At 46.1% G+C, this 245,812-nt stretch overlaps 7 protein-coding genes across 9 annotated transcripts; 3 read left to right on the top strand and 4 right to left on the bottom strand.

The window, feature by feature from the left end:
* Nucleotides 1-2,742: 2,742 nt before the first annotated feature.
* Nucleotides 2,743-23,162, bottom strand: PIF1 (PIF1 5'-to-3' DNA helicase). Its single transcript, XM_077824065.1, has 12 exons — nucleotides 22,575-23,162; nucleotides 20,824-20,953; nucleotides 18,597-18,722; nucleotides 18,309-18,462; nucleotides 16,352-16,466; nucleotides 16,169-16,275; nucleotides 15,012-15,151; nucleotides 13,095-13,201; nucleotides 12,028-12,115; nucleotides 11,130-11,275; nucleotides 3,716-3,907; nucleotides 2,743-3,400 (listed from the first exon to the last, which is right to left on the bottom strand). Exons 1-12 carry the CDS (start codon nucleotides 23,160-23,162, stop codon nucleotides 3,344-3,346), a joined length of 1,950 nt encoding a protein of 649 aa, XP_077680191.1. The 3' UTR covers nucleotides 2,743-3,343.
* A 476-nt stretch (nucleotides 23,163-23,638) lies between these two features.
* On the top strand, nucleotides 23,639-40,107 carry CFAP144 (cilia and flagella associated protein 144). The gene is made up of 4 exons (XM_077824278.1): nucleotides 23,639-23,839; nucleotides 25,206-25,265; nucleotides 37,534-37,637; nucleotides 39,971-40,107. Exons 1-4 carry the CDS (start codon nucleotides 23,707-23,709, stop codon nucleotides 40,079-40,081), a joined length of 408 nt encoding a protein of 135 aa, XP_077680404.1. The 5' UTR covers nucleotides 23,639-23,706; the 3' UTR covers nucleotides 40,082-40,107.
* Nucleotides 40,108-40,527: 420 nt separating this feature from the next.
* On the bottom strand, nucleotides 40,528-56,056 carry EBNA1BP2 (EBNA1 binding protein 2). 3 transcript variants are annotated; one of them, XM_077824276.1, is made up of 11 exons: nucleotides 55,952-56,038; nucleotides 54,775-54,856; nucleotides 50,889-50,963; nucleotides 50,149-50,232; nucleotides 47,731-47,897; nucleotides 46,219-46,342; nucleotides 44,902-44,991; nucleotides 44,530-44,605; nucleotides 44,140-44,233; nucleotides 41,269-41,431; nucleotides 40,528-40,856 (listed from the first exon to the last, which is right to left on the bottom strand). In XM_077824276.1, the coding sequence occupies exons 3-11, from the start codon at nucleotides 50,955-50,957 to the stop codon at nucleotides 40,809-40,811; spliced, it is 915 nt and encodes a 304-aa protein (XP_077680402.1). In that variant the 5' UTR covers nucleotides 50,958-50,963; nucleotides 54,775-54,856; nucleotides 55,952-56,038; the 3' UTR covers nucleotides 40,528-40,808. The 3 variants fall into 3 exon arrangements, with proteins under 3 accessions (XP_077680402.1, XP_077680401.1, XP_077680403.1); XM_077824275.1 differs by lacking the exon at nucleotides 54,775-54,856 and having other exon boundaries at nucleotides 55,952-56,056; XM_077824277.1 differs by lacking the exons at nucleotides 54,775-54,856; nucleotides 55,952-56,038 and adding an exon at nucleotides 54,941-54,977.
* A 66-nt stretch (nucleotides 56,057-56,122) lies between these two features.
* On the top strand, nucleotides 56,123-192,887 carry CFAP57 (cilia and flagella associated protein 57). Its single transcript, XM_077823980.1, has 23 exons — nucleotides 56,123-56,150; nucleotides 56,325-56,503; nucleotides 71,207-71,523; nucleotides 76,889-77,175; nucleotides 77,361-77,568; nucleotides 95,633-95,785; nucleotides 96,802-96,941; nucleotides 108,894-109,059; nucleotides 109,508-109,621; nucleotides 122,509-122,721; nucleotides 133,014-133,187; nucleotides 135,411-135,572; nucleotides 136,097-136,252; nucleotides 143,412-143,505; nucleotides 145,663-145,853; nucleotides 150,659-150,832; nucleotides 153,010-153,168; nucleotides 153,969-154,112; nucleotides 167,460-167,576; nucleotides 171,042-171,176; nucleotides 171,262-171,405; nucleotides 191,048-191,180; nucleotides 192,676-192,887. Exons 2-23 carry the CDS (start codon nucleotides 56,347-56,349, stop codon nucleotides 192,885-192,887), a joined length of 3,750 nt encoding a protein of 1,249 aa, XP_077680106.1. The 5' UTR covers nucleotides 56,123-56,150; nucleotides 56,325-56,346.
* Nucleotides 192,888-212,280: 19,393 nt separating this feature from the next.
* On the top strand, nucleotides 212,281-212,943 carry TMEM125 (transmembrane protein 125). The gene has a single exon (XM_077823622.1). It carries the CDS (start codon nucleotides 212,281-212,283, stop codon nucleotides 212,941-212,943), a length of 663 nt encoding a protein of 220 aa, XP_077679748.1.
* A 6,201-nt stretch (nucleotides 212,944-219,144) lies between these two features.
* TRIM56 (tripartite motif containing 56) lies at nucleotides 219,145-228,666 on the bottom strand. Its single transcript, XM_077823981.1, has 2 exons — nucleotides 228,572-228,666; nucleotides 219,145-227,028 (listed from the first exon to the last, which is right to left on the bottom strand). Exon 2 carries the CDS (start codon nucleotides 227,007-227,009, stop codon nucleotides 224,952-224,954), a length of 2,058 nt encoding a protein of 685 aa, XP_077680107.1. The 5' UTR covers nucleotides 227,010-227,028; nucleotides 228,572-228,666; the 3' UTR covers nucleotides 219,145-224,951.
* Nucleotides 228,667-236,192: 7,526 nt separating this feature from the next.
* C8H1orf210 (chromosome 8 C1orf210 homolog) lies at nucleotides 236,193-243,906 on the bottom strand. Its single transcript, XM_077825392.1, has 2 exons — nucleotides 243,495-243,906; nucleotides 236,193-236,527 (listed from the first exon to the last, which is right to left on the bottom strand). Exons 1-2 carry the CDS (start codon nucleotides 243,904-243,906, stop codon nucleotides 236,193-236,195), a joined length of 747 nt encoding a protein of 248 aa, XP_077681518.1.
* Nucleotides 243,907-245,812: the final 1,906 nt, after the last annotated feature.

Genomic DNA, 245,812 nt, shown 5'->3' with positions numbered 1-245,812 from the left:
CTAACCCCTAAACCCTAGCCCTAAGCCCCAACCCCAGCCCCTAAAACCCTAACCCTTCGCTTAACCCTAACCCTAAACCCCCTAACCCTAACCCCCACCCCTACCCCTAAACCCAAACCCCTAAACCCCCCACCCCTAACCCTAACCCCCCCCACGCTTAACCCTACCCCCTAACCCTTAAACCCTAAACCCCCTAACCCCCCACCCCTAACCCTAAACCCTACCCCAACCCTAAACCCCTAAACCTAAACCCTCACCCCTACCCCCTCACCTTGACCCTAACCCCTAACTAACCCCTCTAACCATACCCCTACTAACCCTAAACCCTCTAACCCTCACTCTACCCTTAAACCCCAACCCCCCCAACCCCTAAACCCCTAACCCAACCCTACCCCTCACCCCCACCCTAACTCCTAAACCCCAACCCCTACCCCTCACCCTAAGCTAACCCTAATCCCTACCCTCAACCCCTCACTCTTAACCCTCACCCTGGCCCTAACCCCTACCGCAAACCTTAACCCCCAACCTTAATCCTAACCCCCACCCCACTGCCAAAACCCTCACCCTAAACTCTCACCCCCCTAATCCGAACCCTAACCTAACCCCAACCCTCACCCCTAAACCCCACCCCTAAACCCTTTAACCCTCCCCCTTGACCCCTAAAACCATAACAAACCCTAACCCTAAACGAGGGCATCACCACAGGGGAACCTAGGTCCTTCAGGATAGCTACAGTGGGAGGGAACTTGCAACAGGGAAAAGTAGAGTTCCATATGAGAACACAAGTGACAGAAGCAGTACATAGATATTGATTCTTGCTAGAGCGTGTCAAGGGAGACTATGCCAGGCTGGGGAAGATGCTTAAGGAAATCAAGGCTCAGGTGATTTTCAGTGGGATTGTGCCTGTTCCTAGAGAAGGGCAACAAAGATGTGACAAGATTATGATGCTCAACAGATGGCTCAGGCACTGGTGCTATAAGGAGGGCTTTGGGATGTATGGCCACGGGGAAGCATTCAGGGACAGAGGACTGTTCTTGTGGGATGGACTTCACCTGAGTAAGGAGGGAAATAGACTCCTAGGATGGCACAACTGATCAAGAGAGCTTTAAACTAGGAATCTGGGGGAGACGTCCAGGTAATCTCCAAGCTGGATTTTAACATTGAGAGGGAAGAAAACAAAGTAAGAAAGGATACAGCTGTGGGTAGTGGAATGGACATAATGAGGAAGGGTAGTGTACATACCAGTCTTATAGGGGATACTGGCGGTAGAATATCTGTGCCTAATCAGGTAAAGAATGTGAGCGAAGCCAAACAGCAAAAATTAAGATGTTTGTACACTAATATGAGGAGCCTAGGTAACAAAATGGAGGAACTAGAGCTACTGGTGCAGGAAGTGAAACCAGATATTATAGGGATAACAGAAACATGGTGGAGGAGTAGTCATGACTAGACTATAGGTATTGAAGGGTATGTGCTGTTTAGGGAAGACAGAAATAAAGGCAAAGGTGGTAGAATAGCATCGTATACATCAACGATAACGTAGACTGTAAAGAAATAAGTGATGGAATGGATAAGAGTCTGTCTGGGCAAAAATCACATTGGGGAAGAAAGCTACTAGAGCCTCCCCTGGGATAGTGCTTGGGATGTGCTATAGACTGCTGGGAGCTGATCTGGATATGGATAGAGACCTCTAATGTTTTTAATGAAGTAAATACTAATTGGAATTGTGTGATCATAGTAGACTAACTTCCCAGATATAAACTGGAGGGGTTTAACCCTAACCCCAAACCCCTTAACCCTCCCCCCACCCCTGACCTTAAACCCTAAACCTCCCCAACCCTCACCTGAGCCTACCCCCAACACTAAACCCCTAACCTGAGCCCTTTAACACCCTAACCTGCCCCTGAACCCTATCCCTCAACCCTGAACCACCCTAACCCTCACCTGTGCCCCCTAACCCCTCCCCTAACCCCTCCCCTAACAACCCTGACCCCAACCTAACTCTACCCCCTCCCCTAACCCACAAAGGGACTAACAACCTATACTAAGAGCTACTAAAACTACACCTTCTATAACAAAATTTTTATAAATAAAAAGCTACAGAACACCACATTGGAACAGTTTGCTAGAGCACGAGGATGTTCCAGCATCAACACTGGCAGTAAGAAGGAACTTATACTGGCGCATATGTGTGCAACTCAAGAGGGCACCAGAGCTGGCCCTATGGCTACCACCATATTCTGGCACTGGTGCATGTGGCAAGCACACACACCTGACATAGAATGGACATGACCAAGCACTTGAAGAACAGGCCTTAAGTCATTCTCTCCAACTTATCAACATGATAAAGGTGGTGCATTCCAGGTGACTAAAATGTTACCTTGCCTTGAAAAGGCTGTCCAGTATCACTGCAAGTACTTATTGGAGTGCATTGCTCCCTACGGTGAAGTCTGTCTCTGAGTTGGACTTCAGCTTGACATGCTGCAGAGAGCCCAGGATAGAAATAAGGATTTCTGGAGCCCATAGGCTCAGCCTTGGAGTTCCTGAGGCCCTAGGCCTACCTTTACAGAAAATAGTGGATCCTTTGGGTCCAGTAAACTAAAGAAATACTCCTAGGAAACTGTTTGAAGCATTTTAAGCCACCATATCAGATCAGAGACCCAGAGCCTGTGAATTGATGACATCCCATAATCCCCTCTACCCCTACTTCTAGAACTTGGTATGACAGATTGCAGTGGATACATCCTTTTATTGCCATAAAGTACCACCAAAATTAAGAGGACAGTTATGACTTCACCCAGCAGTAAAACTAGTGAACCCTCTCTATATCAACAGGTGACACACGGATAGCATAAAATGGTTCTAAAGGCAGGGTGCACCTGCAGAGTGACATCCTGATGGTTAGCACTTCACCAGCTGGAAATAGCATACTTGCAGCACCAGCATTCCAATTGCTCTTCAGTATCCTTTCTGTGTGATGAAAGCCACAGCTAGCAGGCTCCAGTTCAGCAGAGGAAGGGGGAGAGCTACATCTCATTTGTCCTTGGCAAGCTGGAGGAGAAGTCAAACATTACACAAGTATGCATAGGTCAGGAAGAGAGGATGGGGTCTGATGCTATCCTCCACCCTAAACCAGCAGGACGTAAACAGAGGAAGAATTTTCCCCAAAAAGTTAAGTGCCTGAACAGCTAGTGTTGTCACAGTGGGCAGGTGTGGCCTTTGAGCCAATGAAGCAGAAACACAAAGCAAAATTTCACCAGTGGTATAAGATGTACCCAACAGCTGTGCTGCTGAAACCAGATCAGCCTGTGCTTGTGCCTTGCAGATGTAGCCCAGTGGATCCTCAGCTAGATTTCCAATTCTCCTTCTCATCTGCTTCAATGTATCTGTGTAGAGAAGCCTAGGGGAAAAAAACCAAGAGATTTCCAGTGAATCATTTCTCATTTAGCCTTTCTATGGAAGGGGAAGGATTGGGCCTAGGGAACTCACTTCCATTCTGTGCAGCGGATCAGTTAGTGGGCTGTAATCTGAATAGGACTCTTAGACTAAACATCCTTCTTCTATCACATGCTTCCCCGTCTACTCTTCCCTGACTTTCCCCAATCCTGTCCCTCTCATCACTACCTGCTGCTCCTTTGCTTTTGTGGGGGGATTCCGAGTTTCGCTGCCTGTCTCAGCTTGCAACAGGCTAATGGAGATCAATTGCTGAATTTACCTGAGATAGAAGTTGTTCTTTCTGTAAGTGATTGTAGAACTGTAGCACGTATGGATTGGCTCTCACAACGTTGGGATCAAAATCCAGAACCCGGAGGCCCTCAAGGCTACGGGCTCGGGAAAGGGCTACATAAGCCTGACCACTTTCAAAGACTCGAGACAGGGAGATCTCCACACAGTCTAATGACATACCCTAGTGCATGGAAGACAGAGGTAAAAGCCAGTGAGCTTGCAACACAAAAGTCATCCCACACATCCTCATATGGGACCCAATTGTCCCATCCACAATATAGTGATGAAGGTATGAATGTCAGGAAAACACTGCTCCTATTAACATCTACCCCTTCTCAATGCAAAGGGAACTTCTCTATGAACTTGGCAGGAAGTAGATCAATGGGATTGAAAAAGGACTTCCTGGGGACATTTAGATGAAATGGAGTAGGATTGTTCTTAGTCCCTCTAACTTCCTTTTAGACACTTCTGAGAATTCTGATCTCCCATGGTTAAGAAAGATTAATTCAAAACTGGAACAGGTGCAGAGAAGGGCTACTAGGATGATTAGAGGAATAGAGAACCTACTTTTGAGAAGAGACTTGGCATGTTTAGCCTAACAAAATGAAGGCTGAGGGGAGAGATCATTGGTCTCTCTCTAAGTACATCAGAGGGATAAACAGTAGAGAGCGGGAGAAGTTAAGGGTTAATGCTGGCACAAGAATGGTGTGACCCTACACACTGACTATTGTAATAATCTTTGAACAAAATAGGCTTTGTGAGGTATCATTTGAAAACTAATAATTTGCTAATCAATAATATCATGGTGAAATGTATGCAGCAATATTGTCTGAAGTTATGAATTGTCCCGCTATGATGTTGCACATGTTCAAAACAAGACAACGGTGCCTAGGCAAAAGTTGTTAAACAAGTCTATCCTAAATAAAGGAAAATGAGGTTACTCACCGTCAACTCTATGTGTGGTCCCTATCTGTATTCCACTGTGGGAATTATACATGCGCCTGGAGCTGGAGCTTTTGAAAGTAGTACTGTTTGGTGGTCTGCACATGCACCCTGCACTGCCTTGTGGTTTTGTCCAAGGCACTAAAGGGTGTGGCAGGCTGCCAGCATCTCCAGTTCCTTCTCCAATGCAGACCTATGGGATCCACAGCAGAGGGGATGTAGGGCAGGCAGTGTAATACAGATAGGGACCATGCATCTCAAAGCACCTCCAGTTACAGGTAAGTAACCTTGTTTTCTTCTTTGAGTGATGGCAAGAGTTCCTTGAATTTTAGCCTAGTGGACCAGGAACAACAGGCATTGTGGCTTAGCAGTGCCTGGTGGTTGCAGATTCTCAACTGGAGGCCCCCCCATTGAGTATACTTTCCTCCCCAGCAGGTCCAGTTTCCTGTCTTCCTTTGCCTTAGGTGGAGGGTCCTTGCTGCCCTTATCTTTCCTGCTCATTAGCAGCGGCCACAACCAGGGATCTTGGTGGGGGATGGGTGTACAAATACTCATACCCCTTCGGGGGCAAAAAATACTTTCTCTACACCTGCTTTGCAATGGGCTAGAGGGATGTGGGGGGTTTGCCACAGAGCCCTCATGGGATGCAAGATGGCCTTGTTCAATAAGGCCAACCCTTGCCAGTCCTGAGGGTGCCAATATGTCCACCAAGGCTGGGGCTGACTCCATGATCTCCACTTTAATGCCCAGGTTCTGTGCCACCTGACAAGAGCTCCTGGTGAGCCTTGTAGTTGTCTTGTATAGATGCTACAGCCATACCCACCACCGCCTTATCAGGGAAAAAGGACAAGGAGGCTTGGACTGGCACCAGGTTTGTATGTCTGCCCATTGCTGGCCAGTGTCCCGCTGGGGTATCCTGGGCATCGCTGACTTCTGCCCTTGGAATGGAGCCCCTCTCCAAGGGGGTGGGGGGGAGGTGGAGGCGCTCTTGCCTCTGATGGCGCTGAGCAAGATTGCCCTGAGTGGGAGCCCTGGAACAGTTGAGCTACCTAAGGGGTCCAGACTGGCCACTGGAGTGACATCTGCCACTGGCTAAGAGGCCAGGCTGATGGGACGAGCCCTTTAGTCATGGCTACCAGGCACCTAGGGCCTGCCTGATGTCAGCTTCTTTGTGAGGTGTACAAGTCTACCTGTGATTCGGTGCCCAATGACCCACTCCTGGGAGACCACGGTGGTGCTGGGTAGTGGTGCTGTGATGGTGTGGGGTGCCAGGATGGTGAGTGCTGATGTGTGAGTGCTGCTGTGACGAGTGACACTGTGGGGGACGAGCCCCGCAAACATGAACGTTATGGTGGATGGTGTCTCGCCATCATTGCTAGCCTGCCCTAGGCCGGTACCTGCCTTTGTGGAATGGAGTCCTGTGATGCCGGACCTGTCCCTTATTGGCCACGATTTGGGGAACATGGCAGTGCTGGAAGGGCCAGGAGGCTCCTCGCTGCCTCATATGCCCCAGGGTGTCAGTGGTGCAGCCAGGGCTGTATCCCTTCTATTGCTCACTCTAGATGGGGAATCCATGGGCACCAGACACAATGGACTTCCTCCTGGTACCGAAGCCAATGGTGTCAACAGTTCAATGTCTGTTTGAGACCTGTGCTGGGCCACTCTCACTCTCTCAGGCGTCTTCCTCAGTGGGGAGGACCCCATGTCTGACTTTTTCCATCTTCTGTGGCACCGGCGATGGAGAGCAGTGCTGTGTGGATAGTGCTGACTTCTTAACTGGAGAAGTATGTTGGTACCAGGTGGTAGTTGGTGCTAGGGATCTTGGGCCATGCTGAGCCCCTCTAAAGGAGGCCAGAACACTCATAACCAAGGAGGTACTTGGTGCCGGATTGGGTTGATGCTCCGACGAGGGGCAAAGTGCTGCCCCCATGAGAAGGGATTTGAATCTATTATCTCTCTTCTTCCTGGTTCTGGGTTTAAAGTTTTTACAAATCCAACACTGTTCCTGAACACGACCTTTCCCCAGGAACTTCCAGCAGCTATTGTGCCGGTCACTAACTGGCATGGGCTTGTAGCACACTGCTTAAATCCCCAGAATCCAGGCATACTCTGGCACCCCAGGCAGGCTCTCTTGGCAGGGTAGGAACTTACAAACATTTAAAGCTATCATAGAATAGAATCATAGAATATCAGGGTTGGAAGGGACCTCAGGAGGTCATCTAGTCCAACCCCCTGCTCAAAGCAGGACCAATCCCCAATTAAATCATCCCAGCCAGGGCTTTGTCAAGCCGACCTTAAAAACTTCTAAGGAAGGAGATTCTACCACCTCCCTAGGTAACGCATTCCAGTGTTTCACCACCCTCCTAGTGAAAAAGTTTTTCCTAATATCCAACCTAAACCTCCCCTACTGCAACTTGAGACCATTACTCCTTGTCCTGTCCTCTTCTACCACTGAGAATAGTCTAGAACCATCCTCTTTAGAACCACCTCAGGTAGCTGAAAGCAGCTATCAAATCCCCCCTCATTTTTTCCTCTTCTGCAGACTAAACAATCCTAGTTCCCTCAGCCTCTCCTCATAAGTCATGTGTTCCAGACCCCTAATCATTTTTGTTGCCCTTTGCTGGACTCTCTCCAATTTTTCCACATCCTTCTTTTAGTGTGGGGCCCAAAACTGGACACAGTACTCCAGATGAGGCCTCACCAATGTCGAACAGAGGGGAACGATCACGTCCCTCGATCTGCTCGCTATGCCCCTACTTATACATCCCAAAATGCCATTGGCCTTCTTGGCAACAAGGGCACATTGCTGACTCATATCCAGCTTCTCGTCCACTGTCACCCCTAGGTCCTTTTCCACAGAACTGCTGCCTAGCCATTCGGTCCCTAGTCTGTAGCAGTGCATTGGATTCTTCCGTCATAAATGCAGGACCCTGCACTTATCCTTGTTGAACTCAGATTTCTTTTGGCCCAATCCTCCAATTTGTCTAGGGCCCTCTGTATCCTATCCCTACCTGCCACCATATCTACCACTCCTCCTAGTTTAGTATCATCCGCAAATTTGCTGAAAGTGCAATCCACACCATCCTCCAGATCATTTATGAAGATATTGAACAAAACCGGCCCCAGGACCGATCCTTGGGGCACTCCACTTGATACTGGCTGCCATCTAGACATGGAGCCATTGATCACTACCCATTGAGCCTGACAATCTAGCCAACCTTCTACCCACCTTATAGTCCATTCATCCAGCCCATACGTCTTTAACTTGCTGACAAGAATACTGTGGGAGACCGTGTCAAAAGCTTTGCTAAAGTCAAGAAACAATACATCCACTGCTTTCCCTTCATCTACAAACCAGTAATCTCATCATAGAAGGCGATTAGATTAGTCAGGCATGACCTTCCCTTGGTGAATCCATGCTGACTGTTCCTGATCACTTTCCTCTTGTGTAAGTGCTTCAGGATTGATTCCTTGAGGACCTGCTCCATGATTTTTCCAGGGACTGAGGTGAGGCTGACTGGCCTATAGTTCCCAGGATCCTCCTCCTTCCCTTTTTTAAAGATGGGCACTACATTAGCCTTTTTCCAGTCGTCTGGGACTTCCCCCGATTGCCATGAGTTTTCAAAGATAGTGGCCAATGGCTCTGCAATCACGGCTGCCAACTCCTTTAGCACTCGGATGCAAGGCATCCAGCCCCATGGACTTGTGCATGTCCAGCTTTTCTAAATAGTCCCTAACCACCTCTTTCTCCACAGAGGGGTGGCCACCTACTCCCCATGCTGTGATGACCAGCGCAGCAGTCTGGGAGCTGACCTTGTTCGTGAAGACAGAGGCAAAAAAAGCATTGAGTACATTAGCTTTTTCCACATCCTCTGTCACTAGGTTGCCTCCCTCATTCAGTAAGGGGCCCACGCTTTCCTTGGCTTTCTTCTTGTTGCCAACATACCTGAAGAAACCCTTCTTGTTACTCTTAACATCTCTTGCTAGCTGCAGCTCCAGGTGCTATTTGGCCCTCCTGATTTCATTCCTACATGCCCGAGCAACATTTTTATACTCTTCCCTGGTCATCTGTTTATTCTTTACAGGATGAAACCACAAAGGTGTATCACTTGCTAAGTCAGAGATGAACTTAGCAAGACACAGACTTAGACATAGGGCTTCCTTTCAGCCCCTTTTGTAGTGGGTGTGCATGTGGCCAAGATGTGCCACACAGTGTACACTGACCGGAGAATGGCATCGTTGATTGGTACCACCAAGGGTGGCCTTACCAAGGTGTGAAAGAAGTCAACTTGTGTTGACTAGTCTGTACTTCTTCTAATGGAATCTCAAGTGCATTGGCTATTCTCTGCAGCAGTTCCTGGAACTGGCAGAAAGAAAGGAGTTGATATGAGAGCCACATCTGGAGAAGATGAGGAATACCTCTCTGGATCAGTTGACTGGTGCATCATCCAGTGCTATTTTGGAGCATTTACCTTACAAGGGTTGTGGTGGCGATGCAATAGAATCTTCCCAAACTGAGTGTGACCATTCAGAGGGTGAATACTAGGGCCATGAGTTCCAGTATGCACAACCCACTTAACCCTGCTGTTGTCTAGCCTATGACCGTAGAGCTGCTTAGCAGCTCCACAGGTAAGGAACTGCCACAGTGCTGTCAGAACCTTGCAATAGTCATGCTCCTGGAATGGGAATGGTGGATTGTGTTGGATATCCATATCATCTGAATCAGAGACCTCTACAAATGGTGGTGCTGCTGGAACAGGAGGTGGCAGGAACATAGCAAGGTAAGAGACCCAGTGAACAGATGACTGGATTGGGGTTTGTGGCAATCACAGCCCTTCTAATGCAAAGAGTTCATGGGGATGCAGAGTGCTTCCAAGTCTCCCACGGGTCAATGGTATCCATTCCTCTGAAAGGAGGCTCTGCATTAGGGTTGAGCACTCTTTGCCTGCTGAGGCTGATGTGGGAGTGGGGATGTTTCCCTGGCCAGGATCTAACACAGGTCCCATGGCAGCCTCTATGGAGGTGCTTTTGAGGCAGAGAGCCCAGTTATCTCAAGTATGGGCAGGGAAAGTGAGGCAGATACTGCACCTGGATGCAATGCGGGATTCCCCCAGGCAGTACAAAAAGCACTGTACTGGTGCTCGTCACAGATTGAAAACAAGTGGGGACAGGAAGCACTGATTTTGAACCCTGGCATCTTCAGCATAATCCAATACACAGATCTGGGTACCGTGTGCGTGTGTGTTGGGAAAGGGGGGGAACATTGGGGGGGGACAACTGAAGCAGCTTCCCAAGAAAAAAAAGGGAACAAATTTAAATTAGAAAAATGTAAAAAAAAAAAACCTACAGCTTTTTCCTAAAGGTTTGCAAAGTGCATCACAAGGACAAGAGGATAGGAGAAGCTCTGACTTGGATCAGTGAGAAAGGACTGGAGAGGCTTGTGGCCTGCTGCACCCTTTAATCACCTCATCTGAAACCACAAGGTGGTGCAGGTGCATACACGGACTGCCATCCAATACTACTTTCAAAAGCTCCATCTCTGGGCATAATCCCAGTGGAATACAGTAGGGACCATCACTCAAAGAATGTGTTTACCACAATTTACATATATGTAGTAAACAGCGTCCTCAAGACAGCAGGGGGAAGAGATGACAGGGAACAGAACAATTTGGATTTTATCTCCTTCACCACTGGACTCCATGTCACCATCTACTGCTTGAATAAACTATACTTGGAAGGATAACATGAGAAGAATCCACTTCAGAGGTTCATTGGACTATAAAAGAAAGGGACAGAAAACTCCAAGGTATCTTTCACATAAGACAAAGGCACCAGCACCTTTGGATCTCTGGGAGAGATAATGACCAAGGAAAGGTCAATCACTACCTTGCTGGAAGACTGTTGGTGAGCAAACAGAGCCTTAAACCAAAATTTGCTAGATTAAGTTTTAGCCTTTTAGATGTATTTCTAACTTTCTCATATTTGAATTCACTTAATCTTTTCTTTTGTTAATAAACAGGTTTTAATTTTTTAACTTAAACCAATCCAGTGCTCTGCTTAAACTGAACCATTTGGTAACTCCAGTTAAAGTAACAAACTGTTGAACATTGACTCTGCTGTGCCTAAATACATGCCTACAGAGTAAAAAAGGAAGAGGATTTAACTCCAAGAGACTGGGTAATGTTTTCAGGCCTGTTGCTCCAGAACCATGAATGGTAGTACCCTTTGAGCCAACATACCTTAACCAAAGCAAAGGAAGGAAGATAAGGCAGTTTCCTTCTTCCCTGTCATCAGCAGTGCAAGCATCTTTAGGCAACCCTGCCCCCAAAACCTCCACTTCCCCCAACCCACACAGGTGCCCTAGTGCTCCCCTCTCCCACTACTGCCAGTGGCATAAGCATGCTAAGAACATGAAGGTAAAGGAGAATACTTTTTGTGGCAGTCTCTATAAAAGTACTAACCTGGCTCTTGTGGATGGATATGGCCCATGCCAATTTTAGAGGCAACTGTTGACGACTCAGATAAATTCCAGATGGACCTTTGAAGACCCAGCGCTCCAGCCTGATTAACTCTGTGACCCCACAAAGAAACCTCACTTGGGGCAGTCCTGGGAGAGAAGAGCAGGTCAGAATAAGGAATGTCCCTCTGGTACCAGTGTTCCCAGGAAGCAGGAGCCTAAGTTTACTCTTTTCCCTTCCCTATCCCTTCCCATTTCAGACTAACTCTTCCATGGACCTTGGGGCTCTATTTATAAAAGCACAACTCAGTTCTGCTGCTCCTCTAGCACAGTGGTTCTTGCTGGAGTGAGATGACACTGTAAAGCATTCAGAGAAGGCACCCTTAAGCAGGAGAATGAACAGAACTATTTACCAGGCCAGAAACAGAGCAGAGAAAACATGAAATAGTGCGGTGGAGGGTTGGAACACTGCATTGCCAAAAAGCTACATTTGTTCTTGCTATTGAAAAGATGTACTGCTGCAAGGAGAGAGCATGAGTGGACATGGTCAGAAACCAGATAAGAGCAAGCAAGCATGCAGAGCCAGAGAATGATGAAAAGCACACACAGAAAACCCTTAAGCAGCTATACCTGGGGGCTTGGCCTGATTCTTGGTTCTCACAGGCAGGGAGAACTTGATGTTGCAGAAATGATTACTCCCCCCCGCCAAGGAATTGCAGTAAAACTAACAGCTGCCACTGGCACACAGTCATAAGCACATCATATAGGGTTGCCAACCCTCCAGAATTGTCCTGGCATCTCCAGAAATTAAAGATTAATCTTTAATTACAGATTATGTCATGTGATGAAGTCTCCTGGAATACAGCCAACCAAAACTGGCAACCTTAACATTATATACTCACCCTTCCCGTCAGCTTCGAATTCAACCACAACCCCTCTTGCCCCATTCACCAGACCCCGGGACACATCCAGGTTCTTAGTAAGAATCACCTATAGTGGAGGGGAAAAATGCCTAGATTTGTTTGGTGCCCCTGCCTTACAGCCCTATTCATTCACCTGCCTTGCCCCAGTTCTGCTCCTAACTCAGAGGAGTCAGAATAATTGGCTGATACTGTTAATGTTACTGTGGGACCTAGCAACAGTAGGTGGAATCACCTCACAGTGAAGCCATCCCAGAGCTCCTTCCTCCCCAGGGCTCTCAGCTGTTGAGCCTCAGAGGGCACAGATCCCATCACCCCTTTACTCTGTGAAATTGCTTTGGGAAGACTGTGAATTGGTTCTGTCTACAATCAAAGTCACATAATAGTGACACTTGGATCTCTGGGAAGATTCCTCCCCACACTCCAGCAGTTTACAGGGACTTTAAAGAAACTGAAAGTGGCCAGGGAACAATTCTCCAATGCAGACAGTGTAGGGCCATTGTAAGCAGCCCTATTGTGCCCCTCACCCCCAAGCCCTGGTGTACAGGGTGTACTGGTGATGGGAGGCCAGAGCCTTAACACATGGTACTGCAGGGATTCTGAGCTGTGCCATAGTCCATAAGAAGCCTAGCTCTAATTTATGCTAAGAGCTGAGCAGCCTAGAATCCAGGCAGCACAAAAGTGGCTTTAAAGTGCCTTTTCCTCCAGTCCCCACCCCATCTGTACTTAGTGTGATTCTGTGCTGTGCATCCAATGTCTCTTCTCCATTGGACACAGAGCAAGCAGCCACCTTGGTCAATCAGTCTCCAAGCAGAGATTGAGACTTTGAATTTAAACCAAGTGGCTTTCATCACTTTCATCAAGTGGGAAAGGACATCTTATAAATTAATGTAATAGCCTGTTTCTTTAGAACAGCCTGGGGTCTGAGGGGTGCTTCCATTTCAAACCCACTCCACATCCCTGTGCTGTTATCTTTAAAATCTTTCCCCAAATACTGACTCTAATCCTTCCGTTGGCCGTTACTCCCCATAGAATATGCACACGCTCACCTGGGCTCCTGGTTTCAACTGAATACAGCGACTTACTGGACACTGAGCATCAATTGCTTTGACTAGCATGGGATCACTATCCACAGCCTCATAGGAGTGCATTTCTCCTGGTGAGGAAGAAGCAATACAAACATGGACTTACCATCAGAGTTATCACACAACAAAGTCCCTAAATATGGGGAAGGCTTGGCACTCACTCCACACAGCAGGTTTCTCCAGACTGAGCCAGAAGGGTTCTTACTTTCTATTCTGAACTCAGGCCCAGAAATCCAGCTCTCCACACACAACTCTTGTACACCCCAGAAAGGATCTCTTCCAGTAGCTTCCAACAGGAGAAAGCCCCTGCTGGCCCTCCCCTACCTCCTGCTCCAATTTATGCCTTCCAGAGTTTGTGAATCTGAAGGTATGTCTACACTGGAATGTAAGCCCAGGATTAGTGGGACTCAAGTCTGTTTACCCATGTTAGGGAACCCTGGGCTGGAGCATCTACATTGTAGTTTAACCCTTTGTTAAGGCTTTTCTAACCCATGCTTGAATCTAGGGCACTGGCATGCACACTGCAGACCTGAGTCAAAGTAACCACATCCCAGAGTCCCTAGTGTGCTCTCTTCTCCCACCCACAAAATAGTGTGGCCACTCTAGCCCCAGGACCGTGGTGTACTGTGGGAAAACTTTACTGCCTGCCCTGCATGTTACAGTAAGGTTGAACAGTCCACCAACCCAGACTGCTGAGCAGTCATTTTTGGTCTGCTACTGGAGCAACATGGAGAAGGTGCCTTTTGATGAACTTCTCTTGCTTGCACTTTCACTCCTGTGTCAGGAAACTAACAGACCATCCATGAGGCACTCGTGGATGTTTTGGCCCTGTTTTCCGTCCCACAAAAAGGTCTGTTTTTAATAGTGTGGATTGCAGATTACTGGGATAGAGACAACTAAGGAAGTTATCCTATAGTTCCATGGGATACTTCTGGCCAATTCCTGGGACCCAAGTCAGGTGTGGCTTAACTGGAGCTTGGACCCTCCAGCCCAGCAGCATCCTGGGATGCTGGGTCTGAGTCCTGGGTTAATGCAATTAAGGTGTAGAGTCAAGTGGGGGTGGGAGGGCTTGAGCCTGGGGTCAAGCAGGAGTTTACATCGCAGCACAGATATGCCCCGAGAGGCCAGGCACTGAGCAGTCAGGCTTCAATTGCAGCTTTAAGAGTGTGGCCACCTTCTTGCTCCATTTCCCTCTCACAATCAAAGCTATCATGAAAGGAAGTTTAGCACAGAGGCACTTTGGAGTCTGCAGTTTGTGCTCCAAGATGAAACAGTTTTTATAATGGACCTATGTGTCCCAGGAGTCTCCAGCTGGTAGACCCCCATTCCAGCACCTACCTCCCTGATAAGTCTCTGGCTTCAGGTCAGTTGTTAGAACAATGGCAGTCTCCTCCCTTTTATGCCTTTGCCAATGGATGAATGCAAGACCTCCCCACCCCCCTCTAGTTTTTCCAGCAAGACCACCCAGAGACAGCTGGGGAAGACTCTCTGGGCATGAAACACTTAACTTGCAGTGAAGCAGCAGACCTCCAGAGAAGGGCCAGGCTTGCATGAGGTATTGGATGGGAGGGGAGACTAGGAATGGGGGAAATAAACAAATTAAGGGGCAGGTCTGGTCTACAGCTGGTTGGAGTGAGTGCATGTGTAATGGGACATTTGTTAGGCATAGTTTATGCCAATTTTACATTATATAGATTACATATATAATGTATGTATTTTTTTAAAACCCTAGGCAGGTCTGACCCTACAATAATGCCTCATATCCACAATGCCTGCTGGTAGAGTAGCTTGAGCTCCACAATGCCAGTTCTTCATTCCTCATTATCTACAGTGTCCTCTCCTCCTGCTGAAATTAACAGCTTTCTCGCCCCATGTGTTTACCTGGTAACTGTTGCAATCGTCTCTCATTTGTTAGTTCCACATCATCCCTGTGGGTGCAGAGACGAGTTGCAAGGATCCCATCTCTCTCGACCCTGTTGGTAGCTGTTTGCATCAGCTGCTTGGTAACCTCATCTGTGCACCTGGTGGAGATTGGGGTGGCAAATAAGTACCATAATAATATAACAAGGAATAAAGATTTAAAGTCTCCAACAGGAGATCTCAGGTGAGAAATGCCAAGAATAGTGATATCTATTGTACATCCTGGGCAACCACCACGAAGTCACTACCCCTATTGGAAGGGTGAGTTATTTCAACTTGTGCATACAAGCCCTGCTCTCCCCACAGCCTTATCTCATTAAGGTTCTTAATGTCTCCCACTACTGCTCTAATGGAGCATCTCTGGGACTAGCCATAGTGGGAGCACAAATGTAGACAGGCCATTACATTGAATTCATTGTGTTGTTCCAAACTTGTGCTGACTGCTAGATCTACTCTACTGGTCCTATCAAAGGAGCTGCACTAAATGTAACAATAAGAGATTGATAACATTGAATGCTTTCAGTGACACTGAAAGCAAACATATGGGGATTTCATGAGATATCACCAAAACTTTTTACCCCTCAGATGATTTATTCACAAGGTGGATACATGTGACAAGCACATTCTTGCCCCCTCCACCCCATCTCCTCCCCATTCCCTAATGCCCACCTGCTAGAGCAGCTCAATCACCCACACAACCTTATACAGAGACAGGGAAGGACACTTCCAGGTGTAGGGTTAGGTTCCAAGGAATTGAACATCAGGTTTAATTTGTTAATTTTATACCAGCATTGTCATATTGTTCATGTGTCTCAAGACCATGAGATCCATCAGCAGTCAGCACAGCAGGTGAACTGGACACCATGGAGCAGAGACTATGAGCGATCACAATGCAGGCAGCCTGCTTAACTGGGCAAGGAGCAACTAGTGTTACTGCTTCCATTAGTTGGAGGAGTTGAGAAGCAGTGGTGCTTGGGAGTGGGTGAGGCAAAGATGTGTCCAGGTGCCTTAACAGCCTCTACCCAGCTATACCACCTTTAGAGGATGTTGGGGAGGTAGCCAAGTGACACCCCCTACACTCGGCATCTGTGGGAAGGAGGAAAGAGGTTCCTCTTCACCTGCCCAGGCGGACTGTACGCAGGAGTGAGATGAAGCTCTTTTCAGTCTGTCTCCGGACTTCTGTCAGCTCCATGTTCACGTGGATGCATTTCCTCCAGCTCTTTGCCTGTGAATAAGTTGTTCATTCATTATGAGACAGCCACAAACAAAGTCTGAAGTAGTGGGTAGGGATGGCTTCACACCTGGAAGCAGAACTTGGTTTCCTCATTGCCTTTGCTGACTGGTGGCAGTTGTAAGAAGTCCCCACAGATTATCAGCTGTATTCCTCCAAATGGGTCATCCCGTTTCCTGACAGCTCTGTAAGGGGAGTGATAATTTAATATTTTCATTAATTACCTTGGCACAAAAAATAGGAGTGGTCTCATGAAATTTGCTGGGAGTCCTCATCGATACAGAGGATTGGTCAAGAACAAGCCATACCAAACCAGCCTAATTTCCTTCTTTGACAGGTGTACTGGCCTAGAGTATGTAGGGAAGTAGCAGACATGACATCTTGATTTTAGAAAGGCTTTTGGCACATCCCCACATGGCATTCCCACAAGCTAACTGGGGAAATGTGGTCTAGATAACATTACTATAAAGGTGGGTGCAAAACTGATTGAAAAGTCCTTACTGGAAGAGTAGTTATCAATGGTTCAGTGTCAAACTGAGTGGATCTATCTGGGGGAGTCCCACAGGAATCTGTCCAGGGCCCAATACTATTCAATATTTTCATTAAGGACTTAAGTGCTGGAGTGGAGAGTATTCTTACATACAGGGGTGAAAGTAATATTAAACACTTACCAGTACAGGGAGCAGGCTGCGGGACCTGGGGCAGGGCCTTGGGCAGAAGGGGCAGGGCTGGAGGGTCAGCCTCCCCCAGCTAGCCCATCTGCGCTGCCTGGGGCTCTGGCAGCAATTTAAAAGGGCCTGGGGTCCAGCTGCTGCAGCCAGGAGCCCTGGGCCCTTTTAAATCGCTGGCCTTGGGGCAGCTGCCCCTTCCCTCCCCCCCACAAAACAGGAGGGGGCAAAAGGGGCAGCAACATTATAGCACTGCTGCGGCAACACTAATGTCAGCTGTGCATGGGACAGTACCGGCTTCTTACCAGTACACTGGACTGGTCCATTTTCACCCCTGCTTACATAGAATATACAATTTATGAATGACATCAAGCTGAAAGGAGTTGCTAATGCTTTGGAGGACAGGATTAGAATTCAAAAGGACATTAATAAATTGGAGAATTGGTCTGAAATCAACAAATAAGACAATAAAGAAGTGCAAAATACTATACTAAGAAAAAAACCAAAAAACACAAATGCACATCTACAAAATGTAAAACAATTGGCTAGATGGTTGTACTGCTGAGAAGGATGTGGAGGTTATAGTGGATCACAAATTGAATAGGAGTCAATGTGATGCAGTTGTGAAAAAGGCTAATTTAATTCTGGGGTGTATTAAGAGGTGTGTTGTACGCAAGACATGAAAGGTAATTGTCCCGCTCTACTTGGCGTTGTTAAGGCCTCAGTCGGAGGCCTCAGTCCAGTTTTGGTTGTCGCATGTTAAGAAAGATGGAGACAAATTGGAGAGAGCCTAGAGGAGAGGAACAAAAATAATAAAAGGTTTAGAAAACCTCACCTATGAGGAAAGTTTAAAAAATCTGGGCAAATTTAGTTTTGAGAAATAAAAACTGAGGGTGGACCTGATTACAGACTTCAAATGTGATAAAGAGCTGTCATAAAAAAGATTGCATTCAATTGTTCTCCATGTCTATTGAAGGTAGGACAAGTAGTAATCAGTTTAATCTGCAGCAAAGAGCATTAGATTAGAGATTGGAAAAATCTAACTATAATGATAGTTAAGTACTGAATTAGGCTGTCAAGGAATGTTGTGGAACCTCCTTCATTTTAAGGACAGGTTGTACAAACACCTGTCAGGGATGGTCTCTGCCTATGTGGTCTTATGTCAAGGCAAGGGGTTGGACTAGATTACCTCTTGAGGTCCCTTTCTAGGATTCCATAATCCAGAGCCTCCCAACTACTCTAGCCATTAGCAAACCTTACCTCCCAATACAGCCACAGGAGGTAGGGGGAAGGCATTCCTAGCAAAGTGATCCAGGGAACTTGATCAGTTATAAAGACTCTTTGCTGCATGACCCTCACCTGGCTACTGCCTCCAGCTTATCAAAAAACTTGCCCTCCACCATTGAAATCTCATCAATAATTAAGTGTTGGCAGCTCAACCAATGTTGACGCACTCCAGTTCTTTGAGCCAACTCAATACACTGATCTAGTGGAGCTTTCCCAGAACCAATACCTAATGAAAGGAGAGAATCCAGAGTTAGTATCATCTTTACCAAAATGCCAAGAGTTCCCAGGTCCCTTCCACTCATCTTCCCCAGAGCACAGCAAGCCAGGGAAGGTTCTCAAGCAGAAAGTTATCCTCCTTACCTGCAAAAGCATGGAGCGTGGTGCCACCAATATGACAAGCTGCTACTCCTGTACTGGCTGTAGCATAGGTGCTCTTTGGGGGGAGTGAACCCACAATCTTTTTCAGCAGATATGACTTCCCAGTCCCTTTTAGAAGAGTATAAAATTTATTTCAGAAAGAAGCTTTCCCCTGACACCATTAGAGATATATCCCCAAAAATACCATGTGGTTTGAATTCCAGTCCCAAATTCCTCCTAATACCACCCTCCACTCTGCTCATTCAAAACCTCATAGGTCAGAAAATGCTAGGAACAAAAGACAAGAACAGCCTGACCACATAGAGCTCAGGTAGTTGTAAAAGCCAACCATGTCAGGAAAAGATTAGCTCTGTTTGACCATTTAGAGAAGATGCAGTTTAGGGGTTATTTGACCCCTCCCATTTAGGGTTCCATAAACTCCCCACACTGGAACCCAGTCATGGAGGAGAAACCATGGTAGCTATAAGAGCATCTTAGTTAGTGTCATCATTTATATTGGCTAAACCTCTCCCCAACATGGATGATTTAAAAGATTTCACTTTTTGCTAAAGTTGAATTGTTCTTTCCCTCATTCAACTTTTTAATGTGCATCTTTGATTAGAGTTTATCCCTTATACCAAAATGGAACTCTTAAACATCGCTAGATACAGCTACACTTAAAAGGTTTGACACACTGTGCATCTGCACTAAGCGTTGCAGAATGTGTAGGTTGCAACAGTGCAGGTTGCAACAGTGCCAATTCCAAGTGTTAAAAAATTATTAATCAAGCCCCCAAAATCATGACAAAAAACCAGACAAAACAAAACCTACTGGATTTAAAAAGAAAAAAAACAAGTGAGTTCTCTTAATTGCCTTCTGGTTTAAGAATCTTTAGGCTTCTCATTTGATGATTTGCTCAGCAACTATGAGAACCAGAAACTTCACTTAAAATTAAGTTAGATTCTCACATGACTCCAGGGGCTGGATATTTTAAAACAAAAAAACATAAGACTTGTGATAAAAATCACAAGAATTGGCAACACTGGTGTAAGAAAGATTGTGATGCCCTACTTTGACAAGCCATAAGACAACAACCCAAAAACCTCTGCTCCCTTACAAGACCATATGGCTTAAAAAGGGGGGAGGGGGGGCAGGCATGAAAAAGGGCATATTTAAAGATACAGGGCCATGAACCTCATCATGTTAAAGAGGTGCTTAGCTACGCCCTCCCCCTAGGCCTCCCTACTGCTGTAGGCAGGGGCACATCAGCACGGATTAATGAAGACTCAGGTTTTTGTATTACTTTTTGTAGTACTTCTCCCCTCTGATACTCATCCCTTCTTGTCAACTGTTGGGAATGGGCCACATCCACCCTGATTGAATTGGCCTTGTTAGCACTGACTCCCCACTTGGTAAGGCAACTTCCATCTTTTCATGTGCTGTATATTTATGCCTGCCTACTGTATTTTTCACTCCATGCATCTGATGAAGTGGGTTATAGCCCATGAAAGCTTATGCCCAAATAAATGTTACTCTAAGGTGCCACAAGGACACCTTGTTGTTTTAATCTTACCATGGAGTCACAAACAGTCCCCATGGACATCCCATTGTCTCTTACCACACAGAGAAGATAGACTTAGGATATTCAGGTTACCCCCAGTCGTAAAGGACCAGTCACTTATGCCAGGTCAATTCATACCTTAGATCTCACACCAAAGACAATGCTTGTATCCAATCCTATAGTACACTATCTAAGCCTTAAAGATTTAGTAATTAAGAAAAGAAATGAGAGAATTATTGAAAGGTTAAAGCAGGAAAACACACAAATGAGTTGCAGTCTACGGTTTCAAAAGGTGACAGTTGTAATAATCTGTCAGCTCTGAGTGAATTTTAGGGGTAACACAGGTTAAAACTGGGTATCTCTGCTTCGGTTTAATAGTTTTGGCCCTGAGAGAGTCCAAACAACAAAAGAGATTAAACATTTTCTTAACTTTCATTTCATTCTTCCACAATTCAAACTGATGGGACAAGCCCTTTTGCACACAGCCTCTTCATGATAAGCCAGTGGGAGCACAGGTGTGAAACTTTTGCTAAAAGTGTTCCATGCGGGATAGGCCCAAAGTTTTCCTGGAGCTCACAATACCACAGACTAAAGCTTTTCAGCCCTAATTTGAGTGCAGTTAGGACATGTGGGGTAACCTTGCTTCACTTCAGCTATAAAGTTTCTCACCAGCACTGCCTGTAAAGAAGACGTTCTTCCCAGTCAGCACTGCACTCAGCACAATGGACTGTTCCTGCGAGAGTCTCATCCGTGAGTGCATTAGCAAAGATAGCTTCTTTGAGCATTTCACGTCAGCCGCCTAAAAGGAAGAAGTCACACTTGTGCACTAACCAAAATTGTTAACAGCAGCACATACTCATGGATCTTAAAACTTTTGGAGGAAAATTTCTCCTGTATACCTTTTCCCCATGGGGATTAGAATGGAAAATAGGTGTCACGCTAATGTCAACTGCTAAAATGAGCTCCAGTGAAATAACTGCATTGGAATTTATTTGTGATGTTGGTTCCAGCATATTAGAGAGACAAGGTGGGTAAGGTAATACCTTTTATTGGACCAACTTCTGTTGGTGAGAGAGACCAGAAGAGCTCTGTGTAGCTCAAAAGCTTGTCTCTTTCACCAGCTGAAAGTTGGTCCAATAAAAAAAGAGATATTAATCTTTTGCAACATTTGGTCATTGTTAGTGTTCAGAGTCCATGTGTTATTTACATGAAATGGAACAACTGACTTCTCTCAGACCCTGACTAGATTAGGAAAATATTTAGGAATTCATTTTTAACCACGACTTTGGGTGAACCTTTCCACTGAACACACCCAGCAAACATTTTTTGAACACCACTGTCTTTCTACTCTAGGTAGTACCTTGTGCTTAAAAGCATGTTAATTAACACATTTGTCAATGTAGTTGACAGACACACCCTATTTTTCTAGTCTAGGTAATGAGGAGGCCTCCAAACGACTGATGCAGGCGGTCTGCAGATTGAGCAGTGCCCAGCACTCCAGGCTTTCTTTGCCACCATAAAGGACAGATTTTATTCAGAAACAGATGGAGCCACCTACAAAATATTTAGTCTATTGTTAACTACCTGCTTAATGTATCAGCAGAGTAGCCACCTTAGTCTGGATCTGTAAGAGCAGCAAAGAGTCCTGAAGGTGCCACAAGACTCTTTGCTGCTTAATGTAGTGTCCCAGTCTTGCAGTCATAAGAGCATAAGTATAGCCCTACTGGGTCAGGCCAAAGGTCCATCTAGCCCAGTATCCTGTCAGTTGCCAGGTGCCCCAGAGGGAATGAACAGAACAGGTAATGATCAAGTGATCCATCCCCTGTCGCTCATTCCCAGCTCCTGGCAAACAGAGGCTGGGGGCACCATTCATGCCCATCCTGACTAATAGCCATTGACAGACCTATCCTCCATGAATTTATCTAGTTCTTTTTTGAACCCTGTTATGGTCTTGGCCTTCACAACATCCTCTGGCAAGGAGTTCCACAGGTTGACTGTATGAAGAAATACTTACATTTGTTTTAAACCTGCTGCCTATTAATTTCATCTGGTGACCCCTACTTCCTTATCTGCTTATTCTACACCAGTCATGATTTTATAGACCTCAGTCATATCTCCCCTTAGCCATCTTTCTTCCAAGCTAAAAAGCCCTACTCTTATTCATCTCTCCTCATAAGGAAGCCGTTCCATACCCCTAATAATTTTTGTTGCCCTTTTCTGAACCTTTCTCAATTCCAATATACCGTTTTTGAGATGGGGCGACCACATCTGCTGCACACAATTCAAGATGTGGGGTACCATGGATCCACAAGAGATCCCCCCCTTCCCAAACCATGAGCGCACTCAGCAACTCCCCCTCCCGCAAGTCTCCTACTTAAGCCATATCCCAAAGCGGGCTTCCACCCCTACCCCATGCCTACTTCGAGAGCTCTTACAGCGCTTGCTTCAGCCGATTCTGTCCTGGCTCTTTTCCGCGGCTTGCTGCGCAGACCGTTGTTCCCTCGGTCCCTCGGGGCCTGCCCTTTCACAGGCGTTGCCTCGCAGCTCGCGCGGGCCCGCTGAGCGCAGGCCTGCTGCACGTCCCGGGCCTGGACTGGGCTGATGGTGTCGAAGGTGCGCGGAAGGCTGGACAGCAGCCGCGCCCGCTCCGTGACGGTCTTCGGCCCCTTCCCCGCCGCCTGGCGCTTGATGCGCAGCAGCCGGAGGAAGCGCCTGAGGCGGTCGGGGGCGCAGTTGGCGATCAGCAGCTGCACTTGCGCGGCGCCCAGCTGCAGGCCGCTTTTCCCGTCGCGCACGAAGCGCGTGAAGAGCCGCACCTCCCCGCGCAGCGCGAAGCTCTGCGCTACGCTGCCGTCGCTCACTTGCAGCACCAGCTCCCGGAACTCGTCCCGGCCCAGGGCGAGGGCGGCGTCGCGGATCAGCCGGCGCCTCCAGGCCGGGCCGCCCGGGCTCAGGCGCTCGATGGTGACACTGCAGCGGATCCGAGCGTCCAGCTCCGCGCCCTGCATCGCCTCCCCGAAGCAAACAGCGCAGCGCTCAGCCCGGCCGGAGACCGGCGTCCGCCCTGCCAGGGGCCCCGCCGCCACGAGCAGCCCGCGTCCAGCCGCGTCAGCTCCACCCGCTTGGCCGGGGCGCAGGCCCCGGGTCCGGGCTCCCTGCGAGGGGCAGGATGCTGGCGCGGCGGGGCTGCCAAGCGCTGGCGGAGGAGCGGGAGGCCGAGCGCGCCACGCCCGGGACCCGGCGCCGCAGCTGCGGTTCCCCCAACTCCCTAGTCGCGGCTGCGGGCTCTACATCAGCCAGACGGAGATTAAAAAATGCCGGCGGCGAACATAGCCAATCAGCAACGGGACTTTTAACTCGAGAGCCAATTGGGACTGGGGGCGGGGCTTTGCTGATCGAGGGGCGTGGTCTGAACCGTACCAATCAGCGAGTCCTCTGCGTCTGACCAAGGATTGGGGTGAAGCGCCGTTGCTAGGAAACAAGAATGAAACAAACGTAGTCGCTGAGAATTCGCCGTGCCGCGTTCCCAGCTTCCCGGGAGCGGGGCCGGCCATGGCGGCGCGGGGCCGCGAGAAGGAGCCGCCCGACCTGGTGCATCAGAACCAGATTTTCTGCGAGACCGTCCGGAAGGAGCTACGGTGCCAGAAACTGCACACGGAGTACGGGGTCAACCCCCTCAAACGGGGTGAGGCGGGAGAAAGCGGCCTACCCGCTGAAACAGAGTGAGACCGGATGGGGGAGTACAAATCCCCTTTGAGAAGGGGGGGAGGCAAGGGGGCCACCCCTTCAAACGAGGCGAGACGGGAGGGGGAGGCAAGGGGGCCACCCCCTTCAAATGGGGTGAGAAGGGAGGGGGGAGGCAACGGGGCAACATGTAGGAGGGCCATGACAGAGTAAGGGATTGACTCCACCAAGTGGATCGGGGGGGCCAGTCTGCTCTTTTGGGGTAGACAGTGCTTGGTGAACATGGCCGACTCACTCAGACACGAGAGACAGGGCCCAGGGTATGGCTAACTTGAAGTTGTGAGGCAGCCCACGTGGCCAGTTTAAGATTGGGGTATATGGGAGCAGGTCTGGAACTGGTAGTGGTGGCCTGGGGTCACAAAACTGGGGCAAGATGGGATGGAGGCCCTAGACAGAAGGTCCTCCCTATCCACTAGCCAGGCTCCAGTTTCCTCCTATTCACAGTCATGTAATATCCTTGTGGCAACTACAGCAATTGTTGACATGCATAAGTAGTGCGTGACTCTTGTGTTTGGGGAGGCTGGGTGCAAGTGCCAGAAGCTCCCTAGAAGTGTGAGGGTGCCTGGACCGTGGCCCTGCCTCCTGCCCCGCCCGCACGTCTCCACCTCCTCCCATGGAGAGGTGCAAGCAGCAGGTGCGGGGGGCGGCAGAGGGGGGCGAGCGCAGGGCCTCAGGGCGAAGAGGCCCCATGGGAGTGGGGCTTCGGGGCAGCATGTGGGCGGGGTCATAGTCAGAGCACCAATGGCTCCCCCACTTCTCTGGAGCTTCCAGAGGCAGTGCTCCAAAGGCAGTGGGTCACTGCTCCTCCAAGGGGAGGTGCACTGTGTCTGGCATTTCTTGCCCCGTTTGGAGAGGCTTAGTATCCCCAAGCCTCTTATACCCACTGCCCATACTGACATGGGAAAGTAATGTTTGGATTTGTATATGTGTTGGGGTTTAAATGCTATTTAGCAGCTAGAAACAAGGAGGAACTAGCCCCATGTAGTCAGCTAGAACTCTGTGCTCTTCCAGCAAGCGGCCTGCAGGTCACAGTTTAGGAACCTGACAAATCGGTGGGTGAACTCTGCTCTCTGCTCACAAACACCTAGTGCCAGGGTCCCATGGTGCCAAAGCTGATTCCCTTCAGTTCCCAGGAATTGTGACGACATTAACCAGTGCTCCTTTTCCAATCTGTAGTCTCTCTTCTCCTTAACAGCCTAAGTGAGCTGGCAGAAGACAGGATAGGAGGAGCTAGTGCTTTACCTGAAACTGCCTGTAATATTGATTCCATAATACCAACTCACCTGTATCATCACATTTCTCCCCAGTTCACACTATCACCAGGAAGCCAATGTCTTGGCATGATAACATAGAAGAGCCTGCGGATGGTAAGTAGCTTCTGAACAGCTGTTGAGATAATTAGATAAGGAAGTAATTATCAGATAAATGAGACAGATTAGAAATCATTTCCATTTTGTAAAATAAAATAAAGCATGTATGTAAAAAAAATTGAACTTTATTGGGCAGTTAAAAAAGACTCCTGAAAAAGATTAGAAACACTGGAAATGCAAGGTGGTAGCTGCACAGCAACTATGAACAAGACAGAAAAGGATTCTTGTGGCACCTTAGAGACTAACCAATTTATTTCAGAGAATCATAGAATATCAGGGATAGAAGGGATCTCAGGAGGTCATCTAGTCCAACCCCCTGCTCAAAGCAGGACCAATCCACAACTAAATCATCCCAGCCAGGGCTTTGTCAAGCCTGACCTTAAAAATATCTAAGGATGGAGATTCCACCACCTCCCTAGGTAACGCATTCCAGTGTTTCACCACCCTCCAAGTGAAAAAGTTTTTCCTAATATCCAACCTAAATCTCCCCCACTGCAACTTGAGACCATTACTCCTTGTTCTGTCATCAGCTACCACTGAGAACAGTCTAGAGCCATCCTCTTTGGAACCCCCTTTCAGGTAGTTGAAAGCAGCTATCAAATCCCCCCTCATTCTTCTCTTCCGCAGATTAAACAATCCCAGTTCTTTGAGCCTCTCCTCATAAGTCATGTGTTCCAGTCCCCTAATCATTTTTGTTGCCCTCCGCTGGACTCTTTCCAATTTTTTCACATCCTTCTTGTAGTGTGGGGCCCAAAACTGGACACAGTACTCCAGATGAGGCCTCACCAATGTCGAATAGAGGGGAACGATCACGTCCCTCGATCTGCTGGCAATGCCCCTACCTATACATCCCAAAATGCACTGGCCTTCTTGGCAACAAGGGCTCACTGTTGACTCATATCCAGCTTCTCCTCCACTGTAACCCCTAGGTCCTTTTCTGCAGAACTGCTGCTGAGCCATTCGGTCCCTAGTCTGTAGCGGTGCATGGGATTCTTCCGTCCTAATTGCAGGACTCTGCACTTGTGCTTGTTGAACCTCATCAGATTTCTTTTGGCCCAATCCTCCAATTTGTCTAGGGCCCTCTGTATCCGATCCCTACCCTCCAGCACGTCTACCTCTCCTTTCAGTTTAGTGTCATCTGCAAACTTGCTGAGGGTGCAATCCACACCATCCTCCAGGTCATTTATGAAGACATTGAACAAAACCAGCCCGAGGACCGACCCTTGGGGCACTCCACTTGATACCAGCTGCCAACTAGACATGGAGCCATTGATCACTACCTGTTGAGCCCGACAATCTAGCCAACTTTCTATCCACCTTATAGTCCATTCATCCAGCCCATGCTTCTTTAACTTGCTCGCAAGAATATTGTGGGAGACTGTGTCAAAAGCTACACGTATCCGATGAAGTGAGCTGTAGCTCACGAAAGCTTATGCTCAAATAAATTGGTTAGTCTCTAAGGTGCCACAAGTCCTCCTTTTCTTTTTGCAGCTACAGACTAACATGGCTGCTACTCTGAAACCTATGAACAAGACAGTGTACCTACAACAGTTCTTATTTTCCAGCTGGATTAACTGGAAAGGATAATGTTGCATAACATTTTAGTGCCTTGAAGTGGTGCGGAGGAGAAGATTGTATGATCCTGGGCCCAGGACAAAGGAATTATCCAAGCAGTATAATAGCTGCTAATGTGTGTGCCTTTGGATATTTTACCCCCAAATAGTTTAGAACAGGAGTGGGAAAACTGTGGCCCGCGGGCTGCTTCTGGCCCGTGAGACACTTTTATCCGGCCCTTAAGCTCCCACTGGGGAGCGGGGTCAGGGGCTTGTTCCACCCACTGGGGAGCAGGGTTGAAGGCTTGCCCCTCTTCACTTGCACGGCACTCCCCAGCCCCTGACTCACAATTCCCTTGATGAGCATCATCTTCTGGCACGCAGAGCCACACTGCGACGGTGCGACTTCATTGTGCTGTTTCTGGGATCAGAACACCCCCCACACACACGGCAGCGCACCCAGTCCCCTCCTGGTCTCCTACGGCCCCACCGAGCCTCGAAACCACCCAGGGGCTACACCCGTCCCAGCTAGAATGCCTCCACCCGTGGCGGTATCTGGTACTCCTGCCTTGGTGTCACTGCCAGCAGGGCCCCTAGGAGCCCCGGTACCACCCCTTAGAGCCCCCCTCTCCCCACCTCGGTAACATCCCTTATAGAGCCCTCCCATGCTACACCCCATACAGTCCTCCTCCCCTACCAGGCATTCATGATGTCTTGGTGAACTTTCTGATGCACCTCTCTGTCTTTAAGAGCCCAGCAGACATGAGACAAGTGTCACAACTCCCTTTACTTTTTTTCCATATAGTGCTGCCTTTGAGAAGTTTGAACTTCAGAGACTAAGGAGGGCACCACAGGGCCTCGAGTCAGCAGAGGGAAAGCACCAGCTGGGAAGGCCTGTGGAGAAGGCCAGTCTTTAGGCAAGCGGTGCTGGGAAAGCAGGAAGACAGACCCTCAGAGAGGAGAGGCTGTGCCTAGGTTGGGACTGGGGTGAAAGAAATTAATTATTAAAGAGAGGAAGAGGAACTGGGCCCAGTTGAAACAGGGATGATGACTTTGAAGGTTTGAGTTTTCTTTGGAAAGACTTTCTTTTGAAAGGTTTCAGAGTAACAGCCGTGTTAGTCTGTATTCGCAAAAAGAAAAGGAGTACTTGTGGCACCTTAGAGACTAACCAATTTATTTGAGCATGAGCTTTCGTGAGCTACAGCTCACAACATCATCATCTTTTTTCTTTTGAAAGATATAATAAATTGTACCTAAGAAGCGGGAATGTTTTGAATAGCTGGCCTGTGTTGACATTTTTAAAGGGAGACCAAATTAAGGTGAAACTGAGGCAGGCCTCAGCAGAGCCACATTTGGCCAGGAAAGGTGTATCTTTTGGCAGACTTGCTAACCTCAGACTTTCCACATGTACATATAACACAGCTAACGATTGCACATAGATGGGAATGTTGCTGAGGTCAGTATCAAGGTATAGCTTTAAAATGCCAGTCAGAGAAATTTGGTGGGTATGTTGTTACTGTATAACTTAATCAATGCTGATAGTCAAAATTCTTATTTGGGTGAACTAGATTGACAAAAAGAAAAGGAGTACTTGTGGTACCTTAGAGACTAACAAATTTATTTGAGCATAAGCTTTCATGAGCTACAGCTCACTTCATCGGATGCATTCAGTGGAAAACACAATGGGGAGATTTATATACACATAAATAGCATGTGATTAGTTTGTCAAAGCCTATGCACAAGGGTACAGAATTAAGATGTTTATATGCAACTAACTGCTATATCCTGACTTGATTGCTTAACTATGTATGTGGTAATGTTTAACATTTTTTATGGACTAATTATTATTCATAGATTCTAAGGCCAGAAGGGACCATGTGATAATTTATTCTGAACTCCTGTATAAGGCAGGAATAATTTCTAGAGCAGGTCTTTTTGAAAAACAGCCAATCTTGATTTGAAAATTGTCAGTGATGGAAAATCCTTCGACCCTTGGTAAATTGTTCCAATGGTTAATTTCTCTCTCTGTCAAAAATCATTCTTTCCATCTGAATTTGTCTAGTTTCAACTGGAAGCCTGGCAGAATGGTCTCACTTGCTTGTGAGTTACCCTGTAGAGAATGCATTCCTCCCCTAAGCCTTTGGGGGAGCAAAATTCAGAAAATTAGACAGTAGTAAGGCTCTCAATTTAAGTTCAGGCTTAACATTCCTAAAGCTAATACACTGAATTGATTACACTGCATATGGGCAGAGAGCACAAGAGGCTTCACAGCCAGCCACAACTCACAGGACCCATGTGACTTAAGGGCAAATGTTGTGGCCATTGAACTTGAGCAACACACAGCCACAGTAAATCCAAATCCACCCTTGGGCAGACATCAGAAATAAAAACATGCTTTTGGGGAGGGGTGGGAGGGAGGGGAGCTGTGTGGGAAAGAATGTAATGAAATTCAGAAGGTGATCAAACTATTTTTGAAAAGACAACAAATTACACATGCATATGCTTAGAGCAGAGGGGTGCGAAAGAACAGGGGCTTGGAGCCCAACTGAGGAAAATGTGGATTAAAGGGAGGGGAATAAAGGGCAGGAGGGGAAGGAGTTGAAGGCTCAGGTAAGGTGTGTGTGTAAGGCAGCGATGAAGGATGACATGGTGGTAGGGCATGTGAGAGAGATTGAAGCACGGAGCACCTGTCAGCCCTACATTCTCCCCTCCTGGGTGTGTACTGGGGGCTGGAGGGGCAGTTCACATATCTTAGAGCTATTTGTTTCAGGCTGCATTCATTTCCATGGTGTACTTTAGAAATTACATCCTCTATGGCATGAAAACGCGCACAATAGACAAGCTCCAAGATGATGGGCAACTTCACACCTCTCCAAACCTCTCATGCTGCAGATGGATGTGTAGAGCCCCTTCCATCCGTCTTTCCTTTTTAAAAAAAAACAAAAGAAAAAGTGCCCCACATCAGCATTATCCTGTGCTAGGGATCTGGATAAAGCAGTAGTTGCTGATGATTAATTTTATACAATACTATAGCAGTGCACCACCTCTTCTATAGTTAAGGTTAGAGAATGCTTTGTTTTTAAAGGATAACTTTTCCAAGTGCTCTAAAATCCACCTTTAAATGGACTGTCTTGAAATTTGCTATGCCGCATAGGAGTATAATGTAGGGTTAGTGGTCCAAACTGGGGATTGAGCAAGGTATTCCCAAGATAAAGCCCCCTGAAAAAAGCATTTCATAGTGCACAGATTCTTGGAACTTTGAAGTTTGAAACCTACTTTGGACAGAAATCTGAGAATGAACTGTAAACATTCTGGTAAAGTCCTCTCTGTCAAGTGGTTTTTTTGTTTGTTTGTTTGTTTGTTTGAATGTTGGAGACATGTAATCTTAGTATAGCATATAATTCAGAACGTGCTTTAACTATTCCTGAAAAGAAAATAAATTACACATGTGAATGCTTGCTGGGAAGGGAAGGTGATTAGGTGTGGGAAGAGTAGTCTGGAATAGGGGGAGAGGACTTTGGGTCTGTGTTGAGGGATGGGGATATTATGGAGATAGGTGATAGGGGAGAGAAAAGAGGTTGGGGAACTCAGGGAAGAAGGAGTGGGAAAAAGGAGAGGATAGAAAGGATTCGGCAATGTGAGGAGTAGCAGAGGAAATTGGGGCGGGGGTTAGGGAGTGGCTTGTTAGCTCTGAATTCTCCCCTTCCACGGGTGCTGAGATCTAGGGGAGCCTTATCCCTCTGCAAAGATCTGAGCTCCTCTCCCTGGCCTCTGTGTCCTGGGATCTGGGGAGCCCTGTCCCTCTTGCTTTGTCCAAGTTCCCCACCCTGCCCCTCCACGGGAGCTGGGATATGAGGGGCCCTTCCCTCAGCAGGTGTCCAAGCCCCATCTTACTTAACGTGTGAGCTGGGATCTGGGGACGGAGCCTGAAGGTAATGCAGATTTAAACATCTGAAATGCAGGAAGTGAATAGTTAAGGTACACATCACCCCTGTATGGGGTTGGCCATAGTGCATATGGTGGGGGGGAAGAGTCCCTTGTATGGAGGAGGGCAGACTGGGTGGGCCTAGGGCATGGTTGGGGAAGCTGGACTGAAGCAGGGGCAGGAGATTCAGGTGTGGGTGGATGGGTTAGGGCAGGGGTGGGGAACGTATGGGCCAGATCTAGCCCGTTGCTTAATTTCATCCGTCCTGCGGCAAATCTCGGCGCTGCAGGTCAGAAGCCCTGAGCTTCGTTTCCCCCCAGTAGGGCTGGAACCCTGAGTGCCAATTCACCATGCTGTGGGTGGGAGTCCCATATTGATATGAGCTGTGTTTATATTGAGTTCTTTGAAAGGCCAAATTATTGATACATGCCTTGGCCCAAGCTGACAACTTAGTCCATACTTTGTGAAACACTTTAGTGATTTCAGGGTTGAGCCTATCTGTTAACTTAACAAAGACCTCAATGTTTTTCAGAGAGCACTTACTTTATTTAGCCATGAAGGCTGTGAGGCGTTGTACCGCAGTTCCTTTCTTGCACAGCAGTCCAAACTTGTAATAGGTTTCAGAGTAACAGCCGTGTTAGTCTGTATTCGCAAAAAGAAAAGGAGTACTTGTGGCACCTTAGAGACTAACCAATTTATTTGAGCATGAGCTTTCGTGAGCTACAGCTCACCTCGATGAGCTCATGAAAGCTGTAGCTCACGAAAGCTCATGCTCAAATAAATTGGTTAGTCTCTAAGGTGCCACAAGTACTCCTTTTCTTTTTGCAAACTTGTAATAGTTTTTCTGCTGTGGAACGTTTTAGGATTGTGTATAGGCATTACCTGTGAAACCTCAACATTAGTAGGCTAATACAAAGTGTGTTCTTATTGACCAAAACATTATAATCATAATGTACATTTCCAGTATGTTTTGAGGATTTTTCCCATCAGTCATACACAGACATTTTTACAGTTTTTGGCATCAGCCATGAACTAGTTACAAGAGTTAACATTAGCATTAATATTAACAACAAATCTATCTCAAATTGTACAATCACAATTATTTTTGTCATGCCGAGCCTTTTGTTTAGATAGACCGTTTCTTAGGACAGTTTGTTCAATACCCCTTTCGAACCTTTGTAGCTCTTTCTTTACCTCAGGGTTTTTCTTAACGTAGACTTGTAGTTTAACCACATCCTCAGGACTTTAGTATTTTAGAGATGAGTTAGGCAAGTCTGTAAGGGCATTTTACTTTTCAAGGGTTAACTTGCTTTCCTCCTTTCCTCTATTTAGAGGGTTGAAATTTGAAATTTCTGTTATACCAAAATCTGTGGTCTGGCTGGCTATGTTCTTACTGGCAGCAGCTATGGGCAACTTTCTTCCTCCCTTGTCAGCTAGGTAGTTTGCATGAACACCACACCTTAAAGAAACATAATTGTTTTCTATCATCATTGCAGTTTTGCTTTTCAACTACCAATTTCTGCATTCATGAGGCATTAGATGCATCAGAGCTTACTTAGGCTATGTCTACACTACCGCGGTAAATTGACCTACGCTACACAGCTACAGCTACGTGAATAACGTAGGGGGTTGACTGGAAAAAAAATCTCCTGTCGACTTACGTTACTCCTTCCTTAGATATTTTTAAGGTCAGGCTTGACAAAGCCCTGGCTGGGATGATTTAGTTGGGGATTGGTCCCGCTTTGAGCAGGGGGTTGGACCAGATGACCTCCTGAGGTCCCTTCCAACCTTAATATTCTATGATTCTTACTCTTCTCGTCAAGGGTGAAGTACAGAGGTCGACTGGAGAGTGATCTGCTGTCAATTTGGCAGGTCTTTACTAGACCCACTAAATCAGGGGCAGGCAAACTTTTTGGCCTGAGGGCCATATCGAGTTTCCGAAATTGTATGGAGCTGGTTAGGGGAGGCTGAACCCCTGCCCCTGACTGCCCCATCCAACCCCCCATCTCTTTCCTGACTGCCCCCCTGGGGCCCTACCCCCATTCAACCCCCCTGTTCCTTGGCCTCTGACTGCCCCGCCCCCTATCCACACCCCTGCCCCCTGACCACCATTCCAAACTCCCCTGCCCTCTATCCAACCCCCCCTGCTCCCTGCCTCCTTACTGCGCTGCCTGGAGCACCGGTGGCTGGTGGCGCTACAGAGCACCAGGACAGGCGGCTGTGCTGCCTGGCTGGAGCCAGCCACACCACCGCGCAGCCCAGAGCGCTGGGTTGGGCTGCAGCTCTTCAGCTGCATTGCCCAGCAAGAGCTTGCATCCCTGTCGCCCAGTGCATTGTGCTTGTGGCACAGAGAGCTGAGGCTGTGGGGGAGTAGAACAGCAGGGGAGGGGCCAGGGGTTAGCCTTCCAGGCCAGGAGCTCAGGGGCCAGGCAGGAAGGTCCTGTGGGCTGGATGTGTCCCACAGGCCATAGTTTGCCCACCTCTGTGCTAAATCTAGTGCTGGTGGATCAGTCTCAGATTGTCGATCCCTGCTGTAGTGTAGACCTGCTCTAAGAGATGACAAGATATATCCAAAGTGTCTGGGTTTATTTACAAGGTTGCTCTGCTGTGTAAAGCCAGGATTCCAGCCTCTCTTTTGAACTTGAGACACAAACTGTTCACTTCCAATATCAGTTAACAAAGAAGCCTCCTTTAAGCTATCCACACTGGATTTTTCCAAAGCAAATTCAGTAGATTCATTTTCATTTGAAAGACTTTGGCCGTTAAGCACTAACACACTTTTCTTAGTAAAAACAATGAGGAGTCTTGTGGCACCTTAAAGACTAACAAATTTATTAGAGCATAACTTTCATGGGCTATGACCCACTTCTTCAGATATATGGAGTGAAAATTACAGTAGGCAGGCATAAATATACAGCACAAGAAAAGATGGGACTTGCCCTTACCAAGTGGGGGGGTCAATGATTCAATCAGGGTGGATGTGTCCCATTCCCAACAGTTGACAAGAAGGTGTGAATGTCAGAATAAAAATTACTTTTTGTAGTGCTAACGATGCCAATTCCATCAGGGTTGCGAGGTATTTACATGCCAGATATGTACATGCTAAACATTCATGCTTCGACCTCCATTTCAGGGGACATGCTTTCACGCTGATGACAGATTCTGGTCAATAACGGTCCAAAGCAGTCCAGACTGACTCATATTCATTTTCATCATCTGAGTCAGATGCCACCAAGCAGAAGGCTGATTTTCTTTTTTTGGTGGTTCTGTAGTTTCTGCATCAGAGTGTTGCTTTTTTAAGTCTTCTGACAGCATGTTCCATACCTCATCCCTCTCAGATTTTGGAAGGCACTTCAGATTCTTAAACCTTGGGTCGAGTGCTGTAGCTATCTTTAGAAATCTCATATTGGTACCTTCTTTGCATTTTGTCAGATCTGCAGTGATTGTTCTTAAATTGAACAACATATGCTTGGTTGTCATCCGAGACCATATGGCAGAATGCGGGTAAAACAATGGAGCAGGAGACATAATTCTCCCTCAAGGAGTTCAGTCACAAATTTAATTAAAAACACACTTTTTTTAATGACAGTCATGCATGGAAGCATGTTCTCTGGAAGGGTGGTTAAAGCATGAAAGGGCATACAAATGTTTAGCATATCTGGCATGTAAATACCTTGCAACACCAGCTACAACAGTGCTATGCAAACGCTTGTTCACACTTTCAGGTGACATTGTAAATAAGAGGTGGGCAGCATTATTCCCTGTAAATGTGAACAAACTTATTGGTCTTAGGAAGTGAACAGGACTTAGGACTGAATGGACTTGTAGGCGCTAAAGTTTTACATTGCTTTATTTTTTAGTGCAGTTTTGTAGATTTTTTTTTTTTAAACATTTGTAAGTTTCACCTTCACGATAAAGAGATTGCACTACAGTACTTGCAGGAGGTGAATTGAAAAATACGATTTTATCTTTGCAGTACAACTATTTGTAATAAAATATAGTGAGCCGTGTATACTTTATTCTATGTTGTAATTGAAATCAATATATTTGAAAATGTAGAAAATATCCAAAGTATTAATAGAATATCATTTATTTAAACAATGCCATAAAAACTGATCAATTTTTTAATCTTGCGATTAATCATGATTAATTTTTTAATTGTTTGACAGCCCTAATTTGAGTCCATTGCTTCTTGTCCTGCCCTCTGTGGCAAAACAGAATAACTTTTCTCTCTCTTTTATGGCACTGTTTCAAGTATTTGAAGACTGCTATCATGTTGTGTCATAAATATAAAGGGAAGGGTAACAACCCTTATGTATGCAGTAATACAAAAGCCCTTCAATTAACTTAGTTGGCACCTGACCAGAAGGATCAATGGGGAAAAAAGATACTTTCAAATCTGGGGGGGAGGCTTTGTTTTTGTGCTCTGTGTGTGTTCTCTCCGAGACAGACCAAGCAAGTAATGTAGCTCCTACTGAACTGATACTTACTATTGCTGTAATATTAGATGTAATAGCAAGGAATGCATTAGATTATCTTTTGTTTTAGCTTGTGAATTTTCCCTGCACTAAGAGGGAGGTTTATCCCTGTTTTTTGTAACTTTGAAGTTTTGCCTAGGGAGGAGTCCTCTGTGTTAAGTCTTATTACCTTGTAAAATTACCTTCCATCTTGATTTACAGAGGTGCTTCTTTTACTTTTTTTTCCTTTATAATAAAGTTCTGTTTTTTAAGAATCTGATTGGTTTTTAGTGTCCTAAAAATGCAAGGGTCTGGTCTGTGCTCACCTTGTTTACCTATCTGGTTGGTAGATTATTCTCAAGCCTCCCCAGGAAAGGGGGTGAAGGAGTTTGGGGGGAATATTTTGGGGAAACAGAAACTCCAAGTGGTCCTTTTCTTGAATCTTTGTCTAACTCACTTGGTGGTGGTAGCAGTACACATCCAAAGACAAGGAAGGATTTGTACCTTGGAGAAGTTTTTAACCTAAGCTGGTAGAAATAAGCTTAGGGGGTCTTTCATGCAGGTCCCCTCATCCGTACCCTAGAATTCAGAGTGGGGAGGGAACCCTAACATGTTGCCCCTTAATCTCCTCTTTTCCAAACTAAACACTCCCAGGTCCTTCAGCCTTTGCTCATATGGTTTGCATTCCATCCTTTTGATCATCTTTGTCAATCGCCTCTGAATCCTTTCCAGTTTCTCTACCTTCTTTCTATACATTGGTGACCAAAATTGGACATAGTACTCCAGCTGAGGCCAAACCAGTGCCAAGTAAAGCATTACTACCACCTCCTGTGACTTGCATGCTTTGCCTCTGTTAATGCAAAAAAGCAAATGCAATCTAAAACTACAACAGCATTGCATTGACGACTCATGTTGAGGCTGTGATCCACCACAACTCCCAGATCCCTCTCAGCAGTGCTCTCTATTCCTACCTCCAGTTCATTAATAAAGATGTTAAATAACACTGGACCCAGAACAGATGCCTGTGACCTCCTTCCAATCTAAAAATTTCATTGATACTCTGTTTGTGGTTGCTTTGCCAATTATGTATCCACTTTATGGTAGTTCCGCCAAGCCCCCATTTCTCCAGCTTACTTATCAGAATGTCATGTGGGACTGTGTTAAAAGCCTTGCTAAAGTCTAGGTATATTATGTCCACCGCATTCCCCCATCCACCAAATCAGTTAACCTGTCAAAAAAGCAAATCAAGCTGGTTTGCCATGATTTGTTCTTAGTAAATCCATGCTGGATGCTACCCCTTCATCCTCCAGGTATTCACAAATTGAATGTTTTATACATTGCTCTAGTAGGTTTCCAGGGATCAAGGTCAGGCTGACTGGTCTGTAGTTCCCTGGATCCTCCTTTTTCCCCTTTTAAAGATTAAAACTATGTTAGCCTTTCTCAAATCTTCCAGGACTTCCATCATCAATGAGTTTGCAAATATTATTGCAAGCAGCTCTGAGATTTCTTCAGCTAATTCCTTCAGCAGCCTGGGGTGAACAGCATCAGGCCTTGCTGACTTTAATTCATTCATATTAGTCAGAAGATCTCTGACATGTTCTTTACTTATCCCGATCTGCATCCTTTCTCCTTTGTCGTCTATGGTAACTTCTCTCAAAAAATAACATGACCGGATGACTAGTGAAGAATCAAGCCCCACTTTAGTTAAAGGTGAGTTTTGCACTTTTCAGTCACTATTGCCATCTCCAGGAGGCCAGCCTTGATGACCTCTTGAGGTCCCTTCCAGCCCCACATTTCTATGATTCTAGAACACTCTATGCACATGCCTTTACACAGAGTGAGAGCAGCCTGGGGAAAAAAAGACACTGGCAAGTTTACAAACAGACAAAAGTTAATAGAAGTAGGAACTGGTTTCCTGAAGTCACAGATCAGGAAATAAGAACTGGAATAGTAAGGGACCAGGTTACAAGTAAGTAACTTAAGCAATGTCAATTGGCAGGATAGGGAGGGGTAGCTGGCAGCAGACTGAGTGAGGATAGGGGGCTGTTGTACAGGAGACAAGGATGACAGAATTAGCAAGATGTATGGGTATGTTTGACAAAAACAGTAGATATACCATGACACCTCACAGGGTCGTTCACAGAAGCGCAGAAACAGAGAGCTGACTTCACTGTTGGCCTCATCTATTTCTTTTAGAGTATGAGTTCCTCAGGATAAGGTTCAAATCTTCCCTTGTGTCATAACACTTAATTATTTGATCTAGTTCCTTTATTCTGGTTTAAAATACTGCCCTCTCCCCATACCTGTTTTTCCCCCCCACAATCCAACAGCCAAGTTTCTGAATCTTATTCACCATGCTGCACTGGAGCCAACCAAGAAATATACAGAGCCACAGACAGAGAGCCAGGAAATTGGCTGGAACAATACTCCCTTGGTGAGTAGGATCCCTAAACGCTTTATCCAGAGCAGTGGTTCTTAATCTTTACTGCAGCCTGTACCCCTTATCAAAAATCGTATGTTCTTGCACCCCTTATAAAAAATCGTTGAAGTAGGTCAGTTCTTTAAACCTAGATATATTTTTTGTTTGGATATTACAGTAATTGTTAAAAAATGTATGTTAATAAATACATAGGTTTGATGAAACAAAGTAGTTGTACTTATGTGCCTGTGCTTAATTTGTGTTTTCGATGATTTACCCTCTAAAAAAATCTGGTATGTCTTGCACCCCAGGTTAAGAACCACTGATCTAGAGTATAAAAAGGAGCAGCTCAATGTAAGCCTTTGAACTCATTTCTCTGGTTGAGGAATAAACCCGGAACAAACTTGAAACAAATATAACCAATGGAACAGAACATCCTGGGAAACTGGAATGGTGGGAAAGAACTGAGGTGCTAGTGGGTAGCAAATTGAACATTAATGTTTAGTAGAATATGATGGAGTATACAGTCCAACTCAGAGGCGCCAACTTTCCAAGTTCGGGGGGCGCTCAACCCCTGCTCCACCTCAGGCTCCGCCCCCCACTCCACCCCTTCCTGCACTTGCTCTTCCTCCCCACCCCCCTAAGCACCTCCTGCATGCTGCTGAACAGCTGATCGCCATGGGGGCAGGAATCACTGGGAGGACGGGGAAGGAGCTGGTCCACAGAGCTTCTGGTGGATGCTGAGCACCCAGTATTTTTCCCCCCCGTGAGTGCTCCACCCCAAAACACACACGGCGCCCACGCGTATGGTCCAACTGGCATAGGCACTGCAGAGTACAGAGGTGAAGTGATAGTCCCCCCCTCTCAATCTGCTGCAACCATATCCAGAATATTTGCATTCAGTTCTGCTAACGTAAGTATCAGATGCTAATAAAGTTGGCGGGAGTTCACTGAAGAGCAACTACTAATGAAGTGACATTTAATGGGAGATAAGGCTACAAATGTTTGTAGGTAAATGTGGTATGACTGTATCCTTTAGGTAAGTGGGAAGAAAGAATCATGAAACTACTAATAAATTGGAGGTGTATCCCAGTCAGAAAATATAGTCTGATTTATGATAAGGAATCAACATGGAAATACTTGAAGAAGAGATGTAAATTTTGTGACACAAGGGTTAATTAAAAACGTCTGACAAATGATAGTAGTAATCATGACTGATCCAGCAGAGATTTCTGAGGTTCCACTAAAGCAAGAGTGCCTGAAGAATTCTGATAAATTTCTTGGAAACCACTTAGTTGAGGGAACATAGAACTGATATAATTGTATTTGTTTCAAAATAGAGACAGGATTGCCATAGGTCAATTTCTTAGCGCTCCTTTTACTCAGAAGGGAAAAGAGCAGATAGGCAGTCAATGGGGTAGGGTAGAGTGCTTTAGTCTTTCAAAAATTAGCTAGTTCCTAGATGGATAACACCTGCAAACAGGCTATCACTAAACAGTGCACCAAGGGGAAACAATTTCTGCCTGCAGAGATTTATATAGAGCAAGTCATGACTTGCACTGCCTCCCTGCCAACAGAAACGCTGACCTCTAATTTGCATCCCTGTGCAACTCATCGCTTCTTGCTACTGACTCCTGGCTTGACTGGTAATGTACTTCCAACCAGCCACAAAAAAAAAAAAAAGTTTAGTCTTTACTCCAAAGACCTCCACACATTCCTGATGGCTTTAGTGACATGTTTTTATCCTTTATACCATTAGCTCGGCAACAAACGCAGCTAAGGGGTGAGGGATCTCATTCCTGCATCAAACAATTGTTAACTAGTACCAGCTCCAGAAACATTAATGCTATGGTGTGTCTCGGGTGAGTCAGAGTCACTGGTGACAATGCCTGAGCTAGAAAGAGCTCAGCGTGACTTTCAGGTGGTTGATTGAGGTTGGAGGACTAGCAGCAATGGGCAAGGGGAAAGAAATTACATCTAGAATTGAGCACATCTAAATTGGAGTTAGAGACAAACCTAGGAACTCTCAGGACCATTTTTACAAAACTACTTTAGAAGTACAGTTACCAAAAGACAAATGAAGGTTCCTTTATATGAGCACCTGGGTACAGTAGTAATCCAACAGCGAAGATATGATGGACCAATGGCCAGTATGGTAAATCCTATTACTTTTACCTTAGTGGCGATCAGCCAATAATGTGAAATATGAGATTCAGTTACCTTATCAATCATATAGTCATCCAGTCATGCAGCAGTGAATTGCAGCAACTGACTCCTTGCATCTTTGATCTCAAAGAGAACATCTCCTGGAGACACTCCTCACACTTTGACCATTTTCTCTTCCACAGACTAGTGTGGACCGCACTGACCGCAGACTGTACTTCCCATGTCGGAACAGTGAGATCACCAAGTACATGGCTGCCATGTGGCGCCTGAAGGAGCAGAGCGAGAACATGTAGTAGGGTGGTAGTAGCAACATTGCTGTGCGAGGCAGAGTTGTGTGGTTTGGAGTTTCTAAACAATGTTGCCATCTCTTCATTGCCATGGGTAGCCCTGTCGATTTCTAAGCAAGGGAGGAGGACGCCCTAGCTGGGCCATACCTCCTGGAAGCTGACAGCTGTTACAGAAATAAACCCATGTGAAAGTTCTGCTTTTGTGTCTTACTGTTCTCATCCAAGTGGATGTACTAAAAACCTGCAAAAGGCTTTACCTTTTTGACAGGCTCCAGGCTTGTGACTGTAGCAAAGCCAGTATTTAACAAGTCTGACCTGCAGGCTAAATTCCCCACTTTTACCAAAGGCAGCTGTGGAAAGAGCCATGGGGATCCTCCAATCCCAGTCACAATGAGGGACAGATTTCAGGTCCCTCCTTCAACACAACACTGAAGATAGGAGAACCAAATGAGCTCTGTCCAAACTATTTAATAAGTTCACATATGCCAGGCCCAAGGCTTGAGAAGCAGAAAAAAATCTTGGAGGAAAATTAACAGTAAAAAGGAATTAATTAGTGACTGTATATGCACTTCCACTGCAACCATTTGCATCAAATGGCACCATCCAGCTTGGTCTACAGGAATTAGAACTGCCTGAAGACTCCAGTGTCAGGAGGACCACCACCTGCAATTCATACAGACATAGAAACTAAACCAAAACCACTGGGGAGCAGGGTCCATCCATTCAATCCTTATCAGGTTCGACTCTTCATTTTCTGCCTCATCTTTTTGCCCGGTCTCTTCTGTAAAAAGAGAATGACAAATTTAGATCTCTGGTTTTGAGCCCCACCCCCTGCTTCTGGCCTTATACAATGGGAAAGAAGTGGCCTTGTCAGAGCAATGATGCTCACCTTTCAGTTTTTCTGATGCAGGGGTTCAGGACGCTGGTAGGGATAAACATGGTATTTTCTGACTCACCTGCAAAGCATTCCTTTTGGCATGGAACTTGCTTTCCCCCATTCATATCAAACCAACCTGCTCAGCCTTGCCCACCACCTAATTAGTCTTGGTCTTCAAATACGAAGCCCATAGCCCCCCTATACACAGAGGTCATGTGCCACTCCTAACACACATATAGCTCTTCCCTCTGTGGCCAGGGCCCATCTCCCACTAATGCACAGGGTTGGTAATGTGTAGGACACACTTCTCACTCACATTGGAACCTTTTTTCCCTGCTTTCCCAGGGCCCTTGTTGTGGGCCACGCTAGCCCGGAAGCTGGATACGTCATTGTGACTCTCCCGTGTGTTCCATTTTGAGCCTTTCTTCTTCCCACCAAAGCCAAACTTCTGATTCTTGTAACGTCGCTTTGCGTTTGGTCTGAAACAAACAACCAGTCATCTCTGCTAGGTTCCCACTACCCTCCCTCAGTGAACTCGCTTGAAAGCACATGTGCGATGTGGGAAGCTCCCATCCAGCTCCTCCTAGGTGATGCTCATGTCACGCTAGATTACGTCAGATTTATTTCCGGCTGTCAAAAAGACCCATTTGTCTCCCTCTCACTGGAGATGGCCGCCAATGTGCACGGGCTGAAACTGTGGAAAAGCAGCATCAGTTGCCCCATAACCTCAGCCGTGCAAAACACAATGCCATCCACAGCCTCAGAAACAACTCTGACATCATAATCAAAAAGGCTGACAAAGGAGGTGCTTCGTCATCATGAATAGGTCGGAATATGAACAAGAGGCTGCTAGGCAGCTCTCCAACACCACTTGCTACAAGCCATTACCCTCTGATCCCACTGAGAGTTACCAAAAGAAACTACAGCATTTGCTCAAGAAACTCCCTGAAAAAGCACAAGAACAAATCCACACAGACACACCCCTGCAAACCCCGACCTGGGGTATTCTATCTGCTACCCAAGATCCATAAACCTGGAAATCCTGGACGCCCCATCATCTCAGGCATTGGCACCCTGCCAGCAGGATTGTCTGGCTATGTAGACTCCCTCCTCAGACCTTACGCTACCAGCACTCCCAGCTATCTTTGAGACACCACTGACTTCCTGAGGAAACTACAATTCATCGGTGATCTTCCTGAAAACACCACTATGGATGCAAAAGCCCTCTACACCAACATTCCACACAAAGATGGACTACAAACCATCAGGAACAGTATCCCCGATAATGTCAGGGCAAACCTGGTGGCTGAACTTTGTGACTTTGTCCTCACCCATAACTATTTCACATTTGGGGACAATGTATACCTTCAAACCAGCGGCACTGCTATGGGTACCCGCATGGCCCCACAGTATGCCAACATTTTTATGGCTGACTTAGAACAACGCTTCCTCAGCTCTCATCCCCTAATGCCCCTACTCTACTTGTGCTATATTGATGACAACTTCATCATCTGGACCCATGGAAAAGAAGCCCTTGAGGAATTCCACCATGATTTCAACAATTTCCATCCCATCATCAACCTCAGCCTGGACCAGTCCACACAAGAGATCCACTTCCTGGACACTACGGTGCTAATAAGCGATGGTCACAAACACCACCCTATCCCGGAAACCTACTGACCCCTATTCCTACCTACATGCCTCCAGCTTTCACCCAGATCACACCACGCGATCCATTGTCTACAGCCAAGCTCTACGATACAACCGCATTTGCTCCAACCCCTCAGACAGAGACAAACACCTACAAGATCTCTATCAAGCATTCTTACAACTATAATACCCACCTGCAGAAGTGAAGAAACAGACTGACAGAGCCAGAAGAGTACCCAGAAGTCACCTACTACAGGACAGGCCCAACAAAGAAAATAACAGAATGCCACTAGCCATCACCTTCAGCCCCCAACTAAAACCTCTCCAACGCATCATCAAGGATCTACAGCCTATCCTGAAGGACAACCCATCACTCTCACAGATCTTGGGAGACAGGCAAGTCCTTACTTACAGACAGCCCCCCAACCTGAAGCAAATACTCACCAGCAACCACGTACCACACAACAGAACGACTAACCCAGGAACCTATCCTTGCAACAAAGCCCGTTGCCAGCTGTGTCCACATATCTATTCAGGGGACACCATCATAGGGCCTAATCACATCAGCCACACTATCAGAGGCTTGTTCACCTGCTCATCTACCAATGTGATATATGCCATCATGTGCCAGCAATGCCCCTCTGCCATGTACATTGGTCAAACTGGACAGTCTCTACGTAAAAGAATAAATGGACACAAATCAGATGTCAAGAATTATAACATTCATAAACCAGTCGGAGAACACTTCAATCTCTCTGGTCACTCGATTACATACCTAAAAATGGCAATTTTTCAACAACAAAACTTCAAAAACAGACTCCAGCGAGAGACTGCTGAATTGGAATTAATTTGCAAACTGGATACAATTAACTTAGGCTTGAATAGAGACTGGGAGTGGATGGGTCATTACACAAAGTAAAACTATTTCCCCATGTTTATTCCCCCCCACCCCACTGTTCCTCAGACGTTCTTGTCAACTGCTGGAAATGGCCCAACTTGATTATCACTACAAAAGGTTTTCCTCCCCTCCACCCCGCTCTCCTGCTGGTATTATATCATCTTAAGTGATCGCTCTCCTTACAGTGTGTATGATAACACCCATTGTTTCATGTTCTCTGTGTACATAAATCTCCCCACTGTATTTTCCACTGAATGCATCTGATGAAGTGAGCTGTAGCTCACGAAAGCTTAAGCTCAAATAAATTTGTTAGTCTCTAAGGTGCCACAAGTACTCCTTTTCTTTTTGCGAATACAGATTAACACGGCTGCTACTCTGAAACCTGTCAAAAATATTTAAGACACTCCACTCTCTGCCCCACCTTGTTTATAACCAACCTTTCCTTTCTGCAAGTGTATGCTATGAGCTGCAACTCCTCTCTGAGGTGCATAAGATTGAACATTAGCATTAAGAGCTGGGAATTATCTGCTGCCATCTCGGGGATAGCTTGGGTCTGGTACTATCCTGAAAAATAGCTTTGTAGACTCAGATGGGGATATACTGGCTCCAGCTGCAATGCCTCAAACTTCCCCATCTCACCCTTTCTTTATTCGCTGACCACCATCTCCTTCCTTCTTCCCTTGATGTGGTGGTGGCTGCTCCCCATCCAGGAAATCCAGCTTGTCAGAGAGACCTGCAAGAGCAGAACATTTGTGGAGCTGCTACCACTGAATCAGACAGAAGAATTTCCAATGTAAGAGCTACAGCATTAGTCAATGGCAGTTTTATCGCCCACTAGGCTCTGCCTATTTAAGAGTCTTTGTGTTACCACTACTGCTGCTCTGTGTATCTCTACATTCAGCAGTGCCCTTTTCCAACTCACTCCTCTCCAGTTTTGGCTAATGACACCCCACATGCTGCAGTGCTCTTATCTCACTGTCCTCTTCCTGCTCCCTCAGCACTCTCTTGTGGCGAGACTGATGACTTCACCTTTCTGGTATTTCTTGATTGCATTCAGCACAGTTGCTTTTTCCTTTTGCCTCTTCTGCAGAACCTCTGTTTGTACCTGTAACAAGAGATAATATGGGTTTTTCTCCCTACTGTACTACAAACGCTCCCAAGGGGCGCCACTGTCTTTATATTTTCCCCCTCCACACCCCCAAACAGGCATAGTAAACTGGCCAAACAGGGTCATGTTCAAGGCCCTCCTTCGCAGTGTCCCCAAACAACAGCTGGAAATGCTGTCCAAGAGGTTTCACTCTCTGGGTTCCCAAACAATATCTGGGATCACCACCCACAGGCTTCAGGGTCTTGCCACCGATGGGTTTCCTTCTTGCCCGATAAGTTTCTCCACCTCCTCACCTTTTTGCCATATTTTCTCAATGCACGAAGCTGTTTTGCTTTCTCAGACTTCTCCATTGCTGCCTGTTTACTCTTGAGCTTGTGTCGAATCTTATTAGGAAACAAAATAAATGTTCTTGTTATGCAAAGGAAGATGTGGCTATGCAAACCATGAGATGGATAAGCCATATGGGTAGGGCCATTACTCAGGTATAAAAATAAAACATGCTGTAAATCTTTACACTATGCACTAAATGTAGTCTATATTTATTAAATCCCTAAGGTCCTCCTAAAGCTGCTGCCTAGACCCAGTGCCACATTCTCTATTGCATGTAGTGATTTTTAGATACAGCTTCCTCTCTCTAATAGGGTCAGATAACTCAAGTTTGGGAATGCTCACTGCAGAAACTCCCGGTCTTCTGGTTTTCTTCAACCCAGATTTGGCCAGAAGATTAATGGCATGTACAGAGATCAAGTGCAGCCTCAACAGAACAAGCTCTTACTGAACAGATTGAGACAAAGCTATCACTTTTGCCCAGTCCTTTTGGATTTATAGACGAGATTGAGTAGTTCCCCTAGAAGGGACCTGAATCTTGGATAATGTTAGTGAAATCACTGGCCTCTCCCTGCGACAGAATTCAATCTTTCCCCTTCCTCCTTGCCCCCAAACAATTAAAAGCTTTTACTGGACTTTAAGAAAGAATGCAATTATACAATCAATCCAAAGATTAGAGAGATTCTTACTGGAAAGTTCTGCAATATGTGGAGGTAACAACTGAAGCATAAGAATAAACCTCTGCTCTTCAAAGACAACCAACAGTAACAGTAAGAAAAACTTGTTTCATAGTGAAGTGCTTCACAACAAGCCATAATTCCCTGGGGATAATGGTCAGGGCTTCAGCAAGATTCTGTCAGGTCATGAGAACATTAGGAAAAAGTCCTGTGTTTTTAATATTATAAAAAACAAATTCTGTAATATGAACCTAACAGACTCTGGATTAAAATATGTGATGGATCCAATTCACTCCTAACTCCCAATTCCCTACTATAATCATTTCTATTTCACTTTACAATTCCCCTGAGAGCAGACTATTTCAAAATTGTCCATTATATGTGTTTTTTTGCACCCTCCTCTGAAGCATCTATTACAGGGCACTCCTGAAGACAGAGTAGATCACTAGTCTGGATTCCATATGTGCTGACAGACTTCTCAAGTCTGACCATGTTTCACTCATGTATCATTGTTCAATCCTAAAGTCTGTGCTTTACGTAGTCTAAGACCTACACTCGGGAATCTGAGGGAAGAAAAGACATCCAATGCCAAATCAAGTTTAATACCTTCTGCATCTGTTGGTCAGATTTGGCCATCTCTGCAAAGTAATCATCTGGCCTCCTTGTGGGGACTTTTTGGTGATGTAGCCAAGGAAGGGCCTTCAGCACCGCTGCCTGGGCCTGACGGTAACTGGGAAAACAATGGGACAGCAAGTTAAAGTTAACAGTAAGGTCTAAAGCACACTGGGCATGGACATCAGGAACTCAGTTCATATTAGCTATTTGATGCAAGATAAATAAAATTTACATAAAATCCCAAAACTATATCAGAGCAACATTAAAAATGCAAAGAGCCCAGAAATTAAGGTGCCAACAACATTAACCGAGACACATAGCTCACGTTGTATTTCTATTCCTGTTTTTCTGGTTAACATGCAGTTTACAATTTTACAAATTGTACTGTAAAATGCAAACCATAAAATAGGCAGAATTGCAATGACACCAAGATGCTACAGGAACTTCCATTTTCACTTTGGAACCTTAGTGGTGTGCTACAGGTATTTTTAAAAGAAATGATCTGTTTAATTAGGCATGGAAATTAGTTACCACCTTTGCAGCTCCTGCTATTTCATTGGAGACAGTTTTCTATAAGACTGGTTTAACAGGGCAGCAATTTTTTTACATTGTGCAACTATCTTGGCAAGTTTAATATAGGTTTAGAATGTACAGAATACCACCATGTACAAAAAAAATTGCAGTGCCCGTGATTTTCTCATGTCCTGGAAATTAAGACAGTCTGAAAGATTTCATTGTATTTGTTTCAACGAGATAATATCCCACGTGAAAATAGAGACCACCTCAAGACCTCTGGGTAGGAGGTCACAGATACAAAAAAAACCCCCCATCAATTTTAGGATTTTCTACTGCCAACCATTACTAAAGTACCTGAGTGCCTTCCACACAAAATACAGCCTGATATGCGTTAATATATATTTTTTTCCCCTTGAAGTTTAGATTTTGTAAGGAAGCAGTTCTCTAAAGAGAACTTAATATATTTGAATTTAATTAAAAAAAAGAATTTTCTTGACAAGAAAATTCAACACTTATTTCATACTTAAATTCAAAGTTTTTTTAATCTACCCAAGATTTAAATTATCTGAATATAAAGCACAATTTTTTAAGAGAGTCTATTTTAAGTAAAAACCAAGATTTATATTACTAAAATATTTTCTCATGATTGATCGTTTTATAATCCAGGCCTGCCAAAAGAGGGTAAAGCACAAAATCTCAGAATCCAAAACAGGGAAGGATTTCAAGCTTCAAGATGTCTTGTTCTATTCTGGAATGTATTTTTAGGGTTTATAGCAGCATGACACATGGGTGTCGAGTTGTTACACATGTATATGCATTAAGGATCGAAAGTGATGTGACATCGGCATGTGGATGGAAGGCACGACACTGATGGCGTGCAGAGCATGGCAAGATGTGATAGTGATGCAACACTAGGTTGTATATGTGGATAGGCCGTGTGTGTGGTATGACTCTGGGGCCCCATAGGAGAACGTCGCCCCCTCTCACAAGCTCATCTCTCGCTGGAAGTCATCCTCAGGGTCGACGGTGGCTTTGTCAGGTGTGTGATATGAGGTTGGACTCATGACGTTTGGTGCCTGACCCAAGGTCACATCCAGCCTTTCCACCCAGGCGAGCTGCTGCTTGAATTCACACAAACATTGCTTCAAGCCATCCTAGAAAAAGAAGGACAGTTCTATTAACAGCAAGACACAAAACAAGTTTGTCTTTTGAAGGCTAGCAATTCTATATCTCCATATTAGGATGGGCTGCCCCTTTAAGGGAGTTGGGCTCAACCCCACCCTTGACTTGTTAGCTGCCTCCCCAGGTGATGGCCTTTGAGGCAGATAAGACTGTCTGCTGAACTCAATTTAAGAGAGCAGCAAGATTCCTGTGGAGAGGTAGGGTCAAAGAGGACCAGAGAAGGAGCGCTCCATACCAGCTAAATGCAAAGGCTACCTGCAATGAGGAGCAGGAGATGAAAAGCCTTAAGAAGCAGCTTGAGGAAATGCCAGGCAGTATGAATGGAGTTTTGGAGGAAAAAATTGCTGAGTGGGGACAGACTTGTTTTGACTTAACCTGACATTTAACTGTGATGATGTTTTAATAAACCAGACCTCAAGAAGGGGTGTTTGACTCAAGAATCTGGGTGTAGTCTGAGAACCCCGAGAAAGGGAAATGAGGCAGGATCAAACACCAGATCAGGTCCATGATTTAAACGACTGATTGTGTGATCTTATAATTTTGTTCCTTCCTTGCTTCCCACTCTTTCATGCAACAGCAACCTTGATTTTAGATTGTGGAAAGTACGCAGTACACTCTTGGGCACGCAAAAATAACACTGCTGTTAAAGAATCTAAAGCTAATATGACAGCAAATGAGTGTGCTTCTACGGGTATATCTACACTGCAACTGGGAGGTGTGACTGAAGCAAGTCTAGACATACCCGAGCTAGCTCTGATCCAGCTAGATTAAAGCTAGCTCAAGTAACAATAGGAGTGAAGAGCAGCCTCTGCCCGCGCTGCTGCAGCAAGTATGTACCTAGGGTCTGGGTGGGAAGAGTAAGTCCGTGAAGCTGCCCATACTGCAGCAGCTTCACTGCTATTATTACTCAAGCTAGCTTTGATTTAGCTAGATCAAACCTTCCAACAGCAGTGCAGACATACCCTACGATAGCGTTGAGCTGTGCAGAGTGAGTGTTGGGAGCAGTGGTCTAATACTGCCAGGCAGGCATACACACCAGCCAGCCAGTAATTCTACTGACCTTTTGCAAGTGCATTTTGGAACAAACTGGGCCCAGCCCAATTATTAAGCTCTCCACAAGCTAAAAATCTTCCTCCAGCAAGGTATTTTATTCCCTAAACACGTGCCTGCCACACACCAGTTCTGTGTCCCAAGACCACTCCAGAAAGTGTTTTGGTACAGCGAGTATGCACTAGGGAACTGCATTATGTAGTAATGGCAGTCAAACCATAGTTATGATGAACTCCTAATGGAACCTCAGTTTCTGATTTTGGATTGGTTCTGGGACAGCGAGTATGCACTAGGGAACTGCATTATGTAGTAATGGCAGTCAAACCATAGTTATGATGAACTCCTAATGGAACCTCAGTTTCTGATTTTGGATCCACCCACCTAAAGGTTCACAAAAAAGACATATAATGGCTTCAAACTTGGTAGGTTAGCCTTGTGGCAAAGGTAAAACATTTTCTATAAAATCTGAAGTGAACCAAACACTAAATTAAAACCCAAAAAGGCAAAGAAAAGTTACTTTACTGGACTCCTTCAGCTGGGATCTACTTCCCAGGATCCTGGGGAGGAGGTAACAATTGGTAGAGCCCAGCAAATCTGCCAATATCCACTTTATATGCGCATCCCCGGACAATATTTGCAGATGGATGCAGATTCAAATTTTGTATCAGTGCAGGGCTCTAACCATTGGTCCCTGATATGGATTGACTATCCAACCTTCTACTGTTTAATCATAACCCAAATGCCTAAACCTCAGTATGGCCAGCTGAGTCTTCAACAACTTGAGATAACCTGATAGTTGCCACAGGCCATAAAATCGTAAACGAACAAATCCTGTAATCTACATGGAAGCTAAAGTCAATGAGTAATATTGACCGTGGTGTCTCAGCATTACAGCAGCGAAGAACATGATCAACTCACTTAAGGACTTCATAGTGTAAAAAGGAAATTGGTATGACAGTACTAGTTCCATAACAAACCCAGCCTTTACCACTGTTCCCCACCAAAGATGTATGCGATAACTGAATAAATGCTCTAAGAGTTTTTAATTCACTAACCTCTGTGATTCCTATAGGTAGCCACATGAACAAGCCCAACCTTCAAAAGCAAACTCTTCCCATATAAGCACTTGCATGCACACACCAGAGTCACAGCCTACACAGACACAGTACTCACCACATTGTTAAGAGTCTTCTTGTGCCCCTCAAGCACAACATTCAGCCCTGGCTTCAGGGCACCCCTGGAAAATGCTGCCTGGAGCTGCACAGAAGGAGATTGGTCACAGATTGGTCCAGAGAAGATAGATTATGTCCCTTGCCAGGGGCTGAACACTTGGGCCAAAGCAGGAACTTATCACTCATAAGCACATCCATAATCAGGAAAGCCAGCCGACTAAGGGGAGGGGATAAAGGCAGAACATGTCGGGGGCTCACACACCACATTGATGGATAGAGGATAAGAACTCAGATAAAAAATGTGAACTGCTATCCACAACAGGCCACAAGAGAGAAGAGCTCTCGGGGGGAAGAAAGGCGGGACGCATAGCTCAGTGGTTTAAGCATTGGCCTGCTAAACCCAGGGTTGTGAGTTCAATCCTTGAGGGGGCCATTTAGGGATCTGGGGCAAAAACTGGGGATTGGCCCTGCTTTGAGCAGGGGGTTGGACTAGATGACCTCCTGAGGTCCCTTCCAACCCTGATATTCTATGATCTTTCTCTGCTGACACCCCTCCCACACACAATAGGCAGTGGTGAAACATTTTAGTCTAATTGGGGAAGCTTGATGTTCTAACTGATGCCTCCTCCGCAACCCCCTTCATTGTGTAGGGTTAGGTGTTCTCATCCAGGGGAATCTGCACTCCTTCTCCCCACACAGCATTGAGGAAATCTTGCTCAAGCTCCTTGGGATTAAGTTTACCTCTTTGTCAGTGATGACCGATTCTTCTGACTCGGACTCTGACAACGACTGATTTTCATAGTCTGCCATCTTTAACTTGGAGAAAGAAACAGATGAAGGTCATGTGTACTCTGTTCTATTTGGTTTCTCATACTATGTTCATCTCTGTATCTACAGAACTGCATAAGGATGGATGAGAGTCTGACTTGTACCCAGCCTGGCTCAAAAGAAATGGTTGGTTGCAGAGCGGATGAGTCATGTTCCCTGTGCAGGAATATGATGCTAGATGCATAGAGGGAGTGTGCACATGTGCTTTGTTCCCCTAACAGGGGATTGCTGTCTGATGTTGCTAGTTCTGAAGTGCTGAGATTGAAAATTCCTCCTCCAATGGATTTTTACTGCAGTGTTCATAGATAGTGTTCACAGCCCTGTTTTCAGACACACAGCTGTCCAGAAATTCTCATTTTTTAAATGCTGGGTCTCAACCCAAATATATTTTTTCCTTTTGAAAGTTTGAGTAATATTAATTCAACCAATTTTTCATCTGTATGAGGATGAAAATACTATTCTGCTGTGTATATGTTCCATATAAAACCCTATGTAATAAAGGCTATTATAATGCTGCACTTATTAAAGACTGAGGTAAAATTGTGTGCAACACTAATTTTTTTTTCTTTTTGCTTGTTACTACAAATAATCCTTCAAGTTGCTATAAATGAAATCTAGAGGAAATAATTCTCCATTTTCTCTACAGTAGAACCTCAGAGTTACAAACTGACCAGTTAACCACACACCTCATTTGGAACTGGACGTATGCAATCAGGCAGCAGCAGAGATACAACTCCCCCCACCCATACAAATACAGTACTGTGTTAAATGCAAACTACTAAAAAAATTAAGGGAAGCAGTATTTTTTTCTGCATAGTAAAGTTTCAAAGCTGTATTAAGTCAATGGTCAGTTGTAAACTTTTGAAAGAACAACCAAAACATTTTATTCAGAGTTACAAACATTTCAGAGTTAAGAACAACCTTCATTCCTGAAGTGTTTGTAACTCTCAGGTTCTATTGTATTTACTTACTACACTTGACAGCACTTTAAGCTTAAGTCAGTTTCATTCTGTTCCCTGCAGGTTCTACTCCTGGGGGAATTCTGCATATCTGCAGACACGCAGAATTAATCTGTCTCGCATAAAGAACACATTTTGCCTAGTTTCAGAGTAGCAGCCGTGTTAGTCTGCATCCGCAAAAAGAAAAGGAGGACTTGTGGCACCTTAGAGACTAACCAATTTATTTCAGCATAAGCTTTCGTGAGCTACAGCTCACTTCATCAGATGCATTCAGTGGAAAATACAGTGGGGAGATCTATATACACAGAGAACATGAAACAATGGGTGTTACCATATACGCTGTATGGAGAATGACCAGGTAAGGTTAGCTATTACCAGCAGGAGAGCGGGGGAACCCTTTTGTAGTGATAATCAAGGTTGGCCATTTCCAGCAATTGACAAGAACGTCTGAGGAAGGGGGGGGGGGGGAGGGGGCGGATAAACATGGGGAAATAGTTTTACTTTGTGTAATGACCCATCCACTCCCAGTCTCTATTCAAGCCTAAGTTCACAGAATCATAGAATATCAGAGTTGGAAGGGACCTCAGGAGGTCATCTAGTCCAACCCCCTGCTCAAAAGCAGGACCAATCCCCAATTAAATCATCCCAGCCAGGGCTTTGTCAAACCTGACCTTAAAAACTTCTAAGGAAGGAGATTCCACCACCTCCCTAGGCAACGCATCCCAGTGTTTCACCACCCTCCTAGTGAAAAAGTTTTTCCTAATATCCAACCTAAACCTCCCCCACTGCAACTTGAGACCATTACTCCTTGTCCTGTCCTCTTCCACCACTGAGAATAGTCTAGAACCATCCACTCTGGAACCACCTCTCAGGTAGTTGAAAGCAGCTATCAAATCCCCCCTCATTCTTCTCTTCTGCAGACTAAACAATCCCAGTTCCCTCAGCCTCTCCTCATAAGTCATGTGTTCCAGACCCCTAATCATTTTTGTTGCCCTTCGCTGGACTTTCTCCAATTTATCCACATCCTTCTTGTAGTGTGGGGCCCAAACCTGGACACAGTACTCCGGATGAGGCCTCACCAATGTTGAATAGAGGGGGACGATCACGTTCCTCGATCTGCTCGCTATGCCCCTACTTATACATCCCAAAATGCCATTGGCCTTCTTGGCAACAAGGGCACACTGCTGACTCATATCCAGCTTCTCGTCCACTGTCACCCCTAAGTCCTTTTCCACAGAACTGCTGCCTAGCCATTCGGTCCCTAGTCTGTAGCTGTGCATTGGGTTCTTCCGTCCTAAATGCAGGACCCTGCACTTAGCCTTATTGAACCTCATCAGATTTCTTTTGGCCCAATCCTCCAATTTGTCTAGGTCCCTCTGTATCCTATCCCTGCCCTCCAGCGTATCTACCACTCCTCCCAGTTTCGTATCATCCGCAAATTTGCTGAGAGTGCAATCCACACCATCCTCCAGATCATTTATGAAGATATTGAACAAAACCGGCCCCAGGACCGACCCCTGGGGCACTCCACTTGACACCAGCTGCCAACTAGACATGGAGCCATTGATCACTACCCGTTGAGCCCGACAATCTAGCCAACTTTCTACCCACCTTATAGTGCATTCATCCAGTTAATTTAAGTTAAATTAATTGTATCCAGTTTGCAAATTAATTCCAATTCAGCAGTCTCTCGTTGGAGTCTGTTTTTGAAGTCTTTTTGTTGGAGAATTGCCACTTTTAGGTCTGTAATCGAGTGACCAAAGAGATTGAAGTGTTCTCCGACTGGTTTTTGAATGTTATAATTCTTAACGTCTGATTTGTGTCCATTTATTCTTTTACGTAGAGATTGTCCAGTTTGACCAATGTACATGGCAGAGGGGCATTGCTGGCACATGATGGCATATATCACATTGGTAGATGAGCAGGTGAACAAGCCTCTGATAGTGTGGCTGATGTGATTAGGCCCTATGATGGTGTCCCCTGAATAGATGTGGACACAGTTGGCAACGGGCTTTGTTTTAAAGATAGGTTCCTGGGTTAGTGGTTCTGTTGTGTGGTTGCTAGTGAGTAATTGCTTCAGGTAGGGGGGCTGTCTGTAAGCAGACAGGGGGCCTGTCTCCCAAGATCTGTGAGAGTGATAGGTCCTAATAAGAAAAGGAGTACTTGTGGCACCTTGGAGACTAACCAATTTATTTGAGCATAAGCTTTCGTGAGCAACAGCTCACAGCTGTAGCTCACGAAAGCTTATGCTCAAATAAATTGGTTAGTCTCTAAGGTGCCACAAGTACTCCTTTTCTTTTCGGTCATAATAAGTGCATCAGTTCCACCTTTTGCCCACCAGAGGCCGCTGTGGCGCCAGAACAGCCTGACACGTTCATGTGTCTGTTCTAGCGCCACAGTGGCCTCTGGTGTGCAAAAGGCAGAACTGCAGCACTTATTTTGCAAAATGCGTTTCATGTGGGAAAATATAAAATTCTACACTCAGTGTGGCAGAATTCCTGTAGGAGCAGAGTTCATCACAGCACTCTACCTGCAGAGCCAGGTTAGGACAGAGTGGGGCACACAGGACTGCTGGGCGGGGGGTGTGCGTCACAGACTGAGGTTCAGAATGGCTAGTGAGGGGGACAGACTGGAGCATGAGCTCAGGAGCTAGTGGGGTGACAGCATTGAGCCTGTGGATAGGGGAGGGTGGCTGCAGAGATTCATGGGGATGGGGGGTGTGGGGACAGGAGCAGATGTGCCTGACTGAATGGGAGAGGCTTGGGGTCAGTCAGGGTCTACATGGGGGAGACTTCCCAACACCATAACAATTTCCCCCCCCCCCAAGAAAAACCTCTCACCTACACCCAGGTTCACTCCCAGGGGCCTTTGCTATCTCTCAGCTCCTCCTTTACATGCTTCTGACAGGTGCAGGAAATAGTTCTGTATCGTAATTTAAAAGAATTACACAAAGTTCTGTATTAATATGCCTAGTAAAGGAATCAATTTGCAAAAAAAAAAAATTACCAGCAATTTTCTTTTCTGCTCTGTATTGCTGCAGACATCCCTGCTGACAGATATTTTGAAATAAATTACCAAAATAGTTGTAATTATAGTGTTATTTTGACAAATAAAATATGCAGAATTTTGAAATATTGTGTGCAGAATTTTTAATGTTTTAGCACAGAATTCCCTCAGGAGTAACACTGAATTCATGTTCCCTGTTTGTACGAGTTGTTCATTCCCTCTGAAGCTAGATGGACTTTTGGTCTGACCCTGTATGGCTGTTCTCATGTTTTCCACACAGCATAAAGGAAGGAAAACATTATTGTACAACCACAAAAGCTGCCAGGTGGACTCAAAGACAGGGAGAGGTAACCTTTTTACACGCCTTATTAAAGTTACCTACAGCTCAGGTTCACAACACCTCCTTTCTAATCTCTTTCAATTATAGAAATTTTAGCCCGCAACACTGCAAGCACTCATGCAGACATAATTTAACACACGAGTAGTCAACTGAAATCAGTGGGGCTACTGAAGCGCATACAGGTATTCACGTAAGTGCTTATAGGATGGAGCCTTAGGCATCTCCTGTAACAGCAAAGGTTTCCAAATAGAAGTGTGATTTTTAAGTAGTCAGCGTCCCGTTAAAGCACCGTACAAACGCCGCTACACCAAGTGCCTGGTTTTCAGGACCAGGCCGTGCGGTCACCGCGCCGGCGGGAAGCCGAGGGGGTAGCTGCGAAGGGGCGCCCAAGGGCCGGTCGGTTTGTTAGCAGCAGAGTGAACCCAGTGGGGGTGAGGAGTCTCCCCCGACGCCAGGACTAACTCGGCACCGAAATACGCTCCACCCGGGCCCAGGGAGACGAGCCGCAGCCCCGTACCAGCAGCGGGCAGGGCAGGGCGAGAACCCAGAAGCCCGGGTCTGGCCGAGAACGGGGCAGCACGGGGGCAGTCCCGCAGTCCACGTGGCATCAGCCCAGCGCGAGGAGAGAGGCGCTGGGTCCCGCCGAGAAGGAGGACCAGTCCCGCTCTTACCTCAGCAGCCAGTTCCTTTCCCTGCCATGTGGACCCTCAACACCAAAGACAGGCGGCTCGTGAGAAACTCACTTCCGGCCTCCGCCGCCGAGGCCTACTCAGTTCCGCTTCCGGGTCAAACTCTCGCTCGTGGGACTCGGTCTCCATGGCAACAAGCCGAGAGGCTCTTGAGGCGCGGAGGATCGCGGGGAGCGCTGCGGTGTGTGGGGAGCGGGCGCGGCGCGAGGAGGGGCGGCTGACGGGAGGAGGGGGCTGAGGCGCGGAGCCGGCGGCGAAGAAGGGAGCCTGGCGTGGTGGGGCGAAGCGGGAGAACGGGGAGCCGTTGGCACGGGTGGTGAGGTCTGTGTTATGCCCTGTATCTTTCTCCCAGCAGAACCCGCAGCATCGGGGACACCATGTCCGTGATTGTGGCTCAGTCTCTCCACATCTTTGGGCTCCGCTCTCGAGTCGCAAACAACGTTTGTTACTTTGATGAACAGATAATAATATACCCCTCGGGGAACAGCTGTGTGAAATACCACCTAGAGCAGAAATGGCAGAAATTCATCCCAGGTAACACCCCTTCCCTCTCACAGACATAGTGCTGCTGTATCTACTCGCACAGATGGAGTGTATCTCACACACTGGGTAGCCGTTGGAGCTTTTTACACTCATGTAAGTTATTTACATGAGTAATCCTGTTGATTTGGTTTCCCTTTGATCTGTGCTGAAATGTTTGCAGAGTTGGAGGGGTGCAATCAATATATATGTATATGACATACCAATACAACAATGTTAAAAAAATAAGATTGCAAAGTGAAGCATTCATAAGTTAGGACATGCCAGAATTAACGTTGCTTGTGCAAACTTAATTCAGTCCCCATTGTGCATACAGAGCATGATACACTCTTTAATTACATGTTCACATTCTATTTGTTCTACAGCATCCTTACCTCATTCAGTGTACAAAATCTGGGAGCTGCAGAATCCCCCCACTGCTCAGTGCGGCTGGGCAGCTGTGGGGGGTTCTCCTGCTGCCCCCTCCGGTTGGGCAACTGCAGGGTCCCCCCACCAGGGTGGGGGCTGGAAGCTGCCGGGGGTGGGAGGGGAGCTTGGAGCTCCAGCCCGGGGCCAGAAAATGTCACAGAGGTCAATGGAAGTCACAGATTCCATGACCTCTGTGACATAATCGTAGCCTTAATCATATCTCCTTTCCATCTTCATTTTAAAAAAAGAAAAGGAGTACTTGTGGCACCTTAGAGACTAACCAATCTCTAAGGTGCCACAAGTACTCCTTTTCTTTTTGCGAATACAGACTAACACGGCTGTTACTCTGAAACCCATCTTCATTTTGATAGACTAAACAAAACAAAACAAGCTTTTTTAGCTTCCGCTCCTTAAGAAAGACTCCCCATTCCTCTGATCATCTTAGTAGCCCTTCTCTGCTCCTGTTCCAGTTTGAATTAATCTCTTTGGAACATGAGTGACGAGAATTGCACACAGAATTCCAGATGAGGTCTTACAAGTGCCTAGTACAATGGTGTTACTTCCTTATCTTTATTAGAGATACCTCATCTGGTGCATCTGAAGATCTCATTTGCCTTTTCCACTGCCCTATTATATCGGTGGCTCATAGTCATCCTGTGATCAACTAATACGCTCAGGTCTTTCTCCTCCTCTGTTGTTTCCAACTGAGGTTCCCCCAATTTATAACTGATTTTTTTTGTATTACTCTATTAGTCCCAAAGGCATGACCTTGCACTTTGTATTATTAAATGTCATGCCATTTCTATTACTCCAGTCCTCTAGGTCATCCAATTCTTGTTTGATATTCTGATCCTTGTCTAAAAAATCTATTATTAAAGAAATGTATCAAGTTAGTTTGGCATGATCTACCTTTGGTAAAAATATTGCATTTTATCCCATTTTCCATTTATCTCCATGGTTCTTTATTATTCTTTCCTTCAAAATCAGTTCTAACAGGTAGTGCAGGTCTTGAACCACCAGTGTTGTGCTGCCACTGGGAAGTACCAATTAATAGGCAGACCATTGCATAGCAATACAGACATATTAGAATTTTTAAAATATTATGCATAAGAAGTCAGCTGTCCCCAATCTACTCATCATTAATTGCCTCATTTCTTGTAGTCATGACAGCAAAGGTGGGTCTTGAGGAGGGATCAAAAGGGAATGCAAGTGACTTCAGGGAGGGTATTCAGTGTAAAAGGAGCAGCATGGAAGAAGCCACAAAAATGTTTGTGTGAGAAGCTAAGGACTTGTCTACATGGTAAGCACTAGTGTGCACCAGAGGGGTGTAATTCTAATGTGCATTAATGTGTCATGCACTAACTGGTCCATAAAAAGAAAAGGAGTACTAGGGGCACCTTAGAGACTAACCAATTTATTTGAGCATAAGCTTTCGTGAACTACAGATCACTTCATCAGATGCATTCAATGGAAAATACAGTGAGGAGATTTATATACACACAGAACATGAAAAAATGGGTGTTATCATACACACTGTAAGGAGAATGATCACTTAAGATGAGCTATTACCAGCAGGAGAGCAGGGGGAGAAAACCTTTTGTAGTGATAATCAACATGGGCCATTTCCAGCAGTTAACAGAAACATCTGAGGAGCAGTGGGGGGGTGGGTGGGGAATAAACATGGGGAAATAGTTTTACTTTGTGTAATCACACATCCACTCCCAGTCTCCATTCAAGCCTAAGTTAATTGTATCCAGTTTGCAAATTAATTCCAATTCAGCAGTCTCTCGTTGGAGTCTGTTTTTGAAGTCTTTTTGTTCTAATATTGCGACCTTTAGGTCTGAGATCGAGTGACCAGAGAGATTGAAGTGTTCTCCGACTGGTAACTGGTCTATATGGACCCTGCTGGTATGCCCTAAAAGTTCCCTAGTGTATGTTAACCATGGAAATGTAGGGCTGGAAGGAACCTCAAGAGGTCCTCAGGTTCAGCCCTCTGTGCTGAGGTAGGACCAAATACATCTAGACCATTCCTAACAGGTATTTGTCTAACTTGTTCTAAAAAACCTTCAGTGATGGGGATTCCACAATGTCCTTTGGAAGTCTACTTCAGAATTTAACTACTCTTACAGTTAGAAAGTATTTCCTAATATCATAGAATTGTAGGACTGGAAGGGACCTTGAGAGTTCATCTAGTCCAATTCCCTGTACTCATGGCAGGACTAATTATTATCTAGACCATCCCTGACAGGTGTTTGACTAATCTGCTCTTAAAAATCTCCAATAGGCAATTTATTCCAGTGGTTAACCACCCTGACAGTCAGGAAGTTCTTCCTAATGTCTAACTTAAACTGCCCTTGCTCCAATTTAAGACCATTGCTTCTTGTCCTTCCTCAGAGGTTAATGAGAACCCTCCTGCTTGTAACAACCTTTTATGTACTTGAAAACTGTTATCATGTCCCCCACTCAGTCTTCTCTTCTCCAGACTAAATAAACCCAATTTTTTCAGTCTTCCCTGACAGGTCATGTTTTCTAGACCTTTAATCATTTTTGTTGCTCTTCTCTGGACTTTCTCCAATTTGTCCACATCTTCCCTGAAATGTGGCACCCAGAACCAGACACAATACTCCAGATGAAGCCTAACCAGCGAGGAGCAGAGCAGAAGAATTACTTCTCATGTCTTTTTTACAATACTCTCACTAATACATCCCAGAATTATGTTTGCTTTTTTTGCAACAGTGTTACATTGCTCACTCATATTTAGCTTTTGATCTACTAGGACCCCCAGATTCCTTTCTGCAGTACTCATTCCAAGGCAGTCATTTCCCATTTTGTATATGTGCAACTGATTGTTCCTTCCTAAGTAGAGTACTTTGTTATGCCTAACAATCTGTTACATCTTATGTTTAGCTGTGGCACTTTGATTACCTTTCACAGACCTCAAGAAGAGCTCTGTGGCACTTGAAAGCTTGTCTCTTTCTCCAATAAACATTGGTCCAATAAAAGATATTACTGTGATGGGTTCCCCGCCGGGGTGCTACCTGGAACTGGGGTACCACTGAACCCCCCTGACCCACCAGCTTGGGCTCTCTTTACACTGTACTGCTGTGACCAGCCTGCCAAGCCCTCTCCCAGGCACCAGCCTGCACTTCACCAGCACAGATACAGGTAGGGACACACCCAGTTGCGTATAGAAGCTGTGATCAGCTCTGCATGGGGGGGCACAGCTAGGGCACCTCCCAGTTCCTAAGGCATGCACTTCCTCTCTGGAGTGTACATGTGTACAGAGTAAGTTCATAAAATTCGCCTCCTCCCTCAGTGTGGAGAGGAAATATACAACAGCTTTCTGCCCCAAATTATGATTTCCACACACACTGATTTTAGACAAAACAAAAACAAGTTTATTAACTACAAAAACATTTTAATTGATTATAAGGGATAGCAAACGGATCAAAGAAGATTACCTAGCAAATAAATAAAACACACAAACTAAGCTTGATATACTACAGTAAAAACTGTTTTATCCGGCATGGTGCTGGTAAGTGAAAAATGCCAGTTAACTAAGAGGGAGGGAGTTTGGGTGTGGGAGGGGGTGTGAGGCTGGGGATTGGGATGCGGGAGGAGGTGCGGGGCGCAGGCTCTGGGAGGGAGTTAGGGTGCGGGAGGGGGCTCAGGACAGCAGATTGGGGCATCCAGCACTTCCCCCCAGTTCAGTCTTTGTTCCTCAGGTGTTTCCAGGAGTCTCTTTGGGCGGGGAGTCAGTGAAGAACTACGGTGATGTCACTCCCCTGCCTTATGTAGCTTTTGCATATGGTGGGAACCCTTTGTTTCAAAGCTTGGTTCCCACACCAGTCAGTGGAAAAACACTAGTATCCCAAGATGGAGTCCAGTATCCGGTGACCTGTCACTTGTGCCTGTAGTGTCCTAGCAGCCATGAGTAAGAGGCTGTTTGTAGCATCCTCAGGGAGCCCCTCCCTCCCCAAGTGGGAGATAAGCTGCTTCTAAGGCCTATTGTTCTCCCTAATTGTTCATTAACTTGAATGGGCCCTTCCCAACCAGCCATCTAGGCTGAGTGCATTCTGCCTAGTGGGCGTTTCGATACGTAAACCCATTTGTAATAGATACATAGACAATATTCCTAACATGAGAAACAAAAATGATAGATGCATACAAGTAGGATAATCATATTCAGTAAGTCATAACCTTTACAATGATACTTCACATGACTGATCTTGCATAAAATACATTATCATTATGCCATAATCATATTATAATAATTTCACTATGAAGAGTATGGGGTGCAATGTCACAATTACCTCACCCACCTTGTCTCTCAGGAAATACACTGACTCCTGTGATCAGTGTTCCTGGACTAAGAACCCCCTCAGAAGGGCATTTGGACTCCTTCACCCCATTCGCTCCATCTCAGCCCATGGCTTACTGTGTCCTTGGGTTTCACAGTAGAACTACACTGCTCCCCTGGATGTACTTACACAAGATGGCACACTTTATCCCCTTTTGCATGGTTCCCACTGCCCTGGAAACGGTCTGCCTCTTTCTTGAATGCTCCACGGACTATCGACCGGCATTATGTTGGACTGAGGCCCATGGTTTGTCTCTTGTGTCTGGTGAGAGGTCTTCAGACTCCTAAGGGTAGAACTTTTTACCTCCACTGCATATCGTACACAGATGGACCGGGTGAACTAGATTCTTGAACAATGCCTCCAGTGCTCTCTAAATTACCACCAGGATGACTGGATCTCCCTGCTCCCATATGCCAAATTTGCTTGTAACAATGTGATTCATGCCTCCACTTGGCAGAAGCCCTTCTGTGCCAGTTATGGCTTACATCCTTGCTTCCATCTGGGGCTGCCTACAAACTGCTCAGTCCCTGCAGAAATGGACCTGGTCACTCATCTGCATTATATACAACAAGAGCTCATAGAACATCTAGAAGTACTAAAAAGGTCTATAAGCAGTATGCAAATAAGCCACACCTAGCCTACCTATGGGGACAAGGTCATGATGTGAACTTGAAACCTCCAGCTTACAGCCAAGTTAGATCACCAATACATGGGGCTGTTCAAGATCATCAAACAGGTCAATCCAGTGACATGCAGGCTTCATCTGCCTGAGTCAGTGAAAATCCACCCCATGTTCCAGGCTTCCCTCCTGAAATCCTACATCGAGAACCCCTTCTCAGGTTGATCCAACCCACTGTCAACACCCATTATGGTCCAATGACAAGAAGAATACCTTGTCCAATCAATTCTTGACTCTAATCAAGTTTGGGGAAAGTTCCACCATTTAGTGGACTGGGAGGGATATGGCTCTGATGACCAGTTGTGGGAACTAGCAGAAAATATCCATGCCCCCAAGCTGGTATAAATATTCCCCTGAGCTCATCCCTAGAAGCTGTGTCCAGAGGCCCTAGGAGGTGCCCTTGAGGAAGTAGCTTCTCTCAGGAATGAGGACTTGTAGCTGCACCTGCTCAGTCTCCAGGCAGCCTATGAGCACAACTGAGCCACAGCCGGACAGCCTGAGTGACCACGCTGCCTAATTGGCCAAGTAAGTCAGCAAGCCTGCTCTTAAGCTCAGCAGCAACAACTGGTCTCTGGCTGCTCAACACTTATACTTGCAGCTGCGATCATTCGTTTGCTTATCTTGTTCCCAGCTAATCTCCATTCCTGCTTCTGCACTGCCCCTGGCCACTCCAGCCCTGCTATCCTACTGGGTTCCTGAGTCTGGCACTGACTTCTGGCTTTGGTTCCTAACTCTGGTTCAGACCCTTTGGCTCTAGATACTGACCTTCTGGCTCTAGCTCTGACTCCTGATTCTAAATTTCAGCTCCAACCACTAAGCCTGGATCCTGTTCTGACCACTGTACTTGACTTCACTTCAGCCAGTAGACCTGACCATCAATGTCCCGATTCATGACAGTTGGTTTAACATGACCAATCCATGCTGGCTATTCCTTATAACCATGTTGACTTGTAGTTGTTCACAGATTGTTTAATTATTTGTTCCAGTATCTTTCTAGGTATTGAAGTTAAGATGACTGATCTATAATTTCCCTCTTTGTTCCCTTTTTTGAAGCTAGGTACTATGTTTGCCCTTCTCCAGTTCTCTGAGACCTCACCTGTTCTCCATGAACTCCCACAGATAATTGCTAATGGTGTCAAAATTACTTCAGCTACTTCCTTAAGAAATCTAGCATGAATGTCATCAAGTCCTGCCAACTTAAATACATCTAACGTATCTAAATATTCTTTAACCTCTTCTTTCTCTATTTTGGCTTGTGTTCTTTCCCCCTTGTTAATATTAACAGTGTTGAGTATCTGGTCACCATTAACCTTTTTACTGAAGACAAATAAGCAAAAAGGCAAAATAAGCTTTAAACACCTCTGCCTTCCTGATGTCATCCGTTATTAGCTCTCCTTCCCGTTAAGTAGACTGAGGACCAACATGTTCCTTCATCTTCCTTTTGCTCCTAATATATTTAAAGAACCTCTTCTTATTGCCTTTTATGTCCCTTGCCAGGTGAAATTCATTTTCTGTTTAAGCCTTTCTGATTTTATCTCTACGTGCTTGTAGTGCTGTTTGAAACAGGACTGCATTAACGCACACTAGAAAACTTTTAGTGCGTGCTGGTAGAGTCCACATGGGCAAGTTAATGCACGACACCCTAGTGCTCACTAAAGTTTACACCTCACTAGTGCAGACGAATGAATCTTGTAGACAACCTCTAACAATGGATGGACAAAAGTTAAGGTTTATTATGGGACCTAGTTGAAACCTTAACGAAGGAGAGAGTGTTGTGTCTCTAAAATAAATTAGTGTCCAGAAGTATATTTGTCTCAAAGGAGGAAAAATACCTTGTAAAATGCATGCTGACCAAATTACTAAAACAAATTCTTAAAGAGGTCATGTTTGTAAAAAGCCTAAGGGTGAAATCCTGACCCCATCGGAGTTAATGAGAGTTTTACCCTAAGTCAAAGATAAAATGGAAAACTTTTATACAATACAAAATGATAAACAATAACAACACAAATAAAAACATGAAAGATAAAAATAACATTAGTATATAGGAAAGAAAGCAATGTTACAAGATGCTATATATGTGTATCTAAGGTTATAGAAAAAATGTGATGATATAGAGTATTATTTGAGAAATTAGTATGTGATTGTGTAGTCAAAGTCTGTATCTTAGGTTACGTCTACACTTGCAAGCATTCACAGGTAGTTGTCGATGTACTGCTAGTGCATGTACTCCATAGCTGGACCGAGTGTCCACATATGCTGTGCTTGGCATGGGTGCACATGTATACCCTCATCCACACTTCCCCTTGTGGGTTTGCCATATTAGAGCTGCCATTTCAGGGACAATATCCCTGAGTATTGTGCACAACAGGAGACACTCTAGGAATTCCCTTTCTGTGTGTTGCTGGAACTGTCTCCCGCCTTCACACATTTTGTGATGGCAGGTCCCACTCACCTCTCCCTTCTGCTGGAAAACCAGAAGCAAGTCCTGGTTGATGTGGTTCTTCTCCTGCTACTTGTCATGGGAAAAATGTTCATGAGGTGCAGTACTGAATTCACTAGCTACTTGATGGAATCAGGCCAGAGCTTTCTGACACGCCAAAGATGGCTGATCAAGAGGGTGAGTGATAATTCACTGTAGTCCCATGGAACAGATATTTTCACTGCCAGTATTGCCACAGTATGCCCCATTTCCAATCCAGGAGAATCAGCATGGTATGGTGGGAGAATATCATTTTGAAAACTTTGGCTAATGACTAGTGGCTTCAGAACTTCCAAATGAGGATCTAGGCCTTCATGAAGCCGTGCGAGGAGCTTACACCCACCCTCCAGTGCCAGACCACTCGTTTTCAGAAACCCATATGTATGCAGAAATGATTGGCTATGCCTTTGGAAGCTAGGAACATCTGACAGCTATTAGTCAGTTGCAAACCAGTTTGAGGTTGGGGAGTCCACTCTTGGGGTGGTGACTGTACAGGCTTGCCAGGCAATCAGTACTGTCATCTATCCACAGGTGGTTGCCATAAGCCATGTAGCAGAAATTATAGCTGGTTTTCTCAAAAAAGAGCAGCAACCAAGGTGGCAGGCAGGTCCTGAATGCTTTCCACCTCCAGTTGAATGAGTGATTTTATTAGGGCATGAGCCAATTCCTTTTGGGCATACTCGCATTCCCCATGGCATGCATCCTGCTCCAGGAACTGGTTCATCAGTGCCTCCTGCCTAAGAACCTAAACCTTCTATGCTCTGATGAACTCAAATTGTGCTTGGTTCTTTCTGTCCATGGCAATAGGCAGGTCCTTCTCCATCTGCCTCTGCTGTCTCTGGAGTGCTGCTTGTGACCTCCTGGTAGAATGGTTTTCCTCTTTACAGCAGAACGTCCTGCCAATTCAAACACAAGGGTACCATTATACTACTTGTTTCCTTTGAAGGATGGGAAAAAATCCCTGCACGTAACATAGCTGTGCTGCCAATGGCCACAATATTGATAATTTTAACATTTCAGAAAATAAGACTTCTGATGCCTTCTTCGTTGTCAGGCAACTTTTGCAGCACCCGAGGAAGGAGCAAAGGTTAATAATAGTAAAATACCTGTGGTAATGTTTTTTAAAAAATTATAATGCTTGCACTGTATCAAGGGGCCAATATGGTTCAGTCCTTCCAGGGGCTATGTTACCAATTTATTTCTTAAAGGTGGGCCATCTTTTGGAGAAAATAGCCATTTTCAAAGTTCTAGAATGGAGAAGAGGGTTGGCTTTCCAGTCATGTGGGGGAGAGCTGGCAGTCCATGACAGAGAGCTATTTCTGGTAATGGTCACCCCTCTACATATTGCTGAATGAAGGTGGACTAAGCATATTTGCACTGCTGTTGAACCTGAAGAACCAGTTTGAATTTCTGCTACACCAAAAACTTGCTGAAATATGCTTACAGGATTGGGATGCAATTCAAGAGGAAATGTATTGTATTCTAAGCTAGCAGATGGAGTTCCCATGAAAATGGAAAAGCAAACCACTAAGAATGCCCACCCACCCCGTAACCTTCCCCACCCTGCATTGCCAGAAAATCTGGCCCCTGTGTCCAGCAAAGAGCAGGGGGAGGGACAGGGAAAGAAAGAGTCACACTGAAACTTTATTTTGTTCCCTGAACTTTCCAGTAAACATGGAAAGCCATGGCCCTGTGTTTGTGCAACTGCCAGAGCTGATCCTTGATCCACCCCCGTTTCTTCTGCAGCATGGCTTAGAGCAGGGAGTATCCAGACACCAGAAACTGCAAATGGTAAAAGACATTTCTAATGTTCACGGGACAAAGGACTTCTGTGACGTTCCTCAGAGAACCAAAGGGTTCATTTACCTAAGCAGGCTCACACCTAACCCATTCACCCCCTCCCACACCAGCCTTCTGCACATATCCCATTGTAAAGGGACAGGAAGGCAAGGGGAAGGGGAGGGTTGGTTGTTGTTTTTTTAATCTTTGAACAACCATGTTTTCTACAACCGAACTATCCCCAATGGGCCCTTTCCAAACCCAGATCTTTCCTTCCTTTCACCTGGTCCACATGGCCCAGGACTATCACTGACAGCATGCTGGCTGAGAAATGAACAGACACAGAAGCATAATGACAGTTTATTAATAATCTTTGGTATAGCTTCAGGTAAATTTGTAGGAGTGGTTAATGGAATTTCAATAAAATCATTGCTTTATTGCCCTCTCTTGCTTTCAGGGTGGCACACTGTGGGGACTGAGTTTCATAGAATCATAGAATATCAGGGTCGGAAGGGACCTCAGGAGCTCATCTAGTCCAACCCCCTGCTCAAAGCAGGACCAATCCCCAATTAAATCATCCCAGCCAGGGCTTTGTCAAGCCTGACCTTAAAAACTTCTAAGGAAGGAGATTCTACCACCTCCCTAGGTAATGCATTCCAGTGTTTCACCACCCTCCTAGTGAAAAAGTTTTTCCTAATATCCAACCTAAACCTCCCCCACTGCAACTTGAGACCATTACTCCTTGTTCTGTCCTCTTTTACCACTGAGAATAGTCTAGAACCATCCTCTTTGGAACCACCTCTCAGGTAGTTGACAGCAGCTATCAAATCCCCCCTCATTCTTCTCTTCTGCAGACTAAACAATCCCAGTTCCCTCAGCCTCTTCTCATAAGTCATGTGTTCCAGACCCCTAATCATTTTAGTTGCCCTTCGCTGGACTCTTTCCAATTTTTCCACATCCTTCTTGTAGTGTGGGGCCCAAAACTGGACACAGTACTCCAGATGAGGCCTCACCAATGTCGAATAGAGGGGAACGATCACGTCCCTCGATCTGCTGGCAATGCCCCTACTTATACATCCCAAAATGCCATTGGCCTTCTTAGCAACAGGGGCATACTGTTGACTCATATCCAGCTTTTCGTCCACTGTCACCCCTAGGTCCTTTTCCGCAGAACTGCTGCCTAGCCATTCGGTCCCTAGTCTGTAGCGGTGCATTGGGTTCTTCCATCCTAAGTGCAGGACTCTGCACTTATCCTTGTTGAACCTCATCAGATTTCTTTTGGCCCAATCCTCCAATTTGTCTAGGTCCCTCTGTATCCTATCCCTGCCCTCCAGCATATCTACCACTCCTCCTAGTTTAGTATCATCCGCAAATTTGCTGAGAGTGCAATCCACACCATCCTCCAGATCATTTATGAAGATATTGAACAAAACCAGCCCCAGGACCGACCCTTGGGGCACTCCACTTGATATCGGCTGCCAACTAGACATGGAGCCATTGATCACTACCCGTTGAGCCCGACAATCTAGCCAACTTTCTATCCACCTTATAGTGCATTCATCCAGCCCATACTTCTTTAACTTGCTGACAAGAATACTGTGGGAGACCGTGTCAAAAGCTTTGCTAAAGTCAAGAAACAATACATCCACTGCTTTCCCTTCATCCACAGAACCAGTAATCTCATCATAGAAGGCGATTAGATTAGTCGGGCATGACCTTCCCTTGGTGAATCCATGCTGACTGTTCCTGATCACTTTCCTCTCGTGTAAGTGCTTCAGGATTGATTCCTTGAGGACCTGCTCCATGATTTTTCCGGGGACTGAGGTGAGACTGACTGGCCTGTAGTTCCCAGGATCCTCCTTCTTCCCTTTTTTAAAGATTGGCACTACATTAGCCTTTTTCCAGTCATCCGGGACTTCCCCCGTTCGACATGAGTTTTCAAAGATAATGACCAATGGCTCTGCAATCATAGCCGCCAATTCCTTTAGCACTCTCGGATGCAACGCGTCCGGCCCTATGGACTTGTGCACGTCCAGCTTTTCTAAATAGTCCCTAACCACCTCTTTCTCCACAGAGGGGTGGCCACCTACTCCCCATGCTGTGATGCCCAGGGCAGCAGTCTGGGAGCTGACCTTGTTCGTGAAGACAGAGGCAAAAAAAGCATTGAGTACATTAGCTTTTTCCACATCCTCTGTTACTAGGTTGCCTCCCTCATTCAGTAAGGGGCCCACACTTTCCTTGGCTTTCTTCTTGTTGCCAACATACCTGAAGAAACCCTTCTTGTTACTCTTAACATCTCTTGCTAGCTGCAGCCCCAGGTGTGATTTGGCCCTCCTGATTTCATTCCTACATGCCCGAGCAATATTTTTATACTCTTCCCTGGTCATATGTCCAACCTTCCACTTCTTGTAAGCTTCTTTTTTATGTTTAAGATCCGCAAGGATTTCACCGTTAAGCCAAGCTGGTTGCCTGCCATATTTGCTATTCTTTCGACACATCGGGATGGTTTGTCCCTGTAACCTCAATAGGGATTCCTTGAAATACAGCCAGCTCTCCTGGACTCCTTTCCCCTTCATGTTATTCCCCCAGGGGATCCTACCCATCAGTTCCCTGAGGGAGTCGAAGTCTGCTTTCTTGAAGTCCAGGGTCCGTATTCTGCTGCTTACCTTTCTTCCCTGTGTCAGGATCCTGAACTCAACCAACTCATGGTCACTGCCTCCCAGATTCCCATCTACTTTTGCTTCCCCCACTAATTCTTCCCGGTTTGTGAGCAGCAGGTCAAGAAAAGCTCCCCCCCAGTTGGCTCCTCTAGCACTTGCACCAGGAAATTGTCCCCTACATTTTCCAAAAACTTCCTGGATTGTCTATGCACCGCTGTAGTGCTCTCCCAGCAGATATCAGGAAGATTAAAGTCGCCCATGAGAACCAGCGTGTGTGATCTAGTAGCTTCTGCGAGTTGCCGGAAGAAAGCCTCATCCACCTCATCCCCCTGGTCCGGTCGTCTATAGCAGACTCCCACCACTACATCACCCTTGTTGCTCACACTTCTAAACTTAATTCAGAGACACTCAGGTTTTTCTTCAGTTTCATACCGGAGCTCTGAGCAGTCATACTGCTCCCTTACATACAGTGCTACTCCCCCACCTTTTCTGCCCTGCCTGTCCTTCCTGAACAGTTTATAACCATCCATGACAGTACTCCAGTCATGTGAGTTATCCCACCAAGTCTCTGTTATTCCAATCACGTTATAATTCCTTGCCATCACCAGGACCTCCAGTTCTCCCTGCTTGTTTCCAAGGCTTTGTGCATTTGTATATAGGCACATGAGATAACCTGCTGATCATCCCCCATTCTCAGTATGAGGTAGGAGCCCTCCCCTCACAGATGTTCCTGCCTGTGCTTCCTCCCGGTATCCCGCTTTCCCACTTACCTCAGGGCTTTGGTCTCCTTTCCCCGGTGAACCTAGTTTAAAGCCCTCCTCACTAGGTTAGCCAGCCTGCTCGCAAAGATGCTCTTCCCTCTCTTCGTTAGGTGGAGCCCATCTCTGCCCAGCACTCCTCCTTCTTGGAACACCATCCCATGGTCAAAGAATCCAAAGCCTTCTCTCCGACACCATCTGTGTAGCCATTCGTTGACTTCCACAATTCGACGGTCCCTACCCCGGCCTTTTCCTTCCATGGGGAGGATGGATGAGAACACCACTTGCGCCTCAAACTCCTTTATCCTTCTTCCCAGGCAGTTTCAGGCATGTAGCACCAGAGCAAGAGGAGTTATTGTCAGGGAGCGTTGGGGTCTGTTGTAAAACTTACCAGCCTTGTATTCTGATTCCTGCTGCAGGTTGGGGTCCTCCTTTGGCTCTTCGGCTTGGGGGGTGGGGTTTGTTCTACTGGCTCCGTGAGGAAGAGGTTTAAAATCACTTGATTCTCTTCTTCTGGGTCTCCTATGCTTCCTCTGAGGTCCCTGCTGTCTCCTCACCCTGGGAGTCATGAGCCATTTCAGGCTCTGCACTGGGAGCCCTGGAGAGCATCTGGTGTGCACAAGGGTCTCTCATCAAGTGACTGTTCGAGTCCTTCACCTTCCAGTACAGGAACCTCAGGAATGGAGTCTAGTGAATGCCCACCTCCTCCAGCTTCTACGAAATTTTCTGGTACAGGGGAATCTTCTAGCTGCTCCAGATGAAGTTGTGGAGTATGTTATACTCCGACCACAGTTTGATAAGCACCTGGATGTGCTTGGTGGACCAGGCAGCTGCTCTGGGAACATGGTCCATGTTAACAGAGGGCCCTGGATCTTTATACATTGAGTAAGGGTTAGGCAAGAAAGGCTTCAATGCATTAGGGGAATGGGCCTGGCGGACTTCTGAAACTGTAACACATCCCTTATGCTCATCCACGCTGTAGTGTAGCAGGAATATGGGACCATGCCACTGTGGAATCGTGTGCATAACCACATCCTTCATGTGTGCTAGCTTTCTCACACATGATTCAAGAATTCAGATGTGGATAATAGAGGGGTTATGGCACAACAGTGCACTTGTAGGCATGTAGGTCGCAAGTGTAGACATAGCCTCCATGTATATGTGTAACCCACACACCTCTTGGGTGTAGTGTTCTGTCCCCTCTAGTGGCACCGAGAACACTTAGAGAGATAGATTAATGAGTCTGCTCTATAGCCTTAGCTAAGAGCCATATGGCTTTTAGCTCATGCAGTAGAGGCTCATGTATTTAGCTCCAAAGTTCCAGGTTCAATCCCATCCACCAACAACCGTCTGTCAGTGTTGCATACGCACAAGAGGCAGATTTTGCATGGGCAACCTTAACTCTGATATTTCCTGATTTTTGAATGTTTATCTATGAAATCTTAGCACGCTAATATATTGTGGGGCATTTAATTATGCACATTTGACTTCATGCACAACAACATCTTCCCTCCCAATTGGGTTAATAGAGTCTCTGTTTGTATCTCTCTCTCTGTCTCTCTCTGCTTGACAGGATCTGAGAAGAGTCAGGGGATGTTAGCATTGGCCATGAGTCCAAGTCGACGCTACCTGGCCATCTCTGAGACAGTGCAAGAGAAACCCACTATCACAATTTATGAATTGTCATCTGTCCCATGTAAAAAGCGGAAAGTACTTAGTGTCTTTGACTTCCCTGTTCAGGAATTTGTCAGCCTAGCCTTTTCTCCTGATTCTAAGTATTTGGTGGCCCAGACTGGACCCCCTGAGTCAAATCTTGCCTATTGGATGTGGGAGAAGCAGAGAACGATGGCAATTGTCAAAGCTGACATCCAGAACAACCCCGTCTATCAGGTAACATTGGAGGAATTGCCTGGGCAGAGAAAAAACGCTGTCCTATAACTGGAACCCCCTCTTCTGGTAACCTCTGTTAGAGTGCATAAGCGTAACAAAATCACTGTCCTGTAAAATAAACCGTTTCTTCCAGTTGTCCCTGTATGAACACACCACCACTACTTTCACCTAACTGGGTGACATCCTGGGACAGATGAGAATAGAAGCATTCTACACCAGATAATGTATAGTTTACATAAGCTAACTTTCTCTATGATAACTGAGGTTAGGCAACACCTTCTTCTCCTGAAAATGTCTCTATAATTTGTTTTTTAAAATTTTGTAAATAATAAAGTAATAAATCAGTTTTCAGAACAGTAGAGGAACCACTCAGACCATGTCAGAGAGGGGTAAAAACCCAAAAGGAAAAAACTAACTAGAAACAAAAGCCTCAAACAATCATCTGGTATGTCCCACATGTAAGCCTCCAAGCAAGGGGAAAAACTAACATAAAATAGTGATAAAGTGGACAGAAGGGGGTGGTGGTACTCTACATCAAAGATCCAATTACCTGCTTTAGAGTTATTGACATTTCAGAAGAACAGGACCTGAAAGGCTTATGGATAAATGTTCTAACTGATTAAATCGCAAGATGGAATATGGTGGGGATTTGTTATAGAGACCACATCAGACAAGGGAACAGGATAAGCAGCTCCTTAAACATTTATCTATAATGTTAGAAAGAAAAAATGCATTGTCATGAGGAATTTCAGGCTGGAGGACATGTTGGAGGTCTCATTTTACCTCTAGTAAAACATTCTTGGAGTTCTAAAAATAATAGATGCTGGCTTTCTAACACAAAAAGGTAATTTTATATTAGACCTCATTCTGATGGATAAAGATGAACAAATCACTATCATAAAAATTGATGGTTGCCTTGCTGCAGGTGATTGCTATCTAATTTCATTGGTTATGTGCAAACAATTCAATTCTAGCCAGCAATATATATATATATATATACTTAGTGCTTTAAAATTGCCAATTTCTCAAATCTGAAAACAACCATGGGAAAAACTGAGTGGAAGGGAAAATGTAAGCATAAAAATGTGAATGATAATTGGGAGGTTTAAAAAATGCTGTATAAGATGCCCCCATATCCTCATGCTACAATAATGAAATAAGTTTAAAAGAGAGGATAAGGGAAAACAGCAATGAAATATAAATTTACATAGAGATATATAACTGTTGGAAAAATGGAGCAGTTTAGAGCAATGAGTACAAATCTGAAATTAGGAAATGCAGGCAATTGATAAGGAAAGCTAAAGTTATCAGCTAAGCTAAATCTTAGCAATTGTTTATGTCTAATACTAGACAACGATAGTGAAGTTGTCAATCATTATGCAGAACAGGCATAAGTATTCAATTAATATTTCTGTTATGTATTTGGAAAGAAGCAGGATAATGTATTCATATCTTACAGCAGTGGCGCCTGAACCGGAGGGCGGGGCAGAGGGGCCATAGCTCTCACACTTTTTGAAACTACTTAAATGTTGATAGAGATAGTTATAGGGTATTGTTCTGATTAGCAAAAAGAAGTACCAAATTTAGTGTAAGGGTATATTTAGTTGCAAAGCAAGATGGTTTAATGGTTATCAACCAATGAGAATCAATAAAAAGTACAAATTCAATACAAGATTAAAACTGATTATTTAAATCAGGTTCCTAAACCATAACAGGGTTCAAAAAAGACCATAACAGGGTTCAAAAAAGAACTAGATACATTCATGGAGGATATGTCCATCAATGGCTATTAGCCAGGATGGGCACGAATGGTGTCCCTAGCCTATATTTGCCAGAAGCTGGGAATGAGCGACTGGGGATGGATCACTTGATCATTACCTGGTCTGTTCGGTCCCTCTGGGGCACCTGGCACTGGCAACTGTCAGAAGACAGGATACTGGGCTAGATGGACCTTTGGTCTGACCCAATAGGGCCATTCTTATGTTCTTATATTCCTGTTTGCTGATTTTATTCATGATTAAAAATTTCATGATTTAAAATGCTCTGTACACTCTCTGGAGTGTACATGAGTGTAAATGAGCCAGGTATGTTCTTGTATATTGACCTTAGCGGAGAACAGATGAACTATCTAGTTCAGGGGTGGGCAAACTATGGCCTGCGGGCCGCTTGCGGCCCGTCCGACGTTTTTATCCAGTTCTCTAGCTCCCGCTGGAAAGTGGGGTCGGGGGCTTGCCCCGCTCTGCCCACCCGGCACTCCCCAGCCCCTGACTCACAATTTCCTTGATGAGCACCATCTTCCAGCACGCAGAGCCGCACTGTGCAGGCACGACTTCACCGCACTGTTTCCGGGATGGAAACCAGCCCCTACATGGCAGTCCCCTACCCCCATGTGGCAGCGCGCCCAATCCTCTCCTGGTTTCCTACCGCCCCACCCTCAAGAGCCTCGAAACTGCCAAGGGACCGCACCCGTCCCACCTAGGGTGCCTCGGCCCATGGCGGTGCTGGGTACGGCCACCTTGGTGTCACTGCCAGTAGGGCCCCTAGGAGTCCCTGGTAGCACCCCTGTAGAGCCCCCCCCATGCCACACCCCAAGAGTCCCCTCTCCCTCCACCTTGGTAACATCACTAAAAGAGCTCTCCCATGATACACCCCATAGAGCATGCATGGCCCACCATACAATTTCCATATCCAGATGTGGCCCTCGGGCCAAAAAGTTTTCCCACCCCTGATCTAGTTTCAAAATGAAAAAATTTTGAAAAGTAAATGCAATACAAATATTTTTAAAAATTCAGAAACAAGAAAATGGAACTAATGTGATTGTTACACCACAACACAAAGTAATATTAGGATTGTATTCTGCATAAATCTCATCCTTCACTTACCTGCAGCTTGTTTTTTTGTTATTTTCTCTCCATCTGTTTTTGCCGATTTGGGCCTCAGTCTTACAATTTGATCCATGATGGATCCTGCCAGATTTTAATTGGCATGTACAGACATGCATACCTACGGTGTTGTTAATAATAAAATAAATAATAATAATAATGAATAAATAATACATTTTGCAAGGGTGTTCAATAAAACTTATGTTTAAGACTTACCCTGGCATCTGTAATATTTGTACAAAAATCTAACAAAAAATTAACTTTCAAATATGGAATCATATAGCTTATCCTAAACACTTTAGCAAGCTTGTGTAAAACATGAAATATCAGGGAGCATGGGAACTCTGGGACTGAAGTGCAGCAAGAGTTGACTGAAGACTCTTTGCTCTATATCACAGGGTGAGCTGGCCCTTTCATGGGGTTGGCACTCTGCCTCTTCAGTGTCAAGTTTAATTCACCTTCCCAGGTGAAGGGAATGTCAGCAGGGGTAATGTGATGGGAGTATATGACTGGAAACCAGACCTGCTGGGGAATATAAGGGCAGCCTGAGTTCAGTCAGAAAGAGTGGCTGGCTGGCTGGCAGGCAGGGAGGGAGTGGGTGATAACTCTTTAGGGTTCCTAAGTAGAAGGCCTGGGAGAGATCACATTTTTAACAGAGACAAGATAAGAACCCTGCACCAAGGATTGTGAGCCAGGTACAAAGATTGGGGGAAAGATTTATGTTTTGAACTTTGTTAGTAAACTAAACACCTGGAGAGGGGAGGGTTATTGAGAGAGACAACTGCAATGTAAAGTCTGATTAACTGGGGAAGAAGGAGAAACTGAGGCAGTGCAAAAGACTAAGCCATACTGGGTAAACCGTGCTATGAGCATTCCACAAAGGAATATCTCTGTCTGCTCCTCCACCGTTCAGCAGGATTAACAATAACTATGCAAAGTAAAGAGCTACATTGTGTAGGAATAGCACTTCCTGGGATTCAGAAATTCTGCCTGGTATCACTGTCAATTAATAATCTCTCCATTTAGGGTCTCCAAGAAGCACACTACCCCACAGTTTTGTTGGGTGGTATATTTAATATACCAAATGGAAAAAGCTTTTGTCATCCTTACAGTATCAATATCTTCATAAATGATCTGGAGGATGGTGTGGATTGCACTCTCAGCAAATTTGCGGACGATACTAAACTGGGAGGAGTGGTAGATACGCTGGAGGGGAGGGATAGGATACAGAAGGACCTAGACAAATTGGAGGATTGGGCCAAAAGAAATCTGATGAGGTTCAATAAGGATAAGTGCAGGGTCCTGCACTTAGGACGGAAGAATCCAATGCACCGCTACAGACTAGGGACCGAATGGCTAGGCAGCAGTTCTGCGGAAAAGGACCTAGGGGTGACAGTGGACGAGAAGCTGGATATGAGTCAGCAGTGTGCCCTTGTTGCCAAGAAGGCCAATGGCATTTTGGGATGTATACGTAGGGGCATAGCGAGCAGATCGAGGGACGTGATCGTCCCCCTCTATTCGACATTGGTGAGGCCTCATCTGGAGTACTGTGTCCAGTTTTGGGCCCCACACTAAAAGAAGGATGTGGAAAAATTGGAGAGAGTCCAGCAAAGGGCAACAAAAATGATTAGGGGTCTGGAACACATGACTTATGAGGAGAGGCTGAGGGAACTAGGATTGTTTAGTCTGCAGAAGAGGAAAAAATGAGGGGGGATTTGATAGCTGCTTTCAGCTACCTGAGGTGGTTCTAAAGAGGATGGTTCTAGACTATTCTCAGTGGTAGAAGAGGACAGGACAAGGAGTAATGGTCTCAAGTTGCAGTAGGGGAGGTTTAGATTGGATATTAGGAAAAACTTTTTCACTAAGAGGGTGGTGAAACACTGGAATGCGTTGCCTAGGGAGGTGGTGGAATCTCCTTCCTTGGGAGTTTTTAAGGTCAGGTTTGACAAAGCCCTGGCTGGGATGATTTAACTGGGAATTGGTCCTGCTTCGAGCAGGGGGTTGGACTAGATGACCTTCAGGGGTCCCTTCCAACCCTGATATTCTATGATTCTATGATTCTATGATTCTACAGTTCCCTGTCTACTCTCATCCTTGAGGAGAGATACCTCTGTGTCCTTCAAATCCCCCTCCTTTCTGTTAGCCTTTCAGTGCAGGTCACCTCTTCTGCTCTCTGAGGGAGTAAAAATCCAGCAAAACTGTTAATTTAATAAAAATAATTATGATATGTAAAAGCTATGCATACAACTCAGAAAAGAGGAAAATGGAATATGCAGGATGTGCAAGTACAACAGTTTATCTCTTCCTATTGTAATCTTTGTCCTTCCCATACATTTCTGTGACTTTTTTGTCATTCCTTGTGGTCCTGTATCTTATTTTGTAAGCTCTTTAGGGCAGGGATCATGTCTCTTTATTTATTGGTACAGTACTATGCATGAACATAGTTGTGTAAAAATAACTTTTTTCTCTTTTCTGCTTTCCAGGTGAGCTTCAATCCCCAGGATAACACCCAGGTTTGTATCACTGGAAATGGCATTTTTAAACTTTTCAGATACACTGAGGGGACCTTGAAACAGACCAACTTTCAGAGGGGAGAGCCTCAGAACTACTTGTCCCATGCCTGGCTCACCGAGGACAAGGTTATGGTCGGCACTGACACAGGCAAACTCTTTCTCTTTGAGTCTGGAGATCTGCGCTGGGAGACAAGTATAGAATGCAAAGAACGTCCCAGTGAAGTGGAAAAGGATGAGCTGGCACATGAATCTGAGAGGTAAATCTTCCTGGTCATTACTGATAGAGTCAATCTCATGCGTAAAGATCCTTCACAGAAGAAAGTAGGTCCCTCAGGTGTTATTAGGGAAAGAATGAATGGAGGCTTTTCTATATTGCCCTAATTGTGACTAAATTGGGTTTCTCTGGTTGTTGCTGATTTTAATGACTTTCTTCCTGTTTTAGCCTCATTGAATTTCCTACTGCCAGTTCCCCTGATCTCTCCAGTGAGATGCTCTGTGAAGCTGTTGGCCAACAGCAGGCTTCCTTGCCTCAAATCTCTGCCATTGCTGCTTATTCCAAAGGTTTTGCGTGCTCAGCTGGGCCAGGAGTTGTTCTACTATTTGAGAAGACTGAAGAGAAGGAAGGTTACAGGGAGAACCGAGAAATCCGGGTAGGTGAGAGACCGTGAATGGGGCAGAAGTGGCTTCTCCAAGCAATTAAGAGGCTGCAGTTCTCAGACTTTAACTGTTTCAGTTTAAGAGCCCTTTTGTTTTACATCTGCTCCAGGTAATAATAATACTCTATACTTCTATAGTCATCTTCATCTTTCAGTCGCTCTACAGACATTAATCCTCACCGTTCCATAAGAGGTTGGTCAGCATTTATAGAAGGGGAAGTGACTTGTCCACGGTCACACAGAGAATTAATGACAAAGTCATTCTCCGTCAAGGTAGCCTCTGCATAGTCCCGCTTTTGGGACTGGCCTCCATGACATCATCGAGTTTCAGGAACCTTCTAAGAAACCTGTGGTCCCTGAGACTATATAAACATTCAGAGCCAAGGTTATGAGGAGGGCATGCATTCCCAACCAGCTCAGTTCCTTTCTTTTCTCAGCTAATTGCAGATCTTTGGTTTTTTCCACCGGAGTTTTTGCTTATTATTTAAAGCTGTATTAGATATAGGTAGTCTTACTAGATCCTGTGCTATTGGGGATTCCAGTTCTTAGGATGATTCTGACTGGTCATGTCCAACTCAGAGCAAAAGACTGGGTATATGTGGTGTGTTTCCTAGCCCACATATTCACTAATTTATGTACCACACAGAAGTCTGTTTATCTGGACCAATCTTCACTTTATCAGGCCTTTATGTTTTGGGCCTGAAAGGACTGACATACTCTGGTTTTGGCCTTCCTTATGTAGAAGACCTTACAAGCTAGATCATTGGGACAAGGCTGCGTTCCTGTGTAGGAAATCAGTTGGTCTTCATCAGCTTCCAAGTCCCCTAAAATTGGGAAATGGAAGTCTTTGATGACAGGATCAGCATCTTCATTCAGCCCCAAGTCAGAGGATCTTCTGCAGCCTGGCTCTAGCTATTCTTGTGCAGGAATGGCTTTCTTCATCCTCGGAGTCTGCTGATCTTGGGGTTCCCTCTGTGCCTGGACTTTGTTGCTGCCTCTGGATAGTGCTGTAACTGTGGCTTCCTTCATACTGAAGTCTGTCTTGGCACCAGAGAAGCCTGTTGTAATCTACATAGGTTCTTATGTTGCGTTCATCAGTTTAGTATCTGAATGCCTTCCAATAGTGTGTTAAGGAACATGACTAACATCTGTCATCTTTTCCCTGTGGGGGCGGGAAGTGTGTGCAATGGAGTGTTTTGTTTTGGTAGGATTTTTAAAATATGTACATGTTGCTATGTATGTGTGTCACAGGCTGGCTGGTCCTTTAAGGGGAGTTGGTCTCAGTTTCACCTGTGAAAGATAAAAATAATTTTTTATCCAGCTGATCTTGATTGGCTGGCAATCAGGTGGCTCCATTCAATTAACAGACGCAGCTGGGGGAGAGTTGGACGATTTCCATAAAGGGGTGGGAGAAATAAGATGGGGAGGAAAGCTGTAGGAGGGAGGTTGTTTCTTGTGACTGGGCCTGAAAGGAAAGGATAGCAGGGGGGAAGCAGTCTCCTATGACAGACTTGGGAAAAAGCTAGCCTCCAAGCAAATAGACTGAAGGTAGACTGGGAATAAGGATCCAGCCTGGGGAGAACCAGATTGGGGTAATGACTTCAGGGAAGAAGCCCTCAGAGTAAGTGACTTTGGAAGGATCCATTTCTCCATGGAGGAAGTCCAGAGAGTTATCACTTTCTGAGTGAGTGGGATGGAAGGATAGCCCAGGACGGGCGGTCTTGGTTCTGCCTCGCAAGGATTCCCAGGCCAGAAGGGACCACTGTGATCATAGAATCATAGAATATCAGGATTGGAAGGGACCTCAGGAGGTCATCTAGTCCAACCCCCTGCTCAAAGCAGGACCAATCCCCGACTAAATCATCCCAGCCAGGGCTTTGTCAAGCCTGACCTTAAAAACTTCTAGGGAAGGAGATTCCACCACCTCCCTAGGTAACGCATTCCAGTGTTTCACCACCCTCCTAGTGAAAAAGTTTTTCCTAATATCCAACCTAAACCTCCCCCACTGCAACTTGAGACCATTACTCCTTGTTCTGTCATCTGCTACCACTGAGAACAGTCTAGAGTCATCTTCTTTGGAACCCCCTTTCAGGTAGTTGACAGCAGCTATCAAATCCCCCCTCATTCTTCTCTTCTGAAGACTAAACATCCCCAGTTCCCTCAGCCTCTCCTCATAAGTCATGTGTTCCAGTCCCCTAATCATTTTTTGTTGCCCTCCGCTGGACTCTTTCCAATTTATCCACATCCTTCTTGTAGTGTGGGGCCCAAAATTGGACACAGTACTCCAGATGAGGCCTCCTCAATGTCTAATAGAGGGGAACGATCATGTTCCTCGATCTGCTCGCTATGCCCCTACTTATACATCCCAAAATGCCATTGGCCTTCTTGGCAACAAGGGCACACTGCTGACTCATATCCAGCTTCTCATCCACTGTCACGCCTAGGTCCTTTTCCACAGAACTGCTGCCTAGCCATTCGGTCCCTAGTCTGTAGCTGTGCATTGGATTCTTCTGTCCTAAGTGCAGGACCCTGCACTTATCCTTATTGAACCTCATCAGATTTCTTTTGGCCCAATCCTCCAATTTGTCTAGGGCCCTCTGTATCCTATCCCTACCCTCCAGCGTATCTACCACTCCTCCCAGTTTAGTGTCATCTGCAAACTTGCTGAGGATGCAATCCACACCATCGTCCAGATCATTTATGAAGATATTGAACAAAACCAGCAGGACCGACCCCTGGGGCACTCCACTTGATACCGGCTGCCAACTAGACATGGAGCCATTGATCACTACCCGTTGAGCCCGACAATCTAGCCAGCTTTCTATCCACCTTATCGTCCATTCATCCAGCCCATACTTCTTTAACTTGCTGACAAGAATACTGTGGGAGACCGTGTCAAAAGCTTTGCTAAAGTCAAGGAACAACATGTCCACTGCTTTCTCTTCATCCACAGAGCCAGTTATCTCGTCATAGAAGGCAATTAGATTAGTTAGGCATGACTTGCCCTTGGTGAATCCATGCTGACTGTTCCTGATCACTTTCCTCTCCTCTAAGTGCTTCAGAATTGATTCCTTGAGGACCTGCTCCATGATTTTTCCAGGGACTGATGTGAGGCTGACTGGCCTGTAGTTCCCAGGATCCTCCTTCTTCCCTTTTTTAAAGATGGGCACTACATTAGCCTTTTTCCAGTCATCTGGGACCTCCACCGATCGCCATGAGTTTTCAAAGATAATGGCCAATAGCTCTGCAGTCACATCAGCAAACTCCTTTAGCAGTCTCGGATGCAACGCATCCGGCCCCGTGGACTTGTGCTCGTCCAGCTTTTCTAAATAGTCCCGAACCACTTCAGATCATCTAATCTGACCTCCTGTATAACACAGGCAATAAAACTTCCCCGAAATAGATTAAGAGTGATGGAGAATCCACCATGACCCTTGTTAAATTGTTCCAGTGGTTAATTATCCTTACTTTCAAAAATGTACGCCTTATTTCATTCCTATCAATTTCCCCTTTCTTCCTTTTGCTATATATTATTTTGTTATTTTTATAGGTGCCTTCACTTCTCCTCTAAACCAGACTGTTTTTTTTAATCAGCACAGCCTTTTTCATCTAGTAAGCAGTCTTAAATGATTCCCAATTATGATTCACATTTTTCTTATTAAATTCTTCCTTCTGGCTGACTTGGCTCATAATTGTTTCCAGCTTTCTGAAATTGGCCCTCTCAAAGCACTGAGTAAATATATTACTGGTCTGGACTTTATTCTGCTTGCAAATTATAAATGTGATCATGACCACTTGTACCTAACCTACCATTAATTCTTAGTTCTGTGATCAGTTCCTCTTTATCTGTTAGGACAAGGTCTAATAAAGAATTCCCCTGTGTTGGCGGCAACACTTTTTGAGTTAGGAAATTGTCATCTATAATGTCTAGAAATTCCAAGGTTGTTATAATATGGCAGCATGAGACCTCCAGCATGCGTCACTCAAATTGAAGTCCCTCATGATCACACATTTTTTCCCTACACCTTATAGATATATGTGTAAGGAGGCAGTCATCTTGTTCCTTCTTGTGATTTGGTGGTTTGTAGCAGGCACCAATCAATACCTCATCTTATGCTTTCTCTGTTAGGACTTTGATTCATTAGCATTCAAAATTATTTTCTTCTGAGTTATCAGTGACTCAGAAACAGGTAATGCCATTCTTGACATAAAGTGCCACTCCCCCTCCCCTTTTGCCCAGTTGATCCTCCCTAAATAGGTTATAACCATTCATTTTAACATTTCAATCATGCAAATCATCCCACCAGTTTTCAGTAATACCAGTTAGATTGAATTTTTCTTGTAAATCCAGTTTCTCTTGTTTGTTACCCAGGTTCCTAGCATTGGTGCATAGGCAATTGTAAAATTGCTTCTCTTCATGTCCTTTGGTCCCTTTATTCATTCTGTTCTCAACATCTCAATTTTGTGCTAATTGAGCGCTTACATCTTCCCTCATTTTACCTTCCCATTTTGCTATTAGTTTAACCCCATCCTGATTACTCTAGCCAGCCTGTCCCAGGGAGATTGGTTCCCCTTCTGCTGAGGAGGAGGAGATCTAAACTATACAGTCCTCTCTCCCCATAGGTGTACCAGTGTTCCACAAAACCAAAACGCTCTACCTTCCATCACTTACCTAGCCAATGGTTTACTTCCAGAATCTTCTGCCTCCTGTCTTTCTTCACTCATGGAACAGGAAGGATTTCAGATGATTGCTTGGACATTCTTCTTCAGCACACTTCCGAGTTCTCTGGAGTCATCTAGTATCTGTGAGATATCTCGCAATGCAGTGTCATTAGTACCAATATGAACCATCACCAGTGAATCCTTGCCTCTCAACTTCAGAAGTCTATCCAATCTTAGAGTGATGGCTTGTGTCTTGGCTCCTAGAAGACAGCACATTGTCCAGTTGTCCACCTGTCCTTTGCAGAATGTTCTTTTGATTCTTCTGAGTACTGTATTGAATTTCCAACGAGAATTGTCTGTCTTCTTTGGATGGGTAGAGAACTCTTTGTATGCAGGCTTGGTTTTCTTACTCGTTGGGCTGAGCTGCCATCCACATATGTGTCCCATACATCTCTCTGTTTCCTTGGACCTGCTGGATCTTGAGAGGTATCTTCCAGAGTTTCCATGTTGAGAACCTGGTATTGATTTGAAATTTCTAGATGAGTGGAATTCCTCCTGCTTCTCTTCTCTCTGGTGGCCCCAGCCTTCCCATGCTTATCTGTTTCCAGCAGTGCAGCATGCTGCCGTGACCTCCTGCCTCTGATTGTTAAGGACAGGATCACTCTCAGGTCTCAAAGTCCTGAGACTTTGTATGTACCGATGTATTTATTTCCCAGGTTTGTTCCCCAAGCCTCATTTTTCCTTGGGGAAGCCAAACTTCACACACTTGATATAGTTAAGACCATTGTGTCTTTACATTGACAGGACAAAATTATGCAGGAACACACCTAGACTGTTTATGGCCTTTGCAGAGAGGATTAAGGGTCAGGCAATATCCACTCAGGGATTATCTAACTGAGTCTCCATCCGTATCAGGACATGCCCTGAGTTAGTCAGTTTAGATCCACCTTAGAGCTCAAGAAGCCTCTGCTGCCTGTTTGAAGAATGTCCCTATTTCTGAAATCTGTAGGGTAGCTACCTGCCACTCAGTCCACATATTTACTAGTCATTACTCTTTGATAAAGGCTTCCAGATTGAATGCCGTTTTATTTAGGGTTGTCTTATAGTTACTGTTTTAGCAGAACTACTTCCCACCTGTCATGCTGTCTTGAGTGGCTCACGACAGTGAGTGCCTACCTCGGGGCAGACTGTCAAAAACAGGGCAGATACAACCAGCTTGAGGTATGTTCTATAATTAGATTTTACCAAGTCAGTAACAAATGTGAACTCCTGGATCTCTATAAAAATCTTACCATGGAGTCCCAGACAGTCCCCTTAGACTCTCCAGTCTATCTGGCCATCCATACAACTGGACTTAGCGATAAATGGTCACCTACACCAAAAATCACACAATATGCAGATTGCTTCCAGTCCCAAGAGACCACTTACTTAGCCTAGATCAATTGGTTATCCTATATCGTATGCCAAATACAATGCCTGTAGCCAGTCCTGTGTTAAACTATCTAAAGGTTTATTCACTTGGAAAGAGAAATAAGAGTTATTTACAGCTTAAAACAAGCAAACATATACACACAAATGAGTTACCATCTAGAACCTAAGAGTGACAGAGTTGTAGAGAGCTGTCTATTCAAAGTGTCTTTCAGAGTGGACCCAGGAGACAACCCTTGGGGATCTCTGGCTTCAGTTTGGTGACTGGCCCTGTGAGAGTACAAACAGCAAAGAGATGAAAAATCTTCACATCAGCTCTTTTTACTTCCCTCTTCCAGCATTCAAAGTGATGGGAAGATGCCTTCTGCATGTGGTGGACGGGGCAATTAACAAAGTTTTTGTCTTATAATGGTTAAATTTTGATAGTTCTCCTGGATGGGCTGGGGTGATGATTTCCATGCCTGGATTCACAAGTTTAGTGCAAACATTTTCAAAGTTATAAAGCAAAAAGTACATATTTTCTTATGGCATGGTATACAGACATTACGAGTGAGATTAATGCATGCAGCAACTTACAAGCCTTTTGTAGATTCTAAACACTAAATACATTCTTACAAGACTAATACCTATTTTGAGCAAAACTAAAATACAGGTGAACTGGTCTGGTTTCCAACTATGAATCTGTCAGTTCGTCTTCAAATGCTTGTTCATGTCAATTCCAGTCAGGTGTGTGCGTGTACACGGCAGCTGGAAGATATTTCCCCTAGCAGTATCCGTTGGGTCAGTCCAGGTGCCCCCTGTAGTGGCGCCATCATGGCGCTCAATATAGGGCCCTACTGATCCACCAACCCCTCAGTTCCTTCTTACCGCCAGTGATCGTTAGCTGGAACTTCCCCTTGCTCTTGTTGTGACAAGTGCATTTGGCAGTCTGTATATAGTTCTTCATTAGTTTTGTAGTTAGTGTTAAGTAGTTAGTAGATACTTTACTTAGTTCTTAAGTTTCCTTTGGAGGGGTTTCCCCTCCAGCGCTATCCCAGTGCTAGGGCATGCCGCATCCTCCTGGCTTCAAAGCCTGTGAGGTCAGCAGCAAGTAAATGCCCAGAAGCGATCCTCACACTTTGTGTTTGAAGTGTTTGGGAGAGAGCCATCAAAAGGATCACTGTAGGATCTGCAGGGGGTTTTGCCCCAGGACACTGATAGATAGAGATCAGCGCCTGAAGGTCCTACTAATGGAAGTGGCTCTCCGGCCCCAGTCCGACCCCGGGTCGGCGGACCTGGCACCAAGTACCTCCTCCTCGGTATGCAGTGCCCCAGCACCGTTGGCACGGGGATCAGTGCCAAGTAAGGACAAGAACTCTCGGCACTGTCATGGCTCCACTCAAGGCTCACATGCCACAGGTAGGCACCGGTCTCAATCGCCAGTGCCACAGAATAATAGGAGGCCAGAGAGGGGTCGTTTCCCCACAGCCCCTCACCCCCACCCCACCCTAGCCAGACCCAAGGAGCCAGCCGTTGTGAGACCCGAGTCGGGCCACACTACCTCAGCCCCACAGACAGTCGCGTCAACTCCTGCCCCCGTAGAAGGGCGGTTGAGTCCGGACCATTCTCGTTGACCCCAGAGGTATTTGAGGCAGCCTGGGAGCTGCTTCAGCTCACGGCATCATTCTCCCCACCTAGACAGAATAGGTCATCGGCACCAGTCACTCCTCCGGCACCATCAAGGGGAAAGCCTGCAATGATGTCCCAGCGGTCTCCATCCCCAGTGCACTGCTCCCCGGTGCCAGAACAGGGGCAGCAGCCTCATTGGTCCCCAAGCCCTCGGTGTGGACCCTTGGCGCTCAGAGTACCACTCCTCTGTGGTCCTCCTTTTCGGAGACCTTGGAGTTGGGGTTGGACTCCTATCGATCTCGTAGGAGCAGAAGTAGATGGTCTGGGTCATCACGAGACCAGCACCCTTACCCGGCACCATGGCCCATGCAGTGGCAGCCCCCAGCACAGTGGCCCTTTTGAACTCCCTAGGCCTTTCACCAAGGCCAAGGTCAGAACCAAGGGTCGCATTCCAGGATGGCAGCGGTGGCCTCCGCCACTTTCGTACCACCTCTGGCACCATCAGCATTGGAAGGATCAGGGGTAGCTGCATCGCTCACTGACACCACCATCCCAACCCCTGTGGCACCAGCGTCGTCTACGCCAGCCCCAGTGGTATCAGCACTAATGTCCTTGGCACCAACAGCCTTGTCATCGACAGGCCCAACACCATAGGTTCTGGCTTCAACAACTTCGGCACTGGCAGCCTTGGAACCGACGTATACAGCTCCGGTATCAAGGGCCACGGCACCATTTGCGCCCAGGATCCCCAAACACCGAAGGACCCCTTGGGCGCGGAGAGAAGAGAGCAGCCACTCGGGTGATGTCTACTGGGATTGCCATGAGAAGGGACTCTTGGCTCTAGATATCAGGTCTGCCATATGAGGTCCAGCAGACCATTCAAGATCTCCCTTTTGAGAGTGCAACTCTATTTTCCGAAAAGATGGATAAAAAGCTACATAGCCTAAAAGACTTGAGAGCCACCCTCAAATTGCTGGACCTCCACACCCCTGCCACACAGCGGAGGTATTTTAGGTCGTAACCTCCTCCGCAGTTCTTCCAACCACAGAACCAGCAGGATGGCTCACAGAGGAGAAACAGGAGCGGCAGGAAGAGGCCTACCTGTCCTCACGCCAGGGCTCTGGCCTGTCCAAACCTTCATCCAGCCAGAAGCAGGCCTTTTGAAGGTGCGAACAAGGATGGCGCACCAACACTTGCAATGGATCCAACCTGCCTTACCTTCTCTTCCCGACTATCCCCTTTCTACCCTGCGTGGGCCCGTATCACTTTGGACCACTGAGTGCTCCGCACAGTAGAGAGGGGATACTCCTTCCAATTCTCGGCCCTCCTGCCCTTCCACCCCCGTTCCTCATCCCTCTTCAGGCACCCTTCTCACAAGCAACTCCTCATACAGGAGGTGCACTTACTTCTCTCACCGTGAGCAGTGTAAGAGGTTCCTCAGGAGCTGAAGGGCAAAGGCTTCTTTTCCCAGTATATCCTAATACCGAAAGCCAAAGGCGGGCTCAGGCCCATCGTGGACCTGCAAGAGCTCAACAAGTTCATGAGGAAACTGAAGTTCCGCATGGTCTCTTTGGCCTCCATCATCCCTTCCTGGGATCGAGGGGACTTGAAGGGAGGCCATCTTTTCTACGTGTTCCTGCCCATCCCTCTCGTTCACAAGGTAATCCTTAAGATACGGACAGAAGAGGCTTCAGTGATATTGTTAGCTCCAGCCTGGCCCCACCAACACTGGTACACAGCTCTCCTGGAAATGTCCGTGGAAGCCCCAATTATCTTGCCACTCCTCCCAGACTTAATAACTCAGGATCACGGCTGTCTCCAGCACCCAAATCTTGAGACGTTGCACCTCACAACATGGAAGCTCCATGGCTGAATCCCATGGAGCTTTCCTGCTCGGACCCAGTTAGACAATTTCTCCTTGGCAGTAGGAAACCTTCCAACAGGGCTACCTACCTTGCCAAGTAGAAGAGATTCTCAATCTGGTGAGTGCAGTATCATTTGTCCCCAGCATTCACCTCTATACCACTCATTCTGGGCTACCTTAGAATCATAGAATATTACGGTTGGAAGAGATCTCAGGAGGTCATCTAGTCCAATCCCCTGCTCAAAGTAGGACCAACACCAACTAAATCATCCCCGCCAGGGCTTTGTCAAGCCGGGCTTAAGAAACCTCTAAGGATGGAGATTCCACAACCTCCCTAGGTAACCCATTCCAGTGCTTCACCACCCTCCTAGTGAAATAGTGTTTCCTAATATCCAACCTAGACCTCCCCCACTGCAACTTGAGACAATTGTTTCTTGTTCTGTCATCTGCCACCGCTGAGAACAGCCTAACTCCATCCTCTTTGGAACCTCCCGTCAGGTAATTGAAGGCTGCTAACAAATCCCCCCTCTCTCTTCTCTTCTGCAGACTAAATCACCCCAGTTCCCTCAGCCTCTCCTCGCAAGTCATGTGCCCCAGTCCGCTAATCATTTTCGTTGCCCTCCACTGGACTCTCTCCAATTTGTCTACCTCCTTTCTGTAGTGCGGGCAACAAAACTGGACGCAATACTCCAGGTGTGGCCTCACCAGTGCCGAATAGAGGGGAATGATCACTTCCCTCTATCTGCTGGCAGTGCACCTACTAATACAGCCCAGTATGCTGTTGGCCTTCTTGGCAACAAGGGCACGCTGCTGACACATACCCAGCTTCTCGTCCACTGTAATCCCCAGGTCCTTTTCCGCAGAACTGCTGCTTAGGCAGTCGGTCCCCAGCCTGTAGCAGTGTATGGGATTCTTCCTTCCTAAGTGCAGGACTCTGCATTTGTCCTTGTTGAACCTCATCAAATTTCTTTTGGCCCAATCCTCCAATTTGTCTAGGTCACTCTGGACCCCATCCCTACCCTTCAGCATATCTACCTCTCCCCTGAGTTTAGTGTCATCTGCGAATTTGCTGAGGATGCAATTCATCCCACCATCCAGATCATTAATAAAGATGTTGAACAAAACCAGCCCCAGGACCAACCCCTGGGGCACTCCGCTTGATACCAGCTGCCAACTAGACATGGAGCCATTGATCACTACCCATTGAGCCCGACAATCTAGCCAGCTTTCTGTCCACCTTTATAGTCCATTCATCCAAGCCATAGTTCTTTAACTTGCTGGGAAGAATACCATGGGAGACTGTATCAAAAGCTTTGCTAAAGTCAAGATATATCACATCCACTGCTTTCCCCATATCCACAGAGCCACTTATCTCATCATAGAAGGCAATCAGGTTGGTCAGGCATGACTTGCCCTTGATGAATCCATGTTGACTATTCCTGATCACCTTCCTCTCTTCCAAGTGCTTCAAAATGGATTCCTTGAGGACCTGCTCCATGATTTTGCTGGGGACTGAAGTGAGGCTGACTGGTCTGTAGTTCCCCGGATTCTCTTTCTTCCCTTTTTTAAAGATGGGCACTATATTTGCCTTTTTTCTAATCGTCAGGGACCTCCCCTGGTCGCCACAAATTTTCAAAGATAATGGCCAATGGCTCTGCAATCACATCAGCCAACTCCCTCAGCACCCTTGGATGCATTAAATCTGGACCAATGGGCTTGTGCATGTCCAGCTTTTCTAAATAGTCCTTAACCTGTTCTTTCACCACTGAGGGCTGCTCACCTCCTCCCCATACTGTGTTGCCCAGTGCAGCAGTCTGAGCTTGTCTGTGAAGACCGAGGCAAAAAATCATTGAGTATTTCAGCTTTTTCCACATCATCTGTCACTAGGTTGCTTACAGTCGCGAACTTTCGTTGGCGCCGGTGGGTGCTTGCGCCACCCCCCCGACTCCACCCCCTCCCTGCCCCTATTGGATCCCTCCCCAAATCTCCGTCCTGGCCCCACCTCTTTCTCAAGCGCGCCACGTTCTTCCTCCTCCCCCCTCCCGCCCTCCCAGGCTTGCCGCACAAAACAGCTGTTTCACGGTGCAAGCACTGGAATGGAGGGGGAGAAGCAGGACATGGCAGCCTGCTCAGGGGAGGAGGTGGAGCGGAGGTGGAGGTGAACTGGGACGGGCAGGGAGCTGCCGGTACATGCTCTGCACCCACCAATTTTTCCCTGTGGGTGCTCCGGCGCTGGCACCAATGGGTTGCCTCCCCCATTTGTTACCCTTCACATCCCTTGCTAGCTGCAACCCCAGTTGTGCCTTGGCCTTAGAATCATAGAATATCAGGGTTGGAAGGGACCTCAGGAGGTCATCTAGTCCAACCCCCTGCTCAAAGCAGGACCAATCCCCAATTAAATCATCCCAGCCAGGGCTTTGTCAAGCCTGACCTTAAAAACTTCTAAGGAAGGAGATTCCACTACCTCCCTAGGTAACACATTCCAGTGTTTCACCACCCTCCTAGTGAAAAAGTTTTTCCTAATATCCAACCTAAACCTCCCCCACTGCAACTTGAGACCATTACTCCTTGTCCTGTCCTCTTCTACCACTGAGAATAGTCTAGAACCATCCTCTCTGGAACCACCTCTCAGGTAGTTGAAAGCAGCTATCAAATCCCCACTCATTCTTCTCTTCTGCAGACTAAACAATCCCAGTTCCCTCAGCCTCTCCTCATAAGTCATGTGTTCCAGACCCCTAATCATTTTAGTTGCCCTTCGCTGGACTCTTTCCAATTTATCCACATCCTTCTTGTAGTGTGGGGCCCAAAACTGGACACAGTACTCCAGATGAGTACTCACCAATGTCGAATAGAGGGGGACGATCACGTCCCTCGATCTGCTCGCTATGCCCCTACTTATACATCCCAAAATGCCATTGGCCTTCTTGGCAACAAGGGCACACTGCTGACTCATATCCAGCTTTTCGTCCACTGTCACCCCTAGGTCCTTTTCCACAGAACTGCTGCCTAGCCATTCGGTCCCTAGTCTGTAGCTGTGCATTGGGTTCTTCCGTCCTAAGTGCAGGACCCTGCACTTATCCTTATTGAACCTCATCAGATTTCTTTTGGCCCAATCCTCCAATTTGTCTAGGTCCCTCTGTATCCTATCCCTGCCCTCCAGCGTATCTACCACTCCTCCCAGTTTCGTATCATCCGCAAATTTGCTGAGAGTGCAACCGACACCATCCTCCAGATCATTTATGAAGATATTGAACAAAACCGGCCCCAGGACCGACCCCTGGGGCACTCCACTTGACACCGGCTGCCAACTCGACATGGAGCCATTGATCACTACCCATTGAGCCCGACAATCTAGCCAACTTTCTACCCACCTTATAGTGCATTCATCCAGCCCATACTTCTTTAACTTGCTGACAAGAATACTGTGGGAGACCGTGTCAAAAGCTTTGCTAAAGTCAAGAAACAATACATCCAGTGCTTTCCCTTCATCCACAGAACCAGTAATCTCATCATAGAAGGCGATTAGATAAGTCAGGCATGACCTTCCCTTGGTGAATCCATGCTGACTGTTCCTGATCACTTTCCTCTCATGTAAGTGCTTCAGGATTGATTCTTTGAGGACCTGCTCCATGATTTTTCCAGGGACTGAGGTGAGGCTGACTGGCCTGTAGTTCCCAGGATCCTCCTTCTTCCCTTTTTTAAAGATTGGCACTACATTAGCCTTTTTCCAGTCATCCGGGACTTCCCCCGTTGGCCACGAGTTTTCAAAGATAATGGCCAATGGCTCTGCAATCACAGCCGCCAATTCCTTTAGCACTCTCGGATGCAACTCGTCCGGTCCCATGGACTTGTTCACGTCCAGCTTTTCTAAATAGTCCCTAACCACCTCTTTCTCCACAGAGGGCTGGCCATCTATTCCCCATGTTGTGATGCCCAGGGCAGCAGTCTGGGAGCTGACCTTGTTCGTGAAGACAGAGGCAAAAAAAGCATTGAGTACATTAGCTTTTTCCACATCCTCTGTCACTAGGTTGCCTCCCTCATTCATTAAGGGGCCCACACTTTCCTTGGCTTTCTTCTTGTTGCCAACATACCTGAAGAAACCCTTCTTGTTACTCTTAACATCTCTCGCTTGCTGCAGCCCCAGGTGTGATTTGGCCCTCCTGATTTCATTCCTACATGCCCGAGCAATATTTTTATACTCTTCCCTGGTCATATGTCCAACCTTCCACTTCTTGTAAGCTTCTTTTTTATGTTTAAGATCTGCTAGGATTTCACCGTTAAGCCAAGCTGGTCGCCTGCCATATTTACTGTTCTTTCAACACATCGGGATGGTTTGTCCCTGTAACCTCAACAGGGATTCCTTGAAATACAGCCAGCTCTCCTGGACTCCTTTCCCCTTCATGTTAGTCCCCCAGGGGATCCTATCCATCCGTTCCCTGAGGGAATCGAAGTCTGCTTTCCTGAAGTCCAGGGTCCGTATCCTGCTGCTTACCTTTCTTCCCTGTGTCAGGATCCTGAACTCAACCAACTCATGGTCACTGCCTCCCAGATTCCCATCCACTTTTGCTTCCCCTACTAATTCTTCCCGGTTTGTGAGCAGCAGGTCATGAAAAGCTCCCCCCCAGTTGGCTCCTCTAGCACTTGCACCAGGAAATTGTCCCCTACGCTTTCCAAAAACTTCCTGGATTGTCTATGTAATCAGGCCTTCCTGATTACAACCCTGCAATGCTCTAGCAATATTTTTATACTCCTCCCTAGTCATCTGTCCAAATTTCCACTTCTTGTAAGTTTCCTTTTTCAGTTTAAGCTCACTGAAGATTTCACTGTTAAGCCAAGCTGGTCGTCTGACATAATTTGCTATTATTTCTGCACATCGTTATGGTTTGTTTCTGCACCCTCAATAAGGCTTCTTTAAAATACAGCCAGCTCTCCTGGACTCCTTTCCCCCTCATATTAGCCTCCCAAAGGATCCTGCCCATCAGTTCCCTAAGGGAGTCTAAGTCTGCTTTTTTGAAGTCTAGGGTCCTTATTTGTTATTCTCCTTTCTTCCTTTTGTCAGGATCCTGAACTCAACCATCTCATGGTCACTGCTGCCTAGGTTGCCACCCACTTCTACTTCCCCTACCGAGTCGTCCCTGTTTGTGAGCAGCAGGTCAAGAGGAGTACAGCCCCTAGTTGGTTCCCCCAGCACTTGTACCAGGAAGTTGTCCCCAACACTCTCCAAAAACTTCCTGGATTGTCTGTGCATTGCTGTATTGCTCTCCCAACAGATGTCAGGGTGATTGAAGTCCCCCATTAGAACCAGGGCCTGTGATCTGGAAACTTCAGTTAGTTGTCCGAAAAAAGCCTCATCTACCTTATCCTTCTGATTCGGTGGTCTATAGCACACACCCACCACAACATCACGCTTGTTGCTCTTGCCTCTAAACTTAACCCATATACTCTCAACAGGCTTTTCTCCAGTTTCATACTGGAGCTCTGAGCAATCATACCGTTCTCTTACATAAAATGCAACTCCTCCACCTTTCCTCCCGTCCCTGTCCTTCCTGAAAACTTTATACCCATCCATGACAGTGCTCCAGTCATGTGAATTGCCCCACCAAGTTTCTGTTATTCCAATCAATCATAGTTCCTTGATTGTGGCAGGACTTCCAATTCTTCCCACTTGTTTCCCAGGCTTCTTGCGTTCATGTACATGCACTTAAGATAACTAGCTGATTGCCCTACTTTCTCACTATGAATCAGGAGGCTTCCCATTTTGTACCCTCCTCCTTGTGTTTCCTCCTGGTATCCCACTTCCCCACTGACCTCTGGGCTTAGGTCACCATCCCCCGGCGAACCTAGTTTAAAGCCCTCCTCACTAGTTTAGCAGGCTTGCCTGCAAAGATGCTCTTCCCTCTCTTCGTTAGGTGGATCCCATCTCTTCCTAGCAATCCTTCTTCCCGGAACAACATTCCATGGTTGAAGAATCCAAAGCCTTCTCTCCAACACCACCTGCATGACCACACATTCACCTTCACAATTCAATGGTTCCTACCTGAGCCTTTTCCTTCAACAGGGAGGATGGACAAGAACACAACTTGCGCTTCAAACTCCTTTATCCTTCTTCCCAGAGCCAAGTAGTCTGTGGTGATCCACTCAAGGTCATTCTTGGCAGTATTTTTGGTGTCTATGTGGAAAAGTAGGAAGCGGTAGCAGTCTGAATTCTTGATCAGTCTCGGCAGACACTCGGTCACATCCTGCATTCTAGCTCCAGGCAAGCAGCACACTTCTTGAGTTTCCCGGTCTGGTCGGCAGACAGGTGACTCTGTCCCCCTTAGGAGGGAGTTCCCGGTCACCACCACCCGTCTCCTCCTTTTGGGAATGGTGGTCATGGAGCCACCATCCCTAGGACAGTGCAGCCCATGCCTTCCAGCTGATGGGGTCTCCTTCTGAAGCCCTTCCCTCAGAGGGCTCTTCCAAATCCTTCTCCACAGTAGTACCTGTGCAGAGAGCCTACCTTCTCCATCTCAAGCAGCAGGGGCTGTGCAGGTCATCAATAACGGTTCACTTGACCACCATCTCTGCCTTCCATCCAGGCTCAGAGGGCCAGTCGGTGTTTGCCAACCCTATGGTCAGCCGTTTCCTGAAAGGTCTCAGCAGGCTATATCCACACATCCGACAACTGGCCCCAACTTGGGACCTCAATCTGGTCCTTTCCAAATTGATGGGTCTGCCCTTTGAACCGCTGGTGACTTGTTCCCTGCTCTACCTGTCATACAAGATGGTGTTTCTGGTAGCGATAACCTCAGCCAGGAGGAGGGTGTCTGAGCTCAAGGCCCTAACATCAGAGCCCCCTTACACTGAGTTCTATAAGGACAAGGTTCAGCACAGGCCACATCCAGCTTTCCTCCTGAAGGTTGTCTTCCAGTTTCACATCAACCAGGACATCTTCCTCCCAGTGTTCTTTCCTAAACCGCACTCGAACGGCAAGGAGCAGAGTTTCCACTCACTGGTTGTCCGCAGAGCGCTAGCCTTTTACATTGAAAGAACGAAACCATTTAGGAAGTCCATTCAATTGTTTGTGGTTGTGGCAGACAGGATGAAGGGTCTTCCTCATGAATGAATTTCCTCATGGATCATGTCCTGCATCCATGAATGCTATAACCTGGCAGAGGTGCTTGCCCCTCCGCTCACAGCGCACTCCACTAGGGCGCAGACTTTTTCAGCAGTGTTCCTGGCACAAGTTCCGACCCAGGAAACATGCAGAGCGGTGACATGGTCCTCCATACATACTTTCACTTCGAATTATGCAATTACCCAGCAGGCCAGAGATGATGCGGCCTTTGGTAGAGCAGTGCTAAAGTCAGTGGAAAGCTCCGACCCCGCCTCCTGATCTTAGACTTGGGAGTCACCTGACTGGAATTGACATGAACAAGCACTCGAAGGAGAAAAAATGGTTACTCACCTTCTCGTAACTGCTCTTCGATATGTGTTGTTCATGTCCATTCCAATATCCACCCACCTACTCCTCTGTTGGAGTAGCCAGCAAGAAGGAACTGAGGGGGTGGTGGGTCAGTAGGGCCCTATATTGAGCGCCATGATGGCGCCACTCCAGGGGGACCAACGGATATTGCTAGGGGAAAAATCTTCCGGCTGCTGTGCGTGTGCATGCGCACACACCTGATTGGAATGGACATGAACAACGCATCTCGAAGAACAACAGTTTCGAGGTGAGTAACTGTTTTTTCTTAGCTAATGTCTGCAGTCTTGGCAAGAGCTGGCCCCTGGCCTGCCAGCATCACACCACCTTCAAGCAAACTGATGACTGCTTGTAAGTCACCAAGAGTGGAATGCATGTGGACAATCATTCGAAGACTAAATGGTTACTTACCTTACAGTAATTGTGATTCTTTGAGATATATTGTCCGCATGGATTCCATGACCTGCTTTCCTTCCCCCTACTACAGAGTCCTACCCCTCTTATATTCTGTAGTGGTGAAGGAGCTGGTTGTGCCCACTCTGCTCTTTATACCCTTGGGTAGGGGAGCACTAGGAGAACTGGGGCACAGGTGCATCCCCAATGGTCGCTGCTGGCCAAAAGGATCTATGCACATAGGAAACATGATCACTAGGACTGGAGTCCATGTCATTTCAAAGAAGTGCAAGTACTGTAAGGTAAGGAAGTGTTCTTTCATGGACAACCGTAATTCTACCATTTCCTAACTTGAGTGCTTGACTTTGCTTTGTGTTCTTTTGTTGCCGTTTTTTGTATGTGATACATCTATTAAGACAAATGTTGAAAACGTGTTCCGAAATTATAGCTATTAAAGATGGAAAATTCCATCTGGGTCACCTTGTCTGCATTGCTGTCTTTGTGTAGGTAAGGCACCTGCTTCTTTAGAGTCAACTGATTTCTAAGCATATCCCTACCAAAGCAGAATTACGCTGCAAGTGTGTGTGCTATGTGGAGTACTGAGATTTGAAATAGTCTAATGGGACTGGTTTGCTGTGTAGATTCCCCAGGATCAGCGCACCAGTGACCCAAATCAGTCAGACAAGCAGGATGTTATGTGCATGTGTTTTAGCCCCTCAGAGGAAACGCTACTCATTAGCACAAATAAAAATCAGCTCTACATCTTTACCATGTCCTCAACTGAGATAATTAAGGTAAGTTCAATTTGATCACCATTCTTTAAGCACAACACTCAGTAAGCGATATATAAGCAAGGCACTTGGTTTCCAGTGTCACTTTCTGTGGAAGGTTTTTGTAAAATCCACCTGTGAGACACTGAACCCATCCTATCCTTGTAGTGCAGAGAAGTGCTCTGTGTATATGTTTAATAAATTTAATATGCAAAAATCTTTAATATGATGTTAAAGCTGAGAATCTGTCATGTGATTATTATATTTGGAAGTAGTAGTATTCATATTATGGTAGCACATAGAGGTCTTAGTCAAAATCAGAATCCCAATGTGTTGGGCACAAACGTGCAGTTGAAGATAGTTCCTGCACTAAAGAACTTTTACAAGCTAATTAAGGACAGAACTCTCATTGTCTTGAGCTGGGGGATAAATCTGGTATAAATGCCTAGATGGAATTAAATACTTATTCCAGGTGAGTCATACTAGAGCATCTGTACAGATAGGGACTGTTCCATGATGGCATACTTTTGTGTATGCAGTCCAAAACCCCACTGGCTTCTTCTCTCCTCACCCCCCGCCCCCGCCATATCATACTGCAAACTCCTATCTAATTTGCTTCCCAGGTTTCTACTTCCCATTCAGTATCTGCTTTTCAGATTATTTTTCCTTATATGCATTAAATGCCATCTTCCAGGTCAGTTTTCATTTTTGTTGTTGTTCATGTCTTTTCAGGCCCTTGTGCATTATTTTTCTGTACTTGCTAATGTGCACAAATCTTCACAATATGGTATTGTGTCTGAATCCCATCACTCTTCCATATCAGTAGTAAAGATGCCAAATAAGAATGTACCTAACACCATTATTCCCTATTTTAAATTTCTGGTGTTTTTTTAGTTGAGTAGTACACAAGATACCTCTCCCAAATTCCATTCATTGCCTTTGCTTACTGCTTATCATTGTCCTTTGCTTACTGTCTCTTGATCAGTCTAAGCCAATATGATTTTTTTCTGGGTGTTTAATTTTCTGTGACTCTTCTCTAGGGGGAACCAGCTCACTTTGAGTATCTGAATTTCCCATTACATTCTGCTGCCATCACTGGACTGGACATCTGTATCCGTAAGCCTCTCGTTGCTACCTGTTCCCTGGACAGATCTGTACGCATCTGGAACTATGAAACCAAGTAAAGAACCATCTTTGTTTTTACTGCTTTGTCTTTGTATGTCTCTTGTAATGGATGACTACAGATGTCTTAGCATGTGCATGTCTGTTTTGGCGGTGTCACAGTATGGTGTGGAATAAGAGTGGCCTTACTGGCAGGAGTTTGGGATCAGCATAGATTTGCAATACATTCAAAACAAGTACCAATAACCATTAAGACCTTCATACCATAATATGCCATCATGTATTGCATATATGCCACACATTTCCCAAAAATGGTATTAGAAATGTTCAGAGAGCTTTCTTTGTTTTTAAAAAAATGACTGTTTTTTGTACATCTCACAAAAGGCTACTGTATGTTAGTATCATGAGGCCATCTCACAAAAGGCTTCTGTATGTTAAAAAAAACGAGGAGTCCTTGTGGCACCTTAGAGACTAAAAAATTTATTTGGGCATAAGCTTTCGTGGGCTAGAACCCACTTCATCAGATGTATGAAGCAGTATCTTCAGGCCTCAAAGGGAGAGAAAAATAACTAATACATTTCAGAACACTCTAAAAATGATCTAAAATAATTCTGTATAACAAATCTGCTAGAAATAAATGCTTTACACTGCTGGAAAGGGGGATTCCCAGCTCTCCAGTGAGATATTGCAACCATTTATAGTCTGATGGCTTGCAAGATATAAGACTTGAAATCTGTCACTGGGCCAGGATTTTAATATTGCTCTTACTATACCTGAGATTAGTGAGGCAAGGTGGGTGAGGTAATACCTTTGATTAGACCAACACTTCTTTATACTTACAACAAGACTGCAATCCTCAGATCAGTGTAATTTTAGGGGAAATTCAGTAAAGACTCTACCATTGGGGTGCCTTGGGCACTGCTCCATTCAGCAGATGAGAAAATAACTTTACTGTCATTCCAGTTCTGTGTTTCACCCACAGTTGTTTAAATTAACAAAATAGCTCTTCTGTATAGAGAAGAGTCTATTCCTGGAGTTGCTTTTGTGCCCCAAATGATGTAGTGCCCAGTCTAGTACCAGGACTTTTCTGAACAGCCTGGCAGCCCTGAAAGGTATTTTCAATTTGTAGGCAAATGCCCCACCTAAAATTCTGACTCTGAGCTACTGCTGGGGAAATTCCTCAGTGTGAAAGAGGGGTTGGTTGGCAGAAAGAAAGGAGATGCTTTTGTGAGAGGCTTTTTTTAAAAATGACATCTGTTTGAGTCTGCCTACAGAACTGAAATATTTGAAATAGTCCTGGTGGAAGTGGATTAGTGGGCAGAGTTCAAGAGAGGTAGTCAAAGATGCATGGTAATATAATTTATCACATGGCTATCACCACCACTAGAACAAATACCAATTCCATACAAAAAGCTACATTAAAAGAACATTGAGGTTGCAAAATGAAGCACTCAAATGTTAGGCAATGCAATAATTAAAGTAATCCATGCAATGACCTGGAAGAAAACAAAATCATCACTGATAAAGTTTGCAGAAGACATAAAAATTGGGCGAATGATAAATAATGAAGAGGACAGGTCACTGATTCAGAGAGCAATCCACTTGGTATGTTGGGCACACGCAAACAATATGGATTTTACTACAGCTACATATAAACGTATACATCTAGGAACAAAGAATATAGGCCATACTTACCAGAGCGGGACTCTCTCCTGGGAAGTAGTGACTCTGAAAAAGATTTGGGGGTCATGGTGAATAATCAGCTGAACATGAGCTCCCAGTGTGAGGCTGTGGCCAAAAGAGCTAATGGGATCCTTGGATGCATGAACAGGGGAATCTTGAGAGGTTATTTTACCTCTGTCTTTGGCACGGTGCAACCACTGTTGGAATCCTGTGTCCAGTGCTGTTGCCCAAAATTCAAGAAGGTTGTTCAGGGTTGTAGAGGGTTCAGAGAAGAGTTGCAAGAATGATTAAAGGATTAGAAAACCTGCCTTATAACAATAGACTGAAGAAGCTCAATCTATTTAGCTTAACAAAGATAAGGTTAGGGGGTGACTTGATCACAGTTTATAAGTAGTTACATGGAGAACAAATATTTAGTAGTGGGCTTTTCAATCTATCAGAAAAGGGTATAAAATGATCCACTGGCTGGTAGCTGAAGCTAAACAAATTCAGACTGAAAATAACGCATACATTTTTAACAATGAGAATGATTAACCACTGGAACAATTTACCAAGGGTTGTGGTGGATTTTCCATTCCCACCACTTTTTAAATCAAGATTGGATGTTTTTCTAAAAGATATACTCTAGGAATTATTTTAGGGCAGTTCTCTGGCCTGTGTTATACAGGAGCTCAGACTAAATGATCTGACCTTGCAAGCTGTGAAACCTTATCTCTACCCCTTTGTGTTTGGGCTTTAATACAGACTCTAATTATATGATAATTTCCAGAAAATGATCCTAATATAAGTTTATTTGCCAAATGATGTTGCATATTTCATTGGCTATGGTTATGAGAAAACAATATATTATAGGCAGGATATGGCAATGCCTATTATCAAGCATGCCCAACACTTCCCCTTATAAGACCCTGTTTTCAGTTAATTATAACTTTCCCAGACTAACTGCTCCAGCTGAAATTTTCTATGCTACATGTCCACTTAAGGATGAATTTTTCAAAATATTTCAGCCTACATGGTTCAGTTGTTTATGAGAATAAGGCTAAATAAAATGTTGTTTTTCAATGTTAAAAAAATTCTGGCAACATTTTCTTTGGAAAGCACCAGTACCGTCATGCCTTGGAACAAGGACTTGAAATTTGGCAGTGTCAAGGCTGTGCCTTTTGCCATCCCAGTGAAAATTTGCCCAGATATGGCCAAGTTCTAAGCCTCTGAAAAATCACAGTTTGCACATGTTCGGACATGCTAGAGCTTAACAGATAAAATCTCTGAAGATTCGATCCTCACTGAGCATATTCAAGCCTCTCTCAGCTCCTAGCACATGCCAGACTGCACATGCACCATCCCCACAGAGAAACTGTACATACTCCATATAGCCCAGGGCTACAGGGGTGAAGCCAGACTCCCTGTCATAGCTTCCAGTTGCTGCATGGTGGAGCTGGGCACTGGAACTGAATTCAGGGCACTTGTCTTTCCTGTGCTCTCAGTGACACCCTGGATGATACCTAGGCAGTGTGGAAGAGAAGGCAGTGAACTTCTAATGCAAAGGGATAAGAACCAGACCGAGAGTGTTGCATGGGAGGGTCAGGGGAGTAGATGATGATAAGGAGCCTAGGTGTTGGAGACTTTGACTGGAGGATGGCAGGGAGGTAGAGACTAAGTATGGAAGCAAGGGAGGTTGAGGTGGGGGAGACAGAGACTGGGTGGAGGAAACTGAGATTGGATGCGGAGTTGGGGAGGGGACTGATAACCAGTGGAATGGGGAAAAGGGCATGGTAGGGAGAGGAGAAGATCCAGACAAGGAATCAGTATGTGGGGAAGAACTATGATTCTTCAGTGCTTGTTCCTGTCAATTCCAATTAGGTGTGTACGCACCGCATACTCGGCAGCCAGAAAGTTTTTCTCCTAGCAGTATCCATCAAGTTGGCTGAGGCGCCCCCTGGGGTTACGTCTTTATGGCACTGGATATAGAGCCCTGCCAACCCGCCACCTGCTCAGTTCCTTCTTACTGCCTGTGACAGTTAGCTGGAACACTCATTTCTCTTGCTTCAGCAATCTCTCTAGCAGTTGAATTTTCATTCTTGTATATAGTTAGTTAGTTTACAGAGTAGTTAGTAGTAGTTAGTAGTTTTTACATATAAGTTTCATGTAGGGGATTCCCCCCTTCTTCCCAGTACTGTTGCATGCCTCGGTCTCCAGGTTTTAAACCCTGGCAGCTTGTGGCAAGCTTATGCCCAAGAGCAACCCCCATTCTTCTTGTTTAAAGTATTTAGGGGAAGCTCATCAAAAAGAATGCTGCAAAATTTGCAGGAGTTTCCATCCGAGGACACAGAAGGAGAGAGATCAGAGCTTCAAGTTAACCCTCATGAAGGGAACTCTCTGTCCGCAATCGGACCCTGGTTCAGCAGAGCAACCCCAAGCATCTCATGATCGGTGTGGAGCACATTCGCACTGCTGGCACACGAATCGGCTCAGAGGAAGGACTTGAGTAGAGACCCTCAGCACCGACAGGACCGGGGCTGGCACCACTCACAATTACCGGTGACTCATAAGAAAAAGAGACCCAAAATGGGTCGCTCCCCTATGCCCAGACCGGCGCAAATGGAGCCCGCAGCCATGAGACCTGTATCAGGCCACGCAACTTCAGCTTCAAGGTTCACATTGACTCCTGGCCTTACACGTGACCAGTCAAGTCTGGGCCCTCATCTTTCACCAGTCAGTGAGGGCTGTGATCTACGGATGCCATCCTCGCCTGAGGCATTTGAGGCAGAGAGAGATCTTATCACCCTCACGGCACTGCCCCCTCCCCTCCCCCCCGAGACGGGACAGGACGCTCATGTCGGTCTCAGCGGCACCAGTGAGACCCCCTGTGCCATCCAGGGGCAAATCAACAATGATTCCGCAATGGTCGCCATCCCCTCGACCCCGGTCTCCGGTGTCATCAACAAGTGCACATGCGGGGTAGGTGCACCGGTCCTCTAGCCCTAGATGCCGCTCTTCAGCACCAAGAGGCACCACTCCTCCCTGGTCTTCCTATATGGAGTTCGGAGTCGGAAGTGGAGTCCTTCCGATCTAGAGCCAGGAAGAGCAGGAGCTCCATATCGGACAGGTGGAGACACCACCTTCAGCCGGCACAGTGGCTGAGTCAGTAGCAATCCCCTGCTCAGTGGCCTTCTTGGAACCCCTGGGCTTTCCGCCAGAGCCAGCAGTGCTTGTAATAAATGAAGGGGGGTGGGGGTAGCTCCCTTTTATGGACACCCAGCCAGCCATAAAATCCCTCTTAATAGCTGTTCTCTAATTGCTCTACCTGTAAAGGGTTAAAAAATCTCACTGCTATGCATAGGTAAAAGGAAGTGAGTGGGCATCAGGCCAAAAGAGCCAATGGGAAGGCCAGAACTTTTTAAAATTGAAACAAGACTCCCCTTTTGTCTGTCTGTTGTTGTTCTCAGGGAGAGGCAGACAGGGAGCAGTTATGCTGTGAGAAGCTTGGGCCAGGTATGAAAAATCATCAGTATCATACCTAGAAACTACTCATCTAAAACCCCAGATATGTAAGTGGATCAGGAAATGTCTAGAAAGATGTGATTAGGTTTATCCCTTTTATTTCTTTATGGTGTTATACAGCATGGCCAGAGGGCAGCAGGAGAGTGTTAGAAAGGAGCCTTATTCCCTGTATAGGGAAGAAAGTTTGCTATAGATTAATTAAAGCACCTGAAGCCAATTAGAGCACCTGAAGCCAGTCACCTGATAAAAGCCTGCTGCTTCAATCAGACAAGAGGAGGAGTTGAAGCAGAGTGGTTTGGTGTTGGAGCAGAGAGCAGTTTGGAGGAGTTGAAGTAGAGTGGATTGATGCTGGAGTAGAGAGCAGTTTGGAGGGAAGCAGAGGAGAGTTTGGAGAAGTGCTGCGGTGGGCTAAGAAGACCAAGACCCTAAGTAAGGGACACCTGGTTTGTGCAGAGGGAGGGCAGGAAGCCCCACAAGCTGAAGGGCAGGAGAGGGAAGTAGCCCAGGGGAAGGAACCGCTAGTTCAAGTGGTTTACCACTATCCCTAGGGCCCCTAAGCCTAAGTTCCCAGATGTATTTTCTTCTTTTTTTTATTAATAAAATTTAAGAATTGGATTTTTGTGCCTTAAGAGGTTTGTGCACATTTTTAATTAGCTGGTGGCAGCAGCTGATTTTCTTTTTTTTTCTTTTCTTTCTCAGCTCTTCCCCAGAGGGTGGGGGTGAAAGGGCTTGAGAGTACCCCACAGGAAGGAATTCCCAAGTGCGCCTTCCTGGGTTTTCAAAGGGGTTTAGCCCTTGGGTGGTGGCAGCATCTACCAATCCAAGGTCAGAGAAAAGCTGTAAACTTGGGAGTTTAATACAAGCCTGGAGTGACAAATATTAATTTTTAGAGTCCTTGTGGGTGCCTGCCTTCTGCACTCGAAGTGCCAGAGTGGGGAAGCAGCCTTGACAGTCCTACTGGGGGTTGGCTTCCATGGCGTCAGCCACCTTTGCTCCTCCACTATCCCAATGTGACCAGGGTCTTACCGCACCAGCGCCGACACACCTGGCATCGCCGCATTTGCACTGACACCACCAACTCCAATACTAGCATCCACATCAACTACGCCAGCACCGACATAGTCAGCATCGACTGCGCCAACTCCAGCACCTGGGGCTGCATCGGAACACAGAGCACCCAAGATCGCCTCAGCGCTGAGGCCAGGGAACAGGACCCACTTGTAGCTAGGGCCTCGTCCTCGTCTTCGTCTGATGAGGCGGTGGCCAGAATGTTGACGTCCTGTGCCCTGGAGAACAGCAGAGTGCTCCAACAACTTCTCAGGAAGGTAGCACAGAACTTGGCAATCCAGACTGAGGAGGTGGTGGAGACATTGTACTCTATGGTTGACATGGTCACCCCTTTGGGCCCCTCCTGCGTTGCTCTGCCACTTATTAAAACAATTAGTGACACCACTATAACTCTCTGGCAGACCCCTGCCTTTTTGCCACCAACAGCAAAGAGAAATAAGTGGAAATACTTTGTTCCCTCTAGAGGCTACGAGATCTCTATACTCTCCCCCTGCCAGACTCCCTAGTGGTGGCCGCAGTGAAGGAGAGGGAGCTCCAAAGCTTCCAGGGCCTGTCCTCAAAAAATTGGGAAGCAAAAAAATTGGACCTCTTTGGGAGGAAAATTTATTTGACTGGGGTGGCTCTAGCTCTATATATCTAACCACCAGGCCATCCTCAGCAGGTACAACTACAACACCTGTAGAGCTATGGCCAAGTTCGGAGAGCTGTTATCAGAGGACTCTAGGGTGGAGTTTTCCTCACTCATGGAGGAAAGGAAACTGGTTGCCTGTGCTTCGCTGCTGGCAACCTTTGATGTGGCTGACTCGCCATCCTGCACTATGGCCTCTGGGATAGCCATGAGAAGGAGCTCCTGGCTGCAGGTCTCTGGACTTCCTTACAAAGTCCAGCAGACAACACAAGATATCCCCTTTGAGGGTTCAGCCCTGTTTTCCAAGGAAACAGATTCCCAGCTTCATAGCCTGAAGGACTCAAGGGCCACTCTCAAGTCCCTTGGCCTCTGTACTTCAGCTAATCAAAGGAAACACTTTAAGCCACAGCCCCCACCACGTTTTTACCAGCTGCAAAATAGGCAAGGCTTCTCCTATAGGTGGAATAGAAATAATAGAAAGGGGTGTCACCCTTCATCAGGCCAGGGCTCTGGTCAGACAAAGCAGTCCTCTGGCTGGAAGCAGAACTTTTGAAGATGCGCCGGGGGGGGGCAATGCACCAGTCTGGACACTGGATCCATCCTGCCTTACCTTCTTGAGCCAAATGTCCCCTATCCTGCGTGGGCCCATATTACATCGGATTTCTGGGTTCTCTGCATTGTAGAAAGGGGTTACTTCCTTCAGTTCTCTGCCCTTCTGCCCTTCCATCCTCATTCTCATGAGCAACTCCTCGTGCAGGACGTGCACTCACTCCTAATGCTGGGGGCAGTGGAAGAGGTTCCTCAGGAGCTGAGGAGCCAGGGCTTCTATTCCCAGTATTTCCTAATACCGAAAGCCAAAGGCGGCCTCAGGCCCATCCTAGACCTGCAACATCTCAACAAGTTCATGAATCTATAAGTTCATGAAGAAACTGACATTCCACATGGTCTCTTTGGCCTCCATTATCCCTTCCTTGGATCCAGGGGACTGGTATGCCGCCCTCAAGTTGAAGGATGTTTACTTTCATATTTCAATCATACCATCCCACAGAAGGTACCTCAGGTTCGTGATGAACCGCGATCATTACCAGTTCACAGTCCTCCCATTCAGCCTGTCAGCAGCTCCTTGAGTGTTTACCAAGTGCATGGCATTTGTGGTTGTGTTCCTATGCAAGCGTCATGTGCAAGTGTTTATGGACCTCGATGAGCCTGCTAATCAAGGGCCTCTCCAGGGCACAAGCAGAGGCACAACTGAGCTTCATAAGGGCTACTTTTGATGACCTGGGCCTTCTTCTGAAAGTACAAAAGTCAACCTTATTCCCCATGCAGCGGATAGAGTTTAAACGGGCGATATTAGACTCTACACAGACCAGGGTGTACCTCCCAGAATCACAATTCTGGTCTCTGGGCAACATCATTCGAAGCCTCAGGCAGTTCCCTACCACCACTGCAAGGAATTGCGTAAAGCTTCTGGGACACATGGCCACTTGTACCTATGTAGTACAGCACGCCAGGTAGAGACTCTGACCTCTTCAGGTGTGACTGGCCTTGGTGTATCAACCGGTTTGGGACAGTCTAGACAAGATCCTCACTCTACCTCATCCTGACCTCAACTCCCTCCTGTGATGGCTCAACCCACAGGCGGTGTGTGCAGGGGTTCCCTTCGCCAGACCACAGCCAGCCCTCTCGCTAGTGACGGACACATCAGCATTGGGGAGGGGTGCACACTTGGGAGACCTCAGGACACAGGGCCTCTGGTCTCAGGTGGAGCTCTCCCTTCACATCAATGTCAGGGATCTGAGAGCAGTCCATGTAGCATGCCAAACATTCCAAGTTCATCTAAAAGGAAAGTGTATATTGGTCATGATGGACAATACAACTGCTATGTTTTATATAAACAGACAAGGGCATTCACACTGCTCTCTCATGTGCCAGGAAGCCGACAGACTGTGGGACTTTTGCATAGCTCACTTGATACTCCTGGAGGGATCGTACCTCCCTGGAATACAGAACAAGTTGATTGATTATCTCAGCAGATCCTTTCATGGCCACAAGCTGCCCCTATGCCTGGATGTCTCAAACACTATCTTCCAACAGTTGGGGTTTCCCCAGATAGACTTGTTCTCCACGCGACGCAACAGGAAGTGCCAGCAGTTTTTCTCCTTGCTGAATCAGAGCCCAGGCTCCATCAGCGACACGTTCCTCCTTCCCTGGAAGGGACACCTCTTGTACTCATTTCCTCCCAAAGCTCTTGTTCACAAGTGCTCCTCAAGGTTTGGAAGGATGAGGCCTCGATGATATAGATAGCGCCAGCCTGGCCCCATCAGCACTGGTACACCTCTCTTCTGGAAATGTCCGTGGAAGCCCCAATCATCTTATTGTTCTTCCTAGACTTGATAACTCAGGATCACAGCCATCTCCAGCACCCAAACCTCGAATTGCTGCACCTCATGGTATGGAAGCTCTGTGGCTGAATCTGATGGAGCTCGCCTGTTTGGACCCAGTCAGACAAGTCCTCCTTGGTAGTAGGAAACCTTCCACTAGGGCTACCTACCTGGTCAAATGGAAGAGATTCTCAATTTGGTCTTCTCAATACCTTCCGTCTCCAACTCTAGAATCCATACCTGTCATATTGAATTACCTTCTCCACCTCAAACAGCAAGGGCTTACCCTGTCATCAGTAAAGGTCCACCTGGCCACTATCTTGGCCTTCCATCCAGGCATGCAGGGACAGTGAGTCATTGCCAACCTGACGGTGAGTCATTTGCTAAAGGGTCTCGACAGACTCTACCCTCACATACAACAGCCGGTTCCAGCCTGGAACCATAACCTGGTCCTTTCCAGCCTGATGGAGCCGCCCTTTGAACTGCTGGCGACATGTTCCTTGCTGTTTCACAAGGTAGCATTCCTGGTAGCAATAACATCGGCCAGGGGAGTGTCGGAGCTCAAGGCACTAACTTCTGAGCCTCCATAATGTGTTCTTTTGGAACAAGGTTCAGCTCAGACCTCATCCGGCTTTCCTCCCTAAGGTTGTCTCCCAGTTCCACATTAACCAGGACATCTTTCTCCCAGTTTTCCATCCTAAGCCACATTCAAGCACCAGGGAGCAAAAACTTCACTCGTTGGATGTTCGCCAGGCGTTAGCCTTCTACATCGATGAACAAAACCGTTCTGGAAATCCATTCAGCTGTTTGTTGCAGTAACAGACAGAATGAAGGGGCTTCCAGTCTCTTCCCAAAGGATCTCATTGGATCACGTCCTGCATCCAGGCATGCTACGACCTGGCGAAGGTATCTGCCACTTCGCTTACAGTGCACTTCACAAGGGTGCAGGTATCATCAGCAGCGTTCCTGGCCCATATGTCGATGCAGGAAATCTGCAGAGCTGCGACATGGTCATCAGTACATACCTTTACCTCGCATTACGCTATTGCCCAGCAGGCCAGAGATGATGCAGCCTTTGGTAGAACAGTGCTACAGTCAGGGAACCTTTGAGCTCCAACCTTGCCTCCAGAACTTGGGCTTGGTAATCACCTAATTGGAATTTACATGAACAAGCACTCGAAGAAGAAAAATCAGTTACTTACCTTCTCATAACTACTGTTCTTTGAGATGTGTTGTGTTCATGTCCATTCCAATACCCACGCTCCTATGCCTCTGTCGGAGCAGCCAGCAAGAGGGAACTAAAGGGGTAGTGGGTCGGCAGGGCGCCATAATGGCACGACCCCAAGGCGCACCTGAGCTGACCTGATGAATACTGTTAAGGGAAAAACTTTCTGACTGCTGTGCACGCAGCGCACACCCACCTAATTGAAATGGACATTAGCAAAACATCTTGAAAAACAAGTTAGAAGGTAAGTAACCGTTTTTTGTCTGGGCAAAGAGACTGAGAAAAGTAGGTAGGGGAAGTGAGGACACTGAGACTGGATGGGAAGCCTGGGAGCCAGAGGGGACAGGGAATGTTGTGGGGGTAGAGGGAGAGGCTGGGGCTGGGTGGGTAGAGAGACGGTGGTGGTGGGGAGGGAACTGGGGTTGACTGGGCAAGGAAACTGGGGAACAAGGAACCAGATGGGATAGGGTGGAGGACTGGGACGGGCTACCAAGAAGAGGACTTGAACTGGGATCTGAAGCCTTAGGAGTAGAGACTGGGATTGGCTAGATGAGGAGAGTGGGATGATATGAGGAGCCAACAGTGGGATAGAGACAGGACTGGGACAGACACAGAAGAAGTCAAACTTGGGGATAATGGGCAGAAGTTAACAGAATGTTAGGAACCATTAGGAAAGAAATAGATAATGAAACAGAAAATATAATGCCTCTGTCAAGGTTCCTTCCCCACTCTAAAGTACAGATGTGGGGACCCACATGAAAGACCCCCTAAGCTTATTCTTACCAGCTTAGGTTAAAAACTTCCCCAAGGTACAAACTTTGCCTTGTCCTTGAACAGTATGCTGCCACCACCAAGCATTTTAAGCAAAGAACAGGGAAAGAGACCACTTGGAGACATCTTCCCCCCCAAAAATATCCCGCCAAGCCCTACACACCCCCTTTCTGGGGAGGTTTGAGAATAATATCCTAACCAATTGGGTACAAAATCATCAAAGATCCAAACCCCTGGATCTTGGAACAATGGAAAAATCAGTCAGCTTCTTAAAAGAAGGATTTTATTAAAACAAAGAAAGGTAAAAATCATCTCTGTAAAATCAGGATGGAAAATACTTTACAGGGTATTCAGATGCAAAACACAGAGGATCCCCCTCTGGGCAAAACCCTTCAAGTTACAGAAAACAGGAATAAACCGCACTCTTAACACAGGGAAAATTCACGTAAAACAAAAGATAAACTAATCCGCCTTGCCTGGTTTACCTATACTGGTTGCAATGTTGGAGACTTGGATTAGGATGGGTTGCAGAAAATGGATTTCTGTCTGGCCTCTCTCAGTCCCAAGAGAGAACAACCACGTAGACAAAGAGCACAAACAAAAGCCTCCCACCCCCAAGATTTGAAAGTATCTTGTCCCCTTATTGGTCCTTTGGGTCAGGTGCAGCAATTTTCAGTGCAGGGCTAGACATCTGTCTGGCTATTTGTAAGTGTGTGACTTGGGCATTGTTACTGACTGTGGTGATTCTTGCAGCACTTTGGACTTGTATAAGGAGTACCAGGAAGAAGCATATGCAGTTTCTCTTCATCCCACTGGCCTTTACGTTTTGGCTGGATTTTCTGACAAACTACGGCTTATGAACCTGCTAATTGATGACATCCGTACTTTTAAGGACTTCACTGTGAGAGGGTGCAGAGAGGTGAGGAGCAATGCAGAAGCTGGGATCAGGGGAGCTTGGGAAGTGGAGTGACTGACATGGTGAGGAATAATGTGGGAGTTGAGTTGGGAGAGGAGAACAATAGTATGAATGCTGAGATATGAGAATCTGAGGAGGGAATCCTGAGTGAAAAAGGGCATAATGGGGGCTTGGGACCTGGGAGTCACCAGAGAGGTGAGAAGCAGTGTGGAAGTGGAATTTGCAGGAGAAAGGGGCATCAGACCCATGGGGTAGCTAAGAAGAGGGTCCTAGGAGATGAGGGAGCATCATGAAAAATGATGTCCATACATGGAGGTTTCTTCTTGCATGACCTTCAAACTGGTGACTGTATTGCAACTTCAGTAAGAGACTGGGTGTTGTGGGTTTCTTCCTGCGTTTCCATCATACATTCTGTAATAGTTGTGTGTGCTTTCTCACTCTCTCTCTCCAGTGCACCTTCAGTAATGGGGGTCATCTTTTCGCTGCAGTTAATGGAAATGTGATTCATATTTACTCCACCACCAGCTTTGAGAATGTTAATAATCTGAAAGGACACAATGGAAAGGTCAGTGTGCAATGCCTACCACAGTAGTGGCTAAAGGAGAACTGGTAGATATAATTTATTAGAAGTTTCAAAAAGCCTGTATCCAAGTCTGTCACAGGGACTATTAAGGAAACTTAATATTCATGGGGGAGAGGTAAAGAACTGTAATGGATCAGAGATTGGCTAACAGTCAGGAAGCAGAGATACAGAGAAATAAATGGTAAATTTTCATCATGGCAGAAAGCTGGCAGCAGATGCCACAAGGTTCTGTTCTACAGCCAGTGCTTAATATTTATTAATGACCTGGAAAATATAGATATTTTTACAAAAATTTAATTAAAAGATTGGTTCTTCTTGTCCATGCCATGTTAGGTGTGTGTGCGCCATGTGCACCACTGCCAGAGTTTTTTCCCTCAGTGGTATCCGTCAGGCTGGCTCTAGCACCTCTGGTGCTGCGTGCTTATGGGCCGGTATAAGGGGCGCCACCAGCCACTCACCTTCTCAGTTCCTTTTCACTGTCTGTGACAGTTGCTGGAACAACCCCTCTTACTTCAAAGCTTCTTCCCAGTGGTTTTTGGATTCTGATTCATAGTTTATTAGTTTTAAGTATAGTTTTAGTGTATATAGATATTGTAGTTAGCGTTAGTGTGACTAGGTAGTCCCTATCCTTGGGGGACTTTTTTCACCCCAGCAGCTGGGCATGCCCCGGTCCCCAGGCCTCAAACATTGTGCCTTCTGCGGAAAACCTATGCCGGTGAGCAACCTGCACTCCAGCCACTTGAAGTGCTTGTGAGAAACTCACGTGAGGGACATGTGCCACATTTGTCAGGACTTTAGATCCCGCACAAAAAAGAGTTAGAGAAATAAGACTGAAAGCTATGCTAATGGAAGCCACTCTAAGACCAGCCTCAGAGCCAAGCCACTCCAATTCTGCAACAAGCACTTTGGCCTTGGTGTGAAGCACTTCTTCAGTACCACACTCTTCCTGGCACTGTTTACCATCTCCAGTGCTGAAGAAGAAGCACAAAAAGCAGTGCACCAACAGAGGGCACTCACCAGTGCAGAAGAAGGACGAGCATGGGGAAGGCAGCAGAGTGCAGCTCACATTGTGGCATCGTCAAATCTGCCCAGAACACTTTGTCTGGTGCCGGACCCGCCGCCAACACCCAGAAGCCACCGTGGCACCAGCAGTCTGACAGTTCCATTGACCGCAGAGGCCTTTGCAGGGGCCAGGAACTTACTTTCTCTCCCAACTCCAATGGGACAGCTGCTGGCTCTGATGTCTATGAGCAGGAAGTAGCATGGAGTTTCGAGCTCCTTTCCAGCACCAGGCCTCCCAGGACCTTCTAGGGGCAAGCTGACCCTGATACCATTGTCGTTATCATCTCCAGTCGGCTGATGGTCCCCAGACCCCCAGCACTGAATGGAGACAGAGAGGGGTACCACTCCACCGTGGTGACCGAAGGAGAACTCTTCTTCTGAGGCTAAGGGAACCCTATGTTGAGCCTCAGGGCCATCACCAGTACCCACAGAAACATAGAATATCAGGGTTGGAAGGGACCTCAGGAGGTCATCTAGTCCAACCCCCTGCTCAAAGCAGGACCAATCCCCAATTAAATCATCCCAGCCAGGGCTTTGTCAAGCCTGACCTTAAAAACTTCTAAGGAAGGAGATTCTACCACCTCCCTAGGTAACGCATTCCAGTGTTTCACCACCCTCTTAGTGAAAAAGTTTTTCCTAATATCCAACCTAAACCTCCCCCACTGCAACTTGAGACCATTACTCCTTGTGCTGTCCTCTTCTACCACTGAGAATAGTCTAGAACCATCCTCTCTGGAACCACCTCTCGGGAAGTTGAAAGCAGCTATCAAATCCCCCCTCATTCTTCTCTTCTGCAGACTAAACAATCCCAGTTCCCTCAGCGTCTCCTCATAAGTCATGTGTTCCAGACCGCTAATCATTTTTGTTGCCCTTCGCTGGACTCTCTCCAATTTATCCACATCCTTCTTGTAGTGTGGGGCCCAAAACTGGACACAGTACTCCAGATAAGGCCTCACCAATGTCGAATAGAGGGGGACAATCACGTCCCTCGATCTGCTCGCTATGCCCCTACTTATACATCCCAAAATGCCATTGGCCTTCTTGGCAACAAGGGCACACTGCTGACTCATATCCAGCTTCTCGTCCACTGTCACCCCTAGGTCCTTTTCCGCAGAACTGCTGCCTAGCCATTCGGTCCCTAGTCTGTAGCTGTGCATTGGGTTCTTCCGTCCTAAGTGCAGGACCCTGCACTTATCCTTATTGAACCTCATCAGATTTCTTCTGGCCCAATCCTCCAATTTGTCTAGGTCCCTCTGTATCCTATCCCTGCCCTCCAGCGTATCTACCACTCCTCCCAGTTTCGTATCATCCGCAAATTTGCTGAGAGTGCAATCCACACCATCCTCCAGATCATTTATGAAGATATTGAACAAAACCGGCCCCAGGACCGACCCCTGGGGTACTCCACTTGACACCGGCTGCCAACTCGACATGGAGCCATTGATCACTACCCATTGAGCCCGACAATCTAGCCAACTTTCTACCCACCTTTATAGTGCATTCATCCAGCCCATACTTCTTTAACTTGCTGACAAGAATACTGTGGGAGACCGTGTCAAAAGCTTTGCTAAAGTCAAGAAACAATACATCCAGTGCTTTCCCTTCATCCACAGAGCCAGTAATCTCATCATAGAAGGCGATTAGATTAGTCAGGCATGACCTTCCCTTGGTGAATCCATGCTGACTGTTCCTGATCACTTTCCTCTCATGTAAGTGCTTCAGGATTGATTCTTTGAGGACCTGCTCCATGATTTTTCTGGGGACTGAGGTGAGGCTGACTGGCCTGTAGTTCCCAGGATCCTCCTATAGATCCCAGTCTATGTGCTGCCAGATCTCGGTGCGGGTCCCGCCCCCAGCACTTAGCCAATGGGTCAGTAGCCTATGCAGTGGCCATACTGGAACCCTGGGAGGTTTCCCCTGGTACCGAGTCCTCCCTGCTATCAATCATACCTGTTGGTTTCTGAGAGTGGGCTACCGCCCCTTCCTTGTTGGCACCAGACCCCGACTCTGGTTCCAACGTTCAAGATGTGGCTACCATGGATGTCATTGAGGAAGAGGAAAGCGTCCTTCCTCTGGTGCAAGCATCCTCCTCCTCCTGAGATGAGGCTGTCTTGAGGCCAAGTAACTCATTTCCGCAGGATGACTTCAGGGCCCATCAGGACCTTCTGAAGCAGATAGCAGCTACCCTGGGGCTGGAGACTGAGGATTTTTAGGAATCATCCCACAGCCTTATTGACATTCTGGCTGCAGCAGCTCTCTCCAAAGTGGCCTTACCCATTAACAAGGCTGTAATGGGTCTAGTTAAGGCCCTGTGGTAAACCCAGTCTTTTCTACCCCACACCTCAAAGAAGGCAGAAAAGAAATATTATATGTCAGCAAGTGGGTACAAGTACCTATACTCCCACCCCCCACCAGGGTCCCTTGGTGTGTTGACAGCCAATGAGAGGGACAGGAAGGGCCAGACGAGCGCTGCCCCGAAACAAAAGGATATGAAAAAACTGGACCTGTTTGGGGGAAAAGCTTATTCAATGGGTAGCCTGCAGCTGTATATCTAACTAGCAAGCCTTCGTGGGGAGATACAACTACAATCTGTGAGACTCCTTAGCCAAGTTTAAAGACTGTCTGCCTCAGGACTCAAAGCAGGAGTTCTCTGCCATCTTGGAGGACGGTAAGAATGTGGCCAGGACATCTCTCAAGGTGGCTATAGATATAGCCAACACAGCAGCCAGGACAATGGCCTCTGCTGTCACCATGAAATGATGCTCTTGGCTTCAGGTCTTGGAACTTCCTCATGAGGTCTAAACAATCCATCCAGGACCTCCTTTTTGAAGGTTCCTCATTATTTTTGGAGCAGACAGACATAACACTCCATGGCCTGAAGAACTCAAGGGCCACCCTCAGGTCACTGGGCCTTTACGCTCCGTTGGTTTCCTGTAAGCACTTCAGGCCCCAACAGCTGCCATGTTTCTCGGCTCCACCTATGAGACAGGAGTCCTATAAAAGGAAAGGGAGAGGTTACAAGTGGCATCAACTGCTCCCCTCCACCTCAGAGGTTACATAGGTACTCCAGTGGGCCCAAGCAGCCCTTTTGAAGGTGCACCCAAGGGGCCTAGAGCAGTTCTCACTTCAGATCCTGCCTCCCCTTTATTTTTGGACCATTTGTCCCACTTCAGCTCAGTGTGGTCCTGCATAATAACAGATCATTAGGTGTTCAGAACAGTGACAATCGTCTATACCTTTCAGTTTTCATCCACCCCTCCCTCCCACCCCAATCTCTGTCCCTCTGCATGGACCCTTATCATGAGCAACTCGTCGCCCAGGAGGTGCAGTTCCTCTTACAGAGGGGGGCGGTGGAGGAGGTTCCTCAAAATTTGAGGGGGAAGGGGGCTTACTCCCAATATTTACTCCCAATAGCCGGTATCAAGTGGAGTGCCCCAAGGGTCGGTCCTGGGGCCGGTTTTGTTCAATATCTTCATAAATGATCTGGAGGATGGTGTGGATTGCACTCTCAGCAAATTTGCGGATGATACTGAACTGGGAGGAGTGGTAGATACGCTGGAGGGGAGGGATAGGATACAGAAGGACCTAGACAAATTGGAGGATTGGGCCAAAAGAAATCTGATGAGGTTCAATAAGGATAAGTGCAGGGTCCTGCACTTAGGATGGAAGAATCCAATGCACCGCTACAGACTAGGGACCGAATGGCTAGGCAGCAGTTCTGCGGAAAAGGACCTAGGGGTGACAGTGGACGAGAAGCTGGATATGAGTCAGCAGTGTGCCCTTGTTGCCAAGAAGGCCAATGGCATTTTGGGATGTATAAGTAGGGGCACAGCGAGCAGATCGAGGGACGTGATCGTTCCCCTCTATTCGACATTGGTGAGGTCTCATCTGGAGTACTGTGTCCAGTTTTGGGCCCCACACTACAAGAAGGATGTGGATAAATTGGAGAGAGTCCAGCGAAGGGCAACAAAAATGATTAGGGGTCTAGAACACATGACTTATGAGAAGAGGCTGAGGGAGCTGGGATTGTTTAGCCTGCAGAAGAGAAGAATGAGGGGGGATTTGATAGCTGCTTTCAACTACCTGAAAGGGGGTTCCAAAGAGGATGGCTCTAGACTGTTCTCAATGGTAGCAGATGACAGAACGAGGAGTAATGGTCTCAAGTTGCAGTGGGGGAGGTTTAGATTGAATATTAGGAAAAACTTTTTCACTAAGAGGGTGGTGAAACACTGGAATACGTTACCTAGGGAGGTGGTAGAATCTCCTTCCTTAGAGATTTTTAAGGTCAGGCTTGACAAAGCCCTGGCTGGGATGATTTAACTGGGAATTCGTCCTGCTTCGAGCAGGGGGTTGGACTAGATGACCTTCAGGGGTCCCTTCCAACCCTGAGATTCTATGATTCTATGATTTCCTAATCCTAAAGGCCAAAAGGGGCCTTCGGCCCATTCTGGACCTGGGTCGCTGCAACAGATATTTCAAGAAATTGAGGTTCCTCGTAGTCTCCCTGGCTTTCACCATTCCCTTCCTGGATCCAGGGCACTCATATTCTTCCTTCGACTTAAAGGATGCCTACTTTCACATTTCTATCATCTGTGGCCACAGAAGATTTCTCAGATTCATTGTAAACCAATGCCACTACCAATTCACTGCTCTCCCATTCAACCTGTCTGCAGTCGTCTGGGTTTTCACGAAGTTCATGGCAGTAGTAGCGGCCTTCCTCAGATGGCGAGGTGTTCAGGTCTACCCATTCCTTGACAACTGGCTGATCAAGGGGCAGTTAGAAGCTCACGTATGGAATAGCATTAGCATGGTCCAAGCCACCTTCCGGTTGCTGAGCCTGTTGATGAATGAGCAGAAGTCAACTCTTGTCCCAGTTCAGAGAATAGAATTTATTGGGGGCACTGCTCGAGTCGACCCAGGCCAGAGCCTTCCTTCCGGAGACCTGATTTCAGACTATGTTGGATCTAGTATCCAAAGTCATGATCCACCCAATTACGACAGCCCAAGTTTGCCTCAAGCTACTGGGGCACATGGCTGCATGCATTTATGTGGTTTGGCATGCAAGGCTGCATCTCAGGCCTCTCCAGATGTGGCTAGCATGAGTGTGTTCCATGAACAGACACCACTTGGATTCAGTGCTCACCATTCCACCCCTGGTCCACACTTCCCTGGACTGGTGGAAGGACCCAAGGTTGGTAATGATGGGGGTACCCTTTGTGGCCCCACAGCCATCATTGTCTCTAGTTTCGGACGATCAGACCTGGGTTGGGGAGCCCACCTCAACAGCTTATGGTCCAAGTGTTACCTGCACAATCTAGGGCACCACAACTTTACCCTACTGTGGGCTTGTGGTTAGATGTTTGGCTGCATGTGTGTGTTCTTCCTATGTGCTGTTCCAGCTCTGTACAGATAACTGGCACAGCAGACCTCGAGCGAACTGCCCAATGACTACAAGATTCATTAGGGTACGAAGGCCAGGTTTATTGTCTATTAAGCATGGTTCTAGTATCCCGCAGACTCTATCGTACCACTAATACATGTATGCCCATAACAATGGACCAGTTCAGTGAAAGATGAAACTCTGTTCTTCCCTAGGCTAGACAAAGACACTCCCTCTGAGATACATCTTTATACCCTGATACAAACAAGTTACATACTGCTCCTCTAACATAGTTAGTTACTGCCCCCGACATGGCTAGTAATCACCCATCACCTTCATAGAATCATAGAATATCAGGGTTGGAAGGGACCTCAGGAGGTCATCTAGTCCAACCCCCTGCTCAAAGCAGGACCAATCCCCAACTAAATCATTTGTCAAGCCTGGCCTTAAAAACCTCTAAGGAAGGAGATTCCACCACTTCCCTAGGTAACCCATTCAAGTGCTTCGCCACCCTTCTAGTATCCAACCTAAACCTCCCCCACTGCAACTTGAGACCATAACTCCTTGTTCTATCATCTGGTACCACTGAGAATAGTCTAGATCCATCCTCTTTGGAACCCCCTTTCAGGTAGTTGAAAGTAGCTATCAAATCCCCCCTCATTCTTCTCTTCTGCAGACTAAATAATCCCAGTTCCCTCAGCCTCTCCTCATAAGTCATGTCCTCCAGCCCCCTAATCATTTTTGTTGCCCTCCGCTGGGCTCTTTCCAATTTTTCTACATCCTTCTTGTATTGTAGGGCCCAAAACCAGACAGTACTCCAGGTGAGGCCTCACCAATGCCGAATAGAGGGGAATGATCACATCCCTCGATCTGCTGGCAATGCTCCTACTTATACAGCCCAAAATGCGGTTAGCCTTCTTGGTAACAAGGGCACACTGTTGACTCATATCTAGCTTCTCATCCACTGTAACCCTTAGGTCCTTTTCTGCAGAACTGCTGCCTAGCCACACAGTCCCTAGTCTGTAGCAGTGCATGGGATTCTTCCGTCCTAAGTGCAGGACTCTGCACTTGTCCTTGTTGAACCTCATCAGATTTCTTTTGGCCCAATCCTCCAATTTGTCTAGGTCACTCTGGACCCCATCCCTACCCTTCGCATATCTACCTGTCCCCCAAGTTTAGTGTCATCTGCGAATTTGCTGAGGATGCAATTCATCCCATCATCCAGATCATTAATAAAGATGTTGAACAAAACCAGCCCCAGGACCAACCCCTGGGGCACTCCGCTTGATACCAGCTGCCAACTAAGCATCGAGCCATTGATCACTGCCTGTTGAGCCCGACAATCTAGCCAGCTTTCTGTCCACCTTATAGTCCATTCGTCCAAGCCATACTTCTTTAACTTGCTGGGAAGAATACCGTGGGAGACTGTATCAAAAGCTTTGCTAAAGTCAAGATATATCACATCCACCGCTTTCCCCATATCCACAGAGCCACTTATCTCATCATAGAAGGCAATCAGGTTGGTCAGGCATGACTTGCCCTTGGTGAATCCATGTTGACCATTCCTGATCACCTTCCTCTCCTCCAAGTGCTTCAAAATGGATTCCTTGAGGACCTGCTCCATGATTTTGCTGGGGACTGAAGTGAGGCTGACTGGTCTGTAGTTCCCCAGATTCTCTTTCTTCCCTTTTTTAAAATGAGCACTATATTTGCGTTTTTCCAATCGTCAGGGACCTCCCCTGGTCGCCACAAATTTTCAAAGATAATGGCCAATGGCTCTGCAATCACATCAGCCAACTCCCTCAGCACACTTGGATGCATTAGATCTGGACCCATGGGCTTGTGCATGTCCAGCTTTTCTAAATAGTCTTTAACCTGTTCTTTCACCACTGAGGGCTGCTCACCTCCTCCCCATACTGTGTTGCCCAGTGCAGCAGTCTGAGCTTGTCTGTGAAGACTGAGGCAAAAAAAATCATTGAGTATTTCAGCTTTTTCCACATCATCTGTCACTAGGTTGCCTCCCCCATTCAGTAAGTAGTTATGTTGTAGTTATATTCCTGGAAAATGCTACTGTGAGTGAAACGATGTTAAGCGAATCGAATTTCCCCGTAAGAAGTAATGTAAATATGGAGGGGTTAGGAAACAATTTAATATGGTATACAATGATGCAATGATGATTGCAATGATGATTGTGAAGCTTGTTTGGGGTGGATGGAAAAGGGTGGGATATTTCCCAGGGAATGCCTTACTGCTAAATGAACTAGCACTCAGCTGAGCCCTCAAGTATTAACATGTTTTTAATGCAGCCTCATGCTCTACAAGGCAGCACAAATTGTGGGAGGAGACACACCATGGCAGAGAGAGACAGAGACACACACGCTGTGTGTGTGTGTGAGAGAGAGAGAGATGCGTTTTTCCCCTTTAAGTGCACTGACCCCACTCTAAGTACACTGCATCCAATGAAGTGAACTGTAGCTCACGCAAGCTTATGCCCAAATAAATTGGTTAGTCTAAGGTGCCACAAGTCCTCCTTGTCTTTTTGCGAATACAGACTAACACGGCTGCTACTCTGAAACCTTTCCTTTTTGCCTTTTTAAGTAGATCAGGAAGTTGAGACAGCAGCTGCTACCAGCAAGCTTTGTGTCCCACCCTGCTCTGTGGAACGGGGTAAAGGAGCCGGGGGGGGGGACGACGGACATGACACCCTGACATCAGCATCCCGACCCCCGCACAGCAAGCAGGAGGCTCCCGAGAGCAGCTGCAAGGCAGAGGGCAGGAGCAGCAGAGGGCAGTGGGGGAGGGGACACCTGAACTGCCCAGCAATTGATAGCCTGCTAGGTGGCTGCTGCCCAGTTAACCTAGGGGAGTTGAGAGGGGGGGCTGCCAGCCCATCCTGGTTCCAAGCCCCCACCAGGGAGCTCCAACTGGCTGCTCTTTCTGCAAGCAGTGGACAAAGCAGGCGGCTGCCAAACAAGGTTCTAAGGGAGCATTGCACAACTTTAAAGAATCATGTTCTCTAATAAATTCATCAGCAACGTAACAATGTTAACCGGGACGACTTAAGTGAGGAGTTACTGCATAGCGAAACAAACTGAAGTATTTCAAATTAAAAACAGACAAAAGCAATCAATGGTCTCTTTTCAACCAAAACTGCTGGTAAGTGGCTTTGCCAGACAGAGTGTTTTCTTGCAAATTTCTCTTTGCACATCTTAAGATTTGTCTGTCTGTCTGGTCGCTGTTGGTGCTATTAGGGCAGAAATGCTTCTTAACAATCCAATATTATATGGTTTTGATGCCGTTTAGATGGAACATGACTCCCTGCTTCTTAACTCATTGCTTCTGCTCTCCTATTATGGCTGCTTCTTCTTACTGCAGGAAGACCTTGGCCTATAGAACTCTCCCTGCACATAAACATCAGAGAACTCAGTGTTGTCTGCTTAGCCTGCTAAGTGTTCCTTTCCCTGATCTCTGGCAAGGTGATGCAAGTCCTGACAGACAATACCGTGGGTATGTTCTATATCAACAAGCAGGGAAGAGCTTGATCCTCTACCCTGTGTCAGGAGGCCATCCATCTATGGTATTTCTGCGTTAAGCACTCCATACACCTTGAGGCTTCACATCTTCCCAGAGCGGATCACCTCAGCAGGTCCTTTTCCTCTCACCACAAGTGGTCCCTTCACCAGAAATCATCAGGTTCATCTTCCAAACCTGGGGATCTCCCCAGGTGGACCTGTTCGTGACCAAGCAGAACAGAAAGTCCCATCAGTTTTTCTTACTGTGAGGGCACAGCCTGGGCTTTCTCTCTCCTATGCCTTCCTGCTCCCATGGACAGGGCTGCTGCTCTACGCTTTTCCCCTAGTCCCTCTGGTTCACAACGTCCTTCTGAAAATCAAGCAGGACAAGGCGAGAGTTATTCTCATAGCCCCAGCGTGGCCACGTCAACACCAGTTTGGTAAGCTGCTGGATCTATCAATAGCAATTCCACTTCTGCTTCTGCTCTGTCTGGACCTGATCTCAGAAGACTATGGCGGTTACTTCACCCAAACCTTGCCTCCCTTCACATAACTGTGTGGATGTTACATGGCTGAACCTGGAGGAGCAGGCCTGTTAGGAGCAAGTTCTCCAGATTTTGATAGGTAGTAGAAAGCCGTCCACTAGGGCTACCTACCTTGCCAAATGGAAACGCTTCTCAATTTGGGCATGACATAGAGGTCTCTCTCCGATCCGATCTTCTCTTCAGGTTGTCTTGGACTACTTAAGAACATAAGAATGGCCATACTGGGTCAGACCAAAGGTCCATCTAGCCCAGTATACTGTCTTCCGACAGTGGCCAATGCCAGGTGCCCCAGAGGGAATGAATAGAATAGGTAGTCATCAAGTGATCTATCCTCTGTTGCCTATTCCCAGCTTCTGGCAAATGGAGGCTAGGGACACCATCCCTGCCCATCCTGGCTAATAGCCATTACTTCCTCCATCTAAAGCAGCAAGGTCTGGCCCTTGTGTCCATCAAGGTGCACTTGGCAGTAATCTTGGCCTTCCACCCACTGGTGAATGGCAGGTCAATGTTCTCTCACAAGATGGTGGTCCGGTTTCTCAAGGTACTGGAGAAACTCTATCCTCGGGGCCTCCTTCCATGTGACTTAAATCTGGGTCTGTCAAGGTTCATGCGCCGTCCCTTTGAACCCCTAGCATTGCGCCCTCTAATTCTCCTCTCTTGGAAAGTTGTATTCCTGGTGATGATCACCTCAGCCAGAAGGGTTTCTGAAATCAGGGCCCTTATGTCAGAACCACTGTACACAGTGTTCTTCAAGGACAAGATCCAGCTGCACCCCACCCAGCTTTCCTGCCAAAGATGGTTTCAAAATTCCATAGCAACCAGGCTATTTTCCTGACAGTCTTCTTCCCAAAGCCTCACATAAACTCTGAGGAGCAGCAGCTTCACTCATTGGACATTAGGCATGCCCGCACCTTCTGTATTAAAAGGACTAAACCCTTTCACAAATTCACATATCTCTTTGTAGCAGAAAAGATGAAATGGCATCCAGTATCATCCCAGAGAATCTTGTCCTGGATAACCGCCTCTGGCCATCCTAACTGCTCACTCCACAAAAGCTAAGGTCTCTTCAGAGGCATTCCTTGCACAAGTCCCAGTCCAGAACAACTGCAGGGCAGCAACTTGGTCATCGGTGCATACCTTTGCATCCCACTACACCATCATCCCACAGGCCGGAGACGACACCAGGTTCAGAAGAGCAGTGTTAGAATCAGCACGTCCATGAACTCTGATTCCACCTCCTGAGGTACTACTTGTGAGTCACCTAATATGGAATGGACATGACCAAGCACTCGAAAAAAAAAAAAAGGTTACTGACCATAATTGTTGTTCTTTGAGATGTGTTGCTTATGTCCATTCCACGACCCACCCTCCTGCCCCTCTGTCAGAGTGGACCAACAAGAAGGAACTGAGAAGGTGCATAGCCGGTGACACCCCTTATACCACAACCTGAGCACGCTGCACCAGAGGGTGCTAAAGCCAGCCCAATGGATATCACTGAGAGAAACATCTCCAGCAACAGTGCCCACAGCACGCACACACCTAATGCGGCATGGACATGAGCAAGAACAACAGTTAAGTCAGTAACCCTTTTTTATATTATTTATTCTAATATTTCTGTAGTTCATTGCTGTAGTGCAAATATGTTCTGTATTATCTTCTGTAATATCTGCTGTAGTGCAAATATCTTGCTTCTCACTAGGTAGGAGCTCAGTCACTGGTAGCCAACTTGTATAATGAAAAGGAGTACTTGTGGCACCTTAGAGACTAACCAGTTTATTTGAGCATGAGCTCAATAGCTCACGAAAGCTCATGCTCAAATAAATTGGTTAGTCTCTAAGGTGCCACAAGTACTCCTTTTCTTTTTGCGAATACAGACTGACACGGCTGTTACTCTGAAACCTGTCAACTTGTATAATGTATCTGAATAGTCTCAGGTTGTTCTGAAGGGTAACAGTTGGTAATGGTAGTGGAGTAACAGGTGAAAGAACCTGGAGATATGTTACAGAACTCCCCTTATGCTCACTAATATGATTAGCATTTTAACATTTTCTATCAGAGTGATTAATTCTATAAGTAATTCTTATACATTTTCTAAAGCAAAAATCAAAAACAAAAGAAAAAAATAATAAAGCAAAAAAAACACAAAGAAAAAAGGACAAATTCAATTGCAAAACATTTGGTTGTTTAAAAAGATCAAAAGCTATATTAGAAGCATGGCTGTGCCATATAAAACAGGGATTACTATAAACAGAACCATGTCTAGAAGGGGTTCACCAGATAAAATGGTCAGATTTAACAAGACAAGCTCCCTTCCAGGGCTCATAGAGTCACCAAGTGTGGGTCTGATTGGTGTGTTTCCACTCTTACCAGGTGCGCTCAGTCATATGGAGTGCAGATGACAATAAGTTGATTTCCTGTGGCACAGATGGTGCAGTGTATGAGTGGAGCTTGTTGACGGGTAAGAGGGAGTCAGAGTGTGTGCTCAAGTCCTGCAGCTACAGCGGTGTTGCCATCTCTCCTGATGCCAAAATCATCTTTGCTGTTGGATCTGACCAAACGCTCAAGGAAATTTCGGATTCTTCGGTGAGCCAGCTAACATACATACCTGTGACTTCGCTAGGTCCTGACAGGCAGCTTAAAGGATGGTTATTACCCAGGGAAAGCACCGGTGCTTTCCTCTCCCTACCTCCCATTTTCCAGTTTAAGCAATTAGGAAGGAACCTTGTCTTTGTATGCATCCACTGACACCTCCTACCACCTGAAATGTTATGTTGTTATTTATCTATGTTCTTATACTGTGCCCTTCACCATGATACCTGAGCATTTGTTGCTATTTCATTTCATTTCAATTTATGTTACTTCCAGCAATTTTTCAATGCATATGACAAATTAACTTTGAGCTACATTTATCAAAAGCTTTACTAAAATTCAAATATATCTCATCTATTGCAGTTTCCATTGTCCACAGCTTTTCTTTACAGAAGCAGTTAAATGTGTGTAACAAGTGTTTAAAATTTTCAAAAGCACCAAAGTCTCATCTTGAAAAGTTACTTGGACACTTTTGAAAATTGTACAAAGATCTATTTATAAACCCTATGTGACACTATGTCCCATATTCTTCCTAGATATATTGTGTGGCAAATTGCCAGCACTACTTTGATGGGTCTCGCGCTTTCTCTTCTTGGGGAGGGTTCGTTTCTCGCCCCTGAACTGGGGTATTAACTGCCCCACTAGTGTCCTAGAGGAGGGGAGTGGAGAGGGAGGGACCCAGGCCCGCCCTCTACTCGGGGTCCCAGCCCAGGGGCCCTAAGGATAGCAGTAAACCGCTTGAACTAGCGGTTTCTTCCCCTGGGCTACTTCCTTCTTCTGCCTTTCAGCTTGTGGGGCTTTTTGCCCTCCCTCTGCACAAACCAGGTGTCCCTTTACCTAGGGTCTTGGTCTTCTTAGCCCACCGCAGCACTTCTCCAAACTGCTCTCTACTCCAACACCAATCCACTCTGCTTCAACTCCTTCCCTTCTCTGATTGAAGCAGAGGGGTTTTGTCAGGTGACTGGCTTCAGGTGCTCTAATTGACTTCAGGTGCTTTAATTGGCTTCGGGTGCTTTAATTAATCTGTTAAACTTTCTTCTGTCTATAGGGAATAAAGCTCCCTTCTAACACTCTCCTGCTGCCCTCTGGCCATGCTGTATCATATATCCCACCCCCCGCTCAACACCATGGGGTTGGGCTACTTGGGACGAGAGGCAGTGCTGTCGTGATAGGCCATCAGCATTGCCGTGTTGGTTTCCAGCCCTATGCTGTACCCGGAAATGGAAGGGCTGCAGGAATAGGAACCACCTAGTCACTCTTGCGTTCTTCTCCTTGTTTCTGTGCATCCACTAGAGTGGGGCATGGTCTGTCATGAGGGTAAACTCCAGTAGGTAGTAGCGGAGAGTCTCCATAGCCCATTTTACCACCAGACATTCCTTTTCAACGAAGGCATACTTTTGTTCCCTGGGGAGGAGTTTCTGGCTGAGGTACAAGATTGGGTGTTCCTCCTCCCCTACCATCTGCGAAAGGACGGCTCCTAGCCCTACCTCCGAGGCATCTATTTGTAGGATGAATTCCTTCTTGAAGTCTGGGGCTATGAGTATTGAATGGCAGCAAAGGGCTGTCCTTAAATCTGCAAATGCTCCTTCTGCCACATCAGTCCACTTTACTATCTCAGGGCCTCGAGCCTTTATCAAATCCGTCAATGGCCCTGCTCTTGTGGCAAAATGAGGGATGAATCTCCGATAGTATCCTACTATCCCTAAAAATGCTCTGACCTGTTTTTTGTGGACTGGTTGAGGCCAACCTTGTATTGCCTCCACTTTGTTCCATTGGGGTTTCACCAAACCTCTCCCTACTACATACCTGAGGTATCTGGCCTCAGCTAGTCCCATGACACATTTGAGAGGGTTGGCAGTGAGGCCGGCCTCCCGCAGGGTGTCTAGCACCACTTCTACTTTTCCGAGGTGCATTTCCTAGTCAGGGCTATGGATGACTATATCGTCTAGATAGGCGGCGGCATACTTGGCATGGGGTCGCAGCAATTTGTCTATAAGTCATTGGAATGTTGCAGGGGCTCCATGGAGTCCGAAAGGGAGGATGGTGTATTGGAACAGGCCATCGGGTGTAGAGAAGGCAGTCTTTTCCTTGGCATTCTCAGCCAGGGAAATTTGCCAATATCCTTTGGTCAGTTCTAGAGTGGTTAGGTATCGGGCCTTGCCTAACTGATCAAGTAGCTCGTCAATGCATGGTATTGGATAGGCATCTAATTGGGATACTTCATTCAACTTCCGGAAGTCGTTGCAAAACCTCGGGGTGCTGTCAGGCTTGGGGACTAGGAGGATAGGGCTGGACCACTGGCTGTGGGCTTCTTCAATAACCCCGAGTTCCAGCATCTTCTTCACTTCTGTCCTAATTTCTTCCCTTTTAGCTTCCGGTATTCGGTATGGTCTTATCACCCTTACTCCGGGACTGGTGACAATATGATTTTGGACCAGTGTCGTACGGCCCAACTGTACAGAACACGTCCTGGTTCCGTTGGATTGTATCAATGACCTCTGTTCGTTGTTCTGGAGTTAACTCAGAAGATATCTTCACCTGCCCCTGTGGGTTGTCTGTCTGGGGTGGAGCTCCCCAAATGACCAGGCACATCTCTCAGTCACGCCAGGGCTGAAGTCTCCGTACTTTCGCCCGATGGTTGTAATATGTCCGCTGGGTCTCTTGTGCTTTTTCCAAATGTTCTTGTACTATAGGGGTTACTTGAGTTATTCGCTCTCTCATCTGTGTCATGTGCTCAATGACATTCTTTCCTGGGTTGGGTTGTTCTTCCCAATCTTCCTTGGCAAAATCTAATATTCCACATGGGTGGCGTCCGTATAGTAGTTCAACGGGAGAGAAACCAGTGGACGCCTGGGGGACTTCCCATATACAAACACTAGATACAGTAGAAGGGTATCCCAGTCTTTTCCGTCCTGTGCTACCACCTTCCAGATCATACTTTTAAGGGTACGGTTAAACTGCTCGACCAGTCCATCTGTTTGTGGATGGTAGACTGAGGTCCATATGGCCTGGATTCGGAGTAGGGTACATAAGTCTTTCTTTAATTTCGACATGAACGGGGTTCCTTGGTCTGTCAGGATCTCCTTAGGGATGCCCACTCTGGCAAAAACCTGGAGTAGTTCTTTTGCTATTGCCTTGGATGTGGGGTTTCTTAAAGGAATGGCTTCTGGATACCGCGTGGAATAGTCAAGGATGACTAGTACGTTTCAGTGGCCCCGTGCCAGTCTTTCCAGTGGGCCCACTATGTCCATTGCTATCCTCAAAAGGGACTTCAATAATAGGCAAAGGTACTAATGGGGCCCACAAGTGAGGTTGGGGGCTATGCAACTGGCATTCAGGGCAGGAGGCACAATAGCGCTGGACCTCTGCATGTATTCCTGGCCAATAAAACCTTCTTAGGACTCTATCCAGTGTCTTGTCTACTCCTAGATGTCCCCCAAATAGATGACTGTGAGCTAACTCTAGAACTGCCCTTGTGTGTTTCCGTGGGACTAAGAGTTGCTCTACTTCTTCCCCTCGTATTTGCGCTATCCTGTACAACAGATCATGTTTGAGCACATAATATGGCCTTGGGCCTTTGGTCTTTCCTTCCACAGGTACGCCATTTACTTCCACTACCTCCTCCCTCACATTCGCATATAGCAGGTCATTGGCTTGGTCCTGCCCAAAATTCTCACGTGCGGTACCAATCTGACCTAGTTCCAGGGGGTCTGTTTCTACTCCGCCCCCTAGGTTGCTCCTACTTGGGCTAGGAACTGCCTCCAAGTCCTCACTGGCCTGAATTATCTCCTGGCCTCCTGAGCGGGTTCGCCTACCAACAAGGGAGGTTTTCTGGTTCTCTGCTAGAATCCTGGTCCCTAATCTTTTATCTATCCTCCTTTCCCACCTAGACTTTCGGGGTTTTCCGGGGGATGAGAATAACTCTGGGGCAAATTCGGCAAACATTGGGGTGAGGCTATCTGTAGGTGCCTCCGTCTTAGCCTGGGGGTTGCTACCCTCCCCTGGCTCTATTTGGGGGAGTAAGCTCTCAAACCCGGGGAAGTCCCTACCAATTAAGACAGGGTAGGGGAGCCTGGGGACCACCCTTGCAGTCACCCTGGTAGTATTCCCCTGGATCTCAATCCATACCGAGAATGCGGGGTAGAAATTTCCGGTGCCATGAACGCACCTTACCCCTGTGGTTTTTGGCCCAGGTTAGTTGGTCTTGCCCCACCAACTTCCCCGAGACCAGCGTGACAGCATTCCCGGAATCTACTAATGCTATGGTTTTGATTCCATTCATTTTTACTGATCCTGTATACCCATGCAAGGTCATTGCGACCCCTACCACGCCAATTAGGCCACGTTGATCCCCATGATCTCCCAGATTACATTGCATAGGCTCTTCCCTATTAGAGCATTGGGCTGCTATATGCCCCAATTCCCCACACTCATAACACCGCCCCCTTATTCCGGTTGCCACCCTCTGCCTGGGGCTGTTTGGCCGGACCCCCTCCCCCCCAGCCCTCTCTTCCCAAACCCCCAGGTTCCTTTTTGGCCTCGGGCCATTCCTCTGTGTCTTTCCTCCCAGTTATGGTTCTTCTGGAGTTCTCGAGAGTCCGGGGCCTTGGGTTTGGGACTGGCTTCCTGGTTTGCCGTGTCTCACCCCCTGGGGTCTGGAACAGTTCGCGGGCTGCCAGCTGTCTTTCCACAAGGGAGACCAACTCATCATAGGTGGAGGGGTCATTCTGGCCAACCGAAGCCCGGAGGCCTGGTGGTAGCCCCCTCATACACCGGTCCAGTACCAGGAGCTCCATCATCTTCTCAGAGCTGAGGGCCTCAGGGCTCAGCCATTTCCGGGTCAGGTGGATCAGGTCAAATAATTGCGATTGGGGTGTCTTATCCTCTGTATACTGCCACACATGGAACCTCTGGGCTCACAACGCTGTTGTTACTCCATCTCTGGCCAGGATCTCTGCCTTCAGCTGTAGGTAATCTGCTGCAGTCTCCAGGGCCATATCATAGTAGACCTTCTGGGCCTCCCCACACAGGAACGGGGCAAGGATACCAGACCACTGATCTTGGGGCCAGGCCTCCCACAGGGCTGCTCTTTCAAAAGCCAGGAGGTATGCCTCCACATCATCCTCCCGTGTCATTTTCCGTAGGCAGTGGCTGTCCCATATGGTCCGGGTCCCATCATAGTTGCGGTTCAGCTCCATAAGGGCCTTCATCTGGTTCATCAGCTCTTGCAGCAGAGCTCGGTCCTGGGCAGCCTGACTCATCAATAGACTGTTAGTCTCCTGCTGCATCCGAGTCGCCTCCTGTTGGGCAGTTGCTTGGACCCAGGTAGCCTCCTGCTGGGCTGCAGTGTTTTGTATTAGGGCCTTGACCACGTCATCCATTTTAGGGATGGGAGGGTTTTGGCTAATCCTGGTTTAAGTGCCCAGCTCAGAGATCCCACTTCTAATACCACGTGTGGCAAATTGCCAGCACTACTTTGATGGGTCTCACGCTTTCTCTTCTTGGGGAGGGTTCAGGGCACCATTTCTCGCCCCTGAACTGGGGTATTAACTGCCCCACTAGTGTTCTAGAGGAGGGGAGTGGAGAGGGAGGGACCCAGGCTCACCCTCTACTCCAGGTCCCAGCCCAGGGGCCCTAGGGATAGTGGTAAACCAATTGAACTAGCGGCTCAATGATGAGATTACTGGTTCTGTGGATGAAGGGAAAGCAGTGGATGTATTGTTTCTTGACTTTAGCAAAGCTTTTGACACGGTCTCCCACAGTATTCTTGTCAGCAAGTTAAGGAAGTATGGGCTGGATGAATGCACTATAAGGTGGGTAGAAAGCTGGCTAGATTGTCGGGCTCAACGGGTAGTGATCAATGGCTCCATGTCTAGTTGGCAGCCGGTATCAAGTGGAGTGCCCCAAGGGTCGGTCCTGGGGCCGGTTTTGTTCAATATCTTCATAAATGATCTGGAGGATGGTGTGGATTGCACTCTCAGCAAATTTGCGGATGATACTAAACTGGGAGGAGTGGTAGATACGCTGGAGGGGAGGGATAGGATACAGAAGGACCTAGACAAATTGGAGGATTGGGCCAAAAGAAATCTGATGAGGTTCAATAAGGATAAGTGCAGGGTCCTGCACTTAGGATGGAAGAATCCAATGCACCGCTACAGACTAGGGACCGAATGGCTAGGCAGCAGTTCTGCGGAAAAGGACCTAGGGGTGACAGTGGACGAGAAGCTGGATATGAGTCAGCAGTGTGCCCTTGTTGCCAAGAAGGCCAATGGCATTTTGGGATGTATAAGTAGGGGCATAGCGAGCAGATCGAGGGACGTGATCGTTCCCCTCTATTCGACATTGGTGAGGCCTCATCTGGAGTACTGTGTCCAGTTTTGGGCCCCACACTACAAGAAGGATGTGGATAAATTGGAGAGAGTCCAGCGAAGGGCAACAAAAATGATTAGGGGTCTAGAACACATGACTTATGAGGAGAGGCTGAGGGAGCTGGGATTGTTTAGCCTGCAGAAGAGAAGAATGAGGGGGGATTTGATAGCTGCTTTCAACTACCTGAAAGGGGGTTCCAAAGAGGATGGCTCTAGACTGTTCTCAATGGTAGCAGATGACAGAACGAGGAGTAATGGTCTCAAGTTGCAGTGGGGGAGGTTTAGATTGGATATTAGGAAAAACTTTTTCACTAAGGGGGTGGTGAAACACTGGAATGCGTTACCTAGGGAGGTGGTAGAATCTCCTTCCTTAGAGGTTTTTAAGGTCAGGCTTGACAAAGCCCTGGCTGGGATGATTTAACTGGGAATTGGTCCTGCTTCGAGCAGGGGGTTGGACTAGATGACCTTCAGGGGTCCCTTCCAACCCTGATATTCTATGATTCCTTCCCCTGGGCTACTTCCCTCTCCTGCCCTTCAGCTTGTGGGGCTTCCTGCCCCCTCTCTGCACAAACCAGGTGTCCCTTACCTAGGGTTTTGGTCTTCTTAGCCCACCCAGCACTTCTCCAAACTCTCCTCTGCTTCCCCCCAAACGGCTCTCTACTCCAACATCAATCCACTCTGCTTCAACTCTTCCAAACTGCTCTCTACTCCAACGCCAATCCACTCTGCTTCAACTCCTTCCCTTCTCTGACTGGAACAGGGGGGTTTTATCAAGTGACTGGCTTCAGGTGCTCTAATTGACTTCAGGTGCTTTAATTAATCTATAGGGAATAAGGCTCCCTTCTAACACTCTCCTGCTGCCCTCCAGCCATGCTGTATCACAATTGTTATGATATGATTATGGCATAACTATGATGTATTTTATGCAAGATAGGTTATGTGGGATATCATTTGAAAGGTCATGATTTTCTGAATATGGCTGAATATGATTATCCTATTTGTATGCATGTATCATGTTGGTATCTGATGTAAGGAATATTGTCTATGCATCTATTACAAATGTGTTTACACCTGGGGAACGCCCAGTAGGCAGAATACAATCAATCTAGATAGCTGGCTGGGAAGGGCCATTAGGGAGAACAATAGGTTTTAGAAGAAGCTAATCTCCTGCTGGGGAGCCTTCTTGAGGATGCTACAAACAGCCTCCAAATTATGGCTGCTGTGACCCTAGAGGGACATGTGACCAAGTCACCTGGTACTGAACTCCATCTTGGAATACCAGTGTTTTTCCACTGGAAGGTGTGAGAACTAAGCCTGGAGACAAAGGGTTCCTGCCATATGCAAAAGCTATTTAAGGCAGGGGAGTGACATCATCGTGGTTCTTCACTGACTCCCTGCCCAAGGAGAATCCTGAAAACACCTGAGGAAGAAGGACTGAACTGGGGGAAGGGCTGAACCCAGGCTAGAGGGATTTCTAGCCTGTGAAAGGAATACCTGGGGTTTTAAGCTGCAAGCAAGTGCAGTTTGCCCTTTAAGAAGCTCTGCAACCGGCCTAAATCATCATTAGGGTCCTACCACATTCACAGTCCATTTTGATAAATTTCACGATCATAGGATTTTTTTAAATTGCAAATTTCATTTTTTCAGTTATTTAAATCTGAAATTTCATTGTGTTGTAATTGTAGGGGTCCTGACCCAAAAAGGAGTTGTGGGGGGTCCCGAGGTTATTGACGGGGGGGTTACGGTACTGCTACCCTTATTTCTGCACTGCTGCTAGCAGCGGTGCTGCCTTCAGAGCTGGGCAGCTGGAAAGTGGTTGCTGCTGGCTGGGAGCCCAGCTCTGAAGGCAGAGCCGCCTCCAGCAGCAGCACAGAAGTAAGGGTGGCATGGTATGATATTGCCACCCGTACTTCTGTGCAGCTGCCTGCAGAGCTGGGCCCTCAGTCAGCAGCCGCCACTCTCTCTCCAGCCAAGCAGCTCTGAAGGCAGCAATGCAGAAATAAAGGTGGCATGATATGGTATTGTGACAGGTTGGATCACAGAAACCCCCTAGGTGTTAATACATACTCTGGGTTAATTAATAAGTAAAAAGTGATTTTATTAAGCACAACAAGTAGGATTTAAGTGGTTCCAAGTAATAACAAACAGAACAAAGTGAATTATCAAGCAAAATAAAATAAAATACACAAGTCCATGCCTAATACAGTAAGAAAACTGAATACAGATGAAACCTCACTTTCAGAGATGTTCCAATAAGCTTCTTTCACAGACTGAACGCCCTCCTAGACTGGGCACAACCCTTTCGCCTAGTACAGCCCTTGTTCCAGCTCAGGCGGTAGCGAGGGGATTTCTCATGACTGCAGCCCCCTTTTCTGTTCTACCCCCTTATATGTCTTTTGCACAAGACAGGAATCCTTTGTCCTTCTCTGGGTTCCCACCCCTCCTTCGAAATGGAAAAGCACCAGGTTAAAGATGAATTCCAGTTCAGGTGACATGATCACATGTCACTGTAAGACTTCATTACCCGCATGCCAGCACGCAGGTATACAGGAGGACTTACAAGTAAACAGAGCCATCTACAGTCAGTTGTCCTGGTTAATGGGAGCCATCAAGATTCCAATCCACCATTAATGGCCCACACTTTGCATAATTACAATAGACCCTCAGAGTTATATTTTCCACTTCTAGTTGCAGATAAAAGAATGGTACATACATACAAATAGGATGACCACACTCAGTAGATTATAAGCTTTGTAATGATACCTTACAAGAGACCTTTTGCATGAAGCATATTCCAGTTACATTATATTCACACTTATTAGCATATTTTCATAAAATCATATAGAGTGCAACATCACAGGTATTACCACCCTTACTTCTGCGCTGTTGCCTGTAGAGCTGGGCCCTCAGACAGCAGCTGCCACTCTCTGGCCGCCCAGCTCTGAAGGCAGCAGTGCAGAAGTAAGGGTGGCAATACCACAGCCCCCCTAAAATAACCTTGCGACCCCACCATAACTCTTTTGGGTCTGGACCCCCAATTTGAGAAACGCTGGTGTCCCCCATGAAATCTGTTTAATATAGGGTAAAAGCACACAAAAGACCAGATTTCACGGGGGGAGACCAGATTTCTCGGTCCGTGACACTTTCTTCATGACCTTGAATTCGGTAGGGCCCTAATCATCATTTAAGGTAAGAATTTGCTACTCATGTCCAATCTCTTTAGTATATTAAGCTTAGATTGCGTTTTTGTTTATTTGTTAAGTAATCTGCTTTGATCTGTTTGCTATCCCTTATAATCAATTAAAATCTATCTTTTGTAGTTAATAAACTTGTTTTTGTTTTGTCTAAAACCAGTGTGTGGAAATCATACTTGGGGCAGAAAACTGTTGCATATCTCTCTCCACACTGAGGGAGAGGGCAGATTTTATGAGCTTACGCTTTACACTTCTCTGTGCAGTGCAAGACAGTTTAATTTTGGTTTACCCTCTGGAGGGGTTGTGTGCCTGGGAAGCTGGTAAGTGCCCTATCTATATAGCCTTCCCATGCAGGGGCTGGTCAGAAAGCCTGTCTGCATGTTATTACAGCTGGATGTGTCCCTACCTGTGTGCTCGTGAAAGTGTGAGACTGGGAGTGTGTCTGCAGCTTGTCACAGCATTACAGCATGAGTGGGAGCCAAGGTTGGTGGGTCGAGGGGCTCAGTGGTACCCCATTTCCAGGCAATACCCGGGGGGAACTCGTCACACCCTAATGCTAATTGTTGCTCATGGTTCGGTTCCTCTAGGCAGTTTTTTCTCACTATTTTTGTCATTATTTTCTGTAAGTGGAATGGTGTGTCAGCTGCTCTTACACTATGTTACTTAGGCAGTATTATAGAGCTTATTCTATGCTGGTTTTTTTTGTTTTTTGTTTTTTTTTTAGATCCTGTGTGAAGTACCTACTTTTGATGTTACTTATACTGCAATAGTCGTGTCTCATTCTGGGCGCATGGTGTTCACAGGCACTTCAATGGGGACCATCCGATCTATGAAGTACCCACTGCCTGTGCACAAAGAGTTCAATGAGTATCAGGCCCACGCTGGCCCTGTTACCAAGGTAAGGAGTTTATTTTTTCTTTTCCAGCCAACAAAAATCTGAGTCATTTGGACTCCCCTGCTCTTTGTTTATCTCTGTTTTCTTCAACTCTATAGATCTGCTAGTGTTAAGGCTACATTTGTATGTGGAAAATGTGAGGAGAATTTGTATTAATTTTTATGAATGTTAAATCTCCTTGGTTTTGTTGGTTAAGGTATTGTTGGCTGAAAGGTAGATAAGGGTTAAATCCTGCAGCCCCTCACTAGAGAAACACATAAACCAGTTTGGACTAGAAACAGGATCAGAAGACGGAACTTTGAAATATTGAACAAGGGACCTTTGGAAGGACTAAAAGGTAGCCCATGAGCTGAGAGGGAAGATTCACTGACTGGGAAGATAAGACTGACTGGCAGGCACCAGGCAGCAGTTGCCTGGGGCATTCTCTCTGACCCAGCACAATGCTCTGGGTATACCTGGCCTAAGCAGAACCTAATTAAACTGGCATGTAAAGGCAAAGTTTAGATAAGACAAAATATGTGCAGGCTTTTGTTATTTTTAATCCACTTGTCTCTGCTTGCGATGCTCCTTTGACTAAATTAATCATACTCTATTTTGAACAAGCTGTTTTCTGGCATTGCTTTTACCAGTTTGGATCACAGCTCTAAGAGAGGCTGTTGTAGCAGGGGCCAAAACTAGCTGGACCTGTTGAAGGTAAAGTTAGTTGGTAAACAAGGGATGCTGCAGCTTGGTAATCCAGTCCAAAAGTGGGTGATTTTTGGGGTTTAGCCCTGAGAGTGGGCCTACGACTTGGAGAGGGTGCCCAAGAGAGAGACTGAAAAAAGGATCACAGGTGCAGCTCACCTTTCTGTCATAATGCTGTACTGAGTTCCATTATACTCCTCTGTCACATGCATGTAAGTGCCTCAAAAATTCTGCTCTGGGGATGAATCTATCTGTGCCCGTTGGTGGATTGTTTCAGCAAATTTTAGGAGAATCCATTCACCTGTATCTGAGTTATGGGAGAGGATGAAAAAATACCTAAGCATTTAAAAGAAAAAAGAATTGTGCTCAAATATGGCTGAACAAAAAATTCCTAACTTGGCATATGGCACGTCCTCTCTGAGGAAGAGTCTCTTATTTAAGTTTGGCTGGGGTGAAGAAAATAAAAATAAAGTTATCAGGGTTTGGAAAATCTCTTCTGAGCATCGCCAGTGGATATTTGTTAAGTTTTTAGTATAACCTAATGAAGACACCTTTCCTGCTTTGCAAAGGGCAGTGAGAATGGCACATCTTCCCCGTCCCAACTGACATGCCCAGGGCACACTGTTTGAACAAACTGCAAGAGAGAAATTGTAACTGCCAATCTGTCAACCTTTCAGAAAAACAGTAAAGTTGATGGATGGCATCCAGAGGATGGGCCTTGCAAGGGGGCCTCACCCTGTCCAAAGCTGGAGAAATTTCAGATTCTTTTTGTTTAAAAAAAAAAGCCAAATCCTTGCCCCTTTAAAACTCTCTGCAGAGGCTAGTTGTGTTAAGTATCTGTGACAGGGTGCTGGGCACAAACTCCCTGCCATGCCAGCCCCAATCAACGGGAATGGATTGGGGCTGGCTGAATAGCCCTGCCTGCCTGGCAACTAGGAACAGCTGCCAGCTTAATTAGCTAGGGATATAAAGGCTGGGAGGAAGGAAGCCAGAGGGGGAAAGAGAAAGGTAAGAGGGACTGGTGGTTCTGGTCTGTTGCTGGTAAAGTCTGGCTGTAAAACCCTGTACAGAGATAGTAAGCTGGTGGTGGGAAAGAACTATAAATAAAATACATGGGTGATTGCATTGACCTGAGGTGTCCCTGTTTGGTTTTGTGAGGACAGAAGAGGCAGAAGCAAGAGGGGCCCAGCTGTGCCTTGCTACAGTATCAATGTCAGAAAAGTGGGCCCTTGACCTAGGATCTTGTCTGTACTAGATTTGTAATTTTTTTCCTGCCATTCTAGTAATATTTGTGCAGTTCCACTGGTGACAAAAGTGCTAGTATAGACAGGGCCCAGGGGCTGCTAGTGTTCTAGCTACCCTGTCGTCTAGACTTGGTGGTTAAATAGCTGGGCTACATTCGCATTCTCACCACAACTTCACTGATAGTAATAATGATAGGAACTCTTAGGGGGGGAAAATCTAGTGTAGATATAACCTATATCTCTCCCCTATCCTATATCTTTTCTACTCTTTTTATTCTGCTGTCTCTTCCCTCCTTAGATGTCCATAACATGTGATGACCAATTTCTGCTGACCGTCTCCGAGGATGGCTGCCTGCTTATCTGGAAAGTGTATGATAAGGAAGGGCGGGGTCTGAAACGGGAGAAGGAAGTGGGATATGCTGATGAGGTGCTGATCACAAAAACAGATATGGAAGAGAAGGTATGAACAAGTTAAGAATACAGATCCTACACTCTCTCCTCAGACTCCCAGTCTAGACATTATGACCTACATTTACAGAATGTTGTGACCAGCTCCGTCTCCACTACACAATAGCTGAGTGGACTGACCACAGTATAATTCAGAAGGAGAGGCTACACCCAAACAGCTGGTGCTACCAATATTGATGTGCAAAGAGTAGTAGCAGCTCCCATTTCAGTGAGGGTGAAGAGTAGGGGCCCTATGCCTTGGTCAACTGATTATAGATTCTGAGAACAGTTTGAGTGGAGAGGGCAGAAGCAGGATTTCTATTTACCCTCTTATAAGGCCAAGGTTCAAAATTAAGATTTTTTCTGTTTCAGTGGTACATTCACCTCTAAATGGGCAAAATATTTGAAAATGTTCTGGAAACTCTCAGTGCCATGGTGCTATTTGCAGCAGTGTGAACATGCAGAGGTAGTACCCTCAAGGAACTGTAGTTACTAGTAAATAACCTCTTATCAATCTTATTGTCTTTTTCATGGCAGACTCAAGTCATGCTAGAACTGAAGACTCGTGTGGAGGAACTGAAGATGGAAAACGAGTACCAGTTACGACTCAAGGACATGAACTATAATGAGAAGATGAAGGAATTAACAGAAAAATTTATCCAGGAGATGGAGTCCCTTAAAACCAAAAATCAGGTATTGTTCACTGTGTAGCAGGAAATAGCAAGATATCTACTCTTATTGCTAGTGTTATAATGACAACTTGCATTATACAGCCATGGATTCCATTTGAAGTGCCTACAAAATCTGTTAGGAAAATCAAATTCCTCCTCCTATAGTCCCAGCTGCCAACTAGACATTGAGCCGTTGATCACTACGCATTGAGCCTGACTATCTAGCCAGCTTTCTATCCACTTTATAGTCCATTCATCGAATCCATACTTCTTTAATTTGCTGGCAAGAATACTGTAGGAGACCATATCAAAAGCTTTGCTAAAGTCAAGGTATATCACGTCCACTGCTTTTCCCCCTATCCACAGAGCCAGTTATCTCATCATAGAAAGCAATCAGGTTGGTCAGACATGACTTGCCCTTGGTGAATCCATGTTGACTGTTCCTGATCAACTTCCTCTCCTCCAAGTGCTTCAAAATGGATTCCTTGAGGACCTGCTCCATGATTTTGCTGGGGACTGAAGTGAGGTTGACCGGTCTGTAGTTCCCCGGATTCTCCTTCTTCCCTTTTAAAAAGATGGGCACAAAATTTACCTTTTTCCAATGATCCGGGACCTCCTCTGATCACCATGAGTTTTCAAAGATAATGGCCAATGGCTTTGCAATCGCATCAGCCAACTTCCTCAGCACCCTCAGATGCACTGCATCTGCCCCCATGTACTTGTGCATGTCCAGCTTTTCTAAATAGTCCTTGACCTGCTCTTTCACCACTGTGGGCTGCTCACCTCCTCCCTATACTATGCTGCCCAATGCAGCAGTCTGGGAGCTGACCTTGTTCGTAAAAAAGAATGAGAAGTACTTGTGGCACCTTAGAGACTAACAAATTTATTTGAGCATATGCTTTCGTTGTCTGTGAAGACCAAGGCAAAAAAGCATGGAGTACTTCAGCTTTATCCACATCTGTAACTAGGTTGCCTCCCCCATTCAGTAAGGGTCCCATGCTTTCCCTGACCACCACCTTGTTGCTAACAAACCTGTAGAAACCGTTCTTGTTACTCTTCACATCCCTTGCTAGCTGCAACTCCAGTTGTGCTTTGGGCTTCCTGATTACACCCTTACATGCTCGAGCAATATTTTTATACTCCTCCCTGGTCATCTGTCCGAGTTTCCACTTCTTGTAAGCTTCCTTTTTGTGTTTAAGCTCACCAAAGATTTCTCTGTTAAGCCAAGCTGGTCACCTGCCATATTTGCTATTCTTTCTGCACATTGGGATAGTTTGTTCCTGAACCCTCAGTAAGGCTTCTTTAAAATACAGCCAGCTCTCCTGGATACCTTTCCCCATTCATATTAGCCTCCCAGGGGATCCTGCCCATCAGTTCCTTGAGGGATTCAAAGTCTGCTTTTCTGAAGTCCAGGGTCCATATTCTGCTGCTCTCCTTTCTTCCTTTTGTCAGGATCCTGAACTCTACCATCTCATGACCACCGTTGCCCAGATTGCCACCCACTTCTACTTCTCCTACCAATTTTTCCCTATTTGAGCAGCAGGTCAAGAGGAGCATGGATCCTAGTTGGTTCCTCCAGGACTTGCACCAGGAAGTTGTCCATAACACTCCAAAAACTGCTCTACAGTATTCCTCTTACAGCATATGTCAGGGTGATTGAAGTCCCGCATGAGAACCAGGGCCTCTGATCTGGAAACTTCTATTAGTTGCATGAAGAAAGTCTCATCTTCCTGGTCTGGTGGTCTATAGCAGAGGCCCACCACAACATTACCCTTGTTGCTCTCACCTCTAAACTTAATCCAAAGACTCTCAACAGGCTTTTCTCCAGTTTCATATTGGAGCGCTGAACAATCATACTGCTCTCTTACTTACAGTGCAACTCCTCCACCTTTTCTCCCCCACATGTCCTTCCTGAACAGTTTCTATCCATCCATGACAGTGCTCCAGTCATGTGAATTACCCCACTGTTGTTCCAATCACATCATAGTTCCTTGACTGTGCCAGAACTTCCAATTCTTCCTGCTTATTTCCCAGGCTTTTTGCGTTCATGAACAGGCACCTAAGATAACTAGCCGATTGCCCTGCTTTCTCAGTATGAATCAGGAGGCCTACCCTGTTGCACCTTCCTCTTTGTATTTCCTCCCGGTATCCCACTTCCCTACTGACCTCAGGGCTTAGGTCTCCATCCCCCAGCGAACCTAGTTTAAAGCCCTCCTCACTAGGTTAGGAAGCCTGCCTACGAAGATGCTCTTCCCTCTCTTCACTAGATGGATTCCATCTCTTCCTAGTGGTCCTTCTTCCTGGAACAACATCCCATGGTCGAAGAATCCAAAGCCCTCTCCGACACCACCAGCGTAACAACGCATTTACCTCCACAATTCAGTGGTCCCTACCTGGGCCTTTTCCTTCAACAGGGAGGATGGACAAGAACACAATATGCACCTCAAACTCCTTCATCCTTCTTCCCAGAGCCACATAGTATGCAGTGACCCTGCTCAAGGTCATTCTTGGCATTGTTATTGGTGCCTATGTGGAGAAGTAGGAAGGGGTTGTGGTCCGAGGGCTTGATCCACAGCAGAGGTGTTGCTGATACCGTGGTCAGAAGACCTGATGTATGTGAACACCCTGACCCTTGTGATTCCCAAAGGACTCTGCTAACTCAGATAGGACTTGCCCAAGCTAATCCTCATAGCTCCAGTGTGGCCCAGGCAATTCTGGCTCACAGATCTGCTGAACCTGTCTGTATCCCAACCCAGAACCTTACTTCTGTACCCAGATTTGCTGTCTCAGAACCAAAGACAAAGCCTACACCTGAATTTGGCATCCCTGCATCTCACAGCAAGGTGAGTGGATGTCAATGACAGAACAGGCATACTCTTGTCAAGTTAGCGAAGTTCTAATAAATAGCAGAAAGAATCAACAAGACAAACCTACATGGCAAAATGGAAGATATTTTCTCAGATGCTACCAGAAATCAGTGGCACCTCATCACTTTTCAATTCCTCAAATATTTGACTACTTATTACATGGAAATACAAGAACCTATCACTCAGTTCTGTCAAGGTGCACCTGGTAATTATCTCTGTTATCATACACTGGTGCAGGGGCATTCAATTTTTTTCTCATCCATTGGTAATTAGGTTCCTGAAAAGCCTAGTTAAGGTATTCTCCTCACTCAAGGAAACTATCCCCATTGGAGGACTCAAGCCTGGTACTTTCAGCCCTCGTGAGGCCAGTCTTTAAAGCCATGGCCTTTTCTTCCCTGCTGCACCTTTCCAGGAAAGTGGCATTTCTGCTTACTATAACTTCTGCTAGAAGAGTTGGGGAAATTCACATATTGACTGCTGATCTGACTTTTACAATAGTTCACTTATTAGACAGTGTATCCATGAAGACCCACCATAAATTTCTCCCTGAGGTAGTGACAGAATTTCACTTACATCAACAAATACATCTCTCATTCATTCTTCCCAAAACCTCACTGAGCTGAGGCAGCATTGCACATTCTGACATCAGGAGAGTCCTGGCCTACCACCTGAACAGGGTGAAACTAGGGCTGTCAATTAATCAGTTAATCATGTGAGTTAACTCAAAACAATTAATCTTGATTGATCACCGTTTCAATCGCACTATTAAACAATAGAATTCCAATTGAAATTTATTAAATATTTTGGATATTTTCTACTTTTTCATATATTGTATTCTGTGTTGTAATTGAAATCAAAGTGTATATTTTATTACAAATATTTGCACTGTAAAAATAATAAACAAAAGAAATACTTTTTTCAATTCACCTCATAGGTACTATAGTTCAGTCTCTTTATTGTGACAAACGTTTGTTTGTTTGTTCTTTTTGAGTGCAGTTACGTAACAACGTAAAACTTCAGCGCCTACAGTCCACTCAGTCCTACTTGTTTGTCTTAGCGATTGGCTGAAAGAGAAGTTTGTTTTACATTTACAGGCGGTAATGCTGCCCTCTTATTATTTACAGTGTCACCAGAAAGTGAGAACAGGCATTTGCATGACACTTTTGTAGCTAGCATTGCAAGATATTTATGTGCCAGGTATGCTAAACATTTGTATGCCCCTTCATGCTTCGGCCACCGTTCCGGAGGATATGCTTCCATGCTGATGACGCTCATTTTAAAAAAAAAAAAGTGTTAATTAAATTTGACTGAACTCTTTGGGGGAGAATTCTATGTCCCCCTGCTCTGTTTTACCCACATTCTGCCATATTTCATGTTATAGCAATCTCGGATGATGACCCAGCACGTGTTGTTCAATTTAAGAACACTTTCACTGCAGATTTCACAAAATGCAAAGAAGGTACCAATGTGAGATTTCTAAAGCTAGCTACAGCACTCGACCCAATGTTTAAGAAGCTGAAGTGCCTTCCAAAATCTGAGAGGGACAAGGTGTGGAGCATACTCTCAGAAGTCTTAAAAGAGCAACACTCCGATAGGGAAACTACAGAATCCGAACCACCAAAAAAGAAAATCAACCTTCTTTTGGTGGCATCTGACTCAGCTGATGAAAATGAACATGCCTCGGACCACACTGCTTTGAATTGTTATCAAGCAGAACCCATCACCAGCTTGGAGGCATGTCCTCTGGAATGGTGGTTGAAGCCTGAAGCACTAAAGATTTTTATGTCCCATCTGGCACTAAATATCTTGCAACGCTGGCTACAACACTGCCTTGCAAACACCTGTTCTCACTTTCAGGTGACATTGTAAACAAAAAGCAGGCAGCATTATCTCCTGCAAATGTAAACAAACCTGTTGAGCCAAACAAGTTTTAGGACTGAGTGGACTTGTAGGCTCTAAAATTTTACATTGTTTTATTTTTGAATGCAGTTTTTTGGTACATAATTCTACATTTGTAAGTTGCACTTTCATGGTAAAGAGATTCCACAGTACTTGTATTAGGTGAATTGGAAAATATTAATATTTTTACAGTGCAAATACTTCTAATCAAAAATAAATATAAAGTGAGCAATTTGCACTTGCATTGTGTGTTGTATTTGAAATCAGTATATTTGAAAATCTAGAAAACATCCAAAAATATTTAAATAAATTGGTATTCTATTGTTTAGCAGTGTGATTAATCATGATTGGTGTATTTTTTTTTTTTAAGTCACTTGACAGCCCTAGCCGAAACCCTTTAGAAAATCTATCAAGACCACTTGTCTATGTAGCAGAAAGGTCAAAAGGCTCTGCAATTTCATCTCTGAGATTGCAAAACTGGATTTCTGATTGTGTCAGAACATGATATGACATAGCCAAAGTAGAACCACTATCCACACTCATTACCCATTCTACTGGAGCGCAAGACTCTTCAGCAGCTCACTGCAAAAATCTACCAGTGTTAGATATCTGTAAAGCAGCTGGGTAGGCATCAGTACACATGATCACAAGGCACTATGCTCTAACTGAGGCTTCCAGATGATGCATTTAGTAAAGACAGGTTTCAGAGTAGCAGCCGTGTTAGTCTGTATTCGCAAAAAGAAAAGGAGTACTTGTGGCACCTGAGAGACTAACCAATTTATTTGAGCATAAGCTTTCATGAGCTACAGCTCACTTCGTTGGATGCATTCCAATGAAGTGAGCTGTAGCTCACAAAAGCTTATGCTCAAATAAATTTTAGTCTCTAAGGTGCCACGAGTACTCCTTTTCTTTTTAGTAAAGAAGCTCTTCACTCATTGTTTAACTCCTCCAAGCTCCTATCTCAGTAATGCAACTATTGCCTAGGAGTCGCCATCAGTGGAATGTGCATATAGATAAAGGAGAATGGGAAGTTACCTACCATATACACTACAGTAACTGGCATTCTTCAGGACATGTACATATACGCATTTCACAATCCACCCTTCCATCCCCTCTACATCAGCTTCCTCTTTGGGGATTCTGCAGTAAGAAGGAATCAAGTAGTGGCCAACACATTCGTGAATACTTCATCCTTATGCCCTCGCTGAAGAGCATGAGGACTGGGAGGAGGACACATACACATTATATGGATACAGCTGGCCAGAAAAGTCTCTGATCTTGAGGTGCATGCACATCATCTGTGGAATGGGCATATGGACAACACATCTCAAGAACTCCTCTTAAGATGTAGGGTAAATAACCTCCCAATGATTTTGTTTCAATCCTTAGCACCCCTTTGGAATGTTGTAGCATAAGGGTACATCTACACTGCAATTAGACACTCATGGCTGGCCTATGCCAGCTGACTAAGGCTCACAGGGCTCAGTTTGTAATGCTACTTAATTGCAGTGTAGGCTCAGGCTGCAGCCTGAGCATTGAAGCTCTCCCATCTCACAAGGCCCTAGAGCTCAGACTCCAGCCCAAGCCCAGAAGTCTACACTAAACAGCCCTTCTGCCTTACCCTGCAAGCCCGAGTCAGTTGGCACAGGCCAGGTGCAAGTTTTTAATTGCAGTGTAGACATATCCTAAGTGGGCATTTCTAGAGCTGTAAGGATATCTCAACTATATAGAATTCACGGGCCAACTGTACTCTGTTCATCTTATTCTGCCCCAAATGCCAGGATCTTAGAGCTTAAAGGTTTCTGCAGACAAGATGTTAAAATCCTGCACCAGTTGGCATGCTGGGCATCTGAGGAAACGATTTACAAAGAAGGAGATGAGGTCCCTAGTGGCATTATGGAGGGACAGTGTATAAGCCTCACCTGAATAAGACTTGCAAAGTAGGTTTCCTGTTACTCACAAGCTTTTCTAACTTTTCAGTAGATAGAGATCTATGTAGCTCTATGCCAGTGGTTCTCAACCTGCGGGCCAATCAGCACAGAGCTGCGGCCCATGTGACATCCTCAGGGCCATGCAGGTAGTATTGGAGGTGGCCCACATAACCCATTGTGGGCCTCGCATGCGGCCCACAATGGTAAATAGGTTGAGAACCACTGCTTTATGCTATACTCTAAGAACTCCATTTACTACTCTGTAACTTGGTTTTCCTTTGCTTTTTAGTCTGTCCCTGCTGGATTCATTTGCCCTGAAGGCTTTGTTATCTTAGTGACCCCTGCAGTCTCACTCTGAAAAGGGCAGAGCTACACAGTCCACTCTTTCTTTGATTTATTCCCCACCCTAGGCAGGCATTTGAGGGATCTGGAGGTTGGTTTGCTGTTTTCAGATGAAAACTTCATCTGTTTATATTTTTTCCAGGTGTTAAAGGCAGAGAAAGAAAAGCAGGAACTGCAGTACCAGGAGCAGCTGTCTGAGCTGATGGAAAAACAGTCCAGGGAGGTGCAGGACCTAGGTTAGGACACATAGAAATATGTACAGCCAGAATGGGAGGAACTGAATTGAACTCATGGCAAATGATGAAGTGGAGAGGGAGAGTCCGTTTAAAAAATGTGCGGCACATGAGCGAAATGGTGCAAAACCTTAAGGAACGCCGGGTATCGCTGTTATTATCTAGAATTATTTTAATTGAGTTGTATTGTGGTAACACCCAAAATGTGATCTCAATTTGAAAAAAACCAAAGAGTAAGAAGGGACAGGTATGAACCAGAGAGGTGTGGCAATAAGGAATGACAGGCAGGTAAAGAAGGTTGGGGGGAACATCTAGGTAGCACCTGGGGAGACTGGAATGGCAGAAGATTCCTACAGCAACGGAGTAGAGAAATCTATGTATATGAGTGTCATAAATATAAAGGGAAGGGTAAACCCCTTTGAAATCCCTCCTGGCCAGGGGAAAGCTCCTCTCACCTGTAAAGGGTTAAGAAGCTAAAGGTAACCTCGCTGGCACCTGACCAAAATGACCAATGAGGAGACAAGATACTTTCAAAAGCTGGGAGGAGGGAGAGAAACAAAGGGTCTGTGTGTCTGTCTATATTCTGTCTTTGCCGGGGATAGACCAGGAATGGAGTCTTAGAACTTTTAGTAAGTAATCTAGCTAGGTACATGTTAGATTATGATTTCTTTAAATGGCTGAGAAAAGAACTGTGCTGAATAGAATAACTATTTCTGTCTGTGTATCTTTTTTGTAACTTAAGGTTTTGCCTAGAGGGGTTCTCTATGTTTTGAATCTAATTACCCTGTAAGGTATCTACCATCCTGATTTTACAGGGGGTGGGATTTCTTTATTTCTATTTACTTCTATTTTTATTAAAAATCTTCTTGTAAGAAAACTGAATGCTTTTTCATTGTTCTCAGATCCAAGGGTTTGGGTCTGTGGTCACCTATGCAAATTGGTGAGGCTTTTTATCCAACATTTCCCAGGAAAGGGGGGGTGCAAGTGTTGGGAGGATTGTTCATTGTTCTTAAGATCCAAGGGTCTGGGTCTGTAGTCACCTAGGCAAATTGGTGAGGCTTTTTACCAAACCTTGTCCAGGAAGTGGGGTGCAAGGTTTTGGGAAGTATTTTGGGGGGAAAGACGTGTCCAAACAGCTCTTCCCCAGTAACCAATATAAGTTTGGTGGTGGTAGCAGCCAATCCAAGGACAAAGGGTGGAATATTTTGTACTTTGGGGAAGTTTTGACCTAAGCTGGTAAAGATAAGCTTAGGAGGTTTTTCATGCAGGTCCCCACATCTGTACCCTAGAGTTCAGAGTGGGGGAGGAACCTTGACAATGAGTGCCAGGAAAATGGAGGAATTCAAAGAAACACTGGAGATACGGGGAAAGGCAAGGCAAGGCAGTGGCATTTGGCAACAGCAGATGTTCATGCTTTGGGATTGAGCACATCACAAGGAGAGAGGAGAGTGAAACTGTGATGCTTGTTCAAGTACAGTTCTCCTCTACAAACTGACTGAGTAAAAATGACACAATCTTACCTCTCATTCAGTGAGGAAACCAGTATGCAGTGCACCCTGCACAGCACAGAAGTAGCTAGGCCCAAAAGTCATATTTAAGATCAGTGTTCCCTCTAATTTTTCCCACATGTGCAGAATGAATTTTGTTATATGCACCTATATGGAGGTGATGTGTGACACACAGCAAAATTCATGTGGTGGGGGGTGGGGCCAAAGGGTTCAGAGGGATGAGAGGGGACTCAGAGTTGGGGCAGAGGGTTGGGGTGCAGGGTTGTGAGGGCTCTGGGGTGGGAGCAGGGATGAGGAGTTCAGGGTTGGGGTAGAGGGTTGGGACGCAGGCTCTGGGATGGGGCTGGGGCAAAGGGTTGGGTTTGGAGGGTGAGGGCTCTGGCTGGGGATGCGGGCTCTGGGGTGCAGGCTGTCCCAGAGCTACAGCAGGGAGATAGGACACCCCCCCCCCCCCCCCGACCAGCTCTCTCTCTCCACAGCAGCACCTGGGCACCATGCATTTGAAGAAGTGGGTTTTTTACCCACGAAAGATTGTGCCCAGGTTCTGTTCAACTGTTCATCTTTACAATGCCACCGGACTCCTCGTTGTTTTTATAGAAGAATAGGACATATCTTCCTGCCGTTAGCATTGTCATTTCCATCTTGTTCCCAGAATCTGGCAACAACCAGAAACTTTTGTTAGAATATGAAAAATACCAGGAGCTGCAAGTGAAATCCCAGCGGATGCAGGAGGAATACGAGAAGCAGCTACATGATATGGAGGAGACCAAGAACCAGGCCCTGGAGGAGCTGACAGAATATTATGAGGCCAAACTGCATGAGAAAACCACCTTGCTGGAGGAGGTATGAACTACACACATGCCTTGGGCTGCTGACTGTATCCTATTTCTAATTGTAGTAACACGTCTTCCAAAGCCAAGGGAGTGTGCCTTCTGCACCTAGGGCCCTGTCCCTGATAGCGGGCAAATGAGTGCTCAGGAAGCAGGGGCTTTCTTATTGCTCTTCTGAGTTAGCTGGGGCATATGCCTTCAGTAAGTACCATTCTAAGGCAGTTGTCTGCCCATGATATTTCTCTTCCTGCCTCTCCATCTGTTTGGAAGGGTGTGCCTTAGGATCTCTACCTGTCTGCATGACTTTTTTATTCATAGAATCATAGGACTGGAAGGGACCTTGAGAAGTCATCTAATCTAATCCCCTGCACTCATGGCAGGACTAAGTGTTATCTATTAACATCTAAGTATCAGCTATTAACATCTGAAAGGTGTTTGTCTAACCTGCTCTTATAAACCTCCACTGATAGAGATTCCACAGCCTCCCTAGGCAATTTATTTCAGTGCTTAACCACCCTACCAGTTAGGAAGTTTTTCCTAATGTCTAACCTAAACCATCCTTGCTGCAATTTAAGCCCATTGCTTCTTGTCCTATTCTCAGAGGTTAACAAGAACAATTTTTCTACCTCCTCTTTGTAACAACCTTTTTGGTACTTGAAAACTGTTATCATGTCCCTCTTCATTCTTCTGTTCTCCAGACTAAACAAACCCAATTTTTTCGGTCTTCCCTCATAGGCCATGTTTTCTGAACTTTAATAATTTTTGTTGCTCTTTTCTGGACTTTCTCCAATTTTATTCTTTCCCCTCTCTGCCAAACAATTTGACCTTTTCTCCTTCTGTGTCAAGATTACTTGTTTTTCGTGGTTCTGAGAAATCCCCACTTCATTGCTTGTCCTGGGAACTGTTCAACATGGTTATAGGGAGAGTTATTTACCTAGAGTCTCCCATTCTCAAGATACTCACTGTGATGGGTTCCCCCCAGGGTGCCATCTGGAACTGAGGTACCACTGAGCCCACCTGACCCACCAGCCTGGGTTCCCTTTACCCTGTACTGCTGTGACCAGCCTGCCAAGCCCTCTCCCAGGCTCCAGTCTACACCTTCACCAGCACACACAGAGGTAGGGACGCACCTAGCTGCCGAAACATACAGATGCTCTGATCTCCTCTGATTGGGAAGGCTTCAGCTAAGGAACTGCCCAGATACGCAAGTGCATACCCCCCTCTGGAGGGTAAACCCAAAATTTCTCTGTCTTGCACTGTACAGAGAACTGTACAGCGTAAGCTCATGAAATTCGCCCTCTCCCTCAATGTGGAGAGGACATATACAACAGCTTTTTACCCCAAATTATAACTTCCATGCACTGGTTTGTGATAAAGCAAAAACAAATTTATTAACTACAAAAGATAGATTTTAAGTGATTATAAGGGATAGCAAACAGATCAAAGCAGATTACCTAGTGTGACAAAGTGAGGATTTTCCCTTGTTATGTTGTATGTGAATCTTACTGTTGAGCCTATGTGAGTTTTACTTTTTTGCATGAATGTGTGCCTCAGTTTCCCTGGGTGCTGCACCAATACCTTGGTGGTGGGAATAGGGGTGTGTGACTTTGACTGAGACCTCTGGGGCAGGCCAGGCTGCTCCAGCTGTCTGCACGTATGCTATGACCGGTAACCTGAGACCCAGGAGGGGAATGCAACCAGGTGACTCTTGGCTTGGGAAGTGAGATGAAGGAAGGACGAGGAGCAACGGGGGTGTCTGAGGTCGGGTCACTGGAAGATGGGCAGTCCTTTTTGGGGACTGGAAGAGGGGGAATCCGGGCCATCTGGTCCAGGACTCCCCAAGATGGACTTGGCTGAAAGTCACTGATTTCTGTGCTAACAAGTTCTGTTCAATGCTGTGTTCCTGTCAACTAATAAACCTTCCATCTTATGCTGGCTGAGAGTCACGTCTGACTGCAGAGTTGGGCTGCAGGGCCCTCTGGCTTCCCCAGGAGCCCCACCCTGGTGGACTTGCTGGGGGAAGTGCACAGTGTGGAAGGGGATGCTGAATGCTGAGGTCAGACTCAGGAAGGTCAAAGCTGTGTAAGCTTCTTGCCCTGGCGACCTATGCTCAGAGAGAGGAGGCATGCTCCCCTAGAGTCCTGACTAGCTTCATATGGAGTTGTTCCAGAGCATTGGCCCAGGGGCTCCATGACACCTAGCAAATAAGCAAAAACTCAGTCTAAGCATAATATACTAAGAGATTGGATATGAGTAGCAAATTCTCACCCTAAATGATGATTTAAGCTGGTTGCAGAGATTCTTAAGGGGCCAGCTGCTCTTGCTTGCAGCTTAAAAACCCCAGGTAATCCTCTCGCAGGCTAGAAATCCCTCTAGCCTGGGTCCAGCACTTCCCCCCAGTTCAGTCCTTGTTCCTCAGGTGTTTCCAAGAGTCTCCTTTGGGCAGGGAGTCAGTGAAGAACCTCAATTATGTCATTCCCTTGCCTTAAATAGCTTTTGCATATGGCAGGAACCCTTTGGCTCCAGCTTGGCTCCCACGCCCAGTCAGTGGAAAAACACTGGTATTCCAAGATGCAGTCCAGTTTCAGGTGATCTGGTCACATGACCCTGCCATGTCACAGCAGCCGTGACTCCGACTCCGTTTGTAGCATCCTCAGAAAGGCTCCCCGGTGGGAGATAAACTTCTTCTAAGGCCTGTTGTTTTCTCTAATGGCCCTTTCCAGCCATCCATCTAGACTGATTGCATTCTGCCTAGTGGGCATTCCCCAGGTGTAAACATATTTGTAATACAGATACACAGTCGATATTCCTAACTTCAGATACAAAAATGATACATGTATACAAGTAGGATAATCAGATTCAGTAAATTATAACCTTTTCAGTGATATCTCACATGCCTTATCTTGCACAAAATACATTATAATTATGCCATACTCATATCATATTACTATTACTATCATATTAATATTATGAAGAAGAATACAGGGCATAATGCCACACCCACCTTAATAGATCTCCATACTCAGACCTGTGTACATGGGCTTGGTGGGAACTCCTACGCTTCAAAGTTCTAGATCCCTGAACCCAGTAGGGAGTGTCTCTGTCCCTATGCTGCTAGAATGCTAAAAGTCTGCCCTCAGTGCTCCAGCTGTCACTCCCAGACTCTTTGTCAGTCATTTTTTGTCCCTCTGTGGAACAGCCTCCCCCTGCCCTTCTAGCTGAAGCACAACCCTACTATTCCCAGGGGGAACTCCCCACAGCCTTACTGAGAGGTCATCTTTACCAGGGGAGCATCCCTTACGCACTCTGGCACTCTCACTGTCCCTCTGGGTCCAGCTCTCCATTATGCAGGTATAAGTAGGTAAGCCCCTCTGTCGTCAGATGTTCGGCTGCATGTGTGTGTTTGCTCTGTGTGCTGTCCCAGCTCTGCACAGACAACTGGCACAGCAGACCTCGAGCATACTACCCAATAAATCCACAGACTTGGTTTTCAGCAATGGAACTTGGTCAGATTTATTGGCGACAAGGCACGGTGCTAATGCCCAGGCTCAGTGGTTACAGGTACACTAACACATGTATGCCAGTGACAATGGACCAGCTCAGTGAATGGCAGGACTTTCCATTCTCCCCTTGGCCAGACAAAGATATTGCCTCTGAGATACATATTTATACACCAATACAAACAAGTTATGTGTCACCCCTGATGTATTAAGGCGCCACCCATTGCCTTGTCCCTGTAGGCTCGATCAAAACATCTCTATCTATCATGCTGTCATCCTGACCTTATCCTTAAGATGGGTCAGCATGTTCCTTTTCTCTTTGGGGAATGTGTTTGGTATCAGGGTGTTCTGGTACCACCTTTCTGGAATGTGCTTGCATGAGTGCTTTGTGCCTAGCAACTCTTAGGAATAGATGTTTTTGCAATATCAGCCCTATACTTGCCAAAAGAGCCAGGGCCTCTTGCTCACAACTTAACTTTGTTTGATATCAGCAAAGTTTTAACTACTTTAGCTCTGGCCTCAAGCCTCACACTAGGACTCTGATACAAGGCCTTATGTTTCAGGCCCTCTTCCAACTACACCCTCCACTGTTCCCTTGTCTTCAGCCCTCTCCGACCCTCAACTCAGGCTTTCTGGCTTAGAGCCAGCAGGAACCTCCTTCGGCTGCTCTTCCTGCCTTCAGCTCTTTCTGGGCCCTGGGTCTCTGGCTTGGGGAGGTCAGCCAGCAAATCTCACTTGCTCTGCCTGCCTTCAGCCTTCCCACAAAAAACTACTTCTGGGTTCCGACAGCTCTCGTGTCCTGACTGACCAGGCAGCTCTCACTTGTCTTCTTCCTGATTGTTCCTTGCAGTCCTGACTCACCAGGTCTCTCTGCTCTCTCAGACTTTCCCTGATATTGTATAGATCCAGGTACTTCCCTGCCCTCCTAACTGGTCAAACTAGGAGCACCTCTTCCGGCACAGAAGAGCTGGATGTATTTAATTTACAGGGGCCCACCACCCTGTGACAGTCTGATAACAATTTTTTGAAAGAAATTTAATCATCTTAGAATTGGAATTTGTTTAAATAGTATTAGTACAGTCAAAGCTCAGGGATCCATTAAAGTATATGTATGCTCAGAGGAGAATAATCATTACAGATAAGTAAGTAAGTAACTCTTCTTCCCCATCGCCAATAGCTTGCTCAGATTTCATGGACCCACTGCTACTATTTCCCAGTCACCTCTGAGAAGAAACTGAACAAAATACAAAGTCTGATAGTTATGCTAGAGATCCTTGCCCTCCCACCTCTGTCTCCCATTTTCTTTTCCTGATTCCAGGCACAGGATGACACCAGGCAGCAGCTTCAAGAGTTTGAAGAAACTAAGAAACAGATTGAAGAAGATGAAGATCGGGAAATCCAGGAAATCAAAATCAAGTATGAGAGACGACTTCGGGAAGAGAGAGAATCAAACCTGCGGCTGAAAGGAGAGACAGGAATCATGAGGAAAAAGGTAATTTCAATTCTCTAAGAGAATCTGATCTGGCACCTGGAATACTAAAGCTGAGTTGAGTGTAGAATGTGTTCAATGAGAGTACTAGTCTATTTCTAGACATGTACGGCATTTTACTGAGGTATAAAAGGGCAACTGCTCCTTCCTATAATATAGCTTGGGAACCTTACAATATTATGAGCAAAAAAAGAAGCTACATTCTGGTGTAACAGTGACTAGATTAAAGGGAGAAGAGAAATTATAGGTTCCCCCCTCCACAGGGGCAATGCAGAACTTTTCCCTCTACTAAGTTTACTAATATCTAGTACAGTTTGGGGCACTATATAAATAATTAGTAACAATAATAGATAGTCCCATCTCTTGCAATTAAACTTTCTCATGCTTCTCAGGAGACTTTGCCACAATTTGATATATATCTTATTGTCAGGAAAGTATTCCTGGTATTCAACCAAACTTTGTGCCCAGTTTTATCCCATTTCCCTTAATTTTCACCCCTTTGTAGTAAACACTTCCTTTCCTTCCTTGGTGTTTATACTCCTCAGATATTTGTAGAAAGTTATGTTTGTCGTCATTGTGACACTTAAACAATTTTCAAGTAAATATGACTATATTAGAATGACAAGCTATACAATTGTTGCCAAAGTGTAAGGAAAATTCATACCCTCTCAGATCTCTCTCAGGGGCAGGTACAACTCAAGCAGGATAAGATTATGTACTGTATTTGAGGTTTGATCCATTATGTCCATTTGTAGGTTCTGTCCTGATTACCATTCCTGATATAGTGGCAGGTTGCTACATAGCATGGAGCCATCTCCGTCATCTTTACTTTCTCCCAGGGTCAGGTAGTTTTTCCACATCACTCTCCAGTTCCTGGTAATATGAGGAAATATCTTTCTTATTTGTATTTGGGACATTGAAGTAGAAAGTGTCTCTGTCTCCATCTCTTCTGTCACATTAGCTGCACAGTCGCTCCTCTCAGGGTTAGAATGTGCTTTGTGTGTCACAAATTCACCTGTCGTTTGTGGTCACTGATTCTGTGCTTGGAGAGAGCCTGCATTTGAATCCAAGTACATCTTTAGTATCTACTCTTTCTCCCATCTGTGCTTCCTTCCACATTGCAATCTATCCATAGAACAGTCTCCTTTTCTTATACTCCTAATGATCCCCTCTCTTCATTCATATTCCTCCATAAAAGCACACAAACTGCTCCATAAAGCCTTCACCACAGTTTCCCAGGAGATCTGCAGTGCTTTGTGACTGCACCTTCACTGGGTGTAATTTATGTATCTGAGTTGAATTTTCTGTGTTTATACCAGAGATAGAATTTAAGCATTAATTAAAAAAGAGAAAAGAAATAGCCTTTTCTCTTGTGAAGACCTGAAGATAAGCAGAGCATGATATGGTCTTCCTGAGTCTGCAGGCGGCTCAGGAGCCTCTCCTGTTTTCAAAACTTTGCCAAGAACCACCAATGTGCAATTAGCAAGACTCTGGCCAGTTAGGGTATTTCTATACTGCAGTGAGAGATGCGATTGCAGTTTGGGTATTCATACCCAGCTTTAATCTAGCTAGTGTGGCTAAAAATAGCAATGAAGGTACGGTGGCATGGGCTTCAATTCAGACTGTACAAGCTCACCCAGAACCCTGGATATATACTTGGATTTCTAGCTCATGCTGGGATTCATGCTGTTGTGTCTTCACTGATATTTTTAGCTGCATTAGCTAAATTAATGCTAGCCCAAGTATTATGTTCTGCCTGTTCATGCCACTAAAACTCTTATGCAGAGTCATCATCCCATCTTGTTAATTGACATCTTCTCCTGTCTAGCTTCCCTAACATCCACCTTGCCCCCTTCCAATCCATTCACAATGCAACTATTGAGATCATTGTCTTCCTTGCCTATTGCTCCTGGCTGCTGTCTTCTATATTGTATCCACTCAAAGCTTCTTCTGACCTTCAAGGCTCTTCTTGTTACTTGTTTTCCCCCTTTGCTTTCTTCCATGCTGCCTCATCACATGAAATGCTCTTCCTGAACTGATTCTTAAATTCATTACTGTCTCTCATCCTTCAGATCCCTTCTCATAACTCACTTCTGCCACATTGCCTACAAGAAATCAGCCAAAGTAGGATGTTTAAATTGAATGGCAGTTGCAGAAAGTTAGTATTTGTGTGTCTCTAGTTCAACAGCTTACAGAAGGAGATTGAAGAGCGCAGCAATGACATTGAGACAATGAGAATGGAACAGCAGAAGCTGCAAAGTGTCATTAAGTCATTAGAGAAGGATATTCTGGGACTGAAGAGAGAGATTCAAGAAAGAGATGAGACTATCCAAGACAAGGTGAGGCAGAGCTATGACAGTCTGAGTAGCTGAGTTTTGTCACCATCCCCTCACTCAAACACTGCTATTGGTATAATAATTATTTGTATTGTTGTAGCACTCAGAGACTCTAATTAGTATCTGGGTCCTATTGTGCTAAGCTCTGAACAAACTTGAACAAGAACACAATCCCTGCCTTGAAGAAGAGCTTACAACCAGAGTTGAGGACTCTGTGGGTATGTCTACACAGCAAAGAGAGCAGCTGACCCATGCCACCCGACTTGGGCTCGCAGGGCTGCAGGACTGTTTCATTGCTGTGTAGACTTCTGGGCTCAAGATGGAGCCTGAGCTCTGGAACCCTCACACTACACCTCCAGTCCAAGCCCAGAAGTCTACATAACAATGAAACAGCCCTGCAGGCCCTGCCCCAGGAACCTGAGTCGGCTAGCACAGGCCAGCCAAAGGTGTCTAGTTGCTGTATTAGACATATTCTATGTTTCTCCCCTCCCCCGAGATCTTTTCTTGGGGATCTGTAGCTCAGGATTTCGAGCTACTTACCCCTTCCTTGGATTTTGTAACTGATATTTATATAGTCATTGCCTTCCCCTTGTTCCTTGTCCCTCTCTATGGGATTTGTGACTTAAGGTCTCATCTCCATTTCCATTTCTCTGAGGAACTGTGGCTACGGTGTCTTTTTTCCCCTCAACATCCAGACATCACTCCAGGGATCTGGTTGAGAGGTCCGTGTCTGATTCTCACTGGCCTCCTGCTTTGATTCTTTGCAGAGAGCACTGACTTGTACATATGTTTACTTGTCCCAGGAGAAGCGGATTTATGACCTAAAAAAGAAAAACCAGGAACTGGAAAAGTTCAAGTTTGTACTGGATTATAAAATAAAGGAGCTGAAGAAGCAAATAGAACCCCGTGAGAATGATATCAAAGCAATGAAGGAGCAGATCCAGGAGGTGAGCAGTGCAATCTTCTGACCCCTGCCACCCAGCCCTCCCTCTGTTCAAAGGGATGATAGGCCAAATGTACTAGGAGACTGCACCACATTTGTCCTTTGATTTGCCTTCTTTAATGAGCATAAAGTATTGACTCACTCTTAATCCAAACTTGATTTCTTTGTTACCAGTAAAATGATCTCTGCACATTGGCCACCCCTTCGCCTTTATACCAAGTCCCTGAGATGACCTTCTTTTACATGGGAATTGCCGCAGCAGATCAGACCCAACTAGTGTGGTGTCCTGTTTCAAACAATGGTTAATGCCAAACTCTGCATAGGAGGGTGTAACTCATTTTCTTAATAAGACATCAAATTGTACAATACTAACCTATGGGAATTCTTCATTCAAAATTTTCTATGAATGAATGTTTGACTTCCACTTACATCAGACTGTTAATCCCATTGTTTTCTTTCCAAATCTTCACTCTCACCGCAGAAACTAGTCTCCAGTCCCCAGATGTTGAGGGGTTTTTAAAATTTTGGTTAGAACTAAGACATTTAGGAAGTCACCTAAACTTTTGAAGCCTTTGGAGACCTTAGGCCTATATAGTTCTTCAAATGGCTTCCTCATATTTCCATGCTTGGGATGCAGCAGATTCTTGCAGTTCAGATGGTGGAATTTAATTCATAATGCTGGTTGGTGCTCTCATGCACCGCTCCCCCATCTGTTCCTGAACATTCTAGGGGTTTAGCTACAATGAATGGCATGGCACTGCAACCACCTCATTCCTTCCCACCACCAGTTGTGACAGATCAGGAACAGCTCCAGGAAGAACCCCAGGCCCCTTTTATGTAGTGTGCTTAGTGGTTACATAATAGTTTAAATCACTTTACTTTAGATATTTTAGTGTAGGTTTTTGGTTTTATTATTAAAGTTTTTGATGTTAGATTACTTTTAAATTATCTTCGGAACCAAGAGAGACAGTGAATCTAAAAGCAAAGAGATCAGGGTTCAATCAGCATGCCTCAAGCCCAGTGCCATATCTGTCATCAGATTGACACACTTGGTGCCTGACTTGTCTTGGAGAGTGACACTCTCTAGGTGTTCTAGATATATTGCTTTTACAAGAAGGACGAGAAAGGAGAAGCAGAACAAACTGAAGGCCATTCTGCTTCAGGAAGCCCTTGCAATAAAACCTGTCAGTGCTGAAAAGACAGGTGGCTCCAGAAAAAATCTTAGACCTGCTCCAGCATCAAATGCCTCAAAGTTGGGAACTAAATAATACAAGGTACTTGCATTGGTGCAATCTAGTTTGCTGGACACAACTTCAAAGAAACAGAAAAAGGACCCAAAACATTTATCTCAGGGAGCTAAGACTAAAAAGTGTTCAGGGGATAGACCCTTTGTTAGCAGAGCTGCCCCACAACTGCCGATCTCTCCAGATCCCATTATATTGGAACCAAGCAGACACGCATGCAGTAAAGACTCCACACATCCTCTTTCAGCAGCAGACTTGTTCATTATACCAGATCCTCATGTACTGGACCCATTAGTTGAGGAAACAAGGAGAGAGCCACTACAGCTCTGGCCGTTCTGTTATCATTGTCTGCGATCCCTCAGGGTCGAGGATGATCTCTTCCACAGGTTGTTTTTTTGTGCGTGTCCTTTGGTGACTGGAGGAGTCTAATCCTTACGCCGCAAATTCATTGGCAAACATTGCAGGTGATGTTGGAAGACAGGGTTGGGCCATGATTGCTGCATAACAGTCGTCTGTCCTTTCTTTTCTGTCATTTTTCTGCGACCAGGGCAAGGCAATTTTCCTCAAAAGTGATCATCCCTTCTCTGACAAGTCTTTGCCAGTTAGCCCTGTTCTGGGCTACTGTCTCCGAGTGCATGCTATCAATGTCACATCTCTTGATGTTTGTCTTAAAGGTGTCTTTAAAGCATTTATTTTGGCCTCCCCTTTTCCTTTCTCCTTTGGTAAGTTGGTACAGTAATTGTTTTGGTAGGCATGCATCAGGCACGTGCACACAGTGCCCGCTCCATCTCAGCTGATGCTAGATAATCAGGGCCTCAATACTGAAGGTGTTGGCCTCCGTGAGGACACTGAAGTTAGTGCGGTGATCCTCCCACTTCATGTTGAAGATCTTCCGGAGAAAGTGCTGGTGCTGGTATTCTAGGTTTTTCAGATGTTTTCTGTAGGTCACCCAAGTCTTGCAGCCATAGAGGAGAGTTGGGATTACCATCGCTTTATAAACTGAAAGTCTAGTGTGTGTTCTGATGTTGTGATTATTGAACTCCTGTCGAGACAGTCTGCCAAAGGCAAGGCTTGCTGAATCTCGATGTCTGTGTTTGCCCCCTGTGAGAGATGGCTGTGAAGGTAGGCAAAGTGTTATACATTTTTCCAGTTCTTCCAGTTCTTCCAGTTCTTCTCTGTCAATGTAGAACTTCCTTGCCAAGTCTGATGATTGACTGGGAGCCGGCTGGTGGAGAACTTTTGTTTTGCCAATGTTCAGGGTTAGCCCTAGGCTTTTGTAAGCTTCAGAGAAGCAGTTAAGGGCTATTTAGATCCTCCTTTGAGTGTGCAACTACAGCACAATCATCTGCCTACTGGAGTTCAGTTATTGGGTGACCCTACCAGGAGTACAAGGCTCCCGATGGCATTGTTCTTGGGATCTTTAGTACATACAAGCTTCTCCGCCACGTTAGGGTGGCAGCCCAAGGAGAAGCAATTCTGTTATAGTGCACGCTCAGATTCATTATTCAGATCCAATGTCTCCCATACATTCGGCTCCAATATTACTGACTCTGGAAAGAGAGCTCTCCTTGAACAGAGATGTGCCCTATGGAAATGAGAAGATGAGTAGAAGAAAGTCAGTTGTTAACTTACCTGTCTTGTCCTAAGATACCATCCAGTTCCCCAGCTAGATATTTGTCTTCAGTTCTGGAACCTTTATTATCACCCATAATTTCTGTTTCAGATCCTAGATTAGAACAACAGTTGGAATTGTATCACGGACCACTTGGTTCCAGCCTTCATCTGGGATGAAATTTTTGGGCTCTCAAACAGTCCCTGAGAACTCTTTGTATTACAGTGAACCATATCTGCACGTGGATTATTGGTTGGAGTGGAGAGTGCCACCATGGTATAGACTACCTTTTTCTTGGAGTGGCCACTCTTGGGATATGTGCCCATTGATGTTGTTGAATGGTGTAGTCTTCTATTAATTATGCCTGTTAGAGTACTCACACATCCCCACCCCTACTCTCAGCGTTCAAGCACATTCTGAGGGTGGGGCTATACAAACAGGCATGGCAGCAGTTGCTGCCTCAGTTCCAACCACTGACCATGGATTCATGTGAGCCTTCTTCAGTGTCAAGATCTTTACTCTTTTAATAATTATATAGTTACTAACACTTAAAGTATTAACAACTATTACTATTACTGTTAGCAATGGCAGATTTGAAGAACAAGAAATACAGATTTAAAAGATATTTGTCATGTCCTGCAGTTTTCCAGGCATCAGACACCTATGCATGGTGCTTAGGAGAAGGGCACCCCCTTCTCATTGCACTGTCTGCAGGATTTTCACACTGCAAGCTAGAAAGGAGAGGCAGAACAGACTTGAGGCCCTCTTTCTGGAAGAAGCCTTATCAGTTAAAACCTGTGGATCTGAGGTTCCTAATGCTCCAGATAAAAGAGATAAGAGGCCTGAATAGACTTCAGGACCTTCTGGTATCAGGAAACCTTCTACTTACAAAGCATCAACTTTGGCACCAAGCTCCAGATTTGAAAAGATTGAGCATTTGGTAACAAAACCCTTGGACCCATTTCTAATAAGGGTACAGACAGTAATTGAAACAGTCTTGGACAAAAGACAGTCCATACCTGAGGCCTCTGCAGAACTGGGACCTTCAGTTTTGAGAAAAAAGGCCAAGACTAAACATCTTTTGGTGTGTGGCATTGTTTCTCATTCTGGGGATCCTCCAGATTGTAAGTATGTGGATCCTCGATGCACCACAGAGGTGAGATCTAAAACAGACAGTATCATCAAATTATCTTCTTTGCTTAGTTCCTAAGAAATTAGCAGATCCAGGTATTCCATCAGCACCATCTCATGTGGTTACCACACAGGTACATGTGTAACTGTGTTACTTGGATCTTCTAGGTTCTTCGCTGAGACAAGAAGAAAGATGTTTGGATAAGGATTTGTCACAAAGCTCTCCTTCTCACAAGTGACACAAAGCTGTTTCCTCACCACATGAGTCTTTGATTATGTTACCTCCATCTCCCAGGACACCTATGGGGTCACCTTGACAACCTGGTGTGTGTGTTGTCTTCCTGATTCCTCTTTCTGTTTTGTTTCCTGGTTCTTGATCCCTGAACTCAGTGTTCCTGTTCCTTTTTCTTTTGCAGGGAAAAGCTGCTTAGGACCTGCTACTACATATCTGCTATTTGAACTGTTATGTTTTGTTGAGATTGTTGCTGACCTAATCAGTTTATGGTTATTACATGTTTTGATTGACAACCTACCTGTGTGTCTTGCTTAGTTTGTTTGTTTTTGCTTTTGGGGTTACTGCTCTGGGATGTATCAGAGTGTAACATTATGGTGATGAGTATATCTATTCTCAAAAGAAAAGGAGTACTTGTGGCACCTCAGAGACTAACAATTTATTTGAGCATAAGCTGTGCTACATTACAATGCTAATAAGCGATGGTCACATAAACACCACCCTATACCGGAAACCTACTGACCGATGAAGTGAGCTGTAGCTCACGAAAGCTTATGCTCAAATAAATTGGTTAGTCTCTAAGGTGCCACAAGTATTCCTTTTCTTTTTGCGGATACAGACTAACACAGCTGCTACTCTGAAACCTATATCTATTCTGAAACCCATGCAGCCTGTTGAATTGATACGTTATTAGGAATTTTTTGAACTATATGCAGCTTGTGCTGACTGTGAGGTTGCTAGGTTACCCTTGTTGCAGAACTGCTTACGCCATAATGGCACTGATATTTATGATGGATTCTCAAAGCCCAGGTTCTCCTTTTATGTAACTGTTCAGTGTCACGAGTATTTTGGCACTGGCAATTCTGTTCTGTTAAAGAGGAAAACGTTTTTTGAAGCTCACCAGCCACCCAACAAAACCTTGTGTGAGTTTGCATGTCATTTGTGGCAGTTGACCCAGGAATTTGAGGACATCATGATGATCAGGTTCAGGGATATTTCTGTGATTGATGTAGTCAGTGACTGCTTGGGCAAATGGCTACTGGCAGAAGATGTTAGAATGCTAATTTTTAATGTCACGGTTGCTAAGAGTGAGGCATTTGAGAGGGCTAGAGCTGAAAAGGGTTCTATGATTCAGCCTGTTGCAACCTTTGTGTCTACATTTAAACCATCAGCTGCTCCTCCTACTTCCATCACCCACAGTCATACAATGCTACCTACTCTCTCTCTCCAAGGCCTCAGCAGCTAGATTTGTCAGTTCCTCACTGTTTCTGCTGTGGTAGTATAGGTCACTTTGCCAGTTTCCCTACCTGCCCAGTTAGAACTACTGTGTTCCAGGCTTGTGGGAAGGAAGGCCTCTTTAAGTTAGGGTGACATGGTACAGTGGTTCACAGAAATAGGAGGCCTGAAGTGCATACTGTGAATGTAGAACCACATGAGACTATTGTTACCAGAGACTCTAATATTTCCTTTACTACAGTCTTCTCATGTGGCAAAGTGCTGGAGCTGGTATCCTGTACTGTGGAAATTAATGGTACACCACTCAAGTGCATGGTGGATATGGGTGCTGAACTTAACGTTCTCCCCTCTGAGTTAGTTCCCAGTTTGGACATTGTCTGAGTGCAGCGGTGATAAAAGCTTGGAATTTGTATGCCTTGCAGACAGTGGGTGAAGCTGTATCCTCTGTGCTTTACAAAGTCATAGCCTGGACGGCATAGTTTTACATTGTTAAAGGCTCAGTTGTTAATGCTGTCACATTATTGTTGTATGATCTGTGCTTACAGCTTGGTATTATACATGAATTTGCACAGGACACCTCAGGTGTGGCTATGTTGGCTAGAATAGAAGGGAATGCCCAAAGTATTGTTCAGAGACACCAGAAATTATTTAATGGAGACAGTGTGTGTTCTCTCTGCGTTAGCTTTGAATGCCAAGCCCTTTGCACCACCTGCACATTGTATACCACTTGCACGTTGTTTACCTCCTTGCACTTGTGGACAAGATCTGAGCAGAATTGCAGCACATGAAAGATAATGGTAGAGACGGAAGGGTCTACAGACTGGAGCTCATCCACAGTGATCTTGTATAAGTAGGATGCCAGTATTCAACTGCGCACAGATTTTAGGGCACTGTGGTAGGCGGCACTCACCTCCTAAGTGCCCTCTAGTGGCTGTTGCGGTACTGCAATCTTTTTCTGTTCCTGGTATTCCCTGTAGGTTGCCAGCCTCACTAGGTGGCTCTTCAATGGCTCAGCCTTCCATTCAAGTCACAGAGTCACAAATATACCCCTTCCACGGTAGCAAAGAGTTCACTAAACTGTCTGCCCTCACCAGAGTCTTCAGCCCCATCTCCGGGCCCTTTAAATCCAGCCTATTCTTGGGCTTCTGAAAGAGCTTTGTACCCTTCTCAGGGCTTAGGCCACTTTGCAAGTGGCTGTTGGGAGAACCTGGGCCCACCCACTATTCTGAATTCCAATCCAGAGACCCTATAAACAGCAACCATGTATGGCTTCCTTTAATTGCTGCTGCATTCCCTGGGCCTCTTCCCACCTGGACCCTTTACCTTTTCCCATTACCTTAGGGCTAAAGTTCTCAGGTCCTCTCTCCCAGGTCCAGTAAATGCAGCCTGTAAAGCTCCTTTGGCCAGAGAGCACCGTTCCTCGCCCTTCTGGTCCCAGCCAAGAACAGCCCTGCTGCTCCTCTTAGCTGAGCCTGCTCATTGGCTGCTTCCATTCTGATTGGCTGCTTCCACAAGGCATCTCTAGGCAGGCCTAGAGGACCCATTTCCGCTACTCCTTTCTGGGGCTGGATGTAGTAGGATTGTAGGGCCTCCAGCAGTGTACCGGGTGCACTGTGTCACAGGCACTTAATAAATATGTCAAATGTGAGCGGTTTCAACTGCCAATCTTCAAAGAGATTTGCTTGGTAAGTGGATCTTGAATTTTCTGTCTGTTGGACTACCAATCAAGTTATTGGCAAATACTTGTGATGGAGAGTTTGCAGCTACTATTGACTTTCAGCACATCATTTGGGAGGTACTGCTAGCAGTGACTTCCTTCTGGCTTAGTCTCTGCTCTGGAGGTATTTCAGAGAGTTGTCTCTCAGCTCTTTGATAATATCCAGGGTGCATATTGCTATTTGGATCACATTCTCATCTTTACTAAGACCTTTCCTGAACATGATTCTTTTCTGGATCAGGTACTAACCCAACTCCAACAAGCTGACATAAAGTTGAATGCAGCCAAGTGTAGTTAAGATGCTGTAGCGTTTCTAGGACATTCTCTGTCAGATGATGGTGTGAAACTGACACCTGAACAGCTGCAAGTTGTTGCTTCACTACCCTACCCACTGATCATAATGGTTTATGTTCATTCTTTGGCCTCTCTCAATACATAGGTGGGCTTCCTATGCCCTATTTTAGTACATCAAAAAGCCTTCAAAAACAGACTCCAACGAGTGACTGCTGAATTGGAATGAATTTGCAAACTGGATACAATTAACTTAGGCTTGAATAAAGACTGGGAGTGGATGCGTCATTACACAAAGTAAAACTATTTCTCCATGTTTATTCCCCCCCGCCCCCCAACTGTTCCTCAGACGTTCTTGTTAACTGCTGGAAACGGCCCACCTTGATTATCACTACAAAAGGTTTTCTTCCCCCCTCCCCCCCGCTCTCCTGCTGGTAATAGCTCATCTTAAATGATCACTCTCCTTACAGTGTGTATGATAACACACATTTTTTCATGTTCTGTGTGTATATAAATCTCCTCACTGTATTTTCCACTGAATGCTTCCGATGAAGTGAGCTGTAGCTTATGAAAGCTTATGCTCAAATAAATTGATTAGTCTCTAAGGTGCCACAAGTACTCCTTTTCTTTTTGGAAGAACAGTTGGATCACTCTCTTCCTCTCAATGCAGATCTGAGCCCAGATCCGATAAGAAAATAAATTGGAGATACCACTCAGGTAGAGATCCACAACAGCAACAGAGGTGATAGAGTTCTCTTAGATGACGGTTACATTCTGATGCACCCCAGAACAGCAATCCCCTGATGAAAAAATGAAGTAAGAAACACAAATAGATTGTCAGTCAAAACATGTAATAACCATGAACTGGTTATGTCAGCAACAGCCTGAACAAAGATATAACAGTCGGAACGAGAGATATGTAGCAATAGACCCTGAGTAGCTTTCCCCACTGCAAAAGAAACAGGGACAGGAACACCAAGTTCACGGAGAAGGAACCGGGCAACAAAACAGGAACAAGAACCAGGAAGGCAACACACACCAGTCATCATAATTTCTTTCCCTTCTCCCCAAAAATTCAGTGGTACCTAGCAATGTTCCCTCTAATTTTTCCCATCCATATGTGGAATGAATTTTGTTATGTGCACCAAATTATCCTGGTAATGTGCAGATGTGTGCCACCAACAGAAACAAAAAAACTAGATATATATATTTAAAAATTTACCATAGGGATAATTACTTCAGCCACGACAGGTTAGGCATTTTAGTACTCACTACTCAAAGAATTAAATTTAAGCGTAAGAGAGAAATAGAAATTATAAATGGCATAGACCAGTCAAAAAACTCAAACAACAGCACTTTGAAAGAATACAATTACAGAGTGTATGTGCATTGCAGGAAGTATCAAGTAGTAACAACACCACCACCACAAGTATGTGCTGGGAGATTAGTGTGAAAGACAGTGTGTGTGTGTGTGTGTGACAGAGAGAGAGAGAGAGAGAGACAAAGTGTGTGTGTATGTGTGAGACATTGAGACTTTTAGGTCTGTAATCGAGTGACCAGAGAGATTGAAGTGTTCTCCGATTGGTTTATGAATGTTATAATTCTTGACATCTGATTTGTGTCCATTTATTCTTTTACGTAGAGACTGTCCAGTTTGACCAATGTACATGGCAGAGGGGCATTGCTGGCACATGATGGCATATATCACATTGGTAGATGTGCAGCTGAACAAGCCTCTGATAGTGTGGCTGATGTGATTAGGCCCTTTGATGGTGTCCCCTGAATAGATACAGTTGGCAACGGGCTTTGTTGCAAGGATAGGTTCCTGGGTTAGTGGTTCTGGTGTGTGATTGCTGGTGAGTATTTGTTTCAGGTTGGGGGGCTGTCTGTAGGCAAGGACTGGCCAGTCTCCCAAGATTTGTGAGAGTGATGGGTCATCCTTCAGGATAGGTTGTAGATCCTTGATGATGCGTTGGAGAGGTTTTAGTTGGGGGCTGAAGGTGATGGCTAGTGGCGTTCTGTTATTTTCTTTGTTGGGCCTGTCCTGTAGTAGGTGACTTCTGGGTACTCTTCTGGCTCTGTCAGTCTGTTTCTTCACTTCACTTCAGCAGGTGGGTATTGTAGTTGTAAGAATGCTTGATAGAGATCTTGTAGATGTTTGTCTCTATCTGAGGGGTTGGAGCAAATGTGGTTGTATCGTAGAGCTTGGCTGTAGGCGATGGATCGTGTGGTGTGGTCTGGGTGAAAGCTGGAGGCATGTAGGTAGGAATAGCGGTCAGTAGGTTTCCGGTATAGGGTGATGTTTATGTGACCATCGCTTATTAGCAGTGTAGTGTCCAGGAAGTGGATCTCTTGTGTGGACTAGTCCAGGCTGAGGTTGATAGTGTGATGGAAATTGTTGAAATCGTGGTGGAATTCCTCAAGGGCTTCTTTTCCATGGGTCCAGATGATGAAGATGTCATCAATATAGCGGAAGTAGAGTAGGGGCATTAGGGGACGAGAGCTGAGGAAGCATTGTTCTAAGTCAGCCATAAAAATGTTGGCATACTGTGAGGCCATGCGGGTACCCATAGCAGCGCCGCTGATTTGAAGGTATACATTGTCCCCAAATGTGAAATGTCTATCACCTTCAGCCCCCAGCTAAAACCTCTCCAACGCATCATCAAGGATCTACAACCTATCCTGAAGGACGACCCATCACTCTCACAAATCTTGGGAGACTGGCCAGTCCTTGCCTACAGACAGCCTCCCAACCTGAAGCAAATACTCACCAGCAACCACACACCACCCAACAGAACCACTAACCCAGGAACCTATCCTTGCAACAAAGCCCGTTGCCAGCTGTGTCCCCATATCTATTCAGGGGACACCATCATAGGGCCTAATCACATCAGCCACACTATCAGAGGCTCGTTCACCTGCACATCTACCAATGTGATATATGCCATCATGTACCAGCAATGCCCCTCTGCCATGTACATTGGCCAAACTGGACAGTCTCTACGTAAAAGAATAAATGGACACAAATCGGATGTCAAGAATTATAACGTTCATAAACCAGTTGGAGAATACTTCAATCTCTCTGGTCACTCGATTACAGACCTAAAAGTCACAATATTACAACAAAAAGACTTCAAAAACAGACTCCAACGAGAGATTGCTGAATTGGAATTAATTTGCAAACTGGATACAATTAACTTAGGCTTGAATAGAGACTGGGAGTGGATGAGTCATTACACAAAGTAAAACTATTTCCCCATGTTTATTCCTCCCCCCCCCCACTGTTCCTCAGACGTTCTTGTTAACTGCTGGAAATGGCCCACCTTGATTATCATTATAAAAGGTTTTCTCCCCCCCTCCCCCCACGCTCTCCTGTTAGTAATAGCTCATCTTAAATGATCACTCTCATTACAGTGTGTATGATAACACCCATTTTTTCATGTTCTGTGTGTATATAAATCTCCTCACTGTATTTTCCACTGAATGCATCCGATGAAGTGAGCTGTATCTCACGAAAGCTTATGCTCAAATAAATTGGTTGGTCTCTAAGGTGCCACAAGTACTCCTTTTCTTTTTGCGAATACAGACTAACATGGCTGCTACTCTGAAAACTGTTTTTCCAGAGGCTCAATCTTGAGGGGTATTTTTTTAATCAGACTATCATAAATTCATGCATTCTTCTAACTATGATATTATACCAGACTGGGCAAGTTGGCAGGAGTGGCAAGGGCCTCCACTGATGCCTTGGCCATACTGTCCAACTCCAGGATTTCCATATCGAGCTCCTTCAAGAGGTACGACCTGGGTTCTGCATTGAGGCAATGATGTTTCTGTAGATCTGGGACACTCGGATCTGATACCAAGCAATAAGTCCCTTGTACTGATCCAAAACATCTTATATGATGAAGCAGAGGAAGGTGATATACCTCTAGAAATCAAGATTTTGCATCAGGACCAGGAACTCTCCAGATGAAAATGTGGGAGTAGGCTCAGCTTCCTCACTTTCTGAGTTAGTTAGCAGAAGGGTTTCTACTTTAAAATTACCCTGTTTTACTGGTAGAAATGTCTCATCCTGTCTTTTAAATCCTTGGAAATACCTCTACAAGGTTTCTCTGCCCATTCTGGAGGGTCGCTGACAGCCAGCAAAATCAGTGTGGTATACTCTGACTTCCTGTCCACCAATTGTTAAAAAAACAGTTAACTCCTCGTACAGGATCTGATAATGTTTTTCTTGTTTCCACCTCCCTTCTCCCACTAATTCTGTGGTAATAGCTGCAGTGATCAAGAACAGGATATTTACATTCTACCCCCAGTGACAAAGAGGGAAAAAATTAGATTATTTGGGAAGAAAATTATTTTCGTCATTTTATTTAAACATGAGGATAGCTAACTATCTAACTGTCTGGGTAATGTGTGACATGTTAATTTCATTTAAAAAACTAGAACAATATAAAATTAACATGGCACATGTTAAATTAATGGATTAAAAAAAAGATTTGGAGATCATGGTGGATAATCAGACGAATGTGAGCTCCCAGTATGAGGCTGTGGCCAAAAGAGTGAATGTGATCCTGGGATGCATGAACAGGGGAATCGTGAATAACAGTAGAGAGGTTGTTCTACCTCTATATTTGGCACTGCTACAACTACTGCTGTCATACCGTGTCCAGTGCTGGTGCCTGCCGTTGCTAAAGAAGGATGTTGCTAAATTGGAGAAGGTTCAGAGAAGAGCTACCAGAATGATTAAAGGATGAGAAAACCTGCCTTCTAGTGCTCAATCTATTTAACTTAACAAAGAGAAGGTTAAAGGCTGAGTTGATTACAGTCTAAAAGTATCTCCATGGGGCAACAAATATTTACTAATGGGATCGTCAATCTAGCAGAGAAAGGTCTAATACAGGGGTGGGCAAACTTTTTGGCCTGAGGGCCACATCGGGGTTGCAAAACTGTATGGAGGGCCGGGTAGAGAAGGCTGTGCCTCCCCAAACAGCCTGGCCCCCACCCCCTATCCACCCCCTCCCACTTCCTGCCCCCTGACTGCCCTCCTCAGAACTCCCGACCCATCCTAACCACCCCCTCCCAGGTTCCCCCGCCCCTAACTGCCCCCCAGGATCCCACCCCTTATCCAATCCCCACTGCTCCCAGTCTCCTGCCCCCTATCCACACACCCCGCCCCCTGACAGGCCCCCCCCCCCGGGACCCCATGCCTATCCAACCCCCCACTGTTCCCTATTCTCCATCCTCCCTGCAGAACCTCTGCCCCATCCAATCGCTCCCTGTCCCCTGACTGCCCCCCAGGACCCCTCGCCCCTTATCCAACCCCCGGCCCCCTTACCATGCCACTCAAAGCAGCATGTCTGGCAGCCGCACCCCCTGGCCGGAGCTAGACACACTGCCTCTCTGCTCGGCAGGAGCGCGCAACCCCACCACCCAGAGCGCTGGTGGCACGGTGAGGTGAGACTGCGGGGGAGAGGGGACAGCACGGGAGGGACCAGGTGCTAGCCTCCCTGGCCGAGAGCTCAAGGGCCGGGCAGGACGGTCCCGCAGGCTGGATGTGGCCCGCAGGCCGTAGTTTGCCCATCTCTGGTCTAACACAGTCCAATGGCTGGAAGTTGAAGCTAGACAAATTCAGACTGGAAATAAGGCTTACATTTTTGACAGTGAGGGTAATTAACCATTGGAACAATTTGCCAAGAGTCATGATAGATTATCCACCACTGACAATTTTAAAATCAAGATTGGATGTTTGTATAAAAGATATGTTGTAGGAATTATTTTGGGGAAGTTCTGTGGCCTGTGTATTAGATCCCTTCGGTTTTGTAATCTGTGTTTTTCCTTCACTCATGTCTCTTTCACAGTCCCAATCCCCTTCTTTTGCTTCCTTGCAGATGGAGGGAGAACTGGAACGTTTCCACCAGCAGAACATGCAGCTGGAACTGAACATCACAGAGCTACGACAGAAGCTAAAGGCCACTGACCGTGAGATGCACAAGGAGCAGCAGAAGGTATGGGGCACAACCTTGATGGCAGAGATCTCAAGTCATTCAAAATGCAAGCTGTCAGGAACATCGATAGTATAGATGCATGGCTTTGGGGTCAGAGTTTCCCTTCCTGGGTACTGTGCAGAAGTGAAGGGGAAGAGAGGCTCTGGCAGGAGGGATCAGAGACACAAGCATTCCAAGTATGAAGGCTTGTGGGAGAGTTGGATATTACAGAGAGGTAGATAGTACCGAAGCTCCAGCCATTTGGTCTAACAGAGCCTGTGTGCATTGTCCTTCTGGATATGCTGCAAGGTCTGTGTATTCACTTAGGATTCATAGAGTAGTTGGGGAGAGGGCTAAACGAACCTCTCTGCCACACCCAAGGCAGAGAGTTTGGGAATATATGGCCTCAGCAACCTATTCCCTCCCAAGAGTACCATCTAGGCTGGACCTCTGCAATGACATGCAGTAATTAGTCAGGAAAGGTACGGGGAGGGAGTTGTGGATGGATATCCAAGCATACTTATAGTGGAAGGAACCATGTCAGAGGTGTATGAAAGGTCAGAGAGGAAGAAGCAAGAGGTTTGAAAGTGGGCATGAAGGAATTTAGTAGCCAAGGATAGGATTGGGGAAGCAGGCAGGGTATCATAGAATCATAGAATATCAGGGTTGGAAGGGACCCCAGGAGGCCATCCAGTCCAACCCTCTGCCCAAAGCAGGACCAATCGCAACCAAATCATCCCAGCCAGGGCCCCGTCAAGCCTGACCCCAAAAACCTCCAAGGAAGGAGATTCCACCACCTCCCCAGGCAACGCACTCCAGTGTTTCACCTCCCAGTGAAAAAGTTTTTCCCAATATCCAACCTAAACCTCCCCCACTGCAACCCGAGACCACCACTCCTTGTCCTGTCCTCCTCCACCACTGAGAACAGTCCAGAACCATCCCCTCCGGAACCACCTCCCAGGTAGCCGAAAGCACCCACCAAATTCCCCCCCATTCCTCTCCTCCGCAGACCAAACAATCCCAGTTCCCCCAGCCTCCCCCCACAAGCCATGTGCTCCAGACCCCCAATCATCTCTGTTGCCCTTCGCTGGACTCTCTCCAGTCCACCCACATCCCTCCTGCAGTGAGGGGCCCAAAACCAGACACAGCACTCCAGATGAGGCCCGACCAATGTTGAATAGAGGGGGACGACCACGCCCCTCGATCCGCTCGCCATGCCCCCACCCACACATCCCAAAATGCCACCGGCCCTCTTGGCAACAAGGGCACACTGCTGACCCACATCCAGCCTCTCGTCCACTGCCACCCCCAGGTCCCCCTCCGCAGAACTGCTGCCTAGCCACTCGGTCCCCAGTCTGCAGCTGCGCATTGGGTTCTTCTGTCCCAAGTGCAGGACCCTGCACCTATCCCTATTGAACCCCATCAGACTTCTTCCGGCCCAATCCTCCAATCCGTCTAGGTCCCTCTGCATCCCAGCCCTGCCCTCCAGCGCATCTACCACTCCCCCCAGTCCAGTATCATCCGCAAACCTGCTGAGAGTGCAATCCACACCATCCTCCAGATCATTTATGAAGATATTGAACAAAACCGGCCCCAGGACCGACCCCCAGGGCACTCCACTCGACACCGGCTGCCAACCAGACATGGAGCCACTGATCACCACCCGCCAAGCCCGACAATCTAGCCAACTGTCTACCCACCCTACAGTGCACTCATCCAGCCCATACTTCTTCAACCTGCTGACAAGAACACTGTGGGAGACCATGTCAAAAGCCCCGCCAAAGTCAAGAAACAATACATCCACCGCCTTCCCTTCATCCACAGAACCAGTAATCTCATCATAGAAGGCGATTAGATTAGTCAGGCATGACCTTCCCTTGGTGAATCCATGCTGACTGTTCCTGATCACTTTCCTCTCATGTAAGTGCTTCAGGATTGAATCTTTGAGGATTCTTTGGGGATGGGTCCTGCTTTTGAGCGGGGGGTTGGACTACATGACCTCCTGAGGTCCCTTCCAACCCTGATATTCTATGATTCTATGATTCCATGATCCCTCCGGGGACTGAGGTGAGGCTGACTGGCCTGCAGCTCCCAGGATCCTCCTCCTTCCCCTTTTCAAAGATTGGCACCACACCAGCCTCTCTCCAGTCATCGGGACTTCCCCCGCTCGCCACGAGTTTTCAAAGACAATGGCCAATGGCTCTGCAATCACAGCCGCCAATTCCTTTAGCACTCTCGGATGCAACTCGTCCGGCCCCATGGACTTGTTCACGTCCAGCTTTTCTAAATAGTCCCTAACCACCTCTTTCTCCACAGAGGGCTGGCCATCTATTCCCCATGTTGTGATGCCCAGGGCAGCAGTCTGGGAGCTGACCTTGTTCGTGAAGACAGAGGCAAAAAAAGCATTGAGTACATTAGCTTTTTCCACATCCTCTGTCACTAGGTTCCCTCCCTCATTCATTAAGGGGCCCACACTTTCCTTGGCTTTCTTCTTGTTGCCAACATACCTGAAGAAACCCTTCTTGTTACTCTTGACATCTCTCGCTAGCTGCAGCTCCAGGTGCGATTTGGCCCTCCTGATTTCATTCCTACATGCCCAAGCAATATTTTTATACTCTTCCCTGGTCATATGTCCAACCTTCCACTTCTTGTAAGCTTCTTTTTTATGTTTAAGATCAGCTAGGATTTCACGGTTAAGCCAAGCTGGTCACCTGCCATATTTACTATTCTTTCGACACATCGGGATGGTTTGTCCCTGTAACCTCAACAGGGATTCCTTGAAATACAGCCGGCTCTCCTGGACTCCTTTCCCCTTCATGTTAGTCCTCCAGGAGATCCTACCCACCCGTGTATAGAGTGAGCAAATAAGAAACTTTGCGCCAGAGAGAATGAGGAGAGGGTGTTGATATGAAGCCATCAAGTTAAGAACATAGCTACCATCGGCACCTGTTTTTCTGTCCTGTCACCTGTTACATTTACTTGTTGCATCTTGTTTCTAGTAAGATTGTAAGCTCTTTGGGCAGGAACTACATCTGCCTATGTGTTTGTTAGGGTGACCAGATGTCCCAATTTTATAGGGACAGTCCCGATTTTGGGGGCTTTTTCTTATATAGGTTCCTATTACCCCCACCCCCGTCGTGATTTTTCACATTTGCTGTCTGGTCACCCTAGTGTTTGTGCAGTGTCCAAGATAATAGGATCCTTCACCTGAATGGGGCCTCCAAGTACTAGTGCAGTACAAGTAACAATGCAATTCCCATGGGGTGAGAAGTGTTAGTTATTGGCAAGGTTTGTTACTGTCTTAAGTGTGACAGCACTCAAAGGCCAAGAAGGTTCTCTCTCCAACTGGGAGATGTCCAGATGGCACATTCTTAAAAACAAAAAATAAGAACACATGAGGATTCTCAACAATTCAGCTAGAGCTTCCAGGAGGTCCTCATGCATGACAGTGTTCCCTGAGTGGTTGTTCATGTATAATTCTTGCAGGAGCGAGACATGGAAGCTCTTGTGAAGCGGTTTAAAACGGATCTTCATAATTGTGTGGGCTTCATCCAGGAGCCCAAAAAACTGAAGGAGGGGATCCGGGAACTCTACAGCAAATACGTGCAGCAGGCAGACATGGTGAGTTAAGGGTCTTTCCTCTCCATGGTAGATGAGCGCATCTCTGGTGTCACATCTTCTGAGCCTGTGTATTGTCTCTCGTCAGGTGGAGATTGTGGGGGTTGACACAGATCTGCAGCAGGAGTACACCCGGCAGAGAGAGCATCTTGAGAGAAATCTGGCAACGCTGAAGAAGAAGGTGGTGAAGGAAAGTGAGATCCACCGAGCTGATAATGTGCGGATCATGCAGGTACATGGCCCATTTTCTTTGCTCCTGGCAGGGGCAGATGGAGGGAGAAGCTGCACACCAGAGAATTCCTCTTTCTCAGGCTTCCTTGCTGCAGTAGATTCTCAGGAGTCTGAGAAGATTTCTGTTTGATACCCTCCCAGAATTCCACTTAGACTGGAACTCTGGAAGTTTTCTAAGTTGCTGAAGAGAAGGTGTTTAAAAGTGCCGTGTTTTCTCAAAGTGATGGATGGGGTGGAGTGGGATCTGTAAGGGAAGAGATGGCTGGAACAGTTGCTATTTCCAGTCTCTGTGTGAAAGTTTACACTTTCACAGTGTAAATTGCAGGAGGAAGGGGTCTCCGCTATATGTGAATATCAGGGTTTTCTTTGTATAATGTAATTCTTCTTCAAGTATCCTCTGCATATTCCCAGTCATGGGATGCTCCAACTGGTGCAGCCTGGGTGATGGAATCTTAGCTAGCAGTACCCACTAGAGCCCTCAAGTGCCTTCCTTGCTCCTCCCCTCAGTGATTGTGAGGTTGAGGGTATAAAAGGTGTTCCTCAGTTCCTCACCTCAATTCCTTCCAGCCATGACCATCTGATGGATTAGGAACTACTCTGGGATTGTCCTGGATCTGTACTTCAAGTGCCTAGTTAGATTAGTTTTACTCTAGTTAATTCAGTCATAGTTAGTTTAAAATTTAAGTAGTTCTGAATAGTTCTAGATAAATTCTGTTAGTACCAGGATGACAGAAATGAAGACTAAGAAGCTGTGCTTTAAGAAATAGGTTTCCTGTCCATCAGGTTCCTGGCAGGCGATACTCATACTAGATATCTTCTGTGTTTGGGAAGAGGTCATTCTCCATCAAAATGCTCAGTATGCTCTGTGTTCATGACACAAGTGAAGGAAAGGCAAAATAGCCTGCAGGCAAATAGAGGCAGCTAAAAGGAGAGTTTTGGAGGGACTAGCTGCAGACTCTGTGTTGGGTGGTAATGGGACTTGGTGAGTGGTGTGTTTGGCCTGTCTGAGCATAGTTTGGTTGACTGTTTGTTTGTTGTTCTCTATGTATGTGGTGTAGGCTCTGAGTAAGCAGGCTGCCTTGCCAAAGGCTGCCAGGCTCTAACCCTTCAAGAATTTCTTCTCTTCATGTCCTTTGGCTCCTTGATTAATTTTGTTCTCAATATCTTGATTTTTTGCTGAGTTCTCATATCTTCTCTCTTTTTACCCTCCATTTTTGCTATTAATTTAACCCGCTCCTAACTACTCTAGCCCAAGGAAATTGATCCCTCCTCTTACTGAGGTCATCCAAATTATACAGCTCCCTCTCCCTTTAGAAAGTGGACCAGTGCTCCACAAAACCAAAACCCTATGCCCTACACCACTTACTAGTCAGATATTCCAGAATTTCTGCCTTCTGTCTTCCTTTATTTGTGGGACAGGAAGGATCTCCAAGAAGATCACTTAGACATTCTTCTGTACACTTACAACTTCCCTGAAGTCATCTATTATCTGCAAGATATGCCATGACACAGTGTCATTATTGCTGTTTGTGATGTGCTTGCTGTTTGACTGAAATATACCGTGTGGTCTGTTTGTTTGGGGCACCGTGTGCCAAGCCTAGGGGCCTGCTAGGCAAGGCTGAGAGCTTCTTAACGAGGTTTTGATCCCTAAGCCCTTTAGCACCCATCAACCCTTAGCCAGGGGGTGGGACTACTCAGGAAGACCAGGGCTTTAAAAAGCCCACTCCTAAGCGACCAGAGGAGCTAGTGAATAGGAGCGGCTAACACAGGAGTTTTGCAAGGGAGTTCTCCAGTGAAGGAGGAATGATTACGTGACCCTTGGGGTAAGTGTTGTCTGTAGTGTGCGTGTTTAGAGGGGAAGTGTGAAGGGGGGCTAGGTACATTTAACATTCTTGACACTTAAAGCCAAAAACACCCTCTGATAAAAACAAAACATCAACAAAGGAATAAGCTGCAGGAGTAAAAAGAGAATGCAGGCAGAAGTCCAGCAACAGAGTGGGGGCTATCCAGTTTATTGCACCCAGTGCAGCATGTAAGATTACCTGCGCTATGAGCAGGTGGTGTATGTGTGCATTCGGTGCAAGGAGCTCCTGGCTCTCAGAGACCGTGTACGGGCTTTGGAGGCCAGGGTGGCAGAACTGGAGGAGCTAAGGGAGGCAGAGAGGTATGCTGATGAGGCTTTCTGGGACACTGTAGATTTGTCCCACCTCTGGTCAGACAGCCCCTGCACTGTTAAGGAGGATGAAAGGCTCAGGGAAGGAGAACATCCAACAGGAGCAGAGGGAAACGAACACATAGTTGGGACCCTCCTTCCAGATGATGTCGTGGTATCCTCTTGCACTCTGGGAGAGGGAATTCCAGTTATTAGGAAGAGACAGGTATTAGTAATGGGCTATTTGATCATTAGAAACATAGATAACTGAGTTTGCGATGACCAGGAGAACGCATGGTGACTTGCCTACCTGGTGCAAAGGTTACGGATCTCTTGAGACATCTAGATAGACTTATGTGTAGTTCTGGGGAGGAACCGGTGGTCATGGTACATGTAGGAACCAGTGACATAGGGAAGGATAGGAGAGAGGTCCTGCAGGCCAAATTTAGGCTTCTAGGTAAGAGATTGATGTCCAGGACCTCCATGGTAGAATTCTCTGAAATGCTTCCAGTTCCACGTGCAGGGTCAGTTAGACAGGCAGAACTTCAGGGTCTCAATGCGTGGATGAGGCAATGGTGTAGGGAGGAGGGGTTTAGATTTATTAGGAACTGGGGAAACTTTTGGGAAAGGGGGAGTCTATACAGGAAGGATGGGCTCCACCTAAACCAAAATGGAACCAGATTGCTGGCACTTAAAATTAAAAAGGTCGTAAAGCAGTTTTTAAACTAAGGGCTGGGGGAAAGCCGAGAGGTGTGGAGGACCATGTGGTTTGGACAGAGACATCCCTTAGTGGAGCATCTATTAATGGAGATTCTCTGTGTCCTAATAAGGAGGAGAGGATGGAAGATGATAAAATACTGGTAGGATCTGATGAGAAACAGTCAAATGAAAAGGAGTCCCATTCAATTACATCATGTAATGGCAGACAGCTAAAAAGTGACAAGTTTTTAAAGTGCTTATATACAAATGCTAGAAGTCTAAATAATAAGATGGGTGAACTAGAGTGCCTGTGGATATTAATATAATAGGCATCACAAAAACTTGGTGGAATGAGGATAGTCAATGGAACATAGTAATACCAGGGTATAAAATATATCAGAAGGACAGAACAGGTCGTGCTTGTGGGGGAGTGGCACTATATGTGAAAGAAAGCGTAGAATCAAATGACGTAAAAATCTTAAATGAACCAAACTGTACCATAGAATCTCTATGGATAGTAATTCCATGCTCTAATAATAAGCAGTAGAGATCTATTACTGACCACCTGACCAGAATGGTGGTAGTGACTGTGAAATGCTCAGGGAGATTAGAGAGGCTATAAAAATAAAAAACTCAATAATAATAATAATAATGGGGGATTTCAACTATCCCCCTATTGACTGGGTACATGTCACCTCAGAACGGGATGCAGAGATAAAGTTTCTTGCGACCTTAAATGACTGCTTCTTGGAGCAGTTAGTCCTGGAACCCACAAGAAGAGAGGCAATTCTTGATTTAGTCCTAACTGGAGTGCAGGATCTGGTCCAATAGGTGAATATATCTGAACCGCTTAGTAATAATGACCATAATATAATTAAATGTAACATCCCTTGTGGCAGGGAAAACACCACAGCAGCCCAACACTATAGCAATTAATTTCAGAAAGGGGGACAACACAAAATTGAGAAACTTAGTTAAACAGAAATTAAAAAGTACAGTGCCAAAAGTGAAATCTCTGCAAGGTGCATGGAAACTTTTTAAAGACATCATAATACAGGCTCAACTTAGATGTATACCCCAAATTAAAAAACATAGAGAACCAAAAAAGTGCCGCTGTGCCTAAACAACAAAGTAAAGGAATCAGTGAAAGGCAAAAAGGCATCCTTTAAAAAGTGGAAGTTAAATCCTAGTGTGGAGAACAGAAAGGAGCATAAACTCTGGCAAATGAAACATAAAAATATAATTAGAAAGGCCAAAAAAGAATTTGAGGAACAGCCACCCAAAGACTCAAAAAGTAGTAGCAAAATTGTTTTTAACTACCTCAGAAGCAGGAAGCCTGCTAAACAACCACTGGGGACCACTGGACGATCAAGACGCTAAAGGCCATTGCAGAGAAATTAAATGAATTCTTTGCATCAGTCTTCACAGCTGAGGATGTGAGGGAGATTCCGAAACCTAAGCCATTCTTTTTAGGTGACAAATCTGAGAAACTGTCCCAGATTGAGGTGTCATTAGAGGAAGTTTTGGAACAAATTGATAAACTAAACAGTAATAAGTCACCATGACCAGATGTTATTCACCCAAGAGTTCTGAAGGAACTCAAATGTGAAATTGCAGAACTACTAAATGTTGTCTGTAACCCATCATTTAAATCAGCTTCTGTACCAAATGACTGGAAGATAGCTAATGTGATGCCAGTTTTTAAAAAGGGCTCCAAAGGTGATCCCAGCTATTACAGCCTGTAAACCTGATTTCAGTAGCAGGCAAACTCGTTGAAACTATAGTAAAGAACAAAATTGTCAGACACATAGATGGATATGATTTGTGGGGGAATAGCCAACATGGTTTTTGTAAAGGGAAATCATGCCTCACCAATCTACTAGAATTCTTTGAGGTGGGTCAATAAGCATGTGGACATTGGGGATCCAGTGGATATAGTCTACTTAGATTTTCAGAAAGCCTTTAACAAGGTCCCTCACCAAAGGCTCTTAAGCAAAGTAAGCTATCATGGGATAAGAGGGAAAGTCCTCTCATAGATCCGTAACTGGTTAAAAGATAGGAAACAAAGGTAGGAATAAATGCTCAGTTTTCAAAATGGAGAGAAGTAAATAGTGGTGTCCCCCAGGGGTCTGTACTGGGACCAGTACTATTCAACATATTCATAAACAATGTGGAAAAAGGGGTAACCGGTGAGGCGGAAAAATTTGCAGATGATGCAAAACTACTCAAGATAGTTAAGTTCAAAGCAGACTGCGAAGAGTTACAAAAGGATCTCACTAATTTTGATATGGATAGAGCCCTCTTTAATGTTTTTAATGAAGTAAATGCTAATGGAAACTGCTTGATCATGGGAGACTTTAGCTTCCCAGATATAGACTGGGAGGACAAGTGCTAGTAATAATAATAGGGCTCAGATTTTCCTAGATGCGATAGCTGATGGATTCCTTCATCAAGTAGTTCCTGAACCGACAAGAGGGGATGCCATTTTAGATTTGGTTTTGGTGAGTAGTGAGGACCTCATAGAAGAAATGGTTGTAGGGGACAACCTTGGTTCAAGTGATCATGAGCTAATTCAGTTCAAACTGAACGGAAGGATAAACAAAAATAAATCTGGTTTCAGAGTAACAGCCATGTTAGTCTGTATTCGCAAAAAGAAAAGGAGTACTTGTGGCACCTTAGAGACTAACCAATTTATTTGAGCATAAGCTTTCGTGAGCTACAGCTCACTTCATCGGATGCTGTGACTAGGGTTTTTGATTTCAAAAGGCCTGACTTTCGAAAATTAAGGAAATTAGTTATGGAAGTGGATTGGACTGAAGAATTTATGGATCTAAAGGCAGAGGAGGCCTGGGATTACTTCAAGTCAAAGCTGCAGAAGCTATCGGAAACCTGCATCCCAAGAAAGGGGAAAAAATTCATAGGCAGGAGTTGTAGACCAAGCTGGATGAGCAAGCGTCTCAGAGAGGTGATTAAGAAAAAGCAGAAAGTTTACAGCGAGTGGAAGATGGGAGGGATCAGCAAGGAAAGCTACCTTTTTGAGGTCACAACATGTAGAAATAAAGTGAGAAAGGCTAAAAGTCAAGTAGAGTTGGACCTTGCAAAGGGAATTAAAAGCAATAGTAAAAGGTTCTACAGCCGTATAAATAAGAAGAAAACAAGGAAAGAAGAAGTGGGACTGCTAAACACTGAGGATGGAGTAGAGGTTAAGGATAATCTAGGCATGGCCCAATATCTAAACAAATACTTTGCCTCAGTCTTTAATGAGGCTAATGAGGATCTTAGGGAAAATGGTAACATGACAAATGAGAGTGAGGATATGGACGTAGATATTACCATATCTGAGGTGGAAGCGAAACTCGAACAGCTTAATGGGACTAAATTGGGGGGCCCAGATAATCTTCATCCACGAATATTAAAGGAATTGGCACATGAAATTGCAAGATCATTAGCAAGAATTTTTAATGAATCTGTAAACTCAGGGGTTGTACCGTATGACTGGAGAATTGCTAACATAGTTCCTATTTTTAAGAAAGCGAAAAAAAGTGATCCGGGTAACTACAGGCCTGTTAGTTTAACATCTGCAGTATGCAAGGTCTTGGAAAAATTTTGAAGGAGAAAGTAGTTAAGGACATTGAGGTCAATGGTAAATGGGACAAAATACAACATGGTTTTACAAAAGGTAGATCGTGCCAAACCAACCTGATCTCCTTCTTTGAGAAAGTAACAGATTTTTAGAGAAAGGAAATGCAGTGGATCTAATTTACCTAGATTTCAGTAAGGCGTTTGATACCGTGCCACATGGGGAATTATTAGTTAAATTGGAAAAGGTGGGGATCAATATGAAAATTGAAAGGCGGATAAGGAATTGGTTAAAGGGGAGACTACAGTGGGTCATACTGAAAGGTGAACTGTCAGGCTGGAGGGAGGTTACCAGTGGAGTTCCTCAGGGATCGGTTTTGGGACCAATCTTATTTAATCTTTTTATTACTGACCTCGGCACAAAAAGTGAGTGTGCGCTAATAAAGTTTGCGGATGATACAAAGCTGGGAGGTATTGCCAATTTAGAGAAGGACCAGGCTATCATATAGGAGGATCTGGATGACCTTGTAAATTGGACTAATAGTAATAGGATGAAATTTAATAGTGAGAAGTGTAAGGTCATGCATTTAGGGATTAATAACAAGAATTTTAGTTATAAACTGGGGATGCATCAATTAGAAGTAACGGAGGAGGAGAAGGGCCTTGGAGTATTGGTTGACCACAGGATGACTATGAGCTGCCAATGTGATATGGCCGTGAAAAAAGCTAATGCGGTCTTTGGATGCATCAGGCGAGGTATTTCCAGTAGGGATAAGGAGGTGTTAGTACTGTTATACAAGGCACTGGTGAGACCTCATCTGGAATACTGTGTGCAGTTCTGGTCTCCCATGTTTAAGAAGGATGAATTCAAACTGGAACAGGTACAGAGAAGGGCTTCTAGGATGATCCGAGGAATGGAAAACGTGTCTTATGAAAGGAGACTCAAGGAGCTTGGCTTGTTTAGCCTAACAAAAATAAGGTTGAGGGGAGATATGATTGCTCTCTATAAATATATCAGAGGGATAAATAGCGGAGTGGGAGAGGAATTATTTAAGCTCAGTACCAATGTGGACACAAGAACAAATGGATATAAACTGGCCATCGGGAAGTTTAGACTTGAAATTAGATGAAGGTTTCTAACCATCAGAGGAGTGAAGTTCTGGAATAGCCTTCCAAGGGAAGCAGTGGGGGCAAAAGACCTATCTGGCTTCAAGATTAAACTCAATAAGTTTATGGAGGAGATGGTATGATGGGATAACATGATTTTGGCATTAATTGATCTTTAACTATTCATGGTAAATAGGCCCAATGGCCTGTGATGGGATGTTAGATGGGTGGGATCTGAGTTACTATAGACAATTCTTTCCTGGGTATCTGGCTGGTGAATCTTGCCCGCATGCTCAGGGTTCAGCTGGTCGCCATATTTGGGGTTGGGAAGGAATTTTCCTCCAGGGCAGATTGGAAGAGGCTCTGGGGGGTTTTCGCCTTCCTCTGTAGCATGGGGCATGGGTCACTTGCTGGAGGATTCTCTGCACCTTGAAGTCTTTAAACCATGATTTGAGGACTTCTGCAGCTCAGACATAGGTGAGAGGTTTATTGCAGGAGTGGGTGGGTGAGATTCTGTGGCCTGCATTGTGCAGGAGGTCAGACTAGATGATCATAATGGTCCCTTCTGACCTTAATATCTATGAGTCTATGTTATCACTCAAGAAAGAGATCTTGAAGTCATTGTGGATAGTTCTCTGAAAACATCCACTCAAGGTGCAGCGGCAGTCAAAAAAGTGAACAGAATGTTTTGGAATCATTAAGAAAGGAATAGATAATGAGACAGAAAATATATTGCCTCTATGTCAATCCATGGTACACCCACATCTTGAATACTGCATGCAGATTTCATTGCCCCATCTCAAAAAAGATATATTGGAATTGGAGAAGGTTCATAAAAGGGCAGCAAATATGATTAGGGGTATGGAACAGCTTCCATATGAGGAGAGATTAATAGGACTGGGACTTTTAAGCTTTGAAAAGAGACGACTGAGGTAGGATATGATAGAGGTCTATAAAATCATGACTGGTATGGAGGAAGGAAGGAAGGAAGGAAGTGTTATTGACTCCTTCTCATGACACAAGAACTAGGGGTCAACAAATGAAATTAATAGACAGCAAGTTTAAAGCAAACAAAAGGAAGTATTTCTTCACACAATGCACAGTCAACCTATGGAACTCTTTGCCAGAGAATGTTGTGAATGCCAAGACTATAACAGTGTTCAAAAAAGAACTAGATAAATTCATGGAGGATGGGTCTATCAATGGTTATTAGCCAGGGTGGGCAGAAATGGGGTCCCTAGACTCTGTTCGTCAGAAGCTGGGAATGGGCAACAGGGGATGGATCGCTTGATGATTACCTGTTCTGTTCATTCCCTCTGAAGCACCTGGCATTGGCCACTGTTGGAAGATGGGGTACTGGGCTAGATGGACCTTTGGTTTGACTCAGTATGGCCATTCTTATGTTAGGTGTTGTTGGACATAAGGCTGATAGTTTTTGCCAATCTGGAGTATGAATACCATGGAGAAAGTCACTTCTGGAACCCACACAATGGATTCCTTTCACAGGGGCCAAATTGGACTGAGTTATCAGCACAGTCTTTCTGCCACAGGAAAGCTTTATGAAAATAAGGTTGTCTGTACTTCTCCTCCATCATTCTCCAGAACATATGGTCTTCTAAGGGCTCTTACATCAACCACCTCTGTAATACTATATGTTCGCCTTTGAATGAGAGTGTTGCGACATTAGTTAGTGCACAAGTACAAACCTAGTATAGAGAACATGTGTTGGAAGTTAGTGATTCCCTGGCAGGTGATGGGGCGGGTATATCCTTGAACTCTCCTATGCCCTCAATAATAGTCACTTCAGTTGCATCCTGTCCAGGCCTGAGGGCTCATTTGGACAACAGTTTGGTGATAAGAGATCACTGATCACCAGCAGAAAGGACACTGCACATTAATATACTAGAACTGAGGACCATAAAGTGGCCTCTAAAATAGTTCTTAATTTAGATCAGACACATAGTGGTTTGGGTGGCAACAGACAATATGACAGCACTCATTGTACTAGTTGAGCAAACAGGGAGAGACTTATTTCTCTCAGTTGTGCAGGAAAGCAGTGTCTCTTTAGGAATGCTGTATAGAGCAGGACATTCACCCAGTGACAATTCACATGGTCTGGGAAAACAACCACCTCACAAATAACTTGAGCAGGATAATCTCTCAATCCACGACCGGTCCCTGGAGGATTTCTTGGTGATTTAAATCTTCAAACTGTGGGGTAATCCATAATAAAACTGGTTTCTGAGTAGCAGCCATGTTAGTCTGTATCTGCAAAAAGAAAAGGAGTACTTGTGGCATCTTAGAGACTAACCAATTTATTTGAGCACAAGCTTTTGTGAGCTACAGCTCACTTCATCGGATGCATGCAGTGGAAAACTATTTGCATCCAAGCACAACAAAAAATGTTTGAGGTTTTGATGAAGGGCAGGGAGAGACAAGGAGTCAATATCGGATGCTTTTTTGATAAATTGGCATCAAGGTCTCATGTATGTATTTCCACAATTTCCTCTCTCCAAGAGAGTGATAAAATAATTAACAGAAGAGATCCCAAATGATCTTAATAGTACTACCTTGAACCAAAAAACAGTGGTGTCTGGACTTATCACCTGTCCAGGGGAATATATAGGCTTTTCTCTGGACTTCTTGTCACAAAAGCAAGGGAAGATGTATCACTGAGTTCCTCAGTTTCTTCACATCAGTGCTTGGGTAATAGGACTCTGGGACTTTTTAAGCCATCTTTTTCATTAGAAGTGCAAAATGTTTCAGTTAATTCAAAAATGTACGAATGTTATGCTCATAAATAGAAAACAACTTTATTATGGATTAATATCAGTAATGTAGATTCTTATATAGCACCTAATAACTATATCCTAGAATATTTATTATATCTCGAGAGGAAGGGTCACTCACTGCCCTCTGTTAAGGTCCATCTGTCTGTAACTTCAGCATACTGTGTTCCTGTAGACAATAAATGAGTGTTTGTTCATGTTGTAATTAAGAAATTCTTTAAAGGTCTTAATAATCTGTATCCACTGGTGAGAGACCCTGTACCTTCTTTGGCTCTAATTTAGTTTTTATACAATGGATGCAACACCATTTGAACTCATACAGGATTGCACATTTTTCCATTTACCTATTATAAAAGCTTTGTTTAATAGATAGTGCCCTCAGCAAAATGAATAAGCAAGTTACATGTGTTAATGGCAGAGCCACCTTTTTACTGTCCTTTATAAAGACAAAGTAACATTGCATACTCACCCAAGGCTTTTGCTTACGGTGATATCTGATTTTTATATTAATCGATTAATTTATTGGTGTTTTTTGCCAAACCTCATACCTATATGGGTGAGGCTAAACTGCATATATTAGATGCCAGAGGGTTTTAGCATGCTATTTGGACAGAACTAATCATTTCAGACAATCACCCAGTAAGGTAATCTCTTATAAGGAAAGAAACAAAGGCCGAGCTGTTATTGTTCAAACTCTATTTAAATGAGTGAGACTCTATATTAAAGAAGTGTATACACTAATGACTGTCCCACTTCCTGAAGCAGTTAGAGCACACTCTTCTACAGCAAAGGCATTCTCAATGGTTTTTACTAAACACATTCCTCTAGTGGAGATTTGCGTAGCAGCTCCATGGAGTTCAGTTCAGATGTTTACTAAGCACTATCCGTTAGACTTAGAGTCTAGATCAAATGCTAAGTTTTGTTCACAATCACTGAGGGGAGCGGTGAGGGAGGTACGTAAGTGCTCCAACAGGCACTGCTAGCTAAGGTTCTACTGTCCAGCTGCACTGGTCAGAGCATCCCAGGAGTATGAATATGCAGAGTCCATCTCAAAGAGCTCTGGTTATAGGTAAATAACCTTCAATTTATAATAAAACAAACAGCATTTGTGATTTCCATGGTAGCAAAGTTTTCACAAGCCTGAATACCAAGCTATACTAACTCTATGGTGTTTATTTAGGAGCCAGACATGCCAACAAAGAAATCACTGTAAAAATAAGCAAGGATTCCAATCCCATACATGCCACTCTGTGTTCAAGAGAACTTGCCGGCTTTCTGCATCCAGATTTTCTCAGGATGTTCAGTAACAGCTGGTGAATTTGCCCCTTGGTTGCAAAATCTTGTTTATGAGGAATCTTTGTGCTGTCTAAAACAAAATAAACCTAGGGCCAATGGAACCAAATTCCTCATGTCCTCCTAAGTTAGAGTGTCCAGTGCCCCATAGCAGCAACTTGAGAGACACTACCTCCTTAGCGCAGCCCTGCCACTTGATCTTCTTCCTCAAACCTCACCCCTCCGCCCAATAGTACTTTCCCCACTATCACTTCAACCTGCTTCCTCAGGTTCCATATACCCCAATCCCTTTCCTTGTGGCCCTTCTCCATTCCATTAACTCCTTTGTTTTTAGCCCTTTTATAGTAATCCTCCTGCAGCCCCAGGCAGCTTTCTTATCTTTCCAGGCACTGTTGCTATTTCCTTTTCCCCTGTCTGGAGAAAGCTAGAGGTTTTCTTCTGGCACAGGAATAAATCATTTCAAACGGTACCCTGTGCCCCTCCTGACAGATATACAGTGAAAGATGGTGCTGACCCAGATGGCATCCCAGTTCAGTAAGCCTTACCTCTGTACTAGATAAATTGGTTGAAATGATAAAAACAGAATAGTAAAACATCTGAAAGATCATGATATGATAGGGTGTAACCAGCTTGATCTCTGCAAAGGAAAATGTCTCATTATTCTATTAGAATTCATAGATTTTAAGGCCAGAAGGGACTGTTATGATCATCTAGTCTGACCTTCTGCATAACACAGGCCACAGAGCCTCATGCAGTAACTTCTGGTTGAGTTAAAGCAGATCTTTTAGAAAGATGGAGGCTTGATTTAAAGTCTTCAAGTGATGGGGAAGCCACCCACATCCCTACGTAAGTTGTTCCAAAGGTTAATTACCCTGACAGTTAAAAAATTGTGCTGTATTTTTAGTCTGAATATGTCTAACTTCAGCTTTGTACTTGGAGCTCTTGTTCAGTTGTTTGTCCAATTTAACTCCTAATTCCTTTTCAAGATACAGTATGACCTGCATTCTTTGTTCCTAGATGTATGACATTGCATTTGGCTGTATTAAAACACATATTTAAGTGAGCACACCTTGCCAACTGATTCAGATTGTTCTGTACACCTGCCCTGTCCCCATCATTATTGCCACTCTGCCAATCTTATTGTCATTTGTAAACTTTACTAGCCATGTTTTTATATTTTCTTCCAGATCATTGATAAAGATATTGAATAGCATTATTCCAAAGACAGATTCCTGCAGGATCCTACTAGCAATTATGGTTAGTCATTTATAATTACTTTTTGAGATTTATCAATTAACCAGTTTTTAATCCATCTCATCTGAACAACACTGCTTTTTATATAGTGCTACTTTGTTCATCAGTATGTCATGTTGGGACAAAGTCAAATGCCTTACAGAACTCTAAGTATATTATGTAAACACTATTAGATTTTATCAATCAAACTTGTAATCTTATCAAAAACAATATCAAATTTGCTTGACAACACCTTGGTTTGACTTGATACTGCATGACATTTTGATTAAAAAAACTGGAATGATATAAAATTAACATGGCACACATTAAATGGATTAAAAGCTGGCTAACTGATAGGTCTCAAAATGTAACTGAAAATGGGGAATCATCAACATATGCATGTGTTTGTAGTGGGATCCCATTCTTGGCCCTGTGCTATTAATGGCCTAGAAGAAAAAACAAAATCATCACTGATAAAGTTTGCAGATGACACAAAAATTAGGGGACTGGTAAATAATGAAGTGGAGAGGTCACTGTTACAGAGCAATCTGAATCACTTGGTTAACTGGGTACAAGCAAACGGTGTTTTAATATGGCTACATGTAAACGTTTACGTCTAGGAACAAAGAATGTCGGCCATACTTACAGGATGGGAAACTGTCCTGGGAAGCAGTGACTCTGAAAAAGATTTGGCGGTCATGATGAATAATCAGATAAATAGGAGCTCCCAGTGTGAGGCTGTGGTCAAAAGAGCTAATGCAATCCTGGGATCCATAAACAGGGGAATCTTGAGTAGGAGTAGAGAGGTTATTTTACCTCTGTATTTGGAACTGATCCTGCTGTGGAATACTGTGTCCAGTTTGGTGTCCACAAGTCAAGAAGGATGTTGATAAATTAGAGAGGGTTCAGAGAAGAGCCACGAGAATGACTAAAATATTAGAAAACATGCTTTATAGTGATAGACTCAAATAGAAGGGTAAGGGCTGACTTGATTACAATCTATGAATAGCTATATGGCAACAAATATTTACTCACTGGCTCTTCAGTCTAGCAGAGAAAGGTATAACATGATCCAATGGTTTGAAATTGAAGCTAGCCAAATTCAGACAGGAAATAAGGTGTAAATGTTAACGGTGAGGGTGATTAACCACTGAACCAACTTACCAAGTGTCACGGTGGATTCTCCATTACTGACAATTTTTAGGTCAAGATTTGATGTTTTTCAAAAAGATCTGCTCTAGGAATTATTTTGGGGAAGTTCTCTGGCCTGTGCTATAGAGGAGGTCAGACTAGATTATCACAATGTTCCCTTCTGACCTTGGAATCTATGAACCTGTGACCTGTTCTCCATGCAGCCATACTGCTTGGATCTGTTTATGCCACCACCCTTATTCTTTCTTGATTGGTTTCAGAGTAACAGCCGTGTTAGTCTGTATTCGCAAAAAGAAAAGGAGTACTTGTGGCACCTTAGAGACTAACCAATTTATTTGAGCATGAGCTTTCGTGAGCTACAGCTCACTTCATCGGATGCATACCGTGGAAAGTCTGCTGCAGTTTCCACGGTATGCATCCGATGAAGTGAGCTGTAGCTCACGAAAGCTCATGCTCAGATAAATTGGTTAGTCTCTAAGGTGCCACAAGTACTCCTTTTCTTCTTTCTTGATTGTGTCCCAGATCATCCTTTACATCAGTGGTTCTCAAAGCCGGTCCACCGCTTCTTCAGGGAAAGCCCTTGGCAGGCCGGACCGGTTTGTTTACCTGCCACATCTGCAGGTTTGGCCAATTGTGGCTCCCACTGACCGCGGTTCGCCGCTCCAGACCAATGGGGGCTGTGGGAAGGGTGGCCAGCATGTCCCTTGGCCCACGCCACTTCCCGCAGCCCCCATTGGCCTGGAGCGGCAAATCACGGCCAGTGGGAGCCACAATCAGCCGAACCTGCAGACGCAGCAGGTAAACAAACCAGTCCGGCCCGCCAGGGGCTTTCCCTGAACAAACGGTGGACCGGCTTTGAGAATCACTGCTTTACATGATTTTGCCTCGAATGCATGTCAGACTAACCAGCCCAGTGTTACCTTTGGGCCATTTTCTTTTTTTTAAAGATCAGCATGTGGTAGCTTTTTAACCCCTCTCTGGAACTTCCCTACTGTTCTAAGTTTTGTTTAAAATCAACACTAATGGTTGATAGAGCTCCTTTGCCAATTCTTCAAATACTCTTGGGTGCAAGTTATCCAGTCCTGCTGATTTAAAAATGTTTAACTTTAATAGTTGCTTTTTAACATCTTCCCTAGTTAGAGATGGAACAGAAGGTATTCCATTATCAATGTAAAATATGAATACATCATCCTGCTTCTTTATGAATACAGAATAGAAATATTTATTGAATATTTCTCCTTTTTTGCATCATTCTTGACAAATTTACTGTCCTTGTCTAGCATCAGGCATGTACTATTGCTATTGAGTCCTTTGAATGTGTCAACAGAGCAGTGAATAAAGGAGACATTTATCTACATTTTCAAAAAGACTTTGACAAAATGCCTTACAAGAGGCTACTAAAGAAACTAAGTAGTCAGGAGGGTAAGAGCTAAAGCATTGTCATTGATCAAAAACTGGCCAAGAGAAGGAAACAAAAGAATAGAAATAATCTATCAGTTTTCATCATGGCAAAGGTTAACACCAGGTGTCTCAAGCTTCCGTACTAGGTCCTGTGTTAAATATATGTATTAATGAGTTTGAAAGGTGGAGGTGAGTAATGAGGTAGCAAAATTTGCAGATTCTACAATGCTAATTAAGTTAGTCAAGATCAGAGAGAACTATGAGGAACATTAGAGAGACCTAAATAATATAGGTGAGTGGGCAACACAGTGGCAAATGACATTCATTGTTCATAAATGCAAAATAATATACATTGCAGGGGAAAAAATGAATTTTTCATACACGGGGCATGGTTCTAAATTAACTGTATCAACTCCAGAAAAGGACCTGGACCACTGTAGTTGGCTCAATGGAGACCTCTGCTCAATGTATAGCCGTGGTCAAAAAAACAAAACAGATGTTAGGATAAGAACATAAGAATGGTCATACTGGGTCAGACCAAAGGTCCATCTAGCTCAGTATCCTGTCTTCCAACAGTAGCTAATGCCAGGTGCTCCAGAGGGAATGAACAGAACAGGTAACCATCAAGTGATCCATCCCCTGTTCCCCATTCCCAGCTTCTGGCAAACCGAGGCTAGGGACACCAACCCTGCCCATCTTGGCTAATAGCCATTGATGGACCTATCCTCCATGAATTTATCTAGTTCTTTTTAGAACCCTATTATAGTCTTGGTCTTCACAACATCCTCTAGCAAAGAGTTCCACATGTTGATGCATAAGGAATGCGGTAGTGAATAGTACAGAGAATATTATAATGCCTTTATATAAACCAGTGATGGGGCCTAATCGGTATACTGTGTGCAGGACTGTCACCCCATCTCAAAAAGAATATTGCAGAATTAGAGGGGGTTCGGTGAAGAGTGATAAGAATGATGAAGGGCCTAGAAAATTCCTACCAGAAGAAATTGAAAAGATGGGGTTTGAATTATCTTAGGAGAGGAATAACAGGAGACACAGCAGTATATAAAGTAATGAACAATCTAGAGGAGGTAGATCAAGAACTACAGTTCTCCTTGTTTTGTAACACAACAAGAAGACATTTATTGAAACTACAAAAGATGGCCACTACAAAACTGATAAAAGGAAATACATTTTCATTGAATGTGTAATTAGACTGGTACTCGCAAAAAGAAAAGGAGTCCTTGTGGCACCTTAGAGACTAACCAATTTATTTGAGCATGAGCTTTCGTGAGCTACAGCTCACTTCATCAGATGCATACCGTGGAAACTGCAGCAGACTTTATATATACACAGAGAATATGAAACAATACCTCCTCCCACCCCACTGTCCTGCTGGTAATAGCTTATCTAAAGTGAGCAACAGGTTAGGCCATTTCCAGCACAAATCCAGGTTTTCTCACCCTCCACCCCCCACACAAATTCACTCTCCTGCTGGTGATAGCCCATCCAAAGTGACAACTCTTTACACAATGTGCATGATAATGAAGTTAGGCCATTTCCTGCACAAATCCAGGTTCTCTCACTCCCTCACCCCCCTCCAAAAACCCACCCCCATACACACACAGACTCACTCTCCTGCTGGTAATAGCTCATCCAAACTGACCACTCTCCAAGTTTAAAACCAAGTTAAACCAGAACATCTGGGGGGGGTGGTAGGAAAAAACAAGAGGAAATAGGCTACCTTGCATAATGACTTAGCCACTCCCAGTCTCTATTTAAGCCTAAATTAATAGTATCCAATTTGCAAATGAATTCCAATTCAGCAGTTTCTCGCTGGAGTCTGGATTTGAAGTTTCTTTGTTTTAAGATAGCGACCTTCATGTCTGTGATTGCGTGACCAGAGAGATTGAAGTGTTCTCCGACTGGTTTATGAATGTTATAATTCTTGACATCTGATTTGTGTCCATTTATTCTTTTACGTAGAGACTGTCCAGTTTGACCAATGTACATGGCAGAGGGGCATTGCTGGCACATGATGGCATAAATCACATTGGTGGATGTGCAGGTGAACGAGCCTCTGATAGTGTGGCTGATGTTATTAGGCCCTGTGATGGTGTCCCCTGAATAGATATGTGGGCACAATTGGCAACGGGCTTTGTTGCAAGGATAAGTTCCTGGGTTAGTGGTTCTGTTGTGTGGTATGTGGTTGTTGGTGAGTATTTGCTTCAGGTTGCGGGGCTGTCTGTAGGCAAGGACTGGCCTGTCTCCCAAGATTTCTGAGAGTGTTGGGTCATCCTTTAGGATAGGTTGTAGATCCTTAATAATGCGTTGGAGGGGTTTTAGTTGGGGGCTGAAGGTGACGGCTAGTGGAGTTCTGTTATTTTCTTTCTTAGGCCTGTCCTGTAGTAGGTAACTTCTGGGAACTCTTCTGGCTCTATCAATCTGTTTCTTTACTTCCGCAGGTGGGTATTGTAGTTGTAAGAAAGCTTGACAGAGATCTTGTAGGTGTTTGTCTCTGTCTGAGGGGTTGGAGCAAATGCGGTTGTATCGCAGAGCTTGGCTGTAGACGATGGATCGTGTGGTGTGGTCAGGGTGAAAGCTGGAGGCATGCAGGTAGGAATAGCGGTCAGTAGGTTTCCGGTATAGGGTGGTGTTTATGTGACCATTGTTTATTAGCACTGTAGTGTCCAGGAAGTGGATCTCTTGTGTGGACTGGACCAGGCTGAGGTTGGTGGTGGGATGGAAATTGTTGAAATCATGGTGGAATTCTTCAAGGGCTTCTTTTCCATGGGTCCAGATGATGAAGATGTCATCAATGTAGCGCAAGTAGAGTAGGGGCTTTAGGGGACGAGAGCTGAGGAAGCGTTGTTCTAAATCAGCCATAAAAATGTTGGCATACTGTGGGGCCATGCGGGTACCCATAGCAGTGCCGCTGATCTGAAGGTATACATTGTCCCCAAATGTGAAATAGTTATGGGTAAGGACAAAGTCACAAAGTTCAGCCACCAGGTTAGCCGTGACATTATCGGGGATAGTGTTCCTGACGGCTTGTATTCCATCTTTGTGTGGAAGGTTGGTGTAGAGGGCTTCTACATCCATAGTGGCCAGGATGGTGTTATCAGAAAGATCACCGATGGATTGAAGTTTCCTCAGGAAGTCAGTGGTGTCTCGAAGGTAGCTGGGAGTGCTGGTAGCATAGGGCCTGAGGAGGGAGTCTACATAGCCAGACAATCCTGCTGTCAGGGTGCCAATGCCTGAGATGATGGGGCGCCCAGGATTTCCAGGTTTATGGATCTTGGGTAGTAGATAGAATATCCCAGGTCGGGGTTCCAGGGGTGTGTCTGTGCGGATTTGATCTTGTGCTTTTTCAGGAAGTTTCTTGAGCAAATGCTGTAGCTGCTTTTGGTAACTCTCAGTGGGATCATAGGGTAATGGCTTGTAGAAACTCGTGTTGGAGAGCTGCCGAGCAGCCTCTTGTTCATATTCCGACCTATTCACGATGACAACAGCACCTCCTTTGTCAGCCTTTTTGATTATGATGTCAGAGTTGTTTCTGAGGCTGTGGATGGCATTGCATTCCGCATGGCTGAGGTTATGGGGCAAGTGATGCTGCTTTTCCACAATGGTACTGGTACTGACTGCCACAGGAAGTTGCTGAGACCAAGAACTTAGCAATATTTAAAAAGGGATCAGACATTTACGTGAAGAACAAGAATATCCAGAGTTATTTTTATAACAAAAATGTCATGCTTCAGGCCCTAAACCAATCTCTAACTATTGGAGATCCGGATGAGCCCTAATATGGGGGTGGGGGGGCAAATTATCTCATATCTGACTATTGCAAGGGTTTTTGTGCCTTCCCCTGAAGCATCTGGTACTGCCTACTCACTGAGAAAGACGTCTAAATTAGATGACTCTCAGGTCTGATCCAGTATAGCAATCCCTATGTTTCAGTTACAGCTCTGACCCATATGATACCCAGTATTCCTTCCTCCATGGGTATGGTGCTACCGACTGTTGACCCAGATGTAGGGTGACCAGATAGCTAGTACGAAAAATTGGGACAGAGGTTGCGGGGGTATAGATGTCTATATAAGACAAAGCCCCAACTATTAGGACTGTCCCTATAAAATCGGGACATCTGGTCTTCCTAATCAGAAGGTACCTAGTGCCCTTTCCCACAGTCATAGTGTGATACAAATATGTCAATTGAAAATCTGAGCATATTGTTGCTACAGGAAAATGTGAGCCTGATTAAGGAAATTAATGAATTGCGGAGGGAACTGAAGGTGACCCGCACCCACGTGCATGATCTCCAATCAGCACTAGGACTAAACAGAAAAAACAAGAAGCAAGGGATCCCAGACACAGGTGATTATTACAGTTCTCCCTGTATCTCTCCATATTATCAGCTTTCATCTTAAAGCCTCCTGTCTCCCTTTGCCAGCATGTGAGTTTCTCTCCCTTTGGCTGGTATTAGTCATTAAACTCTCTGGTTGCCTGGAAGATGCCTATACAATGTACAGTGGTATTCAACTATTCACTTATTAAGCACTTCAGAGCCTTCTCCTTTAGATCTCTCTCCCTTGTCCCAAGAGATGCATGTCCTAGCTCTTTCTTCAAGAGTAAATAGAGCCTGGCTAGCTGGTGTGACAGGTTGGATCACAGAAACCCCCTGGGGGTTGCCACCTGATGTGCCAAGACTACTTCTGCTCCTGCTTGCCTGCCCTGTCAGCTTAGGACTTCAGTGCCCTGCCTGGTTTGAGCCAGACCCGCTAGCCTGCTGCAAACCAGACCCAGGTCCGAACCACGTCCCCTAACAGCTGCAGGAGTAATAGAAAGCAACTTAGGAAGTGTTCCTGCCTTTAACATTCAGATGCCCAACTCCCAATGGGGTCCAAACCCTAAATAAATCCGTTTTACCCTGTATAAAGCTTATACAGGGAAACTCATAAATTATTCGCCCTCTATAACACTGATGGAGACATATGCACAGCTGTTTGCCCCCCCAGGTATTAATACATACTCTTGGTTAATTAATAAGTAAAAAGTGATTTTATTAAATACAGAACGTAGGCTTTAAAGTGGTTCCAAGTAGTAACAGACAGAACAAAGTGAATTACCAAGCAAAATGAAATAAAACACACAAATCTAAGCCTAATACAGTAATAAAACTGAATACAGATAAAATCTCACCCTCAGAGATGTTTCAATAAGTTTCTTTCACAGACTGGACACCTTTCTAGTCTGGGCACAATCCTTTCCCCTGTTACAGCCCTTGTTCCAGTTCAGGTGGTAGCTAGGGGATTCCTCATGATGACTGTCTCACCTTGTTCTGTTCCACCCACTTATATATCCTTTGCATAAGGCGGGAATCCTTTGTCCCTCTGGGTTCCCACCCCTCCTTCTCAGTGGAAAAGCACCAGGTTAAAGATGGATTCCAGTTCAGGTGACATGATCACATGTCACTGTAAGACTTCATTACCCATTTGCCAGCACACACGTATACAGGAAGACTTACAAGTAAAACAGAGCCATCTGCAGTCAATTGTCCTGTTTGATGGGAGCCATCAAGATTCCAAACTACCATTAATGGCCCACACTTTGCATAATTACAATAGGCCCTCAGAGTTATATTTCATATTTCTAGTTTCAGATACAAGACTGATACGTTTATACAAATAGGATGATCACACTCAGTAGATTATAAGTTTTGTAATGATACCTTACAAGAGACGTTTTGCATGAAGCATATTCCAGTTACATTATATTCACACTCGTTAGCATATTTTCATAAAATCATATAGAGTGCAATGTCACAGCTGGAACTCTCATTGTTATACACTCTGGCTACTGTTTTCTCTAGTTCCTTCCCGTGAACTGCTGCCCAGTCCCAGTGTGCTGAGGTTGAATGTAGAGGAGGAAACAGAAAGAATCATAGAAATGCAACGGCTGGAAATCAAACGCCTTCGAGACCAAATCCAAGGGCAGGAGCAAGCCATTGCTCTTCGGCCTCTGTCAGGTGGGAGGCTTCCCACGCTGGAGATTGAAAGCAGCCATGGGACACAGCCACAATGATGCAATCTAAGGAAATTCTACAAGATTGCTTTCTACTGACAGGATTAGAAATCCTGGAACCAGATCAGACTATTTTTGCCTGTTCTGTCCTGTAACCTTCTCTGTTAACCAAATACTCCCCCACTAAACACACTCTGTGCCTTAATCTCCTCCCCTCTGAGAAAGAGACACCCCAAACATGGACACACACCTTCTCTGTGCTGCAATCACCCCTCTGAACAGGAGGCTCCCCGCACACACACATACGCTTTGCTGCACTCTCCCCTCTGAACAGAAGCTGAGCTGAGAGGAACGAAAATAATAAACATGCAAATGCAGATAGTGCCATCTGACTGGTGTGTGTGCAGATCTCTGGGGAAGCAAGGGTCACTGAAAAATTAGATGCCACAGTTCAGAGGGGTTAGATAAATACGGTAAACCTCTTTTGGTTTAGTGTGATATAGTGTTGGCAGGTTCTCCAGAGCCCTTTATTCTGAAATGCTGAATGACTAGTTAATGCGCAGTGACATCCACATAGGACATAAGAGAGATGGGAATAAGAACAGTGAAATCTGTTCTAAGCAACTTCCCAAATTACTGGCAAAAATGTATCGCCCTGTAAAGATGGTCTTTAGCTAGTGGTCAGACAAAATCAGCCAACAGTCTGTATGGTCTGGTACCTCCTATAAATGTATCAGCTCACTCACTGCAGAGCAGTCATCATCCACAAAATATGCCGTGAGTCAGGAAAGAGCCCCAGTATCAGCGTACAAAATCTGCATCTCAACCCAAGCCTCTTGTTTCACCTCTTCTGTTACATTGATCTCCTGCTTATCTCCATGCCTTCCTGCTAACATCTAAAGCTCCCTTTTGTCACAAATATACAGGGCAACCACTCTTGCTTTTTTCAAACTGTTCTTGAAGAGTCACTTCTCAATGTAACCCTTTTTTTTAAAGTTCCGTCACAAACCTAACAATGAATAAAAACCACAAGATTTCTACATTTTCAGATCTCCTCAGTACATGATGTCTGACTTGCAATGCCTACACTAGCTGAAGAGCAGTGTGGATTGGAAGGGTGGCAGGTATTTTTATGAGGTTTTGGGGCAAGGAGTTACAGGGGTTTGGGGGAGCTGCATCTGGGGGCCTAGTCAGTGTCCTGAGAGTTAGTGCATAACAATTCAAGACAGGAAATGGAAATGAGAAGAGGCAGGTGCCCCCTAAATACTTGTAATACTAATAATAATATCTTTAAGGATGAATATGATGCCCAAACTGATTTACTTATTAGGCTTGCTACTTTTTAGAGGAACCATAATCTGTACCAGACCAATACTTCTTTAGATAATTTACTGCGGGTGTGCCTATGGACTAGAATGCTATTCCTGCTAAGGTTGAATGGTTCAGTCAGTGCATAGGCAATAAATAGGGGCCTATCAAATTCACAGTCCATTTTGGTCAATCTCACAGTCATAAGAACATAAGAATGGCCATACTGGGTCAGACCAAAGGTCCATCCAGCCCAGTATCCTGTCTACTGATAGTGGCCAATGCCAGGTGCCCCAGAGGGAGTGAACCTAACAGGTAATGATCAAGTGATTGCTCTCCTGCCATCCATCTCCACCTTCTGACAAACAGAGGCTAGGGACACCATTCCTTACCCATCCTGGCTAATAGCCATTAATGGACTTAACCTCCATGGATTTATCCAGTTCTCTTTTAAACCTGTTATAGTCCTAGCCTTCACAACCTCCTCAGGCAAGGAGTTCCACAAGTTGACTGTGCGCTGAGTGAAGAAGAACTTCCTTTTATTTGTTTAAAACCTGCTACCCATTAATTTCATTTGGTGGCTCCTAGTTCTTATATTATGGGAACAAGTAAATAACTTCCTTATTCATTTTTTCCACACCACTCATGATTTTATATACCTCTATCATATTCCCCCTTAGTCTCCTCTTTTCCAAGATGAAAAGTCCTAGCCTCTTTAATCTCTCCTCTTATGAGACCCGTTCCAAACCTCTAATTATTTTAGTTACCCTTTTCTGAACCTTTTCTAATGCCAATATATCTTTTTTGAGATGAGGGGACCACATCTGTACACAGTATTCAAGATGTGGGCGTACCATGGATTTATATAAGGGCAATAAGATATTCTCCGTCTTACTCTCTGTCCCTTTTTTAATGATTCCTAACATCCCGTTTGCTTTTTTGACTGCCACTGCACACTGCGTGGACGTCTTTAGAGAACTATCCACGATGACTCCAAGATCTTTCTCCTGATCAGTTGTAGCTAAATTAGCCCCCATCATATTGTATGTATAATTGGGGTTATTTTTTCCAATGTGCATTACTTTACATTTATCCACATTAAATTTCATTTGCCATTTTGTTGCCCAGTCACTTAGTTTTGTGAGATCTTTTTGAAGTTCTTCACAGTCTGCTTTGGTCTTAACTATCTTGAGCAGTTTAGTATCGTCTGCAAACTTTGTCACCTCACTGTTTACCCCTTTCTCCAGATCATAGGATTTTAAAAATCACAAATGTCATGATTTTAGCTATTTAAATCTGGAATTTCACGGTGTTGTAATTGTAGGGGTCCTGACCCAAAAAGGTGTTGTGAGGGGCTCTCAAAGCTATGGGGATTGCAGTACTGTTACCCTTACTTCTGCACTGCTGCTGGCAGCGGCACTGCCTTCAGAGCTGGGCATCTGCAGAGCAGCAGCTGTTGAGCAGGAGCCCAGCTCTGAAGACAAGTAAGGATGGGGTATGGGATTGTCACCCTTAATTGTGCACTGCTGCCTGCAGAGCTGGGCCTTCAGTCAGCAGCCGCCACTCTCCAGCCACCCAGCTCTGAAGGCAGCAAAGCAGAGGTAAGGGTGACATGACATGGTAGGGTGTTGCCACCCTTACTTCTGCGCTGCTGCTGGCGGGGCACTGCCTTCACAGCTGGGTGCCCAGACAACATCTACTGCTCTCTGGCCACACAGCTCTGTAGGCAGTGCAGAAGTAAGGGTGGCACTATTGTGACCCCCTAAAATAACCTTGCAACCCCGCTGCAACTCCCTTTTGGGTCAGGACCTCCAATTAGAGAAACACTGGTCTACCCCGTGAAATCTGTGTAGTATAGGTAAAAACACACAAAAGACCAGCTGGGTGGCTGGAGAGTGGTGGCTGCTGACTGAAGGTGCTTTTGAAACTAGCTTCTTTCTGACGGTCTTCGGAACATACACATTCTGGTTTGCTGGGGCCCACTATGCTGTACTTCTGCCCTCCCTTTGGCTGGTATAAATGGAGTGATAGAAGAAAATGCCATTTGGGGGGCATCGTTTAGCGAGATTGAATCAAAATCTTTACAAAGAAAAAGGATCTCATCCTGCTCAGAGTAAGAAGTATTTCCAGCTGAAGAGCTGTCTCACAGTGGTGATGAAGAAACTTAAGGGCATGTCTTATGAGTCAGCCTCTCTGGAAAGATACGATTTCCAAAGGTAATATAAAGCCTACCACATGATTCTGATGTAAACAGTGAACACTCAGGGAAATCAAGACATCGTATTTAGGGTGGGTGTTGGAGTCAGATATTGGGTGGGACTTTGCACCTGAAGTGTTTATAGTGGAGACTGTTTAGCACACCAGATACTTAGTAAATCCAAAATAGTTGTACTGACATCCTCAGACGAGTACTGGGAATGCAAAACAGCAAGCTAGTCTTTTGTGCATATGCTATTGAAGTGCCCTGAGGTATGTACTCTTTGTGATAAAGTTATGTTAGTGCTCTACTTTGTTTTGCATGGAGATATACTTCTGAACACTGTTGAGTCTACCACCTTTGACAATACCAGCCTGTTAGGTGCTGTAATATCTCATGAAAAGCTCTGGTTCTTAAAAGCTGTGACTGTAGTCAAAGACTAATTCTTGCTGAATGGACACAGCCTTATAGAGTTGTGCACTTGGGTAACAGTTTTTGAGGAACTGCGATGTTTGAGAAGTACCATTTTCCTGTTCCTTTTAAAGGCTATTGAACTTGGCACCCTCTTTACCACACTGTACACAAGAGAAATTAGTAAGTCCCCTGCAAGTTGATAGTGGCCAGCCTTGATTTCTCAAAAAGGATCTACTGAGAAAAGGATAGCTAACAACCTATAATTACAATGCATCAGACCTGGATGAGCGTCCTCTGCTGAGCACACATCAGGCCACTGTTTGGATCCCAGTACTGGATCTTGTGTGCTTCTAAGCCCACAGTGTCTGAGCAACATCCAGACACTTTGGCCTTTCAGACTCAGACTTTGGCCTCTCAGGCTCACTTCTGGGTACAGATGGTAGTCCAGCTGACGTAGGCCCCTCAACCAGTTCTGGACCTCAAAATCTTCCCAGTGACTTAAGCATACCTTCCCCAGAGCTCCACTGTTGGGGTTACACCGTTTTGATAGTTAAACCCTTCAGGGGCATGTGACAGTGTGATCAAGTAACACGTGTAACCTCTTTGGGGTTTAGAGAGCATGGCCCCTTTAAATCTCTCTCCGGAGGGGGGAAGTGCTGATTGTTCCAGGAAGAGGAAGAGCTGTTGGAGGTGGGGAGGAACAGAGAGAGCTTCAGACAAGAGGGCTGCAGCAAGCAGGCCTTCACAGCGTGAAGCAGCTGAGAACCTGCCTGAAGCCTGGGAGGGACAGATCAGAGACCCTCCAGGACAGGAGTCAGAAGAGGCACTGTACCAGGGAGAAGGACAAACTAGAGCTGGACCCAGTATCACTGACACCCAGAGCTGTATGGGGCTCTGAGTACTGGGGCTTGTGACTTTGCATTGGGAATAAGGAGGGAGGCTGTTAGCTAGTTAACTGGGGATGTTGTGGCTCTCTGTGCCTTTGCAGAGAGCAGCAGAAGAGGGCACCAGAGGGGTTTGTTGGGGAAAGTTCATTGCCACCAAAGACGACTAGGGGCACCCAAGACTCATCACTGGACTGGAACTCTTCCCAGGACTCCTGAACCCTGAGTACAGACACATTGCTTGGTGTCTGCCCTGTCAGACTGTGGTACCACTGGGGTTGAGGGGCCTTACGTTGAATGCTACCCTGTTTTACTGCTTCCCTTAGCTTTTGCCCTGTTGTTTTTTCTTTTCATTCCTCTGTAAGTAAATATTTCTCTTTCCTGTATTGATTTCCAATTCCAATATATATTTTCTGAGATGGAGTGACCACATCTGCATGCGGTATTCAAGAAGTGGGCGTACCATTGATTGATATAGAGGCAATATTATATTTTCTGTCTTATTATCTATCCCTTTCTTAATTATTCCCAACGTTCTGTTTGCGTTTTTGACTGCCGCTGCACATTAAGTGGATGTTTTTAGAGAACTATCCACAATGACTCCAAGATCTCTTTCTTGAGTGGTAACAGATAAGTTAGACACCATCATAGAAGATTAGAGTTGGAAGAGACCTCAGGAGGTCATCAAGTCCAACCCCCTGCTCAAAGCAGGACCAACACCAACTAAATCATCCCAGCCAGGGTTTTGTCAAGCTGGACCTTAAAAACCTCTAAGGATGGAGATTCCATCACCTCCCTAGGTAACCCATTCCTGTGCTTCCCCACCCTCCAAGTGAAATAGTGTTTCCTAATATCCAACCTAGACCTTTCCCACTGCAACTTGAGACCATTGCTTCTTGTTCTATCACCTGCCACCACTGGAACAGCCTAGCTCCATCCTCTTTGGAACCCACCTTCAGGTAGTTGAAGGCTGCTATCAAATCCCCCCTCACTCTTCCTTCTGCAGACTAAATCATAGAATCATAGAATATCAGGGTTGGAAGGGACCCCTGAAGGTCATCTAGTCCAACCCCCTGCTCGAAGCAGGACCAATTCCCAGTTAAATCATCCCAGCCAGGGCTTTGTCAAGCCTGACCTTAAAAACCTCTAAGGAAGGAGAATCTACCACCTCCCTAGGTAACGCATTCCAGTGTTTCACCACCCTCTTAGTGAAAAAGTTTTTCCTAATATCCAATCTAAACCTCCCCCACTGCAACTTGAGACCATTACTCCTCGTTCTGTCATCTGCTACCATTGAGAACAGTCTAGAGCCATCCTCTTTGGAACCCCCTTTCAGGTAGTTGAAAGCAGCTATCAAATCCCCCCTCATTCTTCTCTTCTGCAGACTAAACAATCCCAGCTCCCTCAGCCTCTCCTCATAAGTCATGTGTTCTAGACCCCTAATCATTTTTGTTGCCCTTCGCTGGACTCTCTCCAATTTATCCACATCCTTCTTGTAGTGTGGGGCCCAAAACTGGACACAGTACTCCAGATGAGGCCTCACCAATGTCGAATAGAGGGGAACGATCACGTCCCTCGATCTGCTCGCTATGCCCCTACTTATACATCCCAAAATGCCATTGGCCTTCTTGGCAACAAGGGCACACTGCTGACTCATATCCAGCTTCTCGTCCACTGTCACCCCTAGGTCCTTTTCCGCAGAACTGCTGCCTAGCCATTCGGTCCCTAGTCTGTAGCGGTGCATTGAATTCTTCCATCCTAAGTGCAGGACCCTGCACTTATCCTTATTGAACCTCATCAGATTTCTTTTGGCCCAATCCTCCAATTTGTCTAGGTCCTTCTGTATCCTATCCCTCCCCTCCAGCGTATCTACCACTCCTCCCAGTTTAGTATCATCTGCAAATTTGCTGAGAGTGCAATCCACACCATCCTCCAGATCATTTATGAAGATATTGAACAAAACCGGCCCCAGGACCGACCCTTGGGGCACTCCACTTGATACCAGCTGCCAACTAGACATGGAGCCATTGATCACTACCCGTTGAGCCCGACAATCTAGCCAGCTTTCTACCCACCTTATAGTGCATTCATCCAGCCCATACTTCCTTAACTTGCTGACAAGAATACTGTGGGAGACCGTGTCAAAAGCTTTGCTAAAGTCAAGAAACAATACATGCACTGCTTTCCCTTCATCCACAGAACCAGTAATCTCATCATAAAAGGCGATTAGATTAGTCAGGCATGACCTTCCCTTGGTGAATCCATGCTGGCTGTTCCTGATCACTTTCCTCTCATGCAAGTGCATCAGGATTGATTCTTTGAGGACCTGCTCCATGATTTTTCCAGGGACTGAGGTGAGGCTGACTGGCCTGTAGTTCCCAGGATCCTCCTTCTTCCCTTTTTTAAAGATTGGCACTACATTAGCCTTTTTCCAGTCATCCAGGACTTCCCCGGTTCGCCACGAGTTTTCAAAGATAATGGCCAATAAGCCCAGTTCTTTCAGCCTCTCCTCATAAGTCATGTACCCCAACCCCCTAATCATTTTCGTTGCCCTCCGCTGGACTCTCTCCAATTTGTCCACATCCTTTCTGTAGTGGGGGACCCAAAACTGGACACAATACTCCAGATGTGGCCTCACCAGTGCCGAATAGAGGGGAATAATCATTTCCTTCGATCTGCTGGCAATGCTCCTACTAATGCAGCCCAATATGCCATTTGCCTTCTTGGCAACAAGGGCACACTGTTGACACATATCCAGCTTCTCATCCACTGTAATCCCCAGGTCCTTTTCTGCAGAACTGCTGCTTAGCCAGTTGGTCCCCAGCCTGGAGCGGTGCATGGGATTCTTCCATCCTAAGTGCAAGACTCTGCACTTGTCCTTGTTGAACCTCATCAGATTTTTTTTGGCCCAATCCTCCAATTTGTCTAGCATCATCCACGTATCTATCTGTCCCCCCCGTTTAGTATCCTCTGCAAACTTGCTGAGGGTGCAATCCATCCCATCATCCAAATCATTAATGAAGCTGTTGAACAAAACTGGCCCCAGGACCAACCCCTGGGGCCCTTCGCTTGATACCAGGTGCCAACCAGACATCGAGCCGTTGATCGCTACCTGCTCAGCCTGACGATCTAGCCACTTTTCTATCCACCTTATAGTCCATTCATCCAATCCAGACTTTAATTTGCTGGCAAGAATACTGTGGGAGACTGTATCAAAAGCTTTGCTAAAGTCAAGCTCTATCGCATCCACCAGTTTCCCCTTATCCACAGAGCCAGTTATCTCGTCATAGAAGGCAATCAGGGTTGTCAGGCATGACTTGCCCTTGGTGAATCCATGTTGACTGTTCCTGATCACCTTCCTCTCCTACAAGTGCTTCAAAATGGATTTGTCAGAGTTTATGTTCCTTTCTATTTTCCTCATTAAGATTTAACTTCCACTTTTTAAAGGATGCCTTTTTGCCTATCACTGCCTCTTATACTTTGTTGTTCAGCCACAGTGGCACTGTTTTGATTCTTTTACTATGTTTTTTAATTTCGGGTATAAATTTAAGTTGAGCCTGTATTATGGTGTCTTTAAAAAGTTTCCATGCAGTTTTCAGGGATTTTACTTTTGGTGCTGTAACATCTACCATATGAGGAGAGATTAATAAGACTGGGACTTTTCAGCTTTCAAAAAAGACTAAAGGGGGATATGATAGAGGTCTATAAAATCATGACTGGTGTGGAGAAGCAAATAGGGAATGTTATTTACTCCTCATAACACAAGAACTAGGGGTCACCAAATGAAATTAATAGGCAGCAGGTTTAAAACAAACAAAAGGAAGTATTTTTTCACACAACACACAGTCAACCTGTGGAACTCCTTGCCAGAGGATGTTGTAAGGCCAAGACTATAACAGGGTTCAAAAAAGAACTAGATAAATTTATGGAGGATAGGTCCATCAATGGCTATTAGCCAGGGTGGGCAGAAATGGTGTCCCTAGACTCTGTTTGTCAGAAGCTGGGAATGGGCGACAAGGGATGGATCAATTGATGATTACTTGTTCCTTTCATTCCCTTTAGGGCACCTGGCATTGGCCATTGTTGGAAGACAGGATATTGGGTTATATGGACCTTTAGTCTGATCCAGTATGGCCCTTCTTAGGTTCTTATATTCATTGCATTCTTCTGGTGTGTGTGTGTGTTCACTTGGGGGGGAGGGGTTTGGAACAGATGCCGCTGGGGTAGAAGGGTCTTTCCCTGCTGCATTCCTGTGCGCCCCTTTTGCTGACCAGAGCTGCCTGCAGAGTACACTCCATCTTGGCCCTGAGGGCACTAAAGTTACACACACAAACTCTGCAAAGGGCTTTCTAAAACATAACCACACTTTACTCTTAGGCAGCGTACAGATCTATTGAAAAACAACAAACTGCACACAAATACCTGCCTCAGGGCATGTCTACGATACAAAGTTAAGTCAACTTTATGTAAGTTGACATTGAGCCTCCAATTTAAGCAAGTCAATCTTGCATGTCCCTACTATGCTCATTGTGTTGGTGTTGTGCATCTTCACTAGCAGGGCTTGCATCGATGCACGAAGCGCTGCACTGTGGGTAGCTATGTGGAATTGTAGGTTGGTCTTGCAATGCCTTATGGGACCAAAACATTTGCGCAGGTGGTTATGGGAACATGGTTTTAGCCTCCCATGCTGCACTTGCCGCTCTCCCTCCCTCCCTCCCTGAAATCAATGGCAAACAAACCAAGCCTTTTTCACGCCTTTTTTCCTAAGCCTGGGTTACCCGCACAGAAGCCATAGCATGGTAAGCATGGACCCTCCTCAGCTGTACACTGTTATGAGCATTACAAACACCTCACGCCTTATCCTGCAGTATTTACTCAGCTGAAGCAAGAGCCATTGCACGGAACAATGTGATACCATGCAAGCTGGATGCCATAGAGAGGAGCAATTCGCAGTTGTTGGCAACTGTTGTGCATCACCTTAACATGGTGGAGTGCCACTTTTGGGCCCGGGAAACAAGCAGTGACCGATGACCCTATCATTATGCAACTATGGGATAAAGCAGTGGCTGCAGAACTTTCAAATGTGTAAGGCCACTTTCATGGAACTGTGTGAAGAGCTTTCCCCCGCCCTGAAGTGCAGCAATACTAAAATGAGAGTTGCTCTGACAGTTGAGAAGTGAGTAGCGATAGCCCTGTGGAAGCTTGCGATGCAAGAATGCTACCGGTCAGTGGGGAATTAATTCAGAGTGGGTAAATCTACTGGGGGGATCTGTTGTGATCCAAGTTTGCAGGGCAATCAATAGACTTCTGCTAAGAAGGGTAGTGACTCTGGGCAACGTGTAGGACATAATGGATGGTTTTGCCACGATGCAGTTCCCTAACTGCAGTGGGGTTATAGACAGAATGCATATCTCTATCTTGGCACCAGACCACTTTGCCAAAGAGTACATAAACCGAAAGGGGTAATTCTCAATGGTGTTGCAAACGCTGGTGAATCACGGGCCGTTTCACTGACATCAGCATGGGATGGTTGGGAAAAGTGCATGACGCATGCATCTTTAGGAACTCCAGTCTGTTCAGAAAGCTGCAAACAAGGACTTTCTTTCCAGACTGCAAAAAAAAAAAAAAACATTGGTGATGTTGAAATGCCAGTTGTGATCCTGGGATACCCCTTGTTCCCATGGCTCATTAAGCTGTATACGGGCAGCCTGGACAGCAGTAAGGCGTGGATCAACCATAGGCTAAGCAAGTGCAGAATGGTGGTGGAATGTGCCTTTGGGCACTTAAAAGACTGCTTGCATTAAGAAAAGGAGTACTTGTGGCACCTTAGAGACTAACCAATTTATTTGAGCATGAGCTTTCATGAGCTACAGCTCACTTCATTGGATTACGCATCCGATGAAGTGAGCTGTAGCTCACGAAAGCTCATGCTCAAATAAATTGGTTAGTCTCTAAGGTGCCACAAGTACTCCTTTTCTTTTTGCGAATACAGACTAACACGGCTGTTACTCTGAAACTGCTTGCATTGTTTGCTTACTAGGTTAGACCTCAGTGAAAGCAATATTCCCATTGTTATTGCTGCTTGCTCTTTGCTCTATAATCTCTGTGAAACAAAAGGAGAAAAGTTTCCAGTGGGGTGGGGAGGTTGAGGCAGATCACCTGGCAGCCAATATTGAGCAGCCAGACACCAGGGCAATAAGAAGAGCACACTGAGAGGCTCTGCATGTGTGTGAGGCTTTGAAAACCAGTTTCAGCAATGACCCACAGTAATGTGACACTTACCTGTGTTGTTCCTTACCGAGCTGTCCCTTTATTGCATTTTCTCCCCTGTAAACGCCACCCTCACTAACCACAGTGTGCTGAATGGATAAAGAGCCTTTTCTCATTACGTTTTATTATGCTCACAAACACATAGAAACAACAAAGAAGAATAAGATAACCTGGAGCAAAAGGGCTGATAACAGCTGCAGCAGTGCTGTGTGAGTATAAAGGAGTGTATGCTTTATACTCCCTCCTGCCTGGCAGCAGCCCCATCTCTTCCTGTGCCCTCTCTTGAACAAACTCTTCTGGTTCCCTGACCTCTGCAAACACCAGAGCAGCCCCCTTTCCCAACTGAACAGGCAGAGATGTCTCCTGTTCCCTACCTGCCTGTTGTTCAACATGGGATCTGCTGGGCTGCACGTCAGGCGGCCCCAACCACCGGCTGTTCTGTCCCAAGAGGGGGCTGAGCAGGCAGGCTGTCCAAAGAAGAAGCCATCTGCAGCAAGGGAGAAAAGGACATGCTGGGAATGGCTCAGTGTCTCTGGGCCTGGCTTTGCTTCCTGCCTATCACAGCACTCCCAGGTTGACCCCAGAGCACTCTGTAAAGGGCCAGTCCTGAAGGGGTCAAATGTCTTCTACTCAGCCAGCATCTCTGGTAATCCTGCTTGGCTCTGCCAGCTCAGCCAGAAGTCTTGTTCCACCTCTTCACCACTCCCCACCGCTTCTGTCACCTGAGCCAGGGAGGAAATGTGAAATGAGACATCCTGCTCTGAGTGGGGAGGGCGACACCCACACACCACAGTTACAGCCTTGGAATCTCTTCCAGGACAACAGGTTGTATCAGACCCCTCCCTGCTGGGGAATGTACCTGTCCAGTCCAAGTGAAAGGGTTGTGCTTGCTGCAGCCTATCAGAAGCTGGTAGCTGGCTGAACAGGCCAAGGAAGGAGAGCTGGAAGTTACACCTGTTGCCTGGCAGGCCGTTGCTGTTGGAAGATTTTACCCTTCGGCCATATCCCAGGACCTGCCATGTCAGCCTGATTCCAATGGAAGGAGAGCGTGGCACAACCTCAGCTGCCAGCTGGGAACTCAGGCAAAGGCGGAGAGGCGGCTGAATTGTGCCTCAAGTTGGTGATTACTTGTCAGCTGTGGGTGAGTAAAATCTGTAGCTGCATGCGAGCTGTTTGTGTCAAGCTCTGTCTCTCACATAGCTCATAATCATCCCCACTTGCGGGTGTGTGGGGCTATGGGCTGCTTCATGAAAGCTAGCCAAACTGATGCTGTGGTCTGCCCCTCTCACACGCATAGACTGTTCTAGGCATAGGCAAGCTAGGCAGCTGCCTCCTGCAGTACAGGGCCCTGGTGTGGCAGATTCATTGCAAGGTGGGTGTGTTCTAGTCTGTACTCACCTGCTGCGGTGCAGTCTAACTTGCCGTGTTTACCCTGCACATATTAACCGTTCCTTAATGCACTTTGCCGTAGGCCGCTTTGAACCAGGACTAGATCAAAGTACTTTAATGAACGGTTAATGCACATCAGCAGGGTGTGCGCAGCGGCCTCGACAGGGACCATGTGGCTGGACAGCCCAGCTTAGCACAGGCAGCCCCAAGGTGGGGAACCCACAGCCTGGCCCAGCCCACAGTAGCCTCCCTCTAGAAAAGCTGAACAATGAGGGACCCAGCAGGGCCCCTCCCCCCAAGGTGAGTGGCAACCAGGTAAGTGGCACCCCCTTGCCGCCCCCCCATCCCCTGACCTAACCCACCTTCCCTTCTCAGCTCCCCTGTGTTCTTCCCACACCCCATCTGTGCCTGCCTCCCATTCCCACATGTCCTAACACCCCTGCCCTAGTCTGCCTGCCCCCCTCCCATCTCTGCCTGTGTCCTAGCCCAGCTACTACTTGGGGGCCTGAGGCCTGAACCCCCACCCCATCTCTCTCTTGGGTCCTGGTCTCTTCCCAGGTCCTTGCCCCCAGTCCCACCCCGTGCAGACTCCAGTCCCACTGTATGATTTCCCACACACACACACTTCATTCTTCCAATCTTAGATTCATGGCATCCAGGCCGACAGGGACTATTGTGATCAGTCTGACATCCTGTATAGCACAGGTCAGTGAACGTCCCCAAAATAATTCCTAGAGCAGATTTTTTAGAAAAACATCCATGTGATGCATGGCTTTCCCACCCCCTTCCCTCGCAGCTTTATGTTAGGGACCAACCCCTGACCTTGACACCCAGAGCGGCTCACTTGGGATTGGGGAGGGAAGATAGAGCCCCACAGCACAGGTCAAATGGTGCACCTGGGGATAGACCCCAATGTCGGGGCTGGGCATGGCTGCTGTCTCCTCGGGGTGGGGGACCCCACTGGGAGGGGTGTCATCCTTCCAGGGACATCTGATTATGGAGGAGCATGCTGATATATTTGCTGCATTGTCACGCCAAAAGGGGGACTGACCGATGTGGGAGGGAGTGCTGGATGAGATCACTCCTGTCCCATGGAGCGTCCCATTTGACCTGTGGGTGCTGTTTTAAAGAAGCTGCTTAGATCCCATATAGCCTTTCCAGGTCCGGGGAGGGGTCACTAACCCACTCAGCTCAGGGCTGTAGCCATGTTTAGTATAACAGTTCGAGCCAGTCTATGGCCAATTTTCAGAGTAGCAGCCGTGTTAGTCTGTATTCGCAAAAAGAAAAGGAGGACTTGTAGCACCTTAGAGACTAACAAATTTATTTGAGCATAAGCCTCCGATGAAGTGAGCTGTAGCTCATGAAAGCTTATGCTCAAATAAATTTGTTAGTCTCTAAGGTGCCACAAGTCCTCCTTTTCTATGGCCAATCAAATTCAAATTTTTCTTTTACCTGAGGGGCTTCACTCCTCCCCAGACTCCCTACAGGGCTGTACCAAATATGTTACAAACCAGCACCTATGGTCAGGGACACCAGAACAGAGGGGGGGAGGGCAAGGGCCAATGGCCCTCCCACTTTTTGCCATTGGATGGGCCTGGCCCATCCACTTTTCATCATGGGCCTCAGCCCTCCCCCTCCTCTTCCCTCTGAGGCTCCGCCTCCTGGCCAGGCCAGCAGCTGGAGCCTGGCCCGGGAGCCCCTACAGCTGTTGGGAGCTGCAGACCCTCCACCTGCCCTGGGTGAGGGACCCAGGAGTCAGGGACATGGGCTGGGGGGGCTGCTTTCGCCCTCCCCCCATCCCTCAGCAGGTGGAGGGTCTGGGGCTCCCCGGCCAGGCCCAGGTCAGGGCCTCAGGGGGAAAAGGAGGGGCAGGGCTAGGACCACAGCAGGCCCCTGGGTCCCCCACTTTTGGGAAGGCTCTTCTGCCCCTGCCTGTGGTAAGGAATTTATGCAGGGTGTACCCCTGCTTGCCCACACTAACAGGTCTTTAGTGTGCTTTGATCTAGGCCCGTTTCATGTAGACGATTTATGGTCAATTCATCTCTCTTAAATGATGGCTATGGGATTGCTGCGGGGCGGGGCTCTGCGTACTGAAGTCTGCCTAGGACCGCCGATTGTCCGGAGTAGCCTCTGTCCTGCCTCACCCTTTTCTGCCTGACACTTCAGCTTCAGGTGGTTCTTGTTGCTTAATGGGCCTCATTCAGCAAGATCTGCACTGGAATAGGTGCTCTGGCATCATGATGGTGGGGTCTGTTCAAGCGCTCAGCAGAGCAATCATGAACCTTTTTGATTAAGTGAAACAAACCTAATCTACTTGGCTATAGAAGGCTGCCACATACTGAGCCCCATCACCATGAGCCCTCCACTCTAAGCCCCACCTCGGGCATGATCAATCCACAAAGTCTGTGTATGTGTGACCAGGGGTCATGACTGCCATCCCCATATGTGCTGTGCCCAGCCCTGACCAAGAAGGAAAAATTTTATATGGGGCAGGGAGGGAGGAGGGGCCATATTTAAGGACTGACACCATGATGACTGGAAGCTTAAAAATAACTGGTGCAACTTCCTGCAGCTTAGAAAATGTTAGGATGTTGCAAAATAAGAATTTTATGCAACAAATTCCTCTGGGATTCTGAGCTAGAATAACTATGCATCCCTACACCCTACATACTCCTATATTCCTTATCAGGCACATAAAACTGTACAAAAGAGTCCAAAAGCCAACAGCAGCACTGGAAACAGTCCCATAACCTAGTAGTCTCTCTCCTCCGGTACATTGGGTTGGGGAGGGGCGGAAAGCGCCTCTGAATGTCTCCTGGGCTGACCTGACACCATACAACAGGAGAGTGTATGGAAGTATTTTAACAACTGAGCCATCTGTGGCAGCTGAGCTGAAATCTCTTTCACTCTATGGGGTCTGGGCCCCTGGTTCTTCCTGTCCCATGTATAACAGCCGGAAACACTGAAGTCAAAAGTCTTCACTCAAACACAAGTTACTGGGCTCAATACAAGGGAGGGGGGTGACATTTAATGGTCTGTGAGAGGAGGACAGAATAGATGGTCTAATGGTTCCTTCTGGCCTTAAAATCTATGACTTTCTGAAGAGTGTCTGTGTCCCTATTTATTCCATGCTAAGTTTGGAGGAAGCGGGGAATTGCTGCAAAGAGAAAGAGCTTTTCAGCATTTCCAGTCTATTGTGGAAAGAAGCTGTCCTCCTGTATGGAGGTGTGGAGATTCACACCCCCCCCACCCCCGTGCTCAAGCAGACTATTCTAATGTGATGAGTGAGACAACAAAGGAGAAAAATAAAATGTAAAGAGTTCAACTCCTGCAACTCCTGCAGTCCAAAGGCCTCAAGGAAGCTGTGTGAAAGGCGTAATGGTGAGACAGCATAGTTCTGTGCCTAGAGCACAATGTGAGGGGAAAAGGGTGCTGTGCTTTTGATGCGGACATGCAGTTATGGTGCTGGTGTAGTTGGGCTCTATGAGACTGGATGTTAGAATAATATTGAAACTGCAAGGGGGCTCTCAGACAGAAGCCCAGAGCTCACCCCTAACCCTGCACAGCTCAGCCCCCATCTAAACTAACCAGCTCAGAAATGTCCCCTGGAGTCAAACAGGCCCTTGCAGGGCTGAGTGCATTTACCTTGCAGGGTGCATGCATCCCAGCAACACACAGCGTATAGGGGCAGGCAGCACATGTCTTTTCTGTTGCTCTGTTTGCGAATAGCAGAGCTGGTCCCAGGCAGGCACAGCTGCTTCTCTGGCCACTAACTGGAGGATTGTAATTGTTTTGAATACAGCCAGACTGTGAGTCTGATCAAGAATACTACATGCCTCCAGACCAAGCAAAAATTCTCAGACTAGGAATTTCTGTGTTCTGGATCCAGTCACTCACAGGAGAGTCCAAACTCCACAGCTGCAGCAGAGGATTATCACAGAGCAAAGGTCATGCAGCGCAACTAGCTACATGCCTGTAAGCAGAACAGCGCTCAGAATCCGCCCTGCCATGTGACCAGCTGGTATAGAGCCTTGAACAATGGCTGTTGTGCTTATCGCTTTAACAGTGATCTCATGCTCCATCACAGCCAAGGCCGGAACGTGGAAGCATTTGCCCTGACACTGTCAGGCAGTGTCTGGCTCCAGCACCCCCCACTCCCTGCCCACCTGGCCTAGCTGAAGAGATGCTTCACGTGGCCACTGTTTAAGATGCCAAGGAAATCACTTCTTGCATCCAGAATGGTGCAGCCCCCTCACCCATCTCCTGGCACGAGTCTGGGATGGTAAGGGGTGAATAGAGTGTACATAGAGCCCAAGCTGAGGAGGGAGAATGGGGCACATTGGTAGGGGAGGGTGGGGGCTACACAGAGCCCCTGGCATGCAGGTGGGGGTAGGGAGGAGGATTGTAGAGAGGCCCAGACATGGAAGGGGATGGCAGGGTGGCGTACTGGGAGCTTGTGGGGGAGAATGGAGAGCTGCCAGGAGCCTCTAGTGTGTGCAGTGAGCTCAGCCTGCAGACCCAACCATGTGCTCAGCCCTCTGTTCTATAAGGGTCCCCAAAACTGGGACTGGAGCCTTGAATTGTATTTGAGACTGAAAATAGGAGCCAGTGGAGCACACACAGCACCAAGTAATATGGTCTTAGTGCTATTTGTATAACAGGCAGAGTGCTATGTGAGATGATTCCTTGCTGCTTTATAGCTGATGCTTGACTAGTTTCTATGTGGCCGTCCCCTTCAGTCCCAGCCAGACACAGCTAACTGGACAATGCCCAGTGCAAGGACCCAGGGGTAGGGGGGGTACAAGGACCTTTCACAGTTGGTGAAAAGGCTGGGTGGAAGGAGAATCTGTAATTGGGAATGAAGGCTGGGTTTATGGGTAAGTTTCCCAGCTAGGTCCCTGGCATTGTAGCTTCGGGTCCTGTCGCTGATATAAATTCCCTGTGTTTGACTGGGAAATGTCACAAGGTTCTCAGGTTTCAGTTCCCTACCTGTAAAATGGAGCTAATAATGCCCAGCCTTACAGGGGTTGCGAGGGTGTCTCCATTACTGTCTCTGAGATGTTTAGATACCATGAGCCAGAGTCTCTGTGTCAATTAAGTAGGAAAGAGGGGGCTAGCTGGGAGCCCAGTTACGGCTCCCTAAAGTGCTGGATGGTCCCCTGGGACTGCGCTAACCTGTGTAAGTGGAACTTGAACATGGATCCCAAGTTGTTAACCACAACTGAGCATAGTCATAGCCAATGTTCCCTCTAATTTTTGACAGGCCGTGTGTGCAAAAAATTTCTTCTGTGCAAACTGTTGTGCTTCTGTGCAAATTTTTGTGCGCGTGGTGTTTCGCCGTGTGCATGGGGTTTAGGATCTGTGTGTGCGCACACATGCGCACAACTTAGCGGGAACAGTGGCCATAGCGTAACACATACCTGGCACCCTCTTCTCCACAGCTCTGGCATGCCCCTCCGTTTCCCAGCACACCTCGTACGGTGGGTAGCGTAGGCGCACCCCCATGCTGGTTTTTACACCCACTGAGGCCTCTAGCAGGCTGGGAATCTGCTGCTGGAGTAATGAAGGTGGTTTCTGCTTACAGTGCAGACTCTGCTCAACAGATGTCCCTAGCCACTGGGAAGGGCTGTGAGGTGTCAGGGAAGGGCAAGGAAGGGAGGAGCTGAGGGCTTATTTGCATAGTCAAGTCCATAAGATTACGTAGCTTCCCCTCTGCACCCCACATGCTTTAAGTGTGTGTTCAAGTAGGTGGGGGCGCACCAAGACTCTAGAAAATGCATGCAGAATTGCTGAGTCTTCCCGTCGTGCGCACATTGCAAACCTGTCTGTCAGGCAGAGGGAGCTCTCTCCAGGGAAACTGCAGGGATGTGGGGAGTGGAAACATGAGAAATAACCATGAATTGTATGTGGTGCAGTGTCTGGGGAAACGTGAGCGCCTTTACTGTCATCCTGGGCAGTAATCCAGGCTGGGCTAATGGCCTGAGACAATGATCCAAGGGAAGTGTGTTGGTGGCTCAGCCCAAGGATTGGGGTGACGGAAAGGCACAGCCAATTCAGCAGTTACTATTCATTGTTTCATTTTTCCTCCATTGGTTGGGACTAGACTATAAGAGTTAAGCCCAGGACCCAACCCTTTGCTGACAGTCTGGGCTGGAGAGCCAGTTGGTGACAAGAGGCAGCTGCGGATGAGAGAGCATGTGAGGCTGGGGCAGTGAATGGGGCTTTATCACAGCATGGGACCTGCCTCTGTCCGTGCTGCCGGTGCCCAGCTGCAGTTGCAGTCCTGCCGAGGAACGCACAGGGACACTTGAGCAGTCTCTGGGCTCAGCAGCGCTGCAGCCACTGAGTCTGGAGAGACAGAAGACCCAAAGCGGCAGTATCACCTGAGACAAGCTTCACTGAACAGGGATGCCCAGATGCATCAGTGAGTGGAGCCTCAGCACGGGGAGAGGTCCCCTGGCCTGTGCCACAGAGCGTGGGTTTCAGTGAGGAAGGTCTCTGACCCCCAGTCCTGGGAACTGGGGACGGGGGTGGGGTGGGGGGTATTTGGGAGCAGGGGCTTTGGTCAATTACACTTTGTTTTTTTCTGGCCTTTTTCAGATGAAGTAACTAGGACAAGGAGGGGGCTGGAGGACTCAGTACCAGCCACTCCCCATGACACTCTGGAGGTGCATCAGCTCACTACAGTGGACACCGCAGATCAAGCTCTATTGTCCTGCCCTTCAGCCAGAGTCTTTCCTGGCACTTCCCCTGGCGTGCAGCCCGTAACTCACTAGGGGATGCAGTGATGGGCATCCCTGCTGTATTGGAGCTCTGACATTCAGTGGCAACAGGGCATCAGAGGGCAAGAACACAAGCTGCCTGCCTCACAAGGAAATGCCACAGCCTTCACAGCTGCTGTGGCTTTGACCTCCCCGGCCACGGACCTGGCGCCATCTGTGTGATCATCGCAGCACATCCTGCCCAGCCTAGAGGCCCCTCAGGACCCACCATGCCTGAGTTGGAGCAACTCAGTGTGCCCCGGCCCCCTGCGGATGCTGGCCGTATTCAGAGGAACATCCTTGAGGAGCATGTCGAGCTGTGGTGGTTCAAGGACCCTAAGAAATCCATCTTGTGCTATGGAGTGGCCGTGGTGCTAATTCTGGCCTGCGGGACAGGGGGCATTGTCCTCCTCTATAGCACCAGTAGCCGGTCCGGGGAGTGGCGGCTGGCTGTGGGCACCACGCTCTGCCTCCTGGCCTTGCTAGTGCTGCTGAAGCAGCTGCTGAGCTCTGCTATCCAGGACATGAATTGCATCCGGAGCCGGAACCAAATTGAGCTGCTGAAGAGTGGTGGCTTTTCGGACTGTGTGATGCTGCTGCTTAGCGCTCTGGTTCTGCTGGTCTGTGGCGTGGTCCTCACTGTCCTCTCCACCACGACCATGCAGCTCAGCCCCTCACGGCCTCTGGCCAGCATGTTCTCCAGTGGAGTCATCCTCATGACTGCTGGGGCTGCCATTCTACTCTGCCTCCTGCTTTATGTGCTCAGCACCTCCTGCTGCCCAGTTGCTCCCAGGAGACTGGGCACAGGTGACATTAGCATCTTCACCATCTCCAGCCGACTCGCTGTGAACCGCCGGCTCGCCACCACCTCCAGCATGGCCAACCTGATCTAAGGCCTGGGCAGAGCCAACATGCCCTTCAGTATGGCAAATGTGCACTAACCCTGGGGCAGGGCAAGCCCATGCCCGCCACCCTTTCAGCAGGGTCAAGCTAATCTTAACCTGGGGAAGAGCTGAAATTTGAGTGTTGCCTTGACCCAACTGCAGTTATCATTGAAAGCAGACTGGCATTTGCACTTTACTCAGGCCAATCGGCCTGAACCCTGGCAAAGACAAGGCAGTTCCTGAGTTGATTTAACTGGAACTTTACAAGTAGGACACTGGTCCTATTTTATTTTTTACCTCAGCAAAGTCTTCTGTGGCATTTGCTGTCCATCCCTCTGACACACCGGGATTCCTGCTCTGAAAGACGAAGAGGAAGTGTGCATGTCCTGGGCCTGGCCCTGTTGAGAAGCCCTTGCTGCTCTGGGGAGATCCTGAAGTGTTTGCTGCTAAAATAATCTGTTTCTCATGTAAGAGTCTTGCACTCTACTGGCTGGCAGGGCTATGACTGCTGGTGGTGGTGGAGTCTCCTACAGCTCTGGGGTACAGCTGCTCCTTGGGGATCCAAGTCCTAGCACGGATTGTTTCCAAACAAGTTGTGCCACTGTGAGTTTGTGCACGTGTCCCTGAGACACCAAGCCTGCTGGGTGACCTGTCCCAAGCTTCCCTCCAGCAGCTGAGCATGGAGCCATGTCCCCACCACTAGAAGGGTGAGCAGCCTGCTGCAAGCGTTGATATCTAACAAAGAGGGGGACGTGGGCCCAAGCATGCTGTTGCCTGCTGGGTGTGAGTGCAGCGCTGTGTGCATGTGCATATCCCTATGCGTGACTGTGGAGTAGGGTGACCAGATAGCAAGTGTGAAAAATCGGGACGGGCTGGGGGGTAATAGGTGCCTATATAAGAAAAAGCCTCAAAAATCGGGACTGTCCCTATAAAATCGGGACATCTGGCCACCCTACTGTGAGGAGCTGGCACTGGGGAGGGATTGTGCATGTAGATAGCAGTGCAGATGGGGTGGATACATTGATGTGAGTGGCACAGATGAGTCCAAGTGCTGGATATGTGCAAAAATGCATCTGTATGTGTGATGTCTTTTTGTGTTTGAGGGGATGTGTGACCTGTCTGCAAATTATAGCTGTGTAGTAAGCACATGCCCTGACATGTACGGCTTGATTACAGTGAGGTATATTTGCAGCCCTTAAGCAGGATCCCCTTTCCCCCAGCCATTCTTCAGCTAAACAAGACAGATTTAGCTGTCTCAATTGCTCCCCCAAACTTGTCCCCTCTGCCCTGATCACTGATGCTCTTTGAAATCTCTTCAGTTTGCAGGCACTCTTTGTGGGGGTTGTGGTTCCTGGAACTGAGTGTGGCATTTCAGGAGTAATTGTACCAGAGCCATATACACATGTATAGAGGAGCACTATTCCCGCTTTACTTTGAAACGATACTTCTGGGTACAACCCCAAACCATGCTGGCTCATAATGCCGCGAGCTCCTAATGAAAACTCCTGTATCACTCGGCCTCTCCCAGCTCTCTCCCTGCCACTGAACCACTCTGTGATGTTTTGCCAGTTTAATTACTTGCACGTATCCAGGCAAACTCTCATTTTGTTAGTCTCTGTCTGAGTCTAAGCGCTGCAAGTCCCTCTCAGTCATTTCTCCAGCTTGTCTGGGGCTTGCAGTTCTTTCCAGGTTAGGATCATCTGCACCTTTTATTAAGATATTGTTTCCTCCCTCTTCTTCGTCACTAATTAAGACAAGTCCTAAAACTCACCTTTTGCATGCTCCCACCAGATGCTGCCTTCCCTTCATCCACCAATGTACGTCTGTCAAAAAAAGCAAGCCATTTTGTTAGCTTAGCACTCAGAGACCTCAGGGGAGCTTGGGGCCCTGATGTGCCAAATACTGTACATACTGTAGTGAGGCAGTCTGGGCCCAAAGAGCTTAGTCTGCATAGACACGACAAAGGGCAGGAAGGGAAACAGAGGCCCAGTGCAGCAGTGACTTGCTCAAGGTCACACAGAGCTCATGACACAGCTGGGAATAGAATCTTGGCCATTTGTCTGGCAAGATCTATTATTTATAAAAACATTCACGCTGCAGCTGAGCCATAGCCACGTCTCTCTACGCTCTGCTTATTATGGTTTGTGTATGAATGCATGTGTGTGCATATGTCTTCCTGCTTGTGCATGGTTCTACCCATCGGTATACCCGTGCAGTTGCACCTGTGTGCATACGGGTCTGTGTCTCTACCTGCATTCACACCTGCATGAACACTCAAGTCTGTGCCCCTGCTTGCGGCACCCAATCTCTCCATACACGTGGCTGTGACGATCCCACTGGAGGTCAGGGGGCCATATAACAACAGTTGTACATTTCGCATGTGCACTAAGAACTGAACAGGCCACTCACAAAAGACAGTGAGACGCTGTTTCCCTGGACACATCTGACTTGGGGGCAGGCATCCCTGAGTCAGCAACAGACCCCCCTCCTAGGGCATCAGTGTTACTGTTTCATTCACTTCGGGTTTTTCCGCCCCTGTGTTGTGTGAATAGAAAGATAATAAAGTGGTACTGAAACTGCATGTTGCAGTCTGGGACTATGTGCTGGATTCCTGCATGAGAGGGCTCAGCCCAGGGGCTGCACGCTTCTGCACCAGAGTCAGGCTGAATGAGAAGCATGAGCTGGGATGATTTATGGCCCAGTCTAGCAGGCTTCAGTTTAATCTGGCAGCAGTTTCAAGTCAGTCTCCTGGAGGGGTAAGCATGATACAGGAAAGTCTGAATAGGGCGTAGCAGCCCTGCTGACAGACCTGTCTCCCCTCTCCCTCAAACACATGGACTTGTTCCCCCCACATGCTCCCTCCCCATTTCATCTGTGTACATGCCCTCCTTCATGTAATGCAGGCCTGTGTATATCAGGTTTCATCTTCCATTAACCTGGGCGCACTCTGCGTCCGCTTCACCCATGGCACCTTGCCCTGGTCCCCAAGGGAGCTCACAAGAATGATGCAAAGCAGCCTGTGTTCTTATATGTGATTTTAACCTCAGGGTTTCTGTATAAATAGGGTTTTCACCAAAAAGGGAGGTGGTGATTGGACGGCTAACATAGTGAATGCCAGTGAAAATGAGGTAGGATCAGAGGCTGAAATAGGAAAAGAACAGGTTAAAAATTACTTAGACAAGTTAGATGTCTTCACATCACCAGGAGCTGATGGAATACATCCTAGAATACTCAATGAGCTGACTGAGGAGATATCTGAGCCATTAGCAATTATCTTTGAAAAGTGCTGGAAGACGGGATTCCAGAAGACTGGAAAAGGGCAAATATAGTGACAATCTATAAAAAGGGAAATAAGGACAACCTGGGGCATTACAGACCAGTCAGCTTAACTTCTGTACCCAGAAAGATAATGGAGCAAATAATTAAGCAATCAATTTGCAAACATCTAAAAGATAATAAGGTGATAAATAACAGTCAGCATGGATTTTTCAAGAACAAATCATGCCAAACCAACCTGATAGCTTTCTTTGACAGGGTAACAAGCCTTGTGGGGGGGTGGGGGGGAGCGCTAGACATGGTATATCTTGACTTTAGTAAAGCCTTTGATACTGTCTCACATGACCATCTCATAAACCAAGGAAATGCAATCTAGATGGAGCTACAAAAAGGTGAGTGCAAAACTGATTGGAAAGCCGTTCCGAGAGAGTAGTTATCAGTGGTTCACAGTCATGCTGGAAGAGCATAACAAGTGGGGTCTTGCAGGAATCAGTTCTGGGTCTGGTTCTGTTCAATATCTTCAGCAATGATTTAAATAATGATATAGAGAGTACACACATAAAGTTTGTGGACGATACTAAGCTGAGAGGGGTCGCAAGTGCTTTGGAGGACAGGATTAAAGTTCAAAATAATTTGGACAAACTGGAGAAACGGTCTGAAGTAAACAGGATGAAATTCAATAAAGACAAGTGCAAAGTACTCCATTTAGGAAGGAACAATCAGTTGCACATACACAAACTGGAAAATGACTGCCAAGGAAGGAGTACTGCGGAAAGGAATCTCTGACCATAAGCTAAATATGAGTCAACAGTGTAATACTGTTCAAAAAAATCAACGTCATTCTGGGATGTAGTAGTAGGAGTGTTGTAAGCAAGACATGAGAAGTAATTCTTCCACTCTACTCCAGGCTGATTAGGCCTCAACTGGAGTATTGTGTTCAGTTCTGGGTGCCACATTTCAAGAAAGATGTGCAGAAACTGGAGAAAGTCCAGAGAAGAGCAACAAAAATGATTAAAAGGTCAAGAAAACATGACCTATGTGGGAAGATTGAAAAAAATTGGGTTTGTTTAGTCTGGAGAAGAGAAGACTAAGAGGGGCCATGATAACAGTTTTCAAGTACATAAAAGGTTGTTACAAGGAGGAGGGAAAAGAATTGTTCTTAACCTCTGAGGACAGGACAAGCAGCAAAAGGCTTAAATTGCAGCAAGGGCGGTTTAGGTTGGACATTAGGAAAAATGTCCTGTCAGGGTGGTTAAGCACTGGAATAAATTGCCCAGGGAGGCTGTGGAATCTCCATCATTGGGGATTTTTAAGAGCAGGTTGGACAAACCCCTGTCAGGGATGGTCTAGCTAATACCTAGTCCTGCCAGGAGTGCCAGGGACTGGACTAGACGACCTGTCGAGGGTCCCTTTCAGTCCTATGCTGCTACGAATACCAGCCCTTTTCCTGAGCCTCCGAGGCTGAGCCCTACCAGGGCATGTGTTGCCCCCAAGTGAGACTAGAACCAGCTCACAATTAGGGCTGCAATTTTGTCAGAGGTCATGGAATGCATAACTTGACCCCGTGGTTCCTGGGAGCTGCAGTGTCCCCCCACAGCCCATGGTGGCTGGAAACTGCAGGTGCCCCAAGCTCCCAGCTGCTAGGGGGTGGGGAAGGGGGCAGTGCCCCAGAGCTCTGAGTCACGGGCAGCTGGGGTGCCCCACACTGGGAGCCACGGGCAGTGGTGGGGGGCCTCACAGCTCTGAGCTGTTATGCATATTTTTAGTAAATGTCACACATGGGCTTCCATTAGTTTTTCTTTATTGCCCATGACCTGTGACTTTTACTAAAAATATGCATGACAAAATCTTAGCCTTATTTATGATTGCACCTGTCCCACCCTATGCATCAGCTGTACTGCAAACATACAGTACTGGGGATAGAACTAGGGATCTTTCTCTGCAGATGAAAGCCTCTACCTGGTAAGCTAAAGAACCTGTGGGCTGCTGGTAGAAACAGTACTTCCGTCAGCTCCTAGAGCACAGCAGTGCAAATACACATTATCCAGCATGTATGAGACATAATCCCAGAGTCATGCACTCCCACTCGCTTTACTTTTGTCTTTCACATTTGCTTTTCCGAGAGCAGAAAATGTGCATGGATAAAATATCAGTGACTTGTTCACTAGTGACTTGCTACACTATTGCACATAATCTTCCATGGCGTTTATCCCAAATCTGTTCAACACCCCCCGCAGGCAAAACAGCAGTTCTTTAATCATGTGTTTGGAAATGAATCCAGTGGGAAGGAACAAAGTGGATTTTGGATTAAAGAGTTAATTTTTAACTTTCCTCAAATCCTGATATAATCTCTGATCCACAGAGGTGTCAAAAATTCTCTAGGCCTCCTCGCTGGCAAAGTAAGCACTTGACTGTTCTCTGCCTCAGAGTGAGCACAGTGACTACTCAAGGCAACTTATAAGTCACTTAGCAAATGCCTCCTTAATGGCCGCTAATACTCTGTTAGTGTTTCCAGAGGAAGCAGGAAGCAAGCGGCTCTGCTGGCCAGAAAAAAGGGCTGTGCTACTCAAATCCCTTTCCATGTAACTTAGATGTATGAGGCTTGGGAATGCTAAGGCATAACAGGGGGATCCAGTGCTAAAAAATTAATTCTTTTAGTATATGAAGTGCAGAATTTTGACTGTCTCAGCTGCTTCCTGGAATGAATTCTGGATGAATGCTTCTGAGATAGCTCCTGACCGCTCTCCTTGTTCCTCCTATGTTCCAAGAGAAGCAATATCATGTTTTAACCTGCTAGGCAAAAGACAGCCTCTAGGACCCCAAAATGTCCCCATATGCCTCCTGATTATTTAGCTTGAGGAGTTAGGCACAGGACTGAATATGCTGATAAGTGGCTTGAGACGTACAGGCAGTAAATTTTTCCACACCTCTACATTATCTTCAAATCAATCTTTAATTTTAAACATAAGTCATTTTTTAATTAGCAGATATAGCCCAAATGCCCCTTAAAAGAAGAATATAAATTCAGAAATAAAGACCTAGGAATTCATTTAAAAAATATAAAAACATGAAAAAGCAAATTTGGAATTCAGTCTCCTTATTACATTAAAAGCAGGCACAAACCATACTATAAAAAAAAAATCTAAACGTAGGCCCTAGGGAAGCAGGCAGGGCGTCAGAGAGTTACTATTCAACAAGTTTCAATGCCTGACAGTTTATATGTTTAATTTGTCCAGACTTGGACCCCTGAATGGAAAAGACAGGCTAACCCTACATGCTAGCCTGGCTGCTCTGGCATGCAAGAGGGGAGGGATGTAGTCACCCATGGGTCTGAACGCTGCTCCCTCGTAGAGCTCAGTGATGCCCTGCCACCTCATCTTTTGTGTGAAAGTGATTTGATTATTGTAACCCCAAGACCTATAATTTGGACCCCACATAAATGGTGAGGTTTGAGTTTTAGACCAGTTCTGTCTTTCCGGGGCATGGGAAGCAGTGCACCTGCTGCTCTCCCTAGTTATGCTATCTCCAGCAACACCACCTTTCCCCAGGAGAAGGAGCTCAGCCATCAATAATAGTCCCTGGTTTTCTAGATGTGGTGTTTTATGTTGGCTTCACTCTGGCAAAACAGGCTACGATCTCACATACTGAGATGCAAAGGCCATTTTTCCACTCAATTCTAAGAAACAGAGACCTGTTCCTTGGGGGAGAAGGGTGATAGAAGGTAAATCTCATCTGTGCATGGAGCATTTCTTGTTCAAAAGTTCCAGAACTGTAGGTCTCCCCTGCTAGCTCCTCCCAGCACTCAGCTGCAGCTCCTGTTCTCAATCTGTTACTCTGACTGGATAACTGAGGAGGGACTAGCTCTCCCCCTCCTGTAGCTACTGGCAGGGTGGTTGAATCCAGCTACTACTGAGAGAGAGAGAGAATTAATACAAAACAAAGACAAACCTCAAAGAGGCCGTTTGTCTCCTGCCTGGAACTACCGCATAAAAAGGCAGCGGCCCAGGTAGGGAAACCATAAGCGGGACCATCTGAATCTGCCACCAACAGGGCAAGGAGTGGCTAGTAAGACTGTTTTGGGTGCACACCCTGCTGCAGCACGTCTCATCATCCCCTCCTCCCTTTCTTCATCAGGCAATCTGGTCACCATCCCTTAGCTCCAGGGGATGTCAGGAATTCTACATGGAAGAGAGAAGAGAATCTCCCCCCCAGGAAGAAATTCCTTCTTGGACTAGGGAGCTCTTGAATTTGGTGCAAAAAGTGCCTTTACCTCAGCGGTCACCAACCTGTAAGCCCCAGGCAACAGCAGCAGAGTCCCCTTATAGTATCCACTGTCAAAAGAGCAAATATAACAGATGCCTGACAGCAGAAGAGGTTTGCAGGAATCCTCATCTGACTCAGTGGAGGTGGCGATTGAGAACCTAAGGAGTAAAATTTTAAAAAGGGGGAAAGGGTTCAAGAAACTACCTCAGACACAAGAGAAAACTGGCCGATTCTTCTGGGGATAGTAGTTCTTCATTTATCATGAGAGCTGACGGTTCTGGACACAAGGTTCTCATACATGGAAAGAAAAAGCTTAATAAAAAAATTGTTTGTGGCTGTTCTTCATTGTCATTTATTTTAATCATAATCTTGACAGACATCAAAAAAAGAAAAAGAAGGCTGGAAAATCTGTTCAATCCAAGCCTGAGAGAGAAACGAAGAAGTCAAGAGGAAAGTCAGGATCTTCTTCACAGGAGGAAGGTGAACTCTCTCTCTCTCACACACAGAGCCTGAATTGCAGGATGAAACAAAGCAAGAGGATCTTTTTCCAATCACTTGAGAACACATTATGAATGGTGATTAGATACCTGGGTATCCTGTCAGATGAGCCCATTAGAAAAGATTCTGGGGAGGAGGAAGAAAGATAGACATAGAAATTACAAAAAAATATTTTCCAGCTGGTTCAAAATCTGAACTACACATTCCCTTTCATGACTTTTTGGAAAAGCGATTAAGGCTGAATGGGAAACACCAGCAAAATCTAATGGACTGTCCAGGCATGCCAAAAAATTCTACAATGTGCACCACAGCAAAGCAGATTTGGTCTCTCATCCCAAAATGGACAAAGCAGATCAGCACTAGTCAAAGACACTACTATCCAACGGAAAGGGGCTTTTTCCCAAAAGAACCCGACTGCAGAATAGAAATATCCCTGTGTAATAATATGTCTGAGGCTTCATCTTCCTCTCTGAGGGTTTCTGCTGGGACAACATGTTTTGCAAGAGCAGTGCTAGCCTGGACTGACAAATTTGGCAGCTAGATGCCCACAAAAGGCTAAGAAATCATGATTAGGTTTGGACTTACAGAAAAACTCAATGGCTTCAACCTTCACTGTTGATGCAACCAGGGATACTTTGATGTTTTCAGCGCATGCCATGGCCTCCAATGTGGTGACCAGACAGCACCTCTGGTTATGAGCTTGGAAGCACTATATACAAGCCAAAGTCATGTTAACAGCTTTGAAATATTTAGGAAGTTGGTTATTTGGGAAGCCATTAGACAGAGTGCTGGTGGAAATCTCAGATAAATCAAAAAAGAACTCTCCCAACTCCAAATCCAGAAAAATGGACAATCGTCCTTATTACAGGTCTACATATCCTTTTTGTGGCTACTCCTATAGGAACGAAAGAAACTACAGCAAAGGCAAATGGAACAAGTCCAAGCCTGGAAAGGGTCGACCATTCTTCCTGCCATGCAAATTTCAACACTGGAAGCAATGCCTGAATACAATCAAGAGAGTTCAGATGAGCAACACCTATGGGGGGAGACTATTAAAATTCAAGGACCAATGGCCTCTCTTCACACTGGACAGATGAATCCTGAATGTGGTTCAACATGGGTACATCACTGAATTTTCAAAGATTCCAAATCATCATTTTCTCCCTTCTCCAGCATCAGCAAGAGGCAAAATACGCTAAAGGCCACAGATCAGCTTCTGCAATTCCATGTAATAGAGAGAGTTCCTGAGGCAGAGATGTTCTCTGGCCACTACTTAATCTTGTTTCTGATACGCAAAAGATCTGAGGAGGACAGAGTGGTGTTGGACTTAAAACACCTGAACAAGTTCATAAGAAAGACCAGATTTAAGATGGAGACTTTGAATTCCATAGCAGTGGCCATCTGCCAAGGGAATTACTTTATATCAATTGATTTGAAGACTTATCTTCATGTGCCAATCCACTGGAAGCACAAGAGATTTCTGTGATTCGCTCATGGGACCAATGATTTTCCATACAAAGCACTACCTTTCAGACTGTCACTCTCACGAGTGTTCATAGAAGTCCTCATTGTTCTGGTGGGTTTTCTCAGGCAAAAGGGGTCACAGGAATAGTCTTTCCTGGATGACATTCTAGGCAGAGCCCTGTCCAAGGAGGGGTCCACTCGGGCAACTTAGCCAATGATCTGAACATTGAAACAACATGGATTTATTGTCAATTGCTGAAAGAGTGATCTTCAACCATCTCAGCACCTCATCCATCTTGGAATGTTGACAGAAAGATTTTGTGGGCTGTGTGTGTCTATCAGCCAAAACACAGGGCAAGATCAGATCAGCAATTACTCTCATGAGGAGGTGCCTTAGGACATCAGAACACTCATTAGAATGCCCACAAAGAATGATCAGGTCCTGCACAAGGATAGTTGCTTGGGCAAGAATGCATATGAGGCTTCTCGAGTTTCCTGTTGTCCCTTCCCTGCCATTTGCTGATTTTTTCCATTCTGAGCCTTTTCCAATTCCAATATATCTTTTTTGAGATGGGGGCGACCACATCTGCACACAATATTCAAGATGTGGGCGTACCATGGATTTATATAGAGGCAATATGATATTTTCTGTCCTATTATCTATCCCTTTCTTAATTATTCCCAGCATTTTGTTTGCTTTTTTGACTGCCGCTGCACATTGAGAGGATGTTTTCAGAGACCTATCCACAATGACTCCAAGAGCTCTTTCTTGAGTGGTAACAGCTAATTTAGACCCCATCATTTTATATGTATAGTTGGGATTATGCTTTCCAATGTGCATTCCTTTGCATTTATCAACATTAAATTTCATCTGCCATTTTGTTGTCCAGTCATCCAGTTTTGAGAGATCCTTTTATAGCTCTTTGCAGTCTGCCTGGGTCTTAACTATCTTTAGTAATTTTGTGTCACTTTGTATGCGCACACACGAATACTAATGTGTGTGTGCGCATGAGAAAATGCATGTCTACATGACAGTGCACGTGGCTAGGTCCCTGAGAATCCGTGTAAGAGAGCACATTTGCCAGCAAGTGTTAAAACAAAGCCCAAAGACAAATGCCTGAATCGCTCCCACAGAGCTGCTCTGTAAGAGCCTGAACATTTCTTGCCAACACAGTGAAAGAAACTAGTGAATGTACTCTCACATCCTGTCCTGCACACAGGGAAAGGCTCCAGCAAACATCCCTTATGTTCAGGTCACTGTGACGACTCAGTGCCAGTGTCATGCCCTTTAGTGAGGCCTGCCACACTCATAATTGCACCAGGCTTTATTAAAGCAAAACAAGAAGAAAAATTGGAAAACAGTTCATAAGGGAAAGCATGAGGCTCTATTAATTATCCAAATACATAAAAGTGTTAATGCTCAAACAGAAATGATTGTTTTACACTAACAGTAGGATGAGCTGGAATGCAATAGGAAGCTTTAGTCTGTATCCCTAAATATAAACAAAAGCTGAGACCTGCTCAAGCACTGACTGCTCTTCCTGGATTCAACAGGCTAAACAGAAAAGGAATGTAAGAGGCTGCATCACCCATTGAACTGAGCCAACTGCCACCTCTTTCCCAATGGATGCACTAACCAGTTCCTGGCTGCAGCAATGCTGGGTGCTTTCTGCTTGGGATCTTTAGATACAGTTCTAGCCGTTTTTACCTTTTCACACTTGTGGGACTGGATGCTTCCAATGCTCAGACCAGGTTCCCACAACTTCTGACAGGCGTCAGGTTCCCTTGTGATGTTTGGTCATCCTGCTCAAGGAGGACTATGACTCGGGGGGATAGGAGGGAGAGAAATTCAGTGGCTGGCTGGGCTAAGATGGCAAAGGGGATGCTGAGAGATAGAAGTAGGTCATTTTTCTGAACATTCCCTTAATCTGGGACACACTCCAGAACAGCTAAAGTGAAAGTCAGAGTTCTATCAGTTCACAGCTCTAAAGCAGAGGTAAGGTGGGCAGGGGAAGAGATGTTACTTTAACGTGAAACAGTTCAAAAGGCACCTGTCATCTATCAGTGCCAACTACCAAATGCACATTAAGCAAAGGCATTTCCTTTCTGCCATTTCCTTAGAGCTGGCCATTATTCCCAGCTCTCCAGCTGTTCACCTCAGGCACTGACAGCACTGACTATAACATTGCAGTATCCCCTGCAGAAACTGTCAGGTGAGCTGGGAGAGTGTAAAAAGTTTTAGCAATATGGATCTCATCTCAGTTAGTGAAATAATATTTCTACCTCCAGCTCCCCTGGGCTCTGAGTATTTTCAAAACACTTGGAGCACAAAGGTTCCTGCCCAGACATGTCTGTTCCACTGACACCCAGAGTCAGGGCTAAAGCTCTGTAACGCATCTGGAGGTGATAGTACTAGTGGGATTACTCTGGCGCACTATTAACATAAAGGTTTGGGACCTGAGGTTACAGAACCAGCTACTTTGGGGCACTCAGCCCACATTCTCCAAGGGTGTGAACTAGAAACAATAAATGTGGACGTAACCATCCTCTTGCACCAGAACAAGGCGCCCGCCGTCGTCCACAGCAAGGACACGGGGTCTCTTCAGCCGACTTTGGTTGCTCAACACTACCTCCCCTGTCTCACCATCTGGTGAAAATTTAATCACCTTCAACTGATCAACCACAAAAATGTTACTAGACACGTCCACGCATACACTGAACGGCTTTGTCAGCAGCGAGTGTGAGGTCTTCAGCACATTGAGGATCAGCCCAGACTTCTCAATGATGACAATCTGCTTCTTGATGAAGTCTGAAACAATGAATTCCTCCCAGTCATTGACAGCAATGAAAAGGAACTTCCCCCCATGGTAATCTGTGGGTGCCACCCTGCCCACGCAGTGTCCTGAAGGGCTGTAAAGGGAGATGGAGCAGAGTGTGCCTTCACTCACTGCAATATAGGAGTCCTCATAGGAGGTGATGGCATAGGAAGACTCGGATCCCCTTAGCAGCAACTTGCGCAGAAATTTGCCCTCAAGGGTCAGGAAGAAGAGGAAGGAATCTGAAGAGCAAGCTAGGACGTCTCCACAGAGCGAAATGCCACAGAAGACGCCATCTGAGTCTGGCAGAGGTATTGATTGCTGAAAGTGCCCACCAGCGCTGTACTGCTTTATCTCATCATTCTCCTGATCTAACAGGAGAATGCCACCAGCGTGAGGCAGAACAGCAATCCCTGTGATATTGGGCTTTGCTTGGGACCAGCACTGGTCTACCTCAAAAGTGCACACGCGCTTAGGCCTTTTACTGCGCCTGCTGCAACAAGAGGGATTCTTGTCGGGAGTGTCAGGGGCACTCTCTTCAGAGCTTGGACAGGAGTCTTCTTGGTCTTCTGAGTCCAAGGGCAAGTCTGGGTCATCCTCAGACTCCTCACTGGGGGAAGCAGATGCCTCGCTATCTGGCTCAAAAACAGTTTCCATGTCTCCTTCAGGTTGTTCCCTGGGAAACACTAGACTGAAGAGTGCTGCCTCTGACAGCATTTCCGGCTGATCCCAGGCTATGGCCAATTCAGGGATTTGGCTCTCTAGTTTCCGTGGGATATATGTCTGGAGCTCCTGAATCCGATTCCTTATCATGCCCTCTAAGTGTAAGATCTCATAGTCCTTTCCCACATAGAGGACCCTTTGAGAGAACTCTCTGGTGCTGATTGCTTTATCTCTTTGGCTCTGGAGCTCCTCTTTCACCAGGCGACAACTTTCCATTTGCTGAGTTAGAAAAGCAGACAGCTCACCCAGAACGGCTTCCTTCTGGGCCAGGAGGTAGGAGATAATGTCATCCACGTATTTGGTGATCCTCTCCTTTATGTTCTCTCCTGATGTTTTCAATTTATCTATTGTCTCCTCCACAGCTTTTTCCTGCTCAGAGATGCATGTTATCGTTCCTGCCAGGCTGTCAATTAGCTGCTCAACAGAAGGCCTTTCCCTCTGCACAGCATTTGCCATAGAGACCACCTTGTGCTGGAAATGGTCTAGCATACGGCAGTCCCTGCAGATGGGAGCACTGCAGGTGTCACAGAAGAATCGCAGAGCTTCCTGCTGGTGGTCCTGGCAGCACAGCTCCTGCAGCAGCCTCATCTCAGCATCATATTCCCCAGCTAGAAACTCCTCAAGCTTCACCACCTTATGATGAAGAGTGAGACGGGAGCAGCAATGGCCCTGAGTGCAGGACTGGCACAAGAAATCCTTGCAGTCTAGGCAACGGGCAGTGGCAGTCAAGATCTTCTGGGCATCTGAGCAGACTGTGCAGGCCAAATCCCTGTTGTGTTTAATCTGGAATAACTCCAGGAGGCTGTTGATGAAGAAGTTGGTTTTCAGACTTGAGGCACCTCCTGGGACATCTGTTTGCAGCCGGCACTCAGGACACTGGAGGGCTCCGTCCCTCACTAGTGGTTCCAGGCAATGCTGGCAGTAACTGTGCAGACATGGAAGGATCTTTGGCACTGTGTAGAGATCATAGCAGATTTTACAGGTCAGAAAATCCTCCCTGATTAATTCTTGTAAGGACATGAAGGTTAGAGCCATTGTCCCATCCAAACAAGGCCTGGAAACAAAACAAAGAGAAGAATCAAAATGCACTCATCTTATTTCTACACCCATCATCTGAGTGACAGCCCTGCTGAAGGCTGCAATCCCAAGAAAAAGACAGGCTGAAACACAGGAGGAACAAAGGGAAAGAGAGAAGCAGATGGGTGGGCAAGAGGAGAGGGAGATAGGGTCACCATCTGGCCTGTATCATATTTCTGTCCTTGTGTATGCTTCTGTTTAGCTGGATGTGTATCTTTAGTGAGCACCTGTGGAAACTTTTGCTTCCTGACACTAAGCAGAAATGTTTGAATCTATTCACCCTACGGACATAGGCAAGAAAGAGTTGAGCATCCAGGAATTTTATCCCCAAAATTATTAAAATGTATAGTCTAGACAGACACAAGGAAGGGCAGGTGAGAGAACTAGGCTAATTTACGGAAGGAGCTATCTGGGATCTGAGTTGGATCAGCTGATATACTGAAGTTCTCTAGGGCTCTGACCCAAATTACTTACTGAAGGAACTTATGTTTTTTATGAAATTTAGAACATACCACAGAGATTAGGCTATTACAAATTCTAACAAACCAATTATGGACAAAACAATGGAATTATCATATTAAGGCTTGAAATAAGGTTCATTAGCAGCAACACTGGCATTAAATCATCAGTTTAATCAAACCATCAAATTAACACAGCAAATAATCACCTAATGACAGGTTTCAGAGCAGCGACCGTGTTAGTCTGTATTCACAAAAAGAAAAGGAGGACTTGTGGCACCTTAGAGACTAACCAATTTATTTGAGCATAAGCTTTCGTGAGCTACAGCTCACTTCATCGGTGGTGAATGCATCCGATGAAGTGAGCTGTAGCTCACAAAAGCTCATGCTCAAATAAATTGGTTAGTCTCTAAGGTGCCACAAGTCCTCCTTTTCTTTTTGCAATCACCTAAAGCTTTCCTCCCAGAACTTCACAGTAAAATAGTGGTTTCTGGCACTTAATGCTTTTTGCCAGTGGATGTAAAGTAAAACTGGGTCCACCTCCGATGGAGACGCTTTTCTCTAGGTAAGTGAAGACCCAAACAGATTATTCTTCAAAATCAGGAGTGAATCCTGTCTTGTGTATCATAGATATCTGGGACAACTTAAAAGAAACCCGTCTTGGGACCAGGGTCACCTTCCCCAGGCAGAGAGCCGGGGGGGGGGGCAGGATCCGGAGGGGGGGGACCAGGGTCACCCGCCCCAGGCAGAGAGCGGGGAGGAGTGGGGGGGCCGGCAGCATCTCCCGCCCCAGGCAGAGATCGGGGGGAAGGGGCAGGATCCGGAGGGGGCGGACCAGGGTCACCCGCCCCAGGCAGAGAGCGGGGAGGAGTGGGGGGGCCGGCAGGGTCTCCAGCCCCAGGCAGATACCCGGGGAGGGCAGGATCCGGAGGGGGGGGAACCAGGTCTCCCGCCCCAGGCAGAGTCGGGGGACGGCGCGAGGGGGGCGCGCCGCACACGGCAGGTTTCAGGCTCAGGCCCGAGCCGAGCCGAGCCAGGCCGCCACGTTCCCGCCCGACTCACCCGCCGTCGGCCCAGCCGCACCGCCCTGGCCGCTACCGGGACAGGCCCATTTCCGCCCCGAGCGGCGCAGGCCCCAGCGCCCTTCCGGGAGCCGCCCGCCCCAGCCTCGCGCCGGCAAGGGCGGGGCAGCGGAGCGTGGGGGGCGGACTGGGGGAGGGAGGGCAGCGGGGCGTGGGGGGCGGACTGGGGGGAGGGAGGGTAGCGGGTGAGGGGTGGGGAAGACTGGGGAGGAGGGAGGAAGGGCAGCGGAGCGTGGGGGGCGGACTGGGGGGGGGGAGGGAGGGAGGGCAGCGGGGCGTGGGGGGAGGACTGGGGGGGAGGGCAGCGGGTGAGGGGGGGCGGACTGGGGGAGGAAGGGCAGCGGGACGTGGGGGGTGGACTGGGGGGAGGAAGGATAGCAGGTGAGGGGTGGGGAGGACTGGGGAGGAGGGAGGAAGGGCAGCGGGTGAGGGGTGGGGAGGACTGGGGGGAGGGAGAGAGGAAGGGCAGCGGGGCGTGGGGGGCGGACTGGGGGGAGGGAGGGTAGCGGGTGAGGGGGGGCGGACTGGGGGGAGGAAGGGCAGCAGGTGAGGGGTGGGGAGGACTGGGGGGAGGGAGGGAGGGAGGAAGGGCAGCGGGTGAGGGGTGGGGAGGACTAGGGGGGAGGGAGGGAGGAAGGGCAGCGGGTGAGGGGTGGGGCGGACTGGGGGAGGAAGGACAGCGGGTGAGGGGTGGGGCGGACTTGGGGGGGAGGGAGGGAGGGAGGAAGGGCAGCAGGTGAGGGGTGGGGCGGACTGGGGGAGGGAGGGCAGTGGAGGGCAACCTACTAACCGCTATACTTTCCTACATGCCTCTAGCTTCCATCCAGGACACATAACATGACCCATTATCTACAGCCAAGCCCTAAGATACAACCGCATTTGCTCCAATTCCTAAGACAGAGACAAACACCTACAAGTTCTTTATCAAGCATTCTTAAAATTACAGTAGCCACCTAGGGAAGTGAGGAAACAGATTGACAGAGCGAGACGGGTACCCAGAAGTCACCTACTACAGGACAGGCCCAACAAGGAAAAGAACAGAAGACCACTGGCCATCACATACAGCCCCCAGCTAAAACCTCTCTAGAACATCATCAGTGATCTACAACCTTTCCTGGAAAATGATCCCTCACTCTCACAGACCTTGGGAGACAGGCCAGTCCTTGCTTACAGACAGCCCCCCAACCTGAAGCAAATACTCACCAGCAACTACACACCTCACCACAGAAACGCTAACCTGGGAACCATCCCTGTAACAAACCCCGTTGCCTACTCTGTCCCCATATCTACTCTAGCAACACCGTCAGAGGACCTAACCACATCAGCCACGCCATCAGGGGCTCATTCACCTGCACATCTACTAATGTAGATAAATGCCATCATGTGCTAGATATGCCCCTCTGCCATGTACATTGGCCAAACCAATGTACCCCAGACAGTCTCTACGTAAAAGAATCAATGGACACAAATCAGAAATCAGGAATGGTAACATACAAAAGCCTGTAGGAGAACACTTCAATCTCCCTGGACATTCTATAACAGATTTAAAAGTAGCCATCCTTCAACAAAAAAGCTTCAAAAACAGACTTCAAGGAGAAACTGCAGAGCTACAATTCATTTTGCAAACTTTAACACCATTAATTTGGGCTAGAATAGGGGCTGGGAGTGGCTGGCTTACTACAAAAGCAATTTCCCCTCTCTTGGTATTGACACTTCCTCATCAATTATTGGGAGTGTGTTATACCAATAAAATAAAAACCAGCAGGATCTTATTAAAGGGAAAAAGGCAAAATACCACATTTATTGTGAATACAGAAAGAATCATAGTAAGCAGTTAGTTATAGTTATAACATTCCATTCAATCTCATATTTATTCACACATTCATTCATACAAACACACACACACACAGAGGTTCTGCAAGGTTGTTATCATAGTTACCAGCCTTAGAGTTGCTCATGCCAAGCCACTGGCCAGGTGGCCTGGACATGAGGAGGGAGCAGGGCCTTGTCAGATGTTCATCTGATGCTCCTGGAAGATGGTTTGCAGAATCAGACCCCAAAGTTCTCACTTTTTAGAGTCTATTTTTATAGGAATTTCTTCCTATGCCAGTCTATGGGAATTGCTTCATCATGCTGTTGCTGAATCAATCAGCAGATAGCACATTCCTGACAGCTCCAAGATGTTATCTTGTTCTTTGGTTCTCCCATTCTTGAGGCTGTTGGGTGGATTCCAGTCTGCCCTCCGAGGGGGGGGTCCTCTGGTTATTTCCACTTGACGCCTTCTTCAGCAGATGGACACTGGATTCTTAGGCTGGCACCTCCCTGATCATTCAGTTATTATCCACACCAAGCATCAATCCACATACATCCTCTATCTCTATTTTAATCACAATTGTTAATACAACAAAAGGGCATGAAAGTCTCTGGGTGCTGTTTCTGTTGTTAGAGTATTGCTTTGAGTCTCTCTCTCTGTGAATTGCTTTGAGAACAGACTCTGTCTTAGAATGTACTAACACAATTAGCAGCTTGCAAGTTTCACACATAGAGAGAGAGAAACGGTACCAAAAACCAAGAGACCTCTTAATTAGTAATACCCTGGAATTTAAACTCTGGGGAATCAAACTCATTTGTGATTTTAATACAGAACTTCTTTAATATGATCCAACAAGTGGACCACATCTATCCCGACTGAATTGGCCTGGTCAATACTGGTTCTCCACTTGTGAGGTACCTCCCTTCTCTTCATGTGCAAGTATATTTATGCCTATATCTGTAATTTGCACTCCATGTATCTGAAGAAGTGGGGGGTGTGGGGTTATCCACAAAAGCTTATGCTCAAATAAATCTATTAGTGTTTAAGGTGCCACCGGACTCCTTGTTGTTTTTGTTGATACAGACTTACATGGCTACCCCTTTGAAGCTGTGGATGTGATCCAGAGGGATTTTCAAGCCGGCAAACTCACCAGTACTGCTAGGAACCTGCTATATGGACTTTGAAGTCTTTGTATGTATGTAACTGCTTTACCATTTAACATCTCTCTTCTTGTTCTTCCTTTTTACTTGGCTGGTATTTTGGGTAAGATCCAAACCTATACTGACCTGGTAATGTGGCTGACCCTTCTGAGGTCAGAAGAACATTTTGCATATGTGAGCAGAGTTTAAAATAACTTCTCACTATACTGGACCTAGGTGCTGACTGGGGGCCAGAGACTGGAATGCAGTAAAGGGGGCTGTGTGATTTCTTTTTTTCCTTCTTGATAGTCAGTGTGGGGGATCAGAAGCACAGTTTGTGACTAGTTGGGAGGTTTAACTTCAGTGTTACCCATCAGTCTTGGGAATATCTGCTCTCCCTTTTGCAGCCTGCCCTGACCTTGGCATTGCCAGTGAGGGCTGCCTCAGGCACCATGAGTCACGGACCTAACCTAGGGAAAACTGTTGGACAAATAAGGGACTCTAACCAATAACCTCTCTCTGAAGTGGAACTTTGATACATTTTGATTAGGATTGTTTTGCAGTTTAAGTTTCAAAATGCTCTATTTTGTTTTGGATTTTTTTTCTGTGTATTTTAATCAGTAATTCTCCAAATTTTGCCATTAATTTTCTAGTGTGTTTGCCATGGAACTAAGGCCGGGTCTACACTTTAAAAATTTATACCAGCAAAGCTATGTCAATTAAGGGTGTGGAGGTTTTATGGGTATAAGCCAAGTGTTACATACACTTATACCCTCATAAAAGTGCTTTTCCATTGTAGCTTATTCTATTCAGGGAACTTGTATAAGCTATATTGACAGAAGCACTTCTATGCCAGTAAAGTCTTCATCTACACTAGTAGCAGTTGCTAGTATCGCTATACCAGTGCGAAAAAAAACTTTTCTAGCATAGACAAGTCCTAAGAAAGCCACGTTCTCTGTACTCAAAACACCAAACCATGTTGTACAGTGATGGGTCATGTTAACACCTTTGACTCTGAGCCCATTTATTCCATCAGAATTAACACATCTCCTGTCAAACACAATTCACGTGATTCTAGGAGCTGGGACTTTAAAGAAAACACCAAATATCGTGAGTCATGATAAAATCAGGATAGTTGGCACCAATGCTTTCCCAGCAGTTAATTATGTTGGAACAAGCCAGACTGGGAAGGCAATTTTAAGAGTAGAAACAGACTCACTTTGAATCCCAGCCCTATAATTCTCTTTCTGAAGGAATCATGCTAAGGGGAGATGACGTCAGGATCGCAGGGCTGTGAGAAGAGGGGATTCCAGCTGGGGATAGTTAGAAATCCCTAATGGTGTCCCTAACCCCCTAAAATGTGGCTACTTTCTTGGTGCTATCCATCCTGGAATCAGCTGATTTTTTTCCCCAAAGGATTAAAAGTTTCAGAACCCTTTGTTTTAAGGAGTAGTGTATTAACCCCAGTGTTTTGGCCCAGTTCTAATTCTGGGACTTCCATCCTGTTCCATGAATCTGTTTGATTATTTAATATTTGCACATAGCATTCTACAGAGGAAACAAAGACATAAGGAGTGTAACCCCCAAGGAGATTACATAGATTTCTGGGACCCTGTCTGCTGGCAGCTCAGGGAGAGGCACACTGTCCCTGGCAGGGAGAGGGAGCGGGAGCCAAGGCAGACTCAGAGTCTGCCCAGCAACCAATAGGCCCTCCCAGGGAGTTGAGAAAAGGGGAGAAGCCATGTTGGAGTGAGTCTAGAGCCAGTCAGGAAAAGGGCAGGACTGGCAGTGTGGGGAGCTGGTGAGTCCCAGGCCAGGATGCAGGGTTCCCCCTGAGAATAGGCTTCTAGGGACCTGATAGCAGATCCCTCCGCTGGGATTTTCCTTCCCCACTGATGATTCCCAATTTGTAGAGTTTGCTGGGAAACTTCCCCAGCCAGGCTGAGTTCACCCTCCAGCTCCCTAGGTGAGAACAGTCACCATATGGTCAGCTTTGCTCTGTGTGCTAGTCCAGGGCTGCTGCCTGCGGAGTGTGTGTCTGGAGGCTGGGCTAGGAGGCTACAGTTTGGATGTTAGTGTAGTTGTGTAACCTACTACACCAGGAGCCCTGCACCCCTTTGTGGTGAGGGGAAATCCTGGGACTGACACAGCCTGACTCCTGCCTGAAAAGGATCCCTGCCAGCAGAGAGCAGCCCCTCTGCAGTGACTGAGGAGTCCAGAGTCATCTTCGAACCTGAGGATCATTCATGAAGTTTGTGAGTGCACATCTTTTAGTTAGTCAGGTAATTAGTTTTGGGGACCCCCTACTCCCTGAACTGTGTCCTCAAGCCAGGGAGTAAGGGTTTGAGGATTTTATAACCTGCTGCATATTACACCTGTGGAGGGATTTACCACCTTCTCCCACTTGTGAGTCCTTTGGGCTGTCAGCCACCCTGCGAAACCACTGTAAAGAAGAATTTTGTGGTTATAGGTCATCAAGGGCCGCAACAAAGTACGTGTAGTAGTGGGACACTAATTTTACATTTGATATATCAGTCATGGGTATTGTGACGGGGCAAGGCCAGATGGCTATAGAAAAGTAGTGGGAGATAGATATATTAGCTCCAGGCTAAACAAATCCCTGGTACCAGGATAAGTGAAATGGCAGCTGCTCCAGGTCAATTAAGACACCTGGGGCCAATTAAGAACTTTCCAGAAGGCAGGGAGAATGCTAGGTTGATTGGGACACCTGAAGCCAATCGGGCTGGCTGAAACTAGTTAAAAGCCTCCTAGTTAGCCAGGAAACGTGGGACCCATGGAGGCAAGGACAGAGCTTTGTCACAGTATTTTCAGAGTGGGCACCAGTGACCCTAAAAATAGTGTTTTACCCTGTTGTGTTGTATTTGTCTCCTGTTTAATATAATTATTGTGTTGAATATATTGTATGTATTTGTGTTATTTCTTGGAAGTTTCCAACTATCTGCCAAGTAAGTGTGGATTACCCTGTAGTTAGAATTTTCTGCCCAAGCTGCCTTGGTGACCCTGCCAGAAAGGAGCGAGGGGGGTGGAGGCACAGCCAAATAATTTCATAGGAAAAAAGAAAGAAGATACACCCTGCTGGGTGGGTGGCAGGATCCAAAAGAATCCAGACCTGTAAGCAGATTGGCATTAAAGGAGGTAACCAGGTGGCGAGGGGGTGCTACAAGAGTTTATGCCGTTCCACATGTATCACACCTGGTAACACTGGCAGGGAAGAAGGGTTTTTCACAAAATAAAGAGAGGAAGCTGCTTGTCTTCACCCTGCACACACAGTTAAAAAAATGTGTATTTTATTAGGTTGACACATGCTTGTGCAGTTTCTACTAGGCCAAGGATTCTCCTTTGCCTCCTGTTCTCTTAAACAGATGGCTGTATTTCACCCTTGATGAAGAATCCCCACAGATGCAGCCTGTAAAGCCGGGACCCCTCAGGAGGATAGTAGGCACGAGGATAACATCACTGTGTGTTAGAGATATCATCAAACTAGTTTCAGGACTCAGCAGCCAGTTCCCACTGCAAGTGCTGGGCCTTGTAACCAGGAGGGCAGCCAATCAAAAGGAATAAACCCAAACAAGGTCCAGCTCTGAAGTGGAAGGAGCCGTGAGAGTGACCTGTGAGACATGCTGTGCAGCCACACACAGTCAGGTTAAACAACAGAGCCTGTTTGGCACCACAGCCAGACAGCTTCCCACATGCTCCTCTTATAACTCTCCCTGGCTTTTCCCCTCCTATGGCTTCTGAGCTCTCATATGAGCTAGGATCGGAAAGCAGGCTTGATACACAGGTTAGTGGCTTTGTCATGTTGATGGGGGGTACCTCCCTCTCCAGAGCAGAGTCACTGGAGGCTGCAGAGAGACAGGATCTCATGGGGGATGTTCTAGCCTTTGTCTTCTCTGTGCAATTTCACCAGACTCAGGAGTGTCTGTGCTGGTGTGTGTCCGTCTCAATGCTGGTCTTCTGGAGCTCTGGCTCAGGCTGGCGTGCATGAGGCTGGTGCTGAGGGTGGGGGGTCTCTTCATGGCCTCATGCTAGGAGCAAAGGCTGCACCAGGCTGGCTTTCACTTTTTGCTTTATGGCATTTCAAATACTGAAGCAAAGATGTACAGATGGGTAAAGAGCAGTTTGTTTTCAGTGCCAAGACAGACCTCCCTGCACTTTGGGTTATACTCAAAGCCCTGGCTAGGATGATTTAATTGGGGATTGATCCTGCTTTGAGCAGGGGGTTGGACTAGATGACTTCCTGAGGTCCCTTCCAACCCTGATATTCTGTGATTCTTCCCTAGTGTAACACCAATGAAGTTGATGCTGTTAGACCAGGGATAAAATTGGAACCTAATAGCTTCCCAGTAAGCTCTGCTCCCATAAACTCCTCTCCCATGCTGACCCGTTCCTCATCACACCCTTCTCTCATGCCACTTCTCAGCTCCTTTTTTCATGTTGGCCCCACCCCCCAAGTTAAACAGTGGAAGCTAAAACAAGAATAGTGATGACTCAGTGGAGAAGGAAGGCTAGGAATGGAGGTGGAGGTCCTGGGCTGCTGAGGGCTGAAATGACAGGCCAGGAGTTGAATGCCCTGGCCCCAGAAGATGAAGAGGGACAGCTGGGAGGGGAGCATGGGTGAAGTCCCAGTCTCAGAGGGAGAAATGTGGCTCCAATTCGTCTTCTTCCTGCAGCTGTTCACTTGGCTGGATGTAGTTATCTTCAATGAAGCCATCATCATCCTCCAGTTGCAGCCCAGCAGCACTAGGCATGGATTGGTTCTCCCCCCAGGCAACCCCAATCGAGCTGGTGTCAGGCAGTGGCTGGTGGCGGTAGCTGGCAAAGTTCATATGGAATAATTTGCACTTTGCAGCCAGTGCAATCAGGATGGAGATGCCAACAGCTGCTACAAGGAAGCCCACCAAGTATGGCCAGCTGTTCCCTCCCTTCCCTGCAGGCGAAGAAGTGGTTGCTGCAGTGGTGATTGCTGCAGAGGAAAGAGAGATGGAGTAGTTCAGGGAATACCCATGTCTCACCAGTATCTTCCTGATGGGTGAGGAATTGCCAGGCCCTACTTCCATAGACATAGGGCTGATGCTCCATAAGCCACAATGGTGCTGCTTAATGGTGCCTATTAGAATGGTAGCATTTTACACCCACTTCACATTCTCTTTGCATGGGTGCAAATGATTGCAGGGTGAATTGGGCCCAGTGTGTTCAGAACTGAAGTTGCCTGCTGTTGAAATTTTCAGCCTAACAGAAAACACCATTAAAGCAGGTACAGCTTTGTATGAAAGGAAATTGAGGGTTTAATTACTAAAGGGGAACAAGGGAGTTTATGTATTAGTGAATTTGGAAGAGTTACTAATAGTTAACACCCTCAAACACTTTTTCTGAGATAATTTGGTGACACATTTCAGAGTAACAGCCGTGTTAGTCTGTATTCGCAAAAAGAAAAGGAGTACTTGTGGCACCTTAGAGACTAACCAATTTATTTGAGCATGAGCTTTCGTGAGCTACAGCTCACTTCATCAGATGCATACCGTGGAAATTGCAGCAGACTTTATATATACACAGAGAATATGAAACAATACCTCCTCCCACCCCACTGTCCTGAAGATTACTTTAGATAAGCTATTACCAGCAGGACAGTGGGGTGGGAGGAGGTATTGTTTCATATTCTCTGTGTATATATAAAGTCTGCTGCAGTTTCCACGGTATGCATCTGATGAAGTGAGCTGTAGCTCACGAAAGCTCATGCTCAAATAAATTGGTTAGTCTCTAAGGTGCCACAAGTACTCCTTTTCTTTTTGGTGACACATAATCCCATGTCTGGGAGACAATTTACCAAGGCTTTGTCTAAGTTAGGATTTAAAGGTATGTTATCTGGCTCCATCTAATTAAAACCTTAAACTTTAGTCAAGACAAAGCAAATTGTTCTTTAGCAAGTGAAAGCAGCACAAGTTAAAGTCTCAGCGGAGCAAGTGTTACAGTACAATTTGCTTTGTCTTTAGCTTTGAAGGTTTTAACTAGATGGATCCAGATAATCTAACACATCTTTAAATCCTAATTTTGGCTATGTCTTCACTGTTAAAAATAATAAAAGTGAGATCAGTCACAGGCACGGGTATAGCTTAGCTGCCTTGTGGTAAATACTACAGTGCCTTGTTTCCACTAGGATTTTAAGGTGGGATGGTTAATGTGCCTTAGTTAACACTTTTTTTGGGTGGGGATGGGCAGCAAAGATAAAGCCTAACAAAATTGGGAATGAACAACACGGGATGGATCACTTGATGATTCCCTGTTCTGTTCATTCCCTCTGGGGCACCTGGCACTGGCCACTGTCAGAAGACAGGTTTCAGAGTAGCAGCCGTGTTAGTCTGTATCCGCAAAAAGAAAAGGAAAGGAGTACTTGTGGCACCTTAGAGACTAACCAATTTATTTGAGCATAAGCTTTCGTGAGCTAAAGCTTATGCTCACATAAATTGGTTAGTCTCTAAGGTGCCACAAGTACTCCTTTTCTTTTTGCGAATACAGACTAACACGACTGTTACTCTAAAAAGAAAAGGAGGACTTGTGGCACCTTAGAGCCAATACAGCGGGGAGATTTATATACACAGAGAACATGAAACAATGGGTGTTACCATACACACTTCTCAGAGTAACAGCCGTGTTAGTCTGTATTCAAAAAGAAAAGGAGTACTTGTGGCACCTTAGAGACTAACCAAGAGACTAACCATACACACTGTAACAAGAGTGATCAGGTAAGGTGAGCTATTACCAGCAAAGGGGGGGGGGGGTCCGGGACGACACCTTTTGTAGTGATGATCAAGGTGGGCCATTTCCAGCAGTTGATCTCTTCTCCCACCCCCACCCCACCCCCAACCCCCGCTGTTCCTCAGATGTTCTTGTCAACTACTGGAAATGGCCCACGTTGATTATCTCCTTACAGCGTGTATGGTAACACCTATTGTTTCATGTTCTCTGTGTATATAAATCTCCCCCCTGTATATTCCACTGAATGCATCCGATGAAGTGAGCTGTAGCTCACGAAAGCTTATGCTCAGATAAATTTGTTAGTCTCTAAGGTGCCACAAGTCCTCCTTTTCTTTTTGTCAGAAGACAGGATACTGGGCTAGATGGACCTTTGGCCTGACTCAGTAGGGCCATTCTTATGCTCTTATGTTCTTATAATTTGAATGTAAAGTGCCAGGATTTGTGTAAATGGAATAATCCTGAGAAAAACAAAAGGGTGGTTCTCCACTCTGTTAAATGGAATATAGGAATTTGCAAATGTTTTGTCTAGGAAATGGGGTGATGAGGAAGGAGTAATGTTTTGTTTCATTTCATTAAATACTGAGAAGCTGTTAAATGGCAGCTGTTCATTGGAATAAGTGGTGTAAACTGCCACAGCTTTGCTAATGTAAAAGATTTCTCTCAAGTGCTAACACTGGGTAGGTTCTGACCTTTTTGAAGAATTTTCTTCTAAAACGCAGCTCAGCATAAGGTCTTGGGGGAGGGATAGTTATCCTGCTCAGATGGAAAGAGATCATTCAGATTTCATAAGTCTCCCACTAACTAGCCTCTGGGCTCCTGTATTGTATTGGTTCCTATCATGTAGTATCTGAGTCTCTGATAGCTTTGATGAGGTTAACTTATTTTGTTCTGTAAAATTACCTGGTGCTTTATCTGACAACAAAGAGTTTCTTAAATGCAGCCACCAGGGGCTTTTCCTGTGGCCACAACATCCTCCTGGGCGGTGATGGGGAGGGCACAGAACATCAGCCCCTCTCCCTCCCTCCCTGTTGCTCCTGGATGCCCTGCCCTCCACCGCCTCTGGAGACAGGTGGGGCACAATACTGCAGGAGAAAGGTGTGTTCTCGACCCACCATGGGTGGAGGGGCAATGGGGTTTGGGTGGCTGTGCAGCAGGCTCCACCGGCAGGACTTTGGGAGCCTGGCTGTGGGGCTTCAGGAGCAGACCCTGGCTCCAGCCCCACACTCTGGCCTCTAACCACCAGGGGCTTGGGTGGTTGTGCAGCAGGCACCAACCTCTGGCTCTGCAGCAACGGTGCTTTCCCCCCCCACCATTGCCCTGGGTCCCAACTGCCTCCCCCTCCAATCCCCCCCCCCCCCCATCCAGCCTTTTATTTGTCCTGGTGGTTGCTGAGAAAAGTGATATGAAAAACATGTCACTTTTCACTGCACACTTAGTAGGTAGCTGGGAGGCTGTGATAAGTGATATTAACAAACATACAAATATCACTTTTCACAGCATTATTTTTAATTATTGAGTCTGCAATAAAAAAAACCCTACATAAATAGATTACAATGGTTTGGACATGTATATGTGCATATTTATTTGTTTTTCCAAAAGTTAATTAAGTATTTTAGGAAAAAGTGTCAATGTGGCCACCAGCAAGAGTTGGTGGCTGCACTCTGACAACAAAAAATTTTGTTGTGAAGACCCCTGCTCTAAGAGTATGTCTATACTGCAATTAGACACTCATGGCTGGCCTGTGCCAGCTGACTTGGGCTCAGGCCAAGGAGCTGTTTAATTGTGATGCAGATGTTCCAGCTCAGGCTGCAGCCTAAGTTCTGGGACCATTGCAGGGTCTTAGTGCCCAGCCTCCAGCCCAAGCCCAACATCTACACCAGAACTGAACAGCCCCTTAGCCCGAGCCAGTTGACACCAGCCAGCTGTGGGTTTTTACTTACAGTGCAGACATACCCGATATGACTGTTACAGCCCTTGTCCCCAGCCAGGACAGCACACGCTCACTCTGACAAGGTCCAGAGCAGAGATCAGGCAGCCTCTCCAGCTACTGATGCTGCCAGGAATGTTCATTACAGTGAAGAGGAATCCAAACCTAGCAGAACAGAGTGAACCAAAATCTCACGATGGGTTAGGTAGGAGGCAGAGCAGGAATTCAGACCTCAGATACTGGATCAGTGGGGTATATACTTTGGGAATATGCCACTTGATAGGAAAACTGATTAAATAGGGAACTAGAGCGTTCACATGGGACCAGAGCTCCTGTAGCCGCACCACTTACTGTCATTTCTCTGCACTGTGGCCAGCAGTTTTCTTCTGACTGAAAGCGGAGTCTGAGGAAACCACTGTTTCCTCCTGCAGCCCAGATCCTGAAAGTTCAGGGTCTTGACCTCCTGGCCCTGGAATTCTGGTGGGGAGGCACAGAGTACTTGCACAGCTAGGAGACAAAACCTGACTCAGTTGCAGGAGGAGGGGCTCCACCTTCCCACCCATCCTGCCATCCCCATTTTGGAGGGAGGTCTTTACCCTTGCTCCTTATATAAAGAGCACAAGTGAGTGCCCCAGCTAGTGCCCACCCACTTAGCCTGTTCTCAGCCTCTAGTGAAACCTAATGGAAGAAACAAGGGAAGAAATCACTAAATATGGAGCCATCAGCAACAAACAAAATTAGGGGGAGGAGTTGCTGTCAGTGTGAGCTGCCTGTTACCTGTAAAGCACCAAATACATTTAGGCTTGGTTTCCACTACAGATAAGGTTGTCAACTTCCTATTCACACAAACCTGAACACCCTTGCCCTGCCCTGCCCCTTCTCTGAGGTCCCACCCCCGGCTCACACCATTGCCACCTCTCTTTGTTCACCAGGCTGGCTCGGGGTTGGGATGCAAGATGGGGTGAGGGCTCTGGGGTGCAGGAGGGGACTCCAGGCTGGGGCATGGAGTCAAGGGGTTCGGCATATGGGAGGGGGCTCCAGGCTGAGGCAGAGGGTTGGGATGTGAGAGGGGGTACAGCCTCTGGGCTGGGGGTGTGGATTCCAGGGTGGGGCCAGAAATGAGGGGTTCAGGGTGCAGGAGGGAGCTCTGGGCTGAGGGTTGGGGTGCAGGGGGGGGTGAGGGCTCTGGCAGGTGCAGGCTCTGATGTGGGGCTGGGGATGAGGGATTTGGGGTTTAGGAGGGGGCTCCAAGCTGGGGTGAGGGGTTTGGAGTGTGGGAGGGAGCTCTGGGCTGGGGCAGGGGGTTGGGATCCAGGGTGTGTATGTGTGAGGGCTCTGGCTGGGGATGCTGACTCAGATGGGGCTGGGAATGAGGGGCTTGGGGTGTAGGAGGGTACTCTGGGCTGGGACCGAGGGATTCAGAGGGTGGGAGGGGGATCAGGGCTGGGGCAGGGGGTTGGGATGTGGGAGGAGATCAGTAGTGCAGGCTCCGGGCAGTGCTTGCTTCAAGCAGCTCTTGAAAGCAGTGGCATGTCCCCACCTCTGGCTCCTACGCGGAGGCATGGCCTGGTGGCTCTGCGCACTGCCCCCTCCTCAGATGCCATCCCCGCAGCTCCCATTGGCTGTGGTTCCCTGCCAATGGGAGCTGCAGAGTCAGCTCTTGAGCAGTGTGCAGAGCCCCCTGGCTGCCCCTACATGTAAGAGCCGGAGGAGGGACATGCCGCTGCTTCTGGGAGCCGCACGGAGCCATGGCAGGCAGAGACCCTGCTGTGCCACCAACCAGACTTTTAACAACCCGGTCAGCAGTGCTGACCGGAGTTGCCAGGGTCCCTTTTTGACCAGGTGCTCCAGTCGAAAACCAGACTCCTGGCAACCCTAACTACAGAGTTAGGTCGACATAAGGCAGCTTAAGTTGAGCAAGCTCTGTAAGCATCTAGACTACAGTGTAGCTCCCACCAATGTAAGTCGACCGCTATATCGCCTTAATAACTCCTTCTCTGCAACAGGCGTAGCACTTAAGTTGAGGTAGATAGGGCGATGCAGTGTCAGTGTAGACACTGAGTTACTTACATTGCTTTTTGGCTGTCAGCCCTGCGTGGGGCTCACAGCCAGAGCCCCCCGCTGCCCAGCACTGACAGCCTCGGCTGCGAGTCTTGAGGTGGGAGCTTGGGCTGTGAGCCCCGGGCAGCGAGTGGGGAGTGGGGTCTGGCTGTGAGCCCCCCACACTGCCCCACTTAAGTCAGTGCAAGCACTCCTGGTGAAGATGCTTACTATCAGCAGAAGGAGGGTAGCATGGATATGAAAAACCACAGCATGCATCCAACGAAGTGAGTATTTACCCATGAAAGCTTATGCTCCAATACGTCTATTAGTCTATAAGGTGCCACAGGACTCTTTGCCGCTTTTACAGATCCAGACTAACACGGCTACCTCTCTGATACATGAAAAAACACAGTAATTACTGTGGTGGCTGCATGTTGACCTAACATAGATCAACTTAATTTGTAGTGTAGACAAGGTCTCACATTGTGATAGAAATGTCAACAGTTAAAGGGACACCGTCACCGTGAAATCTAGTCCATTTCAAAAACTGGGCTCTGAGGTTTGAGGTCCTGCTCCCACTGAAGTGGATAATAGGAACTGTTGAGTGGTTAGCACTTTTGAAATCTGGCCATTTATTCAGGTGCCTAAATGTAGATTAGGAGGTGAATTTTAGGTGCCCAGTTTTCAAAATCTTAGCCAAACTGGAAAAAGCCTTTTCTCTAATGCATGATTTCTAGGAATCTTGGGCATTACTTGTAACCACAGGTTTCAGAGTAACAGCCATGTTAGTCTGTATTCACAAAAAGAAAAGGAGTACTTGTGGCACCTTAGAGACTAACCAATTTATTTGAGCATAAGCTTTCGTGAGCTACAGCTCACTTCATCGGATGCCAAATAAAGCTTATGCTCAAATAATTGGTTAGTCTCTAAGGTGCCACAAGTACTCCTTTTCTACTTTTAACCACAATACATAAAAACTTTCAGAGTGATTTTTTAAGTTGATGTCCCTTAAAAAAGGATTAGACAAACCCTAGAAAATAGTCTGCTGGAAATAACCTGCATTAATCAGAAGAGATGGAATAAAAGGGACCAAATAGGATTTCTACATCTGTTACTCCTGTAATCCTTATCTGAACCCTTCCAGGGCATTTGCCCTTCAGTCCCTCCTCTTTACCCATGGTAGCCCTGCCCTCAGTCCTTCCCTCACCTCGTCTTTGTTGTTGCCATTGCTGGAAAGGATACATGGAGCAATTACAGACCCAGGGATTCCCCTGAAGCAGGACCTGTTGGGTTCTTTCCATCAGCTGCAGGACTAGTGCATCCACAGAGAGCAGATCATTGTTCCGCAGATCCAGATGGACAAGGGCTCTGAAGGCAAGGAACGCAGGCAGCCTCAGAATCTGAAGCTTATTGTTTTTCAGGAGCAGCGTGTCCAGGTTTCTCAAGCCCTGGAAAGCTTCTGGGTGAAGGTGGGAGATGTTACAGCTGCTCAGGTCCAGCAGATGAAGCGCCCAGAGGTTAGAGAAGACTGCTGGATAGAGCGTGGGAATGATGTTGTGGGAGAGATTTAGGGCATGCAGAGAAGGGAAGTGTATCAAGAAAGTCCCACTTCTGGGCATTGCCAAGGAGTTGAAGGAAAGGTCCAAGCTGGTGATGTTTCCAGGAAGGGAATCTGGAGTGTGTAGAAGGCTCCTTCCACTGCAGTCAGCCCATCCCTGAGAAAATATTGTCATCTATATGAGGGGTTCTGCATCCCTGGTAGGATTCTCCAGGAGACTCTCAAAAATTTCAAACATAATTCATTACCTTAATTGTTTGTTGCAGAGTTTGAGAGAAAAACAGAAAAAATTTTAGGAACATAGGAGCTAGCAGAGCAGATCACACCAATGGTTGTTTTAGTCCAATATCCAGTCTCTGACACAGGCCAGTACAATTAGATAAAGACCAGCATAGAGTGGGTCACTGTGAGTCTATAATCACAACACAATTTACAGAGTGAGATGAACATGAGAAGAAAGGGGTGGTGGAGGAAGAAGCCCAGACACTGTAGATAGGGTACAATGGGCAAAGTTGCTGGACATCCACTTCAGTGGTATTTATCATTCAGGATCATTTCCAAACCTGTGACCATGTAGCACTGGAATGTGTGTCCCCTTCTTCCTCCCCTTGAATTCCCAGACTCTGCCTCTGTCCAGTGTATTCTTAATTCATTCAAGGGTCTCCAGCTTCCTGAGAAGTGGACTGTACTGCTTGATTCCTTGGACCATGTTGGGCATGGGGTGTTACACTTCTAGTTCCCAGGTGAGAGTCCACCAGCAGACATCTGCCTGTGCAGAGTGAGTAAGCAAGCCAGAATGGCTGATGTGTAGGAGTGCATCTAACTAACTATTTATGGAAGGGTTTTAAACCAACCTGGCTTAAAGGGGAAGTGAAAACAGCTATATAAATATAACACAAATGGAAGAAAGGGGAAGGTGATAGTAATGAATATAAAACAGAAGCTAGGAATGGTAGAAAATTGATAAGGGAAGCAAAGCAAAGCAACACAAGGAGAAAGCTATCACCAGCAGAGCTAAGGACAAAAGGAAGGAGGTTTTAAAGTATATACAGAACAAAAAAGAATCCTAACAAGGATACTGGTCCATTACTAGATAGACATGGTAGAATTATCAATAGTGATATAGAAAAGGCAGAAGTGTTCAATAAATATTTCTGTTCTGGATTTAGGAAAAATCAGATGTAGTCCTCCAATGATAACTGTTTCCATTCCACTAGTATCTCAGGAGGATGTTAAACAGCAGCTATTAAAATTAGACATTTTAAATCAGCATCCCCAAATAACTTACATTCAAGACTTTTAAAAGAGCTGGCTGAGGTGCTTGCTGGACATCAATATTGATTTTCAATAAGTCTTGGAACACTGGGGAAGTTCCAGAAGTCTGGAATAAAGCTAATATTGTGCCAATATTTATAAAGGGTAAGTGGGATGATCCAGGTAATTATAGGCCTGTTGATGTGACATCGATCCCAGGCAACATAATGGAGTGGCTGATAGGGAACTTGATTAATTAAGAATTAAAGGAGGGTTATATCATTAATGCCAATCAGCATGGGTTTATGGAAAATAGATCCTGTCAAATTAACTTGGTATTTTTTTTTATTAGATTACAAATTTGTTTGATAAAGGTAATAGTGTTGATTTAATAGACTTTTTCTGTAAGGCATTTGCCTTGGTAACATGACATTTGGATTAAAAAATTAGAACAATATAAAATTAACATGGTACAAATTAAATAGATTAAAAGATGGCTAACATAGGTCTCAAAATATTATTGTAAAGGAGGAATCATCAGATAGGTGTGTTTCTAGTGGGGTCCGACAGGGATTGGTCCTTGGCCCTATGCTTTTTAATCCGTGACCCAGAAGCAAACATAAGATCACTGGTAAAGTTTGCAAATAACATAAACATTGAAGGAGTGGTAAATAATGAAGAGGACAGGACAGATTGCTTGGTAAACTGGGTGC

The sequence above is a fragment of the Eretmochelys imbricata genome, chromosome 8 (assembly GCF_965152235.1).
Source record: "Eretmochelys imbricata isolate rEreImb1 chromosome 8, rEreImb1.hap1, whole genome shotgun sequence".
Lineage (NCBI taxonomy): Eukaryota > Metazoa > Chordata > Testudines > Cheloniidae > Eretmochelys > Eretmochelys imbricata.
The sequence above is the reverse complement of the archived record's forward strand: the minus strand, read 5'-3'. Positions and strand labels throughout refer to the sequence as shown.

Bases quoted from the DNA above. Each gene is read 5' to 3' on its own strand.
- PIF1 (XM_077824065.1), bottom strand. From the start codon at position 23,162: ATGCAGGGCGCGGAGCTGGACGCTCGGATCCGCTGCAGTGTCACCATC. The intron at 18,723-20,823 runs GTGAGAAACTTT...CTCTTCTAAAAG, and splicing joins CTTCTTTACAGGCAGTGCTG to GGACTGGGAAGTCATATCTG. The intron at 18,463-18,596 runs GTAAGGAGGATA...TCCTTTCATTAG, and splicing joins CACGCTCCATGCTTTTGCAG to GTATTGGTTCTGGGAAAGCT.
- CFAP144 (XM_077824278.1), top strand. From the start codon at position 23,707: ATGGCGGCGCGGGGCCGCGAGAAGGAGCCGCCCGACCTGGTGCATCAG. The intron at 25,266-37,533 runs GTAAGTAGCTTC...ACAATCCAACAG, and splicing joins CATAGAAGAGCCTGCGGATG to CCAAGTTTCTGAATCTTATT. The intron at 37,638-39,970 runs GTGAGTAGGATC...TCTCTTCCACAG, and splicing joins GCTGGAACAATACTCCCTTG to ACTAGTGTGGACCGCACTGA.
- EBNA1BP2 (XM_077824275.1), bottom strand. From the start codon at position 50,957: ATGGCAGACTATGAAAATCAGTCGTTGTCAGAGTCCGAGTCAGAAGAA. The intron at 50,233-50,888 runs GTAAACTTAATC...CCTTCTGTGCAG, and splicing joins CGGTCATCACTGACAAAGAG to CTCCAGGCAGCATTTTCCAG. The intron at 44,234-44,529 runs GTGAAGTCATCA...CTGCTCTTGCAG, and splicing joins AATCAAGAAATACCAGAAAG to GTCTCTCTGACAAGCTGGAT.
- CFAP57 (XM_077823980.1), top strand. From the start codon at position 56,347: ATGTCCGTGATTGTGGCTCAGTCTCTCCACATCTTTGGGCTCCGCTCT. The intron at 122,722-133,013 runs GTGAGCCAGCTA...TTTTTTTTTTAG, and splicing joins AGGAAATTTCGGATTCTTCG to ATCCTGTGTGAAGTACCTAC. The intron at 154,113-167,459 runs GTGAGCAGTGCA...GCTTCCTTGCAG, and splicing joins TGAAGGAGCAGATCCAGGAG to ATGGAGGGAGAACTGGAACG.
- TMEM125 (XM_077823622.1), top strand. From the start codon at position 212,281: ATGCCTGAGTTGGAGCAACTCAGTGTGCCCCGGCCCCCTGCGGATGCT.
- TRIM56 (XM_077823981.1), bottom strand. From the start codon at position 227,009: ATGGCTCTAACCTTCATGTCCTTACAAGAATTAATCAGGGAGGATTTT.
- C8H1orf210 (XM_077825392.1), bottom strand. From the start codon at position 243,906: ATGCCCAGAAGTGGGACTTTCTTGATACACTTCCCTTCTCTGCATGCC. The intron at 236,528-243,494 runs GTGAGGGAAGGA...TTTCCTCTGCAG, and splicing joins ATGGCAACAACAAAGACGAG to CAATCACCACTGCAGCAACC.